The 237288-nt window shown below is 36.0% G+C and overlaps 54 protein-coding genes, 4 long non-coding RNA genes and 2 other non-coding genes across 97 annotated transcripts; 27 read left to right on the plus strand and 33 right to left on the minus strand.

The window, feature by feature from the left end:
* Positions 1-578: 578 nt before the first annotated feature.
* LOC145732659 (protein-lysine N-methyltransferase SMYD4-like) lies at positions 579-1046 on the plus strand. The gene has a single exon (XM_081985069.1). The coding sequence runs from the start codon at positions 594-596 to the stop codon at positions 963-965; it is 372 nt and encodes a 123-aa protein (XP_081841195.1). The 5' UTR covers positions 579-593; the 3' UTR covers positions 966-1046.
* A 5807-nt stretch (positions 1047-6853) lies between these two features.
* LOC145732788 (uncharacterized) lies at positions 6854-10052 on the plus strand. The gene is given in 13 exon segments (XM_081985282.1): positions 6854-6991; positions 7042-7133; positions 7186-7390; positions 7450-7662; positions 7715-7907; positions 7960-8060; positions 8063-8379; positions 8450-8588; positions 8643-8874; positions 8926-9073; positions 9129-9205; positions 9207-9823; positions 9877-10052. Coding segments are annotated over 13 exon segments (2517 nt in total). The 5' UTR covers positions 6854-6984.
* A 2310-nt stretch (positions 10053-12362) lies between these two features.
* LOC145732671 (solute carrier family 25 member 35-like) lies at positions 12363-13821 on the minus strand. Its single transcript, XM_081985090.1, has 4 exons — positions 13331-13821; positions 13068-13279; positions 12792-13014; positions 12363-12733 (listed from the first exon to the last, which is right to left on the minus strand). Exons 1-4 carry the CDS (start codon positions 13560-13562, stop codon positions 12426-12428), a joined length of 975 nt encoding a protein of 324 aa, XP_081841216.1. The 5' UTR covers positions 13563-13821; the 3' UTR covers positions 12363-12425.
* Positions 13822-14916: 1095 nt separating this feature from the next.
* Positions 14917-15633, minus strand: LOC145732675 (biogenesis of lysosome-related organelles complex 1 subunit 1-like). The gene is made up of 3 exons (XM_081985096.1): positions 15440-15633; positions 15308-15380; positions 14917-15243 (listed from the first exon to the last, which is right to left on the minus strand). The coding sequence occupies exons 1-3, from the start codon at positions 15498-15500 to the stop codon at positions 14988-14990; spliced, it is 390 nt and encodes a 129-aa protein (XP_081841222.1). The 5' UTR covers positions 15501-15633; the 3' UTR covers positions 14917-14987.
* Positions 15634-15743: 110 nt separating this feature from the next.
* LOC145732665 (solute carrier family 2, facilitated glucose transporter member 5-like) lies at positions 15744-19895 on the plus strand. 3 transcript variants are annotated; one of them, XM_081985085.1, is made up of 9 exons: positions 15744-15920; positions 15980-16152; positions 17656-17775; positions 17830-18115; positions 18166-18444; positions 18497-18693; positions 18744-18956; positions 19008-19279; positions 19334-19895. In XM_081985085.1, exons 2-9 carry the CDS (start codon positions 16069-16071, stop codon positions 19485-19487), a joined length of 1605 nt encoding a protein of 534 aa, XP_081841211.1. In that variant the 5' UTR covers positions 15744-15920; positions 15980-16068; the 3' UTR covers positions 19488-19895. The 3 variants fall into 3 exon arrangements, with proteins under 3 accessions (XP_081841211.1, XP_081841209.1, XP_081841210.1); XM_081985083.1 differs by having other exon boundaries at positions 15744-15916; positions 15977-16152; XM_081985084.1 differs by having other exon boundaries at positions 15744-15916.
* A 116-nt stretch (positions 19896-20011) lies between these two features.
* Positions 20012-22589, minus strand: LOC145732668 (uncharacterized). Its single transcript, XM_081985088.1, has 7 exons — positions 22213-22589; positions 21890-22160; positions 21599-21839; positions 21453-21552; positions 21305-21400; positions 21093-21248; positions 20012-20136 (listed from the first exon to the last, which is right to left on the minus strand). The coding sequence occupies exons 1-7, from the start codon at positions 22426-22428 to the stop codon at positions 20086-20088; spliced, it is 1131 nt and encodes a 376-aa protein (XP_081841214.1). The 5' UTR covers positions 22429-22589; the 3' UTR covers positions 20012-20085.
* Positions 22590-22931: 342 nt separating this feature from the next.
* On the minus strand, positions 22932-28690 carry LOC145732664 (interleukin-1 receptor-associated kinase 4-like). Of its 4 annotated transcripts, none has more exons than XM_081985082.1 (8): positions 28366-28690; positions 25391-25602; positions 24995-25343; positions 24764-24941; positions 24148-24707; positions 23912-24064; positions 23293-23499; positions 22932-23236 (listed from the first exon to the last, which is right to left on the minus strand). In XM_081985082.1, exons 2-8 carry the CDS (start codon positions 25573-25575, stop codon positions 23033-23035), a joined length of 1836 nt encoding a protein of 611 aa, XP_081841208.1. In that variant the 5' UTR covers positions 25576-25602; positions 28366-28690; the 3' UTR covers positions 22932-23032. The 4 variants fall into 4 exon arrangements, with proteins under 4 accessions (XP_081841208.1, XP_081841205.1, XP_081841204.1 ...); XM_081985079.1 differs by lacking the exon at positions 28366-28690 and adding an exon at positions 26011-26164; XM_081985078.1 differs by lacking the exon at positions 28366-28690 and adding an exon at positions 25941-26101.
* LOC145732669 (post-GPI attachment to proteins factor 3-like) lies at positions 26271-27987 on the plus strand. Its single transcript, XM_081985089.1, has 8 exons — positions 26271-26485; positions 26635-26786; positions 26895-27047; positions 27097-27221; positions 27275-27414; positions 27486-27690; positions 27744-27827; positions 27888-27987. The coding sequence occupies exons 1-8, from the start codon at positions 26359-26361 to the stop codon at positions 27958-27960; spliced, it is 1059 nt and encodes a 352-aa protein (XP_081841215.1). The 5' UTR covers positions 26271-26358; the 3' UTR covers positions 27961-27987.
* On the minus strand, positions 27843-34044 carry LOC145732662 (uncharacterized). 5 transcript variants are annotated; one of them, XM_081985073.1, is made up of 13 exons: positions 33484-34044; positions 33043-33126; positions 32862-32985; positions 32581-32801; positions 30287-30473; positions 30035-30234; positions 29775-29985; positions 29553-29704; positions 29196-29500; positions 29010-29141; positions 28792-28957; positions 28057-28267; positions 27843-28005 (listed from the first exon to the last, which is right to left on the minus strand). In XM_081985073.1, the coding sequence occupies exons 1-13, from the start codon at positions 34042-34044 to the stop codon at positions 27989-27991; spliced, it is 2571 nt and encodes an 856-aa protein (XP_081841199.1). In that variant the 3' UTR covers positions 27843-27988. The 5 variants fall into 5 exon arrangements, with proteins under 5 accessions (XP_081841199.1, XP_081841198.1, XP_081841202.1 ...); XM_081985072.1 differs by having other exon boundaries at positions 27843-28267; XM_081985074.1 differs by lacking the exon at positions 27843-28005 and having other exon boundaries at positions 28128-28267; positions 28702-28957.
* Positions 34045-34467: 423 nt separating this feature from the next.
* Positions 34468-36742, minus strand: LOC145732673 (tetraspanin-33-like). 3 transcript variants are annotated; one of them, XR_014179044.1, is made up of 6 exons: positions 36374-36742; positions 36114-36317; positions 35887-36060; positions 35655-35834; positions 35318-35601; positions 34468-34946 (listed from the first exon to the last, which is right to left on the minus strand). XR_014179044.1 is itself a non-coding variant. In XM_081985092.1 (6 exons), the coding sequence occupies exons 1-6, from the start codon at positions 36476-36478 to the stop codon at positions 34880-34882; spliced, it is 906 nt and encodes a 301-aa protein (XP_081841218.1). In that variant the 5' UTR covers positions 36479-36742; the 3' UTR covers positions 34468-34879. The 3 variants fall into 3 exon arrangements, 2 of the variants coding, with proteins under 2 accessions (XP_081841218.1, XP_081841220.1); XM_081985092.1 differs by having other exon boundaries at positions 35426-35601; XM_081985094.1 differs by having other exon boundaries at positions 34468-35601.
* Positions 36743-37753: 1011 nt separating this feature from the next.
* On the plus strand, positions 37754-44378 carry LOC145732663 (uncharacterized). The gene is made up of 16 exons (XM_081985077.1): positions 37754-38078; positions 39248-39431; positions 39488-39593; positions 39642-39729; positions 40015-40044; positions 40105-40244; positions 40298-40415; positions 40468-40643; positions 40695-40828; positions 40885-41032; positions 42016-42213; positions 42269-42593; positions 42658-42855; positions 43576-43768; positions 43826-44031; positions 44084-44378. The coding sequence occupies exons 2-16, from the start codon at positions 39249-39251 to the stop codon at positions 44220-44222; spliced, it is 2382 nt and encodes a 793-aa protein (XP_081841203.1). The 5' UTR covers positions 37754-38078; position 39248; the 3' UTR covers positions 44223-44378.
* Positions 44379-44852: 474 nt separating this feature from the next.
* Positions 44853-46369, minus strand: LOC145732672 (brachyurin-like). Its single transcript, XM_081985091.1, has 6 exons — positions 46215-46369; positions 45972-46163; positions 45823-45920; positions 45597-45772; positions 45268-45539; positions 44853-45007 (listed from the first exon to the last, which is right to left on the minus strand). Exons 1-6 carry the CDS (start codon positions 46272-46274, stop codon positions 44900-44902), a joined length of 906 nt encoding a protein of 301 aa, XP_081841217.1. The 5' UTR covers positions 46275-46369; the 3' UTR covers positions 44853-44899.
* Positions 46370-48160: 1791 nt separating this feature from the next.
* Positions 48161-82070, plus strand: LOC145732676 (uncharacterized). The gene is given in 15 exon segments (XM_081985097.1): positions 48161-49614; positions 61117-61215; positions 61848-62020; positions 62071-62232; positions 63421-63589; positions 63644-63752; positions 63806-63929; positions 63986-64718; positions 64771-65045; positions 67154-72319; positions 72321-76109; positions 76167-76254; positions 76365-76571; positions 79452-80078; positions 80135-82070. Coding segments are annotated over 15 exon segments (12033 nt in total). The 5' UTR covers positions 48161-49472; the 3' UTR covers positions 80305-82070.
* Positions 82071-82876: 806 nt separating this feature from the next.
* On the plus strand, positions 82877-86897 carry LOC145732667 (gustatory receptor for sugar taste 64e-like). Its single transcript, XM_081985087.1, has 8 exons — positions 82877-83248; positions 83346-83534; positions 83586-83734; positions 84101-84226; positions 84284-84438; positions 84491-84653; positions 86590-86679; positions 86738-86897. The coding sequence occupies exons 1-8, from the start codon at positions 82966-82968 to the stop codon at positions 86813-86815; spliced, it is 1233 nt and encodes a 410-aa protein (XP_081841213.1). The 5' UTR covers positions 82877-82965; the 3' UTR covers positions 86816-86897.
* On the minus strand, positions 86015-88552 carry LOC145732674 (leucine-rich melanocyte differentiation-associated protein-like). The gene is made up of 5 exons (XM_081985095.1): positions 88389-88552; positions 87897-88124; positions 87704-87843; positions 87058-87260; positions 86015-87006 (listed from the first exon to the last, which is right to left on the minus strand). The coding sequence occupies exons 1-5, from the start codon at positions 88449-88451 to the stop codon at positions 86927-86929; spliced, it is 714 nt and encodes a 237-aa protein (XP_081841221.1). The 5' UTR covers positions 88452-88552; the 3' UTR covers positions 86015-86926.
* Positions 88553-89236: 684 nt separating this feature from the next.
* On the minus strand, positions 89237-90977 carry LOC145732666 (gustatory receptor for sugar taste 64f-like). The gene is given in 8 exon segments (XM_081985086.1): positions 89237-89409; positions 89465-89554; positions 89608-89925; positions 89973-90098; positions 90155-90356; positions 90358-90547; positions 90603-90746; positions 90800-90977. Coding segments are annotated over 8 exon segments (1230 nt in total). The 5' UTR covers positions 90879-90977; the 3' UTR covers positions 89237-89328.
* A 260-nt stretch (positions 90978-91237) lies between these two features.
* Positions 91238-97875, plus strand: LOC145732789 (uncharacterized). The gene is given in 12 exon segments (XM_081985283.1): positions 91238-91399; positions 91471-91566; positions 91722-91833; positions 91890-92152; positions 92374-92594; positions 92646-92748; positions 92797-93039; positions 95951-96199; positions 96247-96458; positions 96460-96535; positions 96659-96994; positions 97092-97875. Coding segments are annotated over 11 exon segments (1884 nt in total). The 5' UTR covers positions 91238-91395; the 3' UTR covers positions 96964-96994; positions 97092-97875.
* A 776-nt stretch (positions 97876-98651) lies between these two features.
* Positions 98652-125210, plus strand: LOC145732335 (uncharacterized). Its single transcript, XM_081984514.1, is given in 20 exon segments — positions 98652-98690; positions 98693-98820; positions 102969-103205; positions 105094-105227; positions 105279-105530; positions 105578-105718; positions 105774-106000; positions 107101-107224; positions 110408-110680; positions 110998-111529; positions 114008-114921; positions 115891-116346; positions 118312-119150; positions 119152-120919; positions 123094-123296; positions 123449-123643; positions 123694-123948; positions 124008-124195; positions 124324-124532; positions 124588-125210. Coding segments are annotated over 20 exon segments (7257 nt in total). The 3' UTR covers positions 124731-125210.
* LOC145732361 (uncharacterized) lies at positions 103306-104267 on the minus strand. Its single transcript, XM_081984561.1, has 3 exons — positions 104072-104267; positions 103794-104018; positions 103306-103741 (listed from the first exon to the last, which is right to left on the minus strand). The coding sequence occupies exons 1-3, from the start codon at positions 104231-104233 to the stop codon at positions 103394-103396; spliced, it is 735 nt and encodes a 244-aa protein (XP_081840687.1). The 5' UTR covers positions 104234-104267; the 3' UTR covers positions 103306-103393.
* Positions 109001-109072, minus strand: TRNAD-GUC (transfer RNA aspartic acid (anticodon GUC)). Its single transcript has one exon. It is a non-coding gene; the product is annotated as a tRNA-Asp (tRNA).
* Positions 125211-125245: 35 nt separating the features above from the next.
* On the minus strand, positions 125246-126495 carry LOC145732364 (transport and Golgi organization protein 11-like). The gene is made up of 4 exons (XM_081984564.1): positions 126144-126495; positions 125959-126093; positions 125770-125907; positions 125246-125721 (listed from the first exon to the last, which is right to left on the minus strand). Exons 1-4 carry the CDS (start codon positions 126355-126357, stop codon positions 125537-125539), a joined length of 672 nt encoding a protein of 223 aa, XP_081840690.1. The 5' UTR covers positions 126358-126495; the 3' UTR covers positions 125246-125536.
* Positions 126496-126717: 222 nt separating this feature from the next.
* On the plus strand, positions 126718-129871 carry LOC145732341 (phosphatidylinositol-3,5-bisphosphate 3-phosphatase MTMR2-like). Its single transcript, XM_081984526.1, has 12 exons — positions 126718-126951; positions 127024-127116; positions 127208-127420; positions 127477-127737; positions 127792-127930; positions 127981-128057; positions 128383-128519; positions 128596-128803; positions 128857-129027; positions 129077-129284; positions 129348-129529; positions 129583-129871. Exons 1-12 carry the CDS (start codon positions 126838-126840, stop codon positions 129703-129705), a joined length of 1926 nt encoding a protein of 641 aa, XP_081840652.1. The 5' UTR covers positions 126718-126837; the 3' UTR covers positions 129706-129871.
* Positions 129872-129964: 93 nt separating this feature from the next.
* LOC145732360 (pyridoxal phosphate homeostasis protein-like) lies at positions 129965-131062 on the plus strand. Its single transcript, XM_081984559.1, has 3 exons — positions 129965-130263; positions 130320-130671; positions 130722-131062. The coding sequence occupies exons 1-3, from the start codon at positions 130092-130094 to the stop codon at positions 130957-130959; spliced, it is 762 nt and encodes a 253-aa protein (XP_081840685.1). The 5' UTR covers positions 129965-130091; the 3' UTR covers positions 130960-131062.
* Positions 131063-131230: 168 nt separating this feature from the next.
* Positions 131231-132346, plus strand: LOC145732359 (small ribosomal subunit protein uS15m-like). Its single transcript, XM_081984558.1, has 4 exons — positions 131231-131516; positions 131574-131743; positions 131796-132069; positions 132122-132346. Exons 1-4 carry the CDS (start codon positions 131326-131328, stop codon positions 132300-132302), a joined length of 816 nt encoding a protein of 271 aa, XP_081840684.1. The 5' UTR covers positions 131231-131325; the 3' UTR covers positions 132303-132346.
* LOC145732356 (ribonuclease H2 subunit B-like) lies at positions 132338-134281 on the minus strand. The gene is made up of 5 exons (XM_081984554.1): positions 134037-134281; positions 133755-133985; positions 133559-133698; positions 132981-133290; positions 132338-132785 (listed from the first exon to the last, which is right to left on the minus strand). The coding sequence occupies exons 1-5, from the start codon at positions 134119-134121 to the stop codon at positions 132598-132600; spliced, it is 954 nt and encodes a 317-aa protein (XP_081840680.1). The 5' UTR covers positions 134122-134281; the 3' UTR covers positions 132338-132597.
* Positions 134282-134389: 108 nt separating this feature from the next.
* Positions 134390-137087, minus strand: LOC145732363 (dual specificity protein phosphatase 14-like). Its single transcript, XM_081984563.1, has 3 exons — positions 136823-137087; positions 136036-136309; positions 134390-135021 (listed from the first exon to the last, which is right to left on the minus strand). Exons 1-3 carry the CDS (start codon positions 136936-136938, stop codon positions 134683-134685), a joined length of 729 nt encoding a protein of 242 aa, XP_081840689.1. The 5' UTR covers positions 136939-137087; the 3' UTR covers positions 134390-134682.
* A 673-nt stretch (positions 137088-137760) lies between these two features.
* LOC145732365 (translation machinery-associated protein 16 homolog) lies at positions 137761-138679 on the minus strand. Its single transcript, XM_081984565.1, has 5 exons — positions 138539-138679; positions 138405-138481; positions 138197-138345; positions 138003-138143; positions 137761-137938 (listed from the first exon to the last, which is right to left on the minus strand). Exons 1-5 carry the CDS (start codon positions 138539-138541, stop codon positions 137796-137798), a joined length of 513 nt encoding a protein of 170 aa, XP_081840691.1. The 5' UTR covers positions 138542-138679; the 3' UTR covers positions 137761-137795.
* Positions 138680-138783: 104 nt separating this feature from the next.
* LOC145732347 (endoplasmic reticulum lectin 1-like) lies at positions 138784-140700 on the plus strand. Of its 2 annotated transcripts, XM_081984540.1 has the most exons (7): positions 138784-139178; positions 139232-139476; positions 139526-139610; positions 139667-139893; positions 139951-140092; positions 140141-140337; positions 140391-140700. In XM_081984540.1, the coding sequence occupies exons 1-7, from the start codon at positions 138896-138898 to the stop codon at positions 140634-140636; spliced, it is 1425 nt and encodes a 474-aa protein (XP_081840666.1). In that variant the 5' UTR covers positions 138784-138895; the 3' UTR covers positions 140637-140700. The 2 variants fall into 2 exon arrangements, with proteins under 2 accessions (XP_081840666.1, XP_081840665.1); XM_081984539.1 differs by having other exon boundaries at positions 139667-140092.
* A 1083-nt stretch (positions 140701-141783) lies between these two features.
* On the minus strand, positions 141784-144656 carry LOC145732348 (mitochondrial adenyl nucleotide antiporter SCaMC-like). Its single transcript, XM_081984541.1, has one exon. It carries the CDS (start codon positions 144502-144504, stop codon positions 143074-143076), a length of 1431 nt encoding a protein of 476 aa, XP_081840667.1. The 5' UTR covers positions 144505-144656; the 3' UTR covers positions 141784-143073.
* A 153-nt stretch (positions 144657-144809) lies between these two features.
* On the plus strand, positions 144810-147203 carry LOC145732346 (E3 ubiquitin-protein ligase parkin-like). The gene is made up of 9 exons (XM_081984538.1): positions 144810-144959; positions 145153-145436; positions 145491-145796; positions 145856-146059; positions 146109-146301; positions 146346-146441; positions 146494-146579; positions 146663-146859; positions 146909-147203. The coding sequence occupies exons 2-9, from the start codon at positions 145178-145180 to the stop codon at positions 147065-147067; spliced, it is 1500 nt and encodes a 499-aa protein (XP_081840664.1). The 5' UTR covers positions 144810-144959; positions 145153-145177; the 3' UTR covers positions 147068-147203.
* Positions 146121-147452, minus strand: LOC145732373 (uncharacterized). The gene is made up of 2 exons (XR_014179008.1): positions 147338-147452; positions 146121-147283 (listed from the first exon to the last, which is right to left on the minus strand). It is a non-coding gene; the product is annotated as an uncharacterized LOC145732373 (long non-coding RNA).
* Positions 147453-147669: 217 nt separating this feature from the next.
* LOC145732366 (uncharacterized) lies at positions 147670-148758 on the minus strand. Its single transcript, XM_081984566.1, has 4 exons — positions 148602-148758; positions 148378-148541; positions 148077-148322; positions 147670-148026 (listed from the first exon to the last, which is right to left on the minus strand). Exons 1-4 carry the CDS (start codon positions 148611-148613, stop codon positions 147963-147965), a joined length of 486 nt encoding a protein of 161 aa, XP_081840692.1. The 5' UTR covers positions 148614-148758; the 3' UTR covers positions 147670-147962.
* A 775-nt stretch (positions 148759-149533) lies between these two features.
* On the minus strand, positions 149534-150453 carry LOC145732368 (adrenodoxin-like protein 2, mitochondrial). Of its 4 annotated transcripts, none has more exons than XM_081984573.1 (5): positions 150388-150453; positions 150254-150330; positions 150062-150194; positions 149884-150008; positions 149534-149828 (listed from the first exon to the last, which is right to left on the minus strand). In XM_081984573.1, the coding sequence occupies exons 3-5, from the start codon at positions 150178-150180 to the stop codon at positions 149617-149619; spliced, it is 456 nt and encodes a 151-aa protein (XP_081840699.1). In that variant the 5' UTR covers positions 150181-150194; positions 150254-150330; positions 150388-150453; the 3' UTR covers positions 149534-149616. The 4 variants fall into 4 exon arrangements, with proteins under 4 accessions (XP_081840699.1, XP_081840700.1, XP_081840697.1 ...); XM_081984574.1 differs by having other exon boundaries at positions 150062-150200; XM_081984571.1 differs by having other exon boundaries at positions 150254-150407.
* A 124-nt stretch (positions 150454-150577) lies between these two features.
* LOC145732353 (protein spindle-F-like) lies at positions 150578-152463 on the plus strand. Of its 4 annotated transcripts, none has more exons than XM_081984549.1 (6): positions 150578-150784; positions 150846-151140; positions 151188-151343; positions 151402-151573; positions 151621-151830; positions 151872-152463. In XM_081984549.1, exons 2-6 carry the CDS (start codon positions 150952-150954, stop codon positions 152183-152185), a joined length of 1041 nt encoding a protein of 346 aa, XP_081840675.1. In that variant the 5' UTR covers positions 150578-150784; positions 150846-150951; the 3' UTR covers positions 152186-152463. The 4 variants fall into 4 exon arrangements, with proteins under 4 accessions (XP_081840675.1, XP_081840676.1, XP_081840674.1 ...); XM_081984550.1 differs by having other exon boundaries at positions 150578-150727; XM_081984548.1 differs by having other exon boundaries at positions 150578-151140.
* Positions 152450-154518, minus strand: LOC145732349 (heme A synthase COX15-like). The gene is made up of 8 exons (XM_081984542.1): positions 154350-154518; positions 154073-154221; positions 153887-154013; positions 153537-153669; positions 153299-153485; positions 152979-153246; positions 152652-152920; positions 152450-152597 (listed from the first exon to the last, which is right to left on the minus strand). The coding sequence occupies exons 2-8, from the start codon at positions 154211-154213 to the stop codon at positions 152466-152468; spliced, it is 1257 nt and encodes a 418-aa protein (XP_081840668.1). The 5' UTR covers positions 154214-154221; positions 154350-154518; the 3' UTR covers positions 152450-152465.
* Positions 154519-154575: 57 nt separating this feature from the next.
* Positions 154576-157930, plus strand: LOC145732339 (betaine aldehyde dehydrogenase-like). The gene is made up of 12 exons (XM_081984523.1): positions 154576-154784; positions 154844-154941; positions 154991-155148; positions 155320-155482; positions 155540-155694; positions 155751-155848; positions 155935-156175; positions 156229-156410; positions 156949-157048; positions 157102-157309; positions 157366-157568; positions 157616-157930. Exons 1-12 carry the CDS (start codon positions 154701-154703, stop codon positions 157906-157908), a joined length of 1983 nt encoding a protein of 660 aa, XP_081840649.1. The 5' UTR covers positions 154576-154700; the 3' UTR covers positions 157909-157930.
* LOC145732362 (ubiquitin domain-containing protein 2-like) lies at positions 157919-160036 on the minus strand. The gene is made up of 6 exons (XM_081984562.1): positions 159769-160036; positions 158877-159033; positions 158701-158820; positions 158441-158642; positions 158188-158382; positions 157919-158134 (listed from the first exon to the last, which is right to left on the minus strand). Exons 1-5 carry the CDS (start codon positions 159848-159850, stop codon positions 158212-158214), a joined length of 732 nt encoding a protein of 243 aa, XP_081840688.1. The 5' UTR covers positions 159851-160036; the 3' UTR covers positions 157919-158134; positions 158188-158211.
* A 98-nt stretch (positions 160037-160134) lies between these two features.
* Positions 160135-160966, plus strand: LOC145732367 (MICOS complex subunit MIC13 homolog QIL1-like). 3 transcript variants are annotated; one of them, XM_081984570.1, is made up of 3 exons: positions 160135-160290; positions 160456-160612; positions 160667-160966. In XM_081984570.1, the coding sequence occupies exons 1-3, from the start codon at positions 160283-160285 to the stop codon at positions 160880-160882; spliced, it is 381 nt and encodes a 126-aa protein (XP_081840696.1). In that variant the 5' UTR covers positions 160135-160282; the 3' UTR covers positions 160883-160966. The 3 variants fall into 3 exon arrangements, with proteins under 3 accessions (XP_081840696.1, XP_081840695.1, XP_081840693.1); XM_081984569.1 differs by lacking the exon at positions 160135-160290 and adding an exon at positions 160293-160406; XM_081984567.1 differs by lacking the exon at positions 160135-160290 and adding an exon at positions 160314-160409.
* A 206-nt stretch (positions 160967-161172) lies between these two features.
* On the plus strand, positions 161173-164755 carry LOC145732350 (uS5 assembly chaperone PDCD2L-like). The gene is made up of 7 exons (XM_081984543.1): positions 161173-161393; positions 161747-161907; positions 161960-162102; positions 162156-162278; positions 163795-164003; positions 164061-164151; positions 164208-164755. Exons 1-7 carry the CDS (start codon positions 161286-161288, stop codon positions 164585-164587), a joined length of 1215 nt encoding a protein of 404 aa, XP_081840669.1. The 5' UTR covers positions 161173-161285; the 3' UTR covers positions 164588-164755.
* TRNAA-CGC (transfer RNA alanine (anticodon CGC)) lies at positions 161559-161630 on the minus strand. The gene has a single exon. It is a non-coding gene; the product is annotated as a tRNA-Ala (tRNA).
* On the minus strand, positions 162280-163563 carry LOC145732357 (solute carrier family 25 member 32-like). Its single transcript, XM_081984555.1, has 3 exons — positions 162962-163563; positions 162697-162911; positions 162280-162639 (listed from the first exon to the last, which is right to left on the minus strand). The coding sequence occupies exons 1-3, from the start codon at positions 163408-163410 to the stop codon at positions 162350-162352; spliced, it is 954 nt and encodes a 317-aa protein (XP_081840681.1). The 5' UTR covers positions 163411-163563; the 3' UTR covers positions 162280-162349.
* A 115-nt stretch (positions 164756-164870) lies between the features above and the next one.
* On the plus strand, positions 164871-169720 carry LOC145732338 (GATOR2 complex protein WDR24-like). Of its 2 annotated transcripts, none has more exons than XM_081984521.1 (12): positions 164871-165021; positions 165074-165208; positions 165397-165513; positions 165564-165783; positions 165838-166051; positions 166127-166375; positions 166732-167020; positions 167701-167922; positions 167972-168202; positions 168255-168551; positions 168606-168863; positions 169515-169720. In XM_081984521.1, exons 2-12 carry the CDS (start codon positions 165118-165120, stop codon positions 169631-169633), a joined length of 2307 nt encoding a protein of 768 aa, XP_081840647.1. In that variant the 5' UTR covers positions 164871-165021; positions 165074-165117; the 3' UTR covers positions 169634-169720. The 2 variants fall into 2 exon arrangements, with proteins under 2 accessions (XP_081840647.1, XP_081840648.1); XM_081984522.1 differs by having other exon boundaries at positions 164877-165021; positions 165080-165208.
* Positions 169721-171759, minus strand: LOC145732345 (facilitated trehalose transporter Tret1-2 homolog). The gene is made up of 3 exons (XM_081984537.1): positions 171564-171759; positions 170719-171515; positions 169721-170655 (listed from the first exon to the last, which is right to left on the minus strand). Exons 1-3 carry the CDS (start codon positions 171718-171720, stop codon positions 170107-170109), a joined length of 1503 nt encoding a protein of 500 aa, XP_081840663.1. The 5' UTR covers positions 171721-171759; the 3' UTR covers positions 169721-170106.
* A 420-nt stretch (positions 171760-172179) lies between these two features.
* Positions 172180-178071, plus strand: LOC145732340 (GTP-binding protein 1-like). 2 transcript variants are annotated; one of them, XM_081984524.1, is made up of 12 exons: positions 172180-172332; positions 173559-173781; positions 173841-174043; positions 174117-174297; positions 174388-174582; positions 174638-174801; positions 174857-175240; positions 175297-175479; positions 177066-177201; positions 177258-177430; positions 177483-177650; positions 177745-178071. In XM_081984524.1, the coding sequence occupies exons 3-12, from the start codon at positions 173852-173854 to the stop codon at positions 177940-177942; spliced, it is 1974 nt and encodes a 657-aa protein (XP_081840650.1). In that variant the 5' UTR covers positions 172180-172332; positions 173559-173781; positions 173841-173851; the 3' UTR covers positions 177943-178071. The 2 variants fall into 2 exon arrangements, with proteins under 2 accessions (XP_081840650.1, XP_081840651.1); XM_081984525.1 differs by having other exon boundaries at positions 172316-172450.
* On the minus strand, positions 178041-178542 carry LOC145732370 (uncharacterized). Its single transcript, XM_081984576.1, has 2 exons — positions 178241-178542; positions 178041-178182 (listed from the first exon to the last, which is right to left on the minus strand). The coding sequence occupies exons 1-2, from the start codon at positions 178484-178486 to the stop codon at positions 178084-178086; spliced, it is 345 nt and encodes a 114-aa protein (XP_081840702.1). The 5' UTR covers positions 178487-178542; the 3' UTR covers positions 178041-178083.
* A 134-nt stretch (positions 178543-178676) lies between these two features.
* LOC145732343 (D-glucuronyl C5-epimerase B-like) lies at positions 178677-184494 on the plus strand. Of its 4 annotated transcripts, XR_014179004.1 has the most exons (10): positions 178677-178896; positions 178952-179532; positions 179583-179835; positions 179891-180051; positions 180531-180694; positions 180797-180914; positions 180975-181137; positions 181188-183785; positions 183928-184019; positions 184371-184494. XR_014179004.1 is itself a non-coding variant. In XM_081984532.1 (8 exons), the coding sequence occupies exons 1-8, from the start codon at positions 178837-178839 to the stop codon at positions 181443-181445; spliced, it is 1758 nt and encodes a 585-aa protein (XP_081840658.1). In that variant the 5' UTR covers positions 178677-178836; the 3' UTR covers positions 181446-184494. The 4 variants fall into 4 exon arrangements, 1 of the variants encoding a protein (XP_081840658.1); XR_014179002.1 differs by having other exon boundaries at positions 181188-184019; XR_014179003.1 differs by having other exon boundaries at positions 183928-184494.
* A 344-nt stretch (positions 184495-184838) lies between these two features.
* LOC145732336 (uncharacterized) lies at positions 184839-195250 on the minus strand. The gene is given in 13 exon segments (XM_081984515.1): positions 184839-185363; positions 185428-185627; positions 185685-185819; positions 185876-186037; positions 186093-186314; positions 186316-186347; positions 186402-186553; positions 187505-187998; positions 188048-188755; positions 190841-191012; positions 191065-191842; positions 192766-194646; positions 194978-195250. Coding segments are annotated over 12 exon segments (5037 nt in total). The 5' UTR covers positions 194621-194646; positions 194978-195250; the 3' UTR covers positions 184839-185236.
* Positions 195251-196003: 753 nt separating this feature from the next.
* Positions 196004-198312, plus strand: LOC145732358 (tetraspanin-33-like). Of its 3 annotated transcripts, none has more exons than XM_081984556.1 (6): positions 196004-196395; positions 196452-196655; positions 196709-196882; positions 196935-197114; positions 197168-197343; positions 197823-198312. In XM_081984556.1, the coding sequence occupies exons 1-6, from the start codon at positions 196291-196293 to the stop codon at positions 197887-197889; spliced, it is 906 nt and encodes a 301-aa protein (XP_081840682.1). In that variant the 5' UTR covers positions 196004-196290; the 3' UTR covers positions 197890-198312. The 3 variants fall into 3 exon arrangements, 2 of the variants coding, with proteins under 2 accessions (XP_081840682.1, XP_081840683.1); XR_014179005.1 differs by having other exon boundaries at positions 196009-196395; positions 197168-197451; XM_081984557.1 differs by having other exon boundaries at positions 196009-196395; positions 197168-198312.
* A 313-nt stretch (positions 198313-198625) lies between these two features.
* LOC145732371 (uncharacterized) lies at positions 198626-202344 on the minus strand. Its single transcript, XR_014179006.1, has 3 exons — positions 201653-202344; positions 199650-200253; positions 198626-199284 (listed from the first exon to the last, which is right to left on the minus strand). It is a non-coding gene; the product is annotated as an uncharacterized LOC145732371 (long non-coding RNA).
* Positions 198732-204979, plus strand: LOC145732337 (uncharacterized). 4 transcript variants are annotated; one of them, XM_081984517.1, is made up of 13 exons: positions 198732-199292; positions 199652-199735; positions 199794-199917; positions 199978-200198; positions 202340-202526; positions 202579-202778; positions 202830-203040; positions 203113-203264; positions 203317-203621; positions 203676-203804; positions 203861-204026; positions 204555-204765; positions 204817-204979. In XM_081984517.1, the coding sequence occupies exons 1-13, from the start codon at positions 198732-198734 to the stop codon at positions 204831-204833; spliced, it is 2568 nt and encodes an 855-aa protein (XP_081840643.1). In that variant the 3' UTR covers positions 204834-204979. The 4 variants fall into 4 exon arrangements, with proteins under 4 accessions (XP_081840643.1, XP_081840642.1, XP_081840644.1 ...); XM_081984516.1 differs by having other exon boundaries at positions 204555-204979; XM_081984518.1 differs by lacking the exons at positions 204555-204765; positions 204817-204979 and adding an exon at positions 204498-204540.
* Positions 204845-206577, minus strand: LOC145732352 (post-GPI attachment to proteins factor 3-like). The gene is made up of 8 exons (XM_081984547.1): positions 206336-206577; positions 206036-206187; positions 205775-205927; positions 205601-205725; positions 205408-205547; positions 205132-205336; positions 204995-205078; positions 204845-204934 (listed from the first exon to the last, which is right to left on the minus strand). Exons 1-8 carry the CDS (start codon positions 206460-206462, stop codon positions 204862-204864), a joined length of 1059 nt encoding a protein of 352 aa, XP_081840673.1. The 5' UTR covers positions 206463-206577; the 3' UTR covers positions 204845-204861.
* A 114-nt stretch (positions 206578-206691) lies between these two features.
* Positions 206692-209796, plus strand: LOC145732342 (interleukin-1 receptor-associated kinase 4-like). Of its 4 annotated transcripts, none has more exons than XM_081984529.1 (8): positions 206692-206811; positions 207114-207339; positions 207387-207735; positions 207789-207966; positions 208021-208580; positions 208664-208816; positions 209229-209435; positions 209492-209796. In XM_081984529.1, exons 2-8 carry the CDS (start codon positions 207155-207157, stop codon positions 209693-209695), a joined length of 1836 nt encoding a protein of 611 aa, XP_081840655.1. In that variant the 5' UTR covers positions 206692-206811; positions 207114-207154; the 3' UTR covers positions 209696-209796. The 4 variants fall into 4 exon arrangements, with proteins under 4 accessions (XP_081840655.1, XP_081840654.1, XP_081840656.1 ...); XM_081984528.1 differs by having other exon boundaries at positions 206710-206952; XM_081984530.1 differs by having other exon boundaries at positions 206710-206952; positions 207121-207339.
* LOC145732372 (uncharacterized) lies at positions 209787-210600 on the minus strand. Its single transcript, XR_014179007.1, has 2 exons — positions 210447-210600; positions 209787-210199 (listed from the first exon to the last, which is right to left on the minus strand). It is a non-coding gene; the product is annotated as an uncharacterized LOC145732372 (long non-coding RNA).
* On the plus strand, positions 210174-212846 carry LOC145732351 (uncharacterized). 2 transcript variants are annotated; one of them, XM_081984545.1, is made up of 7 exons: positions 210174-210515; positions 210570-210840; positions 210891-211131; positions 211178-211277; positions 211333-211428; positions 211482-211637; positions 212723-212846. In XM_081984545.1, the coding sequence occupies exons 1-7, from the start codon at positions 210300-210302 to the stop codon at positions 212771-212773; spliced, it is 1131 nt and encodes a 376-aa protein (XP_081840671.1). In that variant the 5' UTR covers positions 210174-210299; the 3' UTR covers positions 212774-212846. The 2 variants fall into 2 exon arrangements, with proteins under 2 accessions (XP_081840671.1, XP_081840672.1); XM_081984546.1 differs by lacking the exon at positions 212723-212846 and having other exon boundaries at positions 211466-211620.
* A 116-nt stretch (positions 212847-212962) lies between these two features.
* Positions 212963-217108, minus strand: LOC145732344 (solute carrier family 2, facilitated glucose transporter member 5-like). 3 transcript variants are annotated; one of them, XM_081984535.1, is made up of 10 exons: positions 216698-216855; positions 215766-215866; positions 215511-215674; positions 215083-215202; positions 214743-215028; positions 214414-214692; positions 214165-214361; positions 213902-214114; positions 213579-213850; positions 212963-213524 (listed from the first exon to the last, which is right to left on the minus strand). In XM_081984535.1, the coding sequence occupies exons 3-10, from the start codon at positions 215511-215513 to the stop codon at positions 213371-213373; spliced, it is 1524 nt and encodes a 507-aa protein (XP_081840661.1). In that variant the 5' UTR covers positions 215514-215674; positions 215766-215866; positions 216698-216855; the 3' UTR covers positions 212963-213370. The 3 variants fall into 3 exon arrangements, with proteins under 3 accessions (XP_081840661.1, XP_081840659.1, XP_081840660.1); XM_081984533.1 differs by lacking the exons at positions 215511-215674; positions 215766-215866 and adding an exon at positions 216940-217108 and having other exon boundaries at positions 216698-216873; XM_081984534.1 differs by lacking the exons at positions 215511-215674; positions 215766-215866 and adding an exon at positions 216940-217106 and having other exon boundaries at positions 216698-216870.
* Positions 217109-217216: 108 nt separating this feature from the next.
* LOC145732369 (biogenesis of lysosome-related organelles complex 1 subunit 1-like) lies at positions 217217-217938 on the plus strand. The gene is made up of 3 exons (XM_081984575.1): positions 217217-217416; positions 217475-217547; positions 217612-217938. Exons 1-3 carry the CDS (start codon positions 217356-217358, stop codon positions 217865-217867), a joined length of 390 nt encoding a protein of 129 aa, XP_081840701.1. The 5' UTR covers positions 217217-217355; the 3' UTR covers positions 217868-217938.
* Positions 217939-219206: 1268 nt separating this feature from the next.
* On the plus strand, positions 219207-220494 carry LOC145732355 (solute carrier family 25 member 35-like). Its single transcript, XM_081984552.1, has 4 exons — positions 219207-219529; positions 219581-219792; positions 219846-220068; positions 220127-220494. The coding sequence occupies exons 1-4, from the start codon at positions 219298-219300 to the stop codon at positions 220432-220434; spliced, it is 975 nt and encodes a 324-aa protein (XP_081840678.1). The 5' UTR covers positions 219207-219297; the 3' UTR covers positions 220435-220494.
* Positions 220495-221878: 1384 nt separating this feature from the next.
* Positions 221879-226088, minus strand: LOC145732970 (uncharacterized). 2 transcript variants are annotated; one of them, XM_081985543.1, is made up of 15 exons: positions 225938-226088; positions 225795-225886; positions 225532-225736; positions 225263-225475; positions 225020-225212; positions 224546-224967; positions 224337-224495; positions 224050-224281; positions 223851-223998; positions 223696-223795; positions 223101-223640; positions 222611-223046; positions 222350-222557; positions 222102-222271; positions 221879-222038 (listed from the first exon to the last, which is right to left on the minus strand). In XM_081985543.1, the coding sequence occupies exons 1-12, from the start codon at positions 225942-225944 to the stop codon at positions 222871-222873; spliced, it is 2487 nt and encodes an 828-aa protein (XP_081841669.1). In that variant the 5' UTR covers positions 225945-226088; the 3' UTR covers positions 221879-222038; positions 222102-222271; positions 222350-222557; positions 222611-222870. The 2 variants fall into 2 exon arrangements, with proteins under 2 accessions (XP_081841669.1, XP_081841668.1); XM_081985542.1 differs by having other exon boundaries at positions 222350-223046.
* Positions 226089-227677: 1589 nt separating this feature from the next.
* On the minus strand, positions 227678-230503 carry LOC145732971 (protein-lysine N-methyltransferase SMYD4-like). The gene is made up of 5 exons (XM_081985544.1): positions 230343-230503; positions 229604-229961; positions 228510-229048; positions 228072-228461; positions 227678-228016 (listed from the first exon to the last, which is right to left on the minus strand). The coding sequence occupies exons 2-5, from the start codon at positions 229952-229954 to the stop codon at positions 227686-227688; spliced, it is 1611 nt and encodes a 536-aa protein (XP_081841670.1). The 5' UTR covers positions 229955-229961; positions 230343-230503; the 3' UTR covers positions 227678-227685.
* Positions 230504-230971: 468 nt separating this feature from the next.
* Positions 230972-234209, minus strand: LOC145732982 (uncharacterized). The gene is made up of 4 exons (XR_014179101.1): positions 233300-234209; positions 232890-233091; positions 231166-231191; positions 230972-231106 (listed from the first exon to the last, which is right to left on the minus strand). It is a non-coding gene; the product is annotated as an uncharacterized LOC145732982 (long non-coding RNA).
* Positions 234210-237288: the final 3079 nt, after the last annotated feature.

Below are 237288 nucleotides of genomic sequence, written 5' to 3' on the forward strand. Positions count from 1 at the left end.
GGCCCACGTTATTCGGAAATTGGAGCTGAGCCAAAATGAGCCCCCCCCTTGATTTGCTATTTTTCCGAATTGAATTCAGAGACTTGCCAATCACTTTCCGGAGTCGGTAGCTTACGTAAGTACTCTCGTTAAAAAAAGTTTCTTAAAACTTGACAGTGATCAGGTGATCGGTGCTGTTTGGTATTTGGAGTAAACTTGCCATCAAGTAAGTTTGATTCTACGGTAGGATATTTTCTTATGGTTTAAAATGGGCTATGTTTACACTGTATTTCTATTTTAGTTTCTGTTATATGACTAACCAAACCGTCAGTTCTATTTTTAAAATTTTCTAATACCAATTTGTTTTTGATTGTCATGAGAAAATTGACAAAAGTTAAACAACACGCTAAAATTACGCATAAATCGAATGGTTCCTTCAATATTGTTTTGTGAGATACATTTTACACTTATCCCAACTTTCTTCAAGTAGTTTTCTAAATTTAGAGCCGTAGGCTTCATGTTTTAAATGCCTATTAAGTAGAACACGACGCTGTTTTATAAATACGTCTATGTAGGTTAATTTTTTATTATTTTCATCCTGTGACTAGATAGAAATGCTGTCTCCGGGCGAAATCGAAGACCCCCAGATCACAAGCGAGCAGTTGCTGTCCTTAAAGTCGGACATCAGGATCATAGACATGCTGGAAGAGTTGGCGCTCAAACATTGTCCGTCCCAGTTTCAGGACATCGAAACTGGTGGGAAAATGTCAAAGTCCAATGAAAAAGCAATTTTCTTCCGCGACGAAGGCAGAAAGATGTTACGACAAAAAAACCACTTCAAAGCTCTACTCGCTTTCACTCAAAGCGTTGCCAATGCTGAGGACAAAACCGAAATTTTAGGTTTAGCTTACGCTGGACGCGCAGAAGTTTTGTTTGAAAGGGCCTACTTTACCGAATGCTTACAAGTGCGTGAATTCATTCTTTAACCTGAATTCATAGTTTGAAATCCGCAAGAAGTGAGCAGTATACTGAATTAAAAATAAACAATATACTTGTAGCACTTTCAATTCATAGTTTGACAAATAAGCCCAAGCAGTAAGCACCAAGAAATAATCATTTTTTTCTTACCTTGCTCTTACTGCCGCCTGTTTCAACCATTCCTGGATTTTCGAATTGTCATTTGTCAAGTATCCGATCTTTTCTGGTTTATTTTCTCGTTTTCACTTGGATTACTTGCAGCTACTATGATAGAATAGTCATCGACAAAATTCATTTTCCGTAAAATTCAGTAAACATTCAATGAATAGAATAGAAATAAAAATTCTAACCTAAAATTTATATTGTAAACAAAGAAATAAACTGTCAAATAATCTGTAGTCTGTCATTTTACTGACGTCAAAGCGTCGAACTATGAATTGAAACATTTGCGGAGCGGCTACTACTGCTTGCTGCATGCCGCTTACTTCTTGCGGAATTAGAATCCAGCTTTAAAGTCGCTAAAGTTATTCAGTTTTAAATTTTCAGGACATTGACAAGCACTGCAGAACAACTACCCCAAAGACATGGAGGCTAAACTTTTAGAGAAGAAAGCCCAAGCAGAAGCCAGTAAACCCATCCAAACAACAAAAAAATACCACGAGGAAATTCCTGGTTGAATCATCCAAACCCAAAAATCTCTTGCGCAAGCATCAACGTTGAAATTCAACGTGACCAATATGGGGGACGTCATGTTGTTGCCACCAGTAACATTGAAGCAGGTGAAATCATTGCTGTGGAATCTCCTTATGTTGTGGCAGTGGGCACTAAGCCTTCGCAACGGTTTCTACATTGCCACGAATGCCTGGAGCTTTGCTACAATTTGATACCCTGTCCTAGCTGTAGAACTGCCTTGTATTGCAGTGAGAAATGTAGGGACGCAGCTAAGGAATCTTACCAATTACAACGAGTGCGATTTGTGTCAGTTTGATTTTCAATGAATTGCTCAGTGTTAAGACGGTTTTGAAAGGTTTGAAGCAGTTGGAGGCCTGATGGACAATGTGAATGGTACTATTTACAAATCTGATAGGTATAGGAGTGTTTCATTAACTCCAGAAATTAATATCAAAATTTTCAGATATGAGAAATTCAAGAACTTCAAACCAACAAGAAAAACGTTCAGTACGAGATTTGTTTGAAGCAGCTAACGAAGCTTGTATTGGTACATCACTTTCTAACCAAATACTCTGACTTTTTTTCCAAAAGTGGAATATCTGGCCGAACGCCTTAAGAATTGCTATTCCATCACTACTTCAACACGACAATAAACAAGCTTTCAATAGAGAAAAACGAAGAAAAACTCCATAGATACGGAATACCACGAGGTGGCTGAAGGAATCTACGCTTTTAGCAGTCCTGTTAACCACCACTGCTATGGTAACGTCACTACCTCGTTTTTTGGTGCTAAGATTGTACTGAGAGCTGCCAGGAATATTAAAAGGTGGAGAATCGTGCTGTTTTAACGTACAGGCATGTCAATTGAAAAAAGCTGGTTAAAAACGTTTTTAACAACATTATTCTAGGAACTACAACTTTGCCGAATATCCTAAGTTGGTAAGAGCGCATCAGTTGTGGAAACTTTAATCAGTTTACGTGCGTTTGCGAGGCCTGCGAAAGTAACTGGCCCATATTCGACTGCCTTAATTCGGGCGATGTGGAAAAGTACCAAAAATTGGTGGAACAGATCAAAACTGCCTTAAAACCAGCCAATGCCGAGATAGGAGGGGTTCTAAAACTGGTGACCAAGAAAGTTAAAGAGTTTACTGCAGCTGAACCAACTAAAGTGGATGTTAACGTTAAGCGAATATTTTCTGATCTGTTAAGGTTTTCCGGTAATAAAATACACGAGTTTAATCTTTAAAGTTGTGTTTGTTAGTAAAGAGGTATAAATTTTTTTTTTTTTTTCTCGTAATGGCACCAATGTAACGCGCCGTTCTGGAATCAGGTGTCAGTGGCGTGCAATTTGAACCAATCATGCGCAAGTTGGCAACTACTGTTAACACATCCTAAGAGGGCGTCAAAGTTGACTTGAATAATTTTGAACATTTTTAGTGCAACCTGTCATTCAATGCTAAATAACTCAGTTATTTCGAAGATTTTGTCTAGACTTTTATACGTCAATGGATAGCTAGTTATATGGGCTTTCTAAAGATATGTCACATGCTTTGATAGGTAAGTGGTTTAGCTACCAGAGGGCGTCAAAGTTGACTTAGTACCTTTAAACAGTTTCGGTGCAACCTGTCATTCATTGCTAAATAACTCAGTCATTTGCAAGACTTTGTCTAGACTTTTATACGTCAATGAATAGCCAGTTAAATGGGCTTTCTGAGATATGGCCACATGCTTGATAGGTTAAGTTGTTTGCTACCAGAGGGCGTCACAGTTGACTTAAGTAAATTTTAACATTTTCAGTGCAACCTGTCATTCATTGTTAAATAACTCAGGTCATTTCCAAGACTTTGTATAGACTTTTATACGTCAATGGATAGCTAGTTATATGGGCTTTCTAAAGATATGGTCACATGCTTTGATAGATAAGTTGTTTAGCTACCAGAGGGCGTCAAAGTTGACTTAAGTAAATTTTAAACATTTTCAGTGCAACCTGCCATTCAAAAATGCTAAATACCTCAGTTATTTCAAAGACTTCTTCTAGACTTTTATACGTCAATGGATAGCCAGTTAAATGGGCTTTCTGAAGATATGGCCCCATGCTTTGATAGATTAAGTTGTTTAGCGTACCAGAGGGCGTCCAAAGTTGACTTAAGTCAATTTTAAACATTTTCAGTGCAACCTGTCATTCATTGTTAAATAACTCAGTCATTTCCAAGACTTTGTATAGACTTTATACGTCAATGGATAGCTAGTTATATGGGCTTTCTAAAGATATGGTCACATGCTTTGATAGATTAAGTTGTTTAGCTACCAGAGGGCGTCAAAGTTGACTTAGTACATTTAAACATTTTCAGTGCAACCTGTCATTCATTGCTAAATAACTCAGTCATTTGCAAGACTTTGTCTAGACTTTTATACGTCAATGGATAGCCAGTTAAATGGGCTTTCTGAAGATATGGCCCCATGCTTTGATAGATTAAGTTGTTTAGCTACCAGAGGGCGTCAAAGTTGACTAAGTAAATTTTAACATTTTCAGTGCAACCTGTCATTCATTGTTAAATAACTCAGTCATTTCCAAGATTTTGTATAGACTTTTATACGTCAATGGATAGCTAGTTAAATGATCATTCTAAAGATATGTCCAGATGCTTTGATAGGTTAAGTGGTTTAGCTACCAGAAGCGTCAAAGTTGACTTAAGTAAATTTTAACATTTTCAGTTGCAACCTGCCATTCAATGCTAAATAACTCAGTTATTTCGAAGATTTTGTCTAGACTTTTATACGTCAATAAATAGCCAGTTAAATGGGCTTTCTGAAGATATGGTCACATGCTTGATAGATTAAGTTGTTTAGCTACCAGAGGGCGTCAAAGTTGACTTAAGTAAATTTAACATTTTCAGTGCAACCTGCCATTCAATGCTAAATAACTCAGTATTTCGAAGATTTTTGTCTAGACTTTTATACGTCAATGAATAGCCAGTTAAATGGGCTTTCTGAAGATATGGTCACATGCTTTGATAGATTAAGTTGTTTAGCTACCAGAGGGCGTCAAAGTTGACTTAAGGTAAATTTTAACATTTTCAGTGCAACCTGTCATTCAATGCTAAATACCTCAGTTATTTCAAAGACTTCTTCTAGACTTTTATACGTTAATGGATAGCCAGTTAAATGGGCATTCTAAAGATATGGTCACATGCTTTGATAGGTTAAGTGGTTTAAGCTACCAGAGGGCGTCAAAATTGTACTTAAGTAAATTTAAACATTTCAGTGCAACCTGCCATTCAATGCTAAATACCTCAGTTATTTCAAAGACTTCTTCTAGACTTTTATACGTTATGGATAGCCAGTTAAATGGGCATTCTAAAGATATGGTCACATGCTTTGATAGGTTAAGTTGTTTAGCTACCAGAGGGTGTCAAAGTTGACTTAAGTAAATTTAAACATTTTCAGTGCAACCTGCCATTCAATGCTAAATACCTCAGTTATTTCAAAGACTTCTTCTAGACTTTTATACGTTAATGGATAGCCAGTTAAATGGGCATTCTAAAGATATGGTCACATGCTTTGATAGGTTAAGTTGTTTAGCTACCAGAGGGTGTCAAAGTTGACTTAAGTAAATTTTAACATTTTCAGTGCAACCTGTCATTCAATGCTAATACCTCAGTTATTTCAAAGACTTCTTCTAGACTTTTATACGTTAATGGATAGCCAGTTAAATGGGCATTCTAAAGATATGGTCACATGCTTTGATAGGTTAAGTGGTTTAGCTACCAGAGGGCGTCAAAATTGACTTAAGTAAATTTAAACATTTTCAGTGCAACCTGCCATTCAATGCTAAATACCTCAGTTATTTCAAAGACTTCTTCTAGACTTTTATACGTTAATGAATAGCCAGTTATATGGGCTTTCTAAAGATATGGCCACATGCTTTGATAGGTTAAGTTGTTTAGCTACCAGAGGGCGTCAAAGTTGACTTAAGTAATTTAAACATTTCAGTGCAACCTGCCATTCAATGCTAAATACCTCAGTTATTTCAAAGACTTCTTCTAGACTTTTATACGTTAATGGATAGCCAGTTAAATGGGCATTCTAAAGATATGGTCACATGCTTTGATAGGTTAAGTTGTTTAGCTACCAGAGGGTGTCAAAGTTGACTTAAGTAAATTTTAAACATTTTCAGTGCAACCTGCCATTCAATGCTAAATACCTCAGTTATTTCAAAGACTTCTTCTAGACTTTTATACGTTAATGGATAGCCAGTTAAATGGGCATTCTAAAGATATGGTCACATGCTTTGATAGGTTAAGTGGTTTAGCTACCAGAAGGCGTCAAAGTTGACTTAAGTAAATTTAAAACATTTTCAGTGCAACCTGTCATTCATTGTTAAATAACTCAGTCATTTCCAAGACTTTGTCTAGACTTTTATACGTCAATGGATAGCTAGTTAAATGGGCTTTCTAAAGATATGGTCACATGCTTTTATAGGTTAAGTTGTTTAGCTACCAGAGGGCGTCAAAGTTGACTTAAGTAAATTTAAACATTTCAGTGCAACCTGCCATTCAATGCTAAATAACTCAGTTATTTCGAAGATTTTGTCTAGACTTTTATACGTTAATGAATAGCCAGTTATATGGGCTTTCTGAAGATATGGCCCCATGCTTTGATAGATTAAGTTTGTTTAGCTACCAGAGGGCGTCAAAGTTGACTTAAGTAAATTTTAACATTTTCAGTGCAACCTGTCATTCATTGCTAAATAACTCAGTCATTTCCAAGACTTTGTATAGACTTTTATACGTCAATGGATAGCTAGTTAAATGATCATTCTAAAGATATGTCCAGATGCTTTGATAGGTTAAGTGGTTTAGCTACCAGAGGGCGTCAAAGTTGACTTAGTACAGTAAATTGATTTTGAAAATAGTCTAAAATACTGAAAGTTCCTTTTGCAGGTGTGGTAAATCCAAAACCGCGTAACGAACAGAGAAACGTACATTATTGCATGCGCGGGACTAAGACAGAAAACGAAAAAAATATCAAGTAGGCCATATTTTCAGCGCGCTGTTGCCAAACGCCAAGTTATTTGTTGACGGTATTTGAGTGATACTTGGCGTTTGGCAACAGCGCGCTGAAATATGGCCTACTTGATATTTTTTCGTTTTCTGTCTTAGTCCCGCGCATGCAATACTGTACGTTTCTCTGTCCGTTACGCGGTTTTCCTAAATGTCAAAACTTTAAAGTCAATCAGTGTCAAACATTTAATTTGAATGCCAGCATAAATTACTAAATAAAACAAAGTGAAATTTAAATGTTGTTTAAAAACTTATTTTAGGGAATGGGTGTTCTAAATTATTATTTATAACCATGCCGGGTAATTCAGTTCTACATGTACCAGATATAATATAAACACAATTATTGCAGAATACGCGTTTGATTTGGAAAGAAGTGACTATTACCAAAAACGCACCAGTTTGCTGAAAGCAAAAGAAATTCCCAAGTTATCAGACGCGAAGGTAGGTCATAAATTGATTATCCTATTAAATCTGCCAACTTAAACACACACAGAATAATTTGGGAGACCCCTTATCTAACGTGGTATTCAAAGAATGTGAAGAAGCCCTTAAAGAAGATTTTGGCTTGAAATTACCCCTTAAAGGTCCAGGCGAGACGTTATGGGTGTCACCCAGCGACTTGCTTCAAGGAAAAATAGCTTTAAAACCACCAATCACATTTAAATGTTTGCAGGCTTTGACGCATAAAGGAATTTTAGGTATATTTTACCTTGTATTTACCCTAAAATTTTAATCATTTTTCGCTGTTTTACCACAGAAATTGGTCAAGATATAGAAGACCGTTACAAAAACGAGATGGAATTGGATAAGCAAAAAGCTTTGGAGAAGCTCAAGAGTAGAGCTTTTGGCCACATGGAGGACCGTATGAAAGTGGAAATTAAAGAAGTCGAGATAAGGGAACGAGTGGCTTGCCATGCAGAAATGCAAAAGCAACAGAAACAATTCGAAATAAATTTAAAAGAGGAGTTGGGTAATTTAAAAAAAAATCCTAGTGCAAATGAGTGCTACGCAAGTACTTTTAGACAAACTTGAACAAAAAATTCACGAACAATATAAAGAAATCATTGCAAGTCACGAGGAAGAACTTAAAACCAAATGGGAGGATGAACTTAATGTTGAAGTGAACAAAACTGTAGATGCCATGACCATGGAATACCTAAGACAGTTGGACGAACAAGAGCGCAAGTTAACAGAGTTATTTAAACTGGAATTAAAGTATCCCCTAGAATTTTGCAATTATTACATTTACTTAATTGATTTTCTGTAGAAAACAACAATTTTTACGTCACTTTGACGAACAGTACCACAAGTATAAAACAACAGTGTCACTACGCCAACTCAAACATAACTTGGAGTGCACCAATTTGGTCATATGATGTACGTGTTGTGCACGGAAAGGCAAAAATGTTGCGACCAAAAAGTTGCCATAGAAAATCGCTATAAAGCCGAAATTAGAGCTTTGGAAGAGCGAATGAAGCAGAAAAGTGACCAGTTTGAAAAAATTACAGCCGAAAAAGAAATGCAAATTAAAAACGTGGCAATTCGAGAAACCTGCTTGATTGAAGTTTTGAAGCAATTCCAGAAGTTCATTAATTTTGCTTTAAAGTCTGCGCCTGCTCAAGCGGAATTTCTACTTTCGGTGGAGAAAATGATGACCTTTGAACTTACGAAAAATATAACCAATCAGGTTTACAACCAAACAATGTAATTTTAATATTTCACTCTTTTTGCCCACAGACATAAAACCATCAGTTAAGAGAAAGGAAGCCCCCGCTATAATTACATGGAATCACGAAGATAAATCCAGCACAACTTCAATAAAATCATCAGGAATGGAGATTAGAGACTACCACGATTGTTTCAAAGAACTAAACCCCCCACTTAAACCGGAACTTGGTTCTCCTTAGGGCACACTTTGTTTTGTCATTTCTTATACAATTCCAATTTTAGATGAAAGTGACACATTGCCAGCCATTTACTTTAAAAATAAAACTTACGTGAGAGAAGATTTCCGCGACATGTTAGCAGCAAATGTGCCTCTGACCGCTAGCAACGAACTCTGGAATCGAGATGTAGAGGTGCTGGTCCAAAACTGGCGTCAATCTACTCAAGACTCGAAGAAAAGTTCAGAAAAGGAAATTTCTGCGAAAAATCTCGATGAAGATTTGGCAGGCAGTGATCGGTGTGTATTGTAAAGATTCCACAGTAAATGTGATTAAAATAGTTGATTTAGGCGAAGATCGAGTAAATCAGCTGTGCAGTTTATCGAGGAGAATAATTTAGCAAAGAATGCCCGGTTATCCTTGGATTCTAGGAAAAACACCAAAAGTTCGCTAAAACCTAGTTCTTTCCGTTGCTTAGAGGATATTCAGTTCAACCCAGTTAGTTTGTTTTTGAAAAATTGAAAAAATCCTTAGCAAACCACTTTTTTGGTAGCTTGAATCGTCCTCCAGAATTCTGGCTGCCAAAGACTCTTTAGAACTTTTGGATCATCGAAAGAAAGCTGATTCTATACAAATTCCACCAGAAGACACAGGTATTTGAGTGTTTTCCATCTTGCTCTTCATCACAGCTTATTGAGCTGTTTCAAGGTTCTAAAAGAACTAGCGGCAGAGAATTAGTGGTGGATGTCAAGGATTCGATAATGCTCCGTATGTCAGAGCTGGCAAAAACACAGTCATCGAGAGAATTCACGATAAGTCCCAAAGACTCTATAGAAATAGCTAAAGATGTGATGAGAGAAAAAGATCTCTTCCCACGCATGTCAAAGCTGAGTTGTGTAAGAGACTCGGTGGAAATTCTTCGTGAATCGTTGCAAAAATTGAAAACACCCCCCATAGTTTGTCAGAAAAAAGAGGAAGTTAAAAAAAACGAGCCAAGCAACACGCTATTCGGTTCTTCGCGTAGTTGTTGCGATAAATGCAGACGCAAAGACGACGATTTCATATCCGATGATGAGCGTTCGGTGAAAATTTCCCGAATCCAAATAATCAACTTGGATGATTACAATCGCACCCCTTCCGTGGTTTCTTTTAAAAATGAACCAGTGTTTTACAAAGATGTAGAAAAAAATAAGAAAGTCTCTCCCGGAGTTAAAAGCACTATGACTACTTCCAGTAAAAGCGCGAAGCGTAAGTTTTGCAATTTACTTCCACTTGCATTCCGTAATTTCTGAGGTTACTAGGAAAATCGAGAAAACCTACCAAAAAAGTAACACAGGCTAAAGTGGTTGGAGACTTAAACGCTCCAGAAGGCAGTCAAACCACTGATGCGTTTACAGCAGATCGAATTCATTCATTAGTAAAACTGATGGGAGATCAGCCGCAGTTAATACGATTATTTACGGCCGGTATACAATAAATAATGTTATTGCATAATTATGGTCCATTTTATTTTCCCCTGGCGGTTACGTCATCATTTGCCTTTCTTGTCTATTACATGCGTTCCGAGTACGATAGAATTTTGACGTCATCGGCCGCCATTGTTGGCAAATTATAAGTAAACAAAGCCAAATGTTTTATTTTTTATGTAAATTTTATAATGTTTTAACGAGTATTTTGATTTAACTTGTTTTTAACTGCGATACTACGTGTGAGACTAGATAATGTGTGTGTGTTTCGGTAGTCAGTTTTGAAAATTCCACCTTCTTAATACACTTTACAACTATCAAGGGGCCCAGTGAAACATTCTGAAGGAACTAGAGTTTGTGGAACAGAAAAGGATGCCTTTTCTAATAGAAAACACTGTCACAAGGAAACAGCCCATATATTTGCTTACTCCCAAGAAGAGTTTTTACAAGAACACTACAAAAACTGCTCTCAAAAACTTTCTCGAAGAAACATGGATTAGAGTAAAGTTGTATTTAGCAGGAGCTGACAATATGTATGATTCAGGTACCTTTATTTGCCTAATCTGGAGTTTGCTTATCATGCTTTGAAAGGGTCCAAATTTAAAAAGTCCCATTATCAATTGCTCTAAAAGACTGAACAAAAGGTGTTTGAAGCTATGGTTATAATGGTGTTGTCAAAATCCATATGCAGAGTGTTGAAAAAACAAGTTTCAGGTAATATTAGAAAGATACAAGTTACTTAATACGTAAATTTGATCAAATACCATTATTTTGCAGGATTAGCCCTTATAAATTTTGCCGCATCTTCTCTGACTATAAGGCTAGAAACAGATGGTGCTACTGTTAAATACTTTTCCATCAGATAGTAGGTTAAATTACTATTTTAATTGTATTATTTACACATTATAAAATATACAAATAAAATCTTTAAAAAGTACACTCAAGTTTCTTTTTTATCTAAGAAGTCTAGTTTTCTTCATAAACAATCATAAAATTAGATAATTTCTTTAACTGAGGTACCTACCTGCTCTTACAATAAATTGAACTGAAATTGAAAAAACATGTCAAATAAATCACACAACAAAACCAAATTGATATGTATTTAATGCTGGGTAAATTTACAAAAGGAAATACATAAGCAATCTATATCACAAAACCAAGAAGCAAGTTCTTAAAACACCAACAATTCTGTTATAAGTTAAAACACTGCTTTAGGATTTAATAGTCCCCAGGATACACACATTGCCTTTCCTTTCTTGCAAATTTTATGGAATAATTCTTGAAACGTTGGTATTGGGCTGTTAATGACTCGTTTGAATGCGCCTATCTGTGATGTTCTTTCCAGATAATTTAAATTGAAGGTGGTTGTTGTTCCCAAGCCAAAGTTTGATTGGAACTTTCCGCCTTTTTTACCTCCAAATGTTGCAAGTTTTCCAGTTTGGTGAAGAAAAAATCTTAAATTCTACGAAAGTCTCGCAATAACAACACTAATTAATAAACGTAAACAACCCTAAATTAAGTTTTTATTTCTTCTGTTTGTAGTTTTTGGTGTTTTTCAACTTTTTAAAATTCCTAACCTCAAAATGTTTAGCCGACTGTCAGTTGGGACTATGCTCCATGTTGCCACATCTTCCACGAGCAGATGTGAACCTGGTGTATTGTTGGTTGCAGTAATAAACGGACCGATGAATTACACAAATTTTTCAAAACAATATAGTTTTCTCATTTTCATTTATAATTGCTTAATGAAAGATACATATTGTAAGATTTAAAGGAGGAATTTGTCAATACGGCAAACAGGTGATTAAAAAGATGGATAGCCTAGCTTGTAATAAACGACGTGCGTAAATTTCAATATGGCGGAGCACTTGATGACGTAACCGCCACGGGGAAAAAATGAACCATACACCGTTTGACTGATGCTTTTCAAAATTCGTAATTTTCTTCAAAAATTACAAGTGCATTTTTATTCCTAAAAATACATTTCTACAGCAAATTTTCGCGAAGAATCCAGTAGTGTAAATAGTTTTTTTTCTATTAGACACGATTTTTGAGATACGCACAAAAAATAGTTAAAAAAATAAATTTTGAAATATCAAGTGTTTTATGTCATTAGAATGGTAATTTTAAGATCTTTTATCTTAAGGTCTATTCACATTATTTTGTGTGCAATAGTTGCTTCGTTTCTGCACTTCACAGTGTTGAAACTACAGCAAAGCTTTCTAGAAATATGATGTAAAGTAAGAGGACGTCACATTCACATATTAATTCCCTTCTTCTTGACAAAACTGCTTAATCTAGTCACTGTTTGACAAAGAAAGAACAGTGTAGTAATATATTTATTTAAATAACAATAACGATTAAAATCAACAAAAGTAACATTTTTACAAATGTAAAATCATTGCGCTCCTCTCAGGATTGAATTCTTTGCAAGCTATTTCTGAAGACATAAAGAGATTTTCGTAAAGTTTTAAAGCTGCCGGTCGAAGCACATTGGCGGTATTATCGTAATTGTCGTAAGCGCCTTTGAGTTCCTCCCAAAATACCAGACATAAGGCAGTGTGAGGACCCAGTTTGAGGTAAACTGATCCCAACCCCCTGTAAAATGGTTTCAAACCTCCGGCCTTATATATCTTCGTTATACAGTCGAGGTAGCCTGAATATTTTTTAGTTCCTTTATTAGGACCGATAGCTGTTTTTAAATGAAAATTGGATAGTTAAACCAGTTTAACTTAGAAAGTAAGCACTACCTTGCTTATACATTGTTGTTAAAACGGTCTCAAACGGGGTCATACTGATACTGAGCACCAAACCAGCAATTCCACCAGCTATTACGGTTCTGTAAAGTGGTTGTCTGGAAAAGATATTGTAACTTTCCAGTGTCTCCTTGACTATGGCGTACGATGTCAACTGAGAGGTTCCTATAAAAGCCCGGGGCAGTGAAGCTGTGGCTCCTCTAAAAAAGCCTCGAAACTGCAAGGTTTTTGTAAATTAGCTGTAACAAGGACATTTCTCCAGTAACTTACACCATGTTCCCTAAATATCCTTTTGGCAGTATCCCTATAAGATCCTTTATTTTCACTTTCAGCGTGATGTTCAGCTTTGAGTAGATAAAAGGGATTTGACAAATACTGCCCTAAAATCCCTCCAATACCACTGGAAAGCACACTATTCAACACTACGGTGCGTCCATTTAAATCCTTGGTGAAACCTTTATTTACAGCAACTTGATATGTGCCTAAAACAATGCCAAAATACAGATTCAGTAATAAAATTAGTAGGTACTTACCTAACTTCAAGCCATAAGAAATAAGATGAGCTCCCAGGGCAGGGGACAAGCCTTTTTGCAAACTTTTAAACCCCTCCCTCCCAGCAGCTTTAAAACCCCGATGCAAGGAATGTTGGTACTGATGGCTAAACTGGCTTTTTTTGCTAATCTCCATATGGTGTTTCACCACCTCAATCGGATTGGTAAAAACTCCAGCACTAGTGGCGGCTAATCCCCCGATTACGAACTCCATCTTATCCCCCGGAGACTTTTTACCCCATCAAATCTCAAGAACAGAACCACTTAGTGGCTAGTGTTCTCGCAATTGATGACCGTTTGCAAAGATGTGCGGCATATTTATATACTGTTGCAAAAATTATTATTTTTACCGGACGCAGTTATAAGGCATGATCACGACGAGTGGGAGACCAAAGACAAGCAAGTGGTTTTATCATCAGCGGTCAAGGAAAGTTTTATCATAAAATATGATTTTTAGGTGGTTATTTGTGAATTTTAGGTATATTATCACTCCACTTTTGTATTTTTATTTTTTCTGGTTTTCTGCCTGTTTAAATGTGTTAAATTAGGAAATATTTGGAAATTTAACCAGTCCTCTACCATACAGGATCGATTAATAAAATTTGGGTTTTTGCTCTTCTCTCTAAAAATATTTCAGTTGTAACGTAACAAATATTGAGGACAAAACGGTCAAATGTCATGTCTCGAAAGGTCGGTTGATGTACACGAAAAGTAAATAAAAACTGCTATGGGACATTTACTTATCAAAAAACCCCATTAGCTACGTCACTATTTTTGCTTTTGTTTAGGCTCAGATTATTAAAACAACTGGCCTATCAACAACATGTTGCATGGTTCATTTTTTTCGTAATTTTAGTAGAGATGTCTGTACTCTCTGTAGGTACAAAGTTCTCAATTTTATCTAAAAGTCAAATAATTCTTTCGATCAAAACGTCTAGAGGGTGAAGGTTAAAAATGATCTTTTAGTTTTACAACATTCACATGAAATTTTTGATTGTCCATTTTGAGATATGTTTGGATTAACATCGGTTATGACCTGATTTTTGTATTGACTGTAACAGCATAAACTATACTGGTCAAGGTAAGTTATTGTTAAGTCCACTTTTTGTTCTTCAAGCATTCTAACTTTTTTTACAGAAAAATGTAAATAACATTTACAAGCCTCATTATGATTGTTATTTTGTCTTCACACTTTTTACTATATTATCAACAGACAGCATGCCTGTCTGCAAAACTTTATTACCGATAAACACTTGCAACATTTTATTGATTGTTTGGTAACCTCTGATCGGGCTAGACACAACACATGTGATCATTATAAGGATTTTTAAGCAAATCTATATCATTCAAATCATTCTTAACTGTTTAAGAGTTGTTTGTGCCTCCTGCATACCAAGAATGCACATCAAACATGGAATACAAAGTGTATTCAGGACTGAATACCATATGTTTTATATTTGATCTCCCATTAAAATTTATGTTGTGTTAAAACAAATTTCGCAATAAATCATATTTCCAGAAAAACCACAATGTCGTGTGCATGTAGGTGCAAGCAAAAATAACTAAAATTGGCAGATGTTAGTCTATTATCTGCTTATAATATTTACATTTTACATGATCAATTGTGCCTACTTACTGACTAATCACTGGCAAGTGCACTATTCTGTTCTTGTGTAGTTTTATACACAATTTCAAGTGCCGTAGTGATGGTCCTGACATCTCCTTCTATGGTTTTAGCCCAGTTTTCCACATCCCCTAACTCTTTCAAGGCATTGCTGAATGACTCGACCAAAGTCAACCACTGTTGAGTTTGTTTTGAAAAGGCTTGAGCACTAGTGTGCAGCTGCTTTGCTTCTGCATCCAGCTTTTTTTGGTTTAAATAGGCCTGGGCTACCCTATAAGAATTTCCAATGGTAGTCAGTTCGTGACAGAATAGAATAGGGTACCTCTGTTACATACCCAACATTTAGATGGTCAACCAGAGCTTGTGTTAAGTCTCCAGCGGCTGCACATGCTTCTTTCCTTTTTGATTCTTAAAAGTGTAATTAACCAAGTTAATATTCATCCCTTTAAAGGGTAAAAATTACTTGCCTTGAACCTCCTTTTTCAAGCCCTGTTTAACATTGTGTTCTTTTACGATAGAGGACAACATTATGTGTGTTGAATTGTTTAAATATTTAATTCTATTGCCAGTTTATCAATAACTTGTTTATTTAGAAATCAGATAGAAATTGATAAACAATAATAAACTACCAAAGGGTATTGGCGTTTCAAGGTAAGAGATACTCCCTCTGGTGGTCAGTTTTAAAAACAGTTTCGTTCAGCTGTCATTTCTCCCTTTGTTTTCATTGATTTTGACAGTGACAGTTGACAGGACAGTACCTAACCTTATTCCTAAAAGGGAAAGGACACAAATTTTTATGTATTTGTCTGTCCTGTTATTTAGGTTTTGCTTTGTTGTGATCAAAGATCCAAAGTGGATTATTACAAAAACCTCAATTATAAATACACCGACTGCGTCGCGTTTTTATAATGAATGTATAAAAACAGAAATTGAACTTTTTTTGGGTACGTACACTACATCCTTTCCTCCTGTATACTAATCAGTTATTGAAAAATTGTATCTAGAAGGATTACAAGACTATGTTTAAAAGTGGAAATTTAGTTCCTACTAGATTCCTTGTTTTGATAGCCCATTTTGTTATTCTTGTTAATTTGCTATGGAACAGCAATGTGAGTCTGAAGTCTTGTACAATGGCAATTCCAATAGGATCCGACCACAACAATCTCCAACCCCATACAAGGTGAGTTACAATTAAATTTTTGTTTACTCTCTAAATTGTCCATTTATGAAAATCAGCAATCAGAATAATGATTTTTGTTTGGGTGCTTATTAGAACAATGTACTGTGATAATTTATAACACTCTGAATATTAATTTAAGTCTAGTTTCTGTGTTTTTAGGATTGGTTTTGATAAATATAAGGGCTAAAGTTAAGCTAAAATACTTATACTATAATATCATTGAATTTTACAATAAAACCTCTCTCTTCCTGAGAAAATGTCTACAAAGATATGTGTCACATGGATTTAGTATTTCGATTTATTAGATCATATAAGCCTTAACAAATATTACAATCTATCTCAAGGAAACCATTGATGATTAAGATATCGAGCTGGTGAGATTAAGGGTTTAATCCAAATGACTTTAAACTGTAGAGTATATTTTTTTGTAATAGCTTAAATATATTAATGATCCCTGTTATATTATCTGAATTAAATTGTAATCTGGATTGAGAGACTGATTTTCTTCAATTAAAGGCATTTGAGAATCTTATGACTTGTCAGATATTTAACTGACCTTCTTTCAACCTTTGCTTATTTAATAATATTGCTATGCTAAATAATATAATAGTTGATAACTTGGTTGCTTATTCTGGTTAATTGTTATCTAAACTGACACTATTCCCAATAATTGATAATAAAAGCACAAAATTTTATTTAACACTGATATTTTAAATTTCAAATGTTGCAATTTGTATGTATTCAGTGTTTAAACTATTTAGTGACATTTATGAATCCATTAGGCCTAGGAATAACAATCATCTTTTGCTATTTGACCTAACGTTCTATTTTTAATTTTAGGGTTAAAACAGGCATAAGTGTTGGTGTGGGACTAATATGTCTGGAATTTATGTTTTTTATTTCGGGTTTTACCATGTTTAACATCACATCTGCTTTATTATGTATCCTTTTTCCTAATTCCTGCTTAATAAAACCGGAATTTTAATTAGCAAAGAATTACATGATGAATTAACCTTAACAAACCCATTCAGCTATATTCTGTCATGCCTTAGCCTGCTTCACCCTGACACTTTTTATTATGGATAGTTGGCAGTGTGGATGGTTTTGGTGGATATTCGTCTTTGGTTCTGTTATTCCATTAATGTACGATTTACCGTTGGTTTTGTTTTTACTACGAAAAAGACAATGGTAGATGGTTAGTAGGTTTTGATGACCTCCTTTTTGAATTGACGTTAGTAATTAATAACTTTATCCAATAATTCTAGTCGAGTATAATGTTGAGCTTTTTGATACTGAATATAAAAGTGAATAATAGATTTTGTTTTATTTCATAAATGTGGAAATAAGATTTATTTAAGGGCATTATGCGGGTAAGTTTGACAAACATCAAAATGCACATTAATAAGACTTTTGCACTTTGTGGTGAAGGTGTGTGTTTTGTAATAATTATGTACTTTAGCACACTTTATTGTTTAATTTTTTGAAATAGATAATTGTTTTAAGGTTATCTCAGTTGAACAGCCCGGATGGTCAAAACTCCTGGTCCTGGCTGGTGTGGTGACAGTACTAGGATCATCCTCACCTGTTGGTTACAATATTGGAGTGATTAACACTCCAGGATGGGTTAGTAACAGAATTTTTACAATTTACTGTATAGTTTCTATTTTGTATTAATAGGTAATCAAGAAGTTTTGCAACGAGAGCGTTATTACGAGATTCAACAGTGTATTAACTGTTACTCAACTAGACATTTTATGGTCTTCTGCTGTTTCTATATTTCTTATCGGTGGCAGTATCGGTTCATTAAGTGGTTCGCTGTTGGCCGATAAAATAGGCAGAAAAGGAGGCCTTTTGGTGTCTTCCATATTGGGAGTGATTTCTGGCATCACATTTTATGCTTCCAAAAATGCTGATTCGATCGAACTTATATTTATCGGAAGGATTTTCGGTGGTTTATCTGCAGGTAATGTAGTTTATGGGGTGAGTGATTATTGTTATTGGTTGATTGTTAAGGTTTGATCACAACAATAATGCCCATGTACTTAATGGAACTGGCGCCACCTAGATTGAAGGGTGCCGTGGGCGCACTTTGCCCCTTGGGAGTGACTTTGGGCATTCTGATTGGACAGATATTGTCCATGTCTCGAATTTTGGGCAACGAAAGCTATTGGCCTTATTGCCTTGCTTTATCTGCCATCCCTCAGTTTGTCTGTGCCTTAATAATACCAGTGCTTCCGGAAAGCCCTAAATATTTATTTGTTATAAAGAAAAATCCTCCTTTGGCTATAAAACGTGAGATAGTAAAACAAATGTCTGGTTTAAGTGATAATGACATGCGTTTTAGAGTTGAAAAGGGTGCGAAACGCTAGTGAAGATTCGTTAGGCGACGAGATTGAAATATTGCGTCTAGAAGATCAGGAAAATATTAAGCAAGGTGACACTTGGAGTATTAGAAAAGTCTTGAAGAGCAAATCTCTTTTATTACCTTTATTGTTGGTGTGTTCTTTACAAGCAGGCCAGCAACTTAGTGGAGTCAATGCGGTAAGTATTTAGCGATTTTAAAGTTCTATGGTGTAAAATGCAATTTATAGGTATTTTATTACTCATCTGTAATATTTAAACGAGCAGGATTGTCCACCAAAAGTAGCGAATTAGCAACCATAGGAGCTGGTTGTTGTAATATATTTATGGCCATCATGGCTGTACAGACAATGTCATGGTTTCGAAGACGTATGATTCTCTTAACAAGCTTAGTTTTGTCGATTTCGTGTCTAGTTATACTGGGACTTTCTATAGGATTCATTGTTAGTTGAAAATTAGCCATCTTGAGCGCAGAATAAGTGTTACATTTTTAGGATTCCTTCCACTGGATGCCTTATCTCTGTATAATAGGTGTGTTGGGTTACGTGTTGTGTTACGGTTTAGGACTGGGTCCAATTCCGTATTTTATCGGTTCCGAATTGTTCGAAGTCGGTCCACGTTCAAGCGCAATGGCATTGGGCAGTATGGCCAACTGGACTGGCAATTTTATTGTTGGCCTCACTTTTCCCATTATGGACACTTATCTAGGAGCCACCTCATTTTTCATCTTTGCTGCCGCTGCAATTGGCTTGTTTACATTTGTCAAGTAAGTGATGATCGTTTGCTCGGTGTTCGGGTCTAAGTGTGAAGGAATTTGTAGGATTTATCTTCCGGAAACGAAAGGTAGAGACGCTTGCGAAATTTCCCATCTGGTAGAGCACGGATTCAAGTCTAAACCGCTTGATCCAAAAGCTTTTAATGTTGATGCTGCTGGACATGAAATGAGCAGTTTAACTGAAAAAACTGATTTGTAAAACCGCCATCTATCATCACATTTTTCTATTGTTACAATATGTTTGGTTTGGTAAATGTCACATTTTTACTCAGTTATCTAACTCGATCTGAATTATAAATTACAAGTATTATTACATGGTTCGAAATAAAGGTGCAAAATCATCTTGTCTTAACCACGACTGGGTGATGGTAATAAGTTTTACGGAAATATTCTTTGTAGTTTTAGACATAATATCTGAAACAATATCTAAGTAAGTTAAAATAGTTAAACTTATTATGTGTTCTTATAAAATCAAATAATTTATTACTAACATATTTTGTAATTTGACTGGATTTCTAACTAAACACAAAAATACCAATTTGACTGGTATTTGGAAAAAAATAAAACTGGTTTTTCTTTCTACGACGTATTTAAGAAACACCTTGTATATTTGTTGTTTTAATGGTGATTTGGTGTGGGTTTTGCGTGTAAGCTAGTGTACTGCTCTTTTCTGATACTAATTGGTATCAAAATATTTCAAATTTTTGCTTTAAAATTAAATACTTTTTTAACAAGAAAATCTTTATTATACACTCTTTTTTTTTGACGATTATCACGATAGTAAAATTAGACTACCTCTATCCAATTGAATAAAAGAAATTAATAGCTGCATATGTCATTCGCCATATCTGAAATAAATATTAGTCTTAATTACTAAACTAGAGAGGTTAATAAAATGTTGATACAATGTTTAACACAACGAATTTGTAGTACTCATCCTCTTTAAACAAAAATGTTTGTATTAAACTGCTCACGGAACTGTATCTCCTAAAATTCCTACGTCAAAAACGTTTTTGGTAAAAATTAGAATAGAATTAGAGCCAGAAACGAATTTATTTACTTTTTTTTCATTAACTTGAAGTGTAACGGACAGAGAAACGTAGATAATTGCATGCGCGGGAAAAAGACGAAAAACAAAAAAAATATCAAGTAGGCCATATTTTCAGCGCGCTGTTGCCAAACGCCGTAAGTAAGTTTGTCGAGGGTATTGAATACTTACGGCGTTTGGCAACGGCGCGCTAAAAATATGGCCTACTTGATATTTTTTTCGTTTTCTGTCTTTCTCCCGCGCATGCAATTACCTACGTTTCTCTGTCCGTTACACGGTTTTCCTATGGATTTACCACACCTGTATATTTATATTACTATATTTTGTAAATTACTCTGTATCTCGGGAATACCACTACTAATTTTAAGGAGATAAATAAACACTAAATATTTATAATCTGGTTGTAAAATCAGTAACGTTTGACAGAGATTAATACAGTATTTGTTAGTCTTGTGCAAAATGGGAAAAATTTTAGCTCATGAAATCACAAGAAACAATATTTTAAAATAATCTCAGCTATCACTATCAATTTTTCTTTACCCCGTATATCTATATATAGAAATCTCTTTTGAGGCAGAATGAATGACTGAGTTCTGATTCTAAAAGAAATGGCTTTTCAAAACCTTTGTTTTGTGAATTAAATTCATCTGAGGTATTTCGGAGATTCAGGCCGTTAAAAATGGCCAAACATTTTGCTTTTCCGTGAGCAGTTTATTTCTATTATTTGAAAATATTTAAACTGGTCAGATATGTTACCTTTTTGAGTAATTCATGATTAATATCTACCATCCAGAATAACTTGATATGTACCACTTTACAGGCATTGGTCACCACTAATAAGTACATTTTCTGATATTCTACGTTCCATTCGTACCAGTTCAAATCCAAAATTGCATAATATAAGTCGACGCTCTGAAAATCGAAAAGTCTGACAAATATGTTAATTTTTTAACACTGCTGCAAATTACATCATTCTCGTAAGTCTGGACGTAAGCACATACGGTTAATCCAAAACTGAAATATGTTGTGAATAGTGCTGTTGCCTCAAGAATTGAGCGGTTTGACTAAAATTACCACACGTCAATTTAGGAACGCATTAAAAAGTGAATAAGTTACCGAAAAAACTGCGCAACATCCCATAAAACCCACCAAGAATCCTGAACTTATAAATAGTACGCAGTCTACTTGTAGTTTTGCACTAATATCTAAGTTAAACCTGAAAATAACTATTATTAAAGCAGATTTTTTAAACTTTAAAGCACCTATTGATTTTTAGGTATTCCCTAGTAATAAACTGGATAACGTCTTCAGTTTGCATAAATCTGGGACCATCAGACCGTTTGAGATCATTTCTAAATCTCTTAACTTGATCTGTGAGGATAATGAGGTTCAATTTCAAGTAAAAGATAATGTAGATAAAGTACATAGGAACTGTAGAACAAATGCAGATGGAATGGACGCTTATCAAAGCTGCATGGTTTATCAACTCAATGACAAACGAATCTTAAAACAGATTTTCAAAAATGTATAATAATAAATCATATTATACGTACTGCAATTAGTGTTCTGTTTCAAGAACACCGTAATCAACATTGTTTCGTTTTTATCCAACATCCAGTTATAATACATAGCCTCTAAGGCACAAAAGGCAGTTGTTAACCAAATGGCAAGCACACCATTAGTTTTTGAAGCTAAAACTTTTATTTTGGCACTTGTTTTGCCCACGATGTGCACTGTATTAACGGTAAACAGTGATTTGTACGAAGAGAAATCGTTATTTACTGATTTAGCCACACGTATGTAAATAATATTAATGCATACGGCCTGAAAGCCAAATTTTAGAGTACTTTTAGCTGCTTACATTAAAATCACTTACGTAGATACAAGCGAAGTAAAAAGTGCCATATTTTAATACGATTTTCGGACTAGGGTTGCGGTAAAGCTGGTATGTTTGTAGAACACTCACTATAATGAGTACTAAGGTGGAAATGAGGCATAGATGCTTGATGTTTCGGTAAAGTATCAAAAACTTGAAAATAAATGGAAGGAAAGGGTCCTTTTTAAGCACTTGTGAATTATCTTTCTGATCCATTCAAGTCAAATGTGTATAATGGTTATATTTTCACTTCAGTACGATTATTACAACGTTTAGATGTTTTCTATCACTAAATGTTTGGGTTTTCCTAAAATAGCGATAAAGAAACTCAACTTCAAGGTACTACGTCTTTGGGGATATAAACCATAGAATTCAAATAACGTCAAGAAAGAAAGCAATTTTCAAAGCTGTTTCTAGACCCATTACAAAGGATTCCATTACTTTTTTTTCCAGGTGAGTGTCTAGAATCCTTAGACCCATTAATAATCTTTCCATTATTTAAGCAAAGACCCTCATTTACTCAAATTTACAATCAATATTCACTTATATTATTTTTTGCCTCAAAATGTCGCCATTAGTGGAAGATAGTGAATATCTTAATTCAGCTGACAATACAAATTTCTTCTAGTATGTATGTATTAAACTTATGGTGTATATAGAAATGGATTTGATATTCAATCCAACTAGAATTTAAAACAACAATAAAGTAGTTCAATTAATAGGATATAACTTGTTTATTATACGCATATTTGGTCCCAAGCCTCTTATTAAGATTATCTCTTTGTAAAACTGTCATCGATTAGTGGCAAAACCAACATAATTAAGCGGTTAACTTATTTTGTAAGTTTTCCAACATATTTGCCACCTCAGTCATGAATAAGCGTTTACGTTCGTCTTCAAGGCACTTTAAGGCAATATTGTAGAGTTCTTCAGCAAAATTAATGCCGTTTTCTTCCCAACTGCCTACATTCCTGTCTAAAATTGGCTCTATGGATTTCTCGCAACGATCTTCGACGTAAGTAACCTGGATATGTTAATAATCGTTTAGCAGGATTGTTGGTAAGCTTGGAACAAACTTACCAAATCAGCTCCGTCTCTGTCGTAATCTACAGGAGGTAACGAGGTTAATAATTCCAGAAGAACCACACCAAAACTGAAACTGTCGAGCTTAATTGAAACTTGACCCTGATGGTACTCAGGTGACATGTACGCCGAAGTACCGCAGGGAGACGTTGTCAAATCGGTGGCCTCTCCAGGCATAGGTTTGATAATGCCAAAGTCGCACACCTAATTCAAAATAATAATGATAATAAGTTTATACAGGGTGTCCAAATAAGAGTGGTTGCAAAGGAAATAGCTAAGTTCACTTGTAACAAAATAAACTGATGGCGATAAAATAAACCATTAGTGTCAAAAAGAAGAGAACTAAATACTACATCAGACAGTGAAAACCTCAACTTTCTAGCTTTCTCCTATTAGGACTGCCCCCTTGGAAACACAAAATTAATCATAAAAAATAGCTTTTTTGTGAATAACTAGCTAGAAAGTTGGTAGTACGCCTTCTTGTGGAAATATTTTTTAGCGATAAATCGTTTGGTCAAAAAAGCCGAAAGCCACTCTCATTTGGACACCCTATACATTTATCTAAAATAATCTTTAATTTACTCTCTTTTACTGTTATATAATAATGTAATGTAACCTTAGCATTATTGTCCTCATCCAACAATATATTGGCTGATTTAATATCCCTGTGGATAAGAGGAGTTGGAAGATTGTGAAGATATGCTAGGCACTTTGCTGTTCCCAAAGCGATATGAATACGTTGTCGCCATAAAAGATTTTCAGGGTTTTTCTAAAATTGCATATAAAAAAATGGGACGTTTGTAATGATGTGGTTGTTAGCAAAATGTTTCTTTTCAGGAATCACAGACATACCTGGAGAACATCAAACAAAGACCCACCAGGAACATATTCAAAAACCAGACAGTAAGTGTCGCCATCACAGGAATACCCCAACAAGGGCACTAAATTTGCGTGTTTGCACTTAGAAAAAATTTCCACTTCATTTTTAAATTGCTGCGTCACGCGATCGTCTTTTGTTATGCCTTCTACATTGTCCAGGGACATTCTTTTAACCGCCACCGGTCTATTTAACAATCCGGTAGCTAAAAACACGGACCCGAAAGCGCCTGCGCCCAAAAACGTTCCTGTCTTAGTGGAAAAGTGCTTTGTAGCCGCTTCTAATTGTGCGTATGGGAAATGTGGCAGTTGTGTCATGATGGATAAGTTAGGGGTGGTTGACTTAGGTTGGGGTAGGGTTAACGGAATTTCGGCACTTTGAGAATAATTGCTGCTATCTATGTTAAAGGGTAATTGAGTGGAATCTGGAAAATTTGAGGATTGCGTGCTATTTAAAGCGTGTTCAGTATCTGGTAGCAGCTGACTGAAAACCGGAATAAACTCCGTATCCGGAACAGCTACTGATTCAGTTAAGTCTAAAAACAGGATAAAATCGGGAAAGTTACACAAGAATCCCATTCAATAAAAGCACCTTTAACGTCAAATATAGAGCATTCAGGTAGTATTACTTCGGACGCATCATAAGATGGTATGGTGCCTGAAAACTTCATCATATCAGACACTTCCTCTATGTTCTGTGAATTAGGTTGAGGCACTGACGGTAATTCTGGTATTGGCTTCACTTGACTGACAATTATCTCAGGAATTACCTAAATATGCAGAAAATACTATTATTCCTTCTAACACAAACCTAACAACTTACAGGATTGACCTTTGGTTTCACTTCCAAAGAATTTTTTCTGATAACCTCAAGTGCAACTCGGGGATAATTAATCTCATCCAAGTGGTGCTGAACCTCTTCCTCATTCTCTTGTGGCTTTAAATCAGCCAAACTAATAGCAATAGGCGCCGCAGGACCGGCTCTAGGTCGAGGTGGTGGGTTTTCACCTAATAATTTTGCCACATAATCTGCAGCTCTAAAAAGTTGCGCCTTTATCAGCAAATACTTCAGGTGACCCAAATTAGCTCTAGGTCGGCCCGAGGTGCCCCATTCATCCAGCAAAATTTCTGTACAAGATCTTCTGAACTGTTCTCCTCCTTTCTCAATAATTCTGGAAAATGCTTATCAGCAAGGGAACTTAAAAGTATAAACACCTACTTAAAATGTTCAGAAGTGTACTTGGGTGTATTGATTGTGGTTATATCACTGTGGTATGAAGTACTACTTAATTTTCTTGGAATTATTGACATGAGACGCTTCCATAAGTCAGCATCGTCCAATATTTTAGCCAATTCACCTACCACACTAGGTGGTAATTTTCTGATTTCAAGAGATGCTTCCATTTGTTTGTGTCATGTGTTTCCTAAAAACTAACCAAAATAATTAAGCATTTTTATTGATACTGCCACAAACAGAAATTGTTATTATTTAAAAAATATTGATTTACTAAATCGAAGCAGATGTATGGATGACAAATTGTAATTATAGTTTTGAATGCAATTGCTTTCCTTTTCTCAATGTATTCCTTATTTAGTGACTAATTATTATTGTCTTTAGGGTGCAAAGGTGTAAATAATGAAGAGAGTCTAGGAGACTCCTACACTTTAAATATTGGGGTAAATATTTCGAATACACACCCACTAACCTCCTAGTTTATGGATAGGAAAAATCAAGGAGAGGCTGGGCAAATTGAATCAGTTTAACTTACTTTTAATTTCTTACATTTAGATGATACATCTTAAATATAAAGTGAAGTGTTAAAATGAGTATAAACCCACCATAACAATTAGGCCAAACTGCCTGCAATTTGTTGCAAATATTTCTATTTAACTTTAAAAAAATAAAAACTTGTTCACAATGGTACACACCATCACCGACCTTGAAATCTGAACATAAACATAACCTGAAAACGTCTTTAGTTTGTTAAATGTGCTGTCACGTGACCGAATGTACTATGGGACATATTAGATGCACGTGACCAGGGACTGTCATTACCTTGTTTTTGTTTTAGGATTTTTAGGTTAATGGTTTTTTGTTTGTTGATTTGTTGCAATTAGAGAGAATAAAGGAAGTAATAACACTAACAATGAAGTAGGAATTAGCACTACCATCCATTCTTAGCAATAATGTTGCTAAAAGCAATATTGCTAGAGCTGTGCCTGATAATATCAGTGGTTTTTGCATCTATTGGAGACAAATCCCCTATTTATCAAAGGTGTTTAGACAAGTGCCAAATTTTAAACTGCTCTCAAGGTACCACTAACTTGTACTAATCATTTTTTTTTTGTTTTAAAGGAAAAGCTGCAAATAATCAATGTAGACTCACCATTTGGTACAAAAATCAGCATTATTTAATCCACTTAAAAAGTGAAAAAAAGGCATAGTTTCCAATAAATTTTCAGATGGAATTTCATTTGTGACAGACTACTATCAACCCTTCTATCTTAGAGCCCTTGGGTGGGCTTGTGTAGATGAGTGCAAATATGAATGTATGTGGAAAACTGTACAGTCATTTGAAGAGAGAAATTGGAAAACTCCACAGTTTTATGGAAAAGTAAGATACCTACTACTTCAATAAGTTATATTTATGCATAGTTTGAAAAATTGTTTAATTTAATTGTGGGGCAATTTTTAAAGCTTTTCTAAAGCATAAACATTTTAGTGGCCTTTTATTCGGTTTTTGGGAATTCAGGAAGTGGCCTCCTTTGTATTTTCTTTGTTAAACCTATTTGCGCATTTGAAAATGATACAACGTTTTTACAAGGAAGTTCGACCTGACAGTCCCCTGTACTGGTTGTGGTTCATGTATTGTTTGGTAAGCCCTTAAAACAAATATGAACATTTGAATTAACTTTTCTAATCAGGTATGTTGTCATGCTTGGTTTTGGTCTGCAATATTTCATGCTAGAGATGTGCCTTTGACTGAACTTTTGGATTATTCTGGTGCATTTTCTATTGTTCTTATAAATTGTTATGTAATGACTCTTAGGTAAGTTGTTTTTTAAAGGGTGCTAGAAGAGAGTTAAAAATATGGACTTTTAGGGTGTTTAGAAATGTTCTACCTCCTTTTATTTTGTTAATAATATCAGTATTTTTTTTGGTATTTTTTGTCAATCACACTGCCTATTTAAGTATGGGAAAGTTTGATTATCAATATAATATGCAGCTCAATATTTTAGTAGGTAAGAGAGTGTTATTTTATTACTTATACACCATTCATATTGATAATTATAGTTTCTAATTAACTTTTTAGGGGCGGTAACAGCCGTTAGCTGGTTTATTTGGGCATTATTGAGAAGAAACAAGCAGCCTTATGTGTGGAAGTGCTCTGTGTATGTAGCACTGACTGGTTTGGTACTTTTGCTGGAAGTTATGGATCGTCCGGCGATATTTTACATTTTTGACTGTCATTCGTTGTGGCATTTATCCACGGCAGCACTAGTGCCACTCATCTATGGGTAAATACTTAGGCAACTGTGCAGGAAGATGTTTTTCTGTTATTATTTGGTAGTTTTGCTATCGATGACTGTTGTTACCTAAGGAAAATTGAACTTAAATTTCCCAGCGATGAAGAGAAACACAGGTCGAAAATTCGGTGAAAAAAGACACATTACTGGTTAAAAATATTTATTAATTTAGGAAATGTATTTACCAGAGTTCCTGTAATGCAACTTGATGTGGCAAATAGAAAAACTAGTCTTTATACAAATGTAACCAAAGAAAAATAAAAAAGTTTTTTAAAGACTGCTGTGAAAGTTAAGTTTTCTTCACATCTAAAGAAAGGTGTCATTAATGACAAATAAAACACACAGTGGGTGACTTACATTTCCAGGCACCTGTAACCACCTTTTTAGCGGCGTTTTGACATAAGTTAAACATTTGCGCCACGGGCGTATTCTTCTGTTGTTCGTCATTTTTTTGTTTTACAGTGATCCAGGATTTTTTTAACCAAACTTGGACTCGGCTTGACACTTTCTTTAAAGACGAATCAGTGTCAGGGACGTCATCGCTATAGTTGCGTTTCCGACTAGTAGGCTGGGCAAATTGAATCAGTTTAACTTACTTTTAATTTCTTACATTTAGATGATACATCTTAAATATAAAGTGAAGTGTTAAAATGAGTATAAACCCACCATAACAATTATGCCAAACTGCCTGCAATTTGTTGCAAATATTTCTATTTAGCTTTAAAAAAATCATCAACGACCTTGAAATCTGAACATACATAAACATAACCTGAAAACGTCTTTTGTTTGTTAAATGTGCTGTCACGTGACCCAATGTACTATGGGACATATTAGATGCACGTGATCAGTGACTGTCCTAACCTTGTTTTTGTTTTAGGATTTTTAGGTTAATGGTTTTGTTTGTTGATTTGTTGAGACCCCAATCTACGGCACTAAAAATTGTGCAATTCGAGAGAATAAAGGAAGTAATAACACTCATAATGAAGTAGGAATTAGCACTACCATCCATTCTTAGCAATAATGGTGCTAGAAGCAATATTGCTAGAGCTGTGCCTGGTAAGTGGTTTTACTGTAAGTTGTTCTATTTCCTACCGATTCACGTTGATTGTATTGATTTTCCTGATATATTGTTGATACTGAGCTAATTTGAAATTGACATGAATCGCCTCTTGCTCTTGGATCGTTATCTCTGAGTGCTCCGTTTTGAACTGTGTTTATTGCAGATCTCTTTGATTGGTTCAGTAGTTCTTTTCTTTGTCTATACATTTGAATATTTATATACTTTGTTTTTTGTGAATCCATATTATTACTTTTCCTCTAAATGGTGATACTCCACTAGAGCATTATCAGCTGTAATAGTCGATACTATTTGACTTGTACGTAAATTACACATGTTTATTGCTACTGCAGTATTTGGTGGGCCATACCTTTTACTTCTTATGCTACAAAAGGAAAAGAACATGTCCGCAAGGGGAAATAAATATCAAAAGCGTTACTTGTCCATGACTGATCCATTTTGAATGTTTATTATTCTTGATGTACTTTCGTTTGTCCTGCACTCATTGCTGTATTTACACCCGCATGATCTGAGCTGATCAAACTTTAGAGAACAACCGCACTTGTAACGAGACAATTCTGATTCTTTCTTCTTATTACTAATGACAGCAGATTGGTGCGAATCGTCTAATCCTTGCCGCACCAAATTCTGATACGCGTCGTTTAAGCGCGTTATTTCCGAACTGTGACGAGTTAGTTTGGCCATAATGTTGTCAAACTGACGATTAGTATCCTCGTGTTGCATCTGAATCAAGTTAGTACAATATTTAACTCACAAAAATATGTGATTTTAGTACTTTAAGTAACTTTCGCAGTGACTCGGTTTCACGGTTCAAAATGGCTTGACCACTTTTAGAGACTTGCGGTAAAATGATCATGTTACGACATCCGGTATCGCAGCTTTTCTTTTGTCTGCCACATTTATCGCAAACTGCTGTTTTATGCGGTTCTGTCGGCAAAAAAAATGGTGATATTGATTGATTGTCAACTTCTGACATAACGTTACACAGAAGTCCTACCTTCCTCACCCACGTGACGACTATTATTATTTTCTTTGACAGGTTTCCTATTTTGATGAACGCTAGAAGTTAAATCGGTCACTTGAATTGCTGCTTCAGAATCAGTGGACGTTTGGTTTGTTCGTTTATCTGTATGCAAATGGGCTTCCTCGTTTTTATCCACAGTTTTTACTTTTTCAGTTTGCATTGAACGTGGTTTATTGTTTATTCCCTAAGATATGTCAATGAGCAAATAAAACGGTCTTAACAGATTTAGGTACCTGACATTCTTCACTGCAACCCTTATTTTTCTTTTTTGAACCGAAACACCCCGTCGTTTTTTTCTTCTTTTTCTCCTTCTTAACCTTTGACTTTGGTGTAATTTCGTATTCATATACGTATGGGGTTTTTGTTAGGGCAATTGAATCGCGTTTACTTCTATCTTCCTTGATTGTAGTAACAGGAACGTGTTTCACGTTGTCTGTAAATCAATTTCAGTGTTTATTTTTATAAACAATAATAATTGTAAATACGTGAAGAGAATGATTCTTCTGTTTCAGTTGGTTTCATATTAATAAGTGGGTCTTGCGCCTTTTGCGTTTGTATACAAATTTTCTCTGTACTACCATATACGTCACAGCCACAGTCAGCTTTATTGGGACAGGTATTGATCATGACATTTGCTTTTAAGAGAGATTGGAAGTATTCAGGAACGCATATCTGAAATACAGGGTGGTCCAGTTTTAAGTGTCAATAATTCACCATTTGATAGCTAATCAAAAAATTAGTTGACATTTTTCTGAAAAACGTTTCCTAAGGAAGATACAGTCCACCAAATTTCAATTTAAAAAATCGTTTTATAGTTTAAAACTCAACATTCAAGACTTGTGAAAGTCCAAATTTGTACTGAATAGTCTAAAAACTTTTTTACTACTAGGAATGGTCTTATGATTCGCTTTCTCAGCTGCCATCCTGGTTGAATGTCTGAAACTGGCATTCAAGAACTAAAAAAAGTCCGGAAATCAAAACAAAGATTGTATTGTGCATGAAACTCATTTTTTACTACTAAAAATAGTATAAAAGTTGACTTTTAATGCTAGAACTGACTTTACTAGGACTAAAAAGAGTCCAAAAGCATATTTTCAAGACTTTAATTGGCGTACAACTCAATTTTCTGGACTGGACAACAAGTCTAGAAGTAAATTAAATTTTCGGACATCTTATTTCTAAAAATTAGTTCTCAAGACTATTATTGTAGCATTTGGTACCAAAATTTTTTACTTTTACTTTTACTTTTAAAAAAGCACTAAAAACAGTCTGAAATTCTTAGAGATGCTACAATTTATTGCACCTATGAGTGTAGAAGTCAATTTAATAGTGAAGACGCTTGAAATAACATTTTCAAGACTATGGTCAGTGGACACACTGGCTTTTAGGCCTGATAAGTCAAAAACTTTGTAAAGATAGTCTTGAAACTCGATTTGGGGCACTGAAAACAGCCTTAAAACACTAAAAACAGTCTAGTTTATTAAGAAATACCCGAATTTTTAGCACTGAGATGTCTAGAAGTCGATTTAATAGTGACAAAGCTTGGAATGCCATTTTAAGTCTATGAAGAATGTAAAAATTGTTTTTTAAGTTTGCTATGTCAATAACTTGGTGAAGATAGTCTTGAAACTCGATTTTCCAAGCTGAAAGCAGTTTTGAAGCACTAAAAATAGTCCAAAATTCGAAAAAAATTAAAAGCAAAGTAAAAAGAACAAAAAGTTAGTTTTCAAGACAAATTTCATGAATCTAATGTCAATGTCCTGCATCTAAGACTATTTTCAAGACTAAAATATTGAAATTTGTCTTCAAATTACGAAAACTTACTTCAAATGCAAATTTTAAGCTTCTGATGTCACTTTTCATTAGTTCAGTCACATTTTGGGGTTCAAGCCAATTTTTAAGGTTTAAATGTATGAATTTGTAGTAACAAATTTTTGAAAAAGTAGTTTTTATGTCTACAAGGCAATTTTCAGTATTAAAGTCTCTCGATTTGCTCGAAAAGTCAATTTTCAAAACTAAAGTCTTTCAGTTTGTCTGGAAACTATGAAAACTGGCTAAAATAATATTTTTTAAACTTCTTAAGTGAATTTTCCGTTTCCAAGACAATTTTTAAGTTGTGTTGGGTTAGTTTTGGGTCTTTGACCGTAATAACGTTTAAAAAAGTGCTTGTTCCAAATTTGATCAATATTGCTCCAACGGTCTGACAGTTATGACAAAAAAAAAACGATTTTTTAAACAGAAATTTGAAGGACTGTATTTTCTTAACTTATTTTTTAATTGGCTATGGATTGGTGAATTATTGACATTTAAAACTGGACCACCCTTTATACAGGGTAATTCAATTTTAAGTGTCAATAATATAGTCATTTCTCCTGAAAAATGCTTTCTAAGGAAGATACAGATAATTTGTTACAGCTCAGATATCAGTTTGGGTTTTAAAACCGTAAATAACTCCTAATTATCTTGTAAACGAAGTTTTAAAGCAAAATTTTACAAGAGATGCAACTAGCAAATTGAGCAAGGATTTTTGAAAAATATCCATTAGTTCACATAGAAAATAGGATGGGGAAATGAAGACCACCCCTCTGTGTCTACGCCACTGGACAATTTTAACAAACGTCCTTATTACTCATAATCATCAATGACCCCCAAAAGATTCTTTAGATTTACTCACTAGTAGATAATTTTATTTTTACACTTGCTTCAAATTTTATACTCTCAAAGAAGCATTTTCCAGGAAAATGATAATAACAACAGTAATTGTTTTTGATTTACATGCCTTATTGATTGAAGTCTGTACTTCAATACTTTCTCCTTGGCGTTCCACTGAAACACTTTTTGAGTCGGTTAACACCGCATGACTTGTAGAAGTATCCTGCAAGTTTTGTTCTTCAGTTGCCACATTCATTTTGTTTACTTCTGGCTCAGTTTTTGGACAAGAACCACAGGAACAATTAGGGTCCCAAGGATCAGTCTGCGCTTCTGTATCTAATTGTTCAACTAAAAATATAAACTGATGTCCAAGAAGGGTAAAAGATATAATTATGGTGACTAGTATACTTTTTGTTATAGGGATTTCGGAAGTTTGAGTTTCTATCGGTTTTGGTGCTGTCGTTTCTGTAGAAACTGCTTTTTGGGGTTTGGTTGAGTTTTTTGATTCAATGGACGCCTTTTTTGGAATTTTCTGCAAAATAGTGTTAGTAAATATGTATTTACTGTATTTAGGTACGTGTAATCTTACCTGTGGTGGTTTGAGGCCAGAAGGACGTTTGCAGTCACAAATAGTGCCATTACACTTTTTTTCACCCTCTCCTTTTGGGAGATTCTGTGAAATATATAACATACAGGTGTGGTAAATTCAAAACCATAGGAAAACCGTGTAACTGACAGAGAAACGTAAGATAATTGCATGCGTGGGACAAAGACAGTAAACGAAAAAAATACCAAGTAGGCCATATTTTCAGTACGCTGTTGCCAAAATCTAATACATTTTGTCGACGGTATTTTGGCAACAGCGTACTGAAAAATATGGCCTACTTGATATTTTTTTCGTTTACTGTCTTTGTCCCACGCATGCAATTATCTACGTTTCTCTGTCAGTTACACGGTTTTCCTATGGTCGATTTTGGATTTACCACACCTGTATAATTTAGCACAAATACCTCTAATAGTTTTATTATACCTGGTTAGGCAGAGTATTGTGATTGCAAATTTTTCGATTGCATTTCGGTCTGGACACTACAACTTTAGTAACATAGTTAACCAAATCACTTCCGGTACGCGCGCAGCCATTTCCCTTAACATTGGTATTGTGTTCGGCTATAAAATGTTTCAAAACCTCTTCACTGTGTTTTTCCAATATTTTTGTAAGATCTCTGCTCGACTGAACGCTAAACTTTTCATTTTTGAAGCACAAAAAACATCGTTTTTCCGTATCGAAAGTGTTAATTTCCTGGATGAGCGACGCGTATTCGTCTTGGAGCAGCCGATCCAGTATACCAGAAGACTTTAGACTGTCGGTGTCGTCGGATGATGTTTTTAATTTCGACCATTGTTTGTTGATAAACTTGGTAATAGAGTTGGTAAATTTCCAAATATCTTTTCTTGCAGGCATTGAACCAGCATATTGGGAGTACGGTGAACTTGTATTTGTATGTTTCAGTTGACAACTGCCATCATCGTCTGTCGTGACATTGTGTAAATAGGTATAATAGTATACAGGGCAAGACAGTTGTCGCGCCATCTCAAGAAAACACCCCTTCCTGAAGCCACGTACGTAAGGTGATCCTGGTAATTACTGTCTGGTCTTTGATGAGTGGGCACAATAAAACAACCCGTTTCAAAAAGAACACTGGTTTAATAACAAGAGACCTTAAAAAAATACTCGGAAAACCCCAAAAGCGTGTTACATTCCCCTTTCTTGGTTATCATATCAACAACAACTCTCTTTTCTTAACCTCACTCCTACCTTTTTCCGCGCGATACACACGCCGTCAACTAATCGACGCGCCGCCTACCGTACGAAAAATGAACTGATAGCTGCCACAAACAACGATCTATTCTTTTTAAACAATAATTTGCTGGCTCCGACAACAGTTTAATTATAAACAATTATAGGATTATTAGAAAAAACCTCGGCTGTTGCTATTTCACAAACAAACACGCATTTTTATTTTGATTACGCATTTATTAGTGAATAAGGAATATAATATTATTTCATAAATTTGAACGTAAATATACTTTATTTTTGTGCCAGTCACTTTTATATACCTATTTCAGAGAGCTTGTACCTAAACACACTTTTTACTCACACAATACATTAATTTATAATTAATACATTAATAGTACACTACAACCAGCATGGAAGACCAAATTATCAATCCAAATCAAATCAAACGTTGACCATAGGTTATTGGTAAAAAACCAGTGGTGGTGTAGTTTTTACTAGTAAAGTGTTATAGCTTCCACACTGGTTTTTAAGGAATATAAAAAATGTATAACAAATCCAGTAAACATATAAAAAGCTGTATCACATATCATATTATGTGTATTAATTTGCATAAAATATTAGAATTCTGTTACTCAAGAAAATAATCATAACTATCATCCAGTTGTCTATTATATTGGTACTGATCTGGAGGGGGACTGTAAAAAAGTAAATGATTTTCAGATGTTTTATCTTAAAGAAGTATTTGGCACATTACCACAAAGCCCTTTTAATTTTCATCAAAATGGTGCTGTAAGATTTACAAAAAGTGCTTTAACCACAATTATGTTGCACATCCTTTCATCCCACTCTGACTTCAAATAAAATCATTAAAGGTTTCACTCTACTCAATAAAATTTTAAATAAAACTCAGTGATTGCACTTTTTGTACCTCCATCTCCAGTAACTCAGAACAATAACACTACAGGACACCAACACAAGCCTTAATTACAATGAAAAACATTCAAACAGTATTATCATTTAAGCAGTACATTTTCACTTTTTTAAAAGATTAATTAAGATACAATACCTCCATCCGCTTGAGATAAAACTCCACATAGATCTTACAGTAAAACACTTGATTTAAAATGGCAGAACATCATATTTACAAATATACCCCAGGTTTCAACTGGCCCACCTTGATTTCTGCAATTCAATTTGACCTTCCAATGTTTTGGATAAGTAAATTACAAGCAGTTGTGACAAAGCCACTCCTAAAGCAATTACGGCAATGGCATACAAGTTGCCTTCTGCCCAGGAGCGTACAATTTCTATACAACCTGAGGTCCAGACTTTTTTACTTGCTTCTGCAACCTAAAAAACAATGTCAAAAATACAGTGAATGCTGGGGGTTTTTGCTTTGTTACCGATAGAGTTTGTACCCCATAACCACACATAATATTCACTAATCTCGAACTGAGATCAGTGGCATTTATGCAGCAAGAAAAGGGAACTCCACAATGTTCTACACTAGGTGAACTGCAGTTGAAATATTCATTTTTTGACCAATCCATGTAGCCTTCAGAGCTCAGACCACAACACTTAAACTAATTTAATATTTACTCTCCTGAAAACCCATATTTGAATACTGTAACTTACTTCTTGCTGAGCAAAATCTATAAAGTTTTGTAAATCAGGATCATCCCTATATGTGTGTATAATTTTGTCAGTAAAATTTTCCTGCAGAATTGTTTGCATAGAATGGGGAAATACAAAGCCCAAAAAGGCAATACCCAATTCAATTACAAAAAATATTAAAAGACATAGTGAATACTGCAACAAAAGACAACTTGTCTATGGAAAAATACAAAAGTAATTCTACTTACAAATTTGAGCAAACAAGTATTTTCTCTGAGAGCACCAACACAACCAGCAAAACTGACTATAAAAATTACCCCACCCATAATGATCATCACTAAAGATACATTTAATATCACATCATAAACGTTTTCCAGTTTGATCCAGCCAAGCAATTGCCACTTATCAACAAATGCATAAAGGCCAATTCCAATCAAAAGGCCTCCAACAAGCTGCAAATTAAAAAACAAACATAACACTCAAATTATACATTATTGTACATTCATACCCAAAAAACAAAGTTTAACAAAAAAATTAAATATTTCACACAGGGGCTGACATATGTGAAGTTGCTGTTGGGCTGTCGCCTGTAATCTCTTCGGGGTGCGGGCATTTTTTGCAGAAAAACCTGATATTAGTTTTTCATAAAGTTCAGTGTACTTTTAACTGGAAGTAGGAAGTGCCAACACTATAAAATATTTTGCTAAACAACTCTGGGTTTAGTACGAAAAGTCACTGAACTAAAAACTATTTCTAAACACTAATTTTTTTGGTTGCAAAAGTTAGGTAATAACAAAAAGGAGTATTAGAAAATCACAAAATTTTGCAATTAAAAGTAAACACACTCATTGTTGAGAGCAAGAATATCAAAATATGTCGTGATCCAATGTTTGACGTTAGACCAGACAGAAGCTAGATTCAATGTAGTCACGTGACATTGTGTTTGTTGTCAATAACTCTGTCACGTGAGAACGAACTATTATTTAACAAAGTTGAGCTGATTGAAAGTGGAAACTAAATTTGTTTCATATATTGATAGGGATAATGTCACGTGAGACTGCATTGGGCAGTATAAAACAATCACGTGACAGATATAAAATTTTTACTACTATTTGAAAGATGTGAATACCAGTTTTTATTATAGACAATCATAAATAAATCAAAAAAGAAACAACCTGAATACGTATACTAGTCCATACTAATAAATTGATCTAAATAACACAATTTTAAATATCTTTTTTGCTTTTTTCTTCAACCTTCACATCATTTGCACACTCATTTGTCTGTACGGTTTCCCTTGTATTGGGATCATCTGATGATGGTTTTTTACTCCATTTACAGTCGCAGCTAAACTCGCACTTCTCTTTCTTCTCGTTTTCCTCCAATTTTGCCCACGGATTCCAGAATTTTAAAAGGATTGGTTGTATATAGCGGTGGAATATAAACAACAACAATGGAATCACAAAACAAGGAATACAACCAGCCATGTTTATGTTTTTATAAGAACTTTGTTAACTTGAGTTTGGATGTTTTGTGTCACTCAAATCTTTCATTCTTTCTTAATCAGCTGATCTTTACTTTCAGAAGACAGAAGCGCCTCCCAACGGTACTTCAGTAAAAGACAATAATCAAAATCGTCACGTCAGTTGTCATTCAGAAACATTTGCTGGCCATGGTTGTCAAATGTACCATTTTTCTTTAAGTTTAAATTTAGGACTGGAATTAAAATTTTTCTGCTTTCATTAAAGTTTTTTTTATCCCGTATGCAGTTTCACGTACACGAAGTACTTTTTTTATTAATATTTATTTTGATGTCTATAATAGTTTTCAATGAATTTTTATTACTACTTTAAAAAAAAGTTCTAAAACATTCTAAATTGGCAACAGTGGCAAAACAAGACGGACAACCGACAAGCCTAGTGCCCAATGTGGAAAATTAGAAGTGGTTAGTGGTTAGCAGCATAGCAGCAGAGGAGTTAAGAAACTAAAAATGTCTTTGCATTTTATATTTTTTTAAACCTGAATCGACAAATATATGAACCGTTTGCCCTATTTTCAATAAATCAGCATTTTCGTTCCCATATTTGACTGCTAATAGCTTGCCTTAAAACGGGGAGGAAACCGACATTTCCACGTTGATTATCCGGCATTGTTGAAGGTTTTCTATACAAACCGCTGAAAAAGTAAATTTGCTATCATCTAGAAGGTTTCAAGTAAGTACAGTTTATGATTTAACTTTTAAAATCAGTTTGATATGTAAAGTAGTGCAGGAGGGCTAAAGTTCACATTACTTTATTGTGGAAATCCTGTACCCCTAATTATTACTGTTGTTTTACTGTCCATTTTGGCTTTGGTACCCTTTAGCACACCATAACTGGGTTACCCTTTGCATATTAATTAAAATAGTACAAGCAGAAGTGATGGTTCCTAGATGTTATCAGTTGTGTTGTAACTAAGATAAAGGCATTAGTCATCCCAAAATGCTAACATTCAACAGTATAATAGAAACTATGAAATTAGACTACTTTTGATATTGGAAGGAACAATTTCTTAAAGGGAACCCTCTAAAAGTCTCTTAAATAATGAAGATACAGAATGAAACAAGTTCTAAGCACCTTAAGGCACACTAATGTCTGTTTCTCTGACATGGGCTAAGTTGGTTTGAAAGGACAACTTAGAAGAAAGGTTAGTCTTGTTTAGACTATGTTCGATCACAGTCTGATAATTTTGCATCTAATCTATCACAATCAAATCTCAACTTAGCTTAAAACGAAAAAACAGAGAAGTACAGTAACTAAACTTCTTACAGCACATGTTTTGAAATTTTTAAAATTATCTTAATACATTCAAATGTCAACTTAGAATATTGACATTTGAGCAGAAATGTCCAATGAGTCTAATAGAATGACGTCAACTTGTCTTAGAACTAGACTCTCCAAGTTAACATAGTTACAGGATACAATTACATGTATTTGGATGGCCAGTTTTCAAGTACCATGGAGCGAGCAGCGCGTTTTTTACGTCACGATGACGTAGTTTAGCAAAAGCATAATTTAGCCAACTGTCAAATTACGTCATTGTGACGTCAAAAACGCTCTGCTCGCTCCTCGGAGCTTGAAAACGAATACGGCCAGTGTTTATCTCATTTTAACTCGTTCTGACAAAACAAGATGGCATATGTTACTACAGTTTAAAAGTCAGGTATAATGAAATACATAACGAAAATACAGGGTGAGACAAACTCCTTTCTTGCAGTACAAGAATACAAAAAACACCCTTCTTTTATGTTGGGTGTCTTAACAAACACATAAAATTCAAATAACACATATTTTTACTATTATTTGCTTTGCGGCAATGTATATCATCAAGGTATCACTTTTAGAATGTCTGACCCAACTCAAAGACCGCGATGTTTCTTTGATATATCAATTGGTGGACTAAATAGTGGACGTATAGTTTTTGAACTATTTACCGATGTTGTGCCGAAAACGGCGGACAATTTTAGAGCCTTATGCACTGGAGAAAAGGGTGTAGGCAGCGAGACCAACAAACCACTACATTATAAGGTAAACTGGATATATTTCACTGCATTCAATATAGTTATGCGTTAAATGATTTTTAGAATGTGGTGTTTCACCGGGTAGTTAAAGATTTTATAGTACAAGGTGGTGATTTTTCGAATGGAAACGGAACAGGGGGTGAAAGTGTTTATGGTGGCACCTTTGAAGGTAAGTTTGTCCTGTAATCTATTTGAGTGACTGACTGAACAATTTTAGATGAAAATTTCACCCTTAAACATGACCAGCCATTTTTACTCTCAATGGCCAATAAGGGAAAAGACACTAATGGTTCACAGTTTTTTATGTAAGTTTATTCACTGCATCTTTGAATTCTTATACTTTGTAAAGTTGTCTATTACCACCAAACCTATTTTACAGTTCTTGTAGGTAACAACTGGTGCCACAACGTAATTTCACAATGTTTCTCTTTCAGCGCATTTTAAACTTTAGATTACTTTTTGACTCGTGTATGTATAAACTCTGTAGTTAAACGCCCTGCAGAACTCTTAGGTTCTATGCGGGCTCGTTCATTTTACCCTTCATAAGACACACCTGAGCTGATCAAATATTTTGCCTTGTTATGTTATAGTACAACACAACCGGCCCCACATCTCGACAAGTAAGTTTTAGGTAAAAAAAAAAATTGGTGAGTGGTGTTTAAAAATTTTCGTTTTCGTAGCGTTCACGTGGTATTTGGAAGAGTAGTGTCCGGTGGTGATGTAGTAAGGCAAATCGAAAATTTACCGGTCGATGCCAATAGTAGGCCCTTACAAGATGCCAAAATCGTCAAGTGTGGTGAACTAGTTAGGCAGGTCAAAGGTAATGTTCATGTTTATTTGCAAGTGTGTTTTTCATAAACTTATAAATTGCAGCCAAAAAGAAGAAGAAGGAAGACACTGAAGATGGTAAGGAAAGCAAGTCGGATGAATCAAGCAGTGACGAGAAGAAGTCTAAAAAGAAGAAAAATAAAAAAGACAAAAAATCTAAGGAGTAAGTCCAATAAAATCGGTTTAGAAGTCACACTACTAAAATTTGATTGTAGGAAGGAGGAAGGTGAAACTTCCGAACAGGAAGAGGAGGAAGGGGAAGTAAAGGAACCAAACTGGATGATTCAAGTTTCTAACATTAAGCCAGAAGAAATCCCCGAAGTCCCTTCCAATAAATTCCTAATGAGGGGTGCTCCCGATAAGGAGAAAAACAACAAGGACAGAAAGCGTGGTAAAAACTGTTTCAGCTAATTACAGTGCCGTCGCTAACCTAATTTTTTAGGAGATCGCGACAGGGACCGTGGAAACGACAGGTTTAGACGGGATCGGGACTACAACGGAAATAGTTTCAACAGAAGGAGACGTCCCGTGATCACCACTAAAAGTGGTAGGGTAATCAAGGGCAGGGGACGTTTTGTAAGTTTGTGCCGACAATACTGAAATTATTATTACACTGCGACTGTTTTTCTCAGAGATTCCACACTCCTTCTAGAAGCAGATCCCGTAGTGTAACTCCAGTGCATTGGAGGCAGGAAGAGCGACGTGTAATCAAACTGTCCGATTTGGAGAAGAAAGAAGCTGAGAAAAAGAAGCAGGAAGAGAAAAGGGCATTTTTAGCAAGTGAGTGATGATTGTTTTTCTTACAAAACAATTTCCCTAAATTATAATCTTCTAGTTATTTCTGAATTTTAATACATTTCACCAATCTGTCTCAGTTTCCTTCATACTGCCACTTTTCTTTTGTTTCTTTAAGGTGTCCTTATTTTGACACGTGCCAACTTGGTTACTATGACAGCTATAAATTTCGTTCCAACGTCAAAATATAGCCCGTAATTTCAGCTTTCTGTTATCCCAACAATTTTCTATGAAAAATTACAAATAACCGTGTTATTTGATCGGAAATGGAGTAGTGCAAGTAAACAAGTTTTTAATGAAGATGTCATGATTTGACAGCTTCTAGCTTGGTTCCTGTGACAGCTAGAAGGATCGTTCAAACGTGAAAATATAGTCCGAAATTTCAGCTTTCTTTACAAAATCAAAAAATAATTTTTTCTTTGTTTATTGGGTCTTCTGTCTCACACAAAAAAGGTTTGTTGGGAAAATGAAATTTCGCACTATTTTCAACTAAGTTGAAAATAACATTAACCTAGTCGTCCCAACACAAGACCACTGAGTTAGGCTCGGTCTTGTTACCTAAAAACGCTGACGTTTCGGTGGAAAATCTACCACCGTCTTCAGAGAATCTAAAAAAGAAAAAGTGCGAAATTTCATTTTCCCAACAAACCTTTTTTGTGTGAGACAGAAGACCCAATAAACAAAGAAAAACTGAGTAACTCGTCTCAACAAACATATAGAACATATCTCCAAAAAATAATTATTGAAATATTTGATCGGAAATACAGCAGCGTAAGTAAACCAGCTTTTTAAAGATGTTTTGACAGCTTCTAACTTGATTCTTTACTGACAGTTAGGAGGTTCGTTTCAACGTCAAAATGTAGCCCAAAACTTTTTTTTTTAAATGAGTTGTTTCGAGTAGTAAGGCCTAAAATCCCCAGTTAGTCCGCTGAATGATTTTCACAGGGTTACTTAACCATTGTTTGCAGTTTCCAACACTAGAAGGCGTTACCCTTCGATCGGTACGCCGCCAACGTCACCGCCTTTAAAATCGGGTCGAAACCGCGAAATGGACTACAACGCTTTGGACTACGAGGCGAATCAGAGCGAAGAGGAGAACGCGCCCAGAAAACAGGTGCCCAGCTTAGTTCAATATCCGTTACCGGGCACTTACAAGGAGTTTAAAGGTTCGTTGAGAATCTGATTTTTCTGGTTTGTTTTTTTTGAGTTTGGTCGCTCCAGGTCCGGATGTGATTAAACCGCCGGCCAACGACGATCAAGTGCAGAACGAGCGCTCTGATATTTTGGCGATGGCCCTCGGAGTGCAAATCAAAAAGGGTGAAGATCCACCTACGGGCGAGATTGTTTTCAGCGGATACGCTAAGAAACAGCAGCAGCAGCAACAAGAAATGCAACAGCAAACGCATTTCGACAAGTTGAATCAGGTCAACGCTCGTTTGCTTAAAATGGCCGGACACGACGTATCCAGGCAACGCGGTGATGACAGGGAACAGCGGGGTCGCAACAAGTTTCAAATTGAAAAACCTCAAGGCGACAGAGACCGAAGGTGAAACAGACAATTATCATTTACGCCATTTGGGAAAAGTTATTGATTATTGGTTTATTGTCAGTTTTGGGGATTACCGTTCTAGGCGCGAACGTCCTGCAGAAACAACAAAGAGCCGCATTCAAGTGGTTGCGAAAGAAACGCCACAACCTGAAATCAAAGAGCAAGATCGTAGTGACCGTAGACCTGAAAGGGACTCGAGAAGACGTCACCACCGGTCGGTATCACGTGACAGACGACGAAGACGCAGTAGCGAAAGAGGGTAAATAAACTCCATTTTTTTTTGTTTCACTTCGTTGTGTACAGGGTGATTGATTGAATTTTGACCACCCCCTTAACTTTCTTAATTTTAATTTTAGCAAAAAAACATTAAATACAAAACTAGTAGATATTTAGGTCTACTTTATTCTTAGATAAACAGTTATTATACAGGGTTTTAAATACATTGATCAACTTTTTATTCGATATATGGATTCTACATCAAATTCTAGGCCTAATTGATGTAAAATATATCGATATTCAACTGTTTCCGCAGCAGCGTTCTTGATTGAGTGAATTTTAACCACCCCTTTAACTTTGTAGCAACTTAGTTATAGATATTTGGGTTTACTTTTACTCTCAGATAAACAGTTATTATACAGGGTGTCCCAAATTTTAGTAACTAAATTAACCCTTAATCACATAGTCGAGGAAACATTGTTAAAGTAACCGATACTGCTGCGGAAACAGTTGAATATCGATACAGACATTTTACATCAATTAGGCCTAAAATTTGACGTAGAATGCAAATATCGGATAAAAAGTTGGTCATTGTGTTTAAAAAAAACATAAGTTTTGTTCGTTACTCAAATTTGGGACACCCTGTATAATAACTGTTTATCTAAGAATAAAGTAGACCTAAATATCTACTAGTTTTGTATTTAACGTTTTTTGCTAAAACGGTCAAAATTCAATCAATCACCCTGTACATGAAAATTAATAGGAGAACTAACGAGGATAAACGACGGAATCAATCTCGTTCCGTTTCTGAAGAAAAGCGAGCGGAATTACCGGTTAAGGAGGACAAACCTAGAAAACTAGACGATGTCGAAGCCGAGGAAAAGTACAAGAAACTACTGATCTTACGAAAGAAAATGGAGTTACTAGAACTGAAAAAGAAAAAAGAGGAAGAACAGGTAAAGAGTAGTTCATATAACATTAAATAACATTACTCTAGAGTGACTGAAATACAGAAATTATTGGAGGAAAAACAGCGCAAAGCTTTGGAAGAACAGGAAATGTTGGAGAAGGCAAAAAAAGCCAAAAGGGAAGCAATCGAAAAGGAGAAGCTGAGAAAAACGATGAAAGTGTTGCAGGAAATAGCGCCTGAAAAACGTAGACGGAGCACTAGTTCAAGTTCATCTCTGTCTAGCAGCAGTGATGACTCTCGCGATAAAAGGTTTGAACTTTAAGTTACCATACAGTGTTGGTATTAAACAAATCAACTTCAGAAGGAGAAGAAATCCGCAACGAAGAAGGTCAGTTCCGCGATCCAAGGAGCAAAAGTCCAGAAGACGCTCCACAAGCAGTAGTAGCAGTTCGTCGTCTGGTTCGTCGCGAAATCGTAATGCGCAAAAACGACGTCGTTAATCCTCACATACACTATTTTGATAAGATTGTGTATTATTTTTACGTACGGTTATTATTCATTAAATTGTATTTCTAATAGGACATATTTTTTAAATGTGTGATGGTTTTTAAATAAATTACGTTCATTTTCTTGGTATAATAAATAGTTCCCAGTCATTTTTCGGCGTATTATTTACCACTATTATAACTATTACCCTTTAAAGGTTGAGTAATGGCACGTAAAAGTTCAGTTCCTGTGGTTCTATCTGAAATTGTCTCAGGGTTAGTGGCAGTGAAGTAATATTTGTCGTTCCTTTTGGATTGGAAGTTTAACGTTTTAAATGCGTGAATCGTACTGGTTTGAGGCTGACAATATAAAAGAGAAAGAATTAGAAAAGTTAATTGGAAAATCCTTTATCTAATGGCGGCATAGCGAAATTGATTGGAGTTCAAATAAAAAAAATTACAATCATTCGAAAATTGTGACAATGTCCAATGCATATTTATACCAAAGGACCTTAAATTAGGTGAAATAAGTACAAAAAAAAGCACTATTTTTTCGAGAGTATTAGGTGTCCTTTTTAACTACTTTTTTGAGATTCAGAATCTCGGTAAAATGGCGCAACAAAAGGTTAAATAATTAAAAAACACTTAAGTAAAACGTATGTTTATAGGTATACACGTGTCAATTCTAGAAATTACCATTTTGTTGCCTGTATCCATTCATAGTACGATCCTACTCTACTAAAGGCTGGCGGCCAACCAACTTCACAACCGGCCGAAGTACCAAAAGATGTTACACCCACCTATAATAAAAACAATAATTAGAATATCTTTTGAATAATAATAAGTAAGTTAGTATTGTAAGTTCAATTATTCCTTTTAATAGCAAAACTACAATTTGACAAATGCCACGTCAGTGGAGCACTATACAATCTAATGACGTTTTCGATTGGTATGCCAATAATCATAAATTTACATTGTCACATGACAATCGTGTGATCACATTCTCGGTCCAGAATATTTAATAACATTTTTTGAGTCAGTAAAAGTGTTATAAAATTACCTGGACACCGTCCACGATAAGTGGTCCACCAGAATCACCTCTACACGTGCTGCGTTTCTCTTCACCGGACATGCAAATGTGAGTACGTTGCACCGTTCCCATGTAGGCCAATCTACAGGCCAAATTGCCGATTATCCTGTTGGTGGTTTCCCGAAGAACAGGCGAGCCGGAAGTGTGTCCGTCTCCTGGCAAACCCCAACCGACAGTCAATGCTTCCTCGCCCAAATAGTTGATGGAAGGATCGGACGCAATAGGAATATACTGAATACGATCTAAATGAAAAAGTTAACAATGTTCAAATATATTAAGAATGAATTAAAACTTATTACCAGATGGTTGGATTTGTTCAAACAAAACAATGAGCCCTATGTCATTTTGAAGGGTATTGACGTTCCAATCGGGGTGCAGGTAGTAAACGTGACCCAACACTGTGGTGGCTTGATCACTAGCAGCTGGAGGCATGTTGTGCGCCCCCAAGTAAATTAAGATTGGATCCCCAGTTGAGCTAAAATTTAAAGTACAATTTCCTTATACTCTTGAAAATGTATTTCGTACATGTCAAGACAATGGGCGGCCGTTAAAATAGTACTGGCACTGATTAAAGTACCACCGCAAAAGCTTGATCCTGATGCTGTGGTGACATAATAACCCACCTACATAAAAAAAAACCATTATACAGGATTTTAACGCTGTACAAAAATCACCTGGTAGGGTCTGGAGTGTGGTTCAGATTCCCAACCCCCACCAGCAATACGTGAATCATAATTTTGAAAGAATTTGGTGTTAAAAATCCCTCCATAACGAGGATCGAGTTCCATGTGTCCAGGAGTGGCATTTTTGACAGTTTTTTCCTCCCATTCCTTAAATTCCCGACTGGACAAATCGTCGAAATTGACCTGAAATCCAACACCTTTTAAAGAAAATCACTGGAAGAACAAAATACTTACGGTAGAAGTAGTTAAAACTACTTGCAACCCCAACAAAACTACCGTCCACTTGCACGACATCTTCCTTATTAAATTTAGATTTCACTTCAGTTTTCAGGTAACTTGCGACTGGATTAGTTTTTAAACAAATCGACCGTATAGAGATTTGACAAAGACACATTTACGAACTTATTATTGTTCATTAATTACAATATAATATACGAAATCCAAGATCAATCTTATTTCTTTATCTCAACTGTCTTGTATAATTTATATACCTTTTACACAAAACCATTGTTTCATTTTTTTTTTAAATTAAACTGAAATTGAGGCTATACATTAATTTAGAGCTTCCATTGATTAATTAATGCCTTCATTCTGTCTGCATAATCTATTTATCGGAATACAATCGATTTCAGTAGCTTTTAATGTGTCCAGGACACGCTAGATAAATTTATATAAATGATATTAACATTCCCCACTAAATGACCGTATTTAATAACTAATACTAAAAATTGACATAACCTGAAGAGCTTTTTTGACTAAAAAACACCTACTTTCAGTTTAATTTCCCAAATGAATTCGAGCCAAAAAAAAAAGGGAAGAACACAAGGAAAGTGGGAATATAAATTTAAGGCAAAAAACCTCTACAATGGTATTGAGCTGTGTAAGAGGAAATCCTTAAGGGCGCAAGCGTGCCCTTAGCACATCAACCTGCCGGAATTTCGGTTCTGTGGACTATTACTACGGGTAAGTTAACCCAGTAAGGAAAATAATATGAAAATCGCATTTAACAGGTTGAGTTAGTGTTTACCCGAAAATAATTGTTGGACGTACGCAAACTTGTCCTATATTTAGGATACTGAAGGATAATTTGTCACGCAGGATACATTCAGCTACCTGAAAAACTGTAAGCAATATTTTACGACCGGTATCTTGTAGCCGGAAATGATTTACACCCTCCCAACCACAATTCGGAACAAAAGAGCTTCATCATCCACCAGAAACGTTCTAAGACTTCCCAGGGGTGCAATTCGGATCCTTTAAGCTAACTTGGTTAATTAGAATGACCTGGGTTACTTTAAAAGAAGTAAACAGTACCAAAAAACCTTGTGAGTTCACATGGGCAGTAAATGACAGTGTACCTGCAATGTCTGTCTCTTTTTAACTTATTTTGATAAAACAAGATGGCCTCTGTTACTACAGCTTAAAACTTCTTAGGTTCGTCTTTTGTTATAGTGTAGGTATATTGACAGTGACAGCTGTCACTTGTCATGACAACAAAAGCTGCATATTACAATAATTTTCACTCTGTATGAGTTGCAGTGTCTCTAAAACCAAATAACTATTCAGAAAATGACCGAATGCAGGTGAAACTGTCGCCGAAAATCCCGGTTATGGTTTTCACATCCCTCGGGATTGGAAATGGAAATTGCGTCGCTCCGTCTAAGCCTTTTTGGCCCGGCTGTGCTGTTTTAATTCCGACTTTATATAGCTTTTGGTCTCGTGGTTTCTAATAACCTCCCCCTTTGCCCAAAAAACAAGCATTATTTACGACTGTATTATAGATACGGCCGAGTTGATAACATCCCCCTTTAAGTGGAGGAAATATGGCGTCGTCTAGTACAAAACAATACGAAAATTGTAATGGAAGTGTCAGCGGAGATATCGATAATTTGACAGTTATCACGTGACCGCGCTATTAACATAACATTTTTATATCACGTGTGTAACCTGTTTTAAAGGAAAACGTTTTAACTGTCTTAAATATTTAAAAAAAAGACCGTATTTTGCAGTTAAAAGACAATTTGCCCCGTTGTGCTTCGTCAGCAGATACGCGTCCCTTGAGGGAATAACTCAGCCACCCTCAGGTTAATTTAACCCGGTTAATTAAAACGTTGTAATTAATTGGCAATTATAGACTTAAATTTGACAATTTTCACATGACACTCTATTGTCTACAATCAGCGCAGTCACGTGATAACTGTAACAATCGAATTTGGTTTAGTGTTTTGTGCATTGAAAATCATCAGACTGCACTATTCTGATCACAAAAAGGGAACGTGAATGCTTTCGGAATATTGAACAGGGCCGGCCATTAAACCGTCCGCGTTAACGAAACAGCCACATATTATTAACTAATGCAATTGTTTTTTCGCTTTAATGAATCATGTCCGTTATGAATAATATCCATATTCGTTCACTTGGTTGAGACGCAATCCCGTATGTTCAACAACTTTCGATAATAGACCACGTAAACTCGTTTACAACACTTAATTAACCTAAGACACGACACCAAAAAGGGGTGTAAAGTTTGTTTATTAAACGACCTAATTATTGCCCTGTTGGAAAGTAAACCAGACATGTTTTTTGATTGAGCTAAAAATAGGCAATTTGTAAAAAAAATAAGTCTACTTCTATACCGAAGGTAGGACAATTGGAGGTGGAAATTTGGCAACGTGGTGACACATACAGGATGTAGGCCACACTGTTTCTAGGTAGGAAACTCGACTGTGCGTCCAAAAAAGGGTGGCAATTGCCGAGTAACCCTTTGCATGCGATTAACACGCGACAACCCCTCCCCCCATTTTAGAGCAGGTCGTTGTCTAATGTCAGTTTTATGACAGAAAAATGGTATTAAGTGTTTAATTAGTCAAGAACAAAAGGGTGTTCACAGTTGCCAAATCTGTTATACTAATATTTTGTAATAATTATTGATGTAGAATAAAACGCTTATCTTGAAAATTTGAAGTACATAAAGTCGAAATTAGCACAAAACTCACCAGCATTGTAACGGAATTTGCCGTTATAATTAACATTCATTCTAAGCAATTTTAGACTTTATATAAAGTTTTTTTAGTTAATATTAGAGGAAAATTATCAGAACTTTTTCCCTATTGAGTAACAAACAGTTGGTTTGGCAACGTCGTATCACCCCCTTTTTTGAAACGAAGAGACGACGGCGTCGGCGGCGCGTCAGCTGAGCGTCGCACACCCCTTTGCCCCTTAACCACCCGGGTGCCGCCCGGGGGGCGAGGAGGGGGAAATCGGGGCCGCCCCAGCCAGCGCCGCATAGCGCAATTTCCCATTCGCGACGGAAAAGTCGTGCCGGAAGGTTCGCGTTTTGCGATACGCCGGTATCCAACACACACACACACACCATCATCAGGAATTCTCTATTTTGTCGTCCATTTTAAGAAATTACATACAAACACACTGAAAAGCGCGAACATAGAAACGTAAAGGAGGCTGTGACATTCGTATACAGGGTAAATTGTAATGGAGGCGGTGAACGGGGGTAGTTTAGGGGAGGGGGGACCGCCGCCCCCTAGTCCCTTGACGGGTTGCTATTTGCTGGTGGTGGTCGGCGAGCCGCATTCCCAGGACCACAAAGACATAATCCTCCAGAAGGTGGCTAAAGGTAGGCACTATATTACACTTTTTTAAGAATTTGCTATTCGTTGGGGGTGCACGGGGATGGTTACTGATCCGGGTCAATAGAAGGACTTTAGGCCACCCTGCATTGTTAATCGATAAGGTTAAAATATAGACTGCAAATGTCAAATGTTCGTTCGTTTTCCTACCAGAAAATTAGCAATTTCTTTGCCAAATGCATTTTATAAATCGATACGGGCAATCCCTTTGATATAATTTAATTTACAAATCAACCCCCTTTTAGAAACCCACATTAATTACAAACTTCTAAACTAATTTGGCAACATTGTTAACTCCACTTGAAATGTTTCAAAAATGAACAAATAATACATGTCTAAAGGGTATTTAAAAACAACCAACCAAGGTAACACTGTAAAATTTTGACACTAAGAAATTATTGACAACACTGCAGTGAATAATAGCAGTTTGGCAATTTGCCAAACACACTGTCAAAAAGCATACAAAAATTTTGACAGATCATTGCAGAAACCTGAATTACGGGATTTTTTTGTTTAAATACTCACTTACAAAATCTAAAAACCAGTTTTAGGTCTTACAGAGCAACGTTGTCAAACACGACTATATAACTGACAGATGCGTTTATTTTTGCGGAAGCGGATGTGACGTAATTTGACAGTAGTGCAAAAGGAGGCATTCAGGCATTGCGATAAAGTGGTCATGTGACCGTTACATTTGTATCAGTCAAACTGACACGTTTCAATGATGAAGTTTTACCTTGTACAATACTGCTAAAACAGTATACTCTCTGTCCCAGGAGAACGACATTAACTGTGACGTCAGTTGACGACCTCTAACTTAGTCCTGCTCGTTCAACATCACGTGATAGCCTCATTCATTAGCTGTCTTTTGTCATACGGTGTGTCGGTGATTGGACGTCCATTTTGCTCCAACTGGCACGATTTCGGAATTATGGCAATTTTGACAGTTTTTAGGGCGGGACACCCTAAAAAAATGACATTTTGACAAATGACACTCCACGTCACAATTCTACCATTAACATAAAGCTATCTAGCTAGAACACAATTTTCAAAATTCAAAATTTACCAAAAAAATCCCCTATGAAAAATGTCAGAAGCTCAGTTTTTTATTTTTCAAGGTCAAACGGTGCACCGTACAGAAAAATGTCATTTTTGGTAAAAGTTGCTTCTCATCGAGGTGTATTACGCGATAAAAATGTCACACCCATAACTCAAACGGTAGTCGAGGTATTCATGAAAATATCCGAAAAAAAATCAACTTTCACGCCCTCATGATGTTTGAAATAAGCAAATTATGGAGAATTTTTTGAATAACTGCACAGAAATTTAGCTGAAAGTGAGTTTTTCTGATTGTCTGCGTGGATTACTGGGTAACCAGCAGTTAGTACGGTAAATGTTGACCTTGAGAACATGATGCTGCTGTCAAAATGACACAGAATAAAAGCTAAATGAATGAATTCAAATTAAAGCAGAAAAAATTCTAGAAAACTGTCAACAAACAACAAAAAATTAATAATTTTCAATGGCATCGCATAGACATATTGTCGGTGCACACTCCTTGAAGTCATTTGACCGTTTGTCACGTGACACCGGTTCGTTTTTTAAATATGTTGATCAGATGACACATTTGTCAAATGTGGAATTATTTACCATACGTCATTGACGTCAAATTTCCATCTCGCTCAGTTGACATGTAATAGGAAAGGAACGACAATTATTACGTCACTAGTTCTGGGACAAACTTTCAGGTTAGAAAATTAACTTTTAAAACAGTACGCTCATACCTACATAAAAATTTTTTCTCATAAAGCAAATATTTACAGATAAGCGTAATATTGCGAGCTTGATATGTGTTTATATAGGGACGACGCTGAATTGCGAAAGTGTTGGCATTGAAATATTTCGCCTTTTAGACAACGCTTTCGCCTTCTCTCTTCCCTAATTAAAAATAGCCGTTTTATACATCGATACGACCAACGTTGGATGATTTAATTTGAGAATACATCGAGACAGTCAACGACTTTTCGGGCGCACCCTCGCTCTATAATTGTTGTTTTCGGGGAGTGTTTCGGTTCCTGTTTTCGTCCAGTCATTCGCCATTAATCGTCTCGACCAGGATCGTATTATTTGCCGGAAAACAGGAATTATTATTTTTTTTAAATGTTTTACATTCATATTGCCTCTGGATCGAGGCAGGTCACTTCACAGCACCATAAGATTTAAGAAAAAGTGAGAGAAAAACTATTTTTGACGTAAATTATGCCGGGGTTTTTGCGTTTTGCACCATAACCCACCTATTTCATTTTATTTGTAAAGAACTTGAATGCACCCCTAGAGCATTCTGCACTCAGGATTAGATCTTTCATCAGTTTTATCATCTCAATAGACATAGTTGCACTACAGGACAAATTCTGAATGGTTTACGCTTAAAATATCTAGTTAGAACAGAATTCGACAAGTTTGAACTAAAAAAATGGTCTACTGAAAGCTAGTTGTATCTTTAAAAAAAATTACCTTACTTGCTTCTTATTTGGTTAAAAAACAATCCTATATCCTGGTTCTTGTTTCTTGCGTTCCTGGCTACACGGACTAGTTAGTAGTAGAATACAGCGGAAGAATAAAGAAAAGGCTTTTTCTCATTTTGAATAACACAAAACACAACCTCACACAACATAAAATCAATGTCAATTGTCAAAATTATTGACATTTTTGGCAACTTTCAACTTCAATTGCGACGTTGCTAGCCAATCAGTAAATCTGACAACGCAGTTCATGTTGCAAGGCACCGCCTACTATACTAGAAAGCCAATACGGCGGGAGTAGTGGTGACAGTTTGTTTTGTATTGTGGAAATTGAGTTTTTTGAGGATTAGATGAATTTTTACGGTTTAAAATCAAGACTTGAGGTTATTTTTGTTTGCTGCCGTTTATAAGTTTTTCAAGCCGCATTGTAACAGCAAAAAGCCCAACTGAGTCAGTTTTTATTTTACAAAAAACCGGATCAACAGTGGTTGAAGTGGGATGATTTTACTCCAACACTACACTCAATGGTAAGTACTTTCTAGTACAGTAAACTTATTAGGTACTTGTTACATGCACAGGTATGTGAGTTACATTTTAAAGCATCCTTCATTGTGAACAACAAAAATAATTTTGAATGAATGTTCTTGGTAATAAAATAAGAACCATTTACCAGTTTTGCTTACCTAGTTTCAAGGATTTACAGATTTTCGTTTTTTGCTGTGTGTTGTACTTTCCAGGACAAATGTTCTAACCAATTTGTTTAGGCTGGACTTGATTGTGTATAAAACGCTCATCAGGAATGAAGCTTTCTTTGATTTTTCACTCACAACTCGTAATCAACTAAGCTAAAGCTTTTCTAGTTTCCGTCATAAAGGCGAATGCGCCTACAGTGTAATCAATCTTCAAATTTGAAAGGAAGCAACTAAAGAACACTTTGTAGGTGGCAATTTTGCTCTAAATCCAATTAATTTAAAGATCGTTCAATCGAGTGATCTAGACGCGTCCGGTAATTAGCCAGTATACATTTGCGGCGCACACTAACCTAGCTTATATTCTTCTAGTAATTATTAACGATAAAGTTAATTGGCTATTGTATTTGATGTTTAACAGTTTAATGCATTTACCGCCCATCCTAATTAACTTGTTTTTTTAATAAGAAAAAACTGAACACGCTTGGTTTGTTCGGGGTTTGTGTAACATAACGTACGCCTGAATAAATTTGATTAATTTGCAATTTTTGTATCTTAAAAAATACTGTTAAAAAAAATCGGTTAAACCATATAAATAGAAAAATACACAAAGCTGTTAAAGTCAAACAGTTGAATCGCATCACCTTGAAACATTACCAAATTTATGGCACGTCGGATATAAATATTGTCTTAAATGTCGGGTTTTTTTACCACTTTTCTGGTATACATTATTCGGCGTCATCAATCTTTCCAGTTAAGTGATATTGTTAAAGCTAACTTAAACTGAAGAGAATTTTCGGCGACAGTATTGATTTTATTCGTATATATGGCGAAACAGACACACTTTTTGTACTTGGAGTATTCCATGTTGAGCAAAGCGGTTTTTGTTCCGTTATCGATCATTGAAAGCTTTGCAAAATATTGTATAGAAAACTAAAAATAATGTTGGAAGTCAATGCCATTTTGATTTAAACGTAACGGGTGTTCAATAATTGTTATGGTCAGGTCGCCTATGGATGGCAATTGTCACAAAAAGCGTACGTCTTAGATAGCTTTGCAAACAATTATTATATGACAGCTGTCAATCCGCCGGCGCCGGTTTGATTTCGAACCACAGCCAACTACGATCATGCACCAAAACAAAGTTAATATAATAAATAATAGTCCTGTCAATTAACAAAACCTTAATGAATTCCTCCTAACGATAATGATGATAAACCTGTTGCTGATATGATTTTCTAGGATTGTAAAATAGAGGAGTTTATCGCTCGTTGAAACTATCGATTATCCGTCTGGAACGTACATTTTGAAGTATAAATTTGGGCAAACTTCTCGTTCCGAACGGATGCCAAGACCGTAAACTTCAAATATTACTCATTTCAACTTTTGCTCAGTTTATGAAATGTGTAAGTGATTTTGCGCACAAATCCTGTGGGAGTACTTTGTTTTACTCAAAATATGATTGAAATTAGTTTGAAAAAGTTAAGGTCAGACAATTAATTTATTAGATTTGTAATTCAACGGCCAAAAATAAAACCCACGAAATTACAGATGGAGAAACCATGTAAGTGGCCTAATTTGATTAAAAATGCCAGACATACTTTGTTATTTATCAGCAGAGGTAATACGAAGAGACTTCTCCATTAGTAATGGAAAATCGATAAATTCCTAAATGTGGACGCGTTTCGGGCTACAAAAAAGGTGCCCCATATCGAGTTATCCAGAATTTTAATGGAGGCATTAACGACCATTTTCCGTTGAAATGACTGTGTTTAGAGAGGTAATCTAGACGAGATAAACATAACCTTCTTTACTTGTATAATATGACAGTTGACAGGCAGTGCTGCCAAATTTTGCGCTCTCCAATACAAAAAAGACAGTACCTAATTCGACTTATTATAAAATAACGTATGTCTCCAATTTGCATTTATCTTCGTTGATTTGATTACATTTGCATAAAACAGACAAACAGGCAACAATATTATACTAACCACCGGTAGGGTGTGTGATATATTTTTTAAATTATTATTATTATTTTATCCAGAGCTCCGCATTTTTATAGGTGCGTTTTACAACCCTAATCATTCGAGGGTGAGTGTGCTTTTTCGGCTTATCGCACTTCTTTTAATTGAATGGGAATTTAATGTCTTCCTGTTATATCTTTTAGTCTTTTGTAAAAAATTAATGGTCTTAGTGTGCCATGTTTGCTGTTTGTGATTGGTCAGCTGAAAGCTGCTTTTTTGACCAATAGACTTAGCATATAGTCTAGGGAGAAGTTTGCAAACTGTCCTATGACGTCAAACTACAAAATGACGAAAGCTTGGGTGGTGTAAAGTTTTCTTTTTTCTTTCCGCATTTCTGAGATTCAATTGAGAAATTCTGGAACAAGACAGGCCCATTTCATGTTTATGAATAATTCAACGGCGTGAAAAAACCGTCAGCTGTCGCCCTGAAAATTAAGTTTTTCTTCTCTGTTCAACCATAATTATAATTTAGATTTTCAGATTCGGAACAAAACAATACAAAAATTATCGGATTTACGGTATCTCGGAAACGATCGCGCAACAACCGACACCAGACGGACAAAACTGTATTAGAGACGATCGATCGATGTAGTAGGTCAGAGCCTGGTGAAGCAGTTTCGAAGGGGGAAATTGGAATTTTTATGCCGAAGGCGGTGCGGAAAACGAAATAGGAAAAGCGTCTGGGAAATTCGGCTCCCCTACCAAAACGGAGCAATCGTCTCTATTTGATTTCTGCTACTTAGAATCTATATCTTGATGTGGGGAAAAAGTTTTTCGGCTCCAAACAATCAGCAATTCTCTCTTTTATTTGTTGAGCTGCAATGTTTGAAATAGAGAGGCATTGAATTTAACTGTCAGTGAATGACAATAAGCAAATATTGCATGACACCTCCCCACATTCGTTTTGACCCAGAGTAACACAAAGCAATTTGAGAGCTGTCAAACTATTTGTTTCTGGCAGTTATATTTTGACACCGCTGTTCTCCCTGACTGTACCAAATTTTGTGGTGTTTTTTCAGGTTATTGGATAGGAAATTTAATGAGGATTTCAAAAATGGGCTTAAAACAGTCATTTTCCTCATTTCAAGTGAGTTTTACAGGCGATTTTGTCCCTTACTGTCCTTTTAAACTGTGTTTCTGGCAGTTCAAACTTAGACACCGCTCTTCTCCCTGACTGTACCAAATTTTGTAGTGTTTTTTTCTGGTTATTGGATAGTAAATTTATGGAGGATTCCAAAAATGGGCTTAAAACAGTTGTTTTCTCACTCCAAATGGGGTTTTCAAGCCTTTTTTTAATCCCTGAGTCTCCTTTCAAACTGTGTTTTGGGCAGTTCAAAATTTGACACCGCTTTTCTCACTGACTGTACCAAATTTTTAGTCTATTTTCAGGTTATTGGATAAGAAATTTAATGAGGATTTCAAAAATGAGCTTAAAACAGTCATTTTTTCACCCCAAGTGTGTTTTACAGGCGATTTTGTCCCTTACTGTCCATTTAAACTGTGTTTCTGGCATTTCAAACTTTGACACCGCTTTTCTCACTGACTGTACCAAATTTTTAGTCTTTTTTGAGGTTATTGGATAGGAAATTTAATGAGGATTTCAAAAATGAGCTTAAAACAGTCATTTTTTCACCCCAAGTGTGTTTTACAGGCGATTTTGTCCCTTACTGTCCATTTAAACTGTGTTTCTGGCAGTTCAAACTTTGACACCGCTCTTCTCCCTGACTGTACCAAATTTTGTAGTGTTTTTTCTGGTTATTGGATAGTAAATTTATGGAGGATTCCAAAAATGGGCTTAAAACAGTTGTTTTCCTCACTCCAAATGGGGTTTTCAAGCCTTTTTTTAATCCCTGAGTCTCCTTTCAAACTGTGTTTTGGGCAGTTCAAAATTTGACACCGCTTTTCTCACTGACTGTACCAAATTTTTAGTCTATTTTCAGGTTATTGGATAAGAAATTTAATGAGGATTTCAAAAATGAGCTTAAAACAGTCATTTTTTCACCCCAAGTGTGTTTTACAGGCGATTTTGTCCCTTACTGTCCTTTTAAACTGTGTTTCTGGCATTTCAAACTTTGACACCGCTTTTCTCACTGACTGTACCAAATTTTTAGTCTTTTTTGAGGTTATTGGATAGGAAATTTAATGAGGATTTCAAAAATGAGCTTAAAACAGTCATTTTTTCACCCCAAGTGTGTTTTACAGGCGATTTTGTCCCTTACTGTCCTTTTAAACTGTGTTTCTGGCATTTCAAACTTTGACACCGCTTTTCTCACTGACTGTACCAAATTTTTTGTCTTTTTTCAGGTTATTGGATAGGAAATTTAATGAGGATTTCAAAAATGAGCTTAAAACAGTCATTTTTTCACCCCAAGTGTGTTTTACAGGTGATTTTGTCCCTTACTGTCCTTTTAAACTGTGTTTCTGGCAGTTAAAACTTTGACACCGCTCTTCTCCCTGACTGTACCAAATTTTGTAGTGTTTTTTTCTGGTTATTGGATAGGAAATTTATGGAGGATTCCAAAAATGGGCTTAAAACAGTTGTTTTCTCACTCCAAGTGGGGTTTTCAAGCCTTTTTTAATCCCTGAGTCTCCTTTCAAACTGTGTTTTGGGCAGTTTGACACCGCTTTTCTCACTGACTGTACCAAATTTTTAGTCTATTTTCAGGTTATTGGATAAGAAATTTAATGAGGATTTCAAAAATGTGCTTAAAACTATAATTTTTTCACTCCAAGTGGGTTTGACAAGCAATTTTTTCCCTGACTATCAAACAAAAAGTTGCAAAAATCAAAGTTTGCTTACAGTATTCGATACAAAACGTGTTTCTGAGATTTATGACAGTTATTTTGACAGTGGTCACGTGACTGCCTAGCTAAATTATCCTACTACTACGTGACATCTGTCACTAATGTCAAAATTTGTCTAGAATTCTAAGAAAACTAAGTTAACGCAGTTTTCGAAACAAGACGTGTTTCTGAGATTTATTACAGTTATTTTGACAATTCTCAGTAAATTACAAAATTGTTTAAATATAGTATTATCTTCAGATTTGCCTCATTTTTCTTATGTCAAAATTTAAACATGACGAAAAGCTGAAATTGTAATTTTTTTAGAAAAAAGTTATAAGATTGTTACTCATTTCGTACAAGAATCACTTTGTCAGAAAAATTTTAGTTTATTTTATTATTAATATACCAAAATTTATAAAACAATAAATGACAAATCAAAACTGCCTTATATTCAGTCTTTATTTTGACAATATTCACCGAAAATGACTTTAATGACAGCCATGACAGGAAAATGATATTTTTCAAGCAAATTTCAATTAGATACCCATTAATTTACTGATCAAATTGATAAATTATCCTGTCACACTGAATTTTATCACAAACTTACAAAACAAAACATCTACAATGACCATTCTCTCTTTTACAGTCGTCTATTTGGAAATATCCAGTAATTACTTTGCATGTAGCCTAAACAATAATAATTCCTGTCGTGTTTTTTCTTCTTTTCATCAAGAAAACTCGTTGTCATTGTTTACTACCCTTTTGAGTTCTATTTTAACCAACGAACTTTGACCTTTGGACCAACAAAGTTGAATTTACATACTGCCTCATTATTTAGTGTTTGATTTTTTTTTTTTCCTTAATCTGACTTTTGTCATGATTTACATATCCATGCATCTCTTTTGGAGAGAATTTTAGTTTTTAAAGTAGCACTTCCTTGCTTATTCCCATATAAGGGTAGAGGGAGGCAATTTTAAAAAGTAATTTCGTTACTTGAATATTTCAAAAACTCGGATACACTAAAAGTTATTTATAGCGAGTTAGGAATCCCATCTCGCGTCCTTATATAGTTCATTTCGTTTAAGATTAATTGGATTTTGCCGCTGCCCGGACAGTTTTATGGGACTTGTTTAAATTTTCCGCCCGGTATAATTTCACCCTTTATATATTATCCATGTAGGAACGTGAACGAAGGAATTTGTTGGGAAGATAAAACGTTTAACTGAGCGCACGTTTTTTAGTCGTTTATGAGAAAATCGAGTAATCACGTGACTGCACTAACCATATAAAAAGTTTCAGTCACGTGGCTTTCAATTTAAGTTCTGATCATCTCTTGCGCACCGGACTGCTGTAATTCTATTTGCAAGTTTAATATGAAACTATAAGTTAATCTATTTTGGCACTATTGCAAATGTTTTGACATTTGATAGTCTCATTATTTGACACGAGCCCGGTCATTGGGCAGTAAATCACGTGGTGACTGTATTATTGGCGAATGAAATCATACGGATCTGCTTACTTACATAGCATTGAAAAGCAAAATTGCTCTTCACCTCCTGGAAACGAAACAGTAATAGGTGGCTATTTTTAATCATATTTGTCACATCTAATTAATATACCGGAGGCAAAAACACCAAATAACAGATGTTCCAGAGTTTCCAGCCGCTCTGTCGCCTTCTCGTGCAAAAAAACTGGATATTAGCTAGTCAATCATAAGCGTCCCACCGCTATTTCTGGAAAAACTACGTCAATGTACCACAAATTGGAATTATTGCTGATGAAATTTCCACTAAATGATCATTATTACGTTCAGTTTTAATGCGGAAGGATTGTCTTGGATATTGCCCGCCACTGATGTAGAATGCAAAAAGCTACACACAAAATAAAAGTTTTTTGAACCCAAGAAACTAAATGTTAGGATAGGTTGACAAGTGCAATAGGGGTAGTCTTTAAATAACCTTCTTATTTATAGCATCGGACCGAAGATGTGCTAGGCAACTGTCTCTTTTGGAAAGTCTGTACGGTGAATTTATAATTTACGATTCTGGACTTTTTGGTCGAGTCAAAATACCATCGATAATGGGAGGAGGCGGTCGATTGTTCCTGGTAAGCACAAAAGGGATGTTAAAGTGGGTCGTTTTTATCTGGAACGTTTCCCTCTTTCATCGTTAAAGGAAAAATTGCTCGGGGACGACTATTAACAATAGAGTCGGCTACAAAGCCCGTTTTTTCTACCACCGCGCCCTTTCGGCCCCTTTTTGCTACCCTTGGAATAAAAAAGGCAAATATTTACACACACACGTTTTCCTAAGTTTGCCTTGCGTTTGTATGTAAAAAGTGATTTTGATTTTATTTAAAAAAGCATGTTAGGTTTTTGAATTTTATATGCAATACAAATCGACGATATTTAATGTTCTAGAGGGCTTAAAATGTTAAAACCGTGTAATCCGAACTGGTTCTTGATATTGTAGTAACGAAATTGAAACTATATGCAAGTAAAACGGATTAAAGATTTACGCATTAGCGTAAGTAAACGGAAAACATAAAATTCTCTTTGGGAAACCACGTTAAAAGGAAACCAATGCTCTAAAACAAGTTGGCGACATTGGAATCATTTGACAGTTTGTTTGCAAATAGGAACAAAGGTCACGTGACCGATCTGTCAAATGCCCATACGACTCAATTCAAATAACTCTTTTCGTCAACGAAAATGAAAGGACCCAGAATTCTAACTTTATTTCAACCTCGTATACTCTGAATAGAGCTTTAAATTATCTCTATTCATATACTGCGCGAGTACATACTAATCTGGATACTTTATTATCCTCCAAGGGTTTCATTAAAGGGCTCAAGACGTTCCCTGTCCCTTCACGCCCCCTGCGCCACCTGACCAAAAGCCGAGGTCAGGCCACCCTCTATACATCCGATACGTTGAATAATGATCCGGTGACGTAAGTGAGATGAGAACAAGGCGGCCTTGGAAACGTGCAAAACAAAATGGATAATCCTTTTTCACACCGCCTACTATACTAGAAGGTGCTTGTCAAAAATTTCAATATGGCGGCAGTGGTGACAGTTTGTATTGTGGAAATTGAGTTTTTTGAGGATTAGATGAATTTTTACGGTTTTAAATCAAGACTTGAGATTATTTTTGTTTGCTGCCGTTCATAAGTTTTTCACGCCGCAAATTGCAATTTTGGCAATTTATTATTTTGCTCTAGGAGGGTTCCAATGCATATTTATACCAAAGGACTAGCAGGATGACAGTAACGCTGACATTAGAGTATAAAAATGGCGGACTTTACAAACTGTGGTAAAAATAGAAGCAGCAGTTAGTTCAGTCGTATATTAAACTCTCAAAAAACTAACTCACTGATTATTTGCAGTTTAGACTATACAGTTATAATTCATTTTGTATTTTTTTTGTAAATCACGATAAAATCGATTAAAACACATTTTTTTTCCAGGATTGTTGTCCTGGGACGTAAACGAATGCCTTGTGGATTTGGGAAAAGAGCTGGCCGTGATTACGGATCAGAATTTGGAAGGCGAAGAAGCCCGGTTTGGTGAGTTTCTTCATTTAATCATCAGTTTTTGCGGTAACAAATGTATTGAATCAGTTCATGGTAGTATAAAACTGAAAAATCATAGACAATCTTAAACTGCACCCGGCGTATAAATGCGGATGTTTATGGGTACAATCCATTTAAAATTCTGCAAAATACAACCTAAAATGGCCAGAGAGGGTAAAATAATACACGTAAACCCGTAATAAAGAGGTGATGAAGCTTTAAATACGGAACTGAAGGGGTTTTTTGTTCTTTACTGAGTCAGCTAAAAAAAACCTATTAATAATAGAATTAGTCGTGATTATCCAGGAAAATCCATATTAAATTAAACTTACAAAGTGGATAAAACCCACTAATAGCAACATCAAAGTGTGGAAATGGGAAAATGGGGAGGAAACATATTACTTGGAAATAGCCAATTTATTTATACATAGATCTGGAACAGATGTAGAGGCTTGATAAATCATCCTCTAATAAATTATTTTCCTTATTCTGGTATCCTTTCCTGATTTCAAAAGAAAGCTTTGCTGAAAAAGTTTATAGAGACCCCGTATCAATAATCTCATTTAAGGATTTGTACAGTCTTTTTGTGGCTGGATTACTTATAACGGAATAAACCAACATTTTAGGGGAGAGACTGATCCAATTCGCGTCTGAGAACCTGGTGACTGAAATTCTGATCCATCCTGCGGTCAGTACCTTATCACAATGCGTGCGCAACTTGTTGAGCAGCTTCACGAGACACCGGCACATCATCCATGCCGGCTATACGTTCGAAGGCAGCGGATCCTGGGCCTTGCAGGTAAACCATTGGCCACCAAGTGGAACAGTTGTAGAAATCTCAAATTCCAGGACGGAACGTTCAGCTATTCCGATTTTGCCGAAGCGTTCCAGGAAATCGAGGTTCAGAGAGTCATCCACGCATACGAAAATGGCATTTCTATTGACCTGCACTGCGCCCCTGAGGGCGATTGGACTCGTTTGCCGAAAGAAAGTTTTGCTAAAGCTTGCAAGGTAAGACGTGTGTCATTGATTGTCAAAATGATTGTAACTTTAGAGGTTCTGGTTATTTCTAGAAGGTTCTCAGTAGCATTTAGACATCTCTGGTGCATCAAAATGGTCCTAGAGGTCTCTGACAAACTAAAACAATTCTGTAAAAATTTGAAACGCTTGTAGAGACTTCTGGTACTTTTAAGAAAGTTCTCAGTAACATTTAAAGGTCTCTGGTACATTCAAAATGGTCCTGGAGGCTACTGGTAAATTAAAACAACTGTGAGAAGGTTTAAAACACTTGTAGAGTTCTCTGGCACTTTCATAATGGCCCTAGAAGATTCTGACTAACTTTCACTTTTTACTTCTGGAAATATTATATGAAAAGTTTTGATATAATAAGGATTTAGAAGCAGCTGAATTGTTCTGGAAGCCTCTGAATGCTTTTGGCAACATCTGAACTCTTATGGAAGCATAGGGAAGCTTCCAAAAGGTTTAAGAATCATCTGAAATATTATAAAAGCATAGGGAAGGTTTTGAAAGGTTTTAGAAGCATCTATGGAAGCTTAGCAAAGTTTTTGAGAGGTTTTAGAAGCAACTGAAGTGTTCAGGGTGCCTATTTTTGAACCAAGGGAAGGAAGTATGCAGAATATAACAGGAATCTGGGATTATGAAGTCTTCTGTCACTTTCTATCAGCACTTCTCTTGGGAATCCTGTTCCCTGCTTTCAAGAATTAGCACCCTGGAAGCTTCTGAATGCTTTTGGAAACATCTGAACTCTTATGGAAGCATAGAGAAGCTTCTAAAAGGTTTAAGAATCATCTGACATATTATAGAAGCATAGGGAAGGTTTTGAAAGGTTTTAGAAGCATCTGAAATGCTGTGGAAGCTTAGCAAAGCGTTTTAGAATCAACTGAAGTGTTCAGGGTGCCTATTTTTGAACCAAGGGAAGGAAGTATGCAGAATGTAACAGGAATCTGCCATTATCAAGTCTTCTATCACTTTCTATCAGCACTTCTCTTGGGAATCCTGTTCCCTGCTTTCAAGAATTAGCACCCTGGAAGCTTTTGAATGCTTTTGGAAACATCTGAAATGTTATTGTAGCTTAGGGAAGTTACTGAAAGGTTTTAGAAGCAACTGAAGTGTTCTGGTGAAGTGAACCGTCAAACTGACAATAACTGGTACATTATAAAAGTGAACAAATTGTTTCAGGTGCGCGTTAATCCAACAGACGTCCTTACAACCGGATCGCCATCCATTTCCAGCTTTACTAAATATTTAGAGCCTTTTCTCGTCCCTACGGTCCTCGAGGATATTCTGGAAAGTTCTGACGTTGTGGGCAACATTCGATTTTCCCGGCCCACTTTATACGTTTTTCCAGGTAATAATTTCCCTTAGAAACCACAAGTGCAATAAATTAACCTGAAACTTGCAGGTGGGCAAGGAGACGCGGCTCTTTTCGGGATCAACGGTTTCAATATGTTGTTAGACGGTGGATACTCTAGGAAAGCCTGTTTTTGGGATTTTGTTAGACATTTAGATAGGTTCGTCCAAGATCATCAGAGTCTGGATCAAGTCTAAATATTAAAAATTGCAGGCTAGATGCTGTTTTAATGACTAGACTGAACAATAGTAGCGTTAGTGGCGTTAGCTCTGTATTGAAAAGGAAGAAGCAAGGTGCTGTTTATCCTCAAATAGGACATTTTTTCTGTAATATCCAGGTAACTTAATCTCTTCTACAAGTTACGGTGTTTACTGACTGTATTTAATAAACCAGGAGAGAAAATCTCCACTGAGTCCTGATGGTGATAAAGACAAGGACCCATTGATAGTCAGCTTGTTGGAAGAAGGACAGAGTATTATTCACGACTTGAAACAGCTCCATCTCAACCCCCAGACTTGCTATAGGGACATCGATCCTATAATCTTGTACCATAAAGTGGGCCATGGAACCTTAAACATGTTTGTCCTGTCTCCAGACCGGAATTCCAAAGAAGTACGCGAATTCCTACAAAAGTGGAACCAGAGCGATCCTAAGCTTTTTGCAGCCACCAAAGGTGGCAAAGAATTCAACTTCCCTTTGCAGAATTTAGTGTCGATTTGTGCCCTTTTGGTGTGGCAACCGGCCAATCCTAACGACACCATAACAAGGATTTTATATCCGGGCAGCACCCCTCAAAAGAAAATTTTTGAGGGCATCGATCGTTTAAAAAGCGTCGAATACTTGAAACAACCCACTTGTACCGTAAAATCTTTCGTTACTGTCAAAAAGGCCAAACAAGAGGTGATTGAAAAGTTGTCTGCCAAAACTCCTATAATCACCGAGAAAAAGACGGAAAATAAAGTTTTAAGTGACGAACCTAAAAAGGAAATGAACGGAGATGCAATTAGGGTCAAAGACGAAAAACCTGAAGAAGTTACCAAAGAGAACGGTGATAAAGCCAAACCAAAAATGAAACCCAAAGTAAAGGAGAGTGAGAGTCAGAAGAAGAAGGTTCCAGACAAAAAAGGTAAGTGACAAATTATATTTAAAAGTATCATGTTAATACTAAAGCAAAACAGGTCCAACCACCCCTAAGAAATCATTGGAGAACCGTAAAAACGCGGACACAAAAGAAAAAGACCGGAAATCACTAACTAAAGCATCCCCGGAAGCCACACCGGCCAAAAGCGCTAAAGATGCCACAAATCGAAAAGTGGTCGAAAGCAAAAGGGCACCACAAAAGAAGGAAACAACCCCCAAAGCTGCACCGGCCGAAGTCAAGCCCAAACCGGAAAGAAAACCAATCTCCAGACGACCTAAAACTGTTAAAGGACCACCAAGTCCTTTAAAAAAGGTTAGTTTTTAAAAATATCAATTTGACCGAAATACTGTTCTCGTGGTCTGAGTTTACCCCTGTGATTTAGAAGTAGACATGCATTATTGACTTCATCCTTGTCTATTGTTCACTTTCAGAAAGGGTAAATATCTAAAGCAGGTTTTACACCGCGCTTTGATGTCAAAGAAATTCATGAATTTATTCATGGAGCTGCTTCAAGGACAAATTTTACCAGTATAAAACAAAATTTTATGTCAAATTTACCTTCAAATAATTTTACTTCAAATTTTTCACCAAATAGGACAGGTTCTATTTTCATCCAACTTATTTGATCAAACTTGCCGTTTTGCGTAATGCCAACTGCCAACAGATAAAAACGAAAAGTAAAGTGAGGTTAAAATCAGAGACTGACTATTAGTATTCAGTTGAAGCTGCAGAATTCAATACATAAATATAGTATTCAAGGCGATTATGAGATTCAAAATTCATCAAAATATTCAAAAAAACCAGAAAAATAAGAAAACAAAGTAGGAATAATCTTCTTGGTTGGCCAAACTGTTTTCATTGACAGCTTTGACATAAAAGTTTGATAGGTGTAAAACGAAATCACATTATGCTTCAAGAAATTCATGAATTTATTTGATGCATAAAATTTGATCAAATAAATGTGTCCAATTTCTTTGAAGTAAAACTTTTGGTGTAAAACCTGCTTAAGTGAATGTCTTCCGGAAAAAACATTTACTGATTAGCGCTTCTATTTCAGTCATTGTCAGTTTGACAACCATCGAAATTTATTTGATTTGTTTACTATTAATTCTTTTCCGTTTCTTTGTGTTGTTAATCATTTATAAAGTTTTCTATTTACCACACCACCACAGTTCTTTTAAGAGCTATTGTTTCTACGCTTTTAACATTCTGTAAGTACTTTCATAATATTATTATTAATATTTTTATTTTTTTTATGTCGGCTGTCACCATCTAACCAAAATTGGCACAATTACTAACCTGTTTTCAAAAAAAAAGTGGAAGTGTCTATTATGATTTTTATTTAGCCATTTGGTTTTTCCTAAATTCGGAATTACTTAGTATTACAGTATTTTTTTTAGAAAATGCCTGGAAAAATTCTCTTCAGACAATCCCAGCAGTTAATTCTTAACCTTTGTGAATATTTTGAATTGGAAAAAACTAATGGAGGACCTTTAGAAGCTTTATCATCTGTTCAGGAAGAAAATAAGAAATTTTAAGACCTTACATATTCTTACTGATGTATTTTTTTTGATACTAGCTGCTTTGAAAATTTCCCGCAAAACTGTTTATTCGATTCGGAAAAAGCAAGCAAGTAATCTTATGATTTTCTCACCTAGAAAACGTAAATCGACGTTATCGACGGGCCAAGACCACTGATTTATCTGAAAGCATTAAAATGGATGTTCGAAATACATTATATGATATGTACAACGATAGTATGTTAATAATAGTAAAATATATCTACTTTTGTAAGAAACATCTATTAACATTTCATTGTTTCCAGAGACTGAGATTTTTGGGTTGAATTATAGATTTTTCATAAAAATTTCTTTAAACATATTAATAATAAAGTCATAGAAAAAATAAAATAAGCGTCTAAAATGTTTTCCAGCGGGTTTAAAATAAAATTAGTGGATTGCAACCTGAAAATGAGATATGAGATACTACAGCATCACTCAGAATGTCTTATTGAATTTTTAATTTGTTGTATTTATTTTAGAGAAACATGTAATCATCCAAAACCTAAATCAAGAGCTTAAAGCTAAAGAAATACTACATATTGGTGATACATCTCTGCGAATTTTGGTAAATAAATTAGGTTTCAAATTTAGACGGAATTCTATGATCCAAACGGAGACTTCTCATAAATAAAAAATGTTATTTCGGTCAAGATATTTTTGATTTGCTTTGGTATAATGTTGTTTTAGTTCAAATTTGCAGCCAAAATTCTCTACTTTCTGACTGACAATACACGCAAAATTTTAAACGTGACGAAAACTTGATTTAATTCATATGATTATAAATGACGTAGCCTTCGTGACGCACGGGTAAACTCACTCCGCGAGAACAGTATTTTAACTATTTTATGTCACTTCTAGATGACGAACGGTATCCAAAAACCCGACACCCTCTTTAAACGTGGTAAACTGGACAAAGAAGGAACCACCGATTCAAGCACTGTCAGTACCCCATCAGCAGATCAAGACAGCATCCTCAAAAAGGACATATCCAAAATGACTCCGGAGGAAATCCAACAACTCAAAGAACAAGAATTGGAAGAACTCAAAGAGGAACAGGAAGTAAATAAAGAGATCGAAGCCGTGTTTAGAGGTAGTGAAGCTCAGGAAATTGAGTCTGAAACTGGTGGAGTGCGGGTAGTTAAGGAAACATCCATCGACGACAATTTGGAGGCTGAGGAGTATTTGATAGTGGAAAAAGAGGACATCGAGCACGACTCCATGGATCAGGAGGCTAAAGAAGATGAGATGCAGAAGCTTGTTAGGGATAGTGAGGAATCGGAGAAGCTACGCAAACTCAGTAGTAACGAAGAAAAAAAAATCAAAGGAGAAGACGATGTCAAGGAGGTGGTAGAATCGCAACCTGACGAGAAAGTTGAATCTGGGGCAACAACCACTGCTCCCACTCTACCTGAGGATGAACGTATCACTTTAGATGAAATCAAGGAAGACAAACCAGCAATAATTGAAGAAAAACAGGTCAAAGAAGAAACCAAAGAAAAAGAACTGCCAGTTATCCATTTACCACCCAAAATTGAACCCGAAGTTACCAAGCAACCTTTACCGCTAGACAAACAAAAGCACGTAAAAGACATAGTGAAAACCCCTGATGAAGTGGCAGACCTGCCCGTACATGAAGAAGCTGACTATCATATAGAATTCCAAAGTGAAGACAAGAAGGTCACCAATGAAGTCACTAAAAAAACCGATGAAGTACTGGAGAAAGCTGACACTGAAACCAAAGAGAAACCAGATCAAGACAACAACTTAATTAAAACCGAGCTGAAAGAAACTCTAGAAGACGAATGGGTGGTTGTAACCAAAGAAGAGGACGTCAAACCACCAAGACCCAAATCCGGACTGGACTTAACCCCAACCCAGTTGGACGAATCGAAAATCAAAATCGACGACAAGGACTCTGACTCAGAAGCCAATGAACACGAAACCAGAAAGGAGGACGAAATCCAGGAACCACTAGAAAAGGACACTGAAGACATTAAGGCGTTAATAGAAGAAGCTGATAAGAAGGATGAGTTGCAGAAGATAACCGCCATTAAAGAAGCGAAAAAAGACATCGCAGACCTGGATGTTAAGCTTCAAGAACTGAAGAAGGAAGTTTCCATCCCTGGAGAAGATGTAACAAAATACAATGACAAGCTAGCTGAACTAAAATCAACTACAGACAAAGTTGAAGAAGAGTTGGAAAAGCTGGATCAAATACCGCCAGTACTGAAAGAACTAGCGGATATTGACAAAGCAGAACTGGGACGTAAGTCCCCGGCTGAACGTGAAGAAGACGTAAAAAAAATCGTGGCCAGCGTGGCCGAAGTACTGAAATCCGACGCTCCTCTAGAAGAACTAACCAAACCATTCAGTTTCACTCAAGAACTACGCGAAACCCACATAACCACCCAGGATTCCCCAATTTCCGACGTGAAAATCATAAAAACAGACGACATTCCCCCCATCCCAGAAGAACCAGCTGAAGACGACGCCAAAAAAGAGACACAAACCACTCTAGAAACTGAGGGAGAGAAAGAAGATGACACTACAGTGCATCGGATGTTGGTCACTGCTTCTAGTGAAGATGGTGGCGAAGAAATTGAAATTTGTCCTGCAGGCACTATTACCTTCTCCAGGAGTTCGGAAAGTTCCGGAAGATCATCGCCGGAACCTTCAGTTAAGTCGCACAAGTCTTCAGTCACTGAAAGCGTTTTAACCGAAAAGCAGGCTCCTGTGAAAACTGAAGATTTAGTGGAAGCACAACCCATAAAGACAGACTTTAAGCCTTCAGTAGAAGCTGAAGAACCTAAAGTAAGTGAAAAGCAAGCCACGCCTCTAGTTAAAGATGACACAATTGCAACTAAATCTGAGGTGAAAGCGGAACAAGGAATAATTGAAACAAAATCTGACTCGGTTGTAACGTCAAACGACGAGGTCTTCCATAAACCTGAAGAAGAATCATTACAAAAATCAGATGCACAGTCTTCAATTACTGACTCAAAGAAATCAATAGATGAAGTGAAGACTAACGTTGCTGAATCTCATGAAGTTCTAGAAGCAACGCAGGACGCTAAAGATGATGTTAAACAGAAATCCATTAGTGAAGAAGCCACTAAAGACTTGGAACAACCTGGCAAAGATTTGGTTAAAGAAATTAAAAAGGAGGAGCCTCAGGAAGACAAGAAACCTTTGGAAGAAGTGAAAACTCAGGATATCAAGCCAGAAGATACTAAAAAGGTTTTGGAAGAAGTCAAGAAAGACCTTGCTAAAGAAGAACAAAAGCCCGAAGCAACACAACCTTTAGGACATCCTGAGGAAACCTTGGATAGTAATAAAGTTCTGTCAGACAAAGAAGAAAAAGTCTTAGAAGAAACGACGAGTCAAGAATTTAAAAGGCTCGAAGAAGCTAAGCATAAATTAGAGAAAAAAAGCGTTGAAGAAGACGGACAATTTTTAATCCAAGAAAAAGCTGAAGATCTTAAAGCTACCGAGAAGGTTTTAGTATCAGCAGACAAAGAACCTGCAAAAAAAGAACGAAAGGTCAGCATATCTGTGCCAGAAGAAAAATCAGAAGAAGTCACACAGAAAGATTATACTATAGAAGAACGAAAATCTAGCATTGATGATAAAGTGAAGATTGAAGACAGCAAAACAATTGAAGTTGTAGAAAAAGATCATTTAGAGTCTGCAAAAGAAGAGCTGAAATCCACCGCTGAAAAAGAAAATGCTTTAGAAGATTTTCTTCAGAAAACAATTGTAGAGAAAGATCAGAAAGAATCTGCAAAAGAAGAACAATCCAGCATTAGTGAGACAACTTTGCCAGAAGAAAAAGAGAAACCTTTAGAAGAAACTCTGCAAGAGATCAAACCAACTGAAGTTGTAGTAAAAGATCATTTGGAATCTGCAAAGGAAGAACAAACAACCAAAATTAGTGAGAAAAAATTGCCAGAAGAGAAAGATACATCTTCAGAAGGTGTGAAGATTGAAGACAACAAAGCAACTAAAATTACTGAAAAAGATCATTTAGAATCTGCAAAGGAAGAACAAGCATCCAAAACTAGTGACAAAACTTTGCCAGAAGAGAAAGATACGTCTTCAGAAATCGTAAAGATTGAAGATATCAAAACAACTGAAGTTACAGAAAAAGATCATTTAGAACCTGCAAAGGAAGAACAAGCATTCAAAACTAGTGAGAAAACTTTGCCAGATAACAAAGATACATCTTCAGAGGGTGTGAAGATTGAAGATATCAAAACAACTGAAGTTACAGAAAGAGATCATTTAGAATCTACAAAGGAAGAACAAGCATCCAAAATTAGTGAGAAAACTTTGCCAGAAGAGAAAGATACGTCTTCAGAAATCGTGAAGATTGAAGATATCAAAACAACTGAAGTTACAGAAAAAGATTATTTAGAATCTGCAAAGGAAGAACAAGCATCCAAAATTAGTAAAGAAACATTGCCAGAAAACAAAGGTACATCTTCAGAGGCTGTGAAGATTGAAGACATCAAAGCAACTGAAAGTACAGAAAAAGATTATTTAGAATCTGCAAAAGAAGAACAAGCATCCAAAATTAGTGAGAAAAATTTGCCAGAAGAGAAAGATACATCTTCAGAGGCTGTGAAGATTGAAGACATCAAAGCAACTGAAATTACAGAAAAAGACTATTTAGAATCTGCAAAAGAAGAACAAGCATCCAAAATTAGTGAGAAAACTTTGCCAGAAGAGAAAGATACATCTTCAGAAATTGTGAAGATTGAAGATATCAAAACAACTGAAGTTACAGAAAAAGATCATTTAGAATCTGCAAAAGAAGAACAAGCATCCAAAATTAGTGAAAAAACTTTGCCAGAAAAGAAAGATACATCTTCAGAGGCTGTGAAGATTGAAGACATCAAAGCAACTGAAATTACAGAAAAAGACTATTTAGAATCTGCAAAAGAAGAACAAGCATCCAAAATTAGTGAGAAAACTTTGCCAGAAGAGAAAGATACATCTTCAGAAATTGTGAAGATTGAAGACATCAAAACAACCGAAATTGTAGAGAAAGGTTACAAAGGATCAGCAAAGGAAGACCAGAAACCTAGTACTGATGAAAAAACTTTGGCAGAAGACAAATCTTCGGCAGAAGTGAAGATTGATGGTATCAAAACCACTGAAGTGGTAGAAAAAGATGGTAAAGAACCTGCAAGAGAAGAACCATCCAGCACTGATCAGGTAAAAGACAAAAGTAAATCTTCAGAAGAAGTAAAGGTTCAAGATATCAAGACTCAAGAAACAATTGATCACAAAAAAGAATCTGATATAACAGAGTCAATTGATGTGAAGATTCTGCCTGCAAAAGAAGAAAAACTTGTAGAAGCAGTTAAAGATCATAAACCTACTGACCAGATTCCAGAAAAAGTTGATAAACCATCTACAGAACCACTTTCCAATGTAACTGAACCAATTGCTAACCTAGTTTTGCCTGTAAAAGAAGAAGAACCGAAAACCAAGAAAGACGACTTTGCTAAAGCAGTTGATGATCAGAAAACTGATGAAATCCAAGAAAAAGTGTTAGAAAAGGAAGTAAAATTTGTAGAAGAATTGAAAGTCGATAAACTCAAATCACAAGAAGCAGATCTTAAATCACCTAGCAAGCTTTTGGACGAAGCTGAAAAGCATTTATCAAAGGAAGAACACATTTTGGTAGAAAAAAAAGACAAATTGACTGAGGAACCAAAGATCCAAGAAGTCAAATCTGATAAATTACCTGAAGATCGAAAAGCTAGTGACGAAGAACTAGAAGAAGCGAATAAAAACCTTTTAAATAAAGAACAAGAATCTAGTGAACCGGTAGCTCAAAAAGAAATATCACAGGAAGCAAAAGCTCTCGAACTAAAATCTGATAGAACAACAGAAGATCATGAAACTACTGAAAAAATTCTAGAAGAACTTAACAAAGAGTCTACCAAGGAAGAACCAAAATCCTTCAGAGCAATCATCAGTGAAAAAAACTGTGCCCGAAGAAAAGAAAATCCATGAAGACAAGCTTGAGAAAGGGTTGGAAGATCTGAAGGCTGTTGAAAAAATTGAAGATGTTAAGATAGAACGAAAACCAAGCATAATTGAAGCAACAGAAGAATTTTTGGTAAAAGCTGAAAAAGGACTGGAAGCTGCAATTTCTTCAGTGGGAGAATCAATTAAAGACTTTTTGCATGAAGAAAGCAAAACCAGTCCAGAAGCAGTCATATCTAAAGATGAAATGAAAAAACCATCAGTTGAAGATCACAAAGATGTGGATATCGCAAAGCCGGAACAAACAGTTAATGAAGACGTTTTGCCAAAAGAAAAAGGAAAGGAAGAAATACAAGAAGCTGCAAAAATTGAAGCAACAGAAGGCTTTATAGTCAAGACGGAAAAAGCTCTAGAGGCGGCTGTTTCTTCAGTTAGTGAAGTGATAAAAGATGTTCTGCCTGAAGAAAGTAAAGAAAGGCCCGAATCTGTCAAAATCGATCAGCCTAAAGAGGAAACAGAATTCAAGTGTATTCAAGAAAAAGATGCAAACAAGGATCTAGAACCTCTTAAAACAGCAATTGATAAAGAAGAAGTGAAACAGGAAACAACCGAAGGGAAAGAAAGAAAATCTAGTTTAATTGAAGCAACCTGTTCTATTGACTTTGTTGTGAAATCTGAAGAAGAGTTGGAAGCCGCAATATCTTCAGTCCAGGATGCATTGAAAGAGTTTGTGCCTGAAGAAAGTAAATCCACTTCGGCAGATACCAAATCCGATGAAAAGGTGCCAGTAGAAGATATTGATACAGCTGTAAAAGAGTCACTCAGTAAGGATAATGAAGAACAGAAAGCTGAAGATTCTAAAGAGAACCAAGAACGAAAATCCAGCAAAATTGAAGCAACCTGCTGTATTGACTTTGCCGTGAAATCTGAAGAAGAATTGGAAGCTGCAATTTCTTCAGTCACAGGCGCTTTGAAAGCTTTTGCGCCTGAAGAAAGCAAAGCCACTTCTGAAGAAGTCAAATCCGATGAAGAGATACCAACGAAAGTTGTAGAAGAAATACCACAGTCTGATAAAATCCCGGAGGCACCCAGTAAAGAAGAACAGAAAGAGGATGATCATAAAGAGAAGCCAGAACGAAAATCTAGCATAATTGAAACAACAAAAGACTTTTTGGTTAAATCTGAAGAATGCATTGAAACCGCGATTTCTTCAGTTGCTGAAGACATCAAAGATATTGTGCATGAACTTTTGCCTGAAGAAAAAACTGATTTGAAGCAAGACCAAAAAGACACTGCCACTGTTTTAGAACCAACTGAGAAAAAGCCTGAAACTACTGATCCAAAATCTATCACAAGTGAAGCGAAAGCTGAAACTGAAGTTTTGGAACCAATCAGTAAAGAAATTTTGCCAAAAGGAGAAAAAGACCCTAAAGAAGATCCGAAACTTCAAGACATCAAAGATGAAACTGTAGATAAACTTGACAAGGAATCAGCAAAGCTGGAAAGGAAATCAAGTGTAATTGAAGCTGCAGAAGAATTGTTAGTGAAGACCGAAAAGACTTTAGAAACTGTGATTTCTTCAGTTGGTGACGCTGTTAAGGATGGTTTTCACAACATTTTACCACAACAAGATAAACAAAGCACAGAAAAGTTCGAACCTAGTGATAAAATTGCAGAAGAAGAAAAAGATGCAACTAAGTCAAAAGATCAGGAAGACCAATCAAAAGAAGAAATTGTTGTTCGTGAAGATGCTGGCACAGTTCCTGAACGCAAACCAAGCATAATTGAAGCCACCGAAGATATCTTAGTGAAATCTGAAAGAAGCCTAGAAAGTGCCATATCTTCAGTTGGTGAGACTGTAAAAGACGTTTTGTTAGGTGACGTCCAAACCAGTGAGGTTAAGGAAGAAACAAAGAAGCAGGATGTTTGTAAAGAACCAGAAGTTGAAATAAAAGATTTGATTGAAGTAAAAGATGATAAAACAGTTGGAAAGGAGTTGGATCGAAAGTCAAGCTTGATTGAAGCTGCAGAAGAATTCCTAGAAAAGTCCGAAGAAAAACTAGAATCAGTGCTGTCATCAATTGGAGAAGCTGCCAAGAATGTGTTCCAGGAAGATAAGAAAAACGATGAATTTGAAATCAAAGAAGTTGGAACTGAAACCAAAAGTCTTAAGTCAGAGTTGGACGCTCTTGGTGAAAGTGCCAATAAGTTTACGTCTCAAGAAGAAGAGAAACCAAAACAAGAAGAACAAGCTTTAAAAGAGTCCAATAAAATTGTAGAAAAAGAAGAATCAGAACAGGCGGAAAAAACAGAGAAGAAACCAGAATCTGTGATAAGCGAGATTGCCAAGAAACCTACTGATCAGTCAAAGGATACAGCTCAACCTAGTACTAAAACAGAATTAGAAGACGAACCCCCAAAACTGGAAAGAAGAACCAGCATAATTGAAGCAACTGAAGAGTTGATAGAAAAATCTGAACATACGTTGGGGTCGATGTTTACAGCTTTAGGAGAAGCTGCCAAGGGTGTATTGCATGGTCTAATGCCTGGAGAAAGTAAAAAACCTGATGAAGAAGAGTCTAAAGTGGAAGCCGAAGAAATAGCTAAAAGCGTCCTGCCCGGAAAAGAAGTCAAAACTGAAGAAGTATTAAAAGATGAACGTGATATTCCTAAGACTGAAGATAATGATACCAAAGTAGATGACCATAAGTCAGTAACTGAAGTTCCAATAAAGGAAGAATCCAAAGCATCAAAGGAAGACAAAGTGGATTCCAAACCTTTTAAACCCACTAAAGAAGATCTAGAAGGGAAACATGAAGATTCCGACTTCAAACTCGACAAGAAGACTTTACGAAAAGAAGAACAACGGTTGGAAGGACAAGCCGATATGCTAGAAAAAAAATATGAAGATTTATGTAAATTGGAGAAACGTGTTTCGTTTGACAAGTGCAAAGATGCGGATGATTACAAATTTGACAAAGAAATACTGAAAAAAGAAGAACGACAAATGGAGGATGAAGCAAACGAGTTGAGTCGAAGTTACGAAGACTTGTCAAAACTCACAGAGTCGGTACACTTTAACAAGTGCCCTTCACCTGAAGAATGTAAGCTCGACAAAGACACGCTACAAAAGGAGGAGAGACAGCTAGAAGATGAAGCTAAAGAGCTGCGAAGAAGCTACGAGGATTTGTCAACACTTGCTCAGTCTGTGCAGTTCGACAAGTGCCCACCGCCAGAGGAGTACAAGTTTGACAAAGTGGTGTTGAAGGAGGAAGAAAGACAAATGGAAGATCAGGCTGATGTGCTACGCAGAAGCTACGAGGACTTGTCAAAACTTACCGAGTCGGTGCACTTTGATACTTGTCCGGCACCAAATCAGTTCCACGTAGATGAAACGGTGCTGAAGAAGGAAGAAAGACAGATTGAAGATCAAGTTACAGAATTGCGGAGAGACTACGAGGATTTATCCAAGTTATCCAAGCAGGTTCATTTTGACAAGTGTCTATCTCTGCAAGACTCCACGCTTGAGCCCGAAAAGGATAGGAAGGTAGGAGACGTTGGAGATGTCTTGAGAAGGAGTCGTGAAGATTTGACTGATTTGGATGACGAGACAGGCAATTGGAAACGTGACGGCCAGAAAGAAGATAAAGATACAACAAAGTTGACAGTGGATAGTGGAGAAGCAAAGAAGTTGTCTCTATCCGACGTGGATTTTAGCCTCGAGCCTGACCTACATTTCGAACGCTGTTTCAGTGATAGTTTCGATGCCAAAGTGCCATCATCAGGACTTCCGCAGTCTTCCTCTCTATCAAAACCCGTACGTTTAGCCTATTAATTGAATGAAATTGTTTTAACGGTTTTGTTACACTTGTAGACTTCGGGAAGTGGAAGCCCTAAACCTCAAGAAGATCTCCCAACCAGCCCCTCTTTGAAGCACGACAGTGGTCCGAGTGAACAAACCGGTAAGACCAAATTTTTGTCACTTACAGAGAAACGTCATCGTTTGCACCAAACCAGTGACATAATGACGTCATTTGCCTTGAATTAGACCTTATTAATAAATTCCCCTTAGAAACGGACGAAGAGGATTTGAGCACCAAGTCGCAAGTGGCTCACTCCCAATCCGACCTGGACGAGTTGGACCCTATGAGCACGTCATTCTACGGGGCATTGCCCAAAGAGTTTGACGAGGCCCCGCCCACTTATCTGTACGAAATCACCAAAGCTAAGATTGATGATCGAGAAGGCCATAAAGAGAAAGTGACTGCTAGTGTTACGCGTAAGTAAATTTTACTCTCATCAGTCCTATTTATGTCAGAAATGTCAAACAAAAACGTTTTGATATGCTATAAATATGGCCACCCTGCCATCTTATGAGTACTGTGACAGCTGTCAGTGCAACTTTCATGTTTTGTGTCTGACGTTCACCGTGTATTGGGTAAATCAACGCACTGTTCGTATTTTGTGATTGGACAAGAAAAAGCATGAGATTTACGCAAATATTTTACATGTAGTCTAAGCACGGCTATTTTACGTTGAAAAGTTGTGTCAGATCAGTCACGTGACCTGTTATCACCTCAGTATTGATGCATATAGTAGGCGCTGACAATTTCGCGGACTGTCACTTTAAATTTAACCGGCAGGCTGACATTTTCCAATTAATCAAATCGGCCGTAGGAAAACCGTGTAAGGGACACATAGATGATTGCATGCGCGTGACAAAGACAGAACACCTCCAAAAAATTTTAAGTAGGCCATGATTTTGCAACAGTGTTGTCAAACTGACTGATTTTACCGACTGGATTTTAATAGCCGTTTGCTTTCGGTTCGTGATTTTGGATCCAAACGCGTTATGATTAAAAAGTCACGTGACCTCGATGTGGTTTTATAAAAATGGTGTCATGTGATTTTTACTGACGAGAGAAAGCGCCTAATTATTTAGCTTACTTTGTTATTAGAACATTCCTAAATATTTCCATTTACTTTCATAACATATTTAGTTCGGTTTCTGTGTATTTTGTTTCAAAACTTCTAACTACCCCCTACTAAACGTTAAAAAAAAAACAATAACAAACAGCAGTAACAATGATAAACATAATAAGCAAGTATTATACCTCAATATTGTAAGATTTTAGCAAAACAACAAATAATGACCTTTTTTAAAAAAAGTGCCAAATCTAACATGTGAAATTGACCAATCGCGTGCCGCGTAAACCACGTGATGGGCCAGGAAAATGGCGGCGGCCGCTAAAAACGACGATTCCAATATACAGTACGTTCCAGACAAACTGGCGCACTCGAGCACAAATTTGCTCGCGAATTTCAGTAGCTGCAACACAATGACGTCGACCGCAATTCGCTTTGATTTTTACTATAAATCTTACTTCGTCGTTGTCGCGTTTCGCGCGCAGCAGATCCGCCATTTTGAAACAAAAGTCAATTAACCTCAAAATGTCTCGCTCCATGCGCAGAACGGCCGTTTTGCAGTAGTCGCCGTTGAATAGTAAAGCAATTTTAGACGCCTACATTTACGGGCAAAAACAAAATAATAACTTGATATAGTACGATTCACACGTGTCTTTGCGTGCACGCCACTTTTTACAGTGTTGCCAATTCTACTGAATTTATTATCACTTCTTACGGTTTGATTCAAAAATGTACCCTCAAATTTTGGCCTGCAACGAATCCCGAACTTGCTCAGTTTGACTAATTTTTTTTGCACAAATTGTACAGGGTGGACTAATAAAGCGTTGTTTTAGCTACATTTTGGTAAAAAAATCAATTCTGTAACTGTCATACAAACAGAATTATTACCTGTCAAAGTAGACAAAGTTTTTTTGTGTAAATATGACATTTCTCAGCGTGGAACTGTCACTAAATAATTTTTTAGGACAAACTGTACAGGGTGGACTAATAAAGCGTTGTTTTAGCTACATTTTGGTAAAAAAATCCACTCTGTAACTGTCATACAACCAGAATTATGACCTGTCAAAGTAGACAAAGTTTTTCTGTGTAAATATGACATTTCTCAGCGTGGAACTGTCACTAAATAATTTTTTAGGACAAACTGTACAGGGTGGACTAATAAAGCGTTGTTTTAGCTACATTTTGGTAAAAAAATCCACTCTGTAACTGTCATACAACCAGAATTATGACCTGTCAAAGTAGACAAAGTTTTTCTGTGTAAATATGACATTTCTCAGCGTGGAACTGTCACTAAATAATTTTTTAGGACAAACTATACAGGGTGGACTAATAAAGCGTTGTTTTAGCTACATTTTGGTAAAAAAATCCACTCTGTAACTGTCATACAACCAGAATTATGACCTGTCAAAGTAGACAAAGTTTTTTTGTGTAAATATGACATTTCCCAGCGTGGAACTGTCACTAAATAATTTTTTAGGACAAACTGTACAGGGTGGACTAATAAAGCGTTGTTTTAGCTACATTTTGGTAAAAAAATCCACTCTGTAACTGTCATACAACCAGAATTATGACCTGTCAAAGTAGACAAAGTTTTTTTGTGTAAATATGACATTTCTCAGCGTGGAACTGTCATTGAATAATTTTTTAGGACAAACTATACAGGGTGGACTAATAAAGCGTTGTTTTAGCTACATTTTGGTAAAAAATCCACTCTGTAACTGTCTGTAAGAGAGCTCACATCACATCCACATTGAGAGTTGCAGTTAAACTGAATGTTTGAATAACAAGGTATGATAAACCAATGCTTGTGTGTTTGTTTGCCTATGTTTTGCCAAAATCTTACAACATAGGAGCAAAGAATCCATAGAAGTGCTATTGAGAACCTTCTAAAAAGTGCCATAATCCTCTCCAAGTTTTCCAGATTTTTTTTGAATTGTCAGAGACCTCTAGAATAATTTTTAGAGTTCCATAGATCTCAAAATGTTATTGAGAACCTTCTAATAAGTGCCAGAGGTCTTTTTCAACTTTCAACCTTTCCAAAAATTGTTTTAATGTGTCAGATGCCTCTAGAACCATTTTGAAAGTTCCATAGATCTCAAAATGTTGAGTTAGACAGCCAGTGGAAATCAACCAAAATATTCCTGTAGGAACAGAACAAAACAAGAGTTTATCAGACTCATTGAACCAGTCACGTTGTCTTCTTTAACCTGACTTGTTTATTACGTATTTTCAGCAAAGCCTTCTAGTTTCAATCAAGATACAGCAAAAGTGTTAGATAGCTGGGGTCCTCCCCTAGGGCTTCCAGCTCCAACCTATTTCCACGACTCCGGATCAAGTGAAGAAGTAGACTTGATGACGTGCAGCTTCATCGGTAAAGAACTGCCAACCCCAAAAAGGAGTTTCGAAGATGAGGAAACGCTAAAAGCGGCGTACCGTACGTACAGGCCGGAACCAGCCAGAAGAAGAAGTCTCGAGGAAGACCCAATGACAGCGAGCGTGTACGGTGAAGATCCTATGGCGTCCTGGGGTAAACCTTTAGGTCTGCCGAGTCCGGCCCCGCCCAACAACAACGGCACCCCCAAGAAAGAGAAGAAACTGTCCTCGTATGTTTCCGCAAAAAATAAACTAAACGACGATAAGAAAAGGGCTGAGTCACCTTCGAAGATGCGAGGAAAGAAAGTGAATCCGGTTTATGTGGACTTGACCTACGTGCCTCATCACGGCAATCATTACTATTCGTTTGTGGACTTTTTCAAAAGGGTCAGGGCCAGGTATTATGTGTTTTCGGGTTTGGAACCCAGCCGTCAGGTTTACGACGCCCTGCTCGAGGCTAAAAACACTTGGGATGATAAGGATTTAGGTAAGTAAGCAGGTTAAGTTTAACGAAGTTTTGTTTAATATATTTTGGATGAACAGAAGTAACAATCATCCCGACTTACGACACTGACATTCTCGGGTACTGGGTCGCCGAAAACGAAGATCAACTCAGCAAACTGAAGATCGATTTGGCACCATCGGCAAGTCGTTGCACCATCAATCTTCAGGACCACGAAACTTCCTGTTCAGCTTATCGCCTCGAGTTTTAATTGGCAATATTTACGAAACATATATTTATTAGAAAAACAAAAACCTCTATCGTCCCGTTAGGCCTAAGAAGTCTTAAGATACTAACTAGAGTAGCTAAGGGGCGTTCATTCCCCTTTAAAGTTTAGTAGTGTAAAATATCATCCATTGTTCTTCGATTAATAATAATTAAACTAGCCTTAGAGTACTGTAATAATATAAATGACAAGTTTCTAAAATTCCCATATATTAAAAACAACACACAACCAAAAGTGGGTGACATTTTACTCTAGCTTTACAACTCCCCGCTAATTTTTGTCACAACGCAATTGTTATTACACGGCGTTTGCATTATATTATATAACACCTAATTCACTGATGATTTATAATAAAGTTAAGCAAATTTAAGTTTTCAAAGTTTTAAAGTATCAACTAAAACTATATAATGTTGCTTAATAAATTATTATACTAGACTGAATAATCGTGTTGAAAGTAATTTTCTAAAGCTCGGCGTCTCAAATTTATAAGTTACTTTTTCAAAACCAATCCAAAGTTATGATTAATAAGTGGGCTCTAACCATACAACCACAAAAATTATACTTTTAAGACGTTGAAACTTCAATTACATTTACTAAATTCCTACTAAATAATTAATCTCACTTTTTTTGTTATATACAGTGTATCCCAAATTGGTTCTTCTACATATATTGGTAACCGTAAGAGGCGGTTAAATGAGGAAGATCCCAATACATGTAGAACCCTTGGGACAAGCTGTATAGTAAAATATTAAATGTTTGCTAGCAATGTTAGCTTAGCACTAAGTACGACGTTTGAAGAAAATATTGACTGATATGGGTTGTCGAAGCTAGGAACTTAAAAAAAATCGCTTCAATCAACACTATTTTACGTTAAGCTTTTTGTGGCAATAAAAGAATTTTCAATTATTTTTATAAACAAATTGAGTTTTTAGAAAGGCCTATAATCGTACTTATTTTGTTTAAAAACCAAAAGTAGTAGAACAAGACTGGTTATTTATTTATTTTATATTGTGTGTTTAATAAATAGGGTAATTTAGAGTTAAAATGCGCTTTAGTGAGTAAAGGGTTCAGTAAAATCGATATAGTGGGGCCACTGCTAAATGTAGGCAACTTAATATACACTGCGCTCTCGTTTTTTAGCGATCAGAGCTTTGATTGTCACAAAATTAACGAAATTAGATAAGATGGTGCTATATAAGAAGGTCATGCCTTCGAATTAGATATTTTCTCTAATAGGATGTCTGAGCTAAAACTTTTAGGCAACCAAACATACTTCAATTATTATTATTATTATTAGTAGTTGCTTAGGCCAGATATCTAATTATTAGATTATTTTAAAAATATATTCAATCTATAGTTACTGTCATTTGTACCTACATGTGGGCTTGTTACACGTTTTTGTTTCAACTACTAGATTTAAATACGAGAAAGCATTACTTTAACACGCACAGGCACCTCTGTAGTAGCTTTAGAAATGTGTTTGAATATATTTTTAAAGCAAAAAGCATTGTGATTACCTTGATTAGGTCTTGCAATTTAAATTTGAACGGACACTGCGTGGGTTGGGGTTAGATTTGAAAAAAAAATTGGAAGAAAAGTCAAAGCTGATGATCAGTTCGGAGGGAAAATTAAAAAATCGATCGTGATTCTAATCCTGTTTAGCTTATATAATGTTGTATTAAAGTTACATTACTATATTTAAACGCATTTAATGTATGGGAATATATGAGAGTAAAAAATTTTAAAAATAACCTGACTTTTATTCTAAGGGATGATCAAAGTGACAAAAATCAAAACTTTCTGATGACAGATGTACTACAATCTGATTAGATCTATTGTGCCCCATCTTCTTCTGCTGTCTCAAGGTTTCCTTGTTCATAGCAGCCCCTCGAAATTCCAAGTTCCTTTAGGAATTTCAGGATCTTGAGTGGGTCTGTTCGAGGTATTTCTTCCACAGCCAGCTGAAGTAATCCCAGTGTGTTTAATCTTCTGTGGCCTACAGCATAACACCAGCAAGATGTGATGGGGTGTTTCTGGTTCTTCTCCGCAAAACCTGCAGGGGTACTGTCCTCTTCTAGGCCTAGCTTCTTTAGGTGTTCTCTGAGTCCACATTGAGCATTCCTAGACACTCCAGAACCATCATCGAGTTGATGTTAGATGAGCTCAACGCTTTAATGGCTGCTTGGCTATCGGAAAGGATCGCAATTTCCTTGTTCCGGTATTTCTACTAAGTCTTGTTCTCCTGGTGAATGGTGATTGAAATTCTGATGACGTTAATTCTTCCCCATCTTCATCAAAAGCGTAGAAAGTAATAAAAAAAATCCTCTGCAAATCTTCATCCTTTCATTAACATACCTACAGTTCAGCTGGTTTTGACCAATCAATGTTTGTGATTTTCTCACTCACACACACATTTGAGTACTGTCATTTTCTAAGTTGCTGGATTTAACTAAAAAAAAACTTATTGACGCCTTAAATACATCATTAACGTTTATGATAATACAGGAAAAAAACAGATTATTCGTGACTGACAACTTATAGCCAATGTAAACAAACCTTTAATAGTTTGCGCCAGCCCTTATTAAGTTGTTTGCTTTAGACATCATCATCGGTAAACACCTTGTTCCCATCAAACTATCAAACAAAATGTCGACGAATTCGGTGGTGCCGTATTTTAAACCAATCCTGCTGCAATCACGTCAGCAAAACCAAAAGTCCATTTATAGCTCTTTCAGGATTTTCATGTGTTTGTCGCAAATTTTAGGGGTGCTACCGCAGAAAAATTTAACTAATCGAGTGGAAGAGTTGACTTTTAGTTGGAAATGTTGGAGGGTGTACTATTCGATTGTTGTTATGGCGCTGCTAGGGGTCGCTGTTGCTTGTTGCTTAATTTACTGGGCTGATCATGGAAGTAGCATAAATGCTTTAGGTAAATTCCACAACATTTTGGGCCAATTTGTGTACAAAAATTAAGCTTCAGGTCATGTGACCGACTGTCAAATGACGTTACACCCGGACATTTTTAGGGTTGGGGGTATTTTACGGTGGTACGTTGTTAACAGTAGTTTTGTACTTGCAACTGGCAAAATGTTGGCCTAAACTGCTTAAAAGTTGGTGTACACTGGACAAAATTATGAACATCAAGTATGGCTATCCCGAAGGCATGGATTTGCAAATTAAACTTTTAATGGGTGTTTTTCTAACCCTAAGTTTAGGTAGTAATTATTTATAAAGGAAGCTAGCGATTACAAATAGGTTTTTTCTAGTGGATTACCTTTTGGGGATCGGAAATAACTACGAACAGGTGGCAGCAGCGTATGGTAGGAATATCACTTCGGAACTGGTTTTTGCAAGCAGTTTCCCTCAATTGTTTGCCTACGTACCTTATACGATTTTCACCACCGTATTTTGTACAGTAAGAAGAGTGTTATTGTAGTAAAAAAGTTTTTAAAATGACATTTACATCATATTCAGGAAATTAGTTTGACGTTTTGAAAATGCATTCGTATCGCTTTTAGCGATTAGTTGCGCTCTCTTTCTCACACGCGCTTGTTAACGGAACGCAATTCTGACACAAACGTGACCTTCTCGATCTCGACGTATAACGAGTTGTGTGCGTTGTTGCCAGATTGCTAGTTGACCGTTTGCTGTTTTTGTTGTTGATGATTTGACTAAAAACTGCTTTAGAGAGAAAGAAAAAAAAAATTATTATTCAAAATTGTTTGTTAAAAAAACTTCTATATAAGTAATTACCTAACCAACAAAAAAAAATAATTTGTAGATAATCACCGTACATGCCAATCTAACATGGGCGTTAAATGATGTTTTTATCATAATAGCCAGTATAGCTATAGCCATGAGATTCAGGCAAATAACCGAAAAGCTGCAACAGGAAAATTCACAAAAAGTTACAAACTGAACCCAAAAAGAAATCTGACATCACTAAATCTGGATTGTATTCCAGACAATGTCCGTACTGTTCTGGAAAGGAATCCGAGAAGATTACGACCGTCTAGCAAGCTTTTGCAAAGAATTGGACAGTCATATTTCCGTTCTTGTTTTACTCTCGTACTTTCTGAATATATTCTTTCTTCTCATCCAACTTTACCACGGACTAGAGTGAGTTGGCCGATACTTAAACCAAATAACGTGATTGGATGTTGTTTTCAAGGTCGTTTACGTCCACAGTCAGGAAAATCTACTTTGTGTCTTCGTTTGTTTATTTAATTTTCAAAACCACCACAGTGTCGCTGTACGCTGCTTGGATCAATGACGAAAGCAAAGCGCCCACCAACGTTCTCAACTCGTTGGATTCTTCTCTTTATAATGTGGAGGTAACCAAGATAGTTGATAAATTCTAACTGCAACACCCTGTATATTTCCTGATGAGTTGCTAAAACTTTTTCTTCTGATTCTAAAAATATAAAAAAGTTGACATTTGGTTTAGCCGTTTTCGAATTATTGGCATTTAAAAATTGTAATGTAATTTGTAAAGTCATGAATAATCAAAGAGACTATTCACGTCATCAGTGTTCGAGTTGATGTGCCATCTAGTGTGCAGAGAAAATTTGACGTAATTTAACCATACAATATATTGACCAACTGTCAAATTACATCAATGACAGAAAATGTCAACTTTAAAATTGAAAAGTTTGTAAATTACATTTAAAAAGCTGAAAAAGCTAAAACGGTAAAATCACGTCACGTGATAATGGTAATTTAAATTTGCAGCCGGCAACACTGCAACGCCAAGTTGAAGGTTGTCAACAACAGTCACGTGACCAGAAAAAATGGCATCTTTAATCTTGAACAGTCTGTAAATTGCATTATTTAAACAGAAAATTGTAAAAGCACGTCACGTGATAGTGGCAATTTAAATTTGCAGCTGGCAACACTGCAACGTCAATTTGAAACTTTCAACAAGTCACGTGACCAGAAAAATGTCATCTTTAACATGGAAAAGTCGTTGTAATTATAAAAGCACGTCACGTGATAGTGGTAATTTAAATTTGCAGCTGGTAACGTGTGACCAGAAAATTGTCATCTTTATCTTGAACTGTTACTCTTGATACTGTAAATCCACCAAATTGTCAAGAAAACTTAAAATACCATCTCTTACTTCTGTGCTCCTGGTAGAAAATTTTATTTTAACAGCATATCGAGAATTGTATTAGGAGAGCAGAAACGCAAAGAGGTAAATTTCTGATACTACAACCATCCACCAAATTGTCAAGAAAACTTAAAACACCGTCTGTGACTTTCTGTGCTCCTGGTAGAAAATTCAATTTTGACAGAAAAATCGGGAATTGTATTAGGAGAGCAAAAACGCAATGAGACAAATTTCTGTTACTCCTGATAGTGCAATCATCCACCAAATTGTCAAGAAAACTTAAAACACCACCACACACACAGCTAAAAATTTGCCTCGTTACGTTCCTGCTGTCCTGATACAAAACTAGACTTGCTTCAAAACTGACAAAAATTGAATTTTTTATCAGGAGCACAAAAAGTGCAAGTAGTATTAGGGAGTAACTAAATCCTTGCGTTTCAGCTCTCCTGGTATAAAATTGATATTCTGCAAAACTGTAACTTCCTATCAGGAACACAGAAAGTGCAAGAGGTATTTTAAATTTTCTTGACAATTGGCGAAGGAGTTGCTAAAATATATCTGCTTTTTTACTTTAAAATAAAACAATTTTAGGGTGTAAAACATCATTTAATAAATTATTAATAACAGTCGTTAAATCACAAACCTTCTATACCGTTCTGATCAAAGTGACACCTTTCTATAATTAAAAATAATCTATATAGTATATATACACATCTAAATTGCATTTAAACAGCTGGGAAAGCTAAAATCGTAAAAGCGCACGTCACGCAATCGTATCTATTTAAATTTACAGCTGGCAACACTGTAAACTTAAATTGACACATGTCAACAACACTCGCGTGACCGGCAATATGGCGTCTTTAACCTTGAAATCATCCAAATCCATGGCAACTGTGATTTTAAAACTTTGAATGTCAATTGAAAACGGCTAAACCAAATGTCAACTTATTATATATTTTTGGAATCAGAAGAAAAAGGTCTATCAGCTCAAATTTGTCAAGTTGGTATTTTTCACACTCTTGTATTAACAGTGTTTTTCCTATCTGCACAAATAAAATGACCAAAAGCTGTCTAAATATATGAAGCAATCTTGTAGATTAGTTGAAAATGCTCTAAAAATATATGGTGGACAGTTTATTAAAGCATTGAAAACATTCCAGATTCGACGCCTACTGACTCAAATCAGTTTCGATAAAACTGCCCTAACCGGATGTAAAATGTTTGTGGTTAAGCGAGGGATTATTTTAAGTGTTAGTTACTTTATAATTTGATTTAATTTTTATTTTTATTTATTTCTCTTAAATATAGGTTGCCAGTGCCATTGTCACTTACGAACTAGTCCTCATCCAGTTTACTCAGGCCAATTTATACGACAAAGGACAGTAACAATTTACGTATTAAAGCTATATTTGTTTTAAACTTATGTAATTTACATAAAACTTTCTAGTAAAGAAAAAGTTCTTACCTTCTTATGCTTAGTTATATGAACAATTAAGACTACAAATCATTATTTGAGATAAATCTGTTCCCTTCTGAGTGTTTACCGCTGTAACGATAACGACATTTCCCGTAAGCTCCTAAAACTTAAAAAGTTAATAAAAACCTTAATAAAGTATACGACTTAACACCTTTGTAATCTTCTGGACTTCTCAAAGATTTAGGTAAGGGAGTGTAGTTAAAATGTGCTGGAATATCCACAATTCCATCGAATTTGTTTGGAGAGACTACGTTCATGAATTTCCCTCTACTTTTCGCTTGTTTCAGCTCATCCACTTTAACCGAGTTTGAGTCGAGAAATTTCAAGTTAGGAAGATGATAAAGAACGTAGTACCTATCAAAATAGTTATTTAACCAACGAGTGTATTAATCGCTCATTAATATAAGAGTTTGTTACAACATTTTTCCGTCGACTGTAATCTATAATAAACGTTTTTAGGATACTAACCTAAAATGTTTCGAAAAAAACTAATTGTCAGTTGTATACGCGACACGGCAAACCAAGTCATAGGCACCCTTGACAATGACAGTGACAGTTAGTTCTGTCGGTAATGGTGGATGTCAATAATGATAGTCTATTTCTATCTATTTAATACAAATAAAGAAGGATGGACAATACTGTGAGTATATTTGGTTGCCTATGATAAAATCGTGCATTAATGGGACTCATTAATGAACGATTTTGCATTCGTTATCGTCCATTAAAAAAGGATGTTAATACATGATCGACGGAAAAACATATTAATACACTGCAAAGTGTTTTTCTAGTCAACTGACCGATATCTCTGATAGTCTTCTTCATCGTTTTCGCTATTGGACAACTGATTTGGACAGGCGTGGTTGCCAAGCAAACTCAAATAGGTCAAAGCAGGTAGGTTGGTCTTAATCTGCTTTAGTAACAGCTCTAAATTGCATATCTGTAACCATCAAAACCTGTGTACAACCAATGTAGTGGGTGTTTTCAAAATACCTGGTTTTTATTCAGGGATAGTGTATGCAATTTAGGTAGGCGTGGTATGGAAATATTGTCTCCCAGTTGGTTGTTATCCAACACCAATTCTCTTAAATCCGTAAAAGTGTCCAGTCCTTTTAGAGTTATCAACTCGTTGTAACTGAGGTCGAGACTTTGTACTTTATGTCCGTACAGTTTGGTAAGAGCGTCTGGAATTCGGATGCAGTTTTGTCCAGAATAACACAACTGAAAGTTTACAATTTTTTATTACCATTGAAATAAACTATTTTTTAATACTTTTTCAGATTTTATTCCAGTAAAAACGCGAATTTCCCTAGTCAAAACTGATTTTTTTGTACTGGACACCGGTGAAGTAGTTTCCAGCACTATAGTGTGATAAATCACCATTTGTGTTGAACACATACTGTCAACCAACACTTGCACACAATTTATAGGTTAAATGTAGCTTTTAGTAGGTTTCCCTGTGTAATATTTTATAATATAACTTACTCGGCCATCAATCATTGATACTGTACTGGGTGCCATATCGATCACAGGTTCACACTTATCCATTTTAGTTAGCAATTAAAACACAAGCACAAACATCTCAGGATTTCTTTATAAGGTTTCTGTATGTAACATTTGATACGAGTATTGCTTTACTTATCAAGTTTGAGTCCCATTTACGCTAACTACAGGCCGGAAACTCTCAACAACGTCAAACCCGGCTAAAGCGACTGCATAAGACAATCTAACTCTGTACAATCATTATTATCGATTGATTATACTCTACAAATTGTTTCCCTGTCCTAGTTGGGTAGAAGTACATGGTCTGTAAATGACATAGTAGGCCTGTACAAAATTAAACATCAGCAACATATTATTCCAACAGAAAAGGTGATAAGGCGTGCATTGTAGAAAAGTAATTTCCAAGATTAACGAAGGAGATTTATGATGGAGAGAGCAGAGCTTTTTTGACGTCACGATGACGTAATTTAGCAAAATCATAATTTGAACAACTGTCAAATTACGTCATTGTGACGTCAAAAAAGTCTCTGCTCTGCTGTGAAAACGAATGCGGCCTGCATTTACCAAGACACGCCCTTTACCCCAGTTTACATATTTTAGGTCGCTGCCCACTTAAAAACTGGTCCCGCCCTCAATCTGTCACACAAACTGACAGAATTAAATGTCACGTGACACTGCATATTATAACTAACAATGTAGTCACGTGACAACTGTCAAATTATGCATATCTAGAAAAGACTGATTCTCTTTGATTTATTTAAAAGTTTCAGAACATATCCTCCAACTAGAAAATATATACTACATTGATCTAGGAAAGGAGTTCATAAATGGAATAATAATTATTTATAATCTCGTATTTTTCAATGCAGATAATAAGAAAAAAACAAATTGTTTAAATATGTCCTGTAACAAATTCAAGTGGTTACACTAGTCCAGCATTTTGAAACTCTTTCTGATTAAACTGAATTAACACTAATTCGTAGGTGACAATTGCGCTGCTTATCTAAAAGTAACGTGAAATTACTGCTACTACTTCACTGGAGTACATTATATAATACCTTCAGTAATAACCCTTTGGTGATTTTAAAGAAATTACTTCCACTTAAAGCCATTTCAAAAGTGTCTAGATGCATAATAAACCGCTCCACCTATAAAAAAACATAAAAAAAAAATTTTGCTAACCAAAAACATACATCATTACTTCAATATTATAAACACCAGAAGGCGCCGTAGTCAACACGGTAATAAGTCGATCCTGTTCGTCGCAAATAGATCCTGCGTAAACGCACACCGTGGTCATTCTCAAGATTAATAAAGTAAACGAAATGCAAAAGTAAATCTTATGCATCGCGTCATCGTTCGGTTTCAATGAATTGAACAGTTGTGACAGGATGTGGTAGACGTTGTTAAAAAAAGACAGAATGATAAGCCAGCGCAGTTTGCTGTTAACGATCTGACAGAGTTTTGACAGTTTGGTGTAGTCTTCTCTAGTCGACCTCCAAATCATGCAGTTTTTTTCCTGAAACTGTTTTTTTAAATCCCGGAAAATGAAATAACTTGATAAACCTCATAAGCTGATAGACGGGCCACTTTTCTGGAAATCTGTACCATTTTGCAATGAAAACAGATGCTGACCGTGGAAATAAACACGTCGATAAACGACCAGATGAAAGTTTTTTGGATTATCAACAGCTGTTTGTAAACAAAAAAGATTAATATAAACAACATTACAGTAAATTGTGACAGACCTTGAAGAATAATCCAGTCCAAATGGAATAGGGAACGAAGTGGAATACCTCTACAAACTCATGGTGCACAAAATATTCTCTAGAAGCGTTGAAGAAGCTTAGTGGATTATTTCTAATGCTTGTCCAAGCAATTTTACTGGTTACTAAAGCATGTTCAACTAAACATTTTTTTAGTTTAGTAACAATTTTACTAAAAAAAAATCTTACATAAGGCAATTCCCATAATCGACACCATAGCAACGACAATTTTTATTTTTGCATTTTTAGGTCCCTCATAATACTTCATAGACTTTTCGATCAAACTCCATTCACGCACAAACGCAGCCCATATTTTAGCCATATAAAGAAAAATCAAATTGAGTAACACACCCTCCAAATGGAACTCCAACGCGTCTGCAACCCTCAAAACCTTAAAATACTCATCCTAAAGAGCGATCACCAGTCCTACTCAATTCCACGATATTAACAAATTGCATATCTAAAACGAAACAAATCAAGTGGAACGTGGAACCGGCCAGTGATATTAGATTGACAAAAACCCTCCAAGACAACCATTTGAAGTTTAAATAATCCGGATCTGGGTTTGTAAGACCTAAAAAAAAATGATTCATTATTTTTAAATCTTGTGGTGGAATGACTTATTGCCTTCAACAGGAAAAAAACCAAAAACTTGCAGCAACACTACTGGCTGTTTGATTAAGTAGTGAAAAGCAATTTGGTTCATACTGAACACAATAAAGAGTTAATAAAGTGAAAAAAAATTTAGTTGTGTGTTAATACAAAGCAAATAAGGAGTAAACCCCACTCGTGGTACTTAACACGCAATGGTGTTTATTTTCTTTTAAATTGACCCGTTATTAACTTAATTGTATGAGTATATACTTTCGATAAGCTGCTTGATAAGGTAATTATTAAGAGCCCACTAAAAAATTCAGCTATTATCATTTATCAGTTAACATGTGGCTGGGATTGGTATTGAAAAACCTCGCTAGATGGCCAGAAGTATTGATTTATGGCGTCTGTCAAAAAGGAGGACACACATCAAATTTTTTTACTTAAATTGACATAAAGGCGGTGGCGTGTGACGTGTAAACGTCAACAAAGTTTGTATGCCAAAGAGTCAAGAAGTTGTAAATAACAAAAATTCTTATTTGTGTGATATCATTTATATGGGTTGGGTATTTACATTATCTGGATGAAAAATGCACATATGAATAGTTAAAAGTTATGAGAAGAATACAATGGGTAGGTAGTTTGCAGGCTATTTTATTGTCAACGTTTGCAATGGACTAACATTAGAAACCTTGTTTTTCTAGTTGAGGTAGAGGTAGAATTTGACTATAATGCCCAAGAACACGACGAATTGACCATAAAGAAGGGAGAAGTTATTAAAAATGTTATCAAAAAGCCTGGTAAGTTGCTCCGTTTCTCTACTATCTTCAATCATACATCAGCCCCTCAAAGCCTACTTAAGCCCCTTGTTGCATAGTTGTAAAGTATCACAAATTGTTAATAAGTAAGTTAACTCAGAAGAGTAGACCAGAATTAACCTTTTCTGAATTAATAGGAGGATGGTGGGAAGGAACTTTAAATGGAAAAACTGGAGTGTTCCCTGACAATTATGTCAAGCCCTATGACAAGAATAAAGTGGTTTTAAGGAACAAACAAGACGCTACTAGGTACCCTTTAATTTCTAGTTTAAGCTTATAGTATTGAATTAATGGCAATATTTAAGAATTAGGCAATGCAGAGTGGTATACAGTTACACTCAGGAACATGAAGATGAGCTTTCCTTGAAAACTGGACAGCTGATTAAGGTAATTGGGGAGGAAGAAGAGGGATGGTGGAGGGGGATTTTGAACGGCAAAGAGGGAGTTTTCCCCTCCAATTTTGTGGAAGAGATTCGGCTTCCCAACAATGTACTTCAGCCCAAACCTAGTGCACGTTTGGACCTTACCAAAACTACGGATACAGCTCCTGCCTTGCCTGCTAAACCAGGTAAAGAAATCAGTATCAAAAGATTATTATTACTCATTGTGTTTCCTGTATTTTTGACAATCTTTATCCTAGCACAGCTAAATTTGTTTATTGTGTGCTTATCTTGTGATTGAATTGATTGATGGATTTTTAAAGCTGGTTCAGATAATAAAATTAAGTGAATTACAATTTTCTTCATTGAATTCTTGTTCTACAACCTTTTCCAAGTGGTTGACTTTCAGTGAGGCCACAATGCCAAGCTCGATTTTCTTACGACGCGCAAAACAACGACGAATTGAGTATAAAGGAGGGTGACATTATTACAATAATCAGCAAAGAGGAGTGTGATCAAGGTTGGTGGAAAGGGGAGTTGAATGGAAAAATTGGGGTTTTTCCTGATAATTTCGTACTTGAACTGCCATTCCAATCGGAACATAAAAATGTGGTTTCCCCTAGTTCTAAAGTGAGTTTCTCCACCAGTTTAACTAGGAGGGTTTTATCTATTTGTGTGCAGGTTGAAAGTAAACCTGCTGCAGCCGATCCAAGTGCCATAAAACCGGTTTCAGTCGCATCCAATCGAAAATTGTTAGACCCTAAAGTAACGCCACCCTTGCCCGGTAATTGTTTTAACCATTGAAATCCAGTTGTACACGAATTTTTATTAGGTAAAAAGCCTGCAACCCTAAACCAGAAAAAGTCACCGCCAGCCAGTGGTGGCGGAATTTTATCCAAAATTAAAGATAAAATAGTGGACGTGGTGGATGGGGCTACTGGCAGTAAATCCAAGACTGAACCGCCCAAAGAAAAAACTAACATTCCCGATGAATTCCCAGTCACTCAGACATTCGATGAAGTTTCAAGGCGGCCATTGTTGAGCGATGTCAGGGCCAATAGGGCGAGGGCACCCAGTAAGTGTTTTGTTTTTTTATAATACATGGATTGTTGAAAATAATGTAAACCCACCCAATCAAAAATGGTGATAGTCTTTTCAGAATTGGAGGAATTCTGTCCAAATTAAAAAGCTTTAAACTTGGACCGCCTTGTAAGTTTTAACTTTTGATGAGTACAAAGACAATCATAAACAGTATTCATCGTTATGAGTCAGACAATTAGCGTACCGCTCTCGACGATTATATCACTAATAAAAATACGGGTACAAATTAATACATTTTCCTTTCGATCCGTGTGTGTTTGACCTGTAGAAATATCGTATGGTGTGTTTCGGGCTTAATTGAAACCTGCAAGAGTCCAATTATCACGATTATACCCATATAACATGCATTTGTTCATTCGACTTTTTCCAGTCTACTAACAGTAAAACATCTTTAGTTTTGTGATTTTGTTCATAGTGAAATGTTTTTGAAAATGAAACGACCAGCAAAAGGTAATTTGATTTCTCAATTGAAAAAATGCGTGTGTGTAATATTTTTTGAAGTGCTGTATAGTGCTAATCGACTGGAAAAAATAATTGATTAATTCAGCATTTGCAGTTTTTTTGTCCTTGAAACTTACGCCTAATTAATATTTATAACACAATAATGATTGTTTGTGATAACGTCCGATAAGGTATCAGTACATTCCTAAGGATGGCGTGGGCTCGTTTATTGTTGTGGTAATTTTTTTTCAAGTAATTTTGTGGAAGCAACTTTATGTGGTTTTTCATAAAGTTTTCAAATTCGCGTAAATTAAGAAATTGTGCTTTTCCTGATAATAAAAACACTGAAAACACGGTGACTTGATGATTGTCCAGTGCCGCAAACTAATTGGAAGTGTCTTGATGATTGCCTAATATACCACAGGCAGGACAATTGACCACAGAAACAAAAAGTAAATTATTATTTTAATAATAATTATAAGCTTAGTCTAAAATGTGAAAAAATGTCTTTTGGTAATTTACAGAACTTTGAAAATGCATGCAATCGACCATTTTGTCTTGTGAATGACGTAAACCACTTTCAGCAGTTTGATTGGCTTTAACTAACGGTTGACAGCATCTTCCGATCAGCTGATTTATAACCGAAAAGTCAATGTTGCCAAATAACACGTTTTATAGCACAACAGGAAAACTTTCTTATTTCACTCGACAAAAAATAATTCGATGTCAATTTGACATAACGTTTTTCGTTTAGTGTATTATTGTTAGAAATTTAAAAACTGTAAACACTGTTTCTCATTTGTCAAAACTTTACAAACTGGCAACACAAAAGCGGACCTAGAAAAAATGACTCCTGGCAGCTAATTGGTTGAAAACCGTCTACGTCATATCTAGCGGGCGTTTTAAATGTTACTATGAAATTTGAATTTTGTTATGTTGGTATTTTCAAAAATAAAAAAAAACGTTATTCAAATATCAAATTAAAAAAAAGTGGGATAAGCCCACAAGAATCCATTGGCTAAGCTGATTTGAAGGACGGCTTAGATAAGTTTAGTTTAGACTGTGTTAATTTACACCTGATCTGTCACATTCAAATCTCTTACTTAGCTTAAGTCGTTAGATTGACAATAAGTGGTACCATTTCCGAGTTAACCCATAAAAAACCATTTTCACGCACATTTTACGTCATAGCTCCCTTATTAAAGCCAATCTGTCACTTCGACAGAATAAGTTATTTTTCTACTACCGATCCAAAGGTATTTGCATAGTCAAAGTCAAAATTAAAAATTCAACATTTTTTCCGAAAAATCGAAAGGGGGACTCCTTTGAAAAATTTCAAAATTTTAGTTTTTATTTTTTTAAAAAAAAAACGGTACCCTTTACAAAAAAATGGTACATAAGCAAAAAGTTGCATCTCATCGAGGTCCACACCCAATAAAATTTTCAACTCGATCAATTGAACCATTTCTGAGATATCTAAGATATCTAAGAAAATGTCCGAAAATTTTAAGTCAACTTTGACGCCATCTTGCGGCCAAACGGTACAACTTAGCGGTGCGCAGTTTCCACCAATGGATAGCCCCATTCATTGGCTATCTATAATCCTATTATGTGTCTATAGTAAATGTGTTAAATAACCGAGTTATTCACGATTGAATGAACCGATGCACAAAAATTTTATCCAAATGAGGATTTTTTGGACCGCTCGATGGGTTCCATATATGAGTACCATAATTTTGGTACTATCTCAATTAAATTCACATAATAGACTAATTCGGACCTGCTGAATCCAAATCTGCAATCAGAAAAATTTTAGCTCCCATAGGTTCCGAAATAAAAATCTGATTTTTTAATCGTAAGCTAATTTGAACCTACAAATTCGAAATCCAGTCAATTTTTATTTATTTTTTTCAGTCCTTTCAGGTAACTATAATTGCCTTATTCCAAAAATTGATAATTACAGAGGTACTTCTGGAGACTGTTTTAGACTGAGATTAACGTACATTTAGTAGTTCAAAAGCATTTTTCTCGAAAACGGTCGCCCATAACGACATGGCTAAGGTATGTCTTTTCTAAGCAGAAATAACAGGCAAATACGCCTTTATACTAAAAAGTAATTTACCGTCACCGAGAAAAACAAATTACTTAAACCGTATGTGGCACCCTCTACGATTAATGAAAAAATCGTTGACAGATATGAATCTCGAACTAAGATTAAAAATTGATTTTTAAATTTTAACTTTGCCCCCCTGTGGCTCTGTAATTATCAACTTTTTGGATTAAGGCAAATATGGCTAAATCGCCTTATTTTGACCAGAGGCAGAACGTTGTAAAGACCTTTCAGGGACACCCTGTGTATTAAGAGAAAAATTGTTTTCAATATGTTTTATTAAACAAATTTAGCTTTTGAGTTTGAGTGTTGTAAAACGTCTGCCTTCGTTCAGATCGACGACTTCCTACCAGCATTTACAAAGAGGACGACGAAGAAGTACCTGGAGTACCCAACGGTACTACCGATCACTCCAAGTTGGACAACAGTTTGAAATCCGAAGACAGTTTCAAATCAGACCGGAGTGCGAGTAGCGAAACTTTGGATTCGTCCGATTTGGACGCTAGCGGCGAGTCCAAACCCAAATTGAGGGAATGGGAGAAGCACAAAGCACCTTGGTTGGCTGAAATGAAACTGAATCAAGGTAAGAATTCAAGTAGTACATTTTAGCACTAAAGACGTAATTTACAGCAAAACGAACGTCAGTGTCACCAGTACCGGAACCCAAACCCAAATCGCAGCCTATACCTGTTGTGGATGCGAAATCGGAGTCGAAATCGGGGCAAAATTCGCCAGCTGAGCGCGAAATATTGGTTCCAGACATGTCCAAGTCAATGTCCGACATGAAACTCAGCCCAATGGAAGTGAAACCCATCCCTAAGCCTTACAGGGCGCCTCCGGGTGGATGCGGATAAAGCTCCTCTAATTAAAAGTAAGCCTGTTGTGCCGTCTTTGCCGTCAATTAATAGACACTCCTTAGGTAAGATGCACTTGTGTGTACTTAACGGTTTGGTCTATTATGCTACTAACATTTGAATGTTAATCGCAACGGAAACAACACAAAATGATTTTTGTAGGTTCATTACCTCGCGAGCCTCTACCTAAACCGATACACCAACCCCAAACCAAACCAAAAGTGGAGCCCGTAACGGCACTAAACACCACGATCAGTACGGAAAAATCCCAGAGTTCCATCGCGTCTCTGACGATAAAACCAGCGAAAAACTCGAAGAGAAAGTGGTGACGGTGGCCAAATTCAACGAAGTTTTAGAGCGACTAGCCAACCTGGAAATAAGACACGAACAACAGCATCAAATGATTGAGGATTTGCGAAATCGGTTGCAGGTCGAGACCGATATGCGGATGATGTTGCAAGAAAAAGTGATGCACAACAACGTACAAGTTTGAGCAGTTACGGAAAGGTGTAAGTGAGTTGTCTGTAAGTGATTATTTACTTCTGCCAGATAAGGAAACTTGTTTCTTTCTCAAACCTGTTTTAATTTGTCTGCTGTTCTACTGTTTGTTTCACTTTTCAGATATCTCAAAGAGGAGAGTAACTCTACTAGACTTACATTTAATAGTGCTAACTGTAGATTTATCGACCGCTTGAAACCTTCTTTTGCTTGTCTAGACAAACCAAACATAATCATCGGTATCTTTTTTCATAATTAACAACTTTCTTCCAGCGTCTAGTCAATAATAAAGATACTTGTTATAATGGTAACTACTTAAAAAAAAAACCAGCTATGTACGCGTTTTAGTCGACTAATTTATATTTTATACGATGCGAATGTTTTAGGTGTACATTTACTACTACTTTGAATAAATTAAGTGCTTTACTAGTGATATAACGCATTTAATGCAGTTGTTCACGTTCGATTTCCAAATTTGTTCCTTAGAAAGAACCTGCTACGTATGTTTTCTATTTTTATACAATTTTACACAAAAGTCAATTTGTATAACGCATTACAATACAAACGTGTGTAGTTTTCGCTTTAATTTAAATTGCTTATTAAATAAGTTTAAGGCAACAGAAAAGTTTTGAAGCGGTGATTGTATCATATAATTAACGTTCAGTTTAACTGCAAATATCGTGTTTTTACTGTAAGTACATAATATATAAGTCATATCTTAAAAAGATACACATTCCACGTACTATTATGATAGAGGTATAAAAAAAGTATAATTTTTATTGTAAATAAATACAGAGCCGTTGTAAGTACTTATATAACACGCGTCCTTATTGTTGGAATTTATTGAATGATTATTATTATTATAATATACTGTAAAGAAATATACTTGGAAGTAATTTTCAACTAATTATAATTGTCTCATTTTTAGTCTCCTTTCAGTGGTCGGTAAAGTTATATTTACAAAAAACTGTAAATTTATGGTATTAACATGTAAAAAATGCTAATAAAAGTGTAGGAATCTGTATGGTATTATCCAGAAGAGCCGATAGGTGGCACTAGAGGGCAAAAATTGTCAAATCATTTGTTTTTTCTGCTTTCATCAAATATTTATTATTTATGACGGACTTTAAATTAAAAATGCCAGATTATAAAATAAAATAATAATGAGAATAGCCTTTTAGAGAAGTAGTGCGTCATCAGACTATGTTGTGTGTACACACGTCGTGCTCTTTTTACCCGCTTTTCCTAATGCAAATATTTCTCATCCCCAACTAGGGAGAGAAGGACGAACCGATAACTAACGCAGACTCTTCCTCTAATTAAGAAAAGGAGCGACAAGGATAGCGTATAGGAAGTGGGGAAATCAACTGGGAACGTTGCGATATTGGCAGTCTGCGTGGCGCGAATCGATGGTCCGGTCGTCGGGAATTTCAAGGTTTCCGGGACTCTCTCGTTCAAGGCTATAACGTAAATACGAGCAACACGTGGCCTTGAAGAACAGGCCGGTTTTTGTTTTGGATATTTTTCATCCCGAATTCAGTGTTTATTTCACCAAAAATGCTTCCTTAAGAAGTGGAAATTAGGTACGACACTGACATATATAGCCCACAACAAATTTTGCTTTGCCACAACTAAACATAATTTCTGTGCTTTTCAGGCATCAATACCAAAACGAAAACTAGGATGTCATGTGACAATTGTGATTTGCCAGAAATCTCTTCTTCTGCTTCCACGAGGTGCTGGTAGCCGCAACAAGAGAGGCTCAAGTACTTACTGACGAAGAGCGATCCATCATTTGGGGGGTGCTGACCAAAGACGAACAATTACGGAGACAGCAACAGATTAAAATCATGTAAACGTCACACTATTTTATTTTGATCACAAAGTTCTTCGTGTTTTGTTTCAAGGCTGCATTAGTTTTGACGTTTCATCGAGCGTGCAGAGCAAATTTGACTACAAAATTTAATAAAACAATATTTTGACCAACTGTCAAATTGACGTCATCCTATTTTACTTTGGCCGCATTCGTTTTCAAGCACCATGACGTCACGATGACGTAATTTAGCAAAAGCATAATTAACCAAATGTCAAATTACGTCATTGTGACGTGAAAAACGCGCTGCTCGCTCCATGGAGCTTGAAAACGAATGCGGCTTTTGATGCTCGGCATAGAAAAGTTGGACACCCCTAAAAAAGGCTAATAACGTTTATAATAAGTCAACAAAGCAATTAACACGCTTAATTTGCATAAAAAAACCACAAATTATAACACAATTAAGAATGGGAATCTTTTTCAAGCATTTTCGATTAACATATAGTAAAGTCGCCCAGCATAACAATGAGGAGGGTCATTGATTAGTCTCTTCTCCAAAACTTGACAATACCACTAAGTGCAAAATTGAATAATTTTTCTTTGGTCACCTGTTGTCGTGCATTGTAAACCAGTCTTCGATTAACTGTACCCGCTGGTACTCGGACAAAGTGGGCGCAAGCGCCCCCTTTGTGGGACCAGCAACGTTGCCACGATTCATGGTTTTCTATATTATCTGCGTAAAAAACGAGCGTTGAAAACCCGTAAATGTCATGCGACGCTCAGTTGATCATTATAAAACAGTTTGAGATATCACCACGTTATACTATAAATGTTTAAATACAGAAAATGAAGTAGACAATATATGGTTTGGCAACGTTGTTAACAGTTCCTCGAGACATTCTCCTCACCTTACAAACCGAGAACAAAACACAAGAAAGTCGAAGTCGTACCGGCTATCGCGCTATTGTTGTTTGTTATTGGTCTGTCGTTTTTTCTGTGCTAAACGAGACAAAGTTTTGTTGTCCGTTATTTTAGGGGCCATTTTCAAAGCGAGAGTTAATATAGCAACGGGCGCGTGCTAATTAACGGGTTTGTGTTCTAACTGACTGTTGTTGTCCATTGGAGCTTTTACGGATTAGCCATTTTTCTAAACATCCTAGACCTTCTATCCCTTTAGGAAAGGTAAGGAAAAGGTAGGGTGCCAGGCTAATAAACCCATTGGGCTGAAAATGTTATGGGTCAATAACCATTTAACTTGTCTGAACGTGACGTCCGGATTGGCTGTTTATTATGGTCAGCTGGTTCCTACCATTTCATGGAACCTACTTAAGGCTCAATTTTATGAGGTTCTAGACAACACTATTTGAACTTTAACTTAACAATATTATTTTGTAATGTTCACCAACCTTGAAGTAAAGTTTGCGCTACTGTTTTTCTGTACTCTATAAAGGCGACTTTCTTATTGTTTTATTACAATATAGTCTCCTGCTCTAAATATGACCCAATTGTAATGGTGATTAAGTAAAAAGCCATATATTACTTCGTTCTAAAATTAAACTTTCAAGAACCTTATTCTTATTTACTTAATGACCACTTTAGGTTAAATCAATTAAATGACGTAATCAAATTGACTTAATCCAAATATACCTAAGGTGTAGGCAATACGCAAATAGCACTTATGATTAGAGACGAATAGGCGAAGGAAGTCAGAAACCGGAACAAGGTCACTGATCAACTAACTTAACTGTGTGGTAGTTTTTGAAAATTGTTATACAAAACTAGATCAGAATTCTAGGGATTCAACAATCAAGCGTTATAAATCGAATGATGAACTCGAAAAAACATCAGATACTCTTAAAAAATGGCGATTGGCAATTTGAAGCATCGTGAACGTTTCGCCTCGCTGATCTCCAGAACTAAATCGAGATTATCGATCAAGATTATGGGTGGATTTTCATTCAAAAGACACTGGCCCCAATTTGCAATCACAATGTAAGCACTTCCTGTACTAGGTCACTTATTGTGTGTATTTGTTATAGATTGCTATTGATTATAAAGTCAATTAGCAACGAGAGGTTAATATGGTGGGCGTAGTCTCATCTCCCTTTGTCCAGGAAAGGACGTGGCTTGCATTCAAGCACTCAAATCTTACACCATCAGTGAATATTCCACGTACACGTTAAGAATTAGTACATTTGCATACTAGATAGTTCTTAAGTAGTAAACGTAGTATGATTATAATAATTGCTCTCCCAGGTGACTGACCGATCCATCGTAACTTTAAAATGTCTTTGCTGCATAACACTTAAAACGAAACGCACACATAACAGTCGCATCTTTGCATTGAGGAAGCGATCAGAAAATGGAAAAGTAACCAAGGAAATTCAAAGATCATTTTTAAGGTCAAAACCAAAAGAACGCATTTGCCGGCCAGTTTCGGGTGATTAGAAAGTAAAATAAGTCTCTCGGCATCGAATTAGCCGAGGTTTACCTTATGGGGGTTTTATCTTGTACGTTGGCGCAAGATAAACAAAATGTATAATTCGACATCGCGTGTACAGCTCAACACAAGATTTTACTTTCGAAACTAGTTCCAGTGTGTTGTTCTGTCGACTATATAAAATTACGTGGGATTACCTGTATCCTATGTAGTGGTTTATTTTCGGTGCACCACAAATACAATGTTTTCATCAAGGATTTAAATTACCACTTTTTCTGTGCTAATTATAGTGTAGGACACTCCTCAATCAAATTTGCAATCTTCAAAACACACCATATGAAACATAAGTGAGATTATTTTCAAGATCAATCAACCTACAATATACGTACAATTATTTATATGCCATTGTACAGGCCGCATTTATGTCCATTTCATCGACCCATGCGTTTTAATTGTTTATGGTATTGCTAAGGTCATACCGTCCGGCCTACGGACTTCTACGTTTGGATAGGTCGCTTACATAAACTGACTCAACCAGTTAGTCGGTCACAAACAGTCACTAGTCACCTCACAGTACAAAATTATTGTTATTTCTTGTCACAATTAAACAGAATTACTGAAACTTGTTTTAAAGTTTTAAATAAGAAATAAACATTTTTTAACGTTTACATAAAACCTAACCTAACCAGAGATTCTCGTCCTCCTTTGTTTACCTTAGCAGATTATTTTGACAGAATGCAAAAAATAAAAGAAGAGTTTTTCGATCTCCATCTTTCTTGTTCTTAATTAAAGTCTGATTGTACATTGTTAATGTAAAAAGTAAACTAAAATTGTTTTGTTGTATATTCCTAGTTCCTACAAAAATCTGTAGTTCAGTTATTTAGAAAAAGCAAAAAGCTTCACCCAGAGCTACACCAAGCTACACCACAGTCCTCCATTACTGTCAATTGTGATAATTTTTTGACAGGATTGACATTAATAGACGTTTATAATTTGTTATAACCTAATTTTTTGTTTAAAAGTATCAACAGTTTAGTTTTCCAATTTTTCGGATTGCAAATACAACATAAAACTTAATTTTCAGTCAGGTTTGTTCTACAGCATGCTATTGTTAATGCTTAAACTTAGTTTAAATCACTATTGTACAATCGAGCCTTTGACTAGTCTGGGTTTTGGCCATGGTATTTTATGCATCATAGGATGATTAATTTCTACTGGAAATATCCATAAATATTTATACTTTACACACTCAGGTTTGGGTTTTCAATGGTTTTTAATCGAGTATTTAGCCGCGTTACGATCACAAACCTTGAAAACGAAATTAAGAAAACGCCTTCCAGCTATTTTATGAATGCATTATGCAAAATTAGTTTTTTACACCTTTGCTTTTTATGTAATACTGATGTTTGTAAAAGACACGTTTCCAGGTTTGTATCGATTTTTAGGGATTTATGAACAATTTAACGGGAAATAATTTAAAGATAATTTACATGAGATTATTGGAATCACCGGATGAATTGTTCCGTTCTGATTCTGATTAATGTTGTGAAAGGCATTGACAATGACCTTCAATGGAAACGAGTGTTCTAGCTTAGAACCTTCATTTTGATGTAGGTTTGGTTTGTTTACCATCCACCTTTTTGATATTTTAAAATTAGCATTTTATTAATTAAACGCTAGGGTAGCTTAATTAAAATTAGCCAAAAAGCAAGACACCTTCAAAGATAAACCATTCTCTTTGTTGCAGGCATTTAAAGGCGGAACTTCAAAGTCTGCGGCGCAAAGGGGCCCTAAGGGTTAGTCTGGATTCCGCAGATTTGGGCCCCGATCCGGACCGAACTTGCGGTCGTTGCCGCGCTGAATTAGGACGAGTCATAAATCGCGGTGCTAATTGTCGTACCTGCCGGTTAAGGGTGTGCAAGGGATGCAGGGAGTACAACTTTAGGGCCACCGATTGGGTCTGTGTCGTCTGTTACAAACGAATGTAAGTTTCGTATTGGTCTTCCATAAAATTGCATACTTTGCAGCTTTTACAACAAAACTTTTTCAATATCATGTCCCACCAAAATTACCACACCAAAAACGAGTGTTCAAATATTGTATTGTAAAATGTAACTAGTATACAGGTGTCAGATATTATAAGTCAAATGAAAACTTAACAATAAGCTCAACTTAAGCAGAACCAAAGTTGATGTTGTACTCGTCGGCCAAACAGGTGAAAGTACTCTTATGGTCATCGTAAGCATAACTGTAGGCGTCAGGACAGGCACTTTTAAAGATGGCAGGATAGTCGGTGGGCCAATCGGAGCTTACGCAAGTCTCGGGGGTGCTATGGTCACCGGCACAGCAATATTCGTCGGTTTTGAAGGCGTTACAAGCCGAATTACATGCAATCACGGTAGTTCCTTCATCGTTGTACACTTGCAACTCGGAGGGGCATACGCTGTTGATTTGAGTGGCGCATTGGACTTTTTTGCAACTGTATTCACCACCATCACCTGCACCGTTCACTGGCTCCACCTAGTGATCGTAACCGTTGAATTGACCGTAATGAGGTTCTCAGTTTACTTACTGAAGCCATGCTGTTGTAACCATCAACCAATGACACATCGTAATAGTCAATGTTGCCATATCCTCTGAGAGTAAACTCGATCAAAGTAGCTGGAGGAGTACCACCGGCGCCAGCGCACTCCACTTTGTTACCGCAGTCGCCAGTTAAACAGTGATTGGTGTCTTCGTAGCACCAGGTTCTGGACCAGAAACGACCAGCCCAATCGTCAGCAGCTTCGACGGTTCTCTGTTCATTTATTTAATTTGAAAAGGCTTGTTCGTGGGGATTTCAAGACTTACCGATTCTCCTTGAGCCAATTTGAAACCGCCATTTTCCAAATTGTCCTTGCCGGAATTGCCTTGAATTCCAATCCAAATCGCGCCTCCGTCCTTGTTGTTGATGTTGAATTTGACTGCTTCGCAGTAGGCCAAAATGGCCGCCAAAACGATGACGAATTTCATAATGTTTTGTTCTGTAACGACAACTGCAATTTGACGCAGTAAAGTGTACAGCCGTTCCTTTTATATTATTTTACTGTTTGTTGTATTCATTTTTAGTTGAAGTGTTTTATTGTTTAAAAAGTACTTGAACTTTCGTATTTAGTTTCTTAGATTGTTATCATTTTAAGTCAAGATTATATTATTTTTTTCATCAACCACCAAGGAATACTTAATCTAAGATTTGATTTGAATAAAAAGTACGTGACAACTGTCAATTTGTCCTCTTTAGAAAGCAATACAGTTTCAGGATTAATCTGATTGAGGCAATAACAGTTTTTTATTTTTGCTTCAGTTACAAGAGTCTATTGATAATGTATTTATTTTGCATTAAGTGCTTCCTGTCTGTCTCTCTCTCTTAACTCGACTTTACTTTGGAATTTTCCCTATTGTTTAATATTTTTTTAGCACCTTATTAATCAATCTAATGGCGTCATTTTTTTTATCGGTTTGACTGTTTTGCGTACAGCTCGTGGAAAAACTATTCGATAGCCCATCTAAAAATAACGCATTTTCCTAAAAAAGGCTTTCTCCAAAGTTCAGTTGAAAAAAAAAAAACGATTTTTTTTGTTATAACTGTTAGACCGTTGGAGCAATTTCTGATCAACTTGGAACAAGCACTTATGAAATTAAATACTCATTATGTGATATGTTAATGACGTTTGTCAAAATTGTCCAGTGGTGTAGATACTATTTGGCCTATTTTCTATGCAAACCCAAAATAAAGACTGATATTGTCTGGGCGGAAACCGCGCTATAAATGTAGCTATAACAAAAAGGAAATAAATAATTCTATCATATGATTTGTATTAATTTTGCTTTAGGGAAATCCAAGCAGCTTCAGGTGAATGGATGAACGAATTTGTTCGGAAACCGAACAAACGACGAGATGCTCGGGTTTACGTCCCCGCCGCGGACATCATCAAACGAACAATCAGAAGATCCTGGACAATACACAGTATGTTTATTAAAATTATATTAACGAAAAAAAACAAAATCAATTATCCAGGTCCAACCCCAAGATGGCCGGCAGTAAGAAACTCCATCGAAGCTAGACCGTACAACAGCTTACCCAGAGGACAGGATATTAACAGCTATCCCTCGCTGATTGTTCACCAGGTTAATGCTAAAAACGGCAAAACTACTCCGGAACCACCTACACCAGCTTCTGAGGATGTTTGTACTGACCACTTGAACTGTGATTCCGACACTGTGAATTTCCATTCAAATCCCATTTGCGATGCTGTTGGAAACGATTCAGGTAAGTTAACACAATAATTGTTCCCCATTGTATTTAAATTTAATTAGGTCGAGCAATAGAAACATCACCGTGTCCCAGGAAAGCTTTAAGAACCAACCCGTTAATGTCTGTTTCGCTGTACGAAAGTAAAGGAAACTCAAGGAGGAAAACGGAACCAATCTTAAAACCGGAAAATTGTCAAACTAGCGGTAATAATTTTATAAAAAAAATTGTGACAGTTTGGAGACTGAGTACTATTTCCAGGTGAAACGGACACCGGAACTGCTGAGGAATCATTGAAAAGCAAAGAAAAAATCACGCCAGAACGTCACGTGAGCTTTGACAGCACCAATCATAGTAAAGCCGACGATCTTGCCTACTTCCGCAGCAGGTCTTTGACCAGCAACAGCAAAGCCCATCAAGAATTGAAAACCATGTCTAGCAAGCCTTTGTCCGAAGAGAGCCCAGAAGGAAAATGTAGCACTATTGAGGTTAGAGTTGATTATTTCCTTCCTATCAATTTTGACCAATCGCTATCAAGAATTAGTTAACAACTGTCCACTTAGCTGTCAGCAGTTTTTCCGGAAAAAAATTCGAAAAAATTGCACACTCCTCACAGCAACATAAAGAATAGCGTTACCCTTTCTAGCTTGAAAGTTATTGTTCTTATTGTTTTAATTAAAATAAAATGTTTATTTAACTCAGGAAATAATCTTACCAAATATCCCCCGTGCATCTAATTTTTCCTGTGGAAAAATTGGAATACTCGTTTCTAAGTAATTTGTTTTAACAAATAGCATGAGCGATGGTGGTTATAAAAATCATCCGAGTAGAAGACGAGACTGACTGTACTGTGTGTACCAAATTTTGTAGTGTTTTTTGAGGTTATTGGATTGGAAATTTAATGAGGATTCCAAAAATGTGCTTAAAACAGTCATTTTCTCACTCCAAGTGGGTTTGACAAGCAATTTGGTCTTTTCAAACTGTGTTTCTGGTAATTCAAACTTTGACACCTCTTTTCTCTCTGACTATACCAAATTTTATAGTGTTTTTTGAGGTTATTGGATTGGAAATTTAATGAGGATTCCAAAAATGTGCTTAGAACACTAATTTTTTCACTCCAAGTGGGTTTGACAAGCAATTTTGTTCCTGACTGTCTGCTCAAAAGCAAAAATCAAGGTTTAGAAAAATGTTCTTACAGTTTTCGAAACAAAACATGTTTCTCAGATTTATGATAGTTTTTTGTCAAGGGTCACGTGACTGCCTAACTTCCAAAAACTACGTGACATCTGTCACTAATGTCAAAACTGTCAAAAATTGCCTAGAATTTGCAAGAACACAGTTTTTGAAACAAGACGTTTTTCTGTTATTTATGATAGTTTTTTTTGACAAAGGTCACGTGACTGCCTAACTAAATTACACTCTCAAAACTACGTGACATCTGTCACTAATGTCAAAACAGTCAAAGTTTGTTAAAACAAATTACTTAGAAACTCGTTTTTTCCGAATTTTTCCGGAAAAATTAAATGCACTAGGGATATTACCCCCGAAAAAATTTTAGTTTTATATCTAACCTAGTGTAAAACTATAGGGACAGTCTTTGAGTCAAAATCCAGTTGTCGAGCTGTGTGATATCGAGCCGCTCAGTGGCACCGTGTTCAGAAAAATGACGGTGAGAAGACGAAGACAACAAAATTTGAGGAAAACCGATGGCGGTAAGTGGTCCTTTTTTATCTCACGAGCAAGCGCTTTCACCTCATTGTCTTGACTATATTTATAGACTGTTTTGTTAAACAATGACAAACTAAATACAATGGTTTCTATTATAATGTGTTAACACCTACTCGGAGGGTGTTCGACATGATGCATTCTTTAGGATGTCAAGGGGGCCTTATCGCCCTTTGAGTTTTGGCATAAATGCCTTTTGTTAACTGAGAACAATTACATAAATGTCAGGTGGTACACAACATTTCAGTTTTATATTACAAGTTGGCCGATTTGTTGCTATTATTTGACATTTAAACAACTTTTACATGTTTTCCTGAATGAATTGTAGTATCAATAATAATCTTTATTAATTAATACAGATTAATTAATAAAGCTCGACAAGGCATGTCTGAGTATTTAATATTTTAGCCGCGTACTGATTTAAAATTAGTGATTAAGGGAGATAACAGACGTTTCTTAAAATTATGACCTTAATTGGATAAATGAGACTAAAATGTGCAAACAACAAAATAATAACGTTTTAATTTATTTAAAACAGTTTTTTATTGTGGATTATGGGTCTACAATGCAACCACAAAAAATTTGACAACGTTGCATTAAATGGGACTTTATCCTGCGATTTTATTAATGGCTATCAATTGTCCTGTCACTTTTACGTGGTCACGTGGTGTGATCGCAACGCCAGTTGAACTAAAATGACAGCTGGAATACCCGAATCCGTTTTCAAAACTGATCACCAGAGGGAGTATCTCTTATCTTGAAACGCCAATAGCGGGTGGACAAACTTAAAGCACATTCTGACATCTTCGTTTTGTCATTTGTCGACTTTGTTAGGTGAGAGAATCTAAAATTGCAGTGTTGCCAAACTGAAAAGAAGCATCATTTTATAAAGAACTCACTATAATAATAATTAAGGACGCTTTTTAGCGCATGCACTAACCTTTAACGTGTGTATGATTAATACGATTACTTAATTGAATTTGACGCGTAATCAGGCACTAATAATAACGAACAATGACTTTACCTTTTTGTTGGGCAACGGATCGAACACGTTTCGACCATATTTAACGCCCGTTACCCGCAAGTGCGGTGGGCGGTTTTGGTTAAACTTTGCTAAAAAGGGCACCGTTGCCGCAACTTCGATTAAAACAAGAAGTTGTCGATTGCATTGCACTCGTTCAAAGTGGTTTTGTCTCGTTTACGTGCAAGTGGCAACGTTTTACCACCCAAAAAGTTATTAAACAATTCAATTACATCCATGTTAGCTCTATAATAACTGTTCTCTGTGGTCATTAGATTATTAACGGGCTGGTTTAAGTTAGTTTCGTGGTGTCGTCATAGAGGTTAGTGGTAGTGGGGTTGGTGGTGGTCGAATAACACGGGGATGCTGTGTTGTATGGGGAGTGGAAGGCTGGATTTGGTTAGGGGTGAGTAGTTAATGTAGATTAAACTATATTTTCTACGCATGCTATGTACAGTGTGTTTACAGTTTTTTGCATTATTAGACCATGTTCTAACATTTCATATTAACATACTCAAACTTAAGAAAAAAAAACACATTTAGTTTACATTTCTTCATATTCTCCCTGTTTTCGCATTTGCATACTTTTGCACGCTTCTTTTCATTTCTACATACCCTTACTTAAATATACACATCTAATGTATTTACGTTTTTTTTATTTTCTTACACTTATACTCAACTAGAAAAAAATATATAATAATGTGTCAAAGCGGGTATACCGCGGGTAAAATAAAAAAAAGTTCTCTCCGGCCGGGAATCGAACCCGGGTCTCCCGCGTGACAGGCGGGGATACTTACCACTATACTACCGAAGACTTGAGAGTAGTTTGATATTTCATGTAAGTAAGCGGCAGAAAATGTTTTATATTGTCAAATATTAAATAATTTGAAAAGTAACTGTCAATAACTGAAAAAAGTGCTATTATACGAAGCGAAATGAGTTAATGCACTAATTAAATGAGATACAGCACAACTGAAAACGCAAAACCATGCGTGACTGTTGTTCAACAAGTTTCAAATGTCAAAAACCACCCTTTTATTATTTTCTTAAGCGCGGGAGGTAAAGTGCATTTTTTCGCACTAAGCTAATTTTTCAAAAATGTAATGAATGCGAAAAAGTACCGTATTCAAGTGTGGGAATTTCAAAATTATACGATTACACCGCCTACTATACTAGAAAGCCTAGAAGGTGCTTGTCAAAAATTCCAATATGGCGGTGACAGTTTGCGTTTGTTTGTATTGTGGAAATTGAGTTTTTTGAGGATTAGATGAGTTTTTACGATTTAAAATCAAAATTTGAGGTTATTTTTGTTTGCTGCCGTTCATAAGTTTTTCAAGCCACATTGTAACAGCAATTCAGGAAAAAGCCTCTTTTCCTTAGGAAAAACCTAATATTAGAAATAATATGACACTGTCACTTCATATTTATAAAACCTGTGTTAAATTCCTAACCAAAATCAACGTGAACAAACGGAGAAATGACAGGTGGAATGCCCGAAACTATTTTCATAACTGATCACCAGAGGGAGTATATCTCTTATCTTGAAACGCCAATATAGGAATCCCATGATAAGAAGTGAGAACCAATGCAAACGAATGCTCTAGACAGTCTAGACAAAGCTTTAAATAAACTTGACAAGTGGCATGTGTTAAAGTGTGCCAAAACAGGTGTGACGTCATTTGACAGTTGGTCAAAAGATTTAAACAAACTTCCTGAAGAAATGGTCACAGGAAAAAATGTAGTATATGTAATAGTTATTACTTTTTAAAATTGAATATCCCAGTAACATAAAGAGCTAGAAAGGACAGTTTTGGCTCATTTTGTATGACTTTTGATTTGAATGCACTTTTAATTATCACTTAACACTTCAGTTCCGCGTCGGAATAGCCTCACTTTCTGCAATTATCAGGTGTTATATCTTTTGGTTCTTCCAAAAGTTCACTTTGAGTACTCATTATTAGTTATTCATCTTCTATAAATACAATGCCATTCTTTACATACAGCATACATATTACTACATGATTAATAATTAAAGAGGAATAAAAATACTTCACTCAAACGCACTGTATATACTCTTTGTAGTCATCTTTAAGTTATAAAAATCATCTAAATGATACTAGTAGAGGATTGTACAGTAGTTTTATTTTAGGTTGGAGGCGTACAGGTCACGAAAACGATTTGATTGATATTTTATTACCCGACGGCGAAGATTATCGTCTGGTGTTCGTTAATTCGGACAGTTCGTCCAAAGAAGAGGACGTGGACGACAACGACAGTTCGTCAGCGTCCAGTTTTCCTTTGGACGAGTGCGACTGGGACTATTTCGAGCCTGGAGCAGCTCTACCGCAACAAGTTTTGGGTTGGACGTCCCCATTTGGCTCGCCTAGAGTGTGCCGAAAGCGTTTTATCGACTCTCCTCTCAGTAAGTATCTAAAATTAGACAAACACATTTTGGAAAGTGAATTTGCCTTTTTTGATGCTTACTTATCAATGGCGATGCGCATTAATAACTGTGTCTGTTCGATGGCCGTAAAAAAGAGAAAATCTGTAATTTTTTTGTAATTATTTTCCATATATAACAAGGCCAATGTACTGCCAGTACATCCGGTGGTATTTCTCACGTTTTTCTAGGAGAGTTTTTAAAGTCAAGAGTTTTGTACCAGCGTGTTAGAAAACAATACGAAAAAGTCCTTCTCAGACTTATCCTTTGTGAATCAATCATTTTTTTTGATGTTTCAGGTTCGCCACTGTTACAGCGTCGTCCACGCATCAGAGAATCCTCCGACGAAGACAACACATCAATGACCCCATCCTCCTCCGACCCACAACAAAACGGCGCTTCTCCCCCGCCCCTCGTCGACGCGATGCAATGCGTTCATCAACCGACTACCACCGGTACCACTGGCCAGTCCACCGACCATACTTTGCGCTCGTACACTTGTAAATCGTGCGGCGGATGCGACCCCACACCAACCGCCCAGTATATACCAGTGCCGGTACCGATTCCGGTACCGTTTCCCGTTCCCTGGGGTGGCCAAACGCCGTTCCCATCTCTATTGCCCGTTTACAAATCGTTCAGTCCAAATGCAACACCCGGTGATTTTTGGCAGTACTTTGCCCAGTTGCAAGGGTTTCCGTGGTCGCTGTTTGACAAGTCAATGATTGACGCCAAAGTGAGCGATGATTGTCAGAATGGGGCCGGACAGGTGCCTCAAGAGGAACTCCAGATGGTCGACGACGAACCTAAAGGCCATTTGGAATGTGAAAATAGGTGAGTTTCACTTTTATATTACGAAAATAGTTCCAAAACAAATTAACACTCTTTGACTTACTTTTTGACATGTTCGGGTTGCACGGAATCGCTCCGGCAAAACAAAATAATGTGCATTTAAAGTTTTTTGAAAGTGCACCAAAACGAACCGATATGCCTTCGGCCTGCCAACCCACTTTATTCAGCTCGATTTTACGGTTTGTTATTTCATCGGGACGGCAAAAACACGATCACTTTTTTCTCTCTTGCTCTCGGTTTCTTGTGATCAATGTGATGCCGGAAATTCAAATATCAAGGAACCGAAAAAGTGGTTTAAGTGGGTCGATTTCTCTGTCACGCCAACGCTCTTTTTTTGCTCAATGTGAGGGTGAATTAGTCATTTATAGTGAACATTTTACATTGTTAGTGTAAAGTCTTCAAAACATTTTATTAAAAGCTTTGTTATGTACTAAAGCAACCTTTTTGTGTCTTTCTACAAAGAATAGACCCAAGTTAAGTTAGGAGAGTAATAAACTGACCATTGCAGGTACTAGAAATGAAGTGAAAATTAAAACTATAAACTGCGTTTAAATTTTAGGGTTTGGGCCATTGTTGGCAGAAAGTAATAAGAAAAAGACATTTTTTATGTTAATTTCACAATATTTTAACGAGTATTTCGATTCAAATGCGATACTACGTGTGAGACTAGATAATGTGTGTGTGTTTCGGTAGTCAGTTTTGAAAATGCCACCTTAATACACCTTACACCTATCAAGGGGTCCAGTGTAACATTCTGAAGGAACTAGAGTTTGTGGAACAGAAAAGAAAATGCCTTTTCTAATAGAAAACACTGTCACAATGAAACAGCCCATATATTTACTTACTCCCAAGAAGAGTTTTTACAAGAACACTAAAAAACCAAGTTTATTCAAGCCAGTGGTTCTCGAAGAAACATGGATATAGAGTAAAGGTGTATTTAGCAGAAGCTGACAAGGTGATTTGATTTGTCTAATCTGGAGTTTGCTTATCATGCTTTGAAAGGGTCCCATTATCAACTGCTCTAAAAGACTCTAAACAAAAGGTGTTTGAAGCTATGGTTATAATGGTGTTGTCAAAATCCATATGCAGAGTGTTGAAAAAACAAGTTTCAGGTAATATTAGAAAGATACAAGTTACTTAATACATAAATTTGATCAAATGCCATTATTTTTCAGAATTAGCCCTTATAAATTTTGCCGTATCTTCTCTGACTATAAGGCTATAAACAGATGGTGCTACTGTTAATTACTTTTCCATCAGATAGTAGGTTAAATTACTATTTTAATTGTATTATTTGCACATTATGAAATATACAAATGAAATCTGTAAAAAGTACACTCAAGTTTCTTTTTTATCTAAGAAGTCTAGTTTTCTTCATAAACAATCATAAAATTAGATAATTTCTTTAACTGAGGTACCTACCTGCTCTTACAATAAATTGAACTGAAATTGAAAAAACATGTCGAATAAATAACACAACAAAACCAAATTGATATGTATTTAATGCTGGGTAAATTTACAAAAGGAAATAAATCAGCAATCTATATCACAAAACCAAGAAGTAAGTTCTTAAAACACCAACAATTCTGTTATTAAGTTAAAACACTGCTTTGGGATTTAATAGTCCCCAGGATACACACATTGCCTTTCCTTTCTTGCAAATTTTATGGAATAATTCTTGAAACGTTGGTATTGGGCTGTTAATAACTCGTTTGAATGCACCTATCTGTGATGTTCTTTCCAGATAATTTAAATTGAATGTGATTGTTGTTAACAAGCCAAAGTTTGATTGGAACTTTCCGCCTTTGTTTACCACCAAATGTTGCAAGTTTTCCAGTTTGGTGAAGAAAAATCTTAAATTCTACGAAGGTCTCGCAATAACAACACTAATTAATAAACTTAAACAACCCTAAATTAAGTTTTTATTTCTTCTGTTTGGTGTTTTTCAACTTTTTAAAATTCCTAACCTCAAAATGTTTAGCCGACTGTCAGTTGGGACTATGCTCTATGTTGCCACATCTTCCACGAGCAGAAGGGAACCTGGTGTATTGTTGGTTGCAGTAATAAACGGACCGATGAATTATACAGATTTCGATATTGCATGCAAAACATGTGAGATTCTTAAACTGTTTTTTTTTTCAAAACAATATAGTTTTCTCATTTTCATTTATAATTGCTTAATGAAAGATACATATTGTGAGATTTAAAGGAGGAATTTGTCAATACGGCAAACAGGTGATTAAAAAGATGGATAGCCTAGCTTGTAATAAACGACGTGCGTAAATTTCAATATGGCGGAGCACTTGATGACGTAACGTAAAAAAAATGAACCATAGTTCATTTTGACAGTTTTCACACCGTTTCTACTAAACTAAGCTAACTAACAAAAACTGTATTTGTGGTGAATTTTCAAACTGTAAATTGTTACTTTGGTACAACTTTCATTTTTTGTATTTTTAGAGGTTCTTCCGCTTCGGAATCAAGTTCATCAGATTCCAGCGACGAATCCACCAAATCATCAAATCGTCGCGTTTACAACGTGTCAGGTTCCCCAAACGACCGCGACGATGACGCTTTACCAAGCAGCACGATCAGCACCGACAACGAAGACGACCTGGACCGGAAATCTTCGGCGGATGAAAAAGAACGCGAAAACGACGGCGAGGAGTCTTCTTCAGGCTCGGCGGACACGGACAGCAACGACACCGGCACAGTGGCCGACCAGAAACCCAAACGGTTCTCCAGAGTGTTTGTGGTGAATCACAAAGGCTCCAGCAGCGACACCAGTGGCTCCACCAGCTCTAGCGGCGCTAGTGATAGTTCGGATAACGATACGGATACGGAACGCGATTGCGCTGTAGTGCTTGTGAATGTGAAGCCTTTGAACCCTGACGATGCTCCTAGAAAAGAAACGCTCGAGGATGATTGTGGTGCTGCAGGTGCCAGTCTGTTGGGTTTCAGGTATGTGGAAGAGGGCGGAGGGGAAGCGTGTTCGAGTGTTTCGCGACCGAGCAAAACAAGAAGCAGAAGGTTTGGTGGTAAATCCAAGAAAAAATCGAAAGTGAGTGGAAGAAATGAGGTTCCTAGTGTTGTAGCGTTAACCAAAGAAGACATTAAGGGGTTTATTGAGTCCGAGGTGCGGTTCGCTTCGGATGAGTTGGGCCAAGTGCAAGTTCACTCATCGAAAGCTGAGCGAGTCTGTGATAAGGCGCGGTATGATGAAGTGCCCGGTGGTTTTATGGACTCATCAAACGGTACTTTGCCTGAGAAAGGGGGAATAAAGACAAAAGAATGTGTTGTTGCAGAATTAGACGAGAAAATTGCTTTGAACTGTGCAAGTTCGGCGGAAGTTGCCGTTGCAATGACTGAACCAGGTAATAAGAACCACTTTTTCTTTACAAATACAACTTTACTATTAACAATGCCAAGAAGCTAAGCAGTTCAAATGCAGGGTCTTGTAAACATTAAGCATCCACGAGTTTGGTCACCAAATTTTTTTTGCATGTAGATTATCGGCCTCTATAGTCCAGAGAAAAAAATTGCGGAAAAATCACAATTTTCTTCGAAAAACGCTGTTACATTGTTCCACAATGAGTTGTACGATTAGCAATGCAGTACAATTAGTTACAATTTATAAAAACAAGCTTTGCCCACCTATACTAATCGGATATTTAGGCTACCAAACATATTTTTATGATTAAAAACAATAAAAATTAGTTGAGGTATTAAATATTAATAACGAAAAAAAAACCGTCTGGCAACGCCGCATAATTCACAGAGGATAACTGATACTTGACAGTATGTACGTCAACTTCAGATGTCATTCAATTATGAGGTTAAAACATAGTTGGCGCCTTTTTCCTTTGTTTACTTTACAATATTGGTGGATTTTGCACTTAGGTTAGTCTAGGTCAGTTATTAATGCTTTTTTTTTCCTAAATTTGCAATAAACAAATATTGGCACTAATACGAATCGGCCACTACAGTTAGCACTAGGTTGCCAAGAATTATTTTGGTTTTTAATAGCTATATTAGTTATAGGTTTTCTTGACAGGAAAAGTGTGGTTCTTCCACCAAATTATCGTACATTTTACGGATTTTTATCTCAATTTTCTGTAGAAAATTGTGAATTTACCGCAAATTTTTATTTTTGTCTATACTATAGAAACCGTAATCTAACTGTATAAAAAAAAATTTAAAATTCGTGGATGCTTAATCTTTACAAGACCCCAAATGCAATTTTATTCTGTATTACGTTTTTATATTAGTAATGTCTTTTATAACTTGATCAATGATTGGCACTAAAAATAATTTTTAGATGACATAACAATCAATATTTTCAGATTGGGCGGGAACTTCAAAAAGGGACGAAGAAATCAATAAATACAAATCGGATTACGTGTACTCGTCGAGTCCGGGCCTGTCAGACGTGAGCGCAGAGTCGCTGAGCTCCAGCGACGTGGAAAAAGAGAGCTTACGGTCCCGTAGCGGCGAAACAAAGACGGAACGTGCGCTAAACAAGTCGCGAGGCTCGAGTGCGACAAAGACGGAAAGTGAACGGATCGCGTGCGACGATGCTACAGGTGTTTCGCAGTCAGTAATCGACGAACAACGTCAGGTAGACGGTCGAAATGGTGCGAACGCAAAATACACGAGTTTAGTGATGATCACCAATGATGTAAGCTACCAGCAGGTGAACGTGGTGACGACGGACACCACCAAAGTGGTGCCGGGTGAGGTGGTGGTGGTCAGTCACACCAATCGTCAGGATGAAACGTCAAAGGAACAAAAAAATTACGGTGAGTTTTTTGTGATCACCAACCACCATCTTAAGTACGCGATGCGTAAGCCTTTGCAACTTCAGTGGCCTTGGTTCTATATAGGCGCTTTCTTCGTTTTTGCGTGACGTAACGTCCACTAGTTACTTGGTGTTTTTATGGGAGAAATTGTCGAAAAGGTTTTGCAACAAGAAACAATAGCACTACGAATAGTATGGCAAAATATTTGCTATACCCAATAAGTTAGAGACAATCATTAAAAGCAACTAATGATTGATTGGTTCCATTACTAAAACTTAACTATCACTCTCACACTCATTGACTACTATTGTTATTTAAATAATCATTTTTAATGTCAATGACGTTAAACGTGTATTACTACTAAAAGCGTAGGAGGGAGGACACTTCAAATAGGTATTGTTTTCACATTTCTAGGTATTTTGATATAAACTTAAATGCACATACTAAAAATCACTGTTTCAATTCCTACACTTATCAGATAAGAACCATTCAGGGAGCTTTATAGCAGATAAGAAAAATCGTACCTTTTTTAGTGTTCAGAACATGATATCTCTCCTCTGTAACAGTAATCAATTTAAACTAGGGCGCCAAAAATGTCAGTTACTCTACACTGCCAAAAAGTGAAATTAAATTCCGTATTTGACCTTATCTTATACTCTAGATAAACTGCAAAAACCATATAGAGAAAGTTGCCTACAAAAAACCGTTCTACATTCCTGCTTGATTATTACAGTGGATCTTAAGTTTTTTAATAGCAACAAAATTGGAATCAAATTCACTGACCCAACTACCTACCACAAATGGGTACAATAACACTTGACCTTCTACTGTTATGACTAATCCAATTGGTTAACTTGAAAATATTTTGCACTTTGTGTTTCGTTATTTCAACAATTTAACAGAGGAAAATATAGGGATTAAAACGATCAAACACACGCGACCATGCGTTTCTTCTGTATATAAACAAACTGAAACCAGCTCTTTTGCACCAAACATCTAATTACCTACTGTTGCATAAACATTAGAGTTAATTAGTAAACTAGTTAGCCGTCGAAATGGAATAATTATTGAATTTCTTCAGAAAATCCTCGGATATGACGTTTGCATAATTTTTTAACTTTCTATTCAGTTTGGTAAATTTTTCACTGTAGTTTCAATCATCATTGAATATTATTCATTTCCCCTGGTAGGAACCTTGAGAATTAACTACTGAATAGAATATAGCACGTCACAATGTCGATAGTAAAGTAGCCTATTATTAGAAAAAAAAGAAATAGCTGAAAATATGATTTTTTCAAAAAAAAAGTATGTGAATGCTTGGAAGGACCAAGGAATGAATTCAAGACTTAAAAGCGAATCTGACTTTCATTACAATAGGCAATTGTTTCTGATTTTGTGAAAACTCTAAAACAAAGACGGAACGAAATGGAAACAAAAAGACTTAATTAACTGCTTCACTGTTTATGGGAAACACCAAACGCTAGGAAATACGTAAACGTGGTAGAAATTTTTCTTCACTCCAGTTTTCCCAATAAACACTGAGCACACTAAATATCTAACCTATACATCTTCTAATTTAAGCAACAAAATTGCTTTGCCAATCATCACAGTGGTAAATCCAAAACCGACTATAGGAAAACCGTGTAACGGACAGAGAAACGTAGATAATTGCATGCGCGGGACAAAGACAGAAAACGAAAAAAATATCAAGTAGGCCATATTTTCAGTGCGCTGTAGCCAAACGCCAAATTAATTTTGTCGACGGTATTGGTGATACTTGGCGCTTGGCAACAGCGCGCTGAAAATATGGCCTACTTGATATTTTTTTCGTTTTCTGTCTTAGTCGCGCGCATGCAATAATGGACGTTTCTCTGTCCGTTACACGGTTTTCCTATTACCACACCTGTATAACTGGAAGTAACATACATTCGTTGAAAGTATTTTCAAACTAAACATCTGTTTCAGATAACTCCAGCTATCCAAACCTCGAAACTAACGTGACGGTCATAACGTCCGCCGAAACGTTGAGCGCCTTTGAAGAAGGCTTAGCCGACGATGATTCCTGGGTGGAAAATCTCAGTTACGATGATGACGACAACGATGATGAGGTGGTCACCAACTCGATTTCGGAGGAAAACTCGTCGTCCGGAGACGAGGTTACCCTCACGTGTTCCGCCGTGGCGGACCAAGAGGATGAGCTGCGCGGATACCACCGTACGGCAATCGACTTTACCTTGCATACCATAGTGGAGGAGAGCTGCGAGGAAAGCGAAATCGAACAGGCGCCTAGAAAACCGAAAAAGGAGCGTCCTCAAAGCGCCACCGACTTGGAAAAATACTTTTTTTACGGTTTGGGCGATGGCACGGTGCCGAATCGTGATGATGCATTTTCAGAGACGAGCAGTATCTACTCTGAAGGTATGGAATCTCTGGGTGGTCCTGAAGAGAGTCAAATGAATGAAAATTTAGAAGAGTTGGCTTCGTCCAGATTGGAAAAATACTTTTTGAGCGGGTTTATGGGGTTTACTTCTGAGCGGAGGGATTCAGATGGTAGTGTGGGAAGTGACAGCGAGGGCAAACCTAGCCCGGAGCAACGTAGAAAGAGATTGGTGCGGGCTAGGGGGACCGGTCGCTCTCACTCTAGCTCTCTGGATAACCTTCTAGGAAATCCCGATTTGACATTAACGGAACAACAAGCAGACATTCAGAATGACTCTGAAGATTCTTCGAGCTCAAACTCGGACACGTACGACGATTTGGGTGGATTTGATAAAGTTGATCCTCAGTTTGACACGGTCAAAAGGAAAAAAAACCAAAAAGCACAAGGCAAGTTTGGAAGACGTCAAGGAAACCAACCAGGAGGAACTGGACAGTCAAGAGGAGGATGACAGAAATAGAACTCCTCAACCAGAAAGTTGTAATTTAACCTCAAACAACCAACAGCAGAGTCGTGATAGTGGATTTGTGGGTAGTTGCGACGATTTACTCAAAGACCAGAAAACGTTGGATTCAGTTCTGGAAAATCCTACAGGCGATGATGGTGAAGAGAAAGGGAGAAGTGTAGGGCGGATGTTGGACTCAGTACCACCAAATACAAACCTCACAAGAAAGGATAGTTTTAACAATTGGAGTTCGGATGAAGAAACCAATTTAATGATGAGTAAAATGCGACAGTTTTTCAAAACAATGGTGGCCTCAAAACCTACAACCCCCAATTTAAGCAACCCGACGCCTAAAATCAGAAACAGGTCTAAACCTCCTCAGTTAGTCTACTTTGAAAATGAACTAACCAGATTAATGAAAACAGTACCGGGAATTCGAGAAGATCAAGTTCGAGAAATAGTGGAGTATCTAAGTAGTGAAGACACTTGGAGTGACTCGTACGATTCAAGCGATTACACTAGTAGTGATTTAGAAGGGGCTTGCACCAAATCCGCTTTACAGCAACAAATTTCAGACAGTTGTAAGCAAATCATCAACAAATTTGATCACAAACAAGACGAAGAAGGGGATGCTGGTGATGGTGGTATCAATCTAGATGACTCCCAAAGTTTAAACAGGGAAACTGCTTTCGTTTACCAGAAACTAGTGGCAAGTTTCGAAAAAATAGCCACAGAAAACCAACCAGAAGATGTAGTCTCAGGACCCAATTCACCACCTTTAATAGCTAAAGTGATGCATCATATAGGTAGTAGGCTGGTAGCTCTGATGCACGAAGTGTCTAGTGGAGAAAGTCACGCGTCCAACAGTCCAAAAGGACGCAACTACCATCGTAGATTGCAACAGAAACTCAGCAACGCTTCTACTACCACCACAGATGAGGATAGCAGCACCTCGGACACTAACCTCCCTGATACATTTGTTCTTCAGAATCTCCCTAGAAGTAAGTCGCACGATTTATTAACGGGAGGTCAGAAAAACCTTCATCAGAGTACCACGGAAATGTCAGAAGAACGCGAAGCTAGTGATTGTGAAAGGTTTTCGTGGAGGGGCAGTTTTGAGTCAGCGTTACTAGCCTCAGACTCGCGTAACCGACTCTCGTTAATTTCTACAGAAGGTTCGGCTTCTGCGTTGGCAATCGCTGCCAAAAGACGTTCCGCCGGTGATTTACTGTTCAGTCACAAGTCTCTAAGTCGAGAACAACTCGATAGAGTGCGCAGCTGTGGTAGCATCGGGGGTGGCACTTCGGAAGATCGACTTTGGGTGGCCACCGCGACCAAACCGAATCGACGACGGTCCAGCGTTCCCGACGCCACCTCGTGCGGTTCTGGAGCCGACGGTGAGGACGAGGACGAGGACATGGAGAACAGGGCAACGTTGCCGCGTAGCACTCAAACGGGACCGCAAGCCACCAATTCGTTGCCCAGATTGCCTACAACGCCGTTGGCGGCCATGCAAAAGGCGCAAAGTCACCACTTTTTATCCCAAAATAACGTGAAAAGTGCGCGGTACCGACCACCTGGATTTCAGAAACACGCACCCGCCCAACCGAAACGGGCGGTTAGCGCGCCTGGTTTACAGCCCAGCCACCAAAGGCGCGGTAGGCGCTCGTTTCAATCGAATTTGTCCAGTGGTGAGTTGTTTGTTATTTTTGGTGAATGGTGGAGGAAATACTTACAGTGGGGGTTGGTATTGTTTTACTACATTGATTTTTTTTGACATTTGATGTTGACTCTGTTCCTAGTTTGTGATTATCCATTATTTCTTTAGTTTTCGTATTAGTATATGGAAATGATCATCCGGTATTTTTAAACCCATTTTCACTTGGCTATGATGTCATCGTGTAATCCTGTCATAATTGGAAAATCAGGATATGAAGACGATTAAATGCGCAAAAAACTGCTATTTTTGATGACTTTTTACCATCTATTTACAGCGTTGCTAGCTTTCCAGTAACCTGAAGTGTCGCGTCTAAAACCATATTCATGCTCTAAGGTTTAATTTTGACGGTGAGGATAACTGCCAAGCTGTCACCTTTAAATGTCAAATATCCAAAGTGAGGCACCCTGGTCACTTGACTAATTTTCGATTGTCTGGTTAAAGTTGTCAAATCAAAGACCGAATTATGCAACGTTGTCAAACTGACATTTTACTATGTATTGCCAAATTGACTTACTGTTCTTTTTCCAGTTTTTTGACGTTGTAAATCAGAAAACGTCAGATTCCTTTATGTTTATTGGTAGTTACATCCATCATTACGTCCAGCAAAATGCTACAGGGTGATCAAAAATTGGCAGAAACAAAACACTCCTATTTTTATAATTTTTTCCTGTTCCCTGTTTAAAATTAAGGCAATTTTGTGTTAAATTACTTTATTGAAAAATTAATATTCTAAAATAATCACAAATTAACGATGTTTTATCCCACAAACGTCTAACATGCCGTTTCGTGAGTTTTAATGGTAAAGTAGGCTGGGGGATAGTATCATTTTAACGCTTCATCAAGTATGCTGGGCAAATTTGACGTCCCGATGACGTAATTTGACAGTTGGGCAATGCATTGTTTAGTTCAATTACGTCATTGTGACGTCACGTTTGCAAAACATGCACCGCCTACTTTGGTAATATTTATTTTATTTTATTTTTTTTTACTAATTAGTTTTCTTATGTATATGAAAATTGATCATCCGGTATTTTTAAACCCATTAAAAGGGAAATGTGAAACGGATTTACTTTCACGTATATTACCGACAAAAACATAAAACTCCTACTTTAATACGAGGGGTGAGTTTATTGTACGGATTCCGTTTGATGTTTTAGAGTTTCCTATAAACAGGATATCTTATCAATTAAGTATACACCATTAATTTAATAAGTAAATAAAGAAAATCATTTAAATCACATTTTTTTAATTGAACTACTATGGAATTTAGGTATTAGAAAATTTGCATTCCGCACTTCTATTGTACTCCGTATATTAGGCAGTACCAGGCAAGGTACAGTTAGTTAAAAGCCGTAAGTTCTCACGCACGCACCGCAAAAATGGCTTCTTTACGGTTATTACGCAAAAACATGGCAAACTCGACCTTAATTACATAATTGCAACCCACATTAATTAAGATTCGTTAAAAATTTTATTGGAAGTACCCAAATCAACCTTAAAAATTCCCTGCACTTTGTGACGCCACCATATCTTGTCTGCAAAGCGATCGGTACAAATCGCCCACGTCACAACACGAAACGAGAAAGTTGAAGGTTAAAGGTTGCTTTAACAGAGAAAACAATGGCAAACGTTTCGAAACGTCTGGCCCGCCCACATCGACATCTCTGTATCGATTTCTATCGATCACGTTTCCATTTCGCAGACATAACAGAAAAAATCTCCTCTCTTTATCAATTTTCCAAAGTTTTGAAGGTCACGTGACTGTTTTTGACAATGTCAACAGGGGTTTACAGCGTTGCAAGCTGAAAAATTGAATTAAATCTGAAACTTGTATACTAAGGGGTGTTCAATAATTGTTATGGTCGTAGTTGGCTGTGGTTGGCAAATCGGCGTATTGACAGCTGTCATATAATAATTGTTTGCAACGCTATCTAAGGCGTACGCTTTTTGTGACAATTGCCATCCATAGGCGACCTGATAAACTAGAACACGACACTTACAAAAAAATATAACCCGTTCCACCAGCTTTCTCTAATTACCGTCTAGTTGGCGTGTGCTTGGGTAATTCAACACTTTATTTACCCAGAATGCAAAGTTTTTCCCTTGATTTTGAATTTTGTGTGTGTGACTGTAAATTTTTTCTAGATGAGGTCAGTTTGTCCGAGGCCCATTCCTCGCCGATGCTCACGTCGAGGACGGGCAGTAAAAGTGCCACGCCCAGTCCAGTGGCGCCGGCATCCAGAAGGAAAACCGCCTCAGTTTCCAGTCAAGAATGGCCCACCACTGAGGACGATATTGATAGATTGGTTGGTTTACACCATACTAGGAGCAGCTTGTCAAGTCTTGGTGTAAGTGGAATTTTTATGTCCTTACTGAAAATGTCCACTTTAATTGGGAAAATTAACCGATAATAACACAATTTCAGTGATTCAAAAGTGCTTGTCTGAACTGTGGTTGTCTTATCATTATTATGTGATTTTTATTAGTTTTTGTTTCTTAGTTACGGTCCGATTCAATGGCAAGCGTATACTCTGGAGCTGATGATGGTCGTTACGGTTCTATAACTGTAAAAGGACAAGTGGAATTTGGTCTTCAGTACAACTACAAAGCTGGAGCACTGGAAATTCAGATCAAGCAATGTAAAGACTTGGCCGCCGTTGATGCTAAGCGGAACAGATCCGACCCCTACGTCAAGGTAAAACATGATCATACAAAATCTTGTGGTTTTAGCATCAAATGATTTAGGTGTATCTGCTTCCTGACAAGTCAAAATCAGGAAAACGGAAAACCAAAGTGAAAAAACACACCCTGAACCCCGTGTTCGACGAATGCCTCAAGTTTCACATGTCCCTTAACGAGCTGGAGCTCAGAACTCTTTGGTTGTCAGTTTGGCACTCGGATATGTTCGGTAGAAACGATTTCCTAGGCGAGGTCACAATGGCTTTAGAAAATAAAGTGTTCGATGATCCCCTGCCTAAATGGTATAATCTTCAGGAAAGGGTGAGTATAAGCCGATCCGTGGTTTTGCACTTGTAATACGGAAATTCCCCGTGATTCAGACTGAACTCTTCGACGACACTCTAACGTACAAAGGAGACATCATAGTGTGCTTGAAGTTTATTCCTCCAGATATGACGGTGCATAAAAAAGGCAAGAAATCAAGGGGAGCCTTACATATTTTGGTTAAAGAGGCTAAGGGATTGGCTGCTGTAAAAGCCAATGGAACTTCAGACCCATTCTGCAAAAGGTAACTATTATTATCCTTGTTGTGTAACATCTGTACTCAACTCTATGAGTTGACTGTCACCCAGACAACTATCATTTCTAGCATCCTTATTCATAAGTACCATTTCACTGAAATTTCAACACTTTCAGTTATTTACTGCCCGATAAAGGCCGTAACGCCAAACAAAAAACTCCGGTAGTAAAAAAATCCGTAAACCCCGTATGGAATTATACTTTCGTCTATGACGACGTCACATTACAAGAACTGGCGGATCGTAGCTTAGAATTGACAGTTTGGGATCACGACCGGCTGGCGAGTAATGAATTTTTAGGAATGGTCAGATTCTCTCTAGGAACAGGTACTACCATAGTATATTTCCAAGATTTTACCGGGTTGACAACGATTGTTTACAGGAAAACATCAAGGAAAATCGGTAGAATGGATGGACTCGACCGGTAAAGAACTAAACTTGTGGAAGAGTATGCTAGAGAAACCAAATTTTTGGGTGGAGGGCTGTTTGCCTCTCAGGTCTTCCGCAGGCACTAAAGTCACCTAACAAGACTTTTAATACATAATGTATAAAAAAAATGTAAACGAATCTATTGATACAACACTTCGGTTCGGTTTATTTTACAAATAAACTGACATGATATGAGAATTGTGATACGTTCAGTTTTTAATGTAGCTTTTATACTCTCTCTGCAATAATATGATTTATAGATTACACTCTTTAATATTTTAGCTAAAGGTTTTTAAATCTTGCTCCTTTCTCGCACATGTACGGTCATTAAAGGAGAGTCCCAAGACTGAATGTCTTGAAGTTTTAATGTTGTTTTGTAGTAACTGTAAATACTTTTGGAGAGTTTACAGATATTTTAAAGTAAAGTAGTTTCCAATTTACTTTTTATTGTTAAGAAGATTTTAAGGTAGTATTACAATCATTAAAGTGTGTAATAAATTGTCTAACAAAAGCAATGTCTATACATATTATATTTTCATAAAAAAAACTGTAAAGTATTAAATGAATTTTATCGTAGTGACTAGTTTTTTTTTCCATTCAAGAAAATGCTATTGCAATGATCTAACAGTATTTATTTTTGTCAATCTTTCAAAAAAACAATGACAACATGAATAATAATACATCAGAGTAAAGTATTAAATACACTATAACACTATTTTACACTTAACATCTGTAATATTGTGATTGAGTAAAAAAATTTGAGTAAATTATTCATATATAACCTAGCAAATATTTTTTGGTTTGCCAATCTAAATAATATATGGATTATGACTTTTGCAATCACAAAAAAAAAACAATATTATTACTAACAGTCCAGTGCATCATTTAGACTAAAAAACCACTCAGTCCCTGTTCATCCAAATAATAACTTTTAACAAGAAATAAGCTATACCAAATCCAGCTAAAATTTTCTCTTTTTGCAATCTATTAACATTTTCCAGTTCAAGAGCCATAACACGTCTGTTCAGTTTAGCCAACTGTCTTCTCAGATGTACCACTTCTTCAGCAGGAGTTAAGCTTTCACCACCTAAATTTTTAATATATTCTCAAGTGCACACAAATAACACAAACTTACCAATTGGTGGTGTGGCTTCCCTAAGTGAGTTTGACATTAAATGAGTTGAGTCATTCAAGTTCAGATAAGCTTTTTGTTTTGGCTTAACCACAGGCAGTTGATCTTCAGGTTCTGAGTCCCCTTGATAATCATTTATACCTTTAATACCTACATTAATTATTTGTAAAAACCCTGTGGAAGAATCTTTACCAGGAAAAGGGTATTTGTCTAAGGTTAAGCTTCTTGGAGGTGTTGCCACTCTTGGTAAGTCATTAAGATATGGTTCAGACGAACGAGCCAGCATTGAATTGTCAAAAGCAATCTCTCTAGGGGGTGCCCTGGTACCTAAAATATTCCTGTACAGACTTTGAATGCAAGTGCTTTATGATATTTACCAATGTGTTGATCTTGGCCCATCACCAGAATCCGTTCAGGCACTTGCATGTTGAAATTATCGGTAGCCCAAGAGTGTCGCACGTCTCCGTTCATTTCGCCACTGAAGCTGATTTTCTGGGGCACTTTCATACGTTGATTTATATCAACTTTAAAGTCGGCGTCCGTTACAAAAGCGTCCTGGACGTAATGGGAAGGACTAGTGTTGGAGGACATTTTTTTAGAGTTGGGAGCCTTAGAGTTTAAATTTGTGAGAGAGTAGCTCCGCAAGTTATCCTCCAGAACCAATCTCACTCTACTCAAACTACAAAGATAATGAAATGATAAGTGAATTTGTTATTTCCTGAAATTATTAATAAATTCTTACCAAATTAGAGAAAAAAAAAAACAAAAACACCTGACATCTGTCTCTTATGTGATAGGACAATGAGTATTTTCAACTTGTGATAGATGCCCACATGACCTCTTCAGTAGTACCTCTTAATATTAACACGTGATTCTTCAAAATGAGACACATGTCACGACGTTTCAATTTCACTGTCAATTTTCTTCGAAATGTCATGTTACACACTGACAGAAACATAAATAAATAAATACATAAATAAGGACCAATTTTAATAGCTTTTTTTAGACTTATCTCAAGATTAGAGTCATTTAAGAATACTCTTTGCTTTTTTCATTGTGGTAGTTGCCACGATGAGCCGAAAAACCGGAAGTTTGGAACTTCTCGACATGGACCCAAATCATTTCGCTAAAGACTATCATCGTTCAGACACAAAAAGTCTTAATTTAGGCAAGGTTCAAGACTCTGTAAGTACCAAAAACCCCTATAAAATCAAACAATAGTAGTACTTACCGCGTAAACGAATCGTTTATTTATAGGCAAATTGGGGTAAAACATCGCCCAGCAAAAGCTACTGTTCATCTAGTTCCACCTCTACAGAGAATGTTGTATCTACTTTAGAAGGAAAAAAAGTATTTTACTGCTTTTAATTTTTTAAAATATATTATCATAATTTCTGCTCTTAAATAGTGTCTTAAAATAGTCTTCTATGAATTTTAACAGGCTCAAATAGGCTCAGACACAGGAACCTTGAATCGGCCTGACGACATACCTTTACTGCCTGGCGAAAAAGTGACAGGTCAAGCCAGAGACGTCACTTACCTGTGTCCATATTATGGGCCGGCTCGAGGCACTTTGACAGTCACCAATTACAAATTGTACTTCCGGTCAGCCGACAAAGACCTGTCAAATGTTGTTGAGGTCCCGTTGGGTGTTGTAAGAATTTTTAGTAATTAGATTGTAACGTTTTTCCTATTTGTTGCACACTTTAGGTGTCCCGTATTGAAAAAGTGGGCGGAGCATCATCCAGGGGCGAAAACGCCTACGGCATTGAAATATTCTGCAAGGACATGCGCAACTTACGGTTCGCCCATAAACAGGAGAACCATTCAAGACGGACCGTTTTCGAAAAATTGCAAATGTACGCGTTTCCGCTCAGTTTCAAATTGACACTGTTCGCTTTCGAGTACCAGGAGGTGTTTAGCGAAAACGGTTGGGCCGTTTACGAGCCAATAGCTGAATTAAAAAGATTAGTAAGTTATTCTTGACAGGTGGTTTAATATGTTTCTTTCGGTTATTATTTACAGGGTGTGAATAACGATATGTGGAAAATCACGAAAATGAACGAGAATTACACGTTTTGTGATAGTTATCCTGCAGTGTGGGCCATACCGGCCCAAGCCAGCGACGAAAATATCCAAATTGTGTGCAGTTATCGCAGCAGAGGTGTAATTCTTCTGTTTTCTAGTGATTTTTGTTAAATTAAATAATTTCAGGAAGATTGCCGGTTTTAAGTTGGATTCACCCTGAATCTCAGGCCACTATAACGCGTTGCGCACAACCGTTAGTTGGGGTAAGTTAATTTTTGACAACCGAAATTATTAAACTATACAAAACTGTAATGCTAGATTTTGCATCAGTTTGTTGTGGATTCATACAACGAAAGAAAGTACACAGGTTTCACCTTAGAACGGAACTTTATTTGCTAATTGGTGCAATAGCAGCCTGTTTTTTAGGGTGGAAAAAGAACAAAACTTATATAAACGTAAAAAACAGTTTCATGACTTGCTTATTTCTAATTTTTGGGTGACGCATGACATCGTCTCTCATTTGTCAACTGTCAAAGGGGGGAACGTTCAGTTTATATACTGATGGGTTGTTACAAAACATAAATTTAGGTAGGTGGGAAGAGATGCCGCGAAGACGAACACTACATTCAGTTGATAATGGACGCAAACGCGCAGAGTCATAAAATGATCATAATGGACGCTAGACCAACGGCCAATGCAATCGCTAATAAAGCAAAGGGTGGAGGGTAAGTTTTCGCGTAAACAGCACAGTGACTTAAACGCTAAATGAGTGTGTGTGAACGTACAACAACTTTTGTACAGTTACGAATCCGAGGACACCTATCAACACGCGGAGCTGGTGTTCCTCGACATTCACAACATTCACGTGATGCGTGAATCGTTGCGCAAACTCAAGGAACTGTGCTACCCAAATATAGACGAAGTGAAATGGTTGAGCGGTCTGGAGTCAACTTATTGGTTGAAACACATCAAATGTATTCTAGCCGGAGCAGTACGAATTGTTGACAAGGTGAGGGCAAAAAAATCTAAAATTACTAACTATTGTTGGTCGGTTAAATTCAGGTGGAAAATCATAAAACGTCAGTGTTGGTGCACTGTTCAGATGGGTGGGACAGGACCGCCCAATTGACCGCCCTTTCCATGCTGATGCTCGATCCCTATTATCGTACTATTAAAGGATTTGAAATATTAATTGAGAAGGAATGGTTGTCTTTTGGACACAAATTTCAACAGGTGTGAATTATTGTTCTTTTGTGACAAGTAATAATTTTAATTACACTAGAGAGTGGGCCATGGCGATGATCACCATAGCGACGCAGATCGTTCTCCCGTTTTTCTGCAGTTTGTTGATTGCGTCTGGCAAATTACGCAACAATTCCCAAACGCTTTCGAGTTCAATGAACATTTCCTAATCACCATTTTAGATCACTTGTACTCGTGTCGTTTCGGCACTTTCCTCTTCAACACCGAACGCGAACGAGTCTTGGAAAGCAAGTTCAAATCTGCATCTCACAAGTTTCTTGTTATAACTACAACGTTTCATATAATTCTAGAAGTGAAAGATACCACCGTTTCTCTGTGGTCCTACACTAACAGCAACTTGGATTTGTATCGAAACCCGTTGTTTTGGGCTAACAGTAAACAGGAACGAGTTCTAGTTCCCGTGGCTAGTATCCGGCATATTAAATTATGGAAAGGTTATTATTGCCGTTGGAACCCTAGCATGAGAACCCAAGTTAATAATTCTACTCTATTTTCAAAACCAAAGTTAAAGCATTTTTTTTGCAGGATCCAGTGTACCAAAGAATAAGAGAGCTGTTGATATTGAAAGAGCAACTGGAAAACACAGCGGCCGAATATAAAAAAGAACAACAGCAACGCATGACTAGAAGCAACGTCAGCCCTACCTAAGTCATTGAAATCCACTAGCTTAAGTCCACTTGTAAGATTGTACAGTATTAATTTTTAAGTGCTTAAACTCCGTACTATAGCGGCTCAGCATAGACGAGCGCGTTTTTAATAACCGTATTTTTCTATATTTTGCTGCTTAATTTCAAAATAAACCTTTTCAATATAATGTTTTGTTTATGCTTACAGCGTAAATTATTGATAGCCCGGCCTACAAATGACGTCAGATGGTCACGTGACAAGACGACATACGTCTTGTCACTTTCATCAACTAAATAAAACAATAACAAACGTAATAATTTTCAAAATAAAACCCAAAAGAAACATTGATAGCGAAATACAAACATGACTTTACAAACTACATGCAAATCCAAATAGAATAGCCTAGAATGATTAAAGTCATGGCAGAGATTGATGTTAAACTGGGGCTCCGTAAGGTTCTTGAGCAAATAGAGGTGGCTTGCAGCAAACGAAACGTAGAATTTGATGGTATTACACCCCGTTTAGTAGCTGTGAGTAAAATTAAACCTGTTGAACTGATAGTTGAGGCTTATGAAGAAGGTTTGTGACCATCATATAGCTATTCGGTTTTTTAATTCAATCCTTACTATGTCTAGGGCAGAGACATTTTGGAGAAAACTATGTCCAGGAGCTACAGGACAAATCCCAACACCCGGTCATCCTTGAAAAATGTAAGGATATCCAGTGGCACTTTATTGGTCATTTGCAAGCAAATAAAGTTAACAAAGTGTTAGCTGTACCAAATTTATATGTGATAGAAACGGTAGATTCAAAGAAATTAGCCACTCAGCTGAACAAAAATTGGCCTAATTACCGCTCTCCTGAATTAACCAAGTTGAATATAATGCTTCAAGTAAACACAAGCTCAGAACAGGAGAAAAATGGGGTTGAACCCTCCGAAATCACCAGTTTGGCTGAGTATATTATAAAAGAATGTCCCAACTTGAAGTAAGTGGCTTATTTTTACCAATCCAAGAAACTGTATGTTGCTATTTTAGTTTGGAAGGTCTAATGACAATTGGTAGGTTTGGTTATGACCTATCACATGGACCTAATCCGGATTTCTTGTGCTTAAGGAAATGTAGGGATGATTTGTGTAAGGAATTAGGTTTGAACTGGAGAGATGTAGGACTATCCATGGGAATGTCAGATGATTTTGAACACGCAATCAGTCTGGGGAGTACAAATGTCAGAGTGGGGAGCTCAATATTTGGAGCTAGACCTAAAAAAAATTAAGATTATTGGTATACATTCAAAAGTTTAGTCTTTATATTTTGTATAGCATATATTGGGTGAATATTGTTTTATTAGCATTACTAAAGTGTCTCATAAATATTAATTGTTTTCTGTTTTATTTTATTATTAAATATAATTTTTAATTTTTTGGATTAGGAGAAACAGGAAACTTGTAGGTTATAAATAAAAAACGAGCATTGGTCATGTGATGTAGCATAAGTTGGCAAATACAGCAATCACGTGATAGATAATGTCAGATGACAGACTAAATCATAATAATTGAGGTTATGTATTTAAAAAATTGTGCTTGTTCTTTGAGTTTTAAGGGAAAAATTTATTATTCAAACCAACATATCCCCCCAAAAAATGAATAAAATCTTTTCATTGGCGTGCGAGACGCCACAGTTGCACTACATAGCAAGAACGTACGCTTTTAAATCAGATTTGAAAATCAAATGGCGCAGACCGAAACGGATTCCCTGTACCAGTCCAATAAAGTCCGGAGATTTGTCGCGTATGTCCCCAATAGACAAAAAGCAATACCTGATACCGTTTAGGTAAATATTATGGCTATTCCGTCGTTTAGTTTAAGCTGTATACTGTTTCAACTGTAGAAACTGCAAAGAACTGGATAGAGCCAATGATTATGTTAAAAGGCTCTTTACTGTGGAATTTAATCAGAAGAGAGCAGGTACTAAGTTGTACCTTAATGAGATCCATGAAGCTGTCAAAGTACATGAGTATGATTTAAATACCATTGAAGTGGTTTTGGCTAGATGGACAGGTTAGCATGTTAATAAATAACCATAACTGTTGACATCAAAAATGATTTTTAGGTAGGATCAGAGCGTGGCAAGAGGTCCATCAACGATTTCCTAGGGAAAAACAAATTAAAGTGCAGCTCAAAGAGTTGATAGACAAGAGAAAAAAGTACTTAAAATGTTTACGGAAAACTGACTACAAAAAATTCGAATGGGTGCTAGAAAAATTAAACATTGTGTACAAACCCCCACCCTCTGAATTCAGATGGGTAGCGCGCAGAGAGTCCTTAGTAAAACTAACCAATAAACATTGTGAAAAAGTTAAACAGGATAAACTGGACACGTTACGGTAAGACAAGCTTTTAAACACAAAAAAAATAAACTACATTAAAAGGTTTTAGTTTAAAATTTGAAAATGAACAGCCCGCCTTTCTGGAAGAGAAAATTAGAAGCCTGGAATTTATTAGGAGTGAGCAGAAGGAATGTGGTGTCGATGTTACCATAACTCAAGAGGAAATTGATGATATCATCAAACAGTTGGATGAGTTAAAACTTGAGAGAACTGTAGTGGAGGAGTATTGATTGGGATACAGAAATAATGATTTAATACCATAAAAAAAACTTAAGTGAATGTTTTATTTATTCAAATACAGTCAAGCCTAGCTACAAGTACACAATTACCATTAATTTGCCTCAGTCTTAGAAATCAACGTACTATGTCTGTAAAACTTAATTTTACTGGCATATGAACAACCTTGAATCTAACACAATATTGAGTTATGCGCAATAAAAAAAAAAACTATCAAACAGCTCTTTTCCGTTTAGAGCCACAGACAGTAACACCTCTATGCTTCTCTAACAAATCATCGAAACGCGATTATATTTTCTTAAAAAATGAACTGATTGATTTACTTCCCCCCGCCACTTTCGCTCTGGCTTTATCTTTGGCGGTAAAACTGGGCGTTTTGGCCGCCATTTTTATTTCCGGTTTACTCAGATCTAGCACGCTGCCACCTGCTGGTAGTTTGTCGTCGTCATCCAGTTTTGGCTTTTTCGATTCTTGGCCTGTCCAAGAAAGACAACCCAAAATGGTCACATAAATTGCAGCCAGTGGTTAGAATTCACTTTTAAATACCCAAAACCTGTCTCTAGTGTTGTTTTATCTTGTATAATGTGAGCAAATGCAAAAAATGTTTCTTCACCCACAAGGACATTTATCAACAGTTTCTAGTAAATTGACACAAACCAACTAACACTTACCTGGAGTGTTTCCGCTTTTTCGTTTCAAATTTTGGGTGGCGGCCTCTTCAGGCAGTCCGAGAAACTTTAACAATTTCAGACTGAGATCGTCCATCAGATACTCAGAAACAATGCCGTGGGCGTATCTGAGGTAAGCCTCGTGATCCGCATCGGTCTTGGCGGTGCGCACAAAATTACCGGACACCGCGCCAGATCCGGTTACGTGAATGTTTTTTTGTTTCAAAATTTCGGCCACTCGTTCTGTTTTCTTTTTCAGCCAGTTTAGCGTTTTGTCCTCGTTGTACTTGTACGCGTTCAAATCGTCACTACCCTATAACAAAACCAATATAAAAATTTTTAAATTAAACCAAACAAATGAAGCCAGGAAGCAAAAAACTGTCACTGTCACAAAAAAAATTTTAGAAATGTCAACTGTCATTCACCTTGTCTATCTTGTCTAACTATCATTCTATTTGCATTTACAATAAAAATTACCATTATTAGATATTTAGTAGTATAGTGGAGAACAATTAATTGGATCACATGCCAAAAAACAAATTATTAAACCATTTTGATACTAACCCGTTAAATTACCTTACCTTTTTATCTGCAATCATAGTCAAATAACTTAACCCACTTGATTTTAACAATCTTTCAGTTTCTGGATACTCTTGATCTCTTAATAATTGATCCAAAGGTTGAGCATAAGTAGAGCAAAACTTTTTCAAGTATGGCAACACTGAACAAAACACAATAATTAACTGGGCTAGAGGGGAAAAAACACCAGATTCTCACCCAAAAAAATAGGATCAATAGGTGTGGAAAGCTGCATTTTACCATCACTCTTGACCACATCATCAATAAACCAAGACCTGCGACCTCCATCAAAGGTAATGACTTCTTGCACTGAATTATTACTGGGAGAGAATAAGAAAACGGCAGATTCTCCTGTGCTAGGGTGTCTCAAATTAACTACATCAGGGGTGCCTTTGCCTGTGTATTGTTCAGACAATTCCAATGCCTCACCTGATTTAAAAGAAAAATGTCACAACAACATTACAGATTGAAATCGTTTACCTTTGAGCAAAAACACCCAGGAGTTTTCAGGTTGTTGTACGTTGCTTTTAATGCATTTTTTTGGGGAGGCTTTAACGCGCGGCATTTTGCCACCCTTAAATATTGCTTCTGTTTAATTTGTAGATTATATCATCTTCGCGATACACGTAAACGAGGTTTCTTTAGGACAGATTGTCCTTTAGCAGTGATTTTCGGGTCAATTAATCATTTTATTCAATTTTTATTATTTTCAGAAAACATATACAACACAAGCAAAACAATGGAATAGTGACATTAATGACGTGCCACCAGCAAATTAACGTCACTCACATGAATCAATGAATTGAGTTTAGATGTAATTGGATAGGAATTGATGTCACTAAAACAATTTTTTTATTAATAGATATTATTAATACAAAATACAAATTTGGTTGGTCCCCTTCAGAGGTTTCTTAACCTACCGTACATTAATCAAAGGCGTATTTGGTTATATCACATTTTTGATTAGTACTGCCGTTTTGTTATTAAGGCCCTGTTGTGCAATTCCTGTATTAATCTCAGTTTAACACACATTGTTGCACAACTGAGCCTAATTCGTAGTTAGTTCCAAACACACTTTTGGTGTACCCTCTTGGAATTCCCTCAATGAGGTCAACATTTTAGTAGACTAAACTAAACAACCGCGTTTACACTTATCCCTGAACCTCCTGGTGGGAATATGGATTTTCCGGTACTGACCCTCGTACACTTCGGGAATGCTCATTTGGACGTACTCGTTGTACACCATGCGTACCGTGCTTTTCCCGTACAACTCTTCTTCGTACTGAATTAGCTGTTTGAAGAAACCGCAATTCGGTTTGATTCTAGGTCTGCGCGATTTAACGTAATTGTACGCTTCCAGAAGGGTCAGGTGACGGTATTTCATCAAATAGACTATGCATAGGGTAGCCGATCTGCTTACCCCCGCCACACAGTAGATTAGGACTCGATTACCTGACGACGTCACCTGAAATTTTTTTTATGTAAGTCACAGGTAAATTACGTCACATTTGTACCAGACAAACTGTCACCCTAATAGTTTAAATTTCTGTGTCGATTTTGCGCCTATATTTATTAAGTAAATGATTACAGCTTATTCGTAAAAATTCAAAATTTTATAAAAAGTTTGTGGGTCTATAATAGAGTTGATGACGTGCGCAACTCGTAGGTGTGCCTAAAAAAGTTATAGATACTTAACAAATTTGTGGTTGCGAAACACGCATATAAACCTAAAAATATAAAGGTATTTATTATTCATGTTGGTTCATTCATCGGAAACTTGGCTGTTTTAGCAGGTTTTTTAATGGCGCTTATACAAATTGCACAGTTGAAAAAAGTTCTTCATGTTTTTGCCGATTAAAAATAAACAATGAATCACTCAACATGGGACAGATTGACTGGTTTGTTATTTCATCTTCAGAGGATAAATATTTTCTTTACATTTGCCTTACTAATATACAGGTGTGGTAAATCCAAAACCGACCATAGGAAAACCTCGTAACGGACAGAGAAACGTACATTATTGCATGCGCGGGACTAAGACAGAAAACGGAAAAAATATCAAGTAGGCCATATTTTCAGCGCGTTATTGCCGAACGCCAAGTATCACTCAAATACCGTCGACAAAATAACTTGGCGTTTGGCAACAGCGCGCTGAAAATATGGCCTACTTGATATTTTTTCCGTTTTCTGTCTTAGTCCCGCGCATGCAATAATGTACGTTTCTCTGTCCGTTACGCGGTTTTGGATTTACCACACCTGTATACATGAATTAAATTAAATAGAGTGCTAAGTACTCTGGTGTGCATCTACTTTGTAATTCAATAAAATTTCTTGAAATTCCGATCTAATTTTAGTTAAAATTGGATAAATGTTTATATATCAATTAGAATTGCGGAACTGCAACACACGATCTAGGTTGCGCTATATTTTCCAATTTTGTGACGCTTTTAGTAAGCAATAATGTAAACAACAAAATTACCTTCTCAATCAGGTCTGAGACGTCATCAAAAAATTTGCTGATATTACAGTCGAAACAATCCAAAATATCGACTCTATGGAATGTGACATTTTCGCTGAGGGGCACCAAAGGTAATTCGGGAGCTGCGCTAATGACGCAAGTGACCCCGGCAGCGTCCACGATCCCCGAATTAACAAAAGCGGCCGATGTGAGGATCAAATGGTCGGTCAAGATCGAAATGCTGCTGTTTCTCAATGGGGCCTCCAACGTGGGCACCAATTTAGAGTACGCCAACCTGGAAAAAATCCCAATAGTTATAAGTAATCAAGCGGTAATTAAGGCTAACAAATCGCGGACGTTGTGTTTTTTTCGTTGCCGCGTGATTTATTACACATTTGGCGGAAACTGATTAACAAAAAGTAAAGGCGTCACTTTTTGGCACTCCTATTGTAAATATTCATGACGTAGATGCCTAAATGCTCTTGTCGTAATTAGATGGATTTGGCACTGGCCAAAAAAATATTTTTGTATCTTTTTCGCCCTCGCACGAACCATAAATTCCAAAAGAAATTGTTGTTTAGTGACTTTTATAAAGTGTTGTTTTTTATCTAAAAATAGAAGTTCTTGTTATAAAAACTCTATCTGCTTAACGGCTTCAAAGTAGCTGAAATTGACTACTATAAAGTGTCACTCAAAATACATAAAATTATGTCCTCTAATAACTTAAATTCTGACTGTTTTAACCATTAAAACGCAAATCAGAAACCTTACAAATTATTGATGTTCTTGTACATTAACAGCAACTTACCTTTGAATGTCTTCTTCCCTCAAACTGTCTTTTAAAATTTCTTGCACCGAACCGGCCTTATTCATTAAGCCTTTATCACTGCTACTTAGGGCTTCGATGGACTGCACTAGTTCCATTTTTCAAATCGAACAAAAAACAACAATATGATTCAGAAAAGCTGAAGAGAGAACGTGGCTCGCCGAGCACCGTGTCGAAACTGAGTGACTGAGTCACGGAATTTCGCATTTTCTACCTGGGCTATTTTCCACGCATTCCTTCGGGATATATTCGTGTAAACAAAATATTTCGGCCGCATTCCGCACGGTGTTTGCAACCGTGGATCGTTCGAAACGCGGGAAATATTTTGAGAAACGGCCCGCCATATGCGTTCGACATTCCTGCTCTACCAATTTATATCATCTCTTATTCTTTGTTCTTGTGAAATATGCTACGTTTATTTTCAGTCAAACCATGAGAAAAGGAATTTAGGACAGAGACTGGGTTATTTTGTTTATCCAGAGTATTCACATACTGTCTGGATTAAAATTCAAGGACTAATGACAAAGGAATTTAATATGTGTGTACAAGATTAGCCAAAAGCTCAAATTTGCCATAAATTTTTCACTTTATTGCAATGTGAACAAATTTCGATGGGAGTTAGGTGAGTTTGTTTGATGTAGGTCCAAAAAAAGTATCTAAATATAAGACTAGGACCAGGTTAAAACTATTAAACACACACACACAAAAATTGTTCAAAGAAAGTTACACTTTTCTTGTTTTGTCAATTAAAAAAACCATTAATATTTGTCACCCAATGAAGAAGGTATAAGGACCTATAAAAATCAAATTGTCAATTTGGCTCTTATATCCTGGGTGTTTTTGCTCTTATATATTATCACTGTTCTTACCAGACATACACTATATTTTCAGTAACTTTTCAAGTAAAAACCCAGAAGAAATTGGCTGAAAATAAATATAATTTAATAAACAGAACTTAACTAGAAACAGCTTTTTCTTTATAACTTTTCAAATTTCCTAAACTGAACCTTTTCAGTTTGAAGTTTTGTAAAAACCTAAGCTCTCCTGTCCAATTTTTCAACATTGCTAAATGACTAGGCTGAAGTAAATCAGGAATTTCTGAAACAACATTCAACACCTATAACACAACACTTTCTAAGTATTTTTATGTAAATTTACTTACCAATTCCACAAGCTTTAAACTCCTCCCTTTCCCTTTTTAGTGTCATATTGATGATGTCCTCTCTGCTAGCATGCTGCCTGTTTTTCCTCTGACCAATTGAATGCTTCAGTTTAATTTGCTCCAATTCCTCATCAAAGCGGCCTAATTACAAAACATCAACAGTGATAATTTACGTGTTTAAGAAAGCAGCTAACCTAAATATTTGAGTATAAGTAATTCCAGCTCCCTTGGAGTTAAAGCAGTCAATTCAGGGTCCAGATGGTCTCTGAACCACACCAATTTCTCTCCAATCATGTTTTGTTTTATGTAACTGGCTGACTTAGACTTTTCTTTTGCAGTTTGCCTTTAAAAAAAAAAGTGATACTTCACTGATTTCTTAAATAGCATGCTCCACTAGTATATCTCTTTAAAGTTTTTGCTAGAGCCTTGGTTTTCCTGCTGTTTGGATGTTTGCATTTTTCTAATTGTTTGATTTTAGGCTGTAACAAGATGAGTTTAGTTTACCAATTTAAGCTAGCAAAAAATATTGTAGTTACCATGTTGTGAGTCCTATAAATTTTTTAAATCACTAGTTTAGTTAGGTTAGGTTAATTAAATTTAAGTTAGGTTAGGTGTTTTGGTGTGATTAATAACTGGAAACTGAACAAAGCTGGAATGATAAAGACGGGCAAACAGAGTAACGTATTAGAGAGACAAAGATAGAAACAATAAAGTAACTACTCTCCACGAGTCAAATTGATTGTCATGACTTTGACAGATGGATGACAAGTAAACAAATAAATCCAATCAAAACATGTCACGTACCCTAGCTCCTAATTCAATTTAAAAACTTTGAAAACTATTCAAAAATCTGTATCAGATAATTTTTAAATGTGATTAGTTAAAGTTTTAACATGGCCTGGAGCGTGTACTTTATTTACTGGTTTTCCCTGTTTTTCTACACCAAACAACATGACATCAAAGGATTTGATGATACAGTCCTATTTGATATTAACTTCCCTGGCAATTTAGCTGAAGGTCTGGGTAATGACTACACTGAAACTTTGTTGGTCACTTCCTCCTTGAAGGAGAAATACAAGTGTTACCTACCCAACATTGTGGAAAAAGAAGAAACACCTTTAGAACCATACTCAGGTCCCAGTCCTTTGGAGCTCATTTCACCACTTATCTCTCAAGGTTAGTGCAATTTTATTGTTGTTTTGAATGTAGTTTAAATGTTACTTATTTAGGCACATGTTCATACCGTTTGGAAAGTTACTGGACCTATGAGGTATGCCATGGAAAGTATATCCGGCAATATCATGAAGAGAGAGAGGGGAAAAAGATTAAACTGCAAGAGTACATTCTAGGCAAGTGGGATGAGAAGCATTTTGACCGCTTGTTGGAAAAAGACCAGAAAGAAAGGGAAGACTTAAAAGAAGACTCTGTAATCCCAACTAAAAAAATTGAAAATTCCAATTTACCCTACTTTGAGGTAACTTGATTGATTTGTATGGTATTTTAGTATAGTCAAGAGTTTTCAGTTAACAATGGGTAATGGTACAGCTTGTGACCTCAATTACAACAAACCACGAACAACCAAAGTGATTTATGTGTGCTTCATTCATGGTAAATCATTGTGCATGTACATCTAAGACAAATTATGTAAACTGGTTTGTTTTTAGGTAAACATGAAGTATTTCTACTTAAAGAAACATCAACATGTTCCTATGAAATCATAATTTTAACTCCATTGTTGTGCTCCCATCCTAAATACAAACCAAAAGACACTGGAGACTTGAAAATAAATTGTTTGCCTTTAGAGGGAGCTGAGGCTGAGCCCTACAGTTTGAGAAAATTGAAATCAGAAAGTGCTAAACTCAGAAAAAATGCTGAAGTTGATAGAATTAAAGTAGGTTATTATTTGTCAAGAAAACCAATAGCAAAATGGTTTAATGTTGTTTTTAAGGTGGAGTTGATACAATTTAAACCAGAGGATGCAATCACTGCAATCAGTGGCGATTCAAAATCACCCAAGTTTGTTACAGATAAAGTGGCTGATACCACTCCTGTTAAAGAGTTTTTACAAGGAAAATACTGCTTATATGGAGGTGAGGGTGGTCATGTGTCTATAGGTTGGATTTATAGAATTTTTCTAGGAACTGGATGGTGGAAATTTGAGTTTTGTTACGGCAAAAGTGTAGAACAATTTCACATTGAACGGGACGGATCAAGGACTTCAATTAACTTGGGAATGTTCAACAAACAAAAACACTTGGATTGGATCAAAGAGCATCCACATAAACGACCTAAACCAGTAGGATCTAGGCGGCAATTGTCTCACTTTTACTCTGATGTTAGTTTTCCTGTATTTTACTTTAGGTGGTTTTAATTGGGATATTTTTGTAGGGTAGCGTGTGCGATAAAACCGGCCAACCCCGTCAAACTGAGGTGAAATTGAAATGTTTAGAGAAAGCGGCTAACCCTTCAAGCGTGTCCCTTTACCTACTCGAACCCAAATATTGCGAGTACATTTTAGGGGTGGAATCCCCTTTAATTTGTGATATTCTGGACAAGGCGGATGATAATGGATTGGTGCAGGTGCCAGTCGATTTAAGTGATGACGAGTATTCCACTATCACCATTAAGCTGTAAAATTGTGATAATTTTGTGTTGTGTAGGCGTTAAGGACTAATACAGACTGTTTTTTTTCCTTCAACTTATGATAATATTTTTATCATAATATTCCAAGAAAGAAAATGAAAAAAAATCAACATTTTTTCCGTCAAACCAAATACACTCATAGTATAGTTCTATCCTTTTTTATTTGTATGAAACAGAGAGAAATAGACACGCATTCTTTAGTTGACATCCACCATTACCGACAAAACTAACTGTCATTGTCAAGGGTGCCTGTGATTTCGGTTTGCCGTGTCGCGTATACAATTGACAATTAGTTTTTTTTTAAACTTTGTAGAATTTATAAACATTTATTACAAACTACAGTTGACGGAAAAATGTTGTAAGTTACACCAACTTTTAATCCTGCAAAATGGTTGACCAGTTGAAAAGTAAGGCCAACCTGGCCAACGCCACTGGACTCTTAATAAAAAAGGTGAAAGATGTTAGGTCTGTTCCTAGAGAGAATCTCCAACTAGTAATCAGAGAAATAGATGCATCCATTGGACACAAGTCACAGAAAATGTCATAGTCACGTGAGCATTCAACCAATGAAACTTATTGACATTTTTTTTACCACCAAAACTTGTGGCAAAGTCATAGAAAGTAACCTTTGTTAGACCTTTTAAGTGTGTTTTCACAATCTTTCCCTTTGTCACCTTTTATCACCACAAATCTGAGTAATTAAGTGAATTGGACGTGGAAAATTTAAAGCAGCCTTAGGTATTCTTATAATGAAGCCCTACTAAAATTAGCAAATCTCATTTCTCACTTATCACGTGTCGTCTAGTACATATAACACAATAAACTTGTAAATTACAAATACTTCACAGATAAGTGTACTGGTGTGAAATATTGACTTTTAAAAGCGCTTTTATACACACATTCTGGTATATTTTGGAGTTCTTTTGTTTTCTCACTAATCACAAGGGTATTTTATATCAAATAATGCGTCATCATTAATCCCCAAGCGGGAACCTCCGTTTTAAACTGGATCAAAAATCGGCCTGTTTTCTTGGACTCAAAGGTCAATGTCTGGGTTCAGTTTGCTTGTTTTCCTTAAATATTAATCAGTACAATGTTGCAATTGCAATACCTAGAAAACTGAACAAAAAAGCCCATATTTGATTTAACAGGAATTTATTAAGTGCTATTATACAGTTTTGAGTATTTTTTGAAATTGTATTTTTAAAATTGAAAATGCATCAATATCAACGAGTAACACACGCAAGGACAAAAATGCAATAAGTTAACAACCCTTAAAATACACACGACTATCCTCATAACGTGTTAATGAGTAAAGCAGGAATTTATAACAAAGATTCAATTTTTTTAACTAACAGTATAACTAAAAATCAGCGCTTTGGAGTAGCACAAATACTTCAGTTGGAATTCAGTTTAATTAGGTATTAATTATTGTTAATCAAACATGTGTCTTATCGAACGAAGGTCCACGTGTCTAACAGGAAACGCACTTGAAATAAAGGTCAGCTTTGAAATTGCAAGTGAATCGCCCACTGTCGTAATACTTTCGAAACTGAAGGGCCAAAACACTCTAAACTCGTCATTTACAGAACATTCCCTGATTACAGCTTATTGATTACTGGTTAAAACTGGTTTGGCTAGCAAAGCCAACGAAAATAATTCATATTCAAATAAAATTTCCTGACCATGGAGCTTTTGCCAAATTATTTAATTTGTAGGTCAGTCTAAATCGCATGCGTTATATGCGAATAAGAATGTATTCAACACTTTCTACCTGTTTTAAATAAATAATGGCTTATATTTAATTAGCAACAAATTCTTGAGATGATCCTTTAGAATGATATAGTTTCGTTTCTGATTTCTAAAGCTGAGTCAATCAAACATGATTAGCCAATTAACTTGTTGAATTTCAAGTTTGTGCCGGATTTCTCCTGATAAGGCTTAAGCAATAAAAGCCTTAGAAACAAGCTGTAATCATAAGTGTTGCAGTTTTTTATTGTTTCATACAATAATTGAAAAGGAGCATTTTTCAGTATAGTTGTAATTTATTAAATAAAACCAAAATGTTCTAATGAACTAAATTTACTAACATTGAAGCCAGATGGAAGTGTAGGCTATTTTAAAAAAAATTATAAGCCAGCTCTTTGATGCAATCAATAATAAGTTACTTAAATTTTGAGAACAAGTGGTGTCACCACCATGACAAGGTCTATTTACTACCTACAATATTAAAAATTATCACAGAACCCATTCCTAACCTAATAGACATTGTCTTATATAAATATTTCACAAAATTTGATAGTTGTAGTAGTAAAGAAAAACAATACTTTGGGAGGAATTAAGCTTCACTGTTGTCAAAAAAGGCGATTAAAAAAATTACCCTAATAATTAAATAAATAAATAAATTCAGGCCTAAAATTCATCACAATCATGTCATGTGAATACCCAGGAGTTGACTTGTATACTCATAGGTGACATAACTGATACTAACTGCGGGAATTGCTTTAATAAAATTGGGCGTAATGCCCCGGTACAGTCCCAAAATACCTTCTTTCTGAACGATAGTTCGGAAAACCCGGGACATTGTGGCTGATGTGGGATCTATTGAAGCATGCACCACTTGGGCTTGCAATCGGGTGCGTATCAAGGCCAAAGGGTAGGAACACATCTGCCCTAATGTACTACTAGCACTACCGCAAGCGAGTAATGTCCAAAACCCCGGTTGTTCATCAGTCCCATGAGTTTTAAAGTATTTTTTTTTCAATGTTTCATATACAGCTAAATCAATACCCGCATATGGAATAATCCCCAAAATATTAGGAATGTAGCCCCGATAAAATGCTTTAAGACCCTCAGATACATAGATTTTGTAAGCTGCATCTGCAATGCTGTTGTACTGTCCCGTTTTTCGTAAAGCCAGTCGAGTTTTTAACACTTCTAGAGGGTAAATGATGGTTTGGCTTACACCACCTGCTATCGCCCCCGCCGTAAACCTTTCATATATACTCAAAGCCTCTTTAGAGTCGCCTTTAATCAACCTTTTAATCTGCTCATAGGCTGCAAACTTTATTGCAGTTTCCGGTGCAATTTTCAACACATTCATTGCATTACCTCGCCATAAACCAGCAACACCACCCTCCTTAACCATAGTCTGTAAGCAATCTGCTATCCTCTGTTTGGAGGGTTGTACCTGGAGGAACACCTTCAGCCTGTCCAAAGGGGCAGTACACGTTCTGGACACTGCTCCAGCCACCCCACCAGCTGCCAAATGTCGCCACCACTTTCCTGACTGCAGTTCACTTGGGGTGAAGTCATCAGGTACATTCATATCCTCTCCAATGTCCAAATATGTGGAGTGTCTCCAGTAAGTGATAAGGTCCTGAATGTTGTTGCTTGGGGCCAACAAAAGAAAGTCCCGCCATTCATCATAACTAATATTAAGACTCCCATCCTGATCCATTCTCTGCAGCAGGTTGGTGGCCTCCCGCCTGTCCAAGGGTATGCCCAAATCACTAAAAGCCCGCACCAGCTCCTCCAGGTCGATTTTACCATCGCGGTTCTTGTCTAAACTGGCAAAATGCAAACGAAGGTTCTTCTCATGCTCCCGGACGTAGTAGATAAAATCGGCCAGGGCCAGGTCGCCGGTGGCTGTTTTATTGTGCTTAATAAATTTCTCGGCATACTTTTGGTTCACTCCTTGTTCGTGTAGGGCTGCGGACAAATCGTGGATATCGATTCTGCCGTTGCCGTTCTTGTCCAGTTTGACGAAAAGTCGCTCCAGGCGCTCCTCATCTTCCTGCGGCAGCTCGTGGAAGTAATGCGGCGGAACTTTTAGTATTTCCTTGCTGGAACGCGGCATTTTTTTTCACTAAAAACTAATAGACCGCAGTCACGCTGTACTCAATTTCGCACCAGCTTTTGCACATTCTCCGACACTGCTGCTCAAATAATTACTAATTGCCAAATTGCATTTGACGTATCTATTGTACATTGTACTTTGAATTGTGAGGTTAGAACTCTGTTGTCAATTTTTTTTTGACACTTCCCACCGCTAAACTTGTTCAATTGATACCACGTGGTCATATCAAGTTTTGCTAAAGGATGATACACGTGATACTCTACCCTGCAGAGGAGCGTGAATAGCTTTCTTGTTGTCTATCTCTTTCTCAAATGTCATAACATAACCACAAAGTGCAAGGTTATCTGAAAAAAATAAATAAATAAATAAAAAATAGGTATGTGTATTATTATTAGCTCTATTAAATAAAGTTAATAAAGTGAGTTTGTTAAAAGTTAGCTCTAAAGAAAAAGGAGGTAATGTACTATGTGTGTTCTACTCAAATATTGATAAGTTGCATTTTTGTTTGCTTTGAATGATAATTTAGATTTTTAAAATTTCAATAATTTATTTTACAAATTATTAATTAATTATGTTTGGAGTAGTTAAGAAGAGATTTCTTATTAATTTGGTAAATGATGTAGGTAATGAATATTATTACACTTGTAGAAGTCAATATCATGAATTTGCAAACATGCTGAAATTCTTCACTTCACTGTTCACCAAATTATTCCAAATAATGCTTCAACTAGTCAGCTCCAAGCAACACATAATAACAAATTTGCTCAGAATCTATGTAAAAACGACGTGCGGAAGCACTTTGTGTCTGGAACTAGATCCAAAATGGGATATTTCTGAAGTAAAAAAAATGGTAGCCCCTAAAATGGGTCTACAACCTGGAGAGTTGAAGGTTATTTTTGCTGGCAAAGAATTGAGTGATGATGTGATTATTGGTAATAAAACAGATATAAATCTGTTGCACTAGGATTTGATATTTGAATTTTTAGAGGAATGTGATCTGGGTCAACAAAGCATCTTGCATGTGGTGCAAGTTAAGCCGCGTAGTGTAAAAGAGGTGTTTTCGCAAAATGGTGGAAGTTTCAGTTCTAGTACTCCAACAAAATTGGCTCCTTTATGTGAAACATTAGATGATTCAATGTTTTCTACCAGTTCTGGTAGCAGGAAAAACTCAGTTTCAATTGATTTAACTGATGTTAATAGTAGTATAGAGTCTGAGTCAGGAATTGAGTTCAGTCAGCCTAGAAAAGTGCATTTTTATGTGTACTGTCCTACATGTAAAGATCTTAAACATGGTGGGTTGTAACCAAATTAAAATATAATAGATGTGAAAAGCATTGATTTGAAATCGCAGGTAAATTAAGGGTGAGATGTCACTTTTGTAAAAGTGGAGCTTTTACGGTGCATTCCGATCCGCAAAGTTGGACCCACGTTCTTGAATCCAAACAGATAACCGGCACTTGCGAAAACGACCTTACATTGTGCTCCGACATATTACAGAATCAAGAACCTACTTTTGCGGAGTTTTACTTCAAATGTTCCGAACATATTTCTTTAGGTAAATTTTATTAGTTTGAATTAATCCACCGATTAAGCAATTTATTAAGGTGAAAATGATCAGGCTGTACCTTTGGATTTAATTCGTCCAAATTTAAAACAGTTGAAATGTGTGGCCTGTTTGGACGTTCCCGAAACTGCGTTTACGTTTCCTTGTCAAAACGATCACGTGACCTGTTTGGAATGTTTCAAGCAGTACTGCATGTCCAAATTGAATGAACGACAGTTCTGGCAACATCCTGAGTGAGTTTATTTTTTTTCGGCAACTGCAATATATTTGGCTTTAGATTTGGTTACACTCTAGCTTGTCCCAATGGTTGTCCAGACTCATTCATTAAAGAAATCCACCATTTTCGTTTACTCGACGATGAACACTACAACAGGTAATATTTCACTTTTTGCCTTTTACAAATTTACAGAATTTCAATTGAAAAGGTACCACAGTTTTGCCGCCGAAGAATTTGTTATACAATCAGGTGGTATGTTATGTCCACAACCTGGATGTGGTATGGGAATATTAGGTATGTTAACTTGCTAAATGTAAATTGTGGTAAAACGTGGTGTAGTTTGACGACATTGTTTTCTTAAATTGATACCGTTTAAGCTGATCCTGACTGCACGAGAATTACCTGTCAAAATTGCAAATACGTGTTCTGCCGTAACTGTTTGCAAGGTTACCATATTGGAGAATGCGATCCGGCGGAACCAAATGCACCGGGTGGACCTGCTGGAAGCTGCGAAGGAGAATTGAATTGTGCTACTAATAAAAACGGCGAAGACGCCTCTAGAACTACGATTAAAGTGAGTTTTTTTGTTAGTTACGACTTATTTGACACTTTTTCTGCTTTAGGTAATAACAAAGCCATGTCCTAGTTGTAAGACCCCAACAGAAAGAGACGGCGGCTGTATGCATATGGTTTGCACAAGAGCAGGCTGTAAGTTTCATTGGTGTTGGGTGTGTCAAATTGAATGGACCAGAGAATGTATGGCAGATCATTGGTTTGGTTGATTTTCTGGTATACTTTGTTCAATTTGATTATTTATTTATTTATGTGCACTTTTTATGTGGTTCTGGAGAACTTCTTAGTTCTACAGATAACTTTTTAATTGGAAGTAGATATTACAGTTGTTACTTAAAATTATTACATCTAGAGATTTTTTTCAACTAACAGTGCTCCTGTTAAAAAGGTACAACTAATAATCCCACTAGTAAGTATCTGGACATCTGGAATTTTTTTTTAAATAATTAAGATAATAATGATCAGTGATAACCAATTACCAAATTATTAAAATTTGATGAATTTGATCATGTTGATTACTGGGAAATTTGGATGAAGCAACGACGGAAGTCAGCTGACTGTCAAATAGGAGACGTCAAAACCGGTTGTTTGTGTCACGTGCCGTTACGTTTTATATAATCGTTGTAGTCACGTGATAAAATTGACGTGACGTTGCTTTTATTTACATTTTTTCAGGTACTTTACAACCTTTTATTTACTTCTTATATTCTTACTATTTAATAAGAAAAAACGGTAAAACATTCAAATCAGTAACAAGTGTAATTAGAAGCCTTCATTTGGAGTAAATCGTAGGTAATTGATTGACTGGATATTTTGTTCAATTCGATTATTTATTTATTTATGTACATTTTGTGTGGTTCTGGAGAACTTAATTCTTAGTTCTGCAGATAACTTTTTAATTGGAAGTAGATATTACAGCTGTTACTTAAAATTATTACATCTAGAGATTTTTTTCAACTAACAGTGCTCCTGTTAAAAAGGTACAACTAATAATCCCACTAGAAAGTATCTGGACGTCTGGAATTTTTTTTTTTAAAGTTAAATTATTGCAATAACATAACTCATCATTGGTTGGGAGTATTGTCTTAAAAATGCAGTGCCAACTCAGTATAACACTTTATCCAAGTTGGTTATCGCTTCCATTGCCTCCGGATCATGATTCGACAGCCTAAATTGTGAAATAACGTGTTTTATGTTTTTTTTAATAAATTCTCCTACCGTTGTCGTTTGTCCAGAGTGGGGTTTTCCCCTTTGCCCCAACTCGAAGAATCGTCAAAGCTGAAATCGGATCTAGTGAAAAAGTTTCGGTCCAACGTTCCTACGTTTCGATTTTGTGCCGTGGATTCCCCTGGTTCTGCAGCCCCTTCGATTGGGTTCGATTTACTACCTCCGAAATGCTTGAAACTGGAACTGAGCGAGCTTTGAGTGTCTTTTAGGGCGTGCTTCACGTAAAGCGATGGTCCCCTACAATTTTGCGGTGTAAGAGAGTTGGCAAGTTGTTTTACAAAGTTTTACTTACACCTTTTTATATCCACTGACCGGATCTAGTGCTCTTATAAGTTTCGTCAACTTTTTGTTAGATATAAACAAATAAATCACACATCCTATTAGTATAACAATCGCACCGCCCAATATACTCTCAACTATGATTGTTTGAAGTTTCAATTGGTCCAGATCACTACTCTAAAAAAACATTGCTCTTAGATATTTACCAGCTATAAATGATTAAGTATTGAAACTCACCGATTCAGACATATTTAGCTCTTTGGTTAATTAAAATTTGAAAACGTCACTGGAAAATCAGATGTGAAATCTCTGTTGTTATTACACGTTATCATACTAACGCGAGCTTATCAGTTCTTAAAGCATTATTAGATCATTCCTATAAAATGAGAGTGATAAAAATATAAATGTGTCCTTATCTTAGCGTTTGTAGTAAATTCCTGTGGGCTTATTGTATTACAATAACATTATTGTATTTTTAAATAGTCAAAACATTTTGGAAATTGACTTACACACTCAAAAGCGCTAATTATAGAGCTGACAATAACAAAAGTTCAGAAAAGCGCAAAAACATTTCAGCTGTTGTGTCAAAAAGTGTAGCTTATAAACTACAACAGAAGAAAAACAAATAAACGTGATTATTGTGATATATTTGGACAAACAAACAACCAAAATGTGTAATCATTACACTTAAAAATTTGCTGATGATGAGTGAGGAAGCATAACCTTATCTAGAGAAACAGATAATCCTCAATTGTTTTCGATTTATTATGACTGACTATAAGACATTTAGGAGGAGCGTTTCATATTAATTAATTCTAGGGACTTTTGAAACTGCTGATTGAAGAAATTTTATTTTTTTATGGGTTATGGTATCGTCTCTTTACCTTCCAAAACATTTTTTTCAGATTTATCTCTGATATTAATGGCGGATTGTACCGACATAAGGTTCACCTAGACTAAGTTGTGATTTGACTGTGACAGATTATGTGCAAAATGTCATAGTCTAACCCAGTCTGAGGTGCCTTTAAATATGTCAGTGTAATCGGCCCTTAATTCCTACAATTTACATTTTTGAAGTACTTTTACTTTATGCATTAAAATACAACTCAAATTTGTGTCAAATCACTTTGTAAGTGAATCCCTGCAGGGTTAAATTAACACAACAGTCAAAGATTTAACAAAATATATTTTATAACTTTGTTGTAAAACATAAACATGATAAATATCATTTTTGTACTTTTATCCACATAATCTAACCTCGTGCATCATTTACAGTGGCAGGCACATTAACTTCTAAATTGTCCATATCTTCTGTCAGAATGACCTGACAGCCCAACCTGGAGGTGTCTGCTAAGTCATAGGCCAAATCTAACATGTCCATTTCCTCATCAGTTGGTTTGTTAGGCAAAGAGTCATAGATGTTTTTAGGGAAAATTAAATGGCATGTGGAGCATGTTAGTGTCCCTACAAGATTAACCTTAGTTATTCCATGTGAATGTTAAAGTCCCATGTTAAGTACCTTCACAGGCACCAAACCCATCCAAATCCACATCGTTGTTTACAACCACGTCCAAAAGTGAGTTTCCCACTTTACCTTTGACGTTAATTTTATCTCCATTAGCTTTAATAAAAGTCACACTGACCCTGTTTTGATGTTATAATAAGTGAGGTTCACTAGAAATAAAAATTGTACTTACTCTTTTTTGTCCAATTTTGGCTGACTAGCAGTTTGTTCAGATGACAAGCATCTTACATTGGTTTTCGTGTAGGGACTGCCAAAAACCCTTATAAGCCTTGAAGCGTGTCTTAAAGCCATAATGCTACTAGTATCTGAAACTACATTACTACACCAGTCTGCAACAGTTGATATAATATTGATAAAAACTTACGTAAAGTGCATAAACTCCAATGCAGCGTTACACACAGATAACTATCTGTCAGCGTACGTTATTGCTTAATTAGTTTACTGTAATTTGTACACAACTTTAAACTTTCACCATTTCCAAATCCTCTTTTTCCTTACCTTAATGCATGAGTTTACAAATATTATTTAATGATACATTTTAAGGTCGCACTACTTAAATAAGCAACTTTTCAAGTGATTTGATTACCTTGAAGTGACCAAGCATTTATTTGTTACTGATAATTAAGATAATAATGATCAGTGATAACCAATTACCAAATTATTAAAATTTGATGATGTTGATGACTGGGAAATTTGGATGAAGCAACGACGAAAGTCAGCTGTCAAATAGGAGACGTCAAGACCGGTTGTTTTAGTCACGTGCCGTTACGTTTTGTATAATCGTTGTAGTCACGTGATAAAAATTGACGTGACGTTGCTTTTATTTACATTTTTTCAGGTACTTTACAAGCTTTTATTTACTTCTTATATTCTTATTATTTAATAAGAAAAAAGGGTAAAAACATTCAAATCAGTAACAAGTGTAATTAGAAGCCTTCATTTGGAGTAAATCGTAGGTAATTAAACATGAGATTTGTTTAAATCCTAAACAGCCATCACAAAGCCCTAGTAGCCTAAATAATTTTGAAAGTTTATGTTATAAATACGACTTGAAACGTAAAAATGGACGAGGGACAACAAGGGTCGCAATATGCCATTCAAATTGCGGTTCATACGTTACGCGATCGGTGCAAGTACTTACAGCAGCATGTTGCTTTGCTTGAAGAGGAAAATGTGAATTTAAAGATCAAGTGCAGCCGCCAGGAGGAAAGTCGTACCTCTCTGAACGAGTTGGACCACTTGCGGGCTCAGGTAGGTCACTCAAGTCTGGAAGAGTGGAAAATGACCAAAATTTATAGGTTGCACAACTGGCAGAACAAAAGGAACAGTTGCAGGGGAAAATCAAAATGGTTACTAGTGAAAATCAAGATTTGTGGTCAAAGCTTAGCAAATTGACTAGGGTTAATAAGACACTGGGTAGTCAGTTGACTAAAATTAATGACACTTTAACCGAAGTAAGTGTACCTCACTTTGTCTCTGGTCAATTTTAGTTGGAAATGTTTTTACTAACAGCACACTACAACACCCCAACATAACTTGATTAGATCCAAGACATTCACAAAATCTGAACTCCAAACTAAAGTGTTGCAAAAAAATTTGGAAGAGAATGACAAACTAAGTTTGGAACTGGAGGATGTGTCTTTGAAGTTGTCAGACAGTTTTTCCAGGCAGAAGAAAGAATTAGGTATCTTTCAATACTTTAAAATTTCATTAATGCAAGGGGGTTTGTAGACTTGTTGTGCTCTGAAATTTCTGAAATGACTTTTGCCAATGATGACTTGTCTACCAGCAGTTGTGGATTTTTGTATGATGAGGATTTGGAAAATGATGTGTTTAATGATGTTCAATTGTGTGCTGATAATTTGAGAAAATTACGAGAAGTGGTAAATCAACAACAGACACTCTTGGAGCTCAATGTGAAAAATATGCACATATTAAAAGGTAAGTAGTGCAAACATGGTTGTTTGCTTTAATTAATTCAGGTTTTGCAGACAAAATTCAGTCAAAAACTTGCCAGTGCAAAACAAATAAAATAGAAAAATCCACCACAACATTTGACCTAATAAATAAGCTGTGTGAAGACAAAGGGACAGAAACAGAACCAGACTGGAGTAAACCAGTTCAAAATGGCCCAATAAGAAATGTCCCTCCATCACTTAGTGACAGTATAGAAACCAGTGAAAAAATATGTCCAATGTGCACTAGAATGTTTCAAAAAGACGTCAATTTTGACGTATTCCAAAAACATGTTGAAGACCATTTTGTACCCGAAATGGATGGTTACGAGATGTTATAGCATTAGTTGACTTTTTTTTAATTTAGTTTAATCTCTCTCTAGAATATCCTATATGGTATAAGTTGTGCAGACTCATGTTTTTTTTATTTTAATGTGATAACTTTACCTGTTGTTAATTAAAACTTATTTTAATACAGAAATATAGTTAACAGTATTCATGATATAATGAATTGTGATACGAATATCATTTTAGTATTAAAAAGTTAAGTATTCAATGATTGTTATATTTTCTGGGCAATACCACACTGAAAGAAAGCAATAAAAAACGTGAATACTGATTTTATTTTGGTAACTTTTTCAATTCGTGCGTCAGCCATATTGCTGTGGATAAAAGCAGCAGAGACCCGCTTTGATGACCTGCCGCGACTGGAACGGGGACGTATGTCAAAAGAGTGGTGATGCCCAGCGCAACCTAAACAAAATTTAATAAAGTTTCACTAAACTTTTAATAATAATTGTTGTTAACCTGGAGATAACCAGCTAAAAGTAAAGCGTTAGCCGCTATATAAGCTTTCCGTGGCAACACTCTTCTTCTACTTAACCACCACAAGCCAGTGATTAGGGCTAGAGTGGTCGTACCGAGTACACGATGGTCAAACTGAACCGTGGTCGGGTTTTCCGTGATATTGACTAGTTTCGGACTGAAAGCCAGAATATCATCAGGAATCCATTTATCTGCCATCTTTGGGAATGAGTTATACACCAGACCGGCGTCTAAACCGGCAACAAAGGCGCCTTAAAAAAACTTTTTGCAACCAACCAGACTTTCTTTCAATATAAAACAGTAATTTACCGGAAATGGCTGTTAAAAACACCATGCCCTTTGTAGTGTGAGCCAACATTCTAAACTTTCTGCTAGCTTTCAATGCTGTGGCACTGCTAATTTTAATACTTTCGGCCGGTGTTAAGTGGTCCAGACCCGACCACAAAAAAAGAGTGTATAACACAAATGCTAAACCTAAATGACTAGCCAATCTGTACTGAGACACTCTGGGTACATCGCTTTCGCCGTGGAACCGGTCCTCCAGGCCGGATTTAACCATATACCAGCCCATCAATCCCTTTAAAATCACTAGTTTCAGTAAAAAAAATCTGATTTTATCCAGTAAGTACCTGAGCGCCTATTAAAGCCCCGAAAGCTAAAACCCTTTTTTTCATGGCGGGGGTAAGTTTTCCCCTGGCCCAAAAGTAAACTGCTGGCAAGGCAAATGCGGCCCCGATTAGACGACCCCATTGTCGATGTCCGTACTCCATATGCCAAATAAATTTAAACTCGGATAAAGTTATGTCCCGGTTTTTACTAAAATGTGATAATTTTTTCACAATCCCTTATGTTTTTTCCCAAACCTACAGTTTAAATTCTGGATATTGCTGGTATTTGGCAAACTCTTCCTCCCATTCTTGTTGCGTACGCGGCATTTTTTCACCCAATAGTTTCCATGTTACCATGGATAACCCAGATTCGGTTAGTCTGGTAACCCCACCTAATGACACGCCACTTAATAGCTCTCAATAAAAAAAACACTTTTTTCTAGATCCTATTTTAAGTTGTATTTTTAAACCCTTATTGAGGTACAAGAGTATTGTTAACTCCTACTTGTAACTGCTAGGAAAAAGAACCTTAAGAGTTTCTAGTGTTCTTAACGATTTCTTCCAAAATAGCGTAAACGCTCTTTAGAAGACCGAAATAAAAAGCTGTACCTAAAACTACAGCGACAAAAACCATCCCGCTACAGGCAACTAACCAATAGCCTACAGCTTTCTGTGATTTTTTAGACGAATCAGACGATAGCCTTAAGGTTACCGTGCCGCTCTCCCTTTGAAAGGCCTGTAAAAAGAGAGTTTAGAATAACTTTGAATAAACGCTGATTAAGTATCGTATTTTACTTTCAAGGTGTTGTGCCATAAAGGCCTTTGCGTTCTAGTCGTCAAGTTTGAGTAAGTCCTCAATGGGGCCCAGGCGGTTCTAACTGTAGGAAACTTGGGTAGTAACCTTAAGGATGTAGAAGTGTACAGCCTTGATAACATACTTTTATCTAGTAGAAAATGCTATTTTAGTGTAGAGTGAACCAAAAACAGTGAATTATGGTAGATGTGGCAACACTGCTATAATTCAGGAAAACTAACCTAAAAAGTAAAAAAAATATGAAAACTATAGAGTTACCTCGAATAACCAAATCTTGCACAAATAACAATTTAATTAACACACTGCACTGAAAGATTCTATAAGTTTACACGGATTTTTGATATAATATTATTATTATTAGCTTAAATTAAATTAAACAAAACAACAACACAACTTACTGACAACTGACAGTCATCTGTAAGTAATTATTAATTAGTGTATTGTGGGTTGCCTTTGAATTTTGACAGTATTTAGGTTATGGCTGTTCTTTTTATTATAAGTTAAGTTCTTATTAATCTTTTTATAGATAAGAAGCTATAAACCGATTATTTATTTATTGTTATCACTTAATGTTAAGTAGTTTAGTGATGTTACACGTCGGTCACTAACATGGAAGGCTCAATTGAAAAACTACACCAAGTGTTCAAAACAATGGTTTACGGTGAAAACACTGAAGACACTTCCCAAGCAAAGGTAAGCGAATTCAATCAAACCCCAAAGATAGAATATTGTGTAAATTAGTTAAGTAATAGGCTTGGCTTGACGATAATACAATTTTGGACAAATCAAGTGATGTTGACATACTCAATAATGTGAAACCATACAAGCCACAACAATCCCATCTACTAAGGTTAGTATAATTAATTTTTATATCTAGAAGGAACAGTGTTTATGTATAGGTTAGCAGAAGAGTTGGAGAAAAACTCAGCCTTAATTTCACAAATTGAGTTGCTCTGCAGAGGTGTGTTAACTAAGGACACTAAACAGGCTGTACACAATTTGGCACAGTATTTTTATTATTATGCATGCTTTGTTGAAGAGGATCAAGATGTAAAAGGTAAAGATTGCATATTATCTACAGGATTGTTATGTTACTTCCTTTTATGTTGTTCAGTTTTATTTTTTTCTTGACTAACTTTCCTGGTAACAGTTGTGAAGTGAATCCTACTTTAAATGTCAAATATGGATAGTATTTCTTAACTTCATTAATCTATCTCTTTCTTTGAAGAACTAAAAACAGCAGTGGGAGTATTTGAAGATGATCACCCCTTATGGGTGCTTGGTCTATTCTTAGGACCTGCCTTAGCTACTGGACATTCAGTCGTACTCCAAGTAGGCACCAAATTTGCTGCTGTTGTAACTTTTATCCTGAATTTGGCAGCAAAAATTGGGTAATTCGGTATATTGGTCTGTTTTTGCACAGTTGGACTGAGTCTACACGTTTACAGGATACCCAAGGAGTCATTGCAACTATTGCCATCTTACAGTAGCAACTTGGATTCGTATTTCTCGGCAGAAACTGTTCGTGTGGTTTCGTTATTCATTGATGTTTTTGATGACAAGAATGCTGCTGTTTTTCGTTGGGATAAGAAAGCATTAATCCGTATGTTAGCTAATTTTGATTTTATTCACAGAAATCAAAAAAGAGAATTGAAACAGTTTCAAGGTATAAAAGTCCAATGTTGGTGTTTGATAGTGCTGATCTCGACTCGGCAGTGGATAGTGCCATAGAAGGAACCTGGGGGTACCAAGGCATGGTATAATGTTCATATAAATTGGAGATTATGAAATTCTATATCCAACTACGTTATAACGCTGAGATTAGTAATGAAGTGAATTGCAGCTCCCTTGGGCTTTGGATACAGTTTTGGTGCAGGAAAACGTGTTCAAAACCTTTGTTGACAAGCTGAAAACTCGTTTGGAGTCTGTTCGGATCGGCAACGATCGACTGGCCGACATTTCTGTCCCGAACAATCCAAACATTCGGTTAAAACTGTCTGAGTTAATCAAGAAAGCCCAATCGCTGGGGATTGAAGTTTACCAGAAAGTCACAGACGCGGATTTCACACCTACTTTGATTATTGGTGAGCATATTGCCACATTTAGGTGAATGAGATTAATCTTTACTTGAGTACAGGATCCAGAGTAAACACTAACAACGTGGTGTCATCTCCCGATGTAAACTGCACCTTAACTTTACTACCGTTCAGGTCAATTGACGAAGGTGTAAACTTAGCCAACAATGGTAGACAAGGTTTGGCAGTGTCGGTCTGGTCCGAAAATATCGGTTTACTGAACGAGGTTGCTATCAAACTCAAGGTCAGCTTCAATGCCTCAGGTTTTAGTTAAGCTGGGTTTATACAGCGCACAATGCAAAACTTAATGCGTAACATAGAAAGTTGGCTTTACAGTAATGCCTACTGTCGTTTATACAGCGCCCAACACTTGCACAATACCGCATAGAAAGTTCATAATTTTTAACTTTCTATGCAATTTATATGCGAAAACAGCTGTACGCATGCGCAAAATTTTGTAATGTCATATTTTGACATCCGCCGTCCGTCATTGTATTGTGTTATTGTTTTGTTTATGAATGGTGGATTTGGATTGTTCAAGAATTATGGTTTGTTGTTGTTTTTGTATTTGTGATTTTTTGGTCATTTAGAGCAATAAAAACAGTTGAAGTGTCTACGGAAAAAACAGAGTTTAGTGGTAAAAATTATCTAGAGCTAATTAGTTTCTCTCTAAACACCAAAAAGAAACACTTGTGATTTCTTGTGCAATGTTATGCATTAAGTTCTGCATTGTGCGCTGTATAAACCCAGCTTTAACTGTAACATAACAAATAACATTTAAGGCTGGAAACGTGTGGCTTAACTGTCACGGCCATTTTTGTCCGACAGTAGCTTTCACCCCCCTTAAGGATAGTGGAACCGGTTATTTTGGAGGCAAACAAGGTACTCAGACAATTTCAGCACATGATTAATATTATAAGGAAAAAACTTTCCAGGTTTAATTGAGTTTAAGTTAAAAACTGTAGACAAAGTTTTATCTTTACCTCCCATCTCATCCATTGAATTTAAATGTGATTCAATTAAGAGTTGCATAGATGTGGGCCACAAAGCCGGCTCAGCATGGTCTAAAGTAGCCACTGTGGAAAAACTAAAAATCTTCCTCTATTTGTTGGACTTTTTGCAGACAAACCAAAAGAAGTTTTCGTTAGTTTAACTGTACATAATGTCTTACTTATTTTTGTACTATGCAAATGTTGTAGTGGACAATTACCAGAAAGCTGGATAAACAGTTTTATCGTCAATTTACGTTGGGTCATAAAACAACAAACTGAAGGGACCACTTTAACTTTGAAAAGCTTCACAGTGAACGCGTTTAAAATACCTAAAGGAGTGTTGGCTATTGAAATGAACAATCCACTAGAAAAGCATCATGTTAGACTACTACTAGCGGCTTTACTGACAGGTGAGTTCATGTTTCTTTGTTGACAGTTTATTAATTATATAATTTAGGCAACGCTGTACTGTTGCTTAACGAAACCGTGCAGGCGCAGGCCTTTTACCAAGAACTATCCAAAAAACTACCTGGTGGGCTTCTTAGTGTAATCCCTTATAGTGTCAGTGCTATTCTAACTTGTTCCAAACACAAAGAACTCAATGGTTATTATACAAAAACACCTTTGAACCAATCAAACAATTTTATTTATGTTCCGGAGGATTTAAACTGGGAACAAATAACTAATTTAGTGACTGCAACCAAAAACGTATGGAGCAATATTGGACAGTCAAGTCAGTGCAATTTGTGAATAAAAATACTTTCCATATTAATTTGCATTTTATTTGCTTTGTTCCTCTCATACTAATATAACATTTTATTACAAAAAGGTACATCCACACTAATTTCATCATTAATTGAAAGTCAATATCAGTATTTCAATAGGTTTTCATTTTGATATGGTCACAACCTCCAGTTTTCATATTATTATTGGTCAGTCCCACGTCGAATTGTGTTTGATTTAATTAAAGCTAAAACTGTAACAAAACATCACATTTAGAGGGCATTCCTGTATAATTGAAGAACTTACAATGTCTATACATTTTGCAGTCAATCATAAGGCTTTTGCGTGAGAATTTGGAGAACGTCCCAAATTCTCCATGTTTACTATCACCTGAACGACGTAGCCGGGAGGAATTCTGGCTTCTTCTACGTTTAACTTATCACCTAAAAGTTTACCGCCAAAAAACCATCGTTGCCGCGACGCCTCAATTCCTTCTTGACTCTATAGGGACAAAATAGTTTTGCTTTTTGTTTAGCCAAACTTTGGCAACAACGCTCACCTGTAACTTTTTCTTACACACGCTAATGCTGTCTTTCGAGTAGACTGCGAGTTTGATATCACTACAATTGTGACTCAACCGTAACTTTAAGATGGTTTCAGTACCAGCATCGACCTGTTCGCTTTCAATCGCGGGGGAATCACGGCCGTCTTCTTTGACGATATTAATCGGGTACGACAGGCAATAAATTGGAACCTCGTACCTAAATAAAAGTGGTGAGGTAAGTTATTTTGACACGCCGTCTTGTGTGAGAGCGGTACCTATGACCTAATTGGTCATAGCAGTCTGTGATGGAACCGTTAGGCACTAAAACACCAGCGCCATCTAGGATGGCCTGCGCCATTTCATAATCTCGTTGTTCTGCCGCGGCTGCTGCAGCCCTAACAATAATAAAACCAAAAAAGTGTTTAATTAGAAAACAATAATAAAATTCAACCTTAAAGCGTCCCAAATCTCTTTTTTTCCTTCGAAAGCGGGCGCGGTGTCCCAGAATTCGTCTCTTTTGGAACGCAATTGACCCTCGGTCAAAGGCACGTCTGATTTCCATCTGATCGTCTCATGCGTCAAACGGGAATTTTTACTGTGTTGATTTCCTACAGAAAAAACATTTAAACTGTTAATAATAACAAAATACCCTGCAAGCATTTTAATTCCGCTTCTAGGTTAATTACAAATATGAGGAGACACTACCTGACGTCATTTGACAGCAGATTGGCAGTCATTATTATTTGCTTATGAAACAGATGTGAACTGTCCAATGACGTCACAAAGCGCCCTCTGGGCACCCTCACAAAGAAACTGATACATGGTTGTCATAGTAACCTACTGCTGCAACATCAGTTCATGTCAAGAAAATACTTATACAAAACTATAAGTAATGTGAATTGCATTACACCTTGAGAGATAAACTGTAAGCAAATTGTTCCCATTTGCACTGCAATTATCAACTGTCATTGGCATTGTTAAATAATAGTAATAATACCCTCAATAATGTTGTCGGGTAATTTATATTCTCAATTATTAGCTCACAGTAAATACACACAGTTAATTTGTTGATTAAAGTAACATTATTAAGATAAGAGGTCCCAGTCATAAATATCCTTATCAATATGTAGCCAACCAAATTAGGGCATTGTAAATAAACATTCCTGGGATTTGTCACCACTTAAATTAGCACAAATACCTGTCTGAACATTTATATAACCACTGGGGTTACTAAAAAGGCAAACCTCTATGAAAACCTTTGGTTCAAGTGAATTTTGAGCCACTACTGTAAAGGGACTAAAAGTGTAGTCCCTATTCCAACTAACTAACTTAAATTCACTAACCTGATACAGTCCTAGTGACCAGGCCGCTACTGTTGCCCACAGCCCCACTGTGACTTCGGGATATACCTATGCAGCCACCCATGATTTGTGTGCGCCGTGCGGGCTCATTTTCAAACAAAAAATCACAAAGACCGAAAGGCTGAAGCCGGCCATGGCTCGAACATCACTATCAAATGAATTTTTAAGATAACCCCAACATTTAACACAACAGCAATAGGAAAAAACTAGTCAAAAAAATAAAAAAATTGTTTTGTGTGTGATGTCCGTGTCCGTCAGTGTGTGGGGACTGGGTGTAGTGCCAATGCCAAATTGTCACTGTCAATAGTGTCAATTAACAGTTATTTTGTCACGTGACTGAATATGGGCTCTTACATAAAGCATCATGTTATTTATTATAAAATTAACCTCTTTGAAGGTGACGTAACACTCTGGTTACACATAACCTCTTAAAAAAATATTATGAAATAATAATAATTTTTTTGCTTCTTTCCCGTTTCTGGTTAAAGTAGGCACAATGATCAAGTAAGTTTATTAATAAAAAAAAAAATGACAATCATCAGTCAAGAGTTTGCCACATTTGCCAAAATGTACAATTTTACAGGTCTACCCCATTTAGTTCACTATGGGCTAGCGCTTAAGTGGTACTTTTAAAAACCTATCAATGCAACTTTAAACCTTTACTTACAGGTTTGCCATAAAAGCCGGACTAGCCGCTAGCGCTGTTTACTACGTGCGCGAACAAGGAATATGGAAAGACAGTGAAGAAGCTATAGCATCTGCTAAAAAGCTACAAACTGCAATTAATCCTTACATACAGGAAGTAAAACAGCAGATACCAATTGAGGTAATTAATGATGGTTACACTTTAATAAGGTAGTACTAACTGATCCTTTGTCAGCTACCAAAAGTGCCAGAAACTGAAAACTCCTGTCAATTGGCCAAAGAGTACTGGAATGCTGGAGTGCGGGCCACATTCAGATTTTTGGTAAAACTTCCAGACTGCACTAAGGCCTATGCAAAAAAGGGGGTTGATGTTTTGCTTGAAAATCCAGAAATTAAAAAATTTGTTGACTCTTTTAGTTCTCAACCAGATACTAAAACAAACAAAAGTTAAGCTTTATACATAGTAAATAAAGAAAAATTGTGAGTTTGTTTAGTCTATTAGTCTATTGTTGTAAAAATTAAATTAACACATTAATATTGTGTTTTTATACCTATACTTTTTAGCAGTTCAAAAGTATTAGCAATGAAATACCTATAAGTAGTACCTAAATTGCCACTGCAGAAGAATACAGCAAATCAGAGCAAAGAGTAGGTGATAAAATGTACTAATTTAAATTTAAAACACTCCAAAACAACCATTAACACAGCTCTAATGCAATGACAGACCTGATATGATACTAATGACAGATAGATCCACCAACTGCTAGGTTGGTTGCCTAACCTCCAAACAAAACAAGGAAAACAAAAGACTCCAAAGGGTTTTCCCTACAAATTTCGAATTTTTCGGTTTCCAAATGGCCAAAAATCACAATTTAGTGCTGCTGGGTTACCAGGACGAGGCAATAAGCGAAAAATATAGTGAACAAGTGGATTTTAAAGTGAACAAAATCGGTGGAGATCCTGTAAGTTTTTTTTTATTTAGGTTAGTTTTGTGTTTGTTATTGATTTTTTGAATTAGTTACTTTAAGAACGCTTAAAAGTTGATGTATGCGTTTTAATATAGCATATAAGTATGCTGATAAAATTAAATATACATTTTTGCATGCAAAAAAAATAAAAAAGTTCCTTGGAGGAGCTGGGATTTGAACCCAGGACTTTCCGCATGCGAAGCGGACACTCTACCACTGAGTTACACCCCCGATAACAATACTTTGCGCTTGAACAGTATTACTCTTCGTACATTTTCAAATTCCAATAAATACTCTTAAACACTGAAATTTGATTATTCATTAAATATTTAACTTTGTTTTTATAGGACTTTCCCTTTCCATGTAGAACAAACGCAATTTGTAAACTATGCAAACTCTCATGCCGTCTGATCATTCAGATTTATGCTCCATTGGATCATTGTCCTGACCGCCGGACTTTGTACTTATTCGCCTGCGTCAATCCTCAATGTTGGAACAGACCGGAGAGGTAATTAGGTCTCAACTTTTTCAAACTTCTTGTTATAGTAAGCCTTTTCTAGTTGGGTTTGTCTTCGCGTCCAGGTTAAAGCTGAAGATAGTTTAAAACCAAATGAGGATGTTGCAAATACAATCAAATTAAATTCCACAGATTGGTGTTCAGAAGCTGATGATTGGGGCGATGATAACAGTAATGCCAACCTAGGTACTTAAATGTTATTATATTTAGATTTTTTTTTTAATTTCTTTTAAATATAGAAGACAGCAATAAGATTAATGGTAATGACAAATTGTCTGAAGACGAGGAGAGTAGCAGTTTTGATGATTCAGGTTTCAAAAATTTGACTATAGATGAGGAAAATGCAAATAATGGAGCACAAGGTGGGTGGATGCTTTATTATTTATTTATTAACCAACATAATATAACAAAATGATCTTAAAACTAAAAATTATTATTCAGGAGGTGATTTTTTACTGGTGTTCTTCAGCAGTATGTATGAAACATTTTCATAAACTATAAAAGTGATCATAGTAGCTGGGATGACTCTGATCAAATTAGTGCCCATTCCTTTATAAAAACCTTTCCATCCTTCATATTGGATGATTTTTGTAACACAATCGCTAGCACTGTTGTATGAGTAGTGTTGATTTTGTAGTCTAGCCCTAACCACCTGATAAGGATAGGTCACTAAAACTGCTAAGAGTTTTGAAGTTGCGGAAAAGGTTAAATACTCTATAGTGCCTGGAATGTAGAAAAGCTTTACAACCCATGTTTCAGGGTTTTTAAAGATTACAGTACCTAGTTTTTTACTAATTGGCAACTTGTTATAGTGCTGGTATTGATTTTTCATTTCCTCATAAACCATAAACTGCACAGCCCCATGAGACACTCCAAAAATTCCAGGTACTAATCCTTTGTAGAACCCCCGAATTCCATCACTTTTATAAATTTGTCCTAAACAATCCCACATGCTCTTATAGCATTTATCATCCTTATCAAATTGTAGACACATCCTAGAAACACAAATTAAATTTGTACCAACCTAAATTAGAAATAACCTCACCTGGTCTTTGTAACCCAAAGAGGGTTGGTAATTAACAATGTGGTAAACCCAGCTTGTGAGGCAGCTAGTAAATGATAACCAGCCCCAATGGGCACATTAACATTTCCACCCTGTATAAAATTCTTGATAGAGTTGTAAAAGAAAAAATACAACCCCCACGAAGCGCCAGCGCCACACAAGTTGGGCGTCACTCCTCTGTACAACCCTTTAAACCCTTCAACCTTATAAATGGTTTTCAAAGCATTTAAAATGCCTGTGTATTTTGGGGTGCCATGGATTCCATCATGCACGGCAAATCGGATTTTTATCACGTCCAGGGGGTGTAAAATCAGTGTGGCGAAGGTACCGGCCGCGGTTCCAGCCACCAAATGCTCATACTTGACATGGTCCAGAAGGTTGGTTTCTAGGGTTTTAGTTTTAGGAACTGACTCGCCAGTAAGGGCGCTCATTGCTGTGCTGTCTTGCTGTAAAATGTGGACTTCATCTTACTTATCAGTGTTGTATATTCCTTCAATCGATTACAGAAGAAGATAGTTTGATGATTTATGTTGTTTTTGTCATGATTCAATGATTTATTAAAGTTAGGTTAGGTTTAGTAACCTAGATAAAATTTTGAGGTTATTTTTTGGCACAATTGGTTTTTCTTTGTCTATTACATTGTATAAGACAGAGAACACTGGAGGACTTTTATGGGATCAATATATTCACAGCAATCACAGCGTTGCTAGGTTTATATAAATTTACTCGTTTTCTAGTACAGGGATATTTGCCAACCAACATATAAACATAAAGCCATTTTGAGGTATTTGATTTAATTTTCTGTGGACAAATAGGAGCTGTTGCCCGATTGTATCCAGCAATGGCAACTGCCGAAATCGAAGCGGATGAAGAAAACCGCGAAGTGGTGACAGCAGAAAGCCCCACAGCTCCTCAAACCAACTTGGAGGCCTTACTCCAGAGTTGCGCATCTGACATGGACAATATACCGAACGGAGCTATGTTTTTTCCTTACTTTATGTCTGTTTACCCTGAAGAAGAAGAAGTAAGACGATTTTCTTTGATTTTAATTGTTTTAAATTAATGCGGAGCTAATTATAAGCGTATTGGGATGGATGATCACGTCAAAGACTTACTTCATGAGTACCAAAAGAGAGACGGGGATGTTTTATTAGTGTTGGGAGAAAATACAGGTTAAACATCCTTTTCACTTGCGTAACGTTTAATTAGTGTAAAAATTCATTTTTAGGTGGTTCAGATTGTGATTTGGGCAGCGAGGAGTACGAAAAGAGCAGGCCGTTGCACGGCGATAAAACCTTCCATCATTTTGTTTCCAAAATTAAAAACAATCCAGAACAAATTTTAAGGTACCATAGAGAGGGCGTCCCTCTTTTTTTATACCCAATGGAGGAGAAACTGGGCGTGTGCAAGTATTGCAACGATGATCTGGTTTTTGAGTTTCAATTGGTGCCTACATTATTATCAAAATTGAGGTTGTCATGTGACCCGCCTCATTGCACCAGGTTGGATTTTGGTACTGTTTTAGTTTATACTTGCAGAGCAAGTTGTTGGGGCAGCAATGATTCTTATAGGGAAGAAATTGTTGTGGTCCAAAAGGAAATGCTTTAACTTTGCTTTTAAAAGTTTGCCATACATTCAACGAATTACAATCACTATTTATACGTGTTTAGTAACTAGATTTACAGTAGGATGATAATAATATACATAGAGTAAACTTTAGAATGTGACAAATGTGTAATGTGACAAAATCATACAATAAAAGTGGTTTATTGAAAATTATTCCCCTGATTTTCTAACCTTTTTTTGAGAGAGAGAGTTGATTTGGCAACAATGCATAATTTTTAGTTTGACAATGGTTTGACAGACAATGCTTTTTCGAAATGCTGATTCTTTTGCGTGTGTTTTGTGTTGTGGTGATCGTTTTTAATGTTTACGTTTGTTACTTTTAAAGAATATTATTACAATTTCATTTTACTAGTTTTATTTATCAGTTTAAATCATTAATAGTGCATCATTCATTGGTTGAGAGTGTTCAAAACCAGGTAGTACTCCACTATTACATTTTTTAAAGATCCTAAACGGCATTTTTTGTAGTTCTAGGGCCATGTCAAAGGGCTTTTTTTGCCTGGCACAACAGAATGGGTACTTTTTATGTGACACAAGAGGGTCCGGTTAATGCATTGGCTTTAAATCGGGACTATACTCAAGTAATAATTGGTGGAAGAAATGGTTTGTTATGTTTGTACATTAATGTTACAGTTTTTCACAAATATTGATTGTTTTTACCCAAAGTTTTTAGTGGGATAGCCGTTTAGTACTCTGAAGTGTCTTAAGGTGTATTTATGTTTTCTTAAAGTGTATTTATATTTTCTCAATCTTTAACAAACATTTTCAATTAATTTAAATTTCTTCTTCAGTTTTTAAAGTGTATCAGATTGAAGAGGACAAATTCAAGGAGTTGTGCAATCTCAGAACTTTAAAACATCTAAACTTGAATTTTTCATGCAATGATGTTGCTTGGAGTTCAACAGATGGTAATCCATTACACAATTGACTGACTTTCAATAATTAGAGTGTTCTCTAGACCATTATGTGGCTACCGCGGCCACAAATGGTCATGTTTGCGTTTGGAACTTGACCAGAATGGGCAGGGCAATGCAAGAGCAAGACTACCAAGACCACAAACGTACTGTTAATAAAGTGAATTTCCACGCTGAACCATTCAAGCTGATTTCCGGTTCTCAGGATGGCACCATGCGTTATTTTGATATTAGAGTGAAAAATGCCGTTTCAGTATTTTATAGGTAAAGTCTAGACAAACAAGATTTAAGCAACAATAACTTATGTTTTGATTAAAGTAATACAGAGAGTGTGAGAGATGTCCAGTTCAGTCCCAACAATTTGTACAATTTTTCGGCAGTGTCAGAAAATGGTAGCGTTCAAATTTGGGACGTACGCCGTCCTGATAAGTTTCAAGTCCAATTTACTGCCCATAGTGGACCCGTTTTTGCTTGCGATTGGCATCCAGAAAACACGTGGCTGGCTACGGCCAGTAGAGACAAAACCATTAAGGTTGTAAATCAAATTTACACTCAAATAAACTGCTTAGTATTTAATTTTAAAAATTATATTGATTGGTTATTCCAGGTGTGGGATTTGACTAATAAGCCTACTTTAGAATTTACCATACATACTATAGCGTCGATCGGCTGTGTGAAGTGGAGACCTCAGTATAAATATCATATTGCAAGCTGCGCTTTGGTGATAGATTGCAGTATAAATATTTGGGATGTGCGCAGACCTTATATTCCCTTTGCCGCTTTCAACGAGCACCGTGATATTGCCAGTGGGGTGGCTTGGAGGGGTGATGCCAATGTGTTTTTGAGCACTGGCCGAGTAAGCAATTTTTTTTTCCCTCTACCATGTATTCACAACCTTATTTAATGGACGATAGTCCCATTAATGCATGATTTTTCAATTGTTTTTACTTTAATGCACGATTTTATCATAAGCAACCAAATACGCTCATGGTATAGTTCCATCCTTCTTTATTTGTATTAATCAGAGAGAAATAGAGGCACTATTATTTAGTTGACATCCACCATTCACCATTACCGACAGAACTGTCATTGTCAAGGGTGTCTATGATTTCGGTTTGTCGTGTTGCGTATTCAACTGACAATTTCAGTTTTTTTCAAACTTTTTAGGATAATAAACGTTTAGAGAGTTGTTTTTGTTAAATGCGTTTACAGGACAACACATTGTATCATCATTCTTTCAATGACGCTCAAAAACCGGCAAGCAAAGCGAATCCCCAAGGGATCTCGTTGAACGCCAAAGGCGAAGTGCTCTCCTGCAGAAAAATAGTACCGCTTCCAACACCCACGGCCAGCTCCAGTCAGAATTCCATCTCCAAAGCAGTGGGAATAATGAGAAAGATATCCACCACACAGTCTATCGATGGATTTCATCAAGCGGCCAGTCTAACTTACAATTTTAATCCGAATAATGTGGATCAACAAGAAGCGGCCATATTTACAAGTAAGTGCGAAAAACAAACAAAACTACGGTCCGATATAAATGTCAGCTGATGGGGCTGATATTCTAGTCACAAGCACTAACAAAAAACGTATGTCGGGGATTAATTCTTAAGAAGGTTAGTAGAACACTTGCAGAGGCTTCTGGTAATTTTGAATGAACTGTGGAACTTTGAATGTATTTAAAGACGCCCTAGGTCCCACTTAAGCTGAGTTATGTTTTGACTGTGACAGGTTGTGTGCAAAATGTCACAGTCAAATGAAAACTCAAAGCCTAGGGTGCTTTTACATAATGTCAGCGCAAATGCTCCTTAAAACACCGCTTCTGACAAATATCAACGTGACTCTAGATGCTCTCTGGAATTTTTAGAAGGTTGTCAGTCGTATTTAGGGGCCACTGGCACCTTCTTAATTTAATGGATCTAGGTAGTAGTTTTTGACAATTTAAAACAATTCTTAGAAGGTTTAAGACACTTGCCTAGGCTTCTCATACTTTTTAGAAGGTTGCCAGTAGCACTTAGAGGTCTCTGGAGGATTTAAAAAGGTCCTTGGCCTCTGACGACTTAAAATAAGTTTGGAAAGGTTTAAGACACTTGTAGAAGCTTCTGGCACTTTTTAAAAAGGTTGTCAGTAGCATTTAGAGGTCTCCAAAATGGTCTTAGAGGTTTAAATTTTGTCAACTAGAATTAGCAAAAAGTTACGTTCTTCATGGTCGAAGTGTGTCAGAACTTTGCGAGCGCAATTCCGCTATCGCTGAAGAATACGGTAAAGATGACGTGGCTACTACCTGGAAACTCATAAAAACCATGTACGGCGAAGAGTTTGTGCAAAATTCTATGAACACCACCGGAGGCAAACACGAAGATACCTGTTCTTCGGAGATACTTGAAGATCAAAAATCCAAAGGTTTTGCACTTATATAGACAATCGAACGGATAACATTTGACAGCTTTAGGTGGGGACACCCCCGCAGCTCAATTCAGTGGTGGAGACGAAGAAACTGAAACAGAAGACCATGTGGACAATGCTTTTCCCAACTATCTAAATGTACGTAACGGTTATGTTCCTAAAGGAGATTTTGTTTTTGGAGAAAATGAACTGGATGTTGAATTGGAAGGAGTTCCAGTTTACGCGGATTATCAGTGCGGCTTACCCCTGATGAGTCACATGTCTCCAGAACCAATTGGTACCAACTACACCAAACACGTGATCAAATTTTGCATTCATTAATGTTACAGACTGGACTTTGCCCACTGAAGCGTTTTCAATCAGGCACGAAATTTTGGATCGGTCGCCGCCTCCCGAACATTTTTCGGAACATCATCGGTCAGTTAATTATTCAGAGGAAGCGCATTCCGTTCAGGTGGAGGATCATTTGCCGGGGATGTTAACGAACATGAAACCGTGCATCAAATTGTCTTGGGATCCCAGTTGTGTGGTTATCGACACTCTGAATCATTACGCCACTTTGGGAGACATTCAAACTGTTGCTTGTATTTTAATGGTATTGGGAGATAGCCGTAAATATTTAAAAGGTTGGTTAACATTTATTTTATAGCAATTAGGATAATATGCGTGTTTTGTTTCAGATTTGAGTGAAACGATGCAAGAACACTGGCTGTTAGGCTACGTGGAAATGCTTAGCCGATATAAATTATGGAATGTTTCCAATCAAGTCATTAAGTTGTCGTGGTTACCAAATGTCAACCAATTAAACCAGCAAAGCACTACGATGCACACTAATTGTGGTAAATGCACTAAACCGTTGCAAAGAGTGGGATGGTTATGTGATCGTTGTCACACGGCCGAATATGGGTTGTGCAGTGTCTGTCATCAAGTTGTTAGAGGTAAGAATACTCTTCAACTCTTCATATCATAAAGATAATGCGTTTGTATTAGTTAAAGTGTATAAAAACTTTTAAATCAAATATAAACTTGGTTAAGAAGTAAAATGATTTAAGTTACAATCACTTTACAAATGAATATTGTTTAATTTTTTCTGAGAGTCACTTGTTGTTTAGGCCAATATCTCGGGACGTTTCTTAACTTCATATGTCGGAAGAAAAATCTATTTAATCTTGAATTAAGTTATATTAGCAGCAAAAGTTCTATATTTACTGTTACATAATCTGAGAACGCTTCAAGGCAAGCCCCATGCTTAATAAATTCTTACAGGGTGTCCAGAGACAGTGAGTGAAACTTGAAATTCGTTGCACAAGTAGTTCTGTCACTTTAAATGTCTTTAGACACCTTGTATGTTTCTATCATCTCATTTTTCGGAAAAGACAATATTTCTTGACACAGTTAATTGGGAAACGCCCGAAAACGTCCAGAGATACTGACCTAATTATTTTTTATGTTAAAGCCAAACCCAAAAAAAATATTGTTCAATTGTAGACAACTTGAAAATTTTTTGCACGCACTTCTTTCACACCTTGTATAAGACAGTTAGAGTGCATTAAAAAATCACTAAAACACTAAAATTTGTTGTCCTTCAGGATTATATGTGTGGTGTCAAGGATGTTCACATGGAGGACATATAAGTCACATAAAACAATGGCTAATTACGAATAGATGGTGTCCTACCGGTTGTGGTCACATGTGCGAGTATAATTGATCTGAAAGAATGGCGTGTGTCAATGAAAACGAGATTTTCAAAGGTAAATAATTGTTTTTTACCCAATTAAATGAATTTGTTACTGAATTTCTTTGTATTATTTTATTTCTAATGACAACAATTCTTTCAACAGCTGTAGTGAAAATCACAAAGGGTTATAATCAGTAGGTCAAAGGTTTATATTGCATTTCTTTTGATGTTTGTCTTATTCACTAACTATCAGGATTTATTATCTAAAGTGTATAAACTTTTTGTGTTTTCTTTAGAAACACTTTACGTTTCAGTGTGTATCTACTTATTTACTGCGATATAAATCACACAAATCACAAAAACACTTAAAAGATACACACAACGCAAGTTGATTGCTCAAGCACTCAACCTACCTTTATACACATATAGAATAAATACAAAAAGCACACATTACCTCATACACTTTCAAGTACATTTGATCTTGATACTAATTACACTATGAACTACTTTTCTACATTAGAGTTGCCCTTCAAAATATCTTGAATCTCCTGCAAACTTTTTCCTTTTGTTTCCGGCAAGAACTGGTAAACAAAAGCGAATCCGACCACACAACAACCGCTAAACAAACCAAAACTTCCAGATTTTCCTATCAGTGACACAATGTCGGTAAAGTATTTGGTCAAAATGAAACACAGAAACCAACAAGTGGCCGAAGTGACCGTAGTCGCTACCGATTTAACATTGGCAGGGAACATTTCACCCATTACGGCCCATGGAATCGGTCCGAAACCCAAACAGTACGTGATAATGTAGAATATCAAACAGCCGATTGGCAACCATGACAGGGCGGACACGTCCGTATCTGTGTCGTCTTTTAAGTGGAAAAAATATGCCAAAGCACCTTGAGAGACGGCCATTCCTATTGCGGAAATCATCAATAGGATGCGTTTTCCTTGTTTATCGATTATACCGGACGTCACCGCTGTAAAAAACACCTGAACGGTACCGATTAATATGGTGCAAATTTCGGGGGCCAATTTCACTCCAGCATCCTGAAAGAACACAAAAAAAAATACTTAATCACCTACTTATTTATTATTGATATTGACACCTACCTGGAAGATGTTTTGAGCGAAAAATAGCACCACGTTGATACCGGACACTTGCTGAAAAATCAGCAGACCATTAGATAAAATATATGCCATGGTGAGACCTTTCGACTTGAAGATATCGAGGAAACTACTTTTGTTTTCCAGAGCTTCATTTAAGGCTTTTTTAACAGTGTCCAGTTCGTCCTGAACCTCTTCCAACGATGTCCGGTCCCTCAATTTCATCAAAGCCTGTTCAGCCGCCTCCTCCTCATCGGTTTGTAGTAAATAGTAAGGACTTTCAGGAATGAAAATGGCAAAAGTGATCAAAAAAGTGATGGGCACGACGAGGCAAAACGCGTTGAACATGGTGACAGACATGTACGGACCAGCGACAAAAGAAAATAACAGTCCAATGACAGTAAAGAGTTGCAAGTAGGTGCCGAGGGCACCTCTTACGTCATCTTCGGCAATTTCTCCAATGTACATTGGAAGAACGGTGAACGTCAGTCCTACGGATATGCCGCATAGAAATCGGGACACGAGAAGATACATTACAGATTTAGCGAAAACGTTGAGAAGAAGGCCTACGATGACGGGGACGTTGCCTAGCAAAAGGGTGCGTTTCCGACCGATTCTGTCAGCGAGGGCTCCTGCTATAAAAGGACCGAGTACAGCGCCCAAAGGCAGCAACGAACCAATCGAACCTGCATCACTTTCCGTTATGGCTTCATTTAAGGGACTTAAGGTAGCGTTTTGCAGTTTTGGAATAACTGGAGAGGTCCATCCTAATGTGATACCGCATGTAAATGCAGCCAAATTTCCTAAAATTGTAACTTTTAACAAAAAAAAGTGTTAATAAAAGACTTTACCTGTACACGCGGCTATATAAAGGAAAGCTCTGCTGCTTTTTTCTAAAGGTACTTTTTGTACAGTGATTTTTACTGAACCGTCATCGTAGGCTTCATCGGATTTCGCCACCGGTTCATATTTGTACTGTTCTTTAGTTTGCGGATGACCGTCCGACATTTTGGCTTCAAAACGCTTAACTAGCAACTGTTACGTGTTCGCAAACTCTTAAGATTGAAACTCTTATCACAAAATATACCTTTCAAAGATAATGTGTCTCTTAAGAGTCTTAAGTACTGATTATTTAAACATTACATATTAAAAGTTGTTGAAGTAGGTACTCTTTCTATTAAATGTAATGATTGAAGTCTGAATAGCAAAACCTTTTCATCCGTAGATAGTATGTAAAAAAAAAAACTTCCAAAAATTCGTTCTTATTTTCTTGACAGATTAGAGAAGAGATTAAGAAATACAGCTAAATAACTGATTCTGTGAGATGTGACTGCCAAATTACCACTATTCAGATGTTATTTTTGAATTTTTATATTAAGTAACGGTTAGTAAAACGTATTAACTTAATTTTTTTAAACTAAGTGACCTTGTATAGAGTGAAGTCCATAGCTTTAAAAAAAAAAGAGATTTTATATGTATTGTGGGTTGCCTGTATTGTGCACGCTCTGACGTTTAACAGCAGCACTACTTTCCGAATCCTGGCCCACTCCCACCTCGTCATTTCAGTAGTCCAATATGTCAATGGACGTGTCCTGTCCCTAGTGTTTTGTTTTGAATTTGGTAAGTTAAAAATATTACAATTTAAAGCTCTTCTACTTTTAAATCTCTTTTTAATTGTGTTAAGTATTCTGTGGTATTACCCATATGTGGACATTCGTTAATTAATTTTTTGGTTAAGGTATGTGTAATATTTTGGTGTTAAACAGATTGCAATAATTTTCCAATTTAAAGACAGTTTCTTGTTTAAAATTGATTTTTATTAAACATTTAACTGAAAGTGTTAAAATAATTGCAATGTTATATAAACCAATACTTTCCTATTTTTCTCCTATTTTCTGTCTTGGCGCCAGTGTTATGTAAACTTTTCAATATGGTACATTTACAAACATATTGCACATTTATTCATATCATAATATTTCATCACTAAAAGATGATTTGTGCTGTTACCTATAGAACAGATTAAGGATGATCTGATATTATAATAAGGCAAAGTTTTTACATATTCAAAAGGAGAAACATTAGTTGAACTTAAATGATGATCACTGTAGGCTTAAGTTTATAATTCATTAATTTGGTTATTGTGTTTTGGCCATAACTGTTCTCAAGCTGGCCATTGGCCAAAAGTATAAAATTTGGCAAGTTTTTATTAGGCACAATACAATAAGTGTAATGCATCAATTCAAATTCATTTTCAGACACAACATCTAATAAGACCTGAACAATTATAAATCTTATTGTGTAAATATAGGAATAGAAGTTTCAAAATTAGGAGAGAGAGACCTATATTGAATATCAATGCTTCTGACAAAGATGGAAACAACTTTGTCAGTGACATATGTCTTTAATGTCATCTGACAGTTGGTCACATATGAAACTATGTCCCACTCATTTCTGCAGGGGTTCTTTCTCTCCTTATCATTGTTCATTCCTTTCCAGGCTAGTAGAGCAAATGTGACGTCACAATGACAAATTTTGACAAAACTATAATTGGGCCAACTGTCAAAATACATCATTGTGACATCACATTTGCTTTGCTTGTTCTATGTAGTGTGAAAACAAATGCGGCTCTTATGTATGATTTTGAAATTATTTCCACATTATTGTCACAAACCGGATAATTTTACACATAGTAATCAGTAATCATTTGGTCAATAATACTGTATAATCCGCAAAATATCCCATTTTATTATACTACTATGTTATTTATTAGATTTGATAACAAAATTAGTTATTGTACTACTTTGACCATTAGTTTTTCTGTATTAATGTGCATGGTTTTTTTTCAGATTGCTGTTTCTACCTGCACATTGCTGTTTCGGAACATTTATTCAACTTAATGTATTTCCAGACTTTAGGAATGCTTGTGAAGAAAATCAAAGCATCCAGTTCAGTGATCAAAGTGTTAATGCAGTGCACATTACAGACAATTACATAGACAGGCCAGTTTTATGATAGCAGGAAATTCAGATAAACAAAGTTTTCTAGTGTTTGAATAGGTCTGCTGAAAAGGTAAAATAAAACAAACTATAGTAATTAATATGGGATAGTGTTGGGGTGAATCATTTTAGTTGAATCCATAATGAGCGACGCGAAAGAGACACCCAGAGAATCATTGAGCTCCTTTGTGGAGAAAACAAATCCAAAGTGTGTAGAGTATGACAAGATTTTGGGACGAAATGTTTTGGTTGCGCCCACTGAAGAACAATACGACTTGCTGCTCAAAAGATTAAAACAGCAACTGGGAGAAGGACGTGGAGAAGTTATATTAGAGGTATCCACCATACGATCATGCTTGAGTTTATCATGAACTTGATTTGATTGGTATTACAGTAAAATGTTTACAGATTGGAGCTTCTGAAGATGGTAGCGAGAGTGGTCTTTTGAATGACGAACTCGAAGCGGCAGTGGCCACTTTACACTCACTGGCCGATAATTTGGGGTGTAGTTGTGTAAGATTGCGGGAAAGGAAAGAGTTGCGCGGCGTTGTTGTGCAATACCTGATTCGAAGAGTGTTAGATCAGGCCGGTGAGTATTTTGATGTGATTCCTATTAAGGGTTTTGTAATTTCTATTTCTGCATATTGGGTTTCAATTTTTAATCATTTTAATTGTAAAGATTTTCTGGAAATTCGAGTTGCTGTAGTAGGCAACGTGGATGCAGGAAAGTCCACTTTACTGGGAGTGTTAACGCACGGCGATTTGGACAATGGCAGAGGGACCGCCCGATTGAAATTGTTTCGACATAAACACGAAATGGAATCTGGCCGGACGAGTTCCGTAGGAAATGATATTCTAGGGTTTGACGAGGAAGGTACTGGAATTATTTTTTTTTCGTAGACAACGTTGTCAAATTTTGCTTTTTTTAGGGAATGTGGTGAATAAGCCTGAACACGGCTCTCTAGATTGGGTAAAAATCTGCGAACGCAGTTCCAAAGTGATCACCTTTATTGACTTGGCGGGCCACGAGAGATATTTAAAAACGACAGTGTTTGGTATGACAGGACATGCTCCTGATTTTGGTATGCTAATGGTAATGGCATTTCAAAGTGTAAATTAACATTTGAGTTAATCTTTGATTGTTTTAGGTGGGTGCAAATGCCGGTATCATAGGAATGACAAAAGAACATTTAGGATTAGCATTGGCATTATCGGTTCCCGTTTTTGTTGTCGTAACTAAAATCGATATGTGTCCGACGAATGTTTTGCAAGACAATCTAAAAATGTTGGTTCGAATTTTGAAATCTCCAGGTTGCCGCAAAGTGCCGGTAATGGTCAAAACTCCCGACGACGTTGTGTTGAGCGCCACAAATTTCGTTTCCGAGAGGTTATGTCCGATTTTTCAAGTATCAAACGTAACCGGAGAAAATTTGGGTTTGTTGAAAACGTTTTTAAACTTGCTGACCACTAAAATGGAATATCACGAAAATGAACCGGCCGAATTTCAAATTGACGACACGTACTCCGTTCCGGTAAATTTGACTTTTTCGCTTATCTGTAACGTAAAATAATTCCATATAATCTTTAGGGTGTTGGTACTGTAGTGTCGGGTACAACCTTAAAAGGTGTGATACGGCTAAATGACACTTTGATGCTGGGCCCAGATCCACTGGGGCATTTTATGCCGATTGCGGTAAAAAGCATCCATCGCAAACGAATGGCTGTGAAAGAAGTTAGAGCTGGTCAAACTGCAAGTTTTGCGCTGAAAAAAGTAATGGGAGTTTTTATGTTTTTATATTTATTTGTAATTTTTGAAAGAAAATTTTATTCATGTAATAGAAAGCCGAAATCACGTGCTACATTTTGACGTTTGAACAAATCTCCTAACTGTCACAGGGACCAAGTTATGGGCTGTCAAATTATGACATCTTCAAAAAAGCTTGTTTGCTTGCATTGCTCTATTTCTCGTTTATTTGTGATTTTTTTAAAGATAATTGTGTTTCGTTAAAAGAAAGACAAAATTACGTGCTACCATTTTGAACAAACCTCCTGAACTGTCATGAGGCCCAACTTTGCGCGTGTTAAATATGAACACCTGTCATGTTAAAAGAAACCAGAATAAAAGTGACAGTTTGAGCTGTTTGATTTTTGGTTGAAATTTGCACTTCTACTTGCTATTTCAAATGATTATTTCCCTCATAGTATAGTCAAAATTTTACCCTTTGAGAATGACGTTAAGCAGGTGAAAAAACACGCATGTCTGGAATTAGATCACAAATTTTAACCTACAAATGCTTTGAAAAATGAGTGATCATGAGAGTTTCAGTTGACATCTGGAAACTGTTTCTTTTCGTACTCAAAAAAAAGCAGCACATTTAGAATTAGCATTTGGGCCTTCTCATTGTAGCGCAGCATTTTTATACCTTTGATATTCGTTTAAATCAAAGTGACAGTAAATGTCAACGTTTTTAACTTGACAGGACGACAAAATTAACAACGTGCCTTTTTTGCTAAAATTGTTTATTTCATATGTTTGATATGCGAGAAACAAAGATGTAAAAAGATGACGTCATTCTCAAAAGGTGAAAATCCGACTATACTAGCAGCCAATAAAATTCAATGAACCTTTCTAGTTCGACCAATGAGAGCCGTTATATACTGAATAAATCCCTAGTTGCTAAAATTTTACACTGAATAAACACCTCCTACCTTTTTCGAATACGTTTTTTTGAAGAACATTTGATATTAAACGAAACGGGATTTAGACACATAAAATTTAGGCTATTTTCTTCATAATTAACAATTAATAAATCACTATAACGTAGTTTCCATTAAAAAATTACATAAATTAAAATATTATGACGTCTGATTGTCAATCTGAAATGTAAACAAAAATATACATGGCTGAACGAAAATCTGTCGTCTGCTAGGGTGAGTTCAATATTATCATTAATTTCATCACGTTTAGTTTAGTATTTATGTTCTAACTAAGGTGTTTTCTTGTTAATAAACTAAAATGTGAGTTTTCAGGAAATAATCTTGACATATACCCCTCGGCGTTCACGTTTTATCACGTAAAATGTGCATTGGTAGGTTTTTTGCAAAATTTTTCTTTTAGGCAAATGGTTTTGACTAAATAATTCTTTGGAAAAAATCCTTCGACCTGCGGTCTCAGGATTTTATCGTCGAATTATTTAGTCTCAATCATTTTCCAAGCAAAATTTTGCAGAAAATCACCTATGCACAGTTTACCTGATAAAACTTGAACGTCTCGGGATATAACCTATGATAAAAACTACTTTTTGAATTTGTGGGATAAATTAAAACAATTAATTATTTTTTTTCTTCCTGCTACAGGTAAAACGTTCTCAAATTCGTAAAGGTATGGTGATGGTTTCTCCAGCACTAAATCCGCAATCATGCTGGGAATTTGAGGGAGAAATTTTGGTTCTACACCATCCAACCACTATCAGCTCACGTTACCAAGCAATGGGTAAACTAATAAGTAATAAAGTATAATAATTAACTTGGTGACTATTTCAAATCCAGTCCACTGCGGCAGTATTAGACAAACGGCCAGTATAATATCGATGTCCAAGGAGTGTCTTAGAACAGGAGACAAGGCTCTAATTCATTTTCGGTTCATCAAACACCCAGAATATATGACGCCAGGTCAGCGAATGGTGTTTAGAGAGGGAAGGACGAAAGCCGTGGGAAATGTTGTACGTCTCTTATTGTGAAATTAACAAGAGTCTACAGTTTTACTGATTAAAGGTTCACATAATTACGCAAGCGTCTCCTAGCCATCAAGGAGCTAAAGCGAAACAAAACAAGCAACAAAGGTATGGCCAAGGACAAGGACAGCAAAGAAATGGGAAGAAAGATGACGACAGTATGGCTACTAAAATCGATTCGGAAAAAAAGGAAAATTACTTAAATGAAGTAGGTTTTTTTACGTCGAATCTACGCGTTTTTATGGTTCACAAATCTCAGCACAGAGTGGATAGATTTGCCAATGATAAAGCAATTTTTTTAGGTAGGAGAGGCTATTTCATTAAAAACAGAAAATACGTTTGAAGCCAGTGCAGATAAAAGAGATAATAGAGGCATGAGGAAAGGGCGTGGCCGCCGTGGGGGTGGTAGAGGCGAAACAACGAATAACAATCCAATAGACAGTTCCACTATCACAAATCCAGCACAGAATAATGTTGCAAAAACAACTCGAGTAAACTAATTAGATCTCTAACATGAATAATCCAGTAGCCTTTCCTTATTTTGATGAATAATTAGTTACCCAGGTATATGAATGTAATTGAAGTCAAACTTTACATAATAAATTAATTTGTTTTATTTACAAAAGTTACTACTAGCAGCATTAATCACTTTCTTCTTCTGACTCTCCAAATTCACCAGTCTTTATAGAGAAATTCATCTCTGTTTGATTTACACTGAGATCATCAATGTCAAAGGTTCTCTGAAAGTGACATTTTACACTGAAATAACAAAAATTGCTTTCTGGAAGTTGTAATTACCTTTATTTGCGGCTTTTCCAGTAGAGTTGTAGATGGTTTCACGTCAGTTTCATTTGAAGAGCCGCTTTTTTGGTCAACAAGGCTGCGCAAATGCATCCATTCCACATCCGTTTTAGCAATCTCTTCCTGAAGTTTTTGTAGCATTCTAACTAAACTTTCATCAGCAGCGTATAATCTTGGTAATTCTTCAAAATTAACTTTTATGTTGCTCGAATGATTGGTCATTTTGTCGTTATTTACATTCATCTAGTTAAAATTTGACAAACTCCAAAAAAAGACAACAAAGCAATAATCTAACCTTAAAAGATAATTCAATCTTCCACTCTTCTTTGCTCTAAGAATGATTCGCTGGTAGGCAACCATGATTACATCAACAGGACTGACATATTACGTTTATCTTTGACATTCAGATAAAATACAAAAATAAACAAAATTTGTTAAAAAAAAAAGATCAAGTTTATGGAGTTCATTAATAGATCATTTGTAATGTTTGTTAATTGGAACGACGTTAGTTGTAATAATAAGCTTAATATTGGAAATTAAACATATCCCTTGATGTAGTCATTTATCTAAATACAGGAGTGTAATGTGACCTAATGACTCACTTGGAATCAAACAGTGGCTGCTCAAAAGGCAGAAATACTTTTTCATCAAAGGTAAAATCTATTTCAAAAAAGTGGGTATGGATAGTAACAAAGTGGTGTGTTTCAGGAACAGCCAATATATTTTCTAATAATGAGGTTCAATCGCAAATTAGCCTTACTAATTCTAATGTCTATATCATTGTTAACCATACTTGTATTGTATTCGATATGTAACACTGAAACTACAAATATGCAAGATCAAAGCATCAAGGTAGTGGAATTAAGGGGGTCTGTGGATATTGACTGTGATATTAATGGAGAATACTTGATTGCTTGCAAAAAAGATGGCTCTGAAGTTTATGTTCCAGTTTCTTTTCTGAAGAAATACTTTGAAATATATGGTGAATTAACCAGTGAGGATATATTTAAATGGGCTCACAGTTACAGTAAAGTCTACCATCCTAAATCTAAATATGATCCTGTGGGTGTATATCTGTATTTTGAAAATTATAATGTTGAAGTAAGGGACAGGGTAAAGTGTGTGAGTGGTGTTGATGGAGTTCCTGTATCTACTCAGTGGGAGAGTCAAGGTTATTATTATCCAACCCAAATTGCTCAATTTGGATTGTCTCATTACTCAAAAAATTTGACTGAACCTGAGCCTAGAGTAACAATCATTGAAGATGGAGAAAAGAACATGGCAACATGGTAATTGTGACTCAAATGTATGATCATTTATAGAAGGTTTTTTTTTACAGGCTGGTTCCAGATTCAGCCACTTTTAAAAGAGTTTTATTATCAAACATAAACAATAAAGTTTTAGAGTTTAAAACTAGTGAGAATTACAATGAAGGAATCCAATTGAAAATAGACTTAGTTATGGATTTTGTTTTAAAGCTTGACCTGCTATTAAATGGGAATAGCAGCTTAACTGTGACACTACAAAATAGGGAAACCAATGATTACTACCTTTTACATTACATTACTAGTGATATTCTCATTACCACAGAGGTTTGTTGGTTGTTTTATAGTCACATAGTTAAATCAAGTAACTTAAATTTATCAGGGTGCTAATATTTATCATGGTCTGGGAAATGTACAGGAATGGAAAAAGTATACAAGAGATTTGATTGTGGACTTACAGAAAGGCCTAAACTATGCCAGTAAAGATAAGTCAAGGCATAAGGTCTCCAAGTCGAAATTCAAAATAGCCAATATAACTTTAAGGTAAGATTTCTAGTTGTAACATTGGCAACATTGGACAGATTCACTGAAATTCTGTGTATCCTTTAATGCCTTGAGCAAACTTAATCTGACAAGTAATGAAAATTTAATTTTACTTACTATTTTATTTATTTTTTTTATTTGCATTAAACACAGAGAAATAGTTTATCACTACTTTAGTTAATTTTTACTATTACCAACAGAACAAAAAAACTTAAAATGTTGAACTTCTGGTGGGCCGTTATTTTCATATTTTGCTTCTTCCAATAGAAATTAAAGTGACCAAAGAAATTGTTATGTCAACCCAGCTTATTTCAATTACTACTTGTCATTGTTGTCAAATCTGTCAGTATATCAATGTCGACTGTCAAACAAAAGTGGCGTCATAATGACGTCCATTTTGAATTTAAAATAATCCGGGGGCAGTTTTAAACACACCACAAAATGAAAAAAAAAAAAACTGTTTCAAATCTTGTTTTTAGAGGTTCTGGTTATTTTGACAATTTAACAATAGCCACGTCTGAACACATGCAAGAGTTTTACGATGCGGCCGAATGGTTTGTAAAAAATCAGGATCCTGAAACTGGGGGCTGGCCTAATCCAGTTAAGAGAAAGATTGCCGCTGATTTTTTAGTTTTGGAGCCCGGTAAGATGATGTTAAATAATGCCATTTTTAAGTTAAATTATCAAGTTAACCAGTCAAATTTACAGTAATCAGCCTTAACGCTGATTTTTTGTAATTTTGTAGGATGGTATTCTGCCATGGGACAGGGTCATGCAATTTCAGTCCTCGCTCGAGCCTTTTATCATTCAGGCGGTGATCAAAAGTACTTAAAAGCAGCATTGAATGGGTTGAAACCATTTAGGTAAGTCACTTTTGATTTGGGGGTTAAACAGTTATTAAAAGTGAGTGGAATTGTATACAGAGTTGCCAGTGCAGATGGTGGCGTTTTAGCTACCTTTCTTAACAAATACCATTGGTACGAAGAGTACCCAACTCAACCAGCGTCGTTTGTTCTCAATGGGTTTATTTTCTCATTACTAGGCTTATACGATTTGATGACTACAGCTCCTCTAGATCAGTCTCAAGTAAGTGTTTCTGGTGATTGATAATTTTTCAGTAATAATTGGTCCTGTAGGAAGCAGAGTTTCTCTACACTGAGGGAATGACTACCTTAAAAAACATGTTGCCTTTATTCGACATGGGCAGCGTAACCGTTTACGATCTTCGACATTTTACATTAGGAATTGCTCCAAATTTAGCGAGATGGGACTATCACGCGACGCACGTTAATCAACTTTTACTATTAGGCACAATCGATGACGATCCAATAATTGCAAAAACAGCTGAACGGTGGTTGGGTTATATGAACGGCAAGAGAGCGGATCACAATTGATTAAAACTGCAGAAAAAATTTGAGCAATGACTGAAATGCCAAAGGTAAGTCAGGGATTGGGAAGAACTGCCCATAACATGACATATCGCACACTGTTCAAATTTTCCATATTAGTTCGTTTACCATAATGAAAATGGTAAATTTACCACACAAGTGGATTCAAAGTTTAGCCGTTATTTTACTTGATTTCTTAGTACATTACTAACAAAGTTGATGACAAGTATTTGAACTGCACTGTGGTATTTTAAAACCATATTTAGATGTCAGTGTGAATGAAAGTTATCAAGGAAAGCTGTAGAAAATCAGCACTGCAATGGTTAATATTCTTACATTCCAATTTATATTAGTAGTTAGTTTTTAATATTATTTATTATCATGACTGAATATTTATTTACTTTTTAGGTTCATATTTAGTATTTACGTTTTGTTCTGTTAGAATATTGGGATTGTGACAATCGTCGTCTTACTATCATAAACTCCTAAGTCATTTTGATAAGAATTTATAGGAAACGAAAAAATGTGCCTAGAAAAACCGTGTAACGGACAGAGAAACGTAGATAATTGCATGCGTGGGACAAAGACAGTAAACGAAAAAAATACCAAGTAGGCCATATTTTCAGTACGCTGTTGCCAAAATCCAATACCGTCGACAAAATGTATTGGATTTTGGCAACAGCGTACTAAAAATATGGCCTACTTGGTATTTTTTTCGTTTACTGTCTTTGTCCCACGCATGCAATTATCTACGTTTCTCTGTCCGTTACACGGTTTTCCTATGGTCGGTTTTGGATTTACCACACCTGTATGTTTCATACATAATTGTTAGGTGCTCTGAAAAGTATACTGATGTGTTTTTAGGATTATTGATAGTAAGACGACGCAATGTTTTGTTTTAAGGGACAAGGACTGACCCTTTAGCAACAATCGTTAACAAAATTGTAAACGGTAGTATCGATCTCAGTATTATATTAGTGATTCAGACTTGCCAGAAGTTAAATACTACTAACCCTACATTTGTTTTAATCCATCCATTTTGATCAATGGGCTCATCCAACATTTCAATTTATTTCCGTCTTTTGCTAATTTACAAGACTTTGAAAATGCGTTAATAAATAATTCAAAACTTCGGTTTTGCCGCGGCACATGACGTAGACGACTTTCAGCAGTATTATTGGCTATGGCAGTTAGCTAATTTATAACCTCAAAGTCAAGTCAATGTTGCCAAATAACACGTTTTATAGTAGGACACGAAAACTTTCAATTTGACATAATCGTCTAGTGTTATCGTTAGAAACTTAAAAACTGTAAACACTGAGACGTTTATAGAATTATACAGTGTGGTCCAAATTGGTGATGCATGTATTGGGATCTCGAAAACGGTAAGAGCTACAGAGTCAATTAAATGGGGAAAGTTTTAGAGAATTCCATGTGAAACTTATTTCCGGTTTCCAAATTAAATTATCTTTCTCCGTTTTTCGGAAAATTGGGAAAACGTCAGAGGCTACATGTTAAACACTCTTTAAGACATCATTAAGGCACTTTTTTACATAGAACACGATGACGTAATTAGAAAAAATCTATCGTCATTGGTTTCCGAGATATGGATGATAACTTTGTAAGCCATCTTGAAGGCGGCCATAAGAAGATAGAACCAATTTGGGACACACTGTAGACTGCTTTTTATCGTTTCTAATTTGTCAAGATTAATTTGAATAGCTAAAACTCTTCGAGCAAAAAGAACAAGTATCAAGAGATAGCAAATACCCCGTTTGTGCATTAAGCGACCGAGACGGAAGTCGCCATCTTTGTCCCCCACATTCGCCTACTGCGCAAGTGAAGCCTATGTGAAGTTAGTTTGTTTTGCTTTTCGATCCGTTAAAGGTTAATTTTTGCAAACTTAAATTAGTTGAATTATTATTGACGAGTGGGCAACAACAGATTGATTATACTCACTGATTTTCTGACAGTTTACGGCCGCCATACTGAACGATTTTTGTCCCCCTCTTTAATTGCTATTGCATCTTCCTTCTATATTTTTTTATTCATTGCCTGTGATAGAAATGGCTCCAGGCAGCTAATTGATTGTTGAAAACTGTTTGACGTTTTAAACGTTACTATGAATTTTTGTTCTGTTAGTTTTAGTTATTTTCATATTTTTTTTCGTTGACAAAATTTAAAAAAAAATGGGATGAGCCCATAATGCAGAAATTTTGTTGTGAAATACACCAACATATCCCCAAACACACTCTGGAAGACTGACAACCAGCTTAATTATTGATGTTAACGTTTAGTTAGACCAGAGTTTGTGAGAAAGACAAGAAACCGATTGAGCCATTATGGGTTGGTATATGTTACTCTATTGTGATTTACGTACTATATAAACGCTTGACAATGTTTGTTCTTATACGTATATAAAAAAGAGTCAATAATAAAATTATAATAGCAATTCTAGTGAACGGTCGTAATGTGTATTACTTTCTAGCGTTGCGCTAATAGGACACAACTAAAGCGCTCGAAAAGCTCTTGAATTGTTAAAAATTTCAGACGAACAATCTAGTATAGGAGAAGTACAAGGTTAGTAGTTTGTAGCCTACTATATTTTTACACTTGCAATCTGTTCTAGTCACAATCACGAATAGTAGAAACTTCATTTTAGTTTTCCTCTGCCGTGTATCTATACTGCTTATCACCACAATAACAACTAACACACAAAATGCAATCATTTTAAGAGCTTACTAGTAGCCTAAAATTACAAAAAAATCCTTGCCAATATTAAGTTTTAAGTTATTGGTTTTTGTATATTAATAATGTTCCTTTTTAAGTAAGTTGGTAGTTTTGTACTTACCTGTTATTTTGTAAGCTTAATTTGTATTTACTATTTATTAACTTTGTTTTAACTGCTAATTACTAAACAATTCCTTGTAGGGCCGTCCCAGATTTTTAAGAGTAGCATATTGCTAGAGATGCGGTTTTTTGATTTGTACGTGGAAAAGAAAATTCTTAAAAATTTCAAGTGACTGTGACAATAATATTAAGAAAAGTATCTAAAGTTTTTGGTTTTATTTCTATCCCAAATCTGTAAACTGTTTAGCCGAGTGTGTGTCAAAAAATTGGAAAAAACATCTCGGTAACATGAAGAGCTAGAGAGATCAGTTTGTAGTATTTTTTATCTTTATAAAAAAAAGTTACAATCATTCAAAAACTGAGAAAATGTAATTTTTGCAAAAAGTGGAATTTTGACAATTTTTTATTTTGCTCCAGGAGGGTTCCAATGTACAGCAAAGAGCGTATTTATACCAAAGGACCTTACGCGATTTTTTAGACTTTTGTAGCTATCTGGGGCTCCATACTCTATAAACATCCCAGTTGGTAGAACCAATAAAACCACTAAAGTGAAATTAAAACCATACTTTTTCATACTGATCTACCGATTAAAATTAAATTATATTAGGAAACCCAGTTTAAGTCTGGAAACAATAATCACGTTTCATTGAGAAGAAATAACTAAATATTTACAAAATTTCTTTTATACTAATTTGGCAGAGTATCGGTGTATTAAAAATGTACAATATAACCTAGAAATACTTGAATAAGCCATATACATGCGTTAATTAAATAAGTAATAATTATTTACAATTAAATCACTGATTCTATACAAAAAAATTACAATTGGCAACTAACTGAATTCAGTTTTACAATATTAAATAAATCGTTGCACTGTATGTTATTTCAAATCAGCTTTATATCATTTACCAAAAGCTTTACGACACTGTGAAATAATACTTAAGTTTTTAAGAAATTAAACGTTGTTGCTTCTTTTTTCGACAATCCGGACAGAACCATTGGCCTTTTGGCGGAACCATTATGCCGACACATTCAAAATGGAACCATTCAATTTCACAATCGTTTGAGTCACACCTGCAAGAAAAAAAACGTTTTTTTGAGCAATAACTTTAATTAAATTCATGAAAAGTTGACTTACCCGATCATTTCCGAAACCTCATCGTACGGACATCGACAGTAACAGTACAACTGAGGTTGTGGCACCTTTGGTGGTTCGGTTGCAATCTGTTGAGGTAGATCATCGTCCATTTCAGAGTCATTCGAGTCAGTTGCGCTGTCTTCTCTTGGAGGCGGCAAAGAGCGTCGAGGAGTCGCCAAACGAATTGGTGGAATAGGAGGCTAAATCCACACATAATTCAGTACAACACGTGTAATTACACCGTAAATTTTCATTACCCTTCTTCGTTTGTCCGCGTGTCGAGTTTTGGGCAATTTTAAAGTAATCGGCTCCACAGTAGGAGTACGTACCAATGGGGCTGTTTTAATAGTGATGGGCGGTACTAACATGGGTGGTGATGGTGCTGGAATCGTCTAAAATAACCAACGTCATTAAAGCACGTAAATTTACAAAAAAAAAATCGACTTACCCTATTAACTTCTTCAAGCTTTGTGCGTTTCAAATGTGGAGTTTTATCAGATTCCTCATCGCTAGAATAACCGTAAAACTTGTTTGGTACTCTTCTGCGTTTAGAGGCACGCACACTAGAATCGGATTGGGTCGATTCTTGCCGTGCTAGTGAAGGAGTGTCCTGCATACCACAGTTGCCAGTTTTGGCATAACAAAATGGCAAAAAAATGACTTACCACACTTGTATCAAGCAGTGGCGGAGTTTGAGGTGCAGTCACCGGAGAGTACCTCGAAATGGACAATGTTATGGGCGCAACCGTCGAAGAAGCTTCGATTTGATGAAACTGTTGGTAGTAGGGCACCGATGGAGGCGGGGGCGGCACTATAGATTCCACATTGATAATCGTAGCCGAATAGGAACGTTCATTCAGAGCTCGTTTGTCACTTTTACGTTTTTTTCCGTTTTTTGCTCTTCTTTTTCTTTTTGGGACCTGCCAAAAATACCTTTATGGTATGTTTTATGACAGTGGGTGTCAAACAGATACCTGTTTCCGCTTCTATGGTTCCCTCAGGCGGTGTGGGCGGTCGACTGGTGCTTTCGATAAACGAACCGTTGGGCACTACGTGAGGTCCCATTTCCGCTATGAGGAGAGCTCGTTTTTCTTCCAAAATTTTTTTCGCAAATTTATGAGGTTCTCTGTAATAAAACCAAACATACACAAAGTTTTAATATCAGGTAAGTCAAAGTGGTATTTTAAAACAAGCATCGCCATTACTTTTGATGATGAGAAATGATATACAGACAGAGAAACGTACATATTTTCAGCGCGCTGTTGCCAAACGCCAAGTATCACTCAAATACCGTCGACAAAATAACTTGGCGTTTGGCAACGGCGCGCTGAAAATATGGCCTACTTGATATTTTTTTCGTTTTCTGTCTTAGTCCCGCGCATGCAATAATGTACGTTTCTCTGTCCGTTACGCGGTTTTCCTATGGTCGATTTTGGATTTACCACACTTGTATATGATGATATGGCATTTACGAATATTCTACCGTAGAAAATTGTTTTTGGTAACTACCATTGCCGTTCTGAAATTTTATATATACCCGGTTTATGATTTATGGATCGAGAAGTTCCGTCGGTAAATTAAGAAAAAAGTGACTTTTGACAGGTTTTCCCTTAAAATTTAGAATCATAACCTCAAAAATTAGTTTATGGTTGACAGTTTGGCGGTTTGTTCCACAGTTTAGCAAGCTTATGAGAGTGACCTGTTAAGTTAAAATGGATTTTAGAATATGTTCTGTGTGTGAGATGGAGGAAGTAATGAACCAGATCCTTAAAAGTTACACCGATTGTGGTAAACGGTGGAATTAGCAGGTAAAATTTTCGTAAATGCCTAGTGATAGTGCATGATTTGAGGGTCTTAACCTCCACCTTATTTAACAAAAGAAAGTTTATAGGTTATAAGGCTTGGTTTGCACCATTTTTATTGCATGATTTAAGCAGCTTAGTGATAAGTCCCAAAATGATAAAATTCATCAGTGAAGAAGGTTTAAGAGTTTTTTTTAAGGTTATAAGGCTCAGTTTACACTATTTGATGGTGGAGAAACTGATCCTAAGAAATCCCAAGGTTTAATAGGACTAACCTGTCATAAAATTCTTCGTCCGTATCACTTTCCGTGGTTTCCAAGTCCGATTCTAGTATCGGCATCTCTGAAGCTACCGCCTGCGGCTGAGTTTCTGGCAACGGCTCTTTTTTACTCTGCTCCATAGCGGTCACGATCTCCTTCTTATTTTTGGCACCTTTGTTGCGCTCTCGCCGTTTGAGACGTCGCTGTTGCTGTTTTTTCCGCCCCTCCTCCGTCGAACTGTCTGAATTCGAGCTGTTTGAACTCGAACTGGAGCTACCCGAACTGCTGTCCGAACACGAACAACTAGAGCCGCAGGCGCAACTCGAATCGCTGCTATCGCTACTAGAAGAACTGGAAGAGTTGGTTCGTTTTCTCTCTGTGGTGGGTCTGATCGTTGTTTCTTCGATTAGGGTTGAAGAAGCCACCGCTGGTGAGGCTTTAGTCAGGTTGTCACCTTCTTTTTGGAAGCAGTAGTCATGGTCTACGCTTTCAGTCGATTCCAAAGACGGCTAAACATTTTTGTAGTAATTATCAAACATTAAATTATTCGGTACTCACCTTAATTTCTACTATAGCATCTACAGGTGTTTGAACTTTCTCAGGATCACCACAATAATCGTGATCTCTTAAAGCCAGCTCCCAAGTGATTCCCTCTTCAACTACAGGAATTGGGATATCCGGTACGTAAGGTTTGTCCACTTTGAATTCCGGTTCTCCAGTTAGCATGTGATCCATTTTCTCTTTACTGGCCTGGTAATTTTTAAAATTATCCCAAATATCTTGCATCACAGTTGACGTGTCCTCGACTGGCGTTTCCATTTCTATTTCGTTCGTTTCCACGTGATTAACGGGTGCTTTCAAACTTTCCACGGTACTGTCGTTTTTAATTGGCACTTCTTCCCCAGTTGGCTCTGCTTTATCTTCATCATTAGTTTCCGCATTTTCCGTTTCGTTTTCTGTGTCGCTACTATCACTTTCGGACAAGTTGAGTTCAGGCAAATCGTACACGTCGACCTTCGGTTTGGGGGCTTTAGACGAATCATCCTCTGAGCCACCCTCAGGTTTATTAACCACATTTTCCTTATTCTCGTTTTCGTCAATTTGAACCGGATCATCTTTAACCTCCTCTTCAACTATTACTTCTTCAGGAGGATCGGTATGCCATTTTAGATGTTTGAGCATTAATTTTTTGGAAACAAACGCTTCCGGACAATCTTGCCAAGTGCACTGATGCTTTCTTTCGTCAGTATGAAGCCGTTTATGAACCTATTAAGTTGAAAAATATTTAAACAAAAATATACAAACTTTCAGGAGTACTGGAAGATATCATAATAAGAAAAAATGTTTATTTTTAAGGTCCTCTAGTGCTCCTGAAAGAGCGTTAGATAAAGAGCAATGAATAAAAAAAGGTGGTCCAATCCGAATTGGACTCTCTTCATTTGTTTCCGATATACAGAGGATTTTTAGAAATTGGCCAGGTTCGATTCTTTCCAATATCTCTGGCTGTCAATTAAGTTAAGTATCAATTTTTCAAATAAGTAACGGAATACAAACTAGAACCCTAATTTTGCCTGGAAAACAAGATAAAATTACAGAATCTTAGAACCAACACTACAAAATACAAAAAACAAGATAAAAACGTTTTCTAGTAAACCTTAAAAAAATACGTGTTCTGATCTCTTTTTCTGAGCTGAGATGACCGGAGAAGAGTGGGCTGCGCAAACTTCTTTTGTTTCAAAGATACGGGGGGCTTTTGAAAATTGGTCATTTTAGAACATCCTCTGTATTTTATTTGCTATTAAAGTTATCAAAAAAGGATTAACTGTTCCCGGTAGAAGTTTTCATGTAGAATCCAATGGCGTAGCCAGTTTTTTTCTATTACGTTTAGTTTCTGACATATGACAGTAAGTTATATTTTTTTAAATGGAACACCTTATATATTTTTAGTTCATTTAATTTTGTTGATTTTCACTTTTTCAACGGTGTATTAAAACATATAAGTTTGTAAACGTTATTCTTGGTAATTAGAAAAAAAGCGTTTCCGTAACAAAAAAGTGCTAAATAATATGTATAAAAATACCCACAGTCGAAACAAAATTTGGCTATGTTCATATTAACATGTTACATGTCGTTTATAAACAGTTTTTTCAACTTCCACCTTAAAAATAGTAGAAAATAGAAATGGCCATTTTTCTTATTAAAGTGACGGTAGAACTGTTTGTAACTTAGATTTTTAATAAGATTTATTAAAAACATTTAATTTTCTGATGTGTTAGTTTATATGATTTCCGATTTTGTTTGGTATTCTAGATATTGGCCTTTAGCTTAGCCAAGGTCTTTTTTTAAAATAACAGGATTAACCTCTACAAACTTATATGTTGTAATACACCGTTAATAAGGTAAAAATCAACAGAACTAAATGACGTAAAAATATATAGGATGTTCCATTTAAAAAAATGTAACTTACTGTCATATGTCAGAAACTAAACGGAATAGAAAAAAACTGACTACGCCATTGGATTCTACATGAAAACCCCCCGTATCTTTGAAACAAAACAAGTTTGCGCCGCCCATTTTTCGCCAGTCATCTCAGCTCAGAAAAAGAGATCAGAACACGTATGCTACTTTTTTCTGTCTATTACCGTTTTCTCTGTACCCCGTAAAACCATCGAAAATGCAGCACCCTGTATAGTGTTCCTTAAGAAAAGTGACTCACGTCAACAACTTTAAATTTAAATAGCAAAAAGCAATTACGCCAATGGAGTCTACGTAAAATACCGCAGAAGTGGTTGTTTTCAGTTTTTTGTTAACTGAAATGACAGCTGAGATAATGGAAAAAATTGAAATTAGCCAGTTTCCAAAAATCCTCTGTTGATCCAAAACAAATGAAGACAGACAATGGGCCTATCCCACATATCATAAATTTTTGTTTTAATGACTGGAATCGGATCTGGAATTTGTCCATTAAATTTAAAAGATCGGTTTTGGCGCGCATGTGACGTACGTAATTCTGGGCGATTTTATTGGCTGTTGCACGCCATCTGTTTCACTTCTTGTCGCTGATTGGTTGATAGTGTAGTACGTCACCGGCGGTGGGCGTTTTAAACATGAGATTAATGTAGTTTTTATCATCATTTTTTTTCTACTTAGACTTAATATTTTTGAAAACAAAAAAATACGGGTGTAATATTTTCAATCCGTCTTTGTAGTTATGAAATAAAAAATAAAGTGGGACAAGCCCATTCTGGTTAGACCATCAGACTAAACTCAAAAATCGAGCTCGCAACAAGTTTCTTACTTTATTACCCTGTAAAACTAACAAAAAAATTGTCCACAAGCCTGTACACTTACTTTCAAAGAAGCAGCTTTAGAAAAAGCCAAATTGCACTCTTCACAAGTGAATGAGGTTGGAGGTACGCAAAAATGATACACATGTGGCCATTTTTTCTGCAAACACTTCTTACACAGAACACTCTCTGTGCCATGTTTCCAAAATAAATGTCTAGTAATATCAGGCTTATTTCTGAAAGAAATTAATCGTTAAGTACCAATTAGTAACGATAAAAACCACGTACCTATAAGCAATTCCACATCTATAACAGAAATGATGTAATTTATGCTTCCAAACGTGATTGGACAGTTTGTACTGGCTATGGCACATTTCTAAACAAACGTCGCACACATTGTGTCTTTTCCTTAAATGGACCATCAATCGAAACGAAGAAGGCAAATCACCGCTGACGCACATGCAACATCTAAATCGAACATCACAGTCTAACACGTACAAACCGGGGCACAAGTGACATATCAGTTCGCTGTAGCTATAAAAGTTTGATTTGCACATTATACACAACAAAAGATTTTTGGAATGGAATTTCCGGTTGTGTAAGTAAAGTTCTTTGTGCACCGTTGTACTATAATGACACTGGAAGCATTCGAATACGTGCGAAAACGTCACCGCTTCCTCGGATACTCCGGAATCCAAATTGAAAAAAACAGTCTCTAAGTATTCTAAACATTCCTTAATTCTAACGTTAAAGCTTTCAGGTATGAGTTCTTCCTCAGTAATGCTCTTGTTAATCGCTGAATAGCGATGTTCAGCCATGGCGTGTAAACCTAATTGTTTGCCATTAACAGCAATTCTTCGAGCGTGATTGCAATAAATACAAGTGGAAACTGTCGCGCGTAAACACTTTTGTAACAAAATAGTAATTTCCATTTTGTCGAGCGGTTGATCAAGTTCAATGTTGATAACTGAAACTTCCGATCCAGCCACAGTATACTGTGGAACAACAGATTTGTCTTCTTCCTCCTCAGTTTCTTTGTCTGGCACTCCATTAGGCAATTCACTTTCTGAAATATTGCAAATTTAAATTAGTTAAGAGTAAAACTTTTACTATGTAAAAAAATAATGTTCTGAGTAGCTATTATGACAATTAATTAAGGTTTTTTTTTTTGTTATGCCGATATATACATATGCAGAGCACAAGAATGGTTTAAAAGTAACAGATTATTACTTAATAATAATAAAACAAAGATTCTACTCTTTAGAACAACACAATTTAAAATTGAAAAACCTGGAACACTAACTTTTGGACAATCAAATACAGAGCTCCTAGAAAATACCAAATTTCTTGGAATTTATTTGGATGAATTCCTAAACTGGTCAAATCATATTTTAGAGTTAAACAAAAAGCTTAGTTCAGTTTGCTATGGCATACGAGTCACTGCAAAATACATGAATGAAAGAACATTAAAAATCCTATATTACGCAAACTTTGAATCTGTGCTCAAGTATGGGATAATATTTTGGGGTTCTAATAGCTTAGCTAAAAACGAGCACACAGGGGGGTTTTCAAAGCTAATGGCATTCTGACGGTGTGGGGACTATATATTTATGAATGTATAGTTTTCTTTTTCAAAAACAAAAGTATGTTTGGTCTGGAGGTACATCATAGTTATAACACTCGAAGCGTAAATGTAAATTATCCGATACACAGATTAACTATAACCGAAAAAAATCCATATTATGCCTGTTTGAAGCTTTATAATAACATTACAAAATGATTTAAAATTAGAAAGAAATGAGAAACTTTTTAAAAGAAAGGTAAAACAGATGTTAATTAATTTAGAGCCATATTGTATCAGGGATTATGTAAGAGACTATTAGGTGTAGGCTCATCTTAAAATGACGTTTTTTGTAGTTACAGGAAATGTATTGTGACCATAATTAGAAATAAAGAAGACTAACTAACTAACTAGTTCTTTAATCTTACCTAGTTCTTCTTCTGTGCCACTTATGTGATGTTCATTCAGCTGTTCATTTTCAGGTTCACTTTCAATGTTATCAACTTCTGCATTTGCTTTTTCACTGTCATCACTGTCTTCTTCCCCTTGCTGATAAACATCCATTTTAGGTAGTTTTAGTGAAAGTTTTGGCACTTTTCTTGTCTCAACTGAGCTGTCCTTTTCAAATTCATTCTCCATTGCGTCTGTATTAGCACTATTGTCCTCATTAGCCTCACCAGCTATAAAGGAATCCAGTGACTCATTTTCACATGAATTCTTCGTGTTTTCAGCATTGTTTGGTGTCTCATCATCAGACTTCTCTTCCTCTACATGATCAGTGATTTCCAATGATTTATTATTTAAATTATCGTCACTTTTACAACTGTCACTATCAGAATTATTTGATGCTTCCAAGTCATCACTACTTTGTTTATCATTATTATCACCTTGCACACCTATTTTTGAGGTACTATGTAGAGGACTATCACATGGGGACTTGTTGTCTTTATGTAGTGAGAGTTCACTATCAGGTTTGTTATTTTCACATTCCTGAGATTTAGTTGAATGATTGTCATTTTCTGTATCATTAGGTAAAGCTCCAAAGTCCCCAGTAACATGGTTTTCAGGGGCAATAACTTGTTTCACCTTTTTATTTTTCACTTTTGATGAAACACAGTTGTGATAAAAGAAATTTTCACCTTCATTAAACTGCTGGTTGCACTCACAACAAATTACATAACAAGGTTCATTGTATGTATTATAAAACTCCTCTAAAGAGTGTTTTATGCCAGGTTCAAGATTGTGTCTTGATTCAATATGATGACATAAATCTTCCAATACTGAGAACATACCTAAACAATACAGGCAAATATACCTTTTATGGTGTTCTAACATGTGTATATACAAATTCCAGTTTTCGTAATAAGTCCCACAGGCCGAACATAAGAAAACCTTCCTGGTCAACTTAAATCCTGAGACATTTTCACCTTCTGTGGATTTTTCCACTGGATGAATGGCAGTGCAATTTAAGAAATGTTCTTGAAGGGTTACCAGAGACTCAAATCCAGATTTTCCACACTTGGGACACTTGAATTGAACTGCTGGCTGCAAACCTAAATATTGAGCATATTCTTTAAGTTTTGGTTTGGGTTTCACAGGTTTTACAGTTTGCTGAGTGTAGGGTATTTCTGGTACAGCTTCACAATTTGTCGAGTGATGGAGTTGGGACAGTTCAAAAAGAGATTCATGAAAAAATGGATTTGAGTGAGTTATAAGGTCCAAGTTGTTATTTGCACTTGGTGGTACACTGTCATAATTTGTGGCACTATTGCAAATGTCATGTTGGAAGTTCTCTTCAGTATTTTGTTTGACTAATAAACTTTCTTCAGAAACATTTGAGGGTACTTCACTAGGTTGCACTGCTGATGTGTGATTCAATCCCAAAACTAGATTGTTTTGATCTTCCTGCTTGTCATCAACTTTACTTTCACAGTCTGTGGCCGAGTTTTCACTATTTACACATTCTTGTGGTAAATCTGACACTTTTTTCTCACCCTTTTTGTTTCTTCTTCTGCCTTTCTTCTTTTGTTTAGGGACACTCTCATCAATAACCAAAACATCACTTTCTGAACTATAAGTATCATCAAATTGATCACTTTGAACATATTCGGGGGCATCCTGTCTAACATCTCCATTAATTTTCGGGCTCTGCAAGGCTGATTTATTTTCATTAGATTGAGCAGCTACTTCATCAGGGAAATTGGCCATGTTAGGTGTAAATGATGGTTTTTCCAAACAGTGTTGTTCAATGGCAGACAAAGGACTATCCAAACCATGTTCCATGCCGGGCTGCGTCTGAATGAATCTCCCTAAAAAATGTTATATTGTCAAAATTTGCTGGAAAGTACCTATTTCTAATGTCAGAACAAACTGATGAACTAGACTAGTAAATAGACCAAATATTCAAGTAAGCTGAAGAATTTGGAACAGACAAAAGTGAGCACAAAGGCCTAGGAAAATATTTAATAGCATTTAGTGTCAAAATTTGCACAACTTTAGCAAATACCTTAGACGTCCTAGTTAACTATTATCAAATCAAAACTTACAGTCATTTATATTAACTTTTGGCTAGATACACGAACTTTGTAGGAATCAATACGTAATTCACAAGCATTTTCAAGAAATTTTTAAGATCCGCACCTTTATGAGGTTAGCAGTAAAATGGCGCTGTTTTGCTGGTAATGCAATGGGTGAGCGGGCTGTGACACTATACTCTGATAAGAAATCTCTAGTTGCTTGCCAGCGTTTTCCTTCAAACAAATCATAGAAAAATGAATTTCATTTGTACGTTTTGCTCCCACCAAGCAATATTTTCAAGCGATTAGATTTCATTTTTTTTTATTTATTTTAATTTTTGTAAAACTCATAAACATGTACAAATTAGCGACCTCTTCCCTTTTCATTCATTCATTTCTGAATGACTGACAAGAATGACAAGACAACTGACGTGACGATTTTGATTATTGGTTTTTCTGCCGTTAGGAGGCGCTTCTGATGGTAAAGAAAGATCAGCTGATTATGAAAGATTTGAGTGAAAGTTTAATTAACAAAGTTCTTATAAAAACATAAACATGGCTGGTTGTATTCCTTGTTTTGTGATTCCATTGTTGTTGTTTATATTCCACCGCTATATACAACCAATCCTTTTAAAATTCTGGAATCCGTGGGCAAAATTGGAGGAAAACGAGAAGAAAGAGAAGTGCGAGTTTAGCTGCGACTGTAAATGGAGTAAAAAACCATCATCAGATGATCCCAATACAAGGGAAACCGTACAGACAAATGAGTGTGCAAATGATGTGAAGGTTGAAGAAAAAAGCAAAAAAGATATTTAAAATTGTGTTATTTAGATCAATTTATTAGTATGGACTAGTATACGTATTCAGGTTGTTTCTTTTTTGATTTATTTATGATTGTCTATAATAAAAACTGGTATTCACATCTTTCAAATAGTAGTAAAAATTTTATATCTGTCACGTGATTGTTTTATACTGCCCAATGCAGTCTCACGTGACATTACCCCTATCAATATATGAAACAAATTTAGTTACCACTTTTAATCAGCTCAACTTTGTTAAATAATAGTTCGTTCTCACGTGACAGAGTTATTGACAACAAACACAATGTCACGTGACTACATTGAATCTAGCTTCTGTCTGGTCTAACGTCAAACATTGGATCACGACATATTTTGATATTCTTGCTCTCAACAAATCAACAATGAGTGTGTTTACTTTTAATTGCAAAATTTTGTGATTTTCTAATACTCCTTTTTGTTATTGCCTAACATTTGCAACCAAAAAAATTAGTGTTTAGAAATAGTTTTTAGTTCAGTGACTTTTCGTACTAAACCCAGAGTTGTTTAGCAAAATATTTTATAGTGTTGGCACTTCCTACTTCCAGTTAAAAGTACACTGAACTTTATGAAAAACTAATATCAGGTTTTTCTGCAAAAAATGCCCGCACCCCGAAGAGATTACAGGCGACAGCCCAACAGCAACTTCACATATGTCAGCCCCTGTGTGAAATATTTAATTTTTTTGTTAAACTTTGTTTTTTGGGTATGAATGTACAATAATGTATAATTTGAGTGTTATGTTTGTTTTTTAATTTGCAGCTTGTTGGAGGCCTTTTGATTGGAATTGGCCTTTATGCATTCGTTGATAAGTGGCAATTGCTTGGCTGGATCAAACTGGAAAACGTTTATGATGTGATATTAAATGTATCTTTAGTGATGATCATTATGGGTGGGGTAATTTTTATAGTCAGTTTTGCTGGTTGTGTTGGTGCTCTCAGAGAAAATACTTGTTTGCTCAAATTTGTAAGTAGAATTACTTTTGTATTTTTCCATAGACAAGTTGTCTTTTGTTGCAGTATTCACTATGTCTTTTAATATTTTTTGTAATTGAATTGGGTATTGCCTTTTTGGGCTTTGTATTTCCCCATTCTATGCAAACAATTCTGCAGGAAAATTTTACTGACAAAATTATACACACATATAGGGATGATCCTGATTTACAAAACTTTATAGATTTTGCTCAGCAAGAAGTAAGTTACAGTATTCAAATATGGGTTTTCAGGATAGTAAATATTAAATTAGTTTAAGTGTTGTGGTCTGAGCTCTGAAGGCTACATGGATTGGTCAAAAAATGAATATTTCAACTGCAGTTCACCTAGTGTGGAACACTGTGGAGTTCCCTTTTCTTGCTGCATAAATGCCACTGATCTCAGTTCAAGATTAGTGAATATTATGTGTGGTTATGGGGTACAAACTCTATCGGTAACAAAGCAAAAACCCCCAGCATTCACTGTATTTTTGACATTGTTTTTTAGGTTGCAGAAGCAAGTAAAAAAGTCTGGACCTCAGGTTGTATAGAAATTGTACGCTCCTGGGCAGAAGGCAACTTGTATGCCATTGCTGTAATTGCTTTAGGAGTGGCTTTGTCACAACTGCTTGTAATTTACTTATCCAAAACATTGGAAGGTCAAATTGAATTGCAGAAATCAAGGTGGGCCAGTTGAAACCTGGGGTATATTTGTAAATATGATGTTCTGCCATTTTAAATCAAGTGTTTTACTGTAAGATCTATGTGGAGTTTTATCTCAAGCGGATGGAGGTATTGTATCTTAATTAATCTTTTAAAAAAGTGAAAATGTACTGCTTAAATGATAATACTGTTTGAATGTTTTTCATTGTAATTAAGGCTTGTGTTTGTGTCCTGTAGTGTTATTGTTCTGAGTTACTGGAGATGGAGGTACAAAAAGTGCAATCACTGAGTTTTATTTAAAATTTTATTGAGTAGAGTGAAACCTTTAATGATTCTATTTGAAGTCAGAGTGGGATGAAAGGATGTGCAACATAATTGTGGTTAAAGCACTTTTTGTAAATCTTACAGCACCATTTTGATGAAAATTAAAAGGGCTTTGTGGTAATGTGCCAAATACTTCTTTAAGATAAAACATCTGAAAATCATTTACTTTTTTACAGTCCCCCTCCAGATCAGTACCAATATAATAGACAACTGGATGATAGTTATGATTATTTTCTCGAGTAACAGAATTCTAATATTTTATGCAAATTAATACACATAATATGATATGTGATACAGCTTTTTATATGTTTACTGGATTTGTTATACATTTTTTATATTCCTTAAAAACCAGTGTGGAAGCTATAACACTTTACTAGTAAAAACTACACCACCACTGGTTTTTTACCAATAACCTATGGTCAACGTTTGATTTGATTTGATTTGGATTGATAGTTTGGTCTTCCATGCTGGTTGTAGTGTACTACCCAAATTAATGTATTAATTATAAATTAATGTATTGTGTGAGTAAAAAGTGTGTTTAGGTACAAGCTCTCTGAAATAGGTATATAAAAGTGACTGGCACAAAAATAAAGTATATTTACGTTCAAATTTATGAAATAATATTATATTCCTTATTCACTAATAAATGCGTAATCAAAATAAAAATGCGTGTTTGTTTGTGAAATAGCAACAGCCGTGGTTTTTTCTAATAATCCTATAATTGTTTATAATTAAACTGTTGTCGGAGCTAGCAAATTATTGTTTAAAAAGAATAGATCGTTGTTTGTGGCAGCTATCAGTTCATTTTTCGTACGGTAGGCGGCGCGTCAATTAGTTGATGGCGTGTGTATCGCGCGGAAAAAGGTAGGAGTGAGGTTAAGAAAAGAGAGAGTTGTTGTTGATAACCAAGAAAGGGGAATGTAACAGGCTTTTGGGGTTTTCCGAGTATTTTTTAAGGTCTCTTGTTATTAAACCAGTGTTCTTTTTGAAACGGGTTGTTTTATTGTGCCCACTCATCAAAGACCGGACAGTGATTACCAGGATCACCTTACGTACGTGGCTTCAGGAAGCGGTGTTTTCTTGAGATGGCGCGACAACTGTCTTGCCCTGTATACTATTATACCTATTTACACAATGTCACGACAGACGATGATGGCAGTTGTCAACTGAAACATACAAATACAAGTTCACCGTACTCCCAATATGCTGGTTCAATGCCTGCAAGAAAAGATATTTGGAAATTTACCAACTCTATTACCAAGTTTATCAACAAACAATGGTCAAAATTAAAAACATCATCCGACGACACCGACAGTCTAAAGTCTTCTGGTATACTGGATCGGCTGCTCCAAGACGAATACGCGTCGCTCATCCAGGAAATTAACACTTTCGATACGGAAAAACGATGTTTTTTGTGCTTCAAAAATGAAAAGTTTAGCGTTCAGTCGAGCAGAGATCTTACAAGAATATTGGAAAAACACAGTGAAGAGGTTTTGAAACATTTTATAGCCGAACACAATACCAATGTTAAGGGAAATGGCTGCGCGCGTACCGGAAGTGATTTGGTTAACTATGTTACTAAAGTTGTAGTGTCCAGACCGAAATGCAATCGAAAAATTTGCAATCACAATACTCTGCCTAACCAGGTATAATAAAACTATTAGAGGTATTTGTGCTAAATTATACAGGTGTGGTAAATCCAAAACCGACCATATAGGATAACCGTGTAACTGACAGAGAAACGTAAGATAATTGCATGCGTGGGACAAAGACAGAAAAGGAAAAAAATACCAAGTAGGCCATATTTTCAGTACGCTGTTGCCAAAATCTAATACATTTTGTCGACGGTATTTTGGCAACAGCGTACTGAAAATATGGCCTACTTGGTATTTTTTTCCTTTTCTGTCTTTGTCCCACGCATGCAATTATCTTACGTTTCTCGGTCAGTTACACGGTTTTCCTATGGTTTTGGATTTACCACACCTGTATGTTATATATTTCACAGAATCTCCCAAAAGGAGAGGGTGAAAAAAAGTGTAATGGCACTATTTGTGACTGCAAACGTCCTTCTGGCCTCAAACCACCACAGGTAAGATTACACGTACCTAAATACAGTAAATACATATTTACTAACACTTTTTTTGCAGAAAATTCCAAACAGGGCATCCATTGAACCTAAAAACTCAACCAAACCCCAAAAAGCAGTTTCTACAGAAACGACAGCACCAAAACCGATAGAAACTCAAACTTCCGAAATCCCTATAACAAAAAGTATACTAGTCACCATAATTATATCTTTTACCCTTCTTGGACATCAGTTTATATTTTTAGTTGAACAATTCGATACAGAAGCGCAGACTGATCCTTGGGACCCTAATTGTTCCTGTGGTTCTTGTCCAAAAACTGAGCCAGAAGTAAATGAAATGAATGTGGCAACTGAAGAACAAAACTTGCAGGATACTTCTACAAGTCATGCGGTGTTAACCGACTCAAAAAGTGTTTCAGTGGAACGCCAAGGAGAAAGTATTGAAGTACAAACTTCAATCAATAAGGCATGTAAATCAAAAACAATTACTGTTGTTATTATCATTTTCCTGGAAAATGCTTCTTTGAGAGTATGAAATTTGAAGCAAGTGTAAAAATAAAATTATCTACTAGTGAGTAATATAATAATTATCTACTAGTAAATCTAAAGAATCTTTTGGGGGTCATTGATGATTATGAGTAATAAGGACGTTTGTTAAAATTGTCCAGTGGCGTAGATACAGAGGGGTGGACTTCATTTACCCATCCTATTTTCTATGTGAACTAATGGATATTTTTCAAAAATCCTTGCTCAATTTGCTAGTTGCATCTCTTGTAAAATTTTGCAAGATAATTAGGAGTTATTTACGGTTTTAAAACCCAAACTGATATCTGAGCTGTAACAAATTATCTGTATCTTCCTTAGAAAGCATTTTTCAGGAGAAATGACTATATTATTGACACTTAAAATTGAATTACCCTGTATAAAGGGTGGTCCAGTTTTAAATGTCAATAATTCACCAATCCATAGCCAATTAAAAAATAAGTTAAGAAGATACAGTCCTTCAAATTTCTGTTTAAAAAATCGTTTTTTTTTTGTCATAACTGTCAGACCGTTGGAGCAATATTGATCAAATTTGGAACAAGCACTTTATTACACATTATTACGGTCAAAGACCCAAAACTAACCCAACCAACTTAAAAATTGTCTTGGAAACGGAAAATTCACTTAAGAAGTTTAAAAAATATTATTTTAGCCAGTTTTCATAGTTTCCAGACAAACTGAAAGACTTTAGTTTTGAAAAGTGACTTTTCGAGCAAATCGAGAGACTTTAATACTGAAAATTGCCTTGTAGACATAAAAACTACTTTTTCAAAAATTTGTTACTACAAATTCATACATTTAAACCTTAAAAATTGGCTTGAACCCCAAAATGTGACTGAACTAATGAAAAGTGACATCAGAAGCTTAAAATTTGCATTTGAAGTAAGTTTTCATAATTTGAAGACAAATTTCAATATTTTAGTCTTGAAAATAGTCTTAGATGCAGGACATTGACATTAGATTCATGAAATTTGTCTTGAAAACTAACTTTTTGTGCTTTTTATTTTGCTTTTCATTTTTTTCGAATTTTGGACTATTTTTAGTGCTTCAAAACTGCTTTCAGCTTGGAAAATCGAGTTTCAAGACTATCTTCACCAAGTTATTGACATAGCAAACTTAAAAAACAATTTTTACATTCTTCATAGACTTAAAATGGCATTCCAAGCTTTGTCACTATTAAATCGACTTCTAGACATCTCAGTGCTAAAAATTCGGGTATTTCTTAATAAACTAGACTGTTTTTAGTGTTTTAAGGCTGTTTTCAGTGCCTCAAATCGAGTTTCAAGACTATCTTTACAAAGTTTTTGACTTATCAGGCCTAAAAGCCAGTGTGTCCACTGACCATAGTCTTGAAAATGTTATTTCAAGCGTCTTCACTATTAAATTGACTTCTACACTCATAGGTGCAATAAATTGTAGCATCTCTAAGAAATTCAGACTGTTTTTAGTGCTTTTTAAGACTGAAAAATTGAGTTTAAGAAAATTTCCAAAAATCAAGTTTCTTCAGTAATAAAAATAAAAAATTTTGGTACCAAATGCTACAATAATAGTCTTGAGAACTAATTTTTAGAAATAAAATGTCCGAAAATTTTATTTACTTCTAGACTTGTTGTCCAGTCCAGAAGAAGAATTAAAGTCTTGAAAATATGCTTTTGGACTCTTTTTAGTCCTAGTAAAGTCAGTTCTAGCATTAAAAGTCAACTTTTATACTATTTTTAGTAGTAAAAAATGAGTTTCATGCACAATACAATCTTTGTTTTGATTTCCGGACTTTTTTTAGTTCTTGAATGCCAGTTTCAGACATTCAACCAGGATGGCAGCTGAGAAAGCGAATCATAAGACCATTCCTAGTAGTAAAAAAGTTTTTAGACTATTCAGTACAAATTTGGACTTTCACAAGTCTTGAATGTTCAGTTTTAAACTATAAAACGATTTTTTAAATTGAAATTTGGTGGACTGTATCTTCCTTAGGAAACGTTTTTCAGAAAAATGTCGACTTATTTTTTGATTAGCTATCAAATGGTGAATTATTGACACTTAAAACTGGACCACCCTGTATTTCAGATATGCGTTCCCGAATACTTCCAATCTCTCTTAAAAGCAAATGTCATGATCAATACCTGTCCCAATAAAGCTGACTGTGGCTGTGACGTATATGGTAGTACAGAGAAAATTTGTATACAAACGCAAAAGGCGCAAGACCCACTTATTAATATGAAACCAACTGAAACAGAAGAATCATTCTCTTCACGTATTTACAATTATTATTGTTTATAAAAATAAACACTGAAATTGATTTACAGACAACGTGAAACACGTTCCTGTTACTACAATCAAGGAAGATAGAAGTAAACGCGATTCAATTGCCCTAACAAAAACCCCATACGTATATGAATACGAAATTACACCAAAGTCAAAGGTTAAGAAGGAGAAAAAGAAGAAAAAAACGACGGGGTGTTTCGGTTCAAAAAAGAAAAATAAGGGTTGCAGTGAAGAATGTCAGGTACCTATAAATCTGTTAAGACCGTTTTATTTGCTCATTGACATATCTTAGGGAATAAACAATAAACCGCGTTCAATGCAAACTGAAAAAGTAAAAACTGTGGATAAAAACGAGGAAGCCCATTTGCATACAGATAAACGAACAAACCAAACGTCCACTGATTCTGAAGCGGCAATTCAAGTGACCGATTTAACTTCTAGCGTTCATCACAATAGGAAACCTGTCAAAGAAAATAATAATAGTCGTCACGTGGGTGAGGAAGGTAGGACTTCTGTGTAACGTTATGTCAGAAGTTGACAATCAATCAATATCACCATTTTTTAATTACCGACAGAACCGCATAAAACAGCAGTTTGCGATAAATGTGGCAGACAAAAGAAAAGCTGCGATACCGGATGTCGTAACATGATCATTTTACCGCAAGTCTCTAAAAGTGGACAAGCCATTTTGAACCGTGAAACCGAGTCACTGCGAAAGTTACTTAAAGTACTAAAATCACATATTTTTGTGAGTTAAATGTTGTACTAACTTGATTCAGATGCAACACGAGGATACTAATCGTCAGTTTGACAACATTATGGCCAAACTAACTCGTCACAGTTCGGAAATAACGCGCTTAAACGACGCGTATCAGAATTTGGTGCGGCAAGGATTAGACGATTCGCACCAATCTGCTGTCATTAGTAATAAGAAGAAAGAATCAGAATTGTCTCGTTACAAGTGCGGTTGTTCTCTAAAGTTTGATCAGCTCAGATCATGCGGGTGTAAATACAGCAATGAGTGCAGGACAAACGAAAGTACATCAAGAATAATAAACATTCAAAATGGATCAGTCATGGACAAGTAACGCTTTTGATATTTATTTCCCCTTGCGGACATGTTCTTTTCCTTTTGTAGCATAAGAAGTAAAAGGTATGGCCCACCAAATACTGCAGTAGCAATAAACATGTGTAATTTACGTGCAAGTCAAATAGTATCGACTATTCCAGCTGATAATGCTTTAGTGGAGTATCACTTAGAGGAAAAGTAATAATAACAATATGGGATTCACAAAAATCAAAGTTAAATATTCAAATGTATAGACAAAGAAAAGAACTACTGAACCAATCAAAGAGATCGGCAATAAACACAGTTCAAAACGGAGCACTCAGAGATAACGATCCAAGAGCAAGAGGCGATTCATGTCAATTTCAAATTAGCTCAGTATCAACAATATATCAGGAAAATCAATACAATCAACGTGAATCGGTAGGAAATAGAACAACTTACAGTAAAACCACTTACCAGGCACAGCTCTAGCAATATTGCTTCTAGCACCATTATTGCTAAGAATGGATGGTAGTGCTAATTCCTACTTCATTATTAGTGTTATTACTTCCTTTATTCTCTCGAATTGCACAATTTTTAGTGCCGTAGATTGGGGTCTCAACAAATCAACAAACAAAACCATTAACCTAAAAATCCTAAAACAAAAACAGTCACTGATCACGTGCATCTAATATGTCCCATAGTACATTGGGTCACGTGACAGCACATTTAACAATCAAAAGAGTTTTCAGGTTATGTTTTTGTATGTTCAGATTTCAAGGTCGTTGATGGTGTGTACCATTGTAAACAAGTTTTTATTTTTTTAAAGCTAAATAGAAATATTTACAGGCAGTTTGGCATAATTGTTATGGTGGGTTTATACTCATTTTAACACTTCACTTTATATTTAAGATGTATCATCTAAATGTAAGAAATTAAAAGTAAGTTAAACTGATTCAATTTGCCCAGCCTACTAGTCGGAAACGCAACTATAGCGATGACGTCCCTGACACTGATTCGTCTTTAAAGAAAGGGTCAAGCCGAGTCCAAGTTTGGTTAAAAAAATCCTGGATCACTGTAAAACAAAAAAATGACGAACAACAGAAGAATACGCCCGTGGCGCAAATGTTTAACTTATGTCAAAACGCCGCTAAAAAGGTGGTTACAGGTGCCTGGAAATGTAAGTCACCCACTGTGTGTTTTATTTGTCATTAATGACACCTTTCTTTAGATGTGAAGAAAACGTAACTTTCACAGCAGTCTTTAAAAAACTTTTTTATTTTTCTTTGGTTACATTTGTATAAAGACTAGTTTTTCTATTTGCCACATCAAGTTGCATTACAGGAACTCTGGTAAATACATTTCCTAAATTAATAAATATTTTTAACCAGTAATGTGTCTTTTTTCACCGAATTTTCGACCTGTGTTTCTCTTCATCGCTGGGAAATTTAAGTTCAATTTTCCTTAGGTAACGACAGTCATCGATAGCAAAACTACCAAATAATAACAGAAAAACATCTTCCTGCACAGTTGCCTAAGTATTTACCCATAGATGAGTGGCACTAGTGCTGCCGTGGATAAATGCCACAACGAATGACAGTCAAAAATGTAAAATATCGCCGGACGATCCATAACTTCCAGCAAAAGTACCAAACCAGTCAGTGCTACATACACAGAGCACTTCCACACATAAGGCTGTTTGTTTCTTCTCAATAATGCCCAAATAAACCAGCTAACGGCTGTTACCGCCCCTAAAAAGTTAATTAGAAACTATAATTATCAATATGAATGGTGTATAAGTAATAAAATAACACTCTCTTACCTACTAAAATATTGAGCTGCATATTATATTGATAATCAAACTTTCCCATACTTAAATAGGCAGTGTGATTGACAAAAAATACCAAAAAAAATACTGATATTATTAACAAAATAAAAGGAGGTAGAACACTTCTAAACACCCTAAAAGTCCATATTTTTAACTCTCTTCTAGAACCCTTTAAAAAACAACTTACCTAAGAGTCATTACATAACAATTTATAAGAACAATAGAAAATGCACCAGAATAATCCAAAAGTTCAGTCAAAGGCACATCTCTAGCATGAAATATTGCAGACCAAAACCAAGCATGACAACATACCTGATTAGAAAAGTTAATTCAAATGTTCATATTTGTTTTAAGGGCTTACCAAACAATACATGAACCACAACCAGTACAGGGGACTGTCAGGTCGAACTTCCTTGTAAAAACGTTGTATCATTTTCAAATGCGCAAATAGGTTTAACAAAGAAAATACAAAGGAGGCCACTTCCTGAATTCCCAAAAACCGAATAAAAGGCCACTAAAATGTTTATGCTTTAGAAAAGCTTTAAAAATTGCCCCACAATTAAATTAAACAATTTTTCAAACTATGCATAAATATAACTTATTGAAGTAGTAGGTATCTTACTTTTCCATAAAACTGTGGAGTTTTCCAATTTCTCTCTTCAAATGACTGTACAGTTTTCCACATACATTCATATTTGCACTCATCTACACAAGCCCACCCAAGGGCTCTAAGATAGAAGGGTTGATAGTAGTCTGTCACAAATGAAATTCCATCTGAAAATTTATTGGAAACTATGCCTTTTTTTCACTTTTTAAGTGGATTAAATAATGCTGATTTTTGTACCAAATGGTGAGTCTACATTGATTATTTGCAGCTTTTCCTTTGGAACAAAAAAAATTGATTAGTACAAGTTAGTGGTACCTTGAGAGCAGTTTAAAATTTGGCACTTGTCTAAACACCTTTGATAAATAGGGGATTTGTCTCCAATAGATGCAAAAACCACTGATATTACCAGGCACAGCTCTAGCAATATTGCTTTTAGCAACATTATTGCTAAGAATGGATGGTAGTGCTAATTCCTACTTCATTGTTAGTGTTATTACTTCCTTTATTCTCTCTAATTGCAACAAATCAACAAACAAAAAACCATTAACCTAAAAATCCTAAAACAAAAACATCGGTAATGACAGTCCCTGGTCACGTGCATCTAATATGTCCCATAGTACATTGGGTCACGTGACAGCACATTTAACAAACTAAAGACGTTTTCAGGTTATGTTTATGTTCAGATTTCAAGGTCGGTGATGGTGTGTACCATTGTAAACAAGTTTTTATTTTTTTAAAGCTAAATAGAAATATTTGCAACAAATTGCAGGCAGTTTGGCATAATTGTTATGGTGGGTTTATACTCATTTTAACACTTCACTTTATATTTAAGATGTATCATCTAAATGTAAGAAATTAAAAGTAAGTTAAACTGATTCAATTTGCCCAGCCTCTCCTTGATTTTTCCTATCCATAAACTAGGAGGTTAGTGGGTGTGTATTCGAAATATTTACCCCAACATTTAAAGTGTAGGAGTCTCCTAGACTCAGGATCAACAGGAGCCTAACAATGCCCATGTCATTGAAGATTGCCTGATTAATAACAATTTCTGTTTGTGGCAGTATCAATAAAAATGCTTAGGTATTTTGGTTAGTTTTTAGGAAACACACATTAACTACATAAGTATTAGCCCAAATGGAAGCATCTCTTGAAATTAGAAAATTACCACCTAGTGTGGTAGGTGAATTGGCTAAAATATTGGACGATGCTGACTTATGGAAGCGTCTCATGTCAATAATTCCAAGAAAATTAAGTAGTACTTCATACCACAGTGATATAACCACAATCAATACACCCAAGTACACTTCTGAACATTTTAAGTAGGTGTTTATAGTTTTAAGTTCCCTTGCTGATAAGCATTTTCCAGAATTATTGAGAAAGGAGGAGAACAGTTCAGAAGATCTTGTACAGAAATTTTGCTGGATGAATGGGGCACTTCAGGCCGACCTAGAGCTAATTTGGGTCACCTGAAGTATTTGCTGATAAAGGCGCAACTTTTTAGAGCTGCAGATTATGTGGCAAAATTATTAGGTGAAAACCCACCACCTCGACCTAGAGCCGGTCCTGCGGCGCCTATTGCTATTAGTTTGGCTGATTTAAAGCCACAAGAGAATGAGGAAGAGGTTCAGCACCACTTGGATGAGATTAATTATCCCCAAGTTGCACTTGCGGTTATCAGAAAAAATTCTTTGGAAGTGAAACCAAAGGTCAATCCTGTAAGTTGTTAGGTTTGTGTTAGAAGGAATAATAGTATTTTCTGCATATTTAGGTAATTCCTGAGATAATTGTCAGTCAAGTGAAGCCAATACCAGAATTACCGTCAGTGCCTCAACCTAAATCACAGAACATAGAGGAAGTGTCTGATATGATGAAGTTTTCAGGGACCATTATATCTTATGATGCGTCTGAAGTAATACTACCTGAATGCTCTATATTTGACGTTAAAGGTGCTTATATTGAATGGGTGTAACTTTCCCAATTTTATCGAGCTCTGTTTTTAGACTTAACTGAATCAGTAGTTGTTCCGGATACGGAGTTTATTCCGGTTTTCAGTCAGCTGCTACCAGATACTGAACACGCTTTAAATAGCACGCAATCCTCAAATTTTCCAGATTCCAGTCAATTACCCTTTAACATAGATAGCAGCAATTATTCTCAAAGTGCCGAAATTCCGTTAACCCTACCCCAACCTAAGTCAACCACCCCTAACTTATCCATCATGACACAACTGCCACATTTCCCATACGCACAATTAGAAGCGGCTACAAAGCACTTTTCCACTAAGACAGGAACGTTTTTGGGCGCTGGCGCTTTCGGGTCCGTGTTTTTAGCTACCGGATTGTTGGATAGACCGGTGGCGGTTAAAAGAATGTCCCTGGACAATGTAGAAGGCATAACAAAAGACGATCGCGTGACGCAGCAATTTAAAAATGAAGTGGAAATTTTTTCTAAGTGCAAACACGCAAATTTAGTGCCCTTGTTGGGGTATTCCTGTGATGGCCACACTTGCTGTCTGGTTTTTGAATATGTTCCTGGTGGGTCTTTGTTTGATGTGCTCCAGGTATGTCTGTGATTCCTGAAAAGAAACATTTTGCTAACGACCACATCATTACAAACGTCCCATTTTTTTATATGCAATTTTAGAAAAACCCTGAAAATCTTTTATGGCGACAACGTATTCATATCGCTTTGGGAACAGCAAAGTGCCTAGCATATCTTCACAATCTTCCAACTCCTCTTATCCACAGGGATATTAAATCAGCCAATATATTGTTGGATGAGGACAATAATGCTAAGGTTACATTACATTATTATATAACAGTAAAAGAGAGTAAATTAAAGATTATTTTAGATAAATGTATAGGGTGTCCAAATGAGAGTGGCTTTCGGCTTTTTTGACCAAACGATTTATCGCTAAAAAATATTTCCACAAGAAGGCGTACTACCAACTTTCTAGCTAGTTATTCACAAAAAAGCTATTTTTTATGATTAATTTTGTGTTTCCAAGGGGGCAGTCCTAATAGGAGAAAGCTAAAAAGTTGAGGTTTTCACTGTCTGATGTAGTATTTAGTTCTCTTCTTTTTGACACTAATGGTTTATTTTATCGCCATTAGTTTATTTTGTTACAAGTGAACTTAACTATTTCCTTTGCAACCACTCTTATTTGGACACCCTGTATAAACTTATTATCATTATTATTTTGAATTAGGTGTGCGACTTTGGCATTATCAAACCTATGCCTGGAGAGGCCACCGATTTGACAACGTCTCCCTGCGGTACTTCGGCGTACATGTCACCTGAGTACCATCAGGGTCAAGTTTCAATTAAGCTCGACAGTTTCAGTTTTGGTGTGGTTCTTCTGGAATTATTAACCTCGTTACCTCCTGTAGATTACGACAGAGACGGAGCTGATTTGGTAAGTTTGTTCCAAGCTTACCAACAATCCTGCTAAACGATTATTAACATATCCAGGTTACTTACGTCGAAGATCGTTGCGAGAAATCCATAGAGCCAATTTTAGACAGGAATGTAGGCAGTTGGGAAGAAAACGGCATTAATTTTGCTGAAGAACTCTACAATATTGCCTTAAAGTGCCTTGAAGACGAACGTAAACGCTTATTCATGACTGAGGTGGCAAATATGTTGGAAAACTTACAAAATAAGTTAACCGCTTAATTATGTTGGTTTTGCCACTAATCGATGACAGTTTTACAAAGAGATAATCTTAATAAGAGGCTTGGGACCAAATATGCGTATAATAAACAAGTTATATCCTATTAATTGAACTACTTTATTGTTGTTTTAAATTCTAGTTGGATTGAATATCAAATCCATTTCTATATACACCATAAGTTTAATACATACATACTAGAAGAAATTTGTATTGTCAGCTGAATTAAGATATTCACTATCTTCCACTAATGGCGACATTTTGAGGCAAAAAATAATATAAGTGAATATTGATTGTAAATTTGAGTAAATGAGGGTCTTTGCTTAAATAATGGAAAGATTATTAATGGGTCTAAGGATTCTAGACACTCACCTGGAAAAAAAAGTAATGGAATCCTTTGTAATGGGTCTAGAAACAGCTTTGAAAATTGCTTTCTTTCTTGACGTTATTTGAATTCTATGGTTTATATCCCCAAAAACGTAGTACCTTGAAGTTGAGTTTCTTTATCGCTATTTTAGGAAAACCCAAACATTTAGTGATAGAAAACATCTAAACGTTGTAATAATCGTACTGAAGTGAAAATATAACCATTATACACATTTGACTTGAATGGATCAGAAAGATAATTCACAAGTGCTTAAAAAGGACCCTTTCCTTCCATTTATTTTCAAGTTTTTGATACTTTACCGAAACATCAAGCATCTATGCCTCATTTCCACCTTAGTACTCATTATAGTGAGTGTTCTACAAACTTACCAGCTTTACCGCAACCCTAGTCCGAAAATTATATTAAAATATGGCACTTTTTACTTCGCTTGTATCTACGTAAGTGATTTTAATGTAAGCAGCTAAAAGTACTCTAAAATTTGGCTTTCGCAGGCCGTATGCATTAATATTATTTACATACGTGTGGCTAAATCAGTAAATAACGATTTCTCTTCGTACAAATCACTGTTTACCGTTAATACAGTGAACATCGTGGGCAAAACAAGTGCCAAAATAAAAGTTTTAGCTTCAAAAACTAATGGTGTGCTTGCCATTTGGTTAACAACTGCCTTTTGTGCCTTAGAGGCTATGTATTATAACTGGATGTTGGATAAAAACGAAACAATGTTGATTACGGTGTTTTTGAAACAGAACACTAATTGCAGTATGTATAATATGATTTATTATTATCCATTTTTGAAAATCTGTTTTAAGATTCGTTTGTCATTGAGTTGATAAACCATGCAGCTTTGATAAGCGTCCATTCCATATGCATCTGTTCTACAGTTCCTATGTACTTTATCTACATTATCTTTTACTTGAAATTGAACCTCATTATCCTCACAGATCAAGTTAAGAGATTTAGAAATGATCTCAAACGGTCTGATGGTCCCAGATTTATGCAAACTGAAGACGTTATCCAGTTTATTACTAGGGAATACCTAAAAATCAATAGGTGCTTTAAAGTTTAAAAAATCTGCTTTAATAATAGTTATTTTCAGGTTTAACTTAGATATTAGTGCAAAACTACAAGTAGACTGCGTACTATTTATAAGTTCAGGATTCTTGGTGGGTTTTATGGGATGTTGCGCAGTTTTTTCGGTAACTTATTATTCACTTTTTAATGCGTTCTTAAATTGACGTGTGGTAATTTTAGTCAAACCGCTCAATCCTTGAGGCAACAGCACTATTCACAACATATTTCAGTTTTGGATTAACCGTATGCGCTTACGTCCAGACTTACGAGAATGATGTAATTAGCAGCAGTAAAAGATTAACATATTGGTCAGACTTTTCGATTTGCAGAGCGTCGACTTATATTATGCAATTTTGGATTTGAACTGGTACGAATGGAACGTAGAATATCAGAAAATGTACTTATTAGTGGTGACCAATGCCTGTAAAGTGGTACATATCAAGTTATTCTGGATGGTAGATATTAATCATGAATTACTCAAAAAGGTAACATATCTGACCAGTTTAAATATTTTCAAATAATAGAAATAAACTGCTCACGGAAAAGCAAAATGTTTCACCATTTTTAACGGCCTGAATCTCCGAAATACCTCAGATGAATTTAATTCACAAAACAAAGGTTTTGAAAAGCCATTTCTCTTAGAATCAGAACTCAGTCATTCATTCTGCCTCAAAAGAGATTTCTATATATAGATATACGGGGTAAAGAAAAATTGATAGTGATAGCTGAGATAATTTTAAAATATTGTTTCTTGTGATTTCATGAGCTAAAATTTTTCCCATTTTGCACAAGACTAACAAATACTGTATTAATCTCTGTCGAACGTTACTGATTTTACAACCAGATTATAAATATTTAGTGTTTATTTATCTCCTTGAAATTAGTAGTGGTATTCCCGAGATACAGAGTAATTTACAAAATATAGTAATATAAATACCTATACAGGTGTGGTAAATCCATAGGAAAACCGTGTAACGAACAGAGAAACGTAGGTAATTGCATGCGCGGGAGAAAGACAGAAAACGAAAAAAATATCAAGTAGGCCATATTTTTAGCGCGCTATTGCCAAACGCCGTAAGTATTCAATACCCTCGACAAACTTACTTACGGCGTTTGGCAACAGCGCGCTAAAAATATGGCCTACTTGATATTTTTTTCGTTTTCTGTCTTTTTCCCGCGCATGCAATTACCTACGTTTCTCTGTCCGTTACACGGTTTTCCTTTTACCACACCTGTATACGACACAAACAAAAAATGTTCTAAAAATACCCCAACTATCAAATGCAATGAGTATTGAAATTTAAGAAATTTGCACCACTTTTTTCTTTACCGAAATCGCTGTAAGTTAATGAAAAAAAAGTAAATAAATTCGTTTCTGGCTCTAATTCTATTCTAATTTTACCAAAAACGGTTTTGACGTAGGAATTTTAAGAGATACAGTTCCGTGAGCAGTTTAATACAAACATTTTTGTTTAAAGAGGATGAGTACTACAAATTCGTTGTGTTAAACATTGTATCAACATTTTATTAACCGCTCTAGTTTAGTAATTAAAACTAATATTTGTTTCAGATATGGCGAATGACATATGCAGCTATTAATTTCTTTTATTCAATTGGATAGAGGTAGTCTAATTTTACTATCGTGATAATCGTCAAAAAAAAGAGTGTATAATAAAGATTTTCTTGTTAAAAAAGTATTTAATTTTAAAGCAAAAATTTGAAATATTTTGATACCAATTAGTATCAGAAAAGAGCAGTACACTAGCTTACACGCAAAACCCACACCAAATCACCATTAAAACAACAAATATACAAGGTGTTTCTTAAATACGTCGTAGAAAGAAAAACCAGTTTTATTTTTTTCCAAATACCAGTCAAATTGGTATTTTTGTGTTTAGTTAGAAATCCAGTCAAATTACAAAATATGTTAGTAATAAATTATTTGATTTTATAAGAACACATAATAAGTTTAACTATTTTAACTTACTTAGATATTGTTTCAGATATTATGTCTAAAACTACAAAGAATATTTCCGTAAAACTTATTACCATCACCCAGTCGTGGTTAAGACAAGATAATTTTCCACCTTTATTTCGAACCATGTAATAATACTTGTAATTTATAATTCAGATCGAGTTTGATAACTGAGTAAAAATGTGACATTTACCAAACCAAACATATTGTAACAATAGAAAAATGTGATGATAGATGGCAGTTTTACAAATCAGTTTTTTCAGTTAAACTGCTCATTTCATGTCCAGCAGCATCAACATTAAAAGCTTTTGGTTCAAGCGGTTTAGACTTGAATCCGTGCTCTACCAGATGGGAAATTTCGCAAGCGTCTCTACCTTTCGTTTCCGGAAGATAAATCCTACAAATTCCTTCACACTTAGACCCGAACACCGAGCAAACGATCATCACTTACTTGACAAATGTAAACAAGCCAATTGCAGCGGCAGCAAAGATGAAAAATGAGGTGGCTCCTAGATAAGTGTCCATAATGGGAAAAGTGAGGCCAACAATAAAATTGCCAGTCCAGTTGGCCATACTGCCCAGTGCCATTGCGCTTGAACGTGGACCGACTTCGAACAATTCGGAACCGATAAAATACGGAATTGGACCCAGTCCTAAACCGTAACACAACACGTAACCCAACACACCTATTATACAGAGATAAGGCATCCAGTGGAAGGAATCCTAAAAATGTAACACTTATTCTGCGCTCAAGATGGCTAATTTTCAACTAACAATGAATCCTATAGAAAGTCCCAGTATAACTAGACACGAAATCGACAAAACTAAGCTTGTTAAGAGAATCGTACGTCTTCGAAACCATGACATTGTCTGTACAGCCATGATGGCCATAAATATATTACAACAACCAGCTCCTATGGTTGCTAATTCGCTACTTTTGGTGGACAATCCTGCTCGTTTAAATATTACAGATGAGTAATAAAATACCTATAAATTGCATTTTACACCATAGAACTTAAAAATCGCTAAATACTTACCGCATTGACTCCACTAAGTTGCTGGCCTGCTTGTAAAGAACACACCAACAATAAAGGTAATAAAAGAGATTTGCTCTTCAAGACTTTTCTAATACTCCAAGTGTCACCTTGCTTAATATTTTCCTGATCTTCTAAACGCAATATTTCAATCTCGTCGCCTAACGAATCTTCACTAGCGTTTCGCACCCTTTTCAACTCTAAAATGCATGTCATTATCACTTAAACCAGACATTTGTTTTACTATCTCACGTTTTATAGCCAAAGGAGGATTTTTCTTTATAACAAATAAATATTTAGGGCTTTCCGGAAGCACTGGTATTATTAAGGCACAGACAAACTGAGGAATGGCAGATAAAGCAAGGCAATAAGGCCAATAGCTTTTGTTGCCCAAAATTCGAGACATGGACAATATCTGTCCAATCAGAATGCCCAACGTCACTCCCAAGGGGCAAAGTGCGCCCACGGCACCCTTCAATCTAGGTGGCGCCAGTTCCATTAAGTACATGGGCATTATTGTTGTGATCAAACCTTAACAATCAACCAATAACAATAATCACTCACCCCATAAACTACATTACCTGCAGATAAACCACCGAAAATCCTTCCGATAAATATAAGTTCGATCGAATCAGCATTTTTGGAAGCATAAAATGTGATGCCAGAAATCACTCCCAATATGGAAGACACCAAAAGGCCTCCTTTTCTGCCTATTTTATCGGCCAACAGCGAACCACTTAATGAACCGATACTGCCACCGATAAGAAATATAGAAACAGCAGAAGACCATAAAATGTCTAGTTGAGTAACAGTTAATACACTGTTGAATCTCGTAATAACGCTCTCGTTGCAAAACTTCTTGATTACCTATTAATACAAAATAGTAACTATACAGTAAATTGTAAAAATTCTGTTACTAACCCATCCTGGAGTGTTAATCACTCCAATATTATAACCAACAGGTGAGGATGATCCTAGTACTGTCACCACACCAGCCAGGACCAGGAGTTTTGACCATCCAGGCTGTTCAACTGAGATAACCTTAAAACAATTATCTATTTCAAAAAATTAAACAATAAAGTGTGCTAAAGTACATAATTATTACAAAACACACACCTTCACCACAAAGTGCAAAAGTCTTATTAATGTGCATTTTGATGTTTGTCAAACTTACCCGCATAATGCCCTCAAATAAATCTTATTTCCACATTTATGAAATAAAACAAAATCTATCATTCACTTTTATATTCAGTATCAAAAAGCTCAACATTATACTCGACTAGAATTATTGGATAAAGTTATTAATTACTAACGTCAATTCAAAAAGGAGGTCATCAAAACCTACTAACCATCTACCATTGTCTTTTTCGTAGTAAAAACAAAACCAACGGTAAATCGTACATTAATGGAATAACAGAACCAAAGATGAATATCCACCAAAACCATCCACACTGCCAACTATCCATAATAAAAAGTGTCAGGGTGAAGCAGGCTAAGGCATGACAGAATATAGCTGAATGGGTTTGTTAAGGATAAATTCATCATGTAATTTGTTGTTAATTAAAATTCCGGTTTTATTAAGCAGGAATTAGAGAAAAGGATACATAATAAAGCAGATGTGATGTTAAACATGGTAAAACCCGAAATAAAAAACATAAATTCCAGACATATTAGTCCCACACCAACACTTATGCCTGTTTTAACCCTAAAATTAAAAATAGAACGTTAGGTCAAATAGCAAAAGATGATTGTTATTCGTAGGCCTAATGGATTCATAAATGTCACAAAATAGTTTAAACACTGAATACATACAAATTGCAATTTAAAATATCAGTGTTAAATAAAATTTTGTGCTTTTATTATCAATTATTGGGAATAGTGTCAGTTTAGATAACAATTAACCAGAATAAGCAACCAAGTTATCAACTATTATATTATTTAGCATAGCAATATTATTAAATAAGCAAAGGTTGAAAGAAGGTCAGTTAAATATCTGACAAGTCATAAGATTCTCAAATGCCTTTAATTGAAGAAAATCAGTCTCTCAATCCAGATTACAATTTAATTCAGATAATATAACAGGGATCATTAATATATTTAAGCTATTACAAAAAAATATACTCTACAGTTTAAAGTCATTTGGATTAAACCCTTAATCTCACCAGCTCGATATCTTAATCATCAATGGTTTCCTTGAGATAGATTATAATATTTGTTAAGGCTTATATGATCTAATAAATCGAAATACTAAATCCATGTGACACATATCTTTGTAGACATTTTCTCAGGAAGAGAGAGGTTTTATTGTAAAATTCAATGATATTATAGTATAAGTATTTTAGCTTAACTTTAGCCCTTATATTTATCAAAACCAATCCTAAAAACACAGAAACTAGACTTAAATTAATATTCAGAGTGTTATAAATTATCACAGTACATTGTTCTAATAAGCACCCAAACAAAAATCATTATTCTGATTGCTGATTTTCATAAATGGACAATTTAGAGAGTAAACAAAAATTTAATTGTAACTCACCTTGTATGGGGTTGGAGATTGTTGTGGTCGGATCCTATTGGAATTGCCATTGTACAAGATTTCAGACTCACATTGCTGTTCCATAGCAAATTAACAAGAATAACAAAATGGGCTATCAAAACAAGGAATCTAGTAGGAACTAAATTTCCACTTTTAAACATAGTCTTGTAATCCTTCTAGATACAATTTTTCAATAACCGATTAGTATACAGGAGGAAAGGATTTCAATGTAGTGTACGTACCCAAAAAGAGTTCAATTTCTGTTTTTATACATTCATTATAAAAACGCGACGCAGTCGGTGTATTTATAATTGAGGTTTTTGTTATAATCCACTTTGGATCTTTGATCACAACAAAGCAAAACCTAAATAACAGGACAGACAAATACATAAAAATTTGTGTCCTTTCCCTTTTAGGAATAAGGTTAGGTACTGTCCTGTCAACTGTCACTGTCAAAATCAATGAAAACAAAGGGAGAAATGACAGCTGAACGAAACTGTTTTTAAAACTGACCACCAGAGGGAGTATCTCTTACCTTGAAACGCCAATACCCTTTGGTAGTTTATTATTGTTTATCAATTTCTATCTGATTTCTAAATAAACAAGTTATTGATAAACTGTCGATAGAATTAAATATTTAAACAATTCAACACACATAATGTTGTCCTCTATCGTAAAAGAACACAATGTTAAACAGGGCTTGAAAAAGGAGGTTCAAGGCAAGTAATTTTACCCTTTAAAGGGATGAATATTAACTTGGTTAATTACACTTTTAAGAATCAAAAAGGAAAGAAGCATGTGCAGCCGCTGGAGACTTAACACAAGCCCTGGTTGACCATCTGAATGTTGGGTATGTAACAGAGGTACCCTATTCTATTCTGTCACGAACTGACTACCATTGGAAATTCTTATAGGGTAGCCCAGGCCTATTTAAACCAAAAAAAGCTGGATGCAGAAGCAAAGCAGCTGCACACTAGTGCTCAAGCCTTTTCAAAACAAACTCAACAGTGGTTGACTTTGGTCGAGTCATTCAGCAATGCCTTGAAAGAGTTAGGGGATGTGGAAAACTGGGCTAAAACCATAGAAGGAGATGTCAGGACCATCACTACGGCACTTGAAATTGTGTATAAAACTACACAAGAACAGAATAGTGCACTTGCCAGTGATTAGTCAGTAAGTAGGCACGATTGACTGTGTAAAATGTAAATATTATAAGCAGATAATAGACTAACATCTGCCAATTTTAGTTATTTTTGCTTGCACCTACATGCACATGACATTGTGGTTTTTGTGGAAATATGATTTATTGCGAAATTTGTTTTAACACAACATAAATTTTAATGGGAGATCAAATATAAAACATATGGTATTCAGTCCTGAATACACTTTGTATTCCATGTTTGATGTGCATTCTTGATATGCAGGAGGCATAAACAACTCTTAAACAGTTAAGAATGATTTGAATGATATAGATTTGTTTAAAAATCCTTATAATGATCACATGTGTTGTGTCTAGCCGGATCAGAGGTTACCAAACAGTCAATAAAATGTTGCAAGTGTTTATCGGTAATAAAGTTTTGCAGACAGGCATGCTGTCTGTTGATAATATAGTAAAAAGTGTGAAGACAAAATAACAATCATAATGAGGCTTGTAAATGTTATTTACATTTTTCTGTAAAAAAAGTTAGAATGCTTGAAGAACAAAAAGTGGACTTAACAATAACTTACCTTGACCAATATAGTTTATGCTGTTACAGTCAATACAAAAATCAGGTCATATCCGATGTTAATCCAAACATATCTCAAAATGGACAATCAAAAATTTCATGTGAATGTTGTAAAACTAAAAGATCATTTTTAACCTTCACCCTCTAGACGTTTTGATCGAAAGAATTATTTGACTTTTAGATAAAATTGAGAACTTTGTACCTACAGAGAGTACAGACATCTCTACTAAAATTACGCAAAAAAATGAACCATGCAACATGTTGTTGATAGGCCAGTTGTTTTAATAATCTGAGCCTAAACAAAAGCAAAAATAGTGACGTAGCTAATGGGGTTTTTTGATAAGTAAATGTCCCATAGCAGTTTTTATTTACTTTTCCTGTACATCAACCGACCTTTCGAGACGCACATGACATTTGACCGTTTTGTCCTCAATATTTGTTACGTTACAACTGAAATATTTTTAGAGAGAAGAGCAAAAACCCAAATTTTATTAATCGATCCTGTATGGTAGAGGACTGGTTAAATTTCCAAATATTTCCTAATTTAACACATTTAAACAGGCAGAAAACCAGAAAAAATAAAAATACAAAAGTGGAGTGATAATATACCTAAAATTCACAAATAACCACCTAAAAATCATATTTTATGATAAAACTTTCCTTGACCGCTGATGATAAAACCACTTGCTTGTCTTTGGTCTCCCACTCGTCGTGATCATGCCTTATAACTGCGTCCGGTAAAAATAATAATTTTTGCAACAGTATATAAATATGCTGCACATCTTTGCAAACGGTCATCAATTGCGAGAACACTAGCCACTAAGTGGTTCTGTTCTTGAGATTTGATGGGGTAAAAAGTCTCCGGGGGATAAGATGGAGTTCGTAATCGGGGGATTAGCCGCCACTAGTGCTGGAGTTTTTACCAATCCGATTGAGGTGGTGAAACACCATATGGAGATTAGCAAAAAAAGCCAGTTTAGCCATCAGTACCAACATTCCTTGCATCGGGGTTTTAAAGCTGCTGGGAGGGAGGGGTTTAAAAGTTTGCAAAAAGGCTTGTCCCCTGCCCTGGGAGCTCATCTTATTTCTTATGGCTTGAAGTTAGGTAAGTACCTACTAATTTTATTACTGAATCTGTATTTTGGCATTGTTTTAGGCACATATCAAGTTGCTGTAAATAAAGGTTTCACCAAGGATTTAAATGGACGCACCGTAGTGTTGAATAGTGTGCTTTCCAGTGGTATTGGAGGGATTTTAGGGCAGTATTTGTCAAATCCCTTTTATCTACTCAAAGCTGAACATCACGCTGAAAGTGAAAATAAAGGATCTTATAGGGATACTGCCAAAAGGATATTTAGGGAACATGGTGTAAGTTACTGGAGAAATGTCCTTGTTACAGCTAATTTACAAAAACCTTGCAGTTTCGAGGCTTTTTTAGAGGAGCCACAGCTTCACTGCCCCGGGCTTTTATAGGAACCTCTCAGTTGACATCGTACGCCATAGTCAAGGAGACACTGGAAAGTTACAATATCTTTTCCAGACAACCACTTTACAGAACCGTAATAGCTGGTGGAATTGCTGGTTTGGTGCTCAGCATCAGTATGACCCCGTTTGAGACCGTTTTAACAACAATGTATAAGCAAGGTAGTGCTTACTTTCTAAGTTAAACTGGTTTAACTATCTAATTTTCATTTAAAAACAGCTATCGGTCCTAATAAAGGAACTAAAAAATATTCAGGCTACCTCGACTGTATAACGAAGATATATAAGGCCGGAGGTTTGAAACCATTTTACAGGGGGTTGGGATCAGTTTACCTCAAACTGGGCCCTCACACTGCCTTATGTCTGGTATTTTGGGAGGAACTCAAAGGCGCTTACGACAATTACGATAATACCGCCAATGTGCTTCGACCGGCAGCTTTAAAACTTTACGAAAGTCTCTTTATGGCTTCAGAAATCGCTTGCAAAGAATTCAATCCTGAGAGGAGCGCAATGATTTTACATTTGTAAAAATGTTACTTTTTGTTGATTTTAATCGTTATTGTTATTTAAATAAATATATTACTACAGTGTTCTTTCTTTGTCAAACAGTGACTAGATTAAGCAGTTTTGTCAAGAAGAAGGGAATTAATATGTGAATGTGACGTCCTCTTACTTTACTTCATTTTTTTTTTGTTTCACATCATAGTTCTAGAAAGCTTTGCTGTAGTTTCAACACTGTGAAGTGCAGAAACGAAGCAACTATTGCACACAAAATAATGTGAATAGACCTTAAGATAAAAGATCTTAAAACACTTGATATTCCAAATTTCCTTTTTTTTAACGATTTTTTGTGCGTATCTCAAAAACTGTGTCTAATAGAAAAAAAAACTATTTACACTACTGGATTCTTCGCGAAAATTTGCTGTAGAAATGTATAATTTTAGGAATAAAAATGCACTTGTAATTTTTGAAGAAAATTACGAATTTTGAAAAGCATCAGTCAAACGGTGTATGGTTCATTTTTTCCCCGTGGCGGTTACGTCATCAAGTGCTCCGCCATATTGAAATTTACGCACGTCGTTTATTACAAGCTAGGCTATCCATCTTTTTAATCACCTGTTTGCCGTATTGACAAATTCCTCCTTTAAATCTCACAATATGTATCTTTCATTAAGCAATTATAAATGAAAATGAGAAAATTATATTGTTTTGAAAAATTTGTGTAATTCATCGGTCCGTTTATTACTGCAACCAACAATACACCAGGTTCACATCTGCTCGTGGAAGATGTGGCAACATAGAGCATAGTCCCAACTGACAGTCGGCTAAACATTTTGAGGTTAGGAATTTTAAAAAGTTGAAAAACACCAACAAACAGAAGAAATAAAAACTTAATTTAGGGTTGTTTAAGTTTATTAATTAGTGTTGTTATTGCGAGACCTTCGTAGAATTTAAGATTTTTCTTCACCAAACTGGAAAACTTGCAACATTTGGAGGTAAAAAAGGCGGAAAGTTCCAATCAAACTTTGGCTTGGGAACAACAACCACCTTCAATTTAAATTATCTGGAAAGAACATCACAGATAGGTGCATTCAAACGAGTCATTAACAGCCCAATACCAACGTTTCAAGAATTATTCCATAAAATTTGCAAGAAAGGAAAGGCAATGTGTGTATCCTGGGGACTATTAAATCCTAAAGCAGTGTTTTAACTTATAACAGAATTGTTGGTGTTTTAAGAACTTGCTTCTTGGTTTTGTGATATAGATTGCTTATTTATTTCCTTTTGTAAATTTACCCAGCATTAAATACATATCAATTTGGTTTTGTTGTGTGATTTATTTGACATGTTTTTTCAATTTCAGTTCAATTTATTGTAAGAGCAGGTAGGTACCTCAGTTAAAGAAATAATCTAATTTTATGATTGTTTATGAAGAAAACTAGACTTCTTAGATAAAAAAGAAACTTGAGTGTACTTTTTAAAGATTTTATTTGTATATTTTATAATGTGTAAATAATACAATTAAAATAGTAATTTAACCTACTATCTGATGGAAAAGTATTTAACAGTAGTACCATCTGTTTCTAGCCTTATAATCAGAGAAGATGCGGCAAAATTTATAAGGGCTAATCCTGCAAAATAATGGTATTTGATCAAATTTACGTATTAAGTAACTTGTATCTTTCTAATATTACCTGAAACTTGTTTTTTCAACACTCTGCATATGGATTTTGACAACACCATTATAACCATAGCTTCAAACACCTTTTGTTCAGTCTTTTAGAGCAATTGATAATGGGACTTTTTAAATTTGGACCCTTTCAAAGCATGATAAGCAAACTCCAGATTAGGCAAATAAAGGTACCTGAAACATAAGCTATTTAGTATTAGCAGCTTATTAATACCTCTACCAGAGTCTTTTTTATAGTATTAGGTAAATCACCTTGTCAGCTCCTGCTAAATACAACTTTACTCTATATCCATGTTTCTTCGAGAAAGTTTTTGAGAGCAGTTTTTGTAGTGTTCTTGTAAAAACTCTTCTTGGGAGTAAGTAAATATATGGGCTGTTTCCTTGTGACAGTGTTTTCTATTAGAAAAGGCATCATTTTCTGTTCCACAAACTCTAGTTCCTTCAGAATGTTTCACTGGACCTGTTGATAGTTGTAAAGTGTATTAAGAAGGTGGAATTTTCAAAACTGACTACCGAAACACACACACATTATCTAGTCTCACACGTAGTATCGCAGTTAAAAACAAGTGAAATCAAAATACTCCTTAAAATATTGTAAAATTTACATCAAAAATAAAAAATGTCTCTTTGTTTACTATTAATTTGCCAACAATGGCGGCCGATGACGTCAAACTTCTATCGCGCTCGGAACGCATGTAATAGACAAGAAAGGCAAATGATGACGTAACCGCCAGGGGAAAATAAAATGGACCATAATTATGCAATAACATTATTTATTGTATACCGGCCGTAAATAATCGTATTAACTGCGGCTGATCTCCCATCAGTTTTACTAATGAATGAATTCGATCTGCTGTAAACGCATCAGTGGTTTGACTGCCTTCTGGAGCGTTTAAGTCTCCAATCACTTTAGCCTGTGTTACTTTTTTGGTAGGTTTTCTCGATTTTCCTAGTAACCTCAGAAATTACGGAATGCAAGTGGAAGTAAATTGCAAAAACTTACGCTTCGCGCTTTTACTGGAAGTAGTCATAGTGCTTTTAACTCCGGGAGAGACGTTCTTATTTTTTTCTACATCTTTGTAAAACACTGGTTCATTTTTAAAAGAAACCACGGAAGGGGTGCGATTGTAATCATCCAAGTTGATTATTTGGATTCGGGAAATTTTCACCGAACGCTCATCATCGGATATGAAATCGTCGTCTTTGCGTCTGCATTTATCGCAACAACTACGCGAAGAACCGAATAGCGTGTTGCTTGGCTCGTTTTTTTTAACTTCCTCTTTTCTCTGACAAACTATGGGGGGTGTTTTCAATTTTTGCAACGATTCACGAAGAATTTCCACCGAGTCTCTTACACAACTCAGCTTTGACATGCGTGGAAAGAGATCTTTTTCTCTCATCACATCTTTAGCTATTTCTATAGAGTCTTTGGGACTTATCGTGAATTCTCTCGATGACTGTGTTTTTGCCAGCTCTGACATACGGAGCATTATCGAATCCTTGACATCCACTACTAATTCTTTGCCGCTAGTTCTTTTAGAACCTTGAAACAGCTCAATAAGCTGTGATGAAGAGCAAGATGGAAAACACTCAAATACCTGTGTCTTCTGGTGGAATTTGTATAGAATCAGCTTTCTTTCGATGATCCAAAAGTTCTAAAGAGTCTTTGGCAGCCAGAATTCTGGAGGACGATTCAAGCTACCAAAAAAGTGGTTTGCTAAGGATTTTTTCAATTTTTCAAACTCAAACTAACTGGGTTGAACTGAATATCCTCTAAGCAACGGAAAGAACTAGGTTTTAGCGAACTTTTGGTGTTTTTCCTAGAATCCAAGGATAACCGGGCATTCTTTGCTAAATTATTCTCCTCGATAAACTGCACAGCTGATTTACTCGATCTTCGCCTAAATCAACTATTTTAATCACATTTACTGTGGAATCTTTACAATACACACCGATCACTGCCTGCCAAATCTTCATCGAGATTTTTCGCAGAAATTTCCTTTTCTGAACTTTTCTTCGAGTCTTGAGTAGATTGACGCCAGTTTTGGACCAGCACCTCTACATCTCGATTCCAGAGTTCGTTGCTAGCGGTCAGAGGCACATTTGCTGCTAACATGTCGCGGAAATCTTCTCTCACGTAAGTTTTATTTTTAAAGTAAATGGCTGGCAATGTGTCACTTTCATCTAAAATTGGAATTTGTATAAGAAATGACAAAACAAAGTGTGCCCTAAGGAGAACCAAGTTCCGGTTTAAGTGGGGGGTTTAGTTCTTTGAAACAATCGTGATAGTCTCTAATCTCCATTCCTGATGATTTTATTGAAGTTGTGCTGGATTTATCTTCGTGATTCCATGTAATTATAGCGGGGGCTTCCTTTCTCTTAACTGATGGTTTTATGTCTGTGGGCAAAAAAGGTGAAATATTAAAATTACATTGTTTGGTTGTAAACCTGATTTGGTTATATTTTTCGTAAGTTCAAAGGCCATCATTTTCTCCACGGAAAGTAGAAATTCCGCTTGAGCAGGTGCAGACTTTAAAGCAAAATTAATGAACTTCTGGAATTGCTTCAAAACTTCAATCAAGCAGGTTTCTCGAATTGCCACGTTTTTAATTTGCACTTCTTTTTCAGCTGTAATTTTTTCAAACTGGTCACTTTTCTGCTTCATTCGCTCTTCCAAAGCTCTAATTTCGGCTTTATAGCGATTTTCTATGGCAACTTTTTGGTCGCAACATTTTTGCCTTTCCGTGCACAACACGTACATCATATTGACCAAATTGGTGCACTCCAAGTTATGTTTGAGTTGGCGTAGTGACACTGTTGTTTTATACTTGTGGTACTGTTCGTCAAAGTGACGTAAAAATTGTTGTTTTCTACAGAAAATCAATTAAGTAAATGTAATAATTACAAAATTCTAGGGGATACTTTAATTCCAGTTTAAATAACTCTGTTAACTTGCGCTCTTGTTCGTCTAACTGTCTTAGGTATTCCATGGTCATGGCATCTACAGTTTTGTTCACTTCAACATTAAGTTCATCCTCCCATTTGGTTTTAAGTTCTTCCTCGTGACTTGCAATGATTTCTTTATATTGTTCGTGAATTTTTTGTTCAAGTTTGTCTAAAAGTACTTGCCTAGCATTCATTTGCACTAGGATTTTTTTTAATTACCCAACTCTTCTTTCAAATTTATCTCAAATTGTTTCTGTTGCTTTTGCATTTCTGCATGGCAAGCCACTCGTTCCCTTATCTCGACTTCTTTAATTTCCACTTTCATACGATCCTCCATTGTGGCCAAAAGCTCTACTCTGAGATTCTCCAAAGCTTTTTGCTTATCCAATTCCATCTCGTTTTTGTAACGGTCTTCTATATTTTGACCAATCTCTGTGGTAAAACAGCGAAAAAATGATTAAAATTTTAGTATACATACTAAAATATACCTAAAATTCCTTTATGCGTCAAAGCCTGCAAACATTTAAATGTGATTGGTGGTTTTAAAGCTATTTTTCCCAGAAGCAAGTCGCTGGGTGACACCCATAACGTCTCGCCTGGACCTTTAAGGGGTACTTTCAAGCCAAAATCTTCTTTAAGGGCTTCTTCACATTCTTTGAATACCACGTTAGATAACGGGTCTCCCAAATTAGTCTGTGTGTGTGTGTGTTAAAGTTGGTAGACTTAATAGGATAATCAATTTATGACCTACCTTCGCGTCTGATAACTTGGGAATTTCTTTTGCTTTCAGCAAACTGGTGCGTTTTTGGTAATAGTCACTTCTTTCCAAATCAAACTCGTATTCTGCAATAATTGTGTTTTATATTATATCTGGTACATGTAGAACTGAATTACCCGGCATGGTTATAAATAATAATTTAGAACACCCATTCCCTAAAATAAGTTTTTAAACAACATTTAAATTTCACTTTGTTTTATTTAGTAATTTATGCTGGCATTCAAATTAAATGTTTGACACTGATTGACTTTAAAGTTTTGACATTTAGGAAAACCGCGTAACGGACAGAGAAACGTACATTATTGCATGCGCGGGACTAAGACAGAAAACGAAAAAAATATCAAGTAGGCCATATTTTCAGCGCGCTGTTGCCAAACGCCAAGTATCACTCAAATACCGTCAACAAAATAACTTGGCGTTTGGCAACAGCGCGCTGAAAATATGGCCTACTTGATATTTTTTTCGTTTTCTGTCTTAGTCCCGCGCATGCAATAATGTACGTTTCTCTGTTCGTTACGCGGTTTTGGATTTACCACACCTGCAAAAGGAACTTTCAGTATTTTAGACTATTTTCAAAATCAATTTACTGTACTAAGTCAACTTTGACGCCCTCTGGTAGCTAAACCACTTAACCTATCAAAGCATCTGGACATATCTTTAGAATGATCATTTAACTAGCTATCCATTGACGTATAAAAGTCTATACAAAGTCTTGGAAATGACTGAGTTATTTAACAATGAATGGCAGGTTGCACTGAAAATGTTTAAATTTACTTAAGTCAACTTTGACGCCCTCTGGTAGCTAAACAACTTAACCTATCAAAGCATGTGGCCATATCTTCAGAAAGCCCATATAACTAGCTATCCATTGACGTATAAAAGTCTATACAAAGTCTTGGAAATGACTGAGTTATTTAACAATGAATGACAGGTTGCACTGAAAATGTTAAAATTTACTTAAGTCAACTTTGACGCCCTCTGGTAGCTAAACAACTTAACCTATCAAAGCCTGTGACCATATCTTTAGAAAGCCCATTTAACTGGCTATCCATTGACGTATAAAAGTCTAGACAAAGTCTTGCAAATGACTGAGTTATTTAGCAATGAATGACAGGTTGCAGTGAAAATGTTTAAATGTACTAAGTCAACTTTGACGCCCTCTGGTAGCTAAACCACTTAATCTATCAAAGCATGTGGCCATATCTTCAGAAAGCCCATTTAACTGGCTATCCATTGACGTATAAAAGTCTAGACAAAGTCTTGCAAATGACTGAGTTATTTAGCAATGAATGACAGGTTGCACTGAAAATGTTTAAATGTACTAAGTCAACTTTGACGCCCTCTGGTAGCTAAACAACTTAATCTATCAAAGCATGTGACCATATCTTTAGAAAGCCCATATAACTGGCTATTCATTAACGTATAAAAGTCTAGAAGAAGTCTTTGAAATAACTGAGGTATTTAGCAATGAATGACAGGTTGCACCGAAAATGTTTAAATGTACTAAGTCAACTTTGACGCCCTCTGGTAGCTAAACCACTTAACCTATCAAAGCATGTGACCATATCTTTAGAAAGCCCGTTTAACTGGCTATTCATTGACGTATAAAAGTCTATACAAAATCTTCGAAATAACTGAGTTATTTAGCATTGAATGACAGGTTGCACTAAAAATGTTCAAAATTATTCAAGTCAACTTTGACGCCCTCTTATGATGTGTTGACAGTAGTTGCCAACTTGCGCATGATTGGTTCAAATTGCACGCCACTGACACCTGATTCCAGAACGGCGCGTTACATTGGTTGCCCTTACGAGAAGAGAAAAAAAAATGTATACCTCTTGACTAATAAACACAACTTTAAAGATTAAAACTCGTGTATTTTATTACCGGAAAACCTTAACAGATCAGAAAATATTCGCTTAACGTTAACATCCACTTTGGTTGGTTCAGCTGCAGTAAACTCTTTAACTTTCTTGGTCACCAGTTTTAGAACCCCTCCTATCTCGGCATTGGCTGGTTTTAAGGCAGTTTTGATCTGTTCCACCAATTTTTGGTACTTTTCCACATCGCCCGAATTAAGGCAGTCGAATATGGGCCAGTTACTTTCGCAGGCCTCGCAAACGCACGTAAACTGATAAAGTTTCCACAACTGATGCGATCTTACCAACTTAGGATATTCGGCAAAGTTGTAGTTCCTAGAAATAATGTTGTTAAAAACGTGTTTAACCAACAATTTTTCAATTGACATGCCTGTACGTTAAACAGCACGATTCTCCACTTTTAATATTCCTGGCAGCTCTCAGTACAATCTTAGCACCAAAAAACGAGGTAGTGACGTTACCATAGCAGTGGTGGTTTAACAGACTGCTAAAAGCGTAGATTCCTTCAGCCACCTCGTGGTATTCCGTATCTATGGAGTTTTTCTTCGTTTTCTCTATTGAAAGCTTGTTTATTGTCGTGTTGAAGTAGTGATGGAATAGCAATTCTTTAAGGCGTTCGGCAGAAATTCCACTTTTGGAGAAAAAGTCCGAGTATTTGGTTAGAAAGTGATGTACAATACAAGCTTCGTTAGCTGCTTCAAACAAATCTCGTACTGAACGTTTTTCTTTGTTGGTTTGAAGTTCTTGAATTTCTTCATATCTGAAAATTTTAATATTAATTTCTGGAGTTAATGAAACACTCCTATACCTATCAGATTTGTAAATAGTACCATCAAATTGTCCATCAGGCCTCAACTGCTTCAAACCTTTCAAAACCGTCTTAACACTGAGCAATTCATTGAAATCAAACTGACACAAATCGCACTCGTTGTAATGGTAAGATTCCTTAGCTGCGTCCCTACATTTCTCACTGCAATACAAGGCAGTTCTACAGCTAGGACAGGGTATCAAATTGTAGCACAGCTCCAGGCATTCGTGGCAATGTAGAAACCGTTGCGAAGGCTTAGTGCCCACTGCCACAACATAAGGAGATTCCACAGCAATGATTTCACCTGCTTCAATGTTACTAGTGGCAACAACATGACGTCCCCCATATTGGTCACGTTGAATTTCAACGTTGATGCTTGCGCAAGAGATTTTTGGGTTTGGATGATTCAAATCAGGAATTTCCTCGTGGTATTTTTTTGTTGTTTGGATGGGTTTACTGGCTTCTGCTTGGGCTTTCTTCTCTAAAAGTTTAGCCTCCATGTCTTTGGGGTAGTTGTTCTGCAGTGCTCTGTCAATGTCCTGAAAATTTAAAACTGAATAACTTTAGCGACTTTAAAGCTGGATTCTAATAGTTCTAATTCCGCAAGAAGTAAGCGGCATGCAGCAAGCAGTAGTAGCCGCTCCGCAAATGTTTCAATTCATAGTTCGACGCTTTGACGTCAGTAAAATGACAGACTACAGATTATTTGACAGTTTATTTCTTTGTTTACAATATAAATTTTAGGTTAGAATTTTTTATTTCTATTCTATTCATTGAATGTTTACTGAATTTTACGGAAAATGAATTTTGTCGATGACTATTCTATCATAGTAGCTGCACCAAGTGAAAACGAGAAAAGATCGGATACTTGACAAATGACAATTCGAAAATCCAGGAATGGTTGAAACAGGCGGCAGTAAGCAGCAAGGTAAGAAATGAAAATGATTTATTTCTTGGTGCTTACTGCTTGGGCTTATTTGTCAAACTATGAATTGAAAGTGCTACAAGTATATTGTTTATTTTTAATTCAGTATACTGCTCACTTCTTGCGGATTTCAAACTATGAATTCAGGTTAAAGAATGAATTCACGCACTTGTAAGCATTCGGTAAAGTAGGCCCTTTCAAACAAAACTTCTGCGCGTCCAGCGTAAGCTAAACCTAAAATTTCGGTTTTGTCCTCAGCATTGGCAACGCTTTGAGTGAAAGCGAGTAGAGCTTTGAAGTGGTTTTTTTGTCGTAACATCTTTCTGCCTTCGTCGCGGAAGAAAATTGCTTTTTCATTGGACTTTGACATTTTCCCACCAGTTTCGATGTCCTGAAACTGGGACGGACAATGTTTGAGCGCCAACTCTTCCAGCATGTCTATGATCCTGATGTCCGACTTTAAGGACAGCAACTGCTCGCTTGTGATCTGGGGGTCTTCGATTTCGCCCGGAGACAGCATTTTCTATCTAGTCACAGGATGAAAAATAATAAAATTAACCTACATAGACGTATTTATAAAACAGCGTCGTGTTCTACTTAATAGGCATTTAAAACATGAAGCCTACGGCTCTAAATTTAGAAAACTACTTGAAGAAAGTTGGGATAAGTGTAAAATGTATCTCACAAAACAATATTGAAGGAACCATTCGATTTATGCGTAATTTTAGCGTGTTGTTTAACTTTTGTCAATTTTCTCATGACAATCAAAAACAAATTGGTATTAGAAAATTTTAAAAATAGAACTGACGGTTTGGTTAGTCATATAACAGAAACTAAAATAGAAATACAGTGTAAACATAGCCCATTTTAAACCATAAGAAAATATCCTACCGTAGAATCAAACTTACTTGATGGCAAGTTTACTCCAAATACCAAACAGCACCGATCACCTGATCACTGTCAAGTTTTAAGAAACTTTTTTTAACGAGAGTACTTACGTAAGCTACCGACTCCGGAAAGTGATTGGCAAGTCTCTGAATTCAATTCGGAAAAATAGCAAATCAAGGGGGGGGCTCATTTTTGGCTCAGCTCCAATTTCCGAATAACGTGGGCCACTTGTCCGTTACAAAAGCGTGGACGCATCATTCCGACAGGATGGTTTGTTTTCCTACCAGAAATAAACTTGTTTCGAATGTTATGAAAAGAAAACTAGCGCAATGATTCAATTCCTCTGGAAAATCGATACTATCCATTTTTTTTGGCTTAATTTAAGCTTGTCTCACACATTTGTTGATTCTGTATTACTTGGTTTTTTTCTAGATGTAATAAACTGGCAATTTTAATAATTTGGGCCACTACACTATTTATGCTTATTGTCTAACAAACAACTACTTATTTAATAGGTATAATCTTACAACAAGAAATTTTATCAAAAACTGTCCAATATACTATTCTATTCTTTCTTCTCTAACTTTACTACTATGATAACTGAGGGTGATTATTAATATTTTTAAAAACTTATTCACATAATCCGAGTGATCGTTGAAGCTTGTGGAGGTTGGGATTCCATATCGTAGGTAACTACTGGCTGTGATACGATTTGAATGCTACATATCACACCAGAAGTTCCTTCAAGCCAGAATCCCTTCACTGAAGAAGTCTGCTTGCTTCACTGTAATTAGAAAATCATTAATAAATTCTTCAGAAGGAAAAGACTGCTATTATAATTACCATCCAACAGAAGAGCTTTGTTAAACCTGAAACTTTTATAACTAAAATTTGAATTACCCATAAAAGTACGCAAAACAACTATTGGCATGTTTAGTGCAAAATAAATGTATTGTCGTACTGTTTCAATGGCATTATTTGATAAAGTATGATACAGATATTATAGATACATTAATTTTGCACTAAACATGCCAATCAAAAAGCCCATAAGAATGATGACTGAAAATATTGTTATTCAAATAAAAGTTTGGCACAAAAAGGTGTAATTCATGATGAGCTTCCATCAGATGAATCATAATCACACATATTAGACACTATACACATTTCTTTAAAAATATGACGCAAAGTAGTCAAAATATACATGATAGCAAAATAGTGACCCTGATGTTTCTGGTTTGTGATTGGTTAGAAAAACTGCTGCTTTTTTGACTAATCAAACACGATGGAGCGAGCAGAACGTTTTTGACGTCACAATGACGTAATTTGACAGTTGGTTAAATTAAGCTTTTGCTAAATTACGTCATCGTGACGTCAAAAACGCGCTGCTCGCTCCTCCCAGCTTGAAAACGAATGCGGCCATAAACTTAGCATAAGAATACTTCATAGCCCCCTTCGTTTTGATGCTCCATCAAGGGTGCTGAGGAAATTTCACATTTACAATGACCTAACTCACCGCCTACTATACTAGAATGTCTTGTCAAAAATTCCAACATGGCGGCAACAGTGATGACAGTTTGTATTGTGGAAGTTGAGTGTTTTGAGGATTAGATGAATTTTTACGGTTTAAAATCAAGACTCGAGACAGCAATTTAGGAAAAACACAATAATACATATGTATTGTTACATGCGCAGGTATGTGAGTTTTATTTTAAAGCATCCTTCATTGTGAGAGCAACAAAAATAATTTTCAATGATTGGTAATGCCTTAAGAACCATTTACCAGTTTTGCTTACCTAGTTTTAAAGATTTACTGATTTTCTTACATTGTTTAAACTAGTTTGCTGTGTGACTAGACTTGATTGGGTATAAAAAGCCTTATCCATACATATCTGGATCAGGAATAAACCTTTCTTTGATTTTTCACTTACAATTTGCAATCAACTACACGAAATAATAAAAAAAAAACATATTTCTTACTGCATCTGCATACATTTGTGTATAAAACGCCTACTTTGGCCAACTGTCAAATTATGTCATGTAAGAAAATCAGTAAATCTTTAAAACTAGGTAAGCAAAACTGGTCAATGGTTCTTATGGCATTACCAAGACTCATTCAAAATTATTTTTGTTGCTCTCACAATGAAGGATGCTTTAAAATAAAACTCACATACCTGCGTATGTAACAAGTACCTAATAAGTCTACTGCACTAGAAAGCATTTGTACCTACCATTGAGTATAGTGTTGAAGTTGGGGTTTTTCCTGAATTGCTGTTACAATGTGGCTTGAAAAGAACGGCGGCAGACAAAAATAACTTACACAAATAACCTCTAGTCTTGATTTTAAACCGTAAAAACTCATCTAATCCTCAAAAAACGCAACTTCCACAATACAAACTGTCAACACTGTTCCCGCCATATTGGAATTATTGACAAGACATTCTAGTATAGTAGGCGGTGAGTTGATTTCCTCAGCACCCTTGATGGAGCATCAAAAAGAAGGGGGCCACTGATAAAACATATGATTTTGTGCGTGTAAGATAAACATGAAAATTAAAAAATGTTTTTACCGTTAGGTTATAAATCCCCCGTTGTACTGTCGAATACATTGTGCTTTGCTGAACCAGCTTTATGATGTAAAGAAAACTCATACAACTAGATCACCAAAGAACAATATGAATCCGACCCGTGTAGTGGTGGCGTAGTCCTCGTCCGGCTTAATGACGCCAACCTGTTGCTCACGAGTTAGCGGCCATTTGGCGAAAGCGTCAACTAGTAATTAACTGCTCCTTGATGAGATTTTCCGAGGACAGTTCTCGAGCTACAGGCGAGTGTTCGATCTAGTCACAGAACTCAATAACACACATGCAACATTAGACTGAACACAAGCCTGCATCAGGAGGAGCGATTTCGGTCGGGTTAAGGTGTAAGGTTAGGAGGTTGAAGCACATGAGCTGTCGGGTTTTAGAACAAAGCTTACCTGGATTTGGCGGAGATTAACCTGTTGATACTGATTTATTACTGATAAGGCTACGGTTAGCGCTAGTTTATCAGGCATCGCGGCACATAAATTGAGTGTTGAAACACGTGGCCACATTTCTCTTCTAACAGTCGACCAATTTGGCAAGGCAAATGGACGAGAAAGGGCGATGGCGGGAACAAAACTCGGCGTCGAGGACCCGAGGACCGAGGACGACATTCCACGGACGAAACCGGTGCGCGCGCAACGTTGCCGTTGCCAATCAAATTCGGGCCTTATTCCGTAACGTTACGATCGCTCCGATTCACGAGTTTTTAATTTTTACTTTTTATTTGTAGTCCTAGAATTCTAGAAACACAGCTTTTGCATTTAAACCCAAAAACTCGATATCCTAATTACGTACTCCACTCTTCCGTAATTAATCACAGAACCAGAAAACGCAGGACAACAAACTTATAATAAGAATTGCAGGTTGCCTACCCTACCCTCAATGAATTGTTTAGACATTTTCTGTTACCGAAAATATGAAAAACACAAATACTACAACTCACATAAAATAATAACCTTATCGATAAATTTAAGTTGTAGAAATTGTTAGGCAACCATAGTTACACAAACGTCAACAACCATAGTTACATAAAGTTTTGCCTATCAATTATAATGCAACCGGCCGTTTTAATTTGAATTGTCGGTTATTTTTGATTGAACTTTTTAATGCAACGTCACTGTTTAGGGGGACAATGTAAAGAGGGTTGAAATTCGTTACAACCCGACCTGCCTCAACCAACAAAAGAAGGCTCGAATAACAATAGAAAACAGCTTCCCGCTAAATATTTTATACCTGTTTTGTTTGACATTCAATATAAGTGCCCTTAGTTGCATTCTGTGAGAACGCTCAGATAACTTTCATAAAACCACTTTTATTATTATTATTAACAGAAATAAAGCGAAAGAGTACTTTTGGTATAATTTTTTTGGGTTAGGTTGAGTAAAATATGTGTTGGAAAGAAAAGAATCATCTTTTTAAAACAAACATTAATTTTAACATTTTGAGATCTATGGAACTTTCAAAATGATTCTAGAGGTCTCTGACAATTCAAAAAAAATCTGGAAAACTTGGAGACACTTGTACAGGCCTATGGCACTTTTTAGAAGATTCTCAATAGAATTTCTATGGATTCTTTGCTCCTATGTTGTAAGATTTTGGCAAAACATAGGCAAACAAACCCACAAGCATTAGTTTATCATACCTTGTTATTCAAACATTCAGTTTAACTGTAACTGTCAATGTGGATGTGATGTGAGCTCTCTTACAGACAGTTACAGAGTGGATTTTTTTTACCAAAATGTAGCTAAAACAACGCTTTATTAGTCCACCCTGTATAGTTTGTCCTAAAAAATTACTTAGTGACAGTTCCACGCTGGGAAATGTCATATTTACACAGAAAAACTTTGTCTACTTTGACAGGTCATAATTCTGATTGTATGACAGTTACAGAGTGGATTTTTTTACCAAAATGTAGCTAAAACAACGCTTTATGAGTCCACCCTGTATAGTTTGTCCTAAAAAATTACTTAGTGACAGTTCCACGCTGGGAAATGTCATATTTACACAAAAAAAACTTTGTCTACTTTGACAGGTCATAATTCTGATTGTATGACAGTTACAGAGTGGATTTTTTTACCAAAATGTAGCTAAAACAACGCTTTATTAGTCCACCCTGTACAGTTTGTCCTAAAAAATTATTTAGTGACAGTTCCACGCTGGAAAATGTCATATTTATACAAAAAAAACTTTGTCTACTTTGACAGGTCATAATTCTGATTGTATGACAGTTACAGAGTGGATTTTTTTACCAAAATGTAGCTAAAACAACGCTTTATTAGTCCACCCTGTACAGTTTGTCCTAAAAAAATTATTTAGTGACAGTTCCACGCTGGGAAATGTCATATTTACACAGAAAAACTTTGTCTACTTTGACAGGTCATAATTCTGATTGTATGACAGTTACAGAGTGGATTTTTTTACCAAAATGTAGCTAAAACAACGCTTTATGAGTCCACCCTGTATAGTTTGTCCTAAAAAATTACTTAGTGACAGTTCCACGCTGGGAAATGTCATATTTACACAAAAAAAACTTTGTCTACTTTGACAGGTCATAATTCTGATTGTATGACAGTTACAGAGTGGATTTTTTTACCAAAATGTAGCTAAAACAACGCTTTATTAGTCCACCCTGTACAGTTTGTCCTAAAAAATTATTTAGTGACAGTTCCACGCTGGAAAATGTCATATTTATACAAAAAAAACTTTGTCTACTTTGACAGGTCATAATTCTGATTGTATGACAGTTACAGAGTGGATTTTTTTACCAAAATGTAGCTAAAACAACGCTTTATTAGTCCACCCTGTACAGTTTGTCCTAAAAAAATTATTTAGTGACAGTTCCACGCTGGGAAATGTCATATTTACACAAAAAAACTTTGTCTACTTTGACAGGTCATAATTCTGATTGTATGACAGTTACAGAGTGGATTTTTTTTACCAAAATGTAGCTAAAACAACGCTTTATTAGTCCACCCTGTATAGTTTGTCCTAAAAAATTACTTAGTGACAGTTCCACGCTGGGAAATGTCATATTTACACAGAAAAACTTTGTCTACTTTGACAGGTCATAATTCTGATTGTATGACAGTTACAGAGTGGATTTTTTTACCAAAATGTAGCTAAAACAACGCTTTATGAGTCCACCCTGTATAGTTTGTCCTAAAAAATTACTTAGTGACAGTTCCACGCTGGGAAATGTCATATTTACACAAAAAAAACTTTGTCTACTTTGACAGGTCATAATTCTGATTGTATGACAGTTACAGAGTGGATTTTTTTACCAAAATGTAGCTAAAACAACGCTTTATTAGTCCACCCTGTACAGTTTGTCCTAAAAAATTATTTAGTGACAGTTCCACGCTGGAAAATGTCATATTTATACAAAAAAAACTTTGTCTACTTTGACAGGTCATAATTCTGATTGTATGACAGTTACAGAGTGGATTTTTTTACCAAAATGTAGCTAAAACAACGCTTTATTAGTCCACCCTGTACAGTTTGTCCTAAAAAAATTATTTAGTGACAGTTCCACGCTGGGAAATGTCATATTTACACAAAAAAACTTTGTCTACTTTGACAGGTCATAATTCTGATTGTATGACAGTTACAGAGTGGATTTTTTTACTAAAATGTAGCTAAAACAACGCTTTATTAGTCCACCCTGTACAGTTTGTCCTAAAAAATTATTTAGTGACAGTTCCGCGCTGGGAAATGTCATATTTACACAAAAAAACTTTGTCTACTTTGACAGGTTATAATTCTGGTTGTATGACAGTTACAGAGTGGATTTTTTTACCAAAATGTAGCTAAAACAATACTTTATTAGTCCACCCTGTACAGTTTGTCCTACAAAATTATTTAGTGACAGTTCCACGCTGGGAAATGTCATATTTACACAAAAAAACTTTGTCTACTTTGACAGGTCATAATTCTGGTTGTATGACAGTTACAGAGTGGATTTTTTTACCAAAATGTAGCTAAAAAAACGCTTTATTAGTCCACCCTGTACAGTTTGTCCTAAAAAAATTATTTAGTGACAGTTCCACGCTGGAAAATGTCATATTTACACAAAAAAACTTTGTCTACTTTGACAGGTCATAATTCTAATTGTATGACAGTTACAGAGTGGATTTTTTTACCAAAATGTAGCTAAAACAATACTTTATTAGTCCACCCTGTACAGTTTGTGCAAAAAAAATTAGTCAAACTGAGCAAGATTGGGACTCGTTGCAGGCCAAAATTTGAGGGTACATTTTTGAATCAAACCGTAAGAAGTGATAATAAATTCAGTAGAATTGGCAACACTGTAAAAAGTGGCGTGCACGCAAAGACACGTGTGAATCGTACTATATCAAGTTATTATTTTGTTTTTGCCCGTAAA

This window comes from Ips typographus, linkage group LG8 (assembly GCF_016097725.1).
Source record: "Ips typographus isolate SLU linkage group LG8, UJ_Ityp_2.0, whole genome shotgun sequence".
NCBI lineage: Eukaryota > Metazoa > Arthropoda > Insecta > Coleoptera > Curculionidae > Ips > Ips typographus.

Coding starts and splice junctions, on each gene's coding strand:
- LOC145732659 (XM_081985069.1), top strand. CDS start 594: ATGCTGTCTCCGGGCGAAATCGAAGACCCCCAGATCACAAGCGAGCAG.
- LOC145732671 (XM_081985090.1), bottom strand. CDS start 13,562: ATGGAGTTCGTAATCGGGGGATTAGCCGCCACTAGTGCTGGAGTTTTT. Junction 13,280..13,330: donor TTCTTATGGCTTGAAGTTAG/GTAAGTACCTAC, acceptor GCATTGTTTTAG/GCACATATCAAGTTGCTGTA. Junction 13,015..13,067: donor GGATATTTAGGGAACATGGT/GTAAGTTACTGG, acceptor AAAACCTTGCAG/TTTCGAGGCTTTTTTAGAGG.
- LOC145732675 (XM_081985096.1), bottom strand. CDS start 15,500: ATGTTGTCCTCTATCGTAAAAGAACACAATGTTAAACAGGGCTTGAAA. Junction 15,381..15,439: donor CTTGAAAAAGGAGGTTCAAG/GCAAGTAATTTT, acceptor TACACTTTTAAG/AATCAAAAAGGAAAGAAGCA. Junction 15,244..15,307: donor GTTGACCATCTAAATGTTGG/GTATGTAACAGA, acceptor AAATTCTTATAG/GGTAGCCCAGGCCTATTTAA.
- LOC145732665 (XM_081985085.1), top strand. CDS start 16,069: ATGGAACAGCAATGTGAGTCTGAAGTCTTGTACAATGGCAATTCCAAT. Junction 17,776..17,829: donor TGATTAACACTCCAGGATGG/GTTAGTAACAGA, acceptor TTGTATTAATAG/GTAATCAAGAAGTTTTGCAA. Junction 18,116..18,165: donor TTTCGGTGGTTTATCTGCAG/GTAATGTAGTTT, acceptor TTGATTGTTAAG/GTTTGATCACAACAATAATG.
- LOC145732668 (XM_081985088.1), bottom strand. CDS start 22,428: ATGGATCAGAAAGATAATTCACAAGTGCTTAAAAAGGACCCTTTCCTT. Junction 21,553..21,598: donor GAATACCTAAAAATCAATAG/GTGCTTTAAAGT, acceptor AGTTATTTTCAG/GTTTAACTTAGATATTAGTG. Junction 20,137..21,092: donor ATCATGAATTACTCAAAAAG/GTAACATATCTG, acceptor TATTTATTTCAG/ATATGGCGAATGACATATGC.
- LOC145732664 (XM_081985082.1), bottom strand. CDS start 25,575: ATGGAAGCATCTCTTGAAATCAGAAAATTACCACCTAGTGTGGTAGGT. Junction 25,344..25,390: donor TACACTTCTGAACATTTTAA/GTAGGTGTTTAT, acceptor AGCATTTTCCAG/AATTATTGAGAAAGGAGGAG. Junction 24,708..24,763: donor CTCTATATTTGACGTTAAAG/GTGCTTTTATTG, acceptor TCCTGTTTTTAG/ACTTAACTGAATCAGTAGCT.
- LOC145732669 (XM_081985089.1), top strand. CDS start 26,359: ATGTTGCTAAAAGCAATATTGCTAGAGCTGTGCCTGATAATATCAGTG. Junction 26,486..26,634: donor AATTTTAAACTGCTCTCAAG/GTACCACTAACT, acceptor ATAAATTTTCAG/ATGGAATTTCATTTGTGACA. Junction 27,048..27,096: donor TGTGGTTCATGTATTGTTTG/GTAAGCCCTTAA, acceptor TTTTCTAATCAG/GTATGTTGTCATGCTTGGTT.
- LOC145732662 (XM_081985072.1), bottom strand. CDS start 34,044: ATGGCGCGACAACTGTCTTGCCCTGTATACTATTATACCTATTTACAC. Junction 33,127..33,483: donor ACAATACTCTGCCTAACCAG/GTATAATAAAAC, acceptor TATATTTCACAG/AATCTCCCAAAAGGAGAGGG. Junction 29,986..30,034: donor GTTGCAGTGAAGAATGTCAG/GTACCTAAATCT, acceptor GACATATCTTAG/GGAATAAACAATAAACCACG.
- LOC145732673 (XM_081985092.1), bottom strand. CDS start 36,478: ATGCCCGCACCCCGAAGAGATTACAGGCGACAGCCCAACAGCAACTTC. Junction 35,835..35,886: donor TAGATTTTGCTCAGCAAGAA/GTAAGTTACAGT, acceptor ATATTAAATTAG/TTTAAGTGTTGTGGTCTGAG. Junction 34,947..35,425: donor ATTGAATTGCAGAAATCAAG/GTGGGCCAGTTG, acceptor ACTTTTTTACAG/TCCCCCTCCAGATCAGTACC.
- LOC145732663 (XM_081985077.1), top strand. CDS start 39,249: ATGTCTGACCCAACTCAAAGACCGCGATGTTTCTTTGATATATCAATT. Junction 40,644..40,694: donor CAACAAGGACAGAAAGCGTG/GTAAAAACTGTT, acceptor CTAATTTTTTAG/GAGATCGCGACAGGGACCGT. Junction 41,033..42,015: donor GAAAAGGGCATTTTTAGCAA/GTGAGTGATGAT, acceptor CATTGTTTGCAG/TTTCCAACACTAGAAGGCGT.
- LOC145732672 (XM_081985091.1), bottom strand. CDS start 46,274: ATGTCGTGCAAGTGGACGGTAGTTTTGTTGGGGTTGCAAGTAGTTTTA. Junction 46,164..46,214: donor TAGTTTTAACTACTTCTACC/GTAAGTATTTTG, acceptor GTTGGATTTCAG/GTCAATTTCGACGATTTGTC. Junction 45,540..45,596: donor TGAACAAATCCAACCATCTG/GTAATAAGTTTT, acceptor TTTTTCATTTAG/ATCGTATTCAGTATATTCCT.
- LOC145732667 (XM_081985087.1), top strand. CDS start 82,966: ATGTCGACGAATTCGGTGGTGCCGTATTTTAAACCAATCCTGCTGCAA. Junction 83,535..83,585: donor TTTTCTAACCCTAAGTTTAG/GTAGTAATTATT, acceptor GGTTTTTTCTAG/TGGATTACCTTTTGGGGATC. Junction 84,227..84,283: donor AACAGGAAAATTCACAAAAA/GTTACAAACTGA, acceptor ATTGTATTCCAG/ACAATGTCCGTACTGTTCTG.
- LOC145732674 (XM_081985095.1), bottom strand. CDS start 88,451: ATGGATAAGTGTGAACCTGTGATCGATATGGCACCCAGTACAGTATCA. Junction 87,844..87,896: donor TATCCCTGAATAAAAACCAG/GTATTTTGAAAA, acceptor TGATGGTTACAG/ATATGCAATTTAGAGCTGTT. Junction 87,007..87,057: donor AAGTCCAGAAGATTACAAAG/GTGTTAAGTCGT, acceptor TTTAAGTTTTAG/GAGCTTACGGGAAATGTCGT.
- LOC145732361 (XM_081984561.1), bottom strand. CDS start 104,233: ATGAAATTCGTCATCGTTTTGGCGGCCATTTTGGCCTACTGCGAAGCA. Junction 104,019..104,071: donor AATTGGCTCAAGGAGAATCG/GTAAGTCTTGAA, acceptor ATAAATGAACAG/AGAACCGTCGAAGCTGCTGA. Junction 103,742..103,793: donor GTTACAACAGCATGGCTTCA/GTAAGTAAACTG, acceptor TACGATCACTAG/GTGGAGCCAGTGAACGGTGC.
- LOC145732364 (XM_081984564.1), bottom strand. CDS start 126,357: ATGTCCTCCAACACTAGTCCTTCCCATTACGTCCAGGACGCTTTTGTA. Junction 125,908..125,958: donor AGACAAATACCCTTTTCCTG/GTAAAGATTCTT, acceptor TAGGTATTAAAG/GTATAAATGATTATCAAGGG. Junction 125,722..125,769: donor GGAAGCCACACCACCAATTG/GTAAGTTTGTGT, acceptor TTAAAAATTTAG/GTGGTGAAAGCTTAACTCCT.
- LOC145732341 (XM_081984526.1), top strand. CDS start 126,838: ATGAGCCGAAAAACCGGAAGTTTGGAACTTCTCGACATGGACCCAAAT. Junction 127,738..127,791: donor TAGCTGAATTAAAAAGATTA/GTAAGTTATTCT, acceptor TATTATTTACAG/GGTGTGAATAACGATATGTG. Junction 128,058..128,382: donor GCGCACAACCGTTAGTTGGG/GTAAGTTAATTT, acceptor ACATAAATTTAG/GTAGGTGGGAAGAGATGCCG.
- LOC145732360 (XM_081984559.1), top strand. CDS start 130,092: ATGATTAAAGTCATGGCAGAGATTGATGTTAAACTGGGGCTCCGTAAG. Junction 130,264..130,319: donor AGTTGAGGCTTATGAAGAAG/GTTTGTGACCAT, acceptor TACTATGTCTAG/GGCAGAGACATTTTGGAGAA. Junction 130,672..130,721: donor AAAGAATGTCCCAACTTGAA/GTAAGTGGCTTA, acceptor TTGCTATTTTAG/TTTGGAAGGTCTAATGACAA.
- LOC145732359 (XM_081984558.1), top strand. CDS start 131,326: ATGAATAAAATCTTTTCATTGGCGTGCGAGACGCCACAGTTGCACTAC. Junction 131,517..131,573: donor CAATACCTGATACCGTTTAG/GTAAATATTATG, acceptor TTTCAACTGTAG/AAACTGCAAAGAACTGGATA. Junction 132,070..132,121: donor GATAAACTGGACACGTTACG/GTAAGACAAGCT, acceptor AAAAGGTTTTAG/TTTAAAATTTGAAAATGAAC.
- LOC145732356 (XM_081984554.1), bottom strand. CDS start 134,121: ATGCCGCGCGTTAAAGCCTCCCCAAAAAAATGCATTAAAAGCAACGTA. Junction 133,986..134,036: donor CTGGGTGTTTTTGCTCAAAG/GTAAACGATTTC, acceptor CTTTTAAATCAG/GTGAGGCATTGGAATTGTCT. Junction 132,786..132,980: donor AAAAAGCGGAAACACTCCAG/GTAAGTGTTAGT, acceptor TTTCTTGGACAG/GCCAAGAATCGAAAAAGCCA.
- LOC145732363 (XM_081984563.1), bottom strand. CDS start 136,938: ATGGAACTAGTGCAGTCCATCGAAGCCCTAAGTAGCAGTGATAAAGGC. Junction 136,310..136,822: donor AGGGAAGAAGACATTCAAAG/GTAAGTTGCTGT, acceptor GATTTTTTCCAG/GTTGGCGTACTCTAAATTGG. Junction 135,022..136,035: donor TCTCAGACCTGATTGAGAAG/GTAATTTTGTTG, acceptor AAAAAATTTCAG/GTGACGTCGTCAGGTAATCG.
- LOC145732365 (XM_081984565.1), bottom strand. Junction 138,346..138,404: donor CTAGCAAAAACTTTAAAGAG/ATATACTAGTGG, acceptor TTTTTTTTAAAG/GCAAACTGCAAAAGAAAAGT. Junction 138,144..138,196: donor ACTTATACTCAAATATTTAG/GTTAGCTGCTTT, acceptor TTTTGTAATTAG/GCCGCTTTGATGAGGAATTG.
- LOC145732347 (XM_081984539.1), top strand. CDS start 138,896: ATGGCCTGGAGCGTGTACTTTATTTACTGGTTTTCCCTGTTTTTCTAC. Junction 139,179..139,231: donor TTCACCACTTATCTCTCAAG/GTTAGTGCAATT, acceptor TTACTTATTTAG/GCACATGTTCATACCGTTTG. Junction 140,338..140,390: donor TGTCTCACTTTTACTCTGAT/GTTAGTTTTCCT, acceptor ATATTTTTGTAG/GGTAGCGTGTGCGATAAAAC.
- LOC145732348 (XM_081984541.1), bottom strand. CDS start 144,504: ATGCCGCGTTCCAGCAAGGAAATACTAAAAGTTCCGCCGCATTACTTC.
- LOC145732346 (XM_081984538.1), top strand. CDS start 145,178: ATGCTGAAATTCTTCACTTCACTGTTCACCAAATTATTCCAAATAATG. Junction 145,797..145,855: donor ATGTAAAGATCTTAAACATG/GTGGGTTGTAAC, acceptor TTGAAATCGCAG/GTAAATTAAGGGTGAGATGT. Junction 146,302..146,345: donor CAGTTCTGGCAACATCCTGA/GTGAGTTTATTT, acceptor ATTTGGCTTTAG/ATTTGGTTACACTCTAGCTT.
- LOC145732366 (XM_081984566.1), bottom strand. Junction 148,323..148,377: donor GTCAGTGGATATAAAAAGGT/GTAAGTAAAACT, acceptor GCAAAATTGTAG/GGGACCATCGCTTTACGTGA. Junction 148,027..148,076: donor ACTCTGGACAAACGACAACG/GTAGGAGAATTT, acceptor TTCACAATTTAG/GCTGTCGAATCATGATCCGG.
- LOC145732368 (XM_081984573.1), bottom strand. CDS start 150,180: ATGGCTTTAAGACACGCTTCAAGGCTTATAAGGGTTTTTGGCAGTCCC. Junction 150,009..150,061: donor CCAAAATTGGACAAAAAAGA/GTAAGTACAATT, acceptor ACATCAAAACAG/GGTCAGTGTGACTTTTATTA. Junction 149,829..149,883: donor TGGGTTTGGTGCCTGTGAAG/GTACTTAACATG, acceptor TTAATCTTGTAG/GGACACTAACATGCTCCACA.
- LOC145732353 (XM_081984548.1), top strand. CDS start 150,952: ATGGACGAGGGACAACAAGGGTCGCAATATGCCATTCAAATTGCGGTT. Junction 151,344..151,401: donor TTAATGACACTTTAACCGAA/GTAAGTGTACCT, acceptor TTTTACTAACAG/CACACTACAACACCCCAACA. Junction 151,831..151,871: donor AAATATGCACATATTAAAAG/GTAAGTAGTGCA, acceptor TAATTAATTCAG/GTTTTGCAGACAAAATTCAG.
- LOC145732349 (XM_081984542.1), bottom strand. CDS start 154,213: ATGTTATCAAGGCTGTACACTTCTACATCCTTAAGGTTACTACCCAAG. Junction 153,670..153,886: donor TTTTGTCGCTGTAGTTTTAG/GTACAGCTTTTT, acceptor GCGTGTCATTAG/GTGGGGTTACCAGACTAACC. Junction 152,921..152,978: donor GTTTTTAACAGCCATTTCCG/GTAAATTACTGT, acceptor AGTTTTTTTAAG/GCGCCTTTGTTGCCGGTTTA.
- LOC145732339 (XM_081984523.1), top strand. CDS start 154,701: ATGGAAGGCTCAATTGAAAAACTACACCAAGTGTTCAAAACAATGGTT. Junction 154,785..154,843: donor AAGACACTTCCCAAGCAAAG/GTAAGCGAATTC, acceptor GTTAAGTAATAG/GCTTGGCTTGACGATAATAC. Junction 156,411..156,948: donor AGGTTGCTATCAAACTCAAG/GTCAGCTTCAAT, acceptor ATAACATTTAAG/GCTGGAAACGTGTGGCTTAA.
- LOC145732362 (XM_081984562.1), bottom strand. CDS start 159,850: ATGGGTGGCTGCATAGGTATATCCCGAAGTCACAGTGGGGCTGTGGGC. Junction 159,034..159,768: donor GGTCACTAGGACTGTATCAG/GTTAGTGAATTT, acceptor TTTTTTCTGTAG/GAAATCAACACAGTAAAAAT. Junction 158,643..158,700: donor TATGACCAATTAGGTCATAG/GTACCGCTCTCA, acceptor ACTTTTATTTAG/GTACGAGGTTCCAATTTATT.
- LOC145732367 (XM_081984567.1), top strand. CDS start 160,315: ATGACAATCATCAGTCAAGAGTTTGCCACATTTGCCAAAATGTACAAT. Junction 160,410..160,455: donor TATGGGCTAGCGCTTAAGTG/GTACTTTTAAAA, acceptor CTTTACTTACAG/GTTTGCCATAAAAGCCGGAC. Junction 160,613..160,666: donor AACAGCAGATACCAATTGAG/GTAATTAATGAT, acceptor ATCCTTTGTCAG/CTACCAAAAGTGCCAGAAAC.
- LOC145732350 (XM_081984543.1), top strand. CDS start 161,286: ATGGCCAAAAATCACAATTTAGTGCTGCTGGGTTACCAGGACGAGGCA. Junction 162,103..162,155: donor TAACAGTAATGCCAACCTAG/GTACTTAAATGT, acceptor TTTTAAATATAG/AAGACAGCAATAAGATTAAT. Junction 164,152..164,207: donor AGTGTTGGGAGAAAATACAG/GTTAAACATCCT, acceptor ATTCATTTTTAG/GTGGTTCAGATTGTGATTTG.
- LOC145732357 (XM_081984555.1), bottom strand. CDS start 163,410: ATGAGCGCCCTTACTGGCGAGTCAGTTCCTAAAACTAAAACCCTAGAA. Junction 162,912..162,961: donor CTTTGGGTTACAAAGACCAG/GTGAGGTTATTT, acceptor TTGTGTTTCTAG/GATGTGTCTACAATTTGATA. Junction 162,640..162,696: donor GCCAATTAGTAAAAAACTAG/GTACTGTAATCT, acceptor TCTACATTCCAG/GCACTATAGAGTATTTAACC.
- LOC145732338 (XM_081984521.1), top strand. CDS start 165,118: ATGGGTACTTTTTATGTGACACAAGAGGGTCCGGTTAATGCATTGGCT. Junction 165,784..165,837: donor GCCGTTTCAGTATTTTATAG/GTAAAGTCTAGA, acceptor TTTTGATTAAAG/TAATACAGAGAGTGTGAGAG. Junction 168,203..168,254: donor CATGTCTCCAGAACCAATTG/GTACCAACTACA, acceptor TTAATGTTACAG/ACTGGACTTTGCCCACTGAA.
- LOC145732345 (XM_081984537.1), bottom strand. CDS start 171,720: ATGTCGGACGGTCATCCGCAAACTAAAGAACAGTACAAATATGAACCG. Junction 171,516..171,563: donor TTATATAGCCGCGTGTACAG/GTAAAGTCTTTT, acceptor TTACAATTTTAG/GAAATTTGGCTGCATTTACA. Junction 170,656..170,718: donor TCGCTCAAAACATCTTCCAG/GTAGGTGTCAAT, acceptor GTGTTCTTTCAG/GATGCTGGAGTGAAATTGGC.
- LOC145732340 (XM_081984524.1), top strand. CDS start 173,852: ATGAGCGACGCGAAAGAGACACCCAGAGAATCATTGAGCTCCTTTGTG. Junction 175,480..177,065: donor CAAGTTTTGCGCTGAAAAAA/GTAATGGGAGTT, acceptor TTCCTGCTACAG/GTAAAACGTTCTCAAATTCG. Junction 177,651..177,744: donor AGGAAAATTACTTAAATGAA/GTAGGTTTTTTT, acceptor CAATTTTTTTAG/GTAGGAGAGGCTATTTCATT.
- LOC145732370 (XM_081984576.1), bottom strand. CDS start 178,486: ATGAATGTAAATAACGACAAAATGACCAATCATTCGAGCAACATAAAA. Junction 178,183..178,240: donor TGGAAAAGCCGCAAATAAAG/GTAATTACAACT, acceptor TGTCACTTTCAG/AGAACCTTTGACATTGATGA.
- LOC145732343 (XM_081984532.1), top strand. CDS start 178,837: ATGACTCACTTGGAATCAAACAGTGGCTGCTCAAAAGGCAGAAATACT. Junction 179,836..179,890: donor ATATTCTCATTACCACAGAG/GTTTGTTGGTTG, acceptor TAAATTTATCAG/GGTGCTAATATTTATCATGG. Junction 180,052..180,530: donor ATAGCCAATATAACTTTAAG/GTAAGATTTCTA, acceptor TCTTGTTTTTAG/AGGTTCTGGTTATTTTGACA.
- LOC145732358 (XM_081984556.1), top strand. CDS start 196,291: ATGCCCGCACCCCGAAGAGATTACAGGCGACAGCCCAACAGCAACTTC. Junction 197,115..197,167: donor ATGGGGTACAAACTCTATCG/GTAACAAAGCAA, acceptor ATTGTTTTTTAG/GTTGCAGAAGCAAGTAAAAA. Junction 197,344..197,822: donor ATTGAATTGCAGAAATCAAG/GTGGGCCAGTTG, acceptor ACTTTTTTACAG/TCCCCCTCCAGATCAGTACC.
- LOC145732337 (XM_081984516.1), top strand. CDS start 198,732: ATGGCGCGACAACTGTCTTGCCCTGTATACTATTATACCTATTTACAC. Junction 200,199..202,339: donor TACAAACTTCAATCAATAAG/GCATGTAAATCA, acceptor CCTGTATTTCAG/ATATGCGTTCCCGAATACTT. Junction 202,779..202,829: donor GTTGCAGTGAAGAATGTCAG/GTACCTATAAAT, acceptor GACATATCTTAG/GGAATAAACAATAAACCGCG.
- LOC145732352 (XM_081984547.1), bottom strand. CDS start 206,462: ATGTTGCTAAAAGCAATATTGCTAGAGCTGTGCCTGGTAATATCAGTG. Junction 205,079..205,131: donor CTAGTGCCACTCATCTATGG/GTAAATACTTAG, acceptor ATTATTTGGTAG/TTTTGCTATCGATGACTGTC. Junction 204,935..204,994: donor AAACACAGGTCGAAAATTCG/GTGAAAAAAGAC, acceptor TGTATTTACCAG/AGTTCCTGTAATGCAACTTG.
- LOC145732342 (XM_081984529.1), top strand. CDS start 207,155: ATGGAAGCATCTCTTGAAATTAGAAAATTACCACCTAGTGTGGTAGGT. Junction 207,340..207,386: donor TACACTTCTGAACATTTTAA/GTAGGTGTTTAT, acceptor AGCATTTTCCAG/AATTATTGAGAAAGGAGGAG. Junction 208,581..208,663: donor CTTTGTTTGATGTGCTCCAG/GTATGTCTGTGA, acceptor ATGCAATTTTAG/AAAAACCCTGAAAATCTTTT.
- LOC145732351 (XM_081984545.1), top strand. CDS start 210,300: ATGGATCAGAAAGATAATTCACAAGTGCTTAAAAAGGACCCTTTCCTT. Junction 211,132..211,177: donor GAATACCTAAAAATCAATAG/GTGCTTTAAAGT, acceptor AGTTATTTTCAG/GTTTAACTTAGATATTAGTG. Junction 211,429..211,481: donor TCCAGACTTACGAGAATGAT/GTAATTAGCAGC, acceptor TTCGATTTGCAG/AGCGTCGACTTATATTATGC.
- LOC145732344 (XM_081984533.1), bottom strand. CDS start 216,781: ATGGAACAGCAATGTGAGTCTGAAATCTTGTACAATGGCAATTCCAAT. Junction 215,029..215,082: donor TGATTAACACTCCAGGATGG/GTTAGTAACAGA, acceptor TTGTATTAATAG/GTAATCAAGAAGTTTTGCAA. Junction 214,693..214,742: donor TTTCGGTGGTTTATCTGCAG/GTAATGTAGTTT, acceptor TTGATTGTTAAG/GTTTGATCACAACAATAATG.
- LOC145732369 (XM_081984575.1), top strand. CDS start 217,356: ATGTTGTCCTCTATCGTAAAAGAACACAATGTTAAACAGGGCTTGAAA. Junction 217,417..217,474: donor CTTGAAAAAGGAGGTTCAAG/GCAAGTAATTTT, acceptor TACACTTTTAAG/AATCAAAAAGGAAAGAAGCA. Junction 217,548..217,611: donor GTTGACCATCTGAATGTTGG/GTATGTAACAGA, acceptor AAATTCTTATAG/GGTAGCCCAGGCCTATTTAA.
- LOC145732355 (XM_081984552.1), top strand. CDS start 219,298: ATGGAGTTCGTAATCGGGGGATTAGCCGCCACTAGTGCTGGAGTTTTT. Junction 219,793..219,845: donor GGATATTTAGGGAACATGGT/GTAAGTTACTGG, acceptor AAAACCTTGCAG/TTTCGAGGCTTTTTTAGAGG. Junction 220,069..220,126: donor AACAACAATGTATAAGCAAG/GTAGTGCTTACT, acceptor ATTTAAAAACAG/CTATCGGTCCTAATAAAGGA.
- LOC145732970 (XM_081985543.1), bottom strand. Junction 223,796..223,850: donor AGGATATTCAGTTCAACCCA/GTTAGTTTGAGT, acceptor CTTTTTTGGTAG/CTTGAATCGTCCTCCAGAAT. Junction 223,047..223,100: donor TTCCAGTAAAAGCGCGAAGC/GTAAGTTTTTGC, acceptor TGAGGTTACTAG/GAAAATCGAGAAAACCTACC.
- LOC145732971 (XM_081985544.1), bottom strand. CDS start 229,954: ATGCTGTCTCCGGGCGAAATCGAAGACCCCCAGATCACAAGCGAGCAG. Junction 228,462..228,509: donor ACTATTTACAAATCTGATAG/GTATAGGAGTGT, acceptor TAAAATTTTCAG/ATATGAAGAAATTCAAGAAC. Junction 228,017..228,071: donor TCGTGCTGTTTAACGTACAG/GCATGTCAATTG, acceptor CATTATTTCTAG/GAACTACAACTTTGCCGAAT.